This window comes from Tetrao urogallus (assembly GCF_951394365.1).
Source record: "Tetrao urogallus genome assembly, chromosome: Z".
Classification (NCBI taxonomy): domain Eukaryota; kingdom Metazoa; phylum Chordata; class Aves; order Galliformes; family Phasianidae; genus Tetrao; species Tetrao urogallus.
In genome coordinates this window covers 28,785,071-29,073,428 of record NC_136816.1, presented here as the reverse complement: position 1 = coordinate 29,073,428, position 288,358 = coordinate 28,785,071, and the positions used below count along the sequence as shown (strand labels likewise).

The following is a 288,358-nucleotide window of genomic DNA, read 5'->3' as shown; positions in this document are numbered from 1 at the left end:
CACCAGTACACCTAACAATATAATGCTTTGTTAAACATGATTAGTGATAGTAAAGAGGTTAAAGTTGTGTGTTACAATTAATTTCTACATTTATTCCTATTGTTATATGGCCTAATGAATGCACCACAGTATGAGAACTCAAGGCATCTTCTGATTGTATCTTGATGCCATGATTTTTCCATTTCTGTCAAACTTTGTTTGTTTTCTGCAAACTTGATGTTGTTTGACCTATAAGCACATTCAGTGATAATATTACAAAGTATTTTATCAGTCATTAATTTCTTCATAGTGAGATCAATGGATTGTTATCAGCTGTTGGAATTTAATGAACAGATAAAGGCAGAAGTAATCATTTCCGATTTTCATTAACATTCATTTCATTATTTCCTGGAGGTGAGTGGTCTTTTTTGTTCAGTTTTTCCTGGTTCCTTGTTGGAACAAAATGAGTGAAATTTCATTAGTCTTTTTTTTTTTTTTTTTTTCCCCGCCAGCAAACACATGACCTCTAGTGGCAAGTGGTTAGTAATGATGTAAATGATGTATATGATGTATGATGTAAATTCTGCATATAGAGAGGAAGAGCAGACACTCCAAGACATTTCTCTTTTAAATGCTTGACTTACCATGATGGCTGCTTCCTTTTTATTTTCCCAAGCTTCCTTCCTTCCTTCCTTCCTTCCTTCCTTCCTTCCTTCCTTCCTTCCTTCCTTCCTTCCTTCCTTCCTTCCTTCCTTCCTTCCTTCCTTCCTTCCTTCCTTCCTTCCTTCCTTCCTTCCTTCCTTCCTTCCTTCCTTCCTTCCTTCCTTCCTTTCTTCCTTCCTTTTTTAAGCAGTGGATTTAACCTGTAACATTCATATTGCAGGTGAAAATGTACATCTTTTTGCTCATTCTGCTAAATTTACTTCGTACTTAGATCCCCCCTACCCATTTCTGATGAAGTCACACCTGCTGTATTATGTTCAGCCCCTGGGTCTGAAATGGTCTTATGAAATGATATGAAAATGTCAAAAGAAATAGGGCACCTTTCCAAGAGGAGAGAGGCTGAAGAAGAAAAAGCTTAGGGAGGATCTCTTCAATGTCTGTAAATATCTGAAATCCCTGTTCATCGAAGGAAGTTGAACTAGATGGCCTTAGAGGTCCCTTCCAACCCTAAGGCTTTTGTGATTCTATGAAGGAGGGTGCGAAGAGTATGGAACTAGGATCTTTTCTGTGGTGTCCAGTGCCAAAAGAAGAGGCATAAACACACACTGGAAATACAGGAGGTTCTATCTAAAGATCATGAAGGACTTTTGTGGTAGAGCACTGGCACAGGTTGCCCAGAGAGGCTGTGCAGTCTTCCTTGTTCATTTTCAAAGCTGCCCAGACATGGTCCTGGGGAATCTGATCTGGGTGGTGCTGAGTGAGGAGGGGTTTGGAGCAGAAGACCTCCAGAAGTCCATCGCACCCTCAACAATTTTATAACTCTGTGATCAGGCAATATCCTCTGAGGCTGTTGGGTTTTCCCCTCACTTACAGGAAAAGATCTACTTTAGGGTCTGGCCCTAACCAGAGCATTGGCAAGTGAAGCAGGAAGATTGGCACTGAAAAATTTTCAAGCTGGATGCAGGCTTCCAAGAGTCTTAAGAATTTATTCTTCACCAAGTGTGTGTCTCTCCACATGTCTCCACCAGTGCCATAGGCTGTTCAGGTCCTGCTCTTTGTTTTTTTAGTTGCTGCTTGCCATTGTCATATTGGGAGTGGGAGGTACCTTGAGGCCTACAGCACCCAAAGAGAGCTAGAAAAATACTGCTTTCTGCAGCTGGGCTACAAGCTTCTCATCGCTTTTGGTAGCTGCTGCATCGCAGAGATCAGAGAAAAATGGAGCCAGACTGTTTGTAGCTGCCCACTTTACCCCAGTCTCCCAGGAAGAGGTCTCCATTAGTAAGTAGCTGGTTCTGGTCAGAGCAGTGGAGAACAGGAAGCACTACAGAAGCACTATATTAAAAGCACTACAGGAGTGCTACATGAATCCCAGTCTGGTGGCCAGAAACCTGTCTGGAAAAATGACCATGCACCTCCATGGGGGGGCTGAGTGCAACCCCTTTCAGAAAATGGAGACCCAAATCACAAGGCTGGAAGTAGCCATACAGTTTAATTGCCCTGGAGGTAGGAGAAAAGCCCTGAGAGCAAGTCAGGTGTTGTTTTTAGCACATCTGGGATGAAACTGGGTAGCCCAGAGGGCAAGTCAGCAGCATAGTAGTGTGGGGAGAGGCTGTAGGACTTGTCCTGAAGCCTTAGAAGGAAACATGAGGTTTTATGGGATAAACTCTCCTGATGTATGTCTCTGGAGATTGTATGCCATAGCTAAAATGACCTGATGGAGCTTTGAGAAGACTCAACCTTTGAGAGTAATATTATGTACACAAAATGTGGGGAATGGAATGGATAGAGGACACTGTAGAAAAAAACCCAGATATGTGTGCTGGGGTCAGGATGCTGCTGGAGCAAGTGCTGCAGATGAAGATGGCACATTGTGATGTCCACAAATCATGGACAGTGACATCTCTGTATGATGGATGATGATTTCCCTAAGCAATGGGAGGTGAGGTTCCCAAATTGCAGATTATGACTGTTGCAGCATCTGGTGCATGGACTCAGATGTGAACAACCCACATCGTTTATTACAAGTTCTCACATCTCTTATATACCTTCACCTTATATACCTTCACTCTTATATACCTTGATGCCCCGTCCTTGGACGTGTTCAAGGCCAGGTTGGACGGGGTCCTGGGCAACCTGATCTAAATGTGTATGTTTGGTGGCCCTGCTAGGCAGGGGGGTTGGAACTACATGATCCTTGAGGTCCCTTCCAACCCGGATGATTCTGTGATTCTGTGATTCTGTGATTCACAAGTTTTCTTTTTCTAGCTTTCCCATCCACCTTTACATGTCAACAGAGCATTCTACAAAACACTCTTCAACCATGCATGCAGGCACAAATAGATCTGTGAGATGTTCTTTCTTCTCCTAGAGGTGTCCTTGGCTCTCATGCTGTTTATCTTGCTCCACAGCTGCTGCTCTCAACAGTTTTTCGTGTTCCTACAGACTGTATGTCCCTCACTGTTTACATCTGCACGCAGAGCCAGCTCATGCCTTCTCTCCAGCTGAGCATTCTCACAAGACCAGAATGATAAGGAAGGATTGCCTTGGCACTGGTGCACTCTGGAAGCTGTTGACTGTGGTTTTCAGTGCCAGTTCTCAGAGCCATCACAGCTTTTTCCCCAGTCCTGCTTGGAACAAGGCAGGGACACTCAGGAGGAATGCTGGCAGCAGCAGAGTGGATATGTGCAGGGGCACTTCATTCTAGGCAGATGCCCTCTTGAAGGACCCCTCCCCAGAGCAACAAATGACTGTGATTTTTCTCTTCCCTTTCTAGCAGGACACTGACTGCTGAAGCATTGGTGACAGTGAGCAGCTCATCACCTCTGTTTTTTTCCCAGCCAACTACAGCCCTTGGAGAGTGTAGCCATGGACAATTGCTGCCCCATGTGCCTTGATGTCTGTGACAGTGCCTCTTCTGCACCAGGCACCTGCATCCCACAGTGTGTTGAGAACAAGTCCGAGTGCTTATGATTGTTAGATTTGAGCAGCTCAGTTTCAACACTTGGTGTCTTTCATCTTAAGAATTAATCTTAAGAAGAGATAGCTGGATTTTGTCAGGAATCTCACATTTTTTCTGAGACATTTCCGATTTTGGAAAGTCATTTGTTTTTTAGGTATGGATCAGTTGACCAAACATCCTTTGAAATGCAAAGGATCAAGATTTTTTAAAAATATGTATTTTTTTAAACCAGTTTTTCAATTAAAGCCATGCAGTGCACAAGCAAGGCTTAGAAACAGTTAAATATTTCATTCTAGATGGCTGGTAGTTAAAGGGAATTAATATACATAAATGTACAAACGTTGAATCTGTTGCTGTCATTTCCAGAAGTATTTTTATGTCAAACGTTTCCAACTGTTCTAGCCTTCTCCTGCACATTTTTTTCCAGTAAGTGCAATAAAGCTGAAATTGCACAATCCTGCATTTTTATTTTCTTTTTTTAATGCAGCAAAACTTGTCTGAGGTTTTCCCAGGATTTTCCCTCCTTCTACAAAAATAGAACTTTTGCTTGTTTAAGAGATTGAAGTCTGATTTCATTCACTAGCTATTATCCTCCTGACCAAAACCTGTGCTTCTGTGAATGACTCTTGGATAGATTATTTTCTGATTAATGTGCTCAGTCTTTATAATTGTATGATTGAAATATAAAAGCTGTTTGTGCTTGAAAATTGTCAAGTTGATGAAATCCCTTGAATATGTTTATAAAATAAATCCATTATTAAATTATGATGTAAAAAATTGCCTTGTCTAGACAGGGATCTGAAAATGAAGCTTTTTAATGCAGTGCTTGCATTTTACATTTATCTTAGACTAGAAAAAATAACATGATTATTATGTTAAATTTTAAAGTTAAATTTTAAAGTTGAATTTTAAAGTTAACTTTAAAAATCAAACATTAAACTTTAACTTTAAAAATTAACTTTAAAATTCACTTTAAAAATCAAACATTAAATTAATTAACTTTAAAAATCAACTTAAACTTAACTTTAAACTTTACAAACTTTAAAAATCAAACATTAAAACAAAGAATTGTAACTGAAAAAGAAAAGAAAAGAAAAGAAAAGAAAAGAAAAGAAAAGAAAAGAAAAGAAAAGAAAAGAAAAGAAAAGAAAAGAAAAGAAAAGAAAAGAAAAGAAAAGAAAAGAAAAGAAAAGAAAAGAAAAGAAAAGAAAAGAAAAGAAAAGAAAAATGAAAACTCGAACTCACTGAACTGGAGTTTAAAATATTTTTACCTGTAAATAAACCGAGTTTCCTGCTCCAGCATATCACTGAATATCTTACTGATGAAGTAGATTGAATTTGCAGATCATTTAAAACAGATGTAAGCAAAAAATAGTGTGTATTTTTCATTTTTATCAAATCAATTTTAGCCAAATTACCAAAGATGTGAAAAAACACATCTAGTTCACAGTGAATCAATAATTATATCAGAAGAACATACAACATTCAACATACCCATAAAAAATGGCAGGAGACATAACACTATCAACAGTGCACATTAAGATCTTCATGGATCAGGGAGTGCTTCATTCTGTCACCAGTTTATGGATTATAAGTTAAGAGTCAGTTGCTTGAATTCGCATTAATTTGATATGAACCATCTTGAGTTAAAACAACTATTGTTTTAACAGAAATAATTGTTAGTCCAATTACCAATTTTCATTTGAACTACAATTGTAGTTCAGGTTTGTATAGTTAAAAATGACATATGCCCGAACTTCTAGTGTTTTTGTTTTGGTTGTGAAATGTCGGGTGGCCTGAGTGGGGAAAACCATGTTCCAAATAGCAGAAAGTCTAAAATATTTGTTTGCTCTGGAAAGAAGTGGCAACGGGAGTTGTTAGATCAGCCAATTTGAGTAACTCCTTAGCTCCTGGATATCAACTTCAGAGAGAACATCCCTAGTGCTGTCTGTTTGACCTTCAAAACACAGGATGAGTAGTGGGGCTTTGTAACCTGGCTGTGTACCTGTAGCAAGAAAAAGAATAACAAAGGTAAGGAAAGCCCTTACAAAGACTTTTACAAAGGGCCTTTCAAAGAAAGTGAACAGCGAGCCAGGCTTAGAGACAATAAGGATACATCATTGCTAGACTCATAGGCACAATGGAAAGAGTCTTGGTCAGTCTTGCCAGGGAGAAATAGTGTTTGCTGTAGGGAGCCCATGGCCAGGGAAGCAGATAGAGGGATGCACTATTTGGGGGATGGCAGGAGAACCAGGAGCAGGGATGGCAGCCATTGACAGCCTGCAGGTCCTCACCAACAACCCACTATCCCACAGTGACAGTGCCACTGCTGGCTGCAGCCACTCAGTCTGGTCAGTTGGATGTGCTGGGTACAAGGGATGCTGCCAACACAGCTTAGGCTAGGCCTAGGGGCAGGAGCAGGAGCTGGATGCAGCTTCTGAAGGGGCAGGGGCTCCGTCTGCTTCAATGTCCTATTATTTTACTTCCAATTATAAGCTTTATTATAGTATTAGATGAACTCAGCAGTGTCAGCAGTTCCAAGCATCCAGCTTACACCTGAGGACCCGCAAAAATTTTAAGTTGTTGTTTGTTGCATTGCCTTCACCTACTACAGTTGTTAAAATGTACTCTGACTTTAAGAATATTTCAGAATAGTAGGTAACTACTGAGGAGAAAGTGACAAACCGATTCCACTGAAGAGTATATGCTTCTGGAAGACTGGTAGTCATCAAAGGGAAACTTTGAGAAGGAATTAAGCAGAATGGAAAGCATTAGAAATAAATTAAGACTGGCATGTTATCCAAGAGATAGATGTCTCAACTTGAATGGAAAGGCAAAGAAAGAACAGATCTTGCTTAAATATACCAGCTGAAACTAGTTTACAGAGACCACACATTAGGAATTTGCCATCAAGCCCTGCACCTCGTTAGCTTGTCCTTGCTATGATTCCATTATTTTTGCAACTAGTGTTAACTGTCAAAATTACAAGTTGCAGTAGTGCATGCCCCAGTGGACAGTGGGAACTGGTGTACTGTCAGACATTTTCACAGAACTATTACATAATTTTTCACAAGTAAAATGTTCTAAATCAAATTCTGCTGGGGGATTTGTTCCCTAGGGAAATTGCACATACAACTTCATGCACCGTTGTCTGGGTAGAACATTCAAAAGCATGTGAGTACTGGAAATATAATGTAACTATGCATTTGAAATCCTAGTTTAATGGAATCAATCTCCAAAGAAAATTTTAATTTGTTCATAAAGACGGGAAAAGGGAAAGAGAAAAAGCTTTTCAATAAGTAAGTTTCATGGTGGAATTGCAAATGCTGATTCTCAGTTGAAGTATTCTGGAATCTCAGGTAGGTATCGCAGAGATTGGACTTATTTCAAAAGCCTGACATAAGAATGACAGTTTGATATTTTTGAAGCTGAAAGATATCATGTTGTTTACATCATCAAGCAAGGTTTATTTTTCCTTTGACTATACTCATTTTGCACACTTTATCTATTCTAATGGTCTCACCTTGACAGCAATAGGACTGTCTGTGTGAGTAGGAACACCACAGTGTGTATTCTCCAATGAGCAACCATCAAATACAGCAATATCCGTAAATATAGATGAATCTGTTTAGGAAATATTTTGCACGGGATGTGAAGGGACAGTGGATACCAATATTAATGAAATAATAGTAAATGCTTTTAACAATAGACGACGTGATTGAAAAACTCATTTTGTGAGAAGAAGAAAGATAGATAGCTTTAGTTATTTGCTAATTCTACAATTGCTTGCTTGACCCAGTAAACAGTCTTTGTGTCAACCCATGGATTATCACACTTTCACCACTCTGATTCTTTTTCCCATCCTGCCCAGGGCAGGCAGTAAGTGAGCAGCAGTACGGAGCTCAGCTGTCTGCTGGAGTCAAACCACAAGACCTTAAAACTAATCTCATCATCTGTATGTTTCAGCAGGGTGAAAAAAAAGCTGCTGAATGTTTTTATGAATCATATTTCACAGGGGCAGCTGTGTTGCATGTGACATCTTTGAAAATGTAGTTCATAAATGCAATCCACAGAATCTACAAATTATGCAATAAGTAATTGGTAATCTTATGTCATATTTGTTTATAAGCATTAAGTTAAATCCACAGTACTAAAGCCAACAGTGCAGTTAATGACTAAAATGTTTATAAGAAAAAAAATTAAATACAGAAACAGTTATGCAAAATAATTTTTCACACAATCAACCACTGGGTTTGCATCTAGCCTGAATAAAGTGGGTAGGCAGTGTCCACTCAGGTATCGCCTTGTACGTCAGTATTATTCCACAGAAACTCTGTTTCTCTTTCAGAACTAGATTAAGCTGTCAAAGATTCTGGTTTTGACCTCAAGAAGAAATCTGATTAGTCAGATCTGTTGGAAATAGCCAAAATAAGTGTGGAGAAGATGAAGAAGGAGAGAGGAAAAAATAAATGCAAGTTTTAAAGGGAAAAGAGTATTTATTTTCCATTCCACTGTTGTTAATTTCCTCAATTCGTACTTTACATTGAGATCAGCCACTTTTAGCCATTAAATAATCCATTTTTTTTAATAAATTCTCCTTTGAGGAAGGAAAAAATGTAAAGACAGATTCAAATCTATATATCTGAGTGAGAACTTTTCCAAAAATTTCTATGAGTGTTAGGACTCTGCGTTGTAAGCATTATATTCCACTAAAATGCTGAAGCAATAGACTTCTTTATCTTCAGTTAAGTACATGACCATCACTTCAAAACTCTAGTATTTATCATTTACAGGTGTGGGAAAGAAGTCCTCTTTCTCTCCACTAGCATTTTTATTTTTATTTTTTTTCCAAAGAACCAAAATTTAGATTGATGCTAATATTAAGAAAAAAATATTTCAGAATATAAAAATCAGTAGTTTGTCTCAAATTGTCAATTCTCTACTCTTCTAAAATGGATAATAGATGGAGAATTCTCTCTGTTCCAGTTTCAGTAGTAAAATGGATATATGTTTTGGTATTTCGGATGGAGCTGCCATGAAAATGGAACTCAAATACAGTGAAAGAGTGAAGAAGAACACTGATTCTGAGAAACAATAATGACAGCGTGAGGTCTCAAGTGTTCAGAGTTACCTGGAATTTCAGCTGGCATTCCTGATGCTTGAAAGTTCAAAGAGAGGACTCAAAAAAAGTAAATAAATAAGATTTCATTCCTAGGAGGAGAAAAAAAGGGAAAAAAAACAAAAACAAACAAAAAAAACCCACGTTTGGTGGAGTTTATGATCATCCCCACATTGTGTGATAGCACCAGCCCAGATTTTGAAAAGATCAATTTATTTCACTATTATTTTGTTTAGGCTTAGATTCACAAACATTAGTATAATCTGGAAGTACTTAACTTACAGCTATTCTGGTTTTCGTCTACTTGCAATCTAGCACCTCATCAGCCACATGTTATTGTTTAACAACACATTAATTAATTTAGACCTCAAACTTTTTGTAATTGTGTATTTAAGAAAGTGTTTACTTATTTCATAAAAGAAATGCTTTAGAATCTCTGCAGCTATTTTTCCTATTTTGTTGGCTTACCTGTATTTCTGTTTTCAAAGGCAAAATTAAAAATACAAATTTGTCTTATCAAAAGTTCTTAGAAAAAGAAGGATGGAATTCAACACATTAAATATCTTGCAGTTATTTGAATTGAGTTTCCAAGTTTGTAAGGCCTAGGAACACTTTTGTCGAAATGTGAATAGTGTGCTTCATTTCAGCAGTGGTCATTACACTGTGATTGCAGCATGAATTGAAAGCACATGCACCAGGTTTAGTCCATGCTATGAGTTAGTAGGCCATAGATTAGTATCTACGCCTCAGCCAACTGTGGAGCTACTGCCCACCCTGTTAAACTGGCAGTGGTGTGTCAAGAACTTGCATATGCATCCCAGTATTGATCAGCTTGGTGTGATCAACAGGCAAAACTGTCAGGGTATGCCTCTGAAGAGGACAACTTTACTACAGTTTCATAAAACTTGTGAAAACAAGTGAACTGCCAAATGCATATGATATAAATATTCAACAGACACAAGTTCCAGCAGTGTTCACAGCTGCAGCATCAGAAAGTATTACATCCCTCTCTTTGAAACACCAGCAGATGCAGGACCCAGTTATAGTCTGCTCTATGGTAACCACTTTGTTACTGTGATGCACACTTGGTACCTACAATAATATCAGTCATATGTTTACTTTCACAGTGGTATCTTTCCTTAATACTAAGGAAACTGTGGAGTTGCTGTTTGTTTTGGCTGGTTGGTTTTCTTTTTTTTGTGGTTTTTATCTGGGGTGGAGGGGGAGCGTAATATTACAACTGACTGTGTGAATGCCACTTTTTTAGATATTATTTCTGAAATTATGTTGTAGTATGAAAACAGTGGTATTACTGAAACTTCTTGCAGAACAGAATATCTATAAAATTCCTGTATTCATATGTTTTTCACAATATTTTCATATATTTTCATAATATTCATATTATTCGTAACAGACACTGGCAGGTACTTAGTTCACAGTTACCTTTTGGAAAAATGCAAAGGAACTCATTGTCAAGAAAGCAATTATTTTTTTCCAATTATGACCTTATAGCATTGACTTTATATGCTAACATATCATTCTTAGTTCTAGCTGTGCCCCTAAGATAGAACTCATTTCGGTGCAAAAAAGAGGCATCTAGTCTCAGTGATAGTTCTGGAAGAGGGTGAGTTCCTGCTTTGCTATTGAAAACAGAAAGAAGAATCTACAAGACTGAGCTGCAGTTTATTTTACGTACATTTATGCAAAGTGCACTAGCCCATGTCTTTATCCAAGAATGGGCCATCACAGAAACTGCACTGAATGAACATTCCAAAAGCTGTGTTTGTGAAAGCAGGCACGGAGAAGCAGAGATCAGTTCTGCTGTCACTGTATGCCCTTCTCAGAGAAGCTTAGAGCAATAATCAATCAGCCAGGGACAGCTGGGAAAGTGGGTTGTCAAGGAAGTTCCTTATATCTTTTCTTCCTATCTCTAGCCTCTCCCACTTCTACTTTCAAAGCATGTCTGATTCTTTCACTCTGAACATACAAAAACATATACAAAGCTTTAAATACTAACTTCTCCACTTCTAGATAAAAGACTAGTTAATAGTCAAGGTGCTTCTGGTGGTGCCACTAAGTACCTTACCAGTACAAAGTCTTCAGAACTCAGGCAATAAGATGTCAGATGGCAACTATTCCAGGGGCATCAAATCCTCCCCTCATTAATAAATGGGCCCTTACATCTGTCACCTTCCTAGAGTCAAAGAGGCCTGATTGAGACTTTCCATCTCTGCTCTGGTATTTTCCTGGCTCTGAACTCTTTGGATTTTTGCTGCAAAGAAATTATGAGCTGGACTGTCACACTTGTAAACTGAAAGAAATGTTGATGGTATCTTTTTTATTGGAAACTCTTTTAAGTGTGTAATGTCTGTACAAAGTGTATAAAACATTATAAAAAATATGCATGTGTTTGTTGCATAAGTACAATGACTCTTTTCATTAAAAAAATTCTTTAAACATTCTTTTTAAACATTTAAACATAAAATATTCAACATTATTTTGAATAGACTGTTTAAGTTAGTATATTTAAATGTCCCAGGCAAGGAATAGTGCTACATTTAACTTCAGTTCTTCCTTTAGAGTGGGCTTGGCTCAGCAAAATTTTTTAGCCAAAAGGAAGTCATTTTCCCCTATTTCAACATTCCATCTCTAGTCTCAGAAATCTTTCTGGGTTTCAATTGGCTTGAAACTAGAGGGAAGGTTGAGTAGATTTATTCCAATTTTAGGCAGTACAATTTCACAAGAGATAGTTGAGTAGCAGCCCAAAGTGGAGAAAGTAAGCACAAAAAAACTCTGTACCACTGCTTGGAACAGGGATCTAAGAAGCAATTTATTGTGTTTGTGTCTAGTTAAAACTATTACCTGAAGACTTAGGTATAGTAAGCTATAGTAAAGCAAAATTAAATAGTGTCTTAATGGCACTCCAAACTGATGCTCTGGTCATTGTCAAGATCGTCAAAACAGACTATAATCTGAATCAATTACAGGACAGAGGAAAGTTAGGTATATAGTTCACATATTTGATGTATTACTTTGTAATTAAGTAATGTCACTGGTTTGGATGCTAGTTATTTGCTAGTGGATTTTATTTATTCATACTCCGTGCTAAAATAAGACAAGATCTTTATTTGCATTATTCAGCACTGTTATCAAAATAAGCATGTTCTAAAGAGCTACATATGGAAATCTGAATTTAAATAAGTTTCTGAAATAATTCCTGGGCTGATGAATTGCAGGAATTAGAGTTCTTATGGCCATTTTCCACTGTGTTTTAGGCAATTTTTTTGCTTAAGAGAATCTAACTAAGAGAACTACCATCTTTGCGAAATGTTTCTGTTCACTTTGGAAGTCCCTGACAAGATATCAGAGTAAGACCAGCAATTCTTTTCTCCTCAATCACTAAACAGAGTATAAAAGTACATGTCATTCTGTCTCTGCAGGCAAATGAAAATTCTAGAAAGGCTTGTTTATGGGTTGGGTATAAACTATATGGCTGTAACAAATATTTTGTGTTTAGTAATGTCATTGTTTCATTAGAAATTTGCCTCTTTTGACATTCCACATTTATTATCGTCACTGTTTCAATTGACAAGCTGATACTTTGGTACTATTGTATATCTTGCCAGAGCGCGCACACACACACACACACACACAGAATGATTAATGAACTGGCAACTTCTAATAATCTATTAAAAAAAGAGAGAGAGAGAGAGAGAGAACAAGTGTGAAATATAATAATGTCATAATTAAAAGCTAGTGAAAGGACCTGAGAACTTCATTTGACCTCAGATTTTGTTTATTAAAACAAGGTGCAGCAGCTTAAAAAAAAAGTGTTTCCTTTGCTCCTGCTGCTTTCTGCTTTTTTTTTTTTTTTTTTTTTTTTTTTTTTTTTTTTTTTTTTCTTTCTTTCTTTCTCTGATACTGTTTCCTGGATTAAAACTAATTTCCCAGGGGAAGCCGCTCCAGCATAAGAGCCCAGCACTGTGAATGGATACAAGTACTCAAGTACTGTGGGAAGGAAAGCTGAAGCATGCTATGCAGTGGGGGGAGCCCATCCCTTATGCTGTAGGGGCCAGCAGCTCTGGTGGAACGGAGTTGAAGAACAATACCCTATGGGACCTGACCCAGCTGGGAGCAGGGGAGCCCCAGCCCTGACACTGGGCTCCTCCATGGGGCTGTGGGCCCAGCTGAATAGGGCTCAAGGCCAGGCCAGGCAGGGCATTCTGGAGCTGGAGCCCAGAAGTGCTGTGGCCTTGCTGGGGCAGAAAGTGATGAAGGAAAGGCCGGCATAGAAATCTGGGCCTGGGCAGGTGGGACGGTCCTGGGGGCAGGCACAGGGCTGTCAGTAACTTCAAACACACCCAGCACTTGGTTTAAAAACTAATAATAGGAAGCTTTATTCAATAGACGTTACTTAGGATTTCCTAATGCTTTCTTCAAGGCTATTGTTAACAGCAAAAAAAGAATTCAGTCACTGTGGCTGCTCCATCTTTTGTGGAAGCACCAGCTCCTTCACTAAACTGAGCTGGAGTTAAATGGAGGTTTGCATGTGGGCCTCTCTGACCTTTATTTTCAGTAGTTAGCAATTACACAGGAACTAAAATATTAAAATAGCAGTGAGAGGAGATGTCTGGATTTAGATGGACTAATAGTTAGGGAAACTGTACTTTTTTGTGCTGGCATTTGCATGGATGGAAACTCTTTTAGTTACTGTAGTAACAGAACTTCTATCGTCAGTGATCTCAGTGGTAACTGAGGAAAAAGATGAAAATGGAGAAACCAAATAGTAGATATTATTATAAAAGTTTCCCAAATTTCACAATTTCAACTCTACCTCCCAGCATTTACTTCCCTAAATCATCTGTTCAGAAAAAAAAAAAAAAAAAAAAAAAAAAAAAAAAATTACTGCTGTATTAAGCAATGATTCACTTTATTGCTAGCAGGATTAGAACTGAGGTAATTTAGTTCTCTTTAGAACAAAATTTTTTTCAGATAAAAGGAAGCTGTAAAAACTGTAATACCAATTTGGTTACACTTAAAATAGAATTTCACTCCAGAATGAAGAAACTACATTCCTGTATTTTATGTTGTCCCTCATTTTCTCCTATATGTCCTCATAACGTGAAAATAACATGAATAAAAGCAAATACCACATCTTTTCTCTGAAATCCTCTCCCGTTCCAAGTTACAAGTTATGCTGCTATTATCACTGTTACACAAAACCCTGAGGAAAGAATGTTTATTAATTCATTTACTACCCTTTCTTACCCCTGTCTGTCTATTCCCCTTGTATTTAATTGTTCTGATCTATATTATATCTAGTATATAGATCCATTCCCCTTCTTGGATTCTTACTATTCAAGCAATATATAAATCTAATGAATAACATACAGCATTTTCTTTTTTTAATTTCAATTTTTTTTTAAAGTTGATTTGAGGAATTTGGCTATTGCTCCAGGAACCAAGCTGCAAAGAAATGGAAACAGCATGAATATCAGTGATTTTTATTATTATTATTATTATTCAAGTAAATAAATTGAATATTGTACTTCTGACTCAAGAAAACTACGACATGATTAAATTCTGAAAGCATTATGTGAAGATTATAGGACAGTCTCTGACTTCACATGACTAAGCACTTATCAAATTTAGTAATGTGCTAAAAACAAAATGCTGGAATGGTATGTTTAAGAAACAGATAATTCTCCTCACATTCTATGCTGCTATAGTTGTGATCTTAGAAGTTAGCAAATAGAATAGCTTAAATACCAGTGAGCAAATATAAAAATTGATGAAAGGAAACAAAATGTAAATATTAGGCTTATGTATAAGAGATCATTTCTGATTCTTAGAAAGCAATAAGAACTAAATTGAAATACTAAGGCTAAGACTAGAACTAAAATACTAATTATTGTGTGAATAAAGGAATGGCTGTTGAAATGAAATGACATGCTTTTCATAATTTTAGAACTGAAGTAAGAAATAAAGGATCAAATGTACTTATGTATACACTGGGATTGATTCTGCATTCATTTCATGCAAATTAACTCGTTCAAACAGAAGCAGAAAAATGATTGTCCTATAGGTACCACTGACCTTGCCTTTTGCTACCTGACAGTAGGAACCATAACCATGGTCACTTTTTATCCTTCCACTAAATTGAACATTCCTGATGATCTGCCTTGCATATTGTTGTAAAGCAAACTATCTAATAAAACAACTGAAAGAATCAAGCTTTACATGGAATTTTTTCACACTTTAGGATACTATTAGAGAAAGCAATGAATAAGCATGTACAAAATGAGAGGGATGCTACTGAACAGGCTGCTGAGGATCCTCTATTCCAGGAAATCAATTCTCAAAGGGAGTAACTCAATAACCGAGAGCACTGAAAATCACTTATTCCTACAGAAGTTGAATGCATTACAAAGAGATGGATAATAATGCATAGAGTGTATTCTAAGCTGTGTGTTTAGACAACACAAATACCACGTGGACATATTCTAATATTGACTATGTCTTTGTACATTGCTGTGAGACCTTCACCAAAGTCAAAGCCCTATTTGTTCTGCCTTGTAAAGGTCAGTGAAATTGCAAGAATCTTCTTCACATCTACCTAACATTTTTAATTTTTCCATTTTATTCAAATAAAGAAACTGTGATTAAGTCAGGCTAGAGGTCTTTAGTCTTTTATTTACTCATGTTGATTGGTTTCCTGTCTAGTGCTCTTATCTGTGTGAGGAATTAGATTAATATGTATATCTACTCTCTGTCTTGGTGGTGCTGATTATGAGATTTTATTCCGTTAGCTAATTTTGAGTGTATTTGCTGCTTTTCTGAGAGCAACAGCAAAAAGTATTAGCACGAAGGTTTACCTTTAGAATTTCATAATGCTCCATTTTGTCATTCTTATTAAATGTACAAGCTACTTTGCTGCAGTTCTGATAAGAACACTTTGATGGACATTTTAATATTCTAGTGTGGCAATGTTTTCAGTTCTTATTCTTTAGATAGCAGCTATTCTTTCTCAGCATCATCTAGCAAAGACTATTACTAGGGGATCTAGTCCAGACAAGGAGGGTTAAGCAAGTTGAACTGTCAATAGAAACAACACACCTTTTATTGAGGAAGAACACTCGTAAGCTATTTTTCATGTTTCTGCTTATGTGTTTGTTTTTTTTTTTTTCCTGCAGCTGTCAGTGTCATCATTGTCAAAAGAATAAATTAATTACAGACCAGTAGACTACATGCGACAACTTGGCAGATGTACTTACAGAGTATTTTTTTCTCATTTTATCATATGATTTTTTGCATCAGGCATTTTGAGTTTCTGGTTAAAACAGAGTTGGTAGCACACCACTGTTTTGTGCTTTGCTGAACAGTGCTCGCACAGCATCATGACTGTCCTTTTCCCCACTCTGGCCTCCCCTACATTACTAAGTCCCTCAGTAAGAAGGCTGAGGGAACACAGATGGGAGAACTGAACTGAACATTCCAAAGGGATGTGCCGTACCATACATCACTGTGCTCACCAACGAAACGTGGAAGTACAATAAGGATGGGAGCAGTTTCAGCTTCCAAGGTTGCTCAGAGTGGCTGAGTATCAAACTGTTTTGGGGGATGATGACTGATTGTCTTTCCATCACTTCTTTTGTCCTTCACCTATTAAATAGCCTTCATCTTGATCTACAAGTTTACTTGCTCTTCTTCATATTCTCTCCCCATTCTGCGTCCAGTTCTGGGCTCCCCAGTACAAAAAAGACAGGGATCTCTCGGAAAGAGTCCAGCGGAGGGCCACAAAGATGGTGAAGGGCCTGGAGCATCTCTCCTATGAGGAAAGGCTTAGTGAACTGGGTCTGTTCAGCCTTGAGAAAAGAAGACCGAGAGGGGACCTGATCCAGGTCTATAAATATCTAAGGTGTGGGGGGCAGAATGGTGAGGCCAGATTCTTTTCAGTGGTGAGTGGAGACAGGACAAGGGGAAACGGCTGGAAACTGCAGCATAGGAAGTTCCGCACAAATGTGCGCAAGAACTTCTTTACAGTGAGGTGACGGAGCACTGGAACAGGCTGCCCAGGGAGGTGGTGGAGTCTCCTTCTCTGGAGATGTTCAAGTCTCGCCTGGATGCCTACCTGTGCGACCTGCTGTAGGGAACCTGCTTTGGCAGGGGGGTTGGACTCGATGATCTCTGGAGGTCCCTTCCAACCCCTACTATTCTGTGATTCTGTGATTCCGTCAAGTGAGGGAAGGCAAGAGATGGTACTTAGAGCTAGATGAGGTTAACCACTACATCAATAAAAAATATTAAAATATTCAGCAGATTCCATTACCCCATTTAGGTGAATTTTCTGCTGAATGTACTGTTCCAGATAGCACCCACTTATTTTGAATAGTATTACTTTAGGCAGAAGCTCACCACCCAGCTAATACAAGTGACCAAGGAAACTGCATGCACTTTGAGAATGAACTGTTAGCAGTGTCTTGTGAAAAGCTTCATCAGATCTTTGCAGATATTTTTACAGTTCCTGCAGCAGTATCTCTGTGTAGATACTTCCTTATTATGCAGATATGAAACTTTGATTACAGTGACTGCAGCAAATCCTGTGAACTGTGAACAACAACAACAAAAAAAGCCATGCATTTTCTAACAAGAATGATTGTCTTCTGGAGAAAAACAGTAGATTCTTTTCTGGTATGATTCATTAGTTCTCTACTTTTCCCAGAAAAAAGAATTGCAGTAAGATGGAGTACTTACTTGATGTGTGTTTAAAGAGAAGAGATAAATCTGTCAAGAACCAAAATATCCAAAAAACTTTTTATTTTTTATTTTTTTATTTTTAATTTTAGGAGGGAGGAGATAGACAGAAAGAAACAGAGAATCACTGAATATTACCTATGGAATCAATGAATGGTATGTGGTATATAACTCATATCAACTACATGATTATTGTGCTTGAATATTGTAAGAATTTATTTCTGGTTTGCAGTGTTGAATCTCTTGTTGCTGTCTTTCAAAAAAAAAAAAAAAAGGGTAAGGTGGAAATAGTGTAGAAGAAAATATGAAATATCCCTGTTTGACAGAGAGAGCACCGAAATCATTGATCTTATTTATGATTACTAACTGCTATGGCAGTAATTCAGTGAGGTAGGCATTTCTTCAACTGTTTCATCTGGATTTCCTCAGACGCCTTTTTCTTTAAAAATATGAATGTGACCATAAAAGCAAATAGTCTTTCAGGTATACATTTCCATTTTCAAATCAATTATCTTGTCAGATTTCTGTCTTTTCATCCTTTGTTAGAGGATTAAAAAGGAGATTCAAGCTTTAACTCTTTTTGAATAAGCGCATCTTTGTATGTTGAGTATATTGTGAGAAGCTCCCAGGAATACTTGAATGTGTCATATTTCTTTTAAACAACATGCTTTTCAATGGCTTTCTTTGGGATAGCCATGATCACATACACATTGCTTTCATTACTGAAACCTGAATATGCAGAAAACTTTGTTGTGATGATTCATACTGCTAGGGTAAGTAGATATTTCTACAGGACACCTGTTATTCTCTTCCTAGCAATAATGCTTATAGATAGAAATGAACTTGTACATGTTATGATTAAATATTTCAAAACTTGACTGTTCTTCCTGGATGCATCTCAGAAGTACAAAAGTAGGTGAATATTTTTTTTTTATTTTGATGTAATTTTCATTATTTCCTAAAATAGATATCAAAGAAATAATGCTCAGTTTCCATCAGTTCTTACACTGAGATTGGTTATGGTATATTTATTGTATTGCTTAATGTAGACCTCCAATAAAAGGATATAATGTTTTACTTGGCTTATGGATGGATGAGCCAGTTCAATCTGTATTCACTGGAAGTTTTGTGCAATGTGAAATAAATGTTTGCTTACACGCTGCTTCAAGGTATTTCCTTCTTTTAAATATTTCAACTCATCAAAGAGCCTTTGTAGTTCATGACATAGTGACAAAGCAATGACTGAGAAGGCTGACTGCACCAGAAGCATTCCACAACCACTGAACCCTAGTTTCTTTCCACCCACAATGCTATGACTATAAATAAGATAGATAACAGTGATCCTAAAAAAAAACACCATAGAAATACAAATGCAATCTACACTGCTAAAAGAAACAATGCTAAACTAAACAAAAACAAAAACCAGAAAAAAAAAATGAGTTTAACTTGTCCCACGCTTTACAGTGAGAAGCCGAATCAAATTCAGGAGTCTCTGAAGCTGAGGCTGGATATATCACATCTTTTCACTGAAAATAATAATAGTAATAATAATAATAATAATAATAACACCAGCCCTATAATTTACAGCTATAAGTGATTACAGAGTACTGAGTAATAATAGATGAGACAGACGCTGAATTTTCTACCTGTAAACCTTGTCAGAGCAAAAATGAGGAAGTAATGAAACCTGTCTCTTGCAAGCATTCTTGTAGAACACCTGAAATTTCCTTTTACCATTCAGTGACTTTTCTTCAAGTCATGAAGCAAAAATTCAGATATTAACATTTTGCAGTGCAAAGAAACAATTTTGAGAGGCTGTGAGCATTTTACATAGTCCCAGCTTGTTCTTGCTTACAAGAATGGTTATGAGTAGAAGTCAGGAAGTTTTTTAAATGCTGTACATGAAAACTGCTCTAAATTCGGGGTTCCTTTTTTCAGCACATGAGAAACTAAAGGAAAAAAATCATTTTCAAAAAAATGTAGTAATTTCAGATTTTTAAAACTGATTGAAAACACTGTGCTTTTTTCTAGTTACAGAGAGTATGATTATTGTAATTATACATGGCACAGAACTATAATCTAGAACATCTGGAAAACTGTACAAAAATGCAAAAGAATCTTGATCAACTGGAGAACTGGTCTTAAAATAAAAAAATAAATAAATAAAAATAAAAATAAAAAATCCAAAGCCAGCTATAACAAAATGGCTTCAAATTAACAAGCATATTTGTAGGCAGAAATTGACAGCTGCATAAATACAGAATGTAAGACAAAAGAGACAAAAGCTTGGGTGACAGATTATAAAACAGGATCTGAGTTCATAGTCATTGACAATGCAGTCTGTGTGAGTAGTGATGTATATCTGAAGAAAAAGGAAGTGTACAGATTCAACAGAAAGGAGCAGACACTGAGAGCATGAGGTGAATTTTTGCTTCTGTAGTGCAGTAAGTATTTGGGCACTGATAGAGTGTTTTGGCACCATGCTTCAGGGGACATGTAGATCAATAAGGATGAGAGCTACAAAGATGTAAGTCTAGACAGCATGTTCTAGGAGGAAGCTTGAACAGCTTCAGGAGAAGAAAAATAAAGAGGAATATAAACTCCCAACTTTGTAAGTTCTTTTGTTAAAAAAGGAAAACCTGTTCTATGTGTGCAGGCTGAATAGCAAATTTGCTGCAGGGAATATTTGGATTAAACAATGGGATAAATAGGTTAACAATAAAGATAGTAAAGAACTGGAACAGATTTTCTGGTGTTGCTATACTGTTGCAGGAGGTTCTTATGACCAGGTTAAACAAACATTAGTGAGAAAAGCTGAAAGGTGTGATTCACAGATTTAAAGCAAGTTACTGTGAGCCAAGGATTTTATATAATTGCATGAAATGTTGATTAATTTTAAACTAGAAATGTTACATGAAATGAAAAATTAAAGTTTTAGTGAGAAGCTTTCAGAACTAGCAATCTGTACGTTTTCATAGTCATATATTTACATCTGTTTGCTACACTTAATCTCATTTCATGATTACTTTCAGACATTTCAAATGTGGGATTCTTCTTTTTAGCATAGGCAGTACCATTTTCAACATGGGTGAATCTTTGATTTTGGTTTTGAAAAATCACCTCATACAAATATTTTTTTTTTTTTTGCTTTTTCATTCCCTGTGGTGATATAGTAGAATGTTAAGCAAATACTCCACTCACACTAAGTTCTCTTTATTAAATTTCTAGCTGTACAATTAAGATGCTAAAAGTAAGAGATAAAAAAAATTGAGTGGGAAATTTCTTGTTCTAGAAAAAAACTAAATGATAGGTGTTCAGACACATTTCAGGAGCAAGGTTTTATCAGGATCTGTTTTAATATTCTTGAATGCAAATGGGATAATATAGTATATTTTCAAGTGTAGAAACCTGATTAGAAGGTATTGAAGTCTTGAGGAGACTCTACAGTCTCTCTGGGCAGGCTGTTCCAGTGCACTGTCACCCTTACTGCAAAGAATTTATTCCATATAGCTGTACGGAACTTCCTGTGTTCAAGTTTTAGGCCACTGCTCCTTGTCCTATCACTACACATCACCAAGAAGAACCTGACTTCATCCATTTGCACCCCACTTCCCTTGAGGTATTTATAAGCATTTGTCAGGACCCCCAAGCTGAGCAGACCCAGGTTACTCAACTTTTCCTCACACAAGGGATGCTCCAGGCCCCTTCTCATCTGTGTGGCCCTCTGCTGGGAAATCCCTGTCTTATCTGAGCTGAGGAGCTCAGAACTGGATACAGTAGTCTAAATGTAGCCTCACCAGGGCAGAGCAGAGGCAGAGGATCACTTCCCTGGATCTGCTGACCACGCTTTTTAACGCACCCCATGATTCCATTGGTCTTCTTGGCCGCAAGGGTACACTGCTGGCTCATGGCCAACCTCCTATCAGCAAGAACACCCATGTCCTTCTCTGAAGAGCTCTTCTCCAGCATGTCAGCTCCTAATCTGTACTGATGCATGTCATTATTCCTCCCCAGATGCATGAATCTACACTTGCTCTTTTTAAATCTCATCAGGTTCCTCCCTGCCCAACTCTCCAGTCTGTCTAGGACTTGCTGAATGGTAGCACAACCTTCCAATGTGCCAACCACTCCTCCCAGCTTTGTATCATCACCAAACTCATTGAGGGTGCACTGTATCCCTTCATCCAGGGATCCCATCTTCATGCTGATGAAGATGCTGGACAATACTGAACTTAGTAGCAACCTGTAGGGAACACCGCTAGTTACAGGTCTCCAAACAGACTCTGTGCTGCTGATCACAGCCCTCTGAGCTCTGTCAGACAGCTAGTTCTCAATTCACCTCACTATCCACTCATCAACTCCACACTTTCTAGGTTTCATAACAAGGATTCTGTGGGAGATTATATCTAATGCCTTGCTTAAGTTAAGGTACACAACATCCACTGCTCTCCCCCCATCTATCCAGCCAGTGATGGCACCATAAAAGGCTATCAGTTTGGTCAAGCATTATTTCTTCTTGGTGAATTGATGTTGACTACTCCTGATAACTTTCTTCTTTTCCAATTGCTTGGAGAGTGTCTCTAGAATAAGTTGTTCCACCACCTTTCCAGAGACAGAGATGAGGCTGACTGGCCTGTAGTTTCCTGAATCCTCATTCTTGCCTTTCTTGAAAACCAGAGTGATACTGGCTATCCTTCAGTCTTCAGGTACCTCTCCCACTTACCAAGATCTTTCAGAGATGAAATAGAATGATTCAGCAATCACTTCTGCCAGCTCACTCAGTGTATGTGGGAGTATACCATCAGGGCCCTTGGATTTGTGTACAGATTCTGGCTAGATGCTCTCTGGCCAGATCCTCCTCAACCACCAGGACGACTTCCTTGCCCAGATTCTCTCTTACCTCCAGAGTCTGGGATTCCTGAGGGCTAGTCTTAGCATTAAAGACTGAAGCAAAGAAGACATTCAGAATCTCCACCTTCTCAGCATCCCTGTTACCAGAGCACCCAGCTCATTTGACAGAGAATTCACATTTTCCTTTGTCTTCCTTTTAGTGTTGACATACTTAATTTTTTTTCTTGTTATCCTCTACCTCCTTTGCAAGGTTTAAATCCGAGAGGGTCTTAGCCTTCCTCACTGTTTCCCTATGGGCCCTGACAACATTTGTATACTCTTTCAAGGTGGACTGGCCCTTTTTCCAAATTTCACACACCTTCTTCTTTCCTTTTAGATTACCTGTGAGTTCCTTGCTTGTCCATGCAGGCTTCCGGTCACCTTTCCCTAGTTTCTTACTCTTAGGGATGCATCTAAGATCTAAAACCCTGATCCTGAGCTCAGAAGTGAAGTTTTAGTGTTAACTAGCTTTTATGGATTATTTATCATCTAATGCTTTAGACCATGGGGTACCTCCAAGTAGGTCTTTGAAGAGCTCAAAGATGGCTCTTTTGAAGTCTTGAGTAGCAATCCTAATTATTGCCTTGCTTTTTCCACACAGGACCTTGAACTCCACCATCTCCTGATTGCTGCATCACAAGCTGCCCTTAGCCTTCACATCCCTGACTAGCCCTTCCTTGTTAGTAAGAACAAAGCCAAGCAGCACACTTCTCCCAGTCAGCTCCTCTACTATTTGCATCAAAAAGTTATTTTCTCTTCAATGCATTGCAGAAAATTCCTGGATAGTTTGTCCCTGGCTGCACTGTCTATCCAACAAATATCAGAATGATAAAAGTCCCCCGTAATTACTAGCACTGGGGATTACAATGCTACTTCCAGCTGTTCATAGAAAGCCTCATCAACTTATTCCGCCTGATTAGATGGCCTATAGTAGACACCCACAACTGTGTCACCTATGTTATCCCACCCCTTAATTCTTTCCAGCAAGCTCTCCACTTGTTCAGCATTCACCCCCAGGTGGAGCTCAATACATTCTAGTTGCTCTCTCACATAAAGAGCAGCTCCACTACCTTGCCTCTCCACCCTCTCTTTCCTGAACAGAACCATCATAGCCATCATGGCAATATTCCAATGATATATGTCCCACTATATCTCCATGATTGCAGTGAGATCATGGGCCTGTGACCATACACAGATCTCTAGTTCTCCCTGTTTAATTTCTATGCTGCATGCATTGCTATAGCGGTACTTCAGGGAAGCAGAGGGCATAGGTACCTCTACCAAGATGCAGAAAGATTTCAGTTCTGCTATTGAAGATTTTATTTTTTTCTGAGAAGTCCTCACAAGATCCTTTTGGACAGTTGAGAGGTTTTTCCCCACAGTTTTATAAAATCACAGCATTCTCAGGCCCTTCTCTGTCACAAGGAACACCATCTCCCTCCCCCACTGAATCTAGTTTAGAGCTCTGGTAATCAATTCAGCCAAATTGCTCCTCAGAACACTTTTGCCCCATCAGCTCAGACACATTCTACCTGATGCTCAGTGTCTCCAAGGCCTGCCCAAGATCAAAATACCTAAAGCCTTGATCCTGTCACCAACCTCTCAGCCCGTAATTACCTGACCTATTCTCCTTTTTTCTGGGTCCCAACTGTCATTTGGGAGGACAGAGGAGAACACTACTTGTGCTTCTGATCCCTTCAGCATCATTCCAAGGGATGTAAAATCCCTTCTAATGTTCTGCAATTTTCTTATTACAGTCTTCTTGACACTACTTGAATGACAACAAGTGGGTAAGAGTCTTCTTGTTTTATTAGATGTGGTAGAGTCTTCTTTATGTCTCTACATGCCATCAGAAGACAGGAAACCTCTCTCAAGAAATTATCTGGGCAGCAAATGAAGGCTTAACTTTTTGCTGTATATTTCCATATTTTAATCTGATCACATTAGATAGTTCAGATGAAAGAATTTTTCTGAGGACTGTATAAATCATTTTTTTACTTTAACATTTTTTCAATTTGTATAAGTATCTCTTCAAAACTAAGGTAGACTTTGAAAAGAATACTAAATTTATGAAGAAATAGGGAAAAAGCAAGCGAGGGAAAAGGAAATAGTAAATAATTGTCCGGGATGCAGCAACGTGGATTGATTATTTTTGCATTTTCTTTACTTACCACAAGATGGCATCAATTAGTTTTTGCTGACCAAAGGTTCTCCAGTGTTACTGTTGTCCACTGGTTCGTAGAATGTAAAGGAGGAAGTCTGTGTATTTTTAATAAATTTCAAAAGCTCCCAAAACAAATTCTAAATTTAATAATTTAAAATGAAGAAAGTGATTATTTAAACAAAGTAGTATAGTAACATCATATCTAATCTGATTCTGAGTATGAAAGAACAAGAATACTTGTGTTAAAGTTATCAAGTTTATGATGTTTCAGATATCAGATTTGTCATAAGGGATGTATTACTGGATAGAGTTAAGCACTCAAATCAAACTGAGGAGCAGGAGATATTGTGAGAACTATTATCCTGCTCCACTGTATACTCACAAAGTTTTCATAAAGGGGCTTCATCTAAGGAATAAAAATTCAGTTTCTCATTTCCTAATGTGCAAGGATTCTTGGGTACTAAATTTTTTATTCAAACAATTTATTTCTCCTTCTTCATGGATAAGCTGCAGCTTTTCTTTAAAAGTGTAAGTTCTTTCCAACATGCCTTACTATGGCAGGAGGTACACTATTTTTTTAATGTCTGTAACTGTTTATTAGTCTCGTACAAACTAGAAGTTATGGATATAGAGGGAGGCTTTCAAACATCTGTCACAGTGGTTATTTTTTGGGGGCTGTATTAGGAAAGCAGAAATCTTGAAATAACTGCAAAAGAAAGAAAAAGAAAGAAAACTGTTAGAAGTCAAAGGGAAGGAAGGAAATGCCCATCAAAGAAAGGAGAAGTGAAAGAAGTCTTTCAGCACTAGCAGTTATTTCAGTTTATTTAGGTAACTGTTGGTATTTCAGAGTTTCACCAAACCTCAAGACTAGGGATTGTCCCATATAACACAAGTTGCAGTGTCCAAAGACTTACAGAATACTAGCAGAGACTGACCATCCATGACAGATTTTATCTACTCAGCCTACCAAGATATAGGAGAGAGGCAGAAGGCCTCATCTGTAACACAGAAATCATCTGCAGAATCCTTGCTCCCATTATAAAAGAAAGCAAGCACTACACAAGAACTACAAACTCTAAAGAACAACACATTTTTCAGAATGGTAAGAGTTGTTGTTGCTTAAAATCAAGCATATGAAAGCATATATCTGGACATTTTACACAGTATTAAATGTCTTCAGGGCAAACCACCACATCTCCAGTAGCTTGACTGCTGCTAGATCTATTACAGTGGAATAATATCTGGGTGCTCTTTCTCTCTTCATTTAGTAGCATGGGACAGCATTTCAGATCTCTTTATCTTGTCAGCTGCAATAATGTAAACTGAGATTATCTCATTTATAGTTGTCATCAAAGTAGAAGTACAGAAGTGAAAGGAGGCTTAAACTGTTTTAACAGACGGTATCTAGGAGCTCTTCAGTGACCAGGATGGTTTCACTCTTATGAAGTTTTCATATTATTTTATAAAATTTATATTTGTTGTTGTTGTTATTATTATTATTGGAATAGAAGGGCTTTGTTTAATCTCAAATTAAACTTTTGGGCATTATCTCCTCGAACTGGCTGTCACAAGCTGGCTCAGTTTCAAGAAGGCTGCAATTCTAAAATCCAGCAGTCCCATTTGTATTGGATATTACCGATTAAGCACAAGAGAGGCTTCAAATAATAGGTCTCTCTGCTACACAGTTGCTCAGAAGAAGCCCTCAAAATTGGTATCCAGGATAAGAGGATGAAGAGGTTTGTGCTGCAAAGAGAGAATAGTTGTATCTGATTCTCTGGATGTCTACTGAGCAACAAAGGGCTCAGCATGAGAAGTAGAAGGAAAAAAAAAAAAAAAAGCAGGAGATTCATAGAAGATTTAGAAGATTTCTGATGCCTATCACTAACATAACTTTCGTTTTCAGTTGAACTAATGAATATATCTTCCAATTTAGACAACCTTTAGAGAAAATGAAGACACAGAATTCCATTACTACTAGCATATTTACAATTACCTCTCAGCATATGTAAGGAAATGCATTTCTTAAAATTGTGCTTATCATTGAGAAGATGCAACTAAAGCATTTCATCACAGGAATTTACGTTTCTCCCAGCAAGTAACAAGAGATCCTAAGTGAAAAACAGAGTAAGACAAGAAAATGATTGCCTGAAATAAAAAAAATAAAAATAAAAGCGCTGCTTTTGTCTCATTGAGTTGAGTGAGGTCATAGATTACTATTTTTCTGGCCAAATACTGTATATTATCAAAAGTAATGGAAAAAAAAAAAAAAAAGTTGAAAACATAATCACTCTGTTTAAACAGAGAATGTGATGATTCCTGAATCCTTGCTTTGGTTCTTCTGCTAGTAAGGTCAGTACAACTGTTTTCACTGATCCTGGTAAAGCCAGGACTGGGTCCCCTGTAGTAGTGAGTTACATGCCAAGAGAGGACCAGAGAGCAGATCTGATGTGCACATCCTGCTACTCTGAATAGCAGGGTCATTCGTGCAGTTCAGACAGAAAATATGACAAACATAGCATTTACCACTAGCGGCCGTGCAATATTTTAATTAAGGGATAATATCACTAGCATACAATTCTGTCCCAGGATAATGGTCTCCTGTTCCTGGATGGAAGCCAAAAAACAAAGACTGCTACTGCACATAAACACTGAGAGGCAAAAGCTTTGTGAAGAATAGACATTTATCCTTGGGATATCATTCCATTTCAACTGTTTCTGTTAGAGCAGGTGGTTAAAAAATGAAACAGATCAGTGAACATGGATACATCATAGTGACAATTGTTTACTGCTAACCAGACTGTGCCCACAGGAAGGAAATTCCTTCATATTATTTGTTGCAGGGAGAGGATTTTCTTCTTCAGATAGATGTAATACATTCTGATCCAGGACCTCAAGAAGTGCTGAAGGCTGCTTTAATTTGACAAAAGCTTTAGCTGTTTTCCTAGGGTTATTTGAAGAAGTTCTGCTCTCAGCCTTCCAACATAGCTGCACATAGCAACCTCCCAAATGTGGTTCTACTGTTTTCTCCTTTAACTATTTAAAAAGCCACCACAACTGTCTACTTTATTATTTATGTAGGTCTGTTACTTACAAGGCCCTACTATAAATAGGGACCCCATACTGTTGCAAATATATCTCCAGGGAGATTCCAGAGCTTGTGCAATTTCACTGTTTATTAAGTGTCTGTATGTTTCCATATGATGTACTGCTGCCTGTCTTGCTGTGTCTCTATTGAAACAAAGGCTTCAATTTTATCCATTGGTATTCAAGGTGCTAGGTATTAAGATATGAATGGTATCACTAAATGTTCCTCTGTGAGTAATAGCTGTTGAAACCTGACATGAATGCAATGAAGGAGAAGACAAATAACCTCATCATAGGCATACTGACAAATGAAATGAAGAAGCCTGAAATTATTTGGCCAGCTGATCAGTTTCTACAAATAAAGTGTTTGACTCAAACACATAAGAAGTGGTTATCTAGCTCCTTTAGGCCTTCTTTAAATATCTCTGAGGTTTCAAGTTTTCTGTAGACATTAATGATGATAAGCTGGTATTAGGTAATCACTTAAAAGGAGTGAGCCTTAATGCTTTAACATGGCAGTAAGGAAAACATAGTCTGTGTTACTGTGAAAAATTTCCTGTTTTGGAGATTTGCAGGACTATGAGATAATCTCTATACTAAAATGACAGAGCCTCATTTCCCCTTAGATGTTTAGATGCTTTCAGTTGAACTGAACAGATCTCTGAGAAACATAACAATGTGGAACAAGCTTTGTTTGAAGTAAGTACTTACAATCTGGTTTTAAATTCAGATGGAATTTTGCAGTCTTCGGTAGGCTCAGGGTCACACCTTTGAAGTGGTAGACTTTCCAATCACAGCATTAAGGGTAGGAGATTTTCTTTTCATACCCCTTTTGAGTGCATAAACTGTTTGAAGCACCAGAAATTCCTGTATAACATTAATGAAGTGAAACACTGCATTTTTAAGTTTTCACTTTAGTGTAAACTCAGACTTTTTTAGGGTGTGTCAACTTGGAAACAGTGTGTTTCTAATGGCACTCACAGTACATTTTTTATAGCATTCTTCTGGCCGCCTTTCAAAAGAACAATAGATTCAATATTTGGAAAGGAATATTTTTTTTAAATGACAAGAATATTTGTTCCTTCTTATTTATGATTGCCTTGAAATAAGCAAACAAGATGTGTAGAAATCCCACTGGCCTTGATTTTCCAGATGCACTATGACCTTTTCTATCACACTGACTGCATGCTAGCATTTAAAATGGAAATAATAGAGTGACTCAAAATGTTCTTGTTGTAAATGAAAATCAGATTAACTGAGTTCAAAGAGAGCTGGGGAAAATTAACCCTGGAATTAAGAAAGTTAAATGCATTTCTCTGAAATACTTGCTAATCTCAGAGGGAAGTTCAAATCAGACCCTGATTCAATGGACAGTGCACAGGAACCTAAGTGTGAGTACAGGCAGGCATTATTCATAGGTTACTACAAAACCAACAGGAAGTACCCAGACTCCTATCCTATGCCTATTGATTTTTACTGCTGCAGATGTTTGGGATTTTTTAATTATTTTTTATTCCATATTATATGGAGTTTTTTTCGTTTCACAGAAGTGATCAAAATCATGTTCTGAACCCCATCTGAAAGCCCTGGACTATCTTGAGAGCATTCAACTCACTGAGGCATTAAAAGAATTTCTGATTGCACTGTTCACAAAATTGTAGCCTTACCAGACGATCTAACAAGGGAAATGCATTGTAGATTCAAAATGACACTTCTTCTTTTCTTGTCATGGAAAGTCAGAACACAGAGCAAATGGTGAGCATTATCAGTTCTCTGAGTGTCCGTAGACAATTGGGAAAAAAAATAAAGTTCAGGATTATGGAGAATTTATTATGAACTCTGCCACCAGATGATATAATGACAGTAAGTATCCAAAAGATCACTGCTAAAACTGGCACAGTTCTGAAGATTTTTCCACAGACATGTTTAAGAAGCTGGAAAGCAGACTACTTCCTTTGTTACAAATAAATTTTCCATCTTCTGAATTTGAACTGCCCTCTTCACTTAAACTGATAGACTTCAGAAACAGAAGGAAACACTATCAGACAGCAATTAAAACTAAAATGTTATCAGTGACTCTGGAAGAAACTAATACAAATCTTGCTAATCTTGACCTAACGCAAAACAGTTACGATTTATTAGAATTTTCTTTCTTCTATTTTTCTGGATATGATAATAAAAATAGTACTCAAACTTGTCTAAATCGTTTAGATACAGAGACAATTACCTCACTGATTTACATTTTGGTAAATCTTAACCTTCCAAATAAGTGAAAATTAGAGCATTAACATCAGAAGTTTCGCTTCTTCTACCTGATTTGTCTGCAGACAGTCATACATATGTGTGTATGGAGAATGTAGCTAACCTAGAGTACCATAAAAGACATTCAGTATGGTCTATTTAAGGAAATTTTGCAAATAATTTAGAAATGTGAACCTACAGCATATATAAAGTATTGTCAATTCGTGTTTCTGAAATGACTTGGATTCTGTTCTCCATTTATGAAAAGAAATTATATAAATGTCCTTCATGAGACAGAAGATCTTCATCCTCAAATGGGCAACAGATTTTATTATGAATTTGTTTTTACTGTCACCTTGGTGAAGCCAAGATATGTAATAAGTTATTCACAGTTTGCCAGGAGTTAGATAAGTCATTCTTGCTTTCAAAAATGACCTCAGGTATAGTATAGAAAGTAAGAATAATTTTATTAAAATCAAAAATGAAATGAAAGATTTGTATCAGGATCATCTGCCACCTTAGAGAGGCACCTCTTTGACTTGCAACAGGGGGAGAGAATTTAAGAACGGTAAACAGCTTAAAGAAAATCTGAGAATAATGTGTAGAAAGGCTCCAGACCAAACAGAAGTTTTAAAAATTGATTGTACAAGTAGAAGATACTGGATGACTTAATGTCTTGAGGGAGCCAGTCAAATTTTACCGCGAGACTTGGCCAACGCTTGGGAAGTGGTTCTCTCTTCAAGGAAAGGAAGTAACCAACAGATTGCGTTTATGCAATCTGTTAGCTGTCTGCAATCAACTGCCTGCAGTAAGCTTGAAAATAAAATTCTGTTGAAAGCATTTACTGACGTGATACTTAAGCTTGTATTTATATAACAATACAGCATTATGATTCCAGAACATCGCTGTGAACTTCATGTTACTTACTGCCTACTGAACTGAAAAGTAAAGCCCTCTCAGTAATTCAGGAGTGAAAAGATCCATTTTCCTTCCAGTTTGCATCAAGCAGTCTACAAAATGAAGTCATTTATAGGACTGTTATTGTTCCATCAGTGACAGATGAGAATAGTTATCTGAGCCCTACTCCTCCGAAGCTCATTACAGAAGATTTAACATAATGAGTGACAACATACTCATTAAGAAATAGAGGTGTTTGGAAGATTTAATCCAAATGAGGAGAGTTTGCAGCCATTAACATTTCTGTAGAAAATGTTGCAATGCAAATCCCTACAGGAACCTTGGATTCAGATTTGTTGTCTCTGCTGGGTTATTAATGAATGTGTGCCGCTGGTGCAAATGAGTCATGCTGAGCTGCAGCAGATTTCTGTTTTCTTAAATGTCTCATTACAGTATGTGTCAGTATGGCAAGGTTACAACTGCTAGACACAAAGAGACACCAACAGACATTAACATCGGAATTTCAGCACTAATTTCTAAAGCCCTAAATATTAATCATTGTTTTCCATGCAGAAATGAAACAGAATCTGAACGTCTTATGTTTTGTTATGAGACTCAATTCTTAGGAGGTGATTGTTCAGATCACACTGGGATTACTTTTAAGGTTTTCAGAGCAAAAAATAAGGTTCTGATTGTCTATAAAAGCCATCAGTGTACTTGTATCAAAGTGTTATTTTTAAAAGATGCCTACATTTTTGAGAGGAATCACATTTTGTTCACACGATTTATAAAATCATTAAATAATCTTTTCTTCATAAAATAAACCGTTCTTTTAAAGAACTGTTTCAGCAACAGTCACACAAGAAGTGTATGTACAGTAGAAATCGAAGGCAATTAAATATGTAAGACCTACCTATACCAGGAAAGTGAAAACAGAGAATTTTTTTATAAATGTCAGTACTGTTATGCAAAATGCAGCCATTGACAGTATCCTGCACTAAGAAACCCTACACAATGCCAATTATGCCAGACAAAGCTATTCTTTTTAATCATAAGAGCACAGATCAGGCATGAGTGACTAGTGGCTGCATTTTCCAAACATTATGAAAAAAATGTTTTGTCATGCGTGCTGAAACCATCTTCCCTCTCATAGTACATGCATTTAGTATTTCTTCTCAACCTTTTTAGAACTGAAAGAATCCCAAGGGATCTCACTCATGAAGCACTCTGTGTTTTTTTCCCCTAAAACATACAGATATCTGCATCTTAAAGATTCTTTCATAGATGTTAACAGAATGAAACGAGATGTAAGTTAGCAGTTTTCAATGAGATCATGACAAAGCTGCAAAGAAACTGGGAAATTTAAGGAAATCATGAATATCCACATATCGCTTTCAGAACCTAATGTGCGTATTAGAGAACACTGAAACTGTAACCTGAAAGCACACAGTTCCAAGTAAAAAAAAATGGTTGAAATGAATCAGTAATATTATTTGAAAAATATTGTTCCACAAGAAATGAAGGAAAAAATTTCCATACATAAATTATTTATTAGACTCTATCTATTGAATTCTGCAAGTAAAACTAATAACTAGCAGAGAATTTTTAATGCTATCTCAAGTACACCTATTTTTTACTGCAATAAATCTGAAGAAATGCAAGATTTTTAAAGAGAATAAAGTGTTTCAAAATGCTATGACTTTAAATTAATTTATGTTGAACACAGTAGGTACCAGAGTCAATTCTCGTTGTCATGACAACAGACACTAAAAATTTAAACATCCAGTGACAGGCTGAATTCCCTGAAAAGAAGACATTCTGCATTGGAATGATATACTCATGAAACATGGAATAAAGTGAAAGATTAAACTGATCTACATGCAAGCTATTTATTTTAAGCACACAGTTTAATTATTGCCTATAAAGCATATGACTAGGCAGACACTAAGTTTATTATGCCAGATCTAAACAGTGGCCTAAAAAGCAGCAAGTAAAAAAGATCAAGAAACCCAATTAACAATGGTTTTTGAAGGCATACAAATGGCTTTTAATACTGCTGTTGCTTTCTCTGTCTGTTACATGCACTTGATTAAAAATCTACAATTCAATACATAAAATGAAGCCTACACATGCATCAGACTGTGCTTTGTTTATTCCTTATGTGCAGAGCATCTGTGATGTAGATAATGCATAACAATTTACCAGACAATTCTTTAGCAAGTTACAAAATTATTTGATTCGAGAGTGGCAGTGCCCACCTGTACCCAGCAGAGATTTTGCATTAGCAAAGCTCATGTATTTTTCTAAATGCAGGATAATTTTTTGTACCTAAGTAAGAAGTTTCAATACCTGGGTATAAAGTAAATTGAGGGAAGAACATTTTCATATCTACCAGTCATGCTTTCCAATGAAAGCATACAGGAAAGGTAAGCACAAAATGAAACAACTGAATAAAATTTATAATCTGAAGAAACACAAACTGTGGTTGGAACAGAAGAGGCTTCTTTCAAGCTGGTGGGCAGATCCTTCTCACAATGTGACACCTTGCTTTAAGCGGCTGTCCTTTAAAATAATCATGTTAGCACAGATCACTCTGACAGAGTTGTGCCTGTTTTTGTATGATATCAAGTCATAGAAAACTCTAAACTAAACAGATTTAATTAACTGTATCTCCTTCATGGTGTATTTAGTTCATACGTTAATGCTGTGGAAATATTACCATGTCTACTTTTTCAGTTCCATCCTAGTGTCCCTGAAAATCGTTCCTCTCAGTTCTTAACACTCCTTATTTCCCCATCTGCAGGACTTGACTGGAAGTTCAGAGACTTTGCAGATCCATCCTAAAGAATTCCAAGCACTTAGAAAAATAATATCATAACACCAGTCAGTAAAGCCACTCACAAATGGCTCCTGCACACTATCTTAGTGCTTATACACTAGCTTAGTGCTGATAACACTTGTTGAAACAGCATAGGACTAACACTGGAAACCACTGCCAGCACCTCGTGCATCAAGAGGCTCTGCAGCCTCTTTTCTCCCATCCATCCTCCTTCCCAGCTCTGGTAAACTGCCCATGCTGGTTCTGGTGCCCTGTAGACATGCTCATGGCGCAGGCTGAGCATGGAGCTGTATGTGCAGAGCTGGAAGCAGCATCTACTTCCTCAGGACCTTCACTCAGCTCTAGATCCTGCCATGGGTCCTGGCTTGAGCTGCATTGTTGGCATTCCCAGGCCCTCTGCCCTGCACCCAGATCCTATGCATGCTTCTAGATTCAGTCATGCACCAACATCTCAGCTAAGCAGAGGTGTCTTCCTAATGCTTAGGAAGCACTCTAGGTGCAGTGCTCACAGAAAGCATAGGAACACCACATCACTAAAACAACACACCCAGAATAATGCACTTTTCCCACTGTAGCATACCTTTGGGTTAAACAGTTTCTTTCATAAGTGAGAATGAAGATAAGAAGCAGAGGCAACGATTGCTTGCTTTCTCTAGACAGGGCGAGCAAAGTATTTGAGGAAAGGCTATCTTTCTTTGTTTGCTTGGCATGCCACCAGAATTAAAATATGATTTTTTCACTAATTGATCCCCAGTTATGCTGCAGGGATGAGCAGGTAGCTAACTATCTCTTTTCAAGAATTTCTACAAACAGAACTTAAACTTCCAATACAGAGAAAAATTCTGTGTTTGTGGTGACCTTTTGGGAATGTTGGAAGGATGGGAAAATGAAAATATTTTACAAGCAAACAGGACCAGTTCTGAGCAGAAGCAAAGTCAGGCAGCAGATTAACTGCAGTAGGAAAACATCAGTGCTGCTGCTGAAGGTGAGGTTAAGACTGGTAGAAGACCACAAAGAAGGGAAGCAGAGCATCCCTTTTAAGAAGCAGCAGTTCTGATTGTACTCCAGAAATTTCTTTAGGAATAGCACTATGAACACTTCTGAACATGAGCCGACAGTGTGCCCAGGTGGCCGAGAGGGCCAAAGGCATCCTGGCCTGCATTAGAAGTAGTGTAGCCAACGGGAGCGCAGAGGTAATCATCCCCCTGTACTCAGCACTGGAATGGCTGCCCAGGGAGGGCATTGAGTCACCGTCCCTGGCAGTGTTCAAGAGGTGCCTGGATGAGGAGATATGAGATATGGTTTAGTTTGTGGTAGCAAGGGTACTGGGAGGATGGTTGGTCTAGATGATCTTACAGGTCATTTCCAACCTTGTGATTCTATGATTCTATGATTCTATGACTGTCTGCATTGTATGTTCCTCCTCCTTTATACTGTTACTTGCAAGGTAAGAGTGGACAAGCTTGGGCCCTTTTGCTCTAGCTCCAGGACAGAAATGTTATCTGCTTGCACCATTTGGAAGTATTCAGTTGGCTCTCCTACAGCAATAAGGACCCATCTTCACTACCTCGGACTTGCAGCAGAGAAGGATAACTTTAGGGAAGGCTACAGGGAGAACTTAGAGTGGCTTTCCTATACTTAAAGGGTGCTTACAGGAGAGATGGGAAGAGAATTGATATCAGAAATTGTATTGATTGGTCAACTTTAAAGCTAAGAAAAAAGAAAATACAAGTAAGTTCTGATTAGATATAAGGAAGAAATTTTTCACAGAGTGATGAGGCACTAGAACAGGTTGCCCAGAAAAGTTGAGGATGCTGCATCCTTAGAGATGTTCAAGTCCAGGCTGGATGGAGCTTCAAGCAACCCGGTCTAGAGGGAGGTGTCCCTGCTCATGTCAGGAGCATTGGAACAATATCATCATTAAATACCTTCCAATTCAAACCATCTTCATGAGTCAAAATTGAAATTTCATTCAGGTTTTACTATGCCATAAATGCAGACAACCACTGCTTTTCTTTTTTTTTTTTTTTTTTTTTAATTACACTGCAAGCATTGCTATGTAAGCATCACAGTAGCATAATTGATTTCGTTTTCCCTAGCAAGATCACACATTCTTGTGTCTTGAACAAAGATGTTTAGACAGCAAAGAAGGTAACTTAGGCACCTGTTCTTTTACTATCAGATTATGAATAAGGGTGCCATTTGCCATGACAGTCGCTTGAGAAAGAAATATCTCAGTGACATTAGATGGCACACACACACCAACAAGAATGATTTTTAATTGAGATAAAGAGTTGGGCTGCATAACACAGTGATAAAGCTGGATCTCAGAAACTAAACATCCATCACTCGCTCCTGATGTACATTTTCAAGGCTGTTGTAAGCAACATTAAACCCAATAAATCCTCTCTTACTGTGAGTACTGTGGCCTTTAAGAATTCAAGAGAGTCTGGGGTTCTTCTGGCTAACTTAATCCTCAAATTTTCTACCTTTTTCCTGTTCCAAAGTGAGTGCAACTCTCCAGAGTTGCTGATTAAAACTGCATAGTATACATTGATACACTGTTTTGTTGTTTTTTGTGTGGTGGTTTTTGAAGTTAAACTCTTAAGATGTTCACTATAAAGCTACACCAACGCTTGAAGCCAAGTTACTGTAAAATTAACCCAGATATTTTAAAATAGAATTCATTTTTTCTTCTGATTTCCTGGAAATGTTAGGTATTTTATTGTCTGCAACAAAGGAATTAACCCATCAGATGACTAAGAGGCGAAACATGAGCATCAGTGATTCATTCTAGTTCAAGAATGAGCATGTTCAAAACCAAATAAAAGAAAAAGCATTTTCTAAGTACATTTTTCTGGAGATCTACTTTACAGCAACAATAGCATATTATCCAGGAAAGGCTCGCATCAAAGAACCAGTAATAATAGCTTTGCCTATTTTTTATCTTTCCTATGACTGGAGGTAATGTGTGTAATTCAAGGTTTGCTTACTCTCTTCTAAAACGCAGCCACTCCAGGGATATAACATGCTATTGCCATATCCCTTGGTATAACTGTAAATTTTCAAAAATGAAGGTGCTTTCAATCAAAAACAAAGAAAGTAGTGAAAAATATTACAACGGAAATAGAAACCATAACATTTTTTATTATCAGTTTGATGCTTTTGAACAGATACCTGTCTTTACTGAAAATACTGTGGGATATTTCCTGAAAATCTAATGTAATCTACAGTGATGTATATTTTGTGGAAAATACATGATTTTTTAAAATCAAATCAAAGATTCGTATTTCTCCCTCTTTTAGACTTTTTATATAGAGATATCTGCAGCAGCAGACCTTTCTTCAGAAATTATTTTATTATTCATAGGAGATGACCAAATGTTATGAACCTTACAAAAATACCTCCCCCAAAACAGAGACTTCCTTATAATGCTATAATTCACTACACAACAGTGCACTTTGAACCATGAGTCTGTGCGAGTGTTTCAGATAATGTTTCTTAATCAGCCAGAATACTTACAATTAACCCAAGAAATATGCTCCCTCTCCTGATTTTCCTAAGGTCTATGCACTGCATCTGAAACACTTTCAATCTCTGCAGCTGGCCAATTTTTTTTTTTTTTTTCTAGAACACTGTTAAAAATGGCTAGTGATATAAACTGTTTTCACAGGATAATCCAAGTATTTCTGGGCAATAATTGTTGGAAGTCAGGTCAAAATGCTGCAAAGACAGATGGTATGACAATGTTCAATTGTATTTTTGGATCACTGAAATAGAACATGCATTTCTTTATATTTGGTGAAATGAATATTTATTATGGAGAACCATGCAGAATCTAGTACACAATTAATAATAATGTAGTAAATAGTAAATAAATAAATAAATAATGTAGAAGCTAAGTATGCTCTTACTATTTTGTAAACTTGGCTCACTGTGAAACATCTGGGGCACTTCAATTATCTTCTTCAGTGCTATGATTGGGTGCTAAACCTGAAAGAAATGGCATGAACAGGTCAGTAGACTGTTAAATTAAATGAATAAGTAGCACTCGCCAAGCTCATAAAATTCCTGCCTTATCCAATATGCAATTGGCAATATATGCTCATCAACTGTGTTATTCTACTCAGGCAGGCGTATATGTGCAACATAGAGAATAGAAAAACAGTGCACAAGTAAGCTATATATTACTTTGTCACAGGGAGGCAATGTTTCATCCACAGATCTTGAATTATTGCACTAAAGTGTATAGCATTATTTATCTCACTGGCATAACAAGTCTGGAATTCATAATTAGTTTATGTAAAAGCACTATGTTCCAAAGGAGACTATTTGGGCTGTTACACCTAAGATGAAGGTTCTCACTCTTGCTGGAAGTGTTTTGGCAGAGGGCACTACAAGCACTTGTAATGAGTCAAGACTTGTACCACTTGAGCTAATATGAAATAGCAGCCATGAAAGGATTAAGGCCCTTCTCACAGAATGAGTAGGATCTGTGTTTTAAAGACATGTTTTTTTATCCATCATTCATGGTCATGGGCATTCAGAGCAGCTCATTCCTTGATCTGCAAAATCTTCATGATATTTTTATGTTTGGTCACTCATGTGTTATCATATAAAATATATTAGTTCCAAAAGAAAATACCAATCTATTCCGTTAGAGACATTGTTTGTTCTAAGCCCAAGAAACAGGCAGACTTGCTCCTACATAAAGAAATAACCCAAATAAAATGCCCCTGTTATATTTTATTGATGATGGAAAAGAAAAGGGGGGGAATACTGATAGAGAAACTAACTGGATAAAGTATTTGCAAGTTCTCTGAGGGATTAGACAAATTCATGGAAGAAGATCTGTCAAAAGCTGTAAAACAACCACCCAGTGGAGGACCCTTGTTCAAAAATTTCAGCTGCTATATGTTTTAGTGGGCATAATGATTACTCATTGCCTGCTGTGCTCTACTCTTTCTCCTTAAGCTTCTGATAATTCACTGCTACAAACAGGAGTGGTGGCTAAACAGCTTGATCTGATCAGTCTAGTCAACGTTAGGTTTCAAGAATGAAAAGAATAAAGTTTCGTAACAAAGACTTCATGAGTTCCATTTCTTTAATTTCAGCTCAGTATCTTAATTTGTCATCTCATTTGCTAGTAGTATTTTTCTTATCTTCTTTGGGATGTCCATGAGCTACAAAATTCTATCTATACATGCAGTGAGAATGTGCAGCATGGACTGAATGAAAGAGCCATGTATCTCACTCACTTGGAAATGAGCTGAAACTGGAAGGCTTCAGTGATCACCGTCAACTCCTTGTGACTGTGTTAAATACCAACTTTATCTTCTGGTCCTTTTGGTCTTTTCCTTGTCAGAGTAGAAGGATGTACTACCTAAAATTATACTCAGCATGTCACAAGTAAAGGAAACGCAGAGTTTTGGAGCTGTCCATGTGTTATCCTGTCAGATGAGGAAAGTAGGGTCTGGAATGCAAATTTAAAATGCCATACATTCCTCTGCAGAAAGATGAAAAATAAAGGTGAAGGCAATTCTGCCAGGTAAGGAAAATTTAAGAAACTATGGAGTCTTACATGAGGAGAAGGCTTGAGGTAATTAATTTTAAAATAAACTGCAAACACTATGGCAGCATTTAGAAAGCTATATATATTAGCAATAATTTGAATAGATCTCTAGAATCTTCAGATAGAGCTATCAGCAGAATCAAAATTTTACTGTTGTTTTTTTAAAACCTTTTCAGGCTTATTGAGGACGCCAAGCCTTAAAACAGAAATGCAAAATGCTAAAGGATATGTAGTGGAGGGGATAGATGCAAGCATGAAAATCCCAAGGACCAATTCCTCTCTATTCCATATCCCAGTGACACTCTACAATGCAGGTCTCTGGGCTAAATGATAATTCATTTTCCGTACTGTAGCATCAACAATGAGATGATAAGGTGTTCAGAGTCAGATCAGAATCAGTTTTTAAGCCGAAGCTTAGTGTCTGGGCTCAAGGCCAGATCATGCTAGGGTTCATATTCAGAGACATAAATCTGATGAGTGCTTCTCATGAAGTATCAACTAAAAATGACATCCATTTGAAATAATGGAAATTTCAGAGTATATGCCAGTTGTGCCACATGTGGCCTGTGTTCCTACCCTCAGAACAGCACAGAGGTTAAAGCTCATGAGCAGAACTCTGGCCTCAGCTCATCAAAATACATTAAGTACATGCTTAAGCTGATTCGTGATTGAAAAAGCACAAACTGAATCACATGCTTATACTTAGCCATTAGTTAAATGCTTTTCCTTATCTGGGCCTGATTTTAGAGGGTGAGAGGGTCTGGTAAAACCACCTCTTTTTCTTTCAATTTTCTGTTCCATCAATGTATCACCTTGTTCAACAGAGGTTTTAGATTATGAAAAACAAATAACTATCATAACCGTTTGTGCAGTAAAAATGTATGCAAGTATAACAGGTTTATTTTAAGAATATCTAACAACAAAGAAAGCTGAAAGTACCAGGTAAAGTACAAAGTCTGTATTTTAGCTTGCAGTCTAATACTGATGTCATCTCCCAAATGCTCTGATTTATCTCAGACTTCCTCTACAGCACATAATGGGTATTTATATTTTCTCTGCTGTTGCTGCTAGCATCTCGGAGAGTGGATGACACTCATGATGCCAGATTTAGAGACTCAGCTGTATGAGGGAAAACAATACTTCACTACTCCAATCATAATAATTTTGTATTAATGAGTTGCTAATTCAAGATCTGGAAGTGATCTTCCAGCTTCCAATTTCCTATGATTTTACTCTTAAAATTCTGTCCTTGTGGTGTCTTAGTTCTGTAGTTTAAAAGCCGATTGTCTTCATTTTCTTTTCAAGTACTGTATGATGCACTTTATGTGTATCCCACAGAACATATTTATGTCACTGCATCCCAAATGGCATAGTGGCATACCTCACTTTCATGGAAACTAAAGAAAAGAAATAAAGAAAGCAAGAGCCAAAAGTTAAGTTTTGTTTCCAAGAGCAAGAATAAGGAATGGTCACATCTCTGTGGCAATTTTCTTAAAGTAATTCAAAGACTCTCGTAGAATAATTGAAAAATAAAAATATCTAAAATATCGTAAAAGCATAAATTAGGGGATGTTCATACAGAACAAATTATGCTAAGTATGAGAGAGGAAATATGAAAAAAAGAATTGAAATGGCAGGGAGCTGTACTGATTAGGAAGTGGGCAATTTAATTTCTTCAGGGGCGTGAAACTCCAGCATGAATTAATTTGCTTCATGCAGAGTCCTGCTGTTTTCTCTTCTTTCCTCAATCACTGTTTACTACATAAAGTCACATCTCACCTATCTTCTTTGATTGTTTAATTTTAGCAGGATTATCTTTTCATGGCACAATTAGTACAGCCAAACTTTACTCTGCATATAGTATATAAACACAGCACCTTGGTCCACAGGACCACTGAAGCTATTTCAAGTCTGAAACTTTGATGCAGCATTTTGCTTTCAGCAGGTCATTTCACTGAATTTTAATGAACTATCCAAGCCGCAATCCAACACTATTTTTGCAACAACTCTCACCTTCTTCAGGGATGCTCTGGGTTTCTGGAGAATAAATTAACTCCTAAAGAAAAAAATGCAGGGGACAACACCTCAGAAACTGAGATTAACCTCTACTAAGCTAGTAATTCTTATTTTAGGAAGCAACTGAAGAGATGTAAAAAGATCAGATCATACATATAAAACAGAACAACACAGAGAGAACTTAGAAGGCAAGTAGATGCTCAGCCAGGAAAGTAGTGCTCCAGGAGAGCAGACATTTCAGGAAAGCAGAGCTTGTAACAGTGAATGGTCACGTGGGAAGACAAACACTATTCCTCTGACTGTGTCTCTCCCTTTCTCCTTTACCCCAGTTTTTATTGCTGACTGTGACACCATATGGCATGCAACATCCCTTTGGCCAGTGTGGGTCAGATGTCCTGGTTCTTACTTCTCCCAGTTTCTTGTGCACTCCCTACTCCCCACTGGCAAGGCAACATGAGAAACAGAACCATTCTTGCCTTTCTGCAACTATTACTCAGCAAAAACTATAACATGAGTTGTAGTTAGTGTTATCAACTATTCTCATCCTAAACCAAAAACTCAGTGCCATACCAGCTATTAAAAAATTTAAAAATTAAAAACAAAAACAAAAACAAACAAACAAACAAACAAAAAAAAACAATACAGGAAGGGCAACCAGGAAAATATTATGAAAAATATCTAAAAACATTTATTCTCATTTCCAGCTCCAAAGGTCCTTGAATTCTGTTCTCAACAACAGCAGGAAATTCTGGAGCTAGGTTAATCAGAATGTTTGATAATTGGTTGTAAAAGCCTCTTCAAATAAGTCAACTGTGCTAGAACATAGCAGGTGGCTTTGTCATATCCTACATTCTGCTACCCCTGAGGTGTCAGCTTTCGGGTGATAAATGATCCCTTGGGAACAACCCGCAGTTTATGCATACACAGTAATTTCCAGGCTTCTGCAAAGGATGGATTTTTCCTGAAAGATGTCAGTGGTCAAAGAATCACTAAAGCAGGCTCCTGGCAGCTTCACAATTCCTACTGGACACAACAAAAACTTTGATCTGAAGCCCTTTACATTTGACTTGTAAACCAATGATAGTAGATGTTATCAGCATAATCTCTGCACTTAATGAAGTACAGTGCCTGCAGAAAGAGAAGCTGAACACAACCTTAGTGGCACCTTCTTATGCATTATCTTGTTATAATTTTGATTCATTCCTCAAAGAAAATTTCCTGAGGAGAGCAGAGATAAGAATAAGAGCTAAAAATTATACTCCTGGAGGAATGTAGGAAAAGAACTCTCCCAGTCTTGTCAGTCCCAGTCAGAAAAGAAACATACATGTGCATTCCACATGAGAATACCTCTTACTTTTTATAATATTTTTTGACATCTGTAAATAAACCTAGTGATGGAGTCATAGAATCAGCTAGGTTAGAAAAAACATTCAAAACAAATCCAATCACCAGTCTGACCTACCAAGTCTCATCACTAAAACAAATCTCATAGTTCCACCTCCACAAATCTCTTAAATGCCTTCCAGGGCTGGGGACTCCACCATTTCCCTGGGCAGCCTGTTCCAATGCTTGATCACTCTATCTGTGAAGAAATTCTCCTAACATCCGATCTAAAATTCCTATGGTGTAACTGGGGACCACTAATGTCAGTGAAGACACTATCAATCTGAATACATTTAAAGTTATTTAAACATATATTAAAGTTATATACAAAGTTATTTAAATGTATATTAAGGTTATATGTAAGGTTATACATTTAAAGATATTTTAATATCTGTTATTTCCTACATTTTCAAGTGATTAAAGTAAAGCCTCATTAAATGAATGACCTTTTCGTTATATTGATTTTGTTTTACCAATAATTATTTCATTATAGACATTGGAATTTTAAATATTCATATATTTGGGAAAAAAATATAGAACTATAGAACCATAAAATTGCTCAGGTTGGAAAAGACCTTAAAGATCATCAAGTCCAAACGCAGCCTAACCATAGTACCCTAACAGCCCTCCACTGAATCAAGTCCTTGAACACCACATTCAAAAAGTTTTTAAACAATCACCTTCCTGGGCAGCCTACTCCAGTGCTGCTGTAAAGAATTTTTTCCTACCAACCTAAACCTCCTCTGGCACAACTTGAGGCCATTTCCCCTCATCCTGCCACCTGTCACCAGTGGGAAGAGACCAACCCTGCTCTCACTGTAAGCACCTGTCAGACATTGGAAGAGAGCAATGAGGTCTCCCCACAGCCTCCTTTTCCCCATACTAAACAGCCCCAGTTCCTTCGGTCGCTCCTCAAAATTATGATGAATTATCTGCTGGCACCTCTTTTGGTTCTCAGCAAGGAAGTTTATTCTGAACTTCGGAATGCTTTCTCAACAAGAAGCTGTAGTAACCATGATGGATGTCTCTACTTAAAACACAGAATGAGGTTTATGTATCAAACTCCCACTCTAAAGCTATGACATTAGCCCAGGAGTATTCTTATTCTTTGGTCACCTTGCTTGTTGTAATATCAGCATAGAAAGGAAAGGAAATATTTTATACTGTAATAATTTGAGCCCGTTGAAAGATGCAGAGCATGCACTCAAAGAGGAATGATAAAAGACTATAAATTAGCACATGATTTGTGTCTGTTTGAAGGGAAGTCCTTATAGAAGCAACACATTATGTTCCTAATGGATTCTACTGAGCAGGTGGGCATCTCCTCACCATCTGCTGGATTTCTCAGTCAAGAGCCCTTGAAGTAGTCACTATTGCAACAGTACACTAATGAATAATTATGGACATTAATCAAGAACCGCATGAGAAAAAATGAGTTATTTTTTTCACAGCTTTTTTTTGATGTGCAGTTGTCCGAATCATGACAGCTCTGCAGCTTTGAAATATCAGATACTACCTCCCAAGATCTTCAGCATTTTACCACAGAGCTTCTGATTTAGTAATTTCTTTTCTGTTTGCTTTGCGAAATGGGTGTTTAGCAGTTATGCCTTCATTTCAGCAGGTGCTTCATGTTGAACATACCAAGAAGAAAGAAGATAGATAGAATTACTTGGGAGGTACTTCCCCTTTCTGTTCTAGAATCTGTCTAGAATCGGATAAGAAAGGACAGGAAGGATGAATTTCAACCTAAAGGATGCAACTGCCAGAAACTGTAACAGATCATTTATGTAGCAACCAGGCATTCACATCTGAATGCCTGAGGTAAAATAGAAGCCTCACATGCATGTTATATGGCTTTCTAAGAGTAGATCTGGCCTGTCCTCCATGAAAGACATGCTGTTTCTTCCTCTGATCCCTAGCGGATGATTGGTGAAGGAGGGACTCATGACTGGCTCATCATTGCTCATCCTTCATTGTTTCTGCAAATACTGCAGGCAGTTACAGATAGCTGTGTTCTCAGATCCTTCTTCCTGCCTAATTTACTCCTGTAGTGTATCTGATTTCCAGAGGGCTCCATGAAATGCACTGAATATGTATCAGGATCATTATTATCATATGCCAGATGGGTGGTTTACAGCTGTCTGCCATAGCTGGCATGGTAATACACTCCTGACATGAATTGCCTTTAATGAAAAATAGAGAATTCAGCACAGAAATGTACTGAATTTTAAGTAATGCCCAGGAGACTAAGCATCTTAATTCTGACCAAAACTTTGCATGCTAGAGCATATGGACAGTTAGCATGGGAGCCTTGGAGAAAAAAAATTAGAAGAACTTGTCCTAGGATGAGCGGCTTTGTCACCTTCATTTCCACTGTCAGTGAAATGAGGATAAATAAAACGTATCTTACAAACCACTGAGATATGAAAAAGTACTTCTACTAAAAATCCTTTCTAGAATATCATACTTTACTAGCTTTTGTCTATTAGTATGAAATTGGCTCAGACTGTTCTTGGCTCTTGCAGAGTTTTGGTTCAGAGCCAAAGAAGCACATTTTTTTTCTTCTGTTTAATTTGTCTTTGCACATTTACTTTAAAGATTGCTCTTCTGTATGAAGCTTCAGCCAAGAGCTCCATGAAAATGCATGTGTTCCATATTTGCTGTCTGTGATACAGTTAACTGTGCAAACTAAATGTTATGTCAGTGGGCACTTTGCCACAGAGCGTGGATGGATGCTGCATATTCTGCTTCTAAATGTATTTTCCTTGTTTAATGTGGATGCTTTCTCCTTACTGTACTATTTCATTAAAACATAAATATCACAAATGGAAGGGTAAAATTTCAAAGAAATATACTGAAAACATTCTAGTTTTAAATCTTGTATGAAATGGCATGGGGTTTATCTCTCATACCTCTAGTTCTCCTTTTACCAGCCTTCAGGCACATGATGTATTTATACTCCCCAAGCTGACTTCATCTCTTGAGCAGGGCATAGGGACAAAATATTTCAAATGCTAATCTTATACACTGGTCTGCCCTATTTCAAGCTTAATTTAGAATATCAAGAGAAAATGCTAGCCATGGCAAGATTCAGAGCAGTCAGAGCTGGTAAGGCACATGAATATATCAGTTTATTATAGCTTGTGTTGCTTCTGGCATGTATTTGGGATGGAAGATAGGGGAGTGTATAAAAGACCCAGTTGAGCATCCTGCTTGTCATTGTTCCAGGCATCTTTCCAGTGAATATAATATAATGGAAACCTGAACCCAGGCAACTTCATCGGAATTAAATGCAACCCAGAACTGATGTTTGAAGATCTCGCTCAGCTTTTTTACATTTATTAAATGTTCACACTTCCACTATCAATACGGGAGCTTTTATACACAAACATTTGATGAGATGTCAGGCTGTGGGTAGAAAAGATTTTGAAATTATCATCTGAAGATTATCAGAGTAAACAAAAAGACTTCAAAGTTACACAGCCATAAGGACAGATTTATCCTTATCTAAGTAATATGTAAATTGTTATCAGATTAGACATCTACTGCAGCATATGAAGTTTATGAAGTAGAGCCAGTAGGATGCTAGAAGGGATCTTGTCGATAAAAACATGTTAAGTGTACTATACATGCACAGCACTCAAATTCAAGTGTATTTGAAATAATGAGCTTTCAGATTTAGTTAAAGAGATAAATTATATATACTTGGTCCTGGAAAACTCTTAGACACACACTTGAATTTGCCTGTAAATTTCATGTAACATGATTTGTTACATTTCATGTAACAAATGCTTTGCTGGATAGAAGCCTGGAAAATATCTGCATTGAATTTTGAAGTTATTACATGCTTTTAATTAATAATTTTATCCATATATACATATTCTAAAATCAGAATTTTTTTCATTTCTAACGTAAATATTAAGAAGAAATAATATTCTAAATGCTATTTTCTTCTCTTCTTGCTTCTTAAATGAGGAAGCAATGAGGTTAGATGAAGTTGGAATGAGGTTAGATGAAGTTCACATTACATATGAGCCTTATGTTATCTTACAAACATATGTCAGGGCATTTTAGGGTTGATTTGAGCTCACTGCTGGTATAGACTTGACAAACGATTAGCAGTCATGCTAGCCAATATACTGGTTTTCTTTTGCTGATACATCTCCGTTAGATATATTCATATGCACATTTATTTCCCTTTCCAACTTGAGGAAGAAGTATAGAATTGAGCTGTTAGTACTATGTAGGAGGGCAGACTTCTCATCACATCATGGTTGTCTCCATGCTGTACACAGTAACACAGCCAGACTTTTCTATCAGGTGTAGAGATAAAGTAACATTATTTTACCAATCACAAAGAGTCATTGCAAGCCATGTTTTTGAAGATAACTCCTTAACCATTATGTGTAAACTTGAGCTTCTCAGAATACAGGAATATTTGTAATATTTTGATTGCTCCTTAAAATCTGTAGAGTTGCGTCAGTCTGTGCATTCGCTGTGCATGGAGACAATTTCGGCTGTCCATCTTGCTGCCAGCAAAAGGTTTTCCTTGTCCAGCTGCATGGTCCATACATTCCTGCCCTAAATAGCTATTTTCAACAACTCCGTAATTCCTGTAAAGAAATCCTAAGTATGAGAGGAAAATGGTTTAGTTTAAATGATGTCATAGACTACTCCCTTCTAAGGTTTCATATTTTAGTTTAAAAAGTACTAGATTCAGACTGATCTACATTGTTATTGCATGAGTGTACAGTTTCAACACAGCTGAAATTCTTGCATCAGTCTGTGATTCAGTACAAACTCTCTATTAAACTCTCCTACACTTAGACAATTTTTCTTTTGTCAGATAGAAAAATGAAGAAAAGACAACAGGTGAGATAAGCATCGTATTTCTTCTGATGTGGTAAAGAGAGCTGTCTATTGCTAGACAACACATTTCAGCTCAAGACAAGAGAGGTAAGCTGCCCAGCCACAACATCAGCACTCCAAAGTGGTCGATGGAGCAGATCGAGAAGGCTGTAAACCTGCCACTACAAATCATTGTACAGAGGAATTACCAGTTATGAAAGAAAACAAAACAAAACAAAAGCCTTCCTTTGCCCAGGATTATGCGTCACTCAAAAAAACTCTTGTGTTTCAGCAAGGCTTATAGATCACACATTTAACCACAACTGGGAGAACAGAAATATAACCAAATCAACCTGTATGCTCCATAATAATCTCATCCTTTCTTGAGACTGAACACCAAAACAAAAGCACGTGAACAACAGAAGTATACCTGTTCTTCTCCTTTGAAAATCCCCATTTGTCCCCAGCTGGCTGGCTGCCTGATTACCTTCAGACAAGCTTTCAAAAACATTGCCCTTAATCTCTGTGAAATAATTCCACATTTTGGACCCAGGAAATTGCTATAATCGTCCTTACTACTATTAATGCCTTCACAAAATTCAAACAGAGTTTGTTTGTGTTTTTTATTGCTTTTTTTTTAACCAGACGCTTCTGAAGGTTGTTAATACTTTCTTTGCATTTTCTAACCCCTGGCTAATAAAAATGCTCTCCTGAACTCAAACTATCAAAACCAAACCTCTGCCTGAAAAGGTGGTTATGATGAAACCATTGATACCTGAAAATTGAGATGGAAAATGGAAATGTTAGCATACTGTTCTAAGCAGAAATCTGCTGCTGGATATCTCTGTAATAGCCTTTGTTGTGTAAAACTATCAAACTAATGCCAGTGAAGCTCTCCTCATTTGTACTTAGTAGTTTCCAGCTTCATTAGTTCCTGATCCCTCCATCAGTTGAGTGGTTTTCTGTTTCAAACACTGGATGTTCACAGTTGTGCTGCTGTTTTTTTTAAATGTCAGGAAGGTGAAACATGAGCACAGTTCTCTTCTGTGTACAGATTTACCTCAAGAAACTCTCTGCAGTTTGTGCTGCAGAGCCCAGCACTGCTGTGATTTATCTTTGCATACAGGTAGCTTTTACAGCAGCTGTAGGTGATATGTTTGTAGGAGAAAATAGAATCCTATGCACAAAGAGACAATTTGTACTGATGAAGGACATACTTAGATGCCAGTGTTTCATTGGTCTAATCTTCTTACATAGCCTACTCTCTCCAGTTCTTCTGTTTCTGTTTACTTTATATGACATGACAGCCATGATGGGTTTGGAGCAGTAAATACATGTTGCCAAAGCTTAAGAAATTTTTTCTTATTATCATATTTATCAGTCGAAATGTGATGACGGACGTATACCTTCTCCTAGGCTGATAATGCTGGCACAGCAGCAGAAATGTCACCTCCTCTGCCTCCAGGGACAAACCTGTATACTACAGATTTGGCATTTTAAAAATTCGCTTCTTATGAATCAATGAGTTCAAGAGCATTCTGTAATGTAGAGCTCTAGCTCAAGTGAAAAATGTAGTATAGGGGTTACAATAGCTTTCTCTGATATTTCTCACACTGAACTGAACTCTTATTCTCCACTGCCTATAACTTAAGAGAGCTGCTTGTAGGAACCAAGCTAGCAGCTTTGTTGACTCCAGGCTGTTTGAGAAAACATCTCCTATCTCCCATGAGGGAAAACAAAACAAAACAAAACAAAAAAACCAAGAGAAAGGAGAAATTCCATGAATTTGGAAAGCAGTTCTCATCAAAACTTTCCTAATTTAAAACAGACATAGTTATTGATTCACCTTTTTTTGTTATGCAAGATCATTCACATAATATCCTGGGTGTTTACAAATTGCTTACCATTGCATTTATGTTGCTTTTAATAAAGTTCTGCTTCTGACACTGTAAATTAAAAGCATAACTCTGAAGCATACAGCACAAGTGTTACTACTGTAGGAGTGAAAGTTATGCTCAAACAGGAAGCCTTTAGTAGAGCAAGAAATGGAAGGTTAGTTCATTGCCTTTACCACAAAACCACACTTCCCTACTTAAACATACTGGCTAAGTGTACCACATTACAAATTACTGCACTGGTCACCAAGATGAAAGCATTTCAGAACTTGTGAAAGTTTCCATTTATGCAGTAATAGAAGCTTGACCAAATTTCACACATTCTCATTAATTCTGGCTTCTAGTGGCTCATTTCTGTGGTTTCTGCTAACAAAAGAGCACTTGAACAATTGAGCACGCCTGAGCCACTTGCTTTCCCAAGGAGCTCTGGCACAGGGATGTGCTGACCTGCACCCAGTGCTATGCAAATCCAGCATGCACAGAGGTGTGCAGCTGCTCCAGGGAGCACCAAGACGTGCCACAGTCCTGCAGCAACACCCAGCTCAATCCCATAGGCTTATTTGCTTCTTCTTCTTTTTTACTTTTATTTGTTTTATTTTTAGTTTACTTTTGTTTAAATAACAGCAGTTCTGTTTCATATTACATAAATATTGGTATTTTGTAATCCTTTTTCTGGAGTAGATTAAAATCTGAGGAGATAAGCCACTGATTAGTGCTTAGCTTCTGACTACTGCCTTTATTTCAGCACAGAAACTTTTATTCACAGAATGTGTACTGGAAATTAAGGTCCCACGCACAAGGCAGCCAGAACTCAGCAGGTTCCCAAGGCTGCCAGAACAGTGAACAGAAAGAGCTGTTTCAGAGCTGCTGGGTTACAGAGTACTGTTCTCAATTATCTGTTTAAAACAAAAACAAACAAACAAACAAACAAAAAATTATCCTTCTAACCAGAATGTGACTACAGAGTTTTCCTTCTACAGTATTTGATTATTCACTGTTTATTTGAATCTATTTGGAAGAATATTTAAGTTTCCAGTTAGTGACCTGCTAATAAGTATATCGACAGCACTCATATCTTTTCCTCCTTCTTTCTCTGCCTCAGCTCCTTAAATTCGATCCTCCATTTCCTCTGGCACCACAGCTGACTTTTTCTGTGCTGCTGAAAGCCAGCCAGATGGTGTTTTGGAGTACAGATCTCATTAAGCCAGGAGTCAGTGGCTTAACAGGTCTTTATCCATGTTACCTCATGATAAAGACAGCAAAGCCAGATCAAGTATCTTAACCCAGTTAGAAGCTGCTCTTCAAGACAGCTCTGCAATTTTGTCTCATTCCTTGAGATAATAGCGTAATGCCTGATACAGGGAGTATGAGAGTGTGCATGTGCACACACGAGCATACTTCCACTCGTGTGTGCAAATGCACACTCTCATACTCCCACACTCTTTTCATGTGAATGCAATTTTAGCTTTTCAGTTATTCTACTGAGGCACAAACTGCTTTATCCAGCTGTCATATTACTTGCTCAAATGGAAAATACGGCTGAGTGAATACTGTATAATAGCATATGTTGGTGTTTTTTTCAATTTTCTCTACATTACTACCATAATTATGTAGGTATCATCTCCGCCCTTTTAATTTTCATCTAGTGTATAAAAGTAACAAAAATAAGATGTACTAACTTTTTCTAATATAGAAATTGTTGGCTTGTTATTAATCTGCAACTCTGTGAAACAGTTCTTTAGTCTATGATTAGTCTGTAAACACTGCTGAAAGCAGGTTAACTATCCAAAGCTATGTTGTATCTTCAAGTAAGAAGCCAGCCTCCTGTTCACAGAGGCAACAAATCAAAAAGAAAAGAGGTCTGTCTCCACTGACATAGCTTTTGGCTACAGGAAACTACTTCTATAGATTTGATGAATAGTTGTAGAAATGAAGAGACAGTGGGTGAGACATCATAGTAATGACATAACAAAACATATGTTAAGTATCTAGGTTCCAAAGAATTGTTTTAGATAATAAATGACAGCATGGCATAGTTTTTCTTTAAGAAGACATGATGACATGATTGCATAGACAACATATATCACAAGATCAGGAACTAAGACACAACACACAGTATCTGTATACTATAAAAATAATTTTATGTATTTAAAGAATGTTTACTCGTTTATGTGGAAGGTGGATCAATAGAAGATCTTTTTTCTTTTTTTTTTTGACATAGCATTTCTTTTTACATAGCATCTTAACAATTTCACCAAATCCAGTTGCAGAGGAAAGCTTAAAAGGCTGTGAACGTATCTGCCTATTTCAATCCATCACCCTACAGCGAGCTCTTTATGATGAGATTGCAGAAAAGATAGGAAGGAAAGCAGTGCAAGGAAAGGAAGAAAATTAGAACTGAAAAAGTAATTAGCTGAATATATATCTAATTTAATGCATCTCCTTAGTATGCTCACTGGTATGCATCAGTTTCTGACCATTCTGCTGCTGTGGTCGGGGTGGAGTAGATATAGCAGCAGGTATAGATGAGGGTTCTCCCATACACTGCTGACAAGGCTGCCACAGTGGCACACACTAGAAAGAGCCATGTGGATATGTGTAAAGTGTAGATGTGTTCTGCTTATGACTCACACTGTACAGGGAGAGAGATTGGAAGCAACTATGGAAGCGCAAGGAGAGCATCATAGCTGATGGCTAATCAAAACAAAAGTAGCCTTGCTAATTTTATCCCAGTGCTGGCTTGTTCACGTATGTCTAAGATAGGTTTCTCCATGCAGAACAAATCTAGGACTGCAATGGAAGTACAAAGTAGTTACCTCCTTCAGTACCCATAGTGAGTATATTTTGGCCCTAGCATTTGTTACTAATGTAAACAGATGATAAAATCATAGAATCATAGAATTGCCCAGGTTGGAAAAGACCTTAAAGATCACCAAGTCCAACCATAACCTAACCATATAACCCTAGGTAACAACCCTCCACTAAATCATGCTCCTGAGCACCACATCTAAATGGCCTTCAAACACATTCAGGTATGGTGACTCAACAACAGCCCTGGGGAGCCTATTCCAGTGCTTAACAACCCTTTCTGTAAAGAAGTGGCTCCTGTTAGCCAATCTAAACCTCCCTGGCATAACACGAGGCCATTTCCCCTCATCCTGTCTCCTGTTACCAGGGAGAAGAGACTAACCCTGCTCTTGCTGTAAGCACCTTTCAGAGACTGAAAGAGAGCAGTAAGGTCTCCCCTCAGCCTCCTTTTCCCCAGACTAAACAGCCCCAGTTCCTTCAGTCTCTCCTCATAGGACATGTTCTCCAAGCCCTTCACAAGCCTGGTTGCCCTTCTCTGGACCTGCTCCAGTACCTCCATGTCCTTGCTGTACAGAGGTGCCCAAAACTGAACACAGTACTCGAGGTGAGGCATCACCAATGCTGAATACAGGGCAGGATGACTTCCCTAGTCCTGCTCACCACACCATTCCTGATACAAACCAGGATGCCATCGGCCTTCCTGGCCATCTGCACACACTGCTGGCTCATATTTAGCTGTCTGTCCGTCAGTACACCAAGGCCCCTTTCCACAGGCATCTTTCCAGCCACTCCTCCCCAAGCCTGTAAGGGTTGCCTGGACTGTTGTGACCAAAATGCAGGACCTGACACTTGGCCCTAAATATCTAGTCAAATATCTTTCTTCAGTCTGGAAACATGTCTTCCAGGTCTTCCCTGGATTGTCTAAAATAGGAAAATGTTGGAAGTAGGTGCAGTGTTCCACCTCCATCTATCTGCACTGCATTCATACTGCCTACTGAATTCTTCATATTCTATTATATTTGCTTTTGGTTTATGCAGAACAACTCTTGGAATTTCTTCTGGTATTGCCACAGCTTCAGAGAAAAACATTGTGTATGTTATGTAAGTTGTGAATTCTGAAAAACCCTTAACTGGAGCACTGCTTTTTGCCCTCCTATTCTCAAAATGAACAGAACAACCTGGAAGCGATACAAGAACAGAATAGAAACATACCTGCTCGTAGTTTCGTAGCACTCCCAAGTCATTTCCTCCACAATTTCAGAAAAGCACCAAGGTACCACAACAAAACACTGAGGATTCAATTGTGACAATAAAATTAAAATGAGAACACAATAACAGTGAATATGAATGCGGACATGCAAAATCTGGTTATTTAATGAGAAATGTGCTTTCCCTCATGACTCATTCACCCATGTTTCCAAATGCCGTTAGAGCCAATGGGCTGGTTTGCTGCCTTTACCACACCCACAGCAGGACACAGAACAGCTGCAAAGCTGTTGTGATGGAGGGGAAATGAAGCTTGTGTCTGCCCTAGCCCACTCCACCCACAGATCTAGACATCTACTTTTGGATGAAGAGGAGGGCAGTACTTTTTTCATATGGAAGAACGGACGCTCTTTGCAAATATTGAAATATGATTGTCCTGTCTACAGGAGACTTCCACCCATCGCTGGCAGTATTTGATTTCATGTAATGGGTACCAGAGTGACCTTTCAGGAAAGCTCAGCAGCTGAGACCTCAGCTGGTGGCCCACATGAATGCCATGCATCTACATACACAAAGTAGGAAATCTGAAGAGTCAGGCTTGATTTTATTTGTCTGTAATCCATCACTATCACTGCATGTCAAGTATGTGGCAGGTATATATTTTATCACATTCAAAGTAGTGTAGCGGGTTATTAAAATTCTCTCCATGGCTTTTGATAGTTATTTACTTTTCTTATCTCCTCCTCTTTCTCTGGATTCCCTCAGAGAGTAGCCAGGACTGTCCCAAAATGAAACAAATGACTCTTAATTCTTGTTGTTATGTTTTGCTTCCCTATCTTTTCAAATAAATTAAAATAATGAGATTTCTTTCTCTACTTGTCAATCCCCTGAAACAAATCCCACAGCTGATGAACAAGGCAGCTGCTGCTTCCTTGCTCGTAGCCTCCGAGGCTTAGAGATCCATGCCATCAGGGCAGCCTGCTTTGTCTGCTTTAAGTGGATCTAAGCTTCTAAGAAGCAATTCTCTAATCTGCACATAGTCTAGTTCATTCTCTGTCATTATATGTAAACTGATCTCTGACTGGAACTTATCTCCTGTGTTTCCCTGTAAAGGGAGATGCGAAGTAAGTGTTTAACAGTGCTGCTGCTGTTACAGCATCTCCTGCTTATAAACTGCCCGGTGTCAGTTTGAAGTGGCTTAGTGATTTCATTTAATCCTTTGATTAAATCTTTCCAGGGTAACATTTCAAAAGGTAGCAAAAGCCATGTCATGAATATGTGTACCGAAAACTAACCATGCTTATTTCAGCCCAAGTTAGAATGTGGGCAAATGCCTGTATGAATAGATGCATGCAAAACGTCTTTTTTTTTTCTAGAGAAACGATGGACTGCTTCTCTTCTGCATGTTGATTTTGCTCCTGTTAAAGTCTCAGAAAACATTTTGAAATATTTTGAGTATTCAAGGATTGCAGTTGACAAGCTTGCATAAACCTTCCTCCTTACTTCTTAAACCTTATTGCCTGGATTCTATCGAGGATTCTTTTTGAAAAGGAACATCAAATTCAAAGTCAAAATTAAAAAAAAAAAAAGCAATAACAGCACATTATGTACTTGCCACTCATGCTGTCTCACACAGATAAGAAAGGCTGCGCAGTGACACTGCTGACATGCAATCAGGCAGAGGAGGTGGGACAGACGGAACAATAGCATCATTAGTGTCTTAGATAAGTCTGGTCCTGCTTGTTACTTGTGCCTGTTCAATTAATTATACAGGGAATAAAGAGAACAGAGATTGAGAATGACACCTGTGTTCTTGAGAGGAATTTGTGTTGCTGTATTTGATTTCAGACATCTTGATTGTTCTACAAAGATAATCACAGTGATTGTAAGCAGTTGGGAGAATGAAGGAAAGAAACATCCAAATTCACTCTTCTAGATCAGAATTGATACATTTTAAGAGATAATCACAAAAGTCAGAACACTTCATTTTAATATTTGCATTACTTAAATAGCTGCAATTTTCTCTGTTTAAAAATACAAACACCAAGATCTCTTCTCCAAAAAATACCTAGATGGCATGCACAGGTGGACACACACTGAGAGAACAAGAAGACAGAGTTGCCATAGACATGCATTTTCAGTGACTCAGGTGCTTGTCAAAGTCTCATTTTCTTCATTCAGTACCTTTAGCAGTGGAGCAGTGAACTGGATCAAATGTTTTGCTTCTCTTTTTAGAAGCTTCCTTTTGGCCTAAAGGGAGAACACATTTTCTATAGAAAACTGTCTGGTGGAAACTCACTGCATCCCTCCCTGAGTCTTCTCACTGAGCACACTTACAATTCTGCATCAAAACTCACTCTCATTTAGTTTCGCTTAGTGACTAATTTGCTGCTCCAGTGCATAAGTCTCTTTCTTATGTTCTCAAAAGAACATGTTTTTCTTTCTCCTGTGACAACCATTTTGTGCCTATTTGTAGTCTGGTATCTTACAAGTTTCTCGAATTACTCTGACATTGAGAAGGAAAAGCTGAAATATTTGTGTTAAAAGGATTTTATTTTTTTTTAAAGCTGAGCAATCTTGTCAAAGACATCATGTTAAAATCCTCGCTTGTCATCAGCTTTATGTCTGGAGTGGCTGTTGAGGAAAGTTTTTAATAAAACATTCTCTTCCTATGTTGGAAAAAGCAAGTTAAAGTTCTACATTTGACTGTTCTTAGTATGTTCTTCATACATAATTGCAGATATATTTCAGCCTTGCTTTCTGCCTACTATGAAGCTTTGATTTAATAACTGTTTCTGCATCATATAATGGATTGCCCTGTAAATCTTGTGTTGCAGTGAAGCAAATATTTATTTGCACAATGGTTGAATAGAGTGAGCAATATTTAACACAGTGCTATGACTCACAGTGTATCTTTATTGCGATAACTCCTACCAACATCTTCAAATAACAGTTGCTCAGTTTTTCAGCTTTGCACAAAGTTTCTACAATGTGTGTTGCCCCCACAAGGCTCTGTACCTGCTGATAAGAATCCATATAAAAGATGGCAACAATGAGAGCAGTGTAAGAAAAACAGCTTTCAAGGATTCTCACTAGCCTTTTTCGACTGATCTCTATCCTTACAAAGTAGTCCAAAACGCTGGGTGTTAGGACAGGTAATTAGGTAATTCAGAAAAAGAGAAGGAAAACCAAAAAATCTTTGTAAACTATTTATCTGCAAATGAAGACCAAAATCCAACGCAATGCTCAGGCTGAGGGGATTCTGAACCTGCATGGAGTGTTCTTCAAGTTATTCATGATGGTATTATTCAGATTAGTTTATGAAAGGACAAGGTGATGTGGTTGCTTCTGGCATCAGGTCTTTTAACACAATTCTAAATGAAGCAATACTTGTTAGACAATGTGTAGAATAAACTAATGATCTGTTCAGAGGAAAATTTTAAATGATTAATAGAAACCAGCTGTGATTATGAGGAAAGAGGCTGAAATAGATGAGCTTACTTTCTTTAACAGTACATGGAAACTCTTATAAACTCCTAACCCACATTTCTGCAGCAGATAATGACCAGGAACAGAACTTCTCTACTTAAATGACAATAGGTTAAATAAATGCAGCAGTGTGATGAAGGTGCTTGTGGACTGTTTTTTTCCAAGAAATAAACTACAGCTCCATCCTCTGGAATCTTAGCAGAGTAACCTAGTAATGTAAATTAGAGATGAGCTTGTACAGAGGATTTCACAAGACTGACAGCCTGCCTCTGAAAACTCATGAAGTATCTTTGAAATTTCCACACGCATCAGTGCAATGAGCTGGTTCTAGCAAAGTTCTGCACACTTAGCAACTGAAGAAAAAGCTGATTTATGGGCTGTAACTGCCAGCAACCACCCTCTTCTTTTTTTTTTTTTTTTTTTTTTCTTTTAACTGTCCTTCTGCTTTAACCCACACCAATGCAATCAGAGTGTCAGGGGGCAAATTAATCTGGACTCCAGGCAGTGCTAAAATGTCAGGCTTAATTGCACCTCAGGCATTTATGGCCTCATATCAAGTTTCAGAATTATAATAGACTGACTTTTGATACAGTTAATATATGCTATACAGACATCTTGCAGGAAATTATTGCTCCAGTCTCCAGTCCTGTCTTCTCTCTCTTCGTCCTAAACTGCGACAATTTAGAATGCAAATAAGATCAATGTGGAATACTGGCAGGAAATAGGGCAATGTATTTCATTCATCTTTGTGAAGAATTACTACGTGTACTTACTGATTACTATTTAAACATCAGCATTATTAGCTATTGTATGGATGTTGGTTTTTTAAATCTTTTTTTTTCAGTCTATGATGGCTCATCTTGTTTAAAAAGTAGTTGGTTGGGGGGAAATGCCTCAATGCTTCCTTCCCTTGAACAAAAGAATGGGCAGCATTGGAGGTACAAACAGAAATAACCTGAAGACAAAATAAGATCATGTAGCATAGAAAATCCACAGTACACATGCATCTGTAGCTTCACCATGCCCTCTAAGTGCTGGCATTTTCTCTTGGTAGGCAACACATTCAGACAGAAGTTACTGTGTAAAGCCTGAAGAAGTTCTCTACTTTTCCCAATAGCCTTGCCAAAAGGTTTCTCTATTTCATCCACAGAATACATGGTTTTGCATTTTGACAGAAATTGACAAGTATTTTACTATCCTTGGGCAAAGGCTATACTCCTTCTCTTTAAAAGTCTTCATTGAAAGCTTTTTAAAAGAAGCAAACACACGTATGCAAACAACTTCAGGAGAAAAGTTGTGAATTCTGCAGAAACTTTAGAAGCTCATTAGTTCCTAATTCAGGATTTCTGGCAAAAATATACAGTTAGCTAGTTAACTATACTAGTTACAGAAGTTGATAAGAACTCCTTATATCCATGACATTAGTGTGAGAACACTATCGTAACTGAATCTTGCCATTTCCTAACAGAGGTTGACTAGCCTTCATACGCTGCATCACAACTAAATATGGCAACTAATGTTCCAGAACATGCTGCCACCACACATCCAGATCTGGACGCTGACTGATGAGCATTAGGAAAAAAATTGGAAATGAGAGGCAACGCTGTCAAAAACAATGCAGAGAACATTAATTCACATACACATACTTATTTCTACCTGCCATTTGCACAGTAGCAGTAAATCAGCTGGAAAGAATTGACTAGAACAAATATCTACATGAGATTAATTTACTATAAAATAAATTTGGCCTTTAACAAAGGGGTGCACAGTGCCAGTATGCTCTGCTCTTTTTACTAAGTTAAGCAAGCCTGTGAATCAAAATAGAAGAAAATATGTCTAGCCAGACAACTTAATGTATGCTATGATTATCCTTAAAGATCCTTTGAAATACCCTTGATACGTTTCAAGCTACTATCTTCAGTTGTTTCTGAGAGATGAGAAAAACATTAGACTGTTATTTGGATCCCTGACAAATCTTGTAGGTTTATGGAAATAGAACTACAGGAGACCGTGTGTGTGGAAGAATATATTTGTGATGTGAGAGTTGAAGAAAATGCTTATACTCATTATCAAGCCAGCCATGTGGGGATTAAAGCAGTACTTCCTTAATTAAGTAGAAAAAAATGAGTGCAGGTTATAAAACAGAGGTCAGAGAAGATGGAAAGATGAGCTGGAAAATATCATCAGGAAACTAAACTTAGAATGGTTTCTTTAATTTAGTTTGAAAGGTTGGTATAACTGCATGGGGAATAATATGACCATGATTCTATGCAGTAATACGTTATTTTTAGGTCACTCAAGCTGTGAATAAAGCAAGTACCCCTAGGGAGATGTTTCTTTTTCTTCGTAGACCTTGCCTCCTGCTAAAATGTTTTTGTTCAGCTGTGGTGGCATGGGCTTTCTACAAACCTCTGTATTGGTTCCACTTACTCCCTCTGAGAAAAAAAAAAAAGAAAAAGATTTTAATTATGGATATGGTAATAGAAGTTTTGTTTACAGCAACTCAGGAAAAGAGAGAGAAATTAGCTAAAGGCTATGCAAAATACTGTCCAGTAACTGATCAATTCAGAGTACTCTAGGTAAAAGGAAAGAAAAAAAAAAAAGGAAAAATAGATTTGTCTCTGAACTTGCAGCAGTTTAATTTTCATTAAATATCCTACACATTGCATCTGTAACTAGATAATGCCTAGCTGTATTCTCCTTAAATCTTTTTTACCATAAAATTTGTTGATCTAATTTATTCCAAGTGATGGAATTTTCCATTGACTTTGATTCTGTGAAAATCACAAGGTTTTCCTTTTAATATTGCTAAAATGGAGGGGATAAATATAAAGTTAATTTATCAGCTTCACCCAGAGCTTTAATTATAAAGCATAAGAGAATCAGTTAGGACAGGACAGCACGGAATACAAGACTAGAAAATGAAAATGCCAGAATCACCTGTCATGAAACAAGCAAGAATTTAGTCATGACAGTATCAGCAAGCATCACTGACCCCAGGTCTAAGATACCGTTGTGAGACTTGAAGGTTATGGAGAATGTAAATACTACCAGTACTATTAAGAGCTTCCTGAATTCAGAAAAGCCACTTGACCCTTTATTTCCTTAGTTTTCAATCCCCTTTTGCAATTAGAAGGAAAAAAAAAAAAAAAGTGGGAAGACACTTCCAGCTCCCTTTGGCTACAAAGGAGTAAAGTTATAGAAGAACTCCTTAGTATGGTCTTGCCCACATTCACAACAGGTTCTCCTCTTCTGTCCCATCTCAATGGCAAATAGTTCTTCTGTCCCAGAGTGAAGAAGCCACAACCCTTGAACGGTTGACACAACTGACGTTATTTTTATTTTTTATTTTTTGTCTGCAGGTAACATTTATTAACACAAACACACACAGTATATGTATGCAACGAGATAGAGAGCATCAGAAGTCTTTCTTCAGTATCATCTCATGGACGTGATTTTTTATGTCTAACTCAAGAAATATTCTTTATCTCATAATATCCCCAATATCTCAACATCATCCCATCCAGAATCTAAAATACAAGTGAACCAGCCTGTGCACTTCTCCCTTGCACTTGGAGAAACAGCACAGAGGATACTCTTCTCTTCTAGGACATTTAGTTGTAATAGGTTGAAACATGGGAGAAAAGAGAAGGAAAGAAGTAAAAGCAGGAGTAAGTTTCCCCCGTTGGCTTGCTATCCTTTCCAAAACCTGTGCCACCACCACCCCAGTCATGTGGCAGGCCCGCTCCACGGTAGCGCAGCCCCGGCTGCTGCCTTGCCATCCAGGGCCAAGCACAGATTCTGAGCAGGAGAGACGAGCAAGACAAGTACCAGCCTCACAACCTGGAGAGTAAACTCATGACAAGCCTGCCTGCTGGAACCGCGTTGCCAATGTCATCCCTATCGGATGAGCACTCCTACCTGTTTCCAACTCCTTTTATCAAAACCTCACTTCTTTTCTGTATTGCTATTCTTCATGTCCTTTACTTCCCCTCCTTTCTTCCCTTTTGAACGATATGTGCTTTGTTCATAACAGCATGTGGTTAAGCCTGATCCCTGGAAGCAATGTACCAGCATGAGTCTCATTGACAGTTTCTGAAAGGAAGAAAGATGCCTGACAGCTCAGCGGAGAAATATTTGCAATGCTCCTGAGGGCAGGTTTTCTCATTTTGGCCACGAGCCCTGGTTTGGTTGCCATTGTAAGCTAAACCCCTCCACAAAAAGGTCTATCTGACTGATGAAGCGAGCAATTAATTTGCTCTTCAACTTCAGTCTGCACGGTGTCGTTTCAATGACAAAGTTGAATTTAGTTCTTGGTCACCAAGACTACGAGAGTGTCAGAGATTTTTATGATGTGCAGTCACTTTTCACACATAGTGAGCATGTCAGTGATACAGCAGAAATATAATGACATCAGAAATGCTTGTTAGACAAGACACCTTCCTAGATTTTTAAAGTTGCGTTCACATTACCAAAAATCCTGAACAAATATGAAATTAAAACAATTAAAATTTTACATAACTACAAACCCCATGTAGCAAATGATGTAATGTAATTACTGAACTGCTGGCTAATCTGTTAAATGAACCAAAATCCTAAATGAGTAAATCTGCTGGGTATTTATATATTCCCAGGCAAATAACTTTGCGATTATATCATTAAGGTTGGAAATACATTGCCCTTTAAATCAGCTAATGGAATGTTTGTTAAGTTCTGCTACTAATTTCCTCAGCATCAAGAATCACGTTACTATTCCAATGTCAGTTTTAAATATGTCCTCATGTTCTTTTCTGCCTTGCATCAACATGAAACACATCACATGCATATTTCCAGTACAAACACCAACAGGAGTGCCGTTTCTAAGGAAGGAGTGCCATACCCTCCTGAGATGGTAATTGTGTACTTCTACAAAATACAGCCTGTAAAGCACATGTCTGGCATAAATACCTATAGACATCAGCTGTTGATGTGAGGCACTAAAACTAAACATACCAGCATTCAGAGAGGCAGAAACAGACTGTAGCTTGAGCACCAGCTTTCTCAGGGAAACTTGGCACTCTTTATGAGCCAGGGACCTACCAACCTTAATCCTGATATAAGAACCAGGATTCATATAAGTACCATGGAAATGGTATGAACCACTATGAACATATGCACGTTTAGGAGAATACTAAAATCTCAGAATTTCCCAAATATTTCAATATACTTTCCAAAAATAGTATGCATTTTAGCATTAAAAATGACAGAATCAGTTAGGAAGATAAATATTTCCTGAGGTTTTGTTTTCATTTCATTATTCTGCAAACACAGTTCGTAGAACCAGGAAACACAGGTTATGATTGAGTTTTGAAAGTTCAGAGAGATTCAGTGAATTCAGACCACAGTGAATAGACACTTGTGACATGAAGTTATCATACAGGTCTTCAATATGCCCCACAGTATCAGCTTATAAATGAAGAATATTTTTCAGAATATTAAGTACTATATACATAATTTGCTCCATAAGTAATGCCTCCTTTTTTTCTCTCTCTTTTTTTTTTTTGTTTTTTTGTTTGTTTGCTTGTTTTACAGAAACCACAAAAGCGTAAAGAGCAGAATAACACTATTAGGTAGAACGAATTCTCACCCACAGAAAACTACTTTTCAACATAATCACCACCATTAGCTATGCATTTTCACCAGCAATGAGCAAGAACCTGGATATTGTGCCTGTAAATGGAACATCTGGAATGCCTTCTGGAACATGGCTTGTATTTAACACCTCTGTTGCCACTGCTGAAATAAAACACCCACTCCTCACTGTGCTCACATCCACTGGTTAGGCTCCATAAACATTCAGTAAGTGTTGATGAATGTCAGTGGGCACCATTTTTTCTACATGGAGAAATTCAATGACACACCTTTGCTTCATAAGCACTTCCATGTCAGACAACATTCTGTCAGACTGCACCTCTGCTGTCATCTATCACACAGCAACATAATGGAATGGCATACTTTTCGGAAGGTTCAGCCTCTACTGCTATACCACCACCATTTGTTTCCGAGGTCGTGGGCCCACACTGTAAAATAGGAGACACTACTTTCAGAGCAGCCTTCATATTTTCAGCATAAATTGAAAATTCCAAGTTCCGTTGGATCCTAAAATAAAGAAAATATACTTTTAGTGTTTGCAAAGAAGGATGCTTTAGTTTAATCTCTATGCTGTATCCCAACTACTTGTGCTTGGATTAGGAACAGGAACCCACTGTATCAGGCATCAGGCATCACACAATCCTTGTCATCTGGATCACTAGTGAAAAAATTCAGATGGCCTGCTTGAAGAAATATGGCACACAATTTTCTAAGAGGAAAAGACATGGAAGTGACTGGAAGGTTATCAGCAAAATTATGACTTTGCATTTGCTTTCATAGCTGTTGAAAGAATTTTAACAAATTCTTCATATTTTTTAACAGCCATTACCAGATAGAGCTTGTGGGAAGGAATAAGTGAGTTTTCTTAACAAGTCAGTTGCTTAAGTTTTTTCAGAGAGTGAGACCAGGCTTTCTTGAATCTCTGCAGTGTGTGCACTCCTGGAATTATGCATTCCATCCTAAGTAGAATTTATTTTGGTAAAGCAGAAAATCCTGAAACTAGTACTTCAGTTTTTCTCTCCCAGAAATCTAGTGACAAAATAAGTGGGCATCCATTAGGGACTACTTAAAAACCTTTAACTATATTTTCAAGACATTTTCAAAATATACTAAAATAATTCAGTAACTATAGTGCTGTCTTTCTTTCTTTCTTTTCATTTTTTGTTGCTCATTGCTTTTTTGAGGTGGTGCCAGTGGGGAGTTTCTGTGTTTTATTATTCTTATTTGAGAAACCAGTTACTAATTTTCTTTAATAGAAACACTGGCTCCTGAAGTGAATATTTGCGTTCTTATTCACTGAACACTGCATAGTATACAATAGGGGCACCACCTCTCTTGAAATACTTTTTTATTTCTTATATGAAAGCCATACTAATACACATATTAATTCGTACTTATGAATAGAATGATTTTCTCCATCATCTTTCCCACTACCCGCTTCCCCACAGTTAAAATGAAGAATTTAATAGTAGCTTGTCTGAATAATATAGCCCCAACCCTGCTGTTAGAAGAGTTTAATGGAAATGTAGCTACTTTATTTTATGAACTACAGTATAAAGTTCACAAAGAGACTGACTGTGTAACTATTTTGTCACTGTGCCATCTCAAACAACAGGCCTGCTATTAGAAAATGTAGTTTAACAGAGCTAATATTTTCCTTTCTAAAATCATGTTTATATCTGTGGTATGAAAAAAGTTCAAGTGGGGGAAGGCTGGCTCAAAAGGACTCGTACAAATGCACTACTTTATGGTTTTAGGACAAGAACCAGCAGTTAAGTGTAGAACTCCACTTAGTGGAATTTAAAACTTAAGATTAGAGGTAGCCTCTGGGCCCCATATAGAATATAGGGAATGAGTCAGGTGACTTAAAAATAACTGTAGTGTAAAAGTGACCTGAAAAAAAAATACTGAAAAGGTAACCTGAAATATCTACATGCTGAATAGGAAATCCTCAAAATTTAAACTACAGAAAATAGAAGGAAAAGCTGAAAAAAAAAAAAAATACAGGCATTCTTAACATTTCACTTCTTCACAGTTTATGTCTGAGTCAGTCAATGTAAAGGCAAATGTGTTTTTATATTCAAAGGTACAGAGACAAGAATCCTCTCTTAAGAACAGTATGTTTGTTTGTGGAACATGGCACAACTTGCCATGCAAACTTACATTCTGAGGCTCTGCTACCATATTCAGTGATAAAGCCACATCTGATGAGACTCCTGGTTGGAGATACTATTGAGGCGTGCATCACTTTTCAAAGAAAAACTTCAGCCACACTCTCCTAGGATCAGAAAAGAGACAATGGTGCTACTGAGGTATACTGAACTTCTGCTTAAATATAGTTCCTGTAGGCTTTGGGCTTGTAGTCATGCGACTGGTTTCACCTCTTTCAAAGAGGGAAGGAGGTCCTTGGGGAAAAGCTGGCAGGGCTCATTGGCAGAGCTTTAAACTAGATTTGGAGGGAGAGGGGAGTAATAGCAAGCCTGCCCATGATAAAGTATGGGAAAGCATAACTAAACAGGCAAGCTGCTAGCAAGGGCCCTCAATACGCAGCCATGAGATGTGCTGGCAACACTGCAAAATACTTGAAATCTTACAACTATGAGCCAGGGACCACTGAGATAATAGAAGGCAGCAGGGAAACTCAAGGGAAATACTTTAAAGGAATTAAGAAGTTATCCTTCAAGAATGTGGCAAGGCCAGCTGTCTAGCTTAAGTGCTTCTACATCAATGCACACAGTTTGGGAAACAAACAGAAGTAGGAAGCCAATGTGCTGCTACAAAACCATGACATGACTGTTATCACTGAAACCTGGTGGGATGATTCTTGTAACTGGAGAATGGCTATCAATGACTATTCAATAGGGGCAGGTCTGAAATGAGGGGAAGAAGTGTCGCTCTCTACATCAAGAAAGGAATGAAGAGCTGTCCCTAAAGAATGGCCACAAGCAAGATGAAAATTGATGAGTGAGAATTAGAGACCAAGGCAACAAAGGGAGCCCTGAGGCTGGTGTCTACTACAGTCCACCTGATCAAGCAGAGCCTGTTGATGAAGACTTCTTTTTCCAACTACAGAAGGCATCATGATTGCAGGCTTTCATCCTGATGGGGGATTTCAACCACCCTAGCAGCTTTTGGAAAAGTGGCACAATGAGCAGTTGGCAATGCAGGAGGCTCCTGAATGCACTGAGAATAACTTCTTAAGCCAAGCAACTGACAGTCCCATGAGGGGGGATGCAATACTGGACCTGTTGCTCACCAATGCAAGTAAACTGATTGGTGACATCAAGACTGGAGCTGGCTGTGCTCTGGTGACCATGCAATGGTGTATTTCACACTTTTGAGGGATACTGGACTAGGAAAGAGTAAAATCGGGAAGCTTAATCTTAGGAAAGCCAAATTCCAGCTCTTCAGAGAGTTAGACAACAAGACCCTCTGGGAATCTGTCCTCAAGGACAAGGGAGCAGAACAGAGCTCACAGATCTTCAAGGAAGCTTTCCTTTGGGAACAAGGGCTCTTCATCCTCCTGTGCAGAAAATCAGGAGGCAAGAGACTGGCATGGATGAACCAGAACCTATTGGTCACAGAATCATAGAATAACCAAGGTTGGAAAAGACCTTCAAGATCATCCAGTCCAACCATCCATCTAAAGAGCAAGAAGAAAAAGCACAAGCAGTGGAAGATGCGACAAGTATAGGAGTATAAGGGTGCTGCTAGGCTGCGCAGGGAAGGGGTCAGGAAGGTCAAGAGCCAGCAGGTTTGCAGAGGACATCAAGCTGTGCAATGCAGTCAAAATGCCTGGGGATGAGATGCCATCCAGACAGGATCAAGCATTGGGCCCAGGTGAACTTTATGAAGTTCTACAAAGCCAAATGCAAGGTCTTGTACCTGGGTCATGATAATCCTGATATCAGTAAGAGCTGGGGACTGTGAGGATAGAGCACAGTCCAGCCCTACTCAGAAGGACTTGGGAGGTACTGGTGGATGGGAAGCTGGCCATAAGCCAGCAATGTGCCTTCTCAGACCAGAAAGCCAGCCATATCCTGGGCAGCATTAAAAGAAGAGTGGCCAGCAGGTTGAGGGAGGTGAGCTTGCCCCTCTCAGTCCTCAGTATAGAAGAGACGTGGGCCTGTTGTACTGCATCCAGAGGAGGACCATAAAGATGATCCCAGGGATGGAATACCTCCTCTACAAGGATGGCCTGAGAGAGCAGGGTCTATTCAGCTTGGAGAATTCTCCAGGGAGGCCTGACAATGGCCTTTCAGTATCAAAAGGGGGGCTTTAGAAAAAATGGAACAGACTCTTTAGCAGAGTCTTTTGCGACAGGACAAAGGGAAATTGTTTCAAACTAAAAGAGGGGATATTTAGACTGGATATATGAGAAGATGTTATTTTACAAAAAGGGTGTTAAAGAAAAAAGAACAGGTGACCCAAAGAGGTAGTGGATGCCCTATTCCTGGAGATATTCAACTTTATGCTGGAGGGGCTCTGAGCAACCTGTTATAGCTGTGGATGTCCCTGTTCATTGCAGGGGAACTGGACTACATGACCTTTAAAGATCTCTTCCAAATCAAACAATCCCATGGCTCTATGAATGTAAGACAAATAGTACACCAGCATTTTTCTTTTACTTTTTCCTCCCCCTCACTTGTTTTCATAAGATCCAAAAAATCTATTTAAGCACACTTAATTTTTCTACTAATCATGTACGTTACACTAAATTTGCACTCAGTGCTCTTGTTCTGTGTCCTCTAATTTTCTCCTGGCAATTTAAACAAGGATCATTCTACCTTCTACCTTCAGAGCAGTACAAAACCATGACAGAATTACCACCGGCAGCACATCTTCCAATAGCTCATCAGAAAAACTATGTAATCTGCAAAAGAGGACAAACTTGGCTAGCTGTGGTGGAAGCATCTAGGCTGCTCCAAAAGGAGTATGTGACCTGGAAGAAATTTACTAAGACCATGACAGGAATTTCTCTTCTATCTTTAAAAAAAAAAAAACACAAAGCTCAAAAAATGCTATTTCTGATTGCTGTTCTGGTACTAAGGCAGAAAGTCATCTACAATCTAAATCTACTTTTACAACCGTGCTTGAACTTTACATGCATAACAGCTAACTGCCATGATGGAAGCCTTTAAATCTCTGCTGCCTTAGGTTGACTGAAGATGTGATTTTTGTTTTGTTGGTTTTTTCGTGTTTTTTTTCTTTTCTTTTTTTTTTTAATGCAAATAAACACCATTTGATGCAGAAACAGAGGAATTTAGTAAAAGCATTTACACAAATGCCTTCTGAAAGCACACAGCATTTGCATATAAAAGCATTCCCACAGTTGCATTGTTCATTCACTTTAAGGAATTTGCACTAAATGCCAAAGGAAGTTCAATAGGGATTGAGGTAATGTGGTATTTCAAATATCTGTTATGTTTGGATTGATGTTCTGGGTTTCGTGTTTTTTGCCTTGTGAATACTGGCATATAGTACACAAGATTTAGGTAATGAATGAGTTGGATTTTAGAATTAGGAGTATCGTTCCTTAATTTTTGAACTATAAGATAGGCTGCTAGCAGATCTGGAAGGAAAGAAGGAAGGAGAGAAGGAGGGAAGAAGAAAAATTAGCATTAGCATTTACAAGAGGACTACAGATATCAGGAAAAAATACTGAAATCTTCATGGCAAAGACAGGTATCTCACAAGGGCTAAGTATCTTGATTTTATGTCTTCTTTAAAAAGAATCTGTTTACAATTCAAAAACTATTGTGTCCAGATATTAAAAACATTAACTGCATTTTAGCCAATATTTACACCAGCATTTTCCCATGGAAATATGCAGTTTAAAATTGGATTTAAGTTGACACTGGAGTTATAATGGACTGTAAAATCAAGCTACTCCTTTTAGTTTATATTTAGAGGACTCCAGCTACGTTGTAAGATGGATATATCTCCCACAATGTAAGAAATGAAAACATATGAAAAACAACTTAGTTGGCTCTAGCAATACTATTTTCAATTATTTCAAAATAATTATATAGTGAGATAAGAAATTAGTCTCGTGTTGTTTTCTAGTCTGTTGCAGGATCAAGTGTTAAGATTCAGTTTCTGGAAATGTAGCTTCACTAACAGCAGATAAAAGCATGTCATGCTGGGGAAATCTCAGGTACATCCAAGTATCTTGCTCAGCCTTCTTCCTGTGAGTAAGGAAATAATTGGTTTTGGTGACAGGCTGCTGAGTCACATCCCCCACATATTCCAAATTCACTCAGTTTCTTGCTATCAGTCTGTGTATGTGATCATTGTTCACTTGAAGGACAGTGACCTCTGTAAAGAGATATCTAATTATTAACCCAAATGCTACCTGCTACAAATCAGCATTTTGTCCCACTGTTATCTTAATCAAGCTAGAGGTGCTTCCAGATTAATCTTCTGACTAGCAAAGATCAGAGATAAGGAAAGGAAGCAAGAAAGCAAGTGAATACATTACAAGAAGGGAAAAGATGAGTCCTTTTTTTAGGGATTAAATCAAGTTCTAAGGATTTGTTTAGAGCAGATGGAGTAAATCCATCTGAGAAAAATGGCTATTTATCTTCCTTTCCTTAGAGTCCTCAGACAATGCTGGTTCTTTGAACAGATGTCACTCTGAGTGAAAGCGGTTATCTGAAACTGGTGGCTCTCTTCTCAAAAACAGGTAATTTGGCTATCATACTCAAACTGATCACATTGATGGGATCTGCCTTCTCTCTGGAAAAGGGAGATAGTTCCAGTTTCTGACATGATTGTTGGTGATTCTTCTTCTCTATATATGTAGAACTGAGACAAAGAAATTCTGGAATAAAGAGGAACCAGGGAAATGAGTTAACCAAGCCTTATTTAATGATAGCTTAATAAAAGAAGAATATGTGTTTTTTTTTTTTGTCAGGTTATCTAATTGGTTCAATATACACAACTGAGTATCTTTATTTTCAGTCTTAAAGAACTAATAGTTGACCAGATTCTGTGGAACATGGAAGAAATGGAGGGAAATGCCTTATCTTCTTTACACTGCTGCTGCAAAGCTGAGTTAGTTAGTATTTAAATACTCTATAATAAACCTAAAATACTAAATAAACATTACATTCATTTACTGTTTCTCTTACCAGTGTCATAACTTAATTTTTTGGCATGAATTTTGAACATAAGATTGACTTCGAGTGAAGCAAAGTGAGAGCAGGCAGACATCCAATGTCCCACTGTTTGTTGTGGCACATACGCACCTGGCCATGATATATATCTGTGGTTGAGTGATGTCCCCCAGTGCTCATCCTGAGGCTAAACCCTCGTCCAGAATATTAACCTTTGTGACATTTTGTATTGCCTGTGTGTAATAATCAGCTTGTAGTGAACCTACCATCAGTTATCCCACAGTAAATACATCTGGATCTATCTGGATTTTGAAAGGTGTGGATGCGTGACTCAACCCATAGAGAACTGCTTTAATTTCAACCCAACACCAGTAAATTTACCCCTGGAGAAACAATAGCTAAACACTGACGCTTTTTTTCAATTTTTTATCTTTCAGTGCTTGTCTCTCACATTTCAAAACATAAATCAGCCTGTTCATACACATCTACCACAGTATGATTTGTTCTAGCCTCAAGCACTGCCTCTCTGTTCAAATGCACTGCCTGCAGTTACCTTTAAAGCAATGTTAGCATAGAGCAAATTGCCTTAAAACTAAACAATTGTTTGTTCGGTGGACTTTGCTGACAGATTTTGTCTTGTTCTATGCAAACAAACATTTACAGATATTGTCAATTACAGACGTATATGCAAAGAACAATTTGGCATCACTACTCTTCCTTTTCTTTCATGTCTTCTGTCCATAACTATTCATTTTCCAAGGTTTCATAATAAAAAGCACCAGGCCTCCCCACTTGTCAGTGTGCCTATGGCTAGCTTTGTGAAACCTGGCACTATTCTTGAACTTCATCTGCAAACTGAGTAATGGGAATCCTTTTTAAATCCTTATAACATAGCATCAGCACAACCTCCCAGCAAGTATCAAGGACTACTGTAGGACTTGCTAAAAACACTTTTAAAGCTTGAGTTACTTCCACTTCTATAAGCAAGTAGTCTTGCTCTAGGAAGAATTAACATCTTAGAATGATGTATCTCACTACAGACTGCACCTCAGTCATCAGGTATGTGTGGAAGGAATTAGTGAACTGTGATCTAGTATTAGTCATTGCCTAGAACAATCAAATAATGAATGTTGAACGACTGTTTTCCTACACTGAATCCTTAGGTGAAGTTTTACAGTTGGAGTATAAGATCTGGTTTGCATATACTAAACATTTTGTCAAGTCTCCCTTCAGTGTTATCATAGACATCTGATGACTATTTTCCCAACACAAGGAAAGCCACTGAGAGTTTTGGAAATAAATAAGTAAATAAATAAATCAGTGAGACCAACGTAGAGGTCCCAGAGGCAAAGTACAAGAGTGAGAGTATGTAAGGACACATTAAAAGCCTTAGGACATATATGGACAGTTTTCAGGAATATTTATCTGAGTTGGCACATTCAGACTAATGACAACTAATTGAATTACTTGCATCAGGGCAGCACTAATCAACCATGTCAGATTTCTCATATGCTTCACTCTAAGATTAAAAGACCATTGTATATGTTACCAATATGTTACCAAACAGATCCATCAGATCCAGCAATAAACATTTTCTCATCTAAAGCTATGTCTTCTCACAAACCATAGAATCATAGAATCACAGAATCATAGAATCACAGAATCATAGAATCATAGAATGGCCTGGGTTGAAAGGACCGCAATGATCATATAGTTTCAACCTCTTGCTGTGGGCAGGGTGTCGCCTTTGTTTCGGCGACCCTGATTGAAGTCTCCTTGTGAAAGTGTTCCGACAGCCCCGGTCAGTTTCGCACGCTTCTCATGACACCAATATGGTGAGCGGCAAAATGGCGTTAATTGCAAGGAGTACACCCTTCTTAAAACTTTCCCCATGCCTTAGGGCTACTACCCTTGTCTCTGACCAATGGACATGTGGCATGTCTTGTTTCCTCCTTATTTGGTCTAACCTGTACTTCTCTCTTATCTTCAGGTCATTTGTTGCCATGGTTTCCCAGGGGCCAAGGGGCCCCTGTCGACCCTGGCGACTGCCCCAGACCATTCAGTTAACTACATTTCCCCCTCCCTAAGCACAGGCCAATCTACTATAACCTGAGAGGACCCTAATCGCGTACACCCCGAAATCCCCGCATTGCGCCTATACATGCCATTGTCCTCTCAGTTAATTGTTGCCCCGTTACATCATAATGCGCCAAATAATCCTACCCTAATAACCCTATAACCTATTAATCTAATAATCCTAATGTCTTAAGCGTGAGTTCTACATAAAGCTATATACTGCTGATTCGTTTGTCTTAGCACACACTATACTTATATATGTAATATACCTATATATCTATATAACTAATATAATATGACTATAAGCATAAAGCATATTAATGTTAGACCTAATACAACTATAACTGAATACAGAATAAACATAGTTAAACATCCGTTACAATACGTACGTGAACCCTGTTACAATCTTTCGAGAAGCCTATGGTATTTCAAGTGTTGATTGCTTAAACGTTATTGTAGACAGTTGATGAAGCAAGATACACAAATTAGATGCAGGTTTCACACCACTGAGCAGGGGGAGGTCCTATCCCGTCACATCCCGAGTCCTCGCCTTCTTCGCCTGCCACAAAATCTCTCCCATGCTCAGTGAAATCCTGCTCTGTTATATTGCAAAGCGCCTGATAGTTCTACCCTAACAGTCTAGAATAATGCTAAACATGACACAACTACAACCAGATGCAGTACAGAGTTAAATATCCCTGTCGCTGTGGGGGACCATCCAAAAACAACTTCCCACCAGTGGTGTTCTCCGTCCTTCTTTACTCTCTCTAGGACATGATGTATCTCTTCTGTGTCATGGTGAACAGTGATCAAGGTTTTTTGTCCATTGTCTCTGACGCGTTTCAGCAACTGGTGCAGGTCATCATGTTGCAAAAGCTTCCTTACCAAGTTCCTTCCTTGGTAAGCCAAAGCGAGATTCATCCCACTTGGAGTAGGTGATAGGTCTTTAATCACCGTGTAATTAGCCTGCAAGAACTGATGTGATGTCACCGACACTTAATAATTAAAGCCACATCCTACAATACTAGTAAGGTTATAGACAGAGAGATTAGAGTGATTGCTGATAGCTCTAGTGGCACTATCTGTGCCCAATATATACCAACATTGTCTCAGGTACCTGTTGGAATGTACCTCAAGAATAACAAACGTCTGTTTAATATCAAGGCAGATGTCTCAAGCCTTGAGAGCATTGCTCTCACAAACCAGCCGTATGGAATTGCTTGTTCTCCAGGCCTCAATCTGGCCACCTGTCCATGAAGGGAACCCATTCTGATGCCCACAGTGCATACTGCACTGGCTTAAGCACCATGCACATCAGATCTGTTACATGCTGAAAGAGAAGGCCTAATGCTGTCAGGACTTCTAATGCATTTAAAGCGAGGAGTGATTTCAATTCCTGTTTCTCTGCACAATCTATCAGGTGTGTGATGCCTTTCGGATCAAGGAGTACCCTTTCTGGGTCTCTGTTATCATTCCCTACTATCGGGAAGGTCTCTAGTGCTCTTCCTTCCTTTATCAGGCTAGATCTAAACTTCCCACAATCTGTTAGTGCATCACTCTTAACTCCCAAATGTGAATTCACCTCTCTCCTTTTGCTATCCTTTTCAGACACAGCTGGAAGCTGCGGGCTCCGCACCAGTCCCACTGTGCCCATCTCCCTTTGATCATGCACTGACTGTTGTAGAGGCTTCTGATTGGTTGCATGCGCACTCAATCTTGTAAAAGGATATGTGGGTCGAGTCAATGGGTCTGAACACTGTGGCAAAGAGTGGGTCTGGAGACTATCGTTATTTCTTTCTCTGTCGGGTGCAGCCTGAGCAGAGGGCGCCAGCTGGATGCCACCTACACCTTCAGGTGCAGTCAGGGTGGACAGTGCCGGCCATACACTATCATCTGAGCACCTGTAAGTTACATCGCTTCCCTTTCTCTCTGCTGCTTTTTCTTCTACCACCTCCTTAACTTTTGACCAATCCGTACCCAAGCCGTGCCCGCAGTTCCCACCCCCCTGGGTGTTACTGCATTCCACCTCCTGAGAGGAGACAGCAAGTGTCCCATCCCCGCTCACTTCTCCCCCTGCCCCCGCAGGGGGCAGATTACACGGAGACAGCGGTTGTTGTTGTGGATACAGCGGAGGGGTTTCAACGACCTTGCATTCCTGCACTTTAGCCGTTTTGCAAGATAAAAGCGCAGACAGTTGAACGCCTTCTTCTACTTGTTCATGAGATGCTGAAGCCGAGGGGAGGGTGAAGTGGGATGCCGAAGGTGCGGATGAGATGTTAGTCGCTATAGCTGAGGGCATATTTACGGTGTTCTCTTCCTCAGGGGACCTGCAAGAAAGTGCGCTCCCCGCACACGTAAGCATGACCCTGCCCAAGGGGCGCTCTCCCATTCTCATGGTTAACGCCACTGTGGGTGAGGGGCTCACTGAGGTACGGGACCCCGACCTTGGGTAGGCAGAGCCGCATTGTCTGGCCCATCTGGTGTTCTGGGGGAGGGGCCCTGGGCCTAAGGCACCCTCCCATCCTCGTTTCCCTGCGGCACTATGACAAACTTCCGACATTGGCGCGCGGCGTGCCCTGATCTCCCGCAGGCTTGGCAAGTCTGGTCTGGCCCTGCTTCCCCTTTCTGTCTCCCAGGGGCTCGGCATTGGGCTCTGAAGTGACCAAAGTGTCCGCACTTAAAACACGGTCCCCTACTCTGATCCTCTCTCATGGCCATCGCCGCTACTAACGCTGCTGCTAATCCCTCATTGGTGAGGGGTGTTGTTCTCTGTTTCTCCAGTACATACCTAATGATATCTCCTGGAGTATTGAGGTCGTCGGGAGCGGCTCGAATAAGATCCTTAACATTTTTGTGTGATTTCTGTTTAAGACAATCCATGATTACTGCATTATGGGCAATCTTTGGCAGATCTGAGCCTTCTACTGCCCGAATCAATCGATTGGCAAAATCCGAGAATGACTCAGATGGACCCTGGGCTATCTCTGCCCAGGGAGCAGAAGGTTCAGCTGTCCTGGAGAACCTTCTGAAGGCTGTCAGAGCTGCTTCTGTGGCCGCTATCAGCTCTCCTGGGCGAAGACATCTGAACTGGCCTTCGGGGGAACCTATCATACCTTCCCCACACCCTAACAACCGTGTCAGATTAGTTACCTCTCCCTGTTCCCTACCATTTGCTGGGTGTCGTGGGTCACGTGTCGCTGCAGCGACTACGGCCCTGAGCTGTGCCAACCACTCTTCCTTCCATAACATATACTGCACTGGCTCAAGTATCACCTGCATGAGGCTCTCTATATCATATGGAAGCAAAGGTCCCGGCACCATAATTGCCTCCAGTGCAGAAAGTGTAGCGGGTGATCGTAAACCCTTCTTCCCTATTGTCTCAGCGAGGCGAGTTACTACCTTTGGATCTAAAGGAATCCAAACAGGTCCCTGTCCCCTGATCTCTACAGGGAATGCCTTATAATCATCCAAGAGCTCCACTGCTCTCATCTCCTCCCTTACCCGGCCCCAATCGATAAATAAGGCCCCTTTCCCCAAGTTAGCTGGGACCCTGGCCATTTGGGAGGGCAGAACGGGTGGCGGGGGCAGAGCCGCAACCATCAATCGCTCGGCCCCTGAGGGCGGAGCCGCAGCCAGCAATACCTCGGCCCCTGCCCCTACTCGTGTAGGATCCTCCCCCTGACGAAAGCCATGCAAAGAGGGGTACTGGAGAGGATACGGTGGCGGAGCTGTCGGTGATGATGGCGACTCTTCCTCCTTCTTTTCCGGTGTTGGTGTTTCTGGCATGGTCGGTGCCTCCGGTGCCATCTTGTCTTGGGGCAGATCCTTGAAGGGGTTAGAGTCTCCCGGCCGCGGTGACCCCCCCCCCGCCCGGATCCAAACCCAACAGATCTCTGGCAAGGTTTTTGGCAGTCTTTTCTTCCCTCGCCAACTTCAAAGCCCCCCGAATCGGACCCCAAAATTTAAGCACCGACGCCCCTTGGGACGACATAGCTCTCTGAGCGAGCGCTAATGTCAAAGAGTCCCACTTGCTGGAGTCATAAATCTCATAAGGAAAAGAGAGAAGTCCCTCCTTTTCAAGAAAAGAAAGAACGGTGGCCACCTCCTTCTTAGAAGGGGCGGTTTTCCCGCAGTACGTTTTACAGACTTGATATAATACCTTAATGACGGATTCCATCGTCGCCCAGGGAAATCAAACCCTCCGCGACCTTCCACCAGCTACCAGCGCTGCTCTTAGCCCCAGGGGATCAGCCCCTCCGGCTCTTCCGCCGCCTTACCACGGCAGGCTCCTGCGTCCGTCCCGCAGCCGGCTGTCACACTTCCACAGGTGAGACTTCCTCACACGGGGCACCATTTGTCGCCTTTGTTCCGGCGACCCTGATTGAAGTCTCCTTGTGAAAGTGTTCCGACAGCCCCGGTCAGTTTCGCACGCTTCTCATGACACCAATATGGTGAGCGGCAAAATGGCGTTAATTGCAAGGAGTACACCCTTCTTAAAACTTTCCCCATGCCTTAGGGCTACTACCCTTGTCTCTGACCAATGGACATGTGGCATGTCTTGTTTCCTCCTTATTTGGTCTAATCTGTACTTCTCTCTTATCTTCAGGTCATTTGTTGCCATGGTTTCCCAGGGGCCAAGGGGCCCCTGTCGACCCTGGCGACTGCCCCAGACCATTCAGTTGACTACAGCAGGGTCACCAACCACCAGACCAGGCTGCCCAGAGTCACATCCAGCCTGGCCTTGAATGCCTCCAAAGATGGGGCGTCCATAGCCTTCTTGAGCAACCTGTTCCAGTGTGTCACCATCCTCTGTGTGAAAAACTTCCTCCTAATATCTAACTTAAACCTCCCCGTCTCAGTAAACCACTCTTAATTGTATGTAAAATGTGGCATACAAAATAGTTATGATTAATTTGTTTTTACAGTATTGTTTTAGCTTATCATTTTACTTCATTAATGTATCATCTTTTAAGCGCTGGCTTGGCAGAGCTGAAGTTTAAAACCTGTTCACAGGAAAGGCATTATTATATAAGCAGCAGCATTTCAAAACCTTACTTCATGTGCAAAGTTTTGCTAAAGGTGCAAACTGAGGTAATTGGATTTGTGACATACTCCCCTGTTCACTTGGACAAAACAAAACCTGCAATGGGAAGGTATTTGAGGTATTTTTATATTATATTCAGTTATGAGAAGAATATTACGTAGCGCTGCATTGCATATCTATATAATAAATATCCAGCTCACTGGGGCTGATTCTTAAATTACTGGAATTTATCTTGGTGTTTTAAAAAAGTCTTGGAAATAATGATGAGTAAGACTGCAGCCTGAAGGAGTTTATGGGCTGATTTCTATCCTCAAAAGAGCTCTTCAAAGACTTGCATCCTTTATGCTGCCAGCATGCTGTTCCATCTGCAAAGTAAAATCACCACAGAGCTCTCTAGTGTATATGCTGTCTGTGCTTTTATATATTCTAGAGAAAAAAGGGAAGGGTGACATTTTGTTTTGCATAGAGGGGAGGGGAAAAAGAAAATAAGCATCTGTGGCAAAAGCAGAGAAAATGATGCTCAAAGCAAAGAGTGAAAGAGCTTACAGTCATTCGATCTACTATGTATTTATGTGTTTATTTATCTAAAATATGGCATCGAGATATATGCTACTGGCCTTTACAATGTTATATTTATTATAGCTAATTGCTGGGGGAAATACTACTGTGTAACAGAAGTGAACACAAGAGGACCTCATGACTCAAAAGCTTTCTGGACAAAAATTCAAACAATACTTTCTCATATACCTATAACTGGCACGTGGCAATTGCTTACATGGCTGAGGCACTCACAGTGAAACTTTCTGAGATATGAACGAGTATACTTTTCACAACACAAAGTTTTAGGTCACAAAGTTTGGTCCATTCCTACATAAAAGGAAGTCCAAGTGCATTAAAACAAGACTGAAAGAAGAGCAAATAAATCTTATCATTTGACATAACTTTCAACTGAAATGTTTGAATTTAGTTACTTAAGCATGTATCCACTTTCTGAAAGCTTAAAATGCTTGCTTAGTTGGGCCTGATGTAGATTTGCTAGAATTAGAGCAAAGACTTGCAAGAGAAAACCCCACACTACCGTGTTTCCAACAAAAGGCTTGAAATAAATGATATTTTACTTAATAGAACACTTTGTCTTTATTAGAAAGTCATTATAGAATACAACTAATCATGTGTAGTGATAAATTTTAAACACAGTGAAGTCAGCCTTACAGACCCAGTGCGTGACACATTTACCTTTCTGCACTTCATGCTGAGGGCTACAGTCTAACTTGCACAATAAAAAAACACACTAGGATGTATCGTATTAAAAGAAAAGGGCAAAGAAGGTCTTGTCTCAGATTTCAGAAGATGAGGAGGCAAAAGTTAAACACCACATTTCAGTGTATTCATTTCCTGGGTTTTGTGAATCAATACCAAATCGCTTGGCAAAGAGACATGTAATATAAGCAAAACTGAAGTTGAAAAAAAAAACAAAAAAACAACGTTCAAACACTCAGAATAATGAAAGCAATATAGGGAAATGGAAGTAACTACAGCAGATTTATTTAGAGAGCCATTAAACATGAAGGTTAGGGTGGATTGCTTTATGTACACTGTCATGAAAAAAAGGAGTTGGCAGCATCTTCTCAAATGAGTGATTTCTGCAATACAATGGTGTTCATTAAAAGCCTAGATCTTAATTTCTCTAATTTTGACATGAAACTTTTCAAAAATAAGAAGCAACATCTTAAAGGAAACCCTTGTAGGAAACCCTCTTACTGTGGCACAGCAGAAGGCGGGGGCGGGCCCAGCGTGCATCAGACGCCTCTCCAAGCTGAAGGCCGCCAGAGCAGGCCTCTGCAGCTATGCTGCTCAGTATCACAAAGAAAGCCTGTGCTAGGTGAGAGGCCCGGCACAGCGACACAGCCAGCCAGTGCGACATGAACGGACAGCCCGTGTGACATGGAGCTGCACACTGAAACTCCAATGTGACTGCAACCAGGGCTGTGAGTCACCGCTTCGCTCTGGAGGGCTCAGTACTTGTCATCAGGGAATGAAAATGCCATTGGGACAAACGAGTGACAAACTAATGACCCAACAGGGCCACGCTTTCAATTTCTTAAGGATCAGGTGTTAGAAACCAGGCCAAAAATCCAACAGCGTGCCATAATTCAGGAAAAGCAAACAGACTCTAGAAGGGTGAATTCATGAATTCTGCTTATCTACGTTTCATGTGAACAAGTAAAGCCTTGACCACTGCACTGAACTTGGTCTTTGTGGAAGATTCAAGCGCACAAACTTGCTTTCAGAGTAGAGCCAGTAGTTCTGATGCACTGATGCATTACTTTAACTTGGAAGTGGCAGAACAATGCCTGACCAACCAGTTTTGTGCTTTAAACGACGGAGCACACTGGTTTGACTTCCAGCCAGTACGGCACAAGTGCAAGCGGCTATCGGCACGGCCCGCGCCTGCTCTGAGAACAGCACCTGGAGGCACTCGCTGCCGCGTGCGCGGCGCCCCACTTCGAACGAGCAGCACAGCGGGGAGCCCCACAACCGCCCGCACGACCGCGCCTCGCAGGCCGACGTGAGCAGCACCGCGTCCCTGCACAGGGCGGTGAGGGGCGGGGCCAATGCGGCCGGGACACGCCCCCGAGGCGGGACGGCGGGGCGGCGGCAGGAAGGGGGTCGCCTCGGCGGCGGAGCGCGGTTGTTCTCTGTGTCGCCGGCGTTGCCGCCAGTGGAGAAGCAGTGTGTCCGTGGCCGGCGATTTTCGACTTGGTGAGTTCCGTGCTCCGCGCAGCCCGGGAGCGGAGCAGGGCGGGGTGGGGCGGGGAGGAGAATAGCTTTGTCCCGGCGCTTCGCCCCGGGTCCGCTGCGGGGCCGGTCCCGGTCCCGCTCCCGTCTTAGGGCAGGCAGTCTGGTGTTTCGGGCGGCGGCCGCCAGGCTGCATGGCTTCTCGGTCAGACACGTGTGCCGTGCCTCTGCTCTTCGTCGTGCCGAGCCGCCCCGAGCCGTGCCGAGCCGTGCTGAGCCGCCCCGAGCCGCCCCGAGCCGCGCCGAGCCGCCTAAGGCGCGGCGCCTCCGGGCCGCCTTTGCTGTCCCACAGCGCTGCGGTGCTGCTGAGGCTGTGCCGTTCCGCTGGGACTGAGGGCCGGACCGGGCGCTCCCCCACCGGCGAAGTTTCCTCGAGCGCCCCCCGCGCGGAGCGGGGCGGCTCCGGGGAGCGGCGGCGGCAGCGGGACGGTGTTGGGAGGTGGCGAGCGGGGCGCTGCCCGTGCCGCTGGGGCCCTGCCCGCCGCGGGTGGCACGGAGCGGTGCTCGCGGTGCTCTGGACTTTAGGTTATTTTGAATTGCGATGTTATGGCTCCCATCGCTCCTTGGGAGTGGCTTTCCTTTCTTTTTTTTGTGTGGGTTTTTTTTTGTTCTTTTTTCTTTTTTTTTTTTTTAACTCTTGTGTTAGGTCCCGCGCGTCTGTCAGTGCGGGTTAGCGCAGTTGATTTGTTCCCCTGTCCACCCTCGCTTTCCGCGAGCACGCCGATAGCTGCTGACGGGGACGCGGGGGGCGGTTGCGGGAGCCGCGCAGCGCCGGGCACGGCCACGGGGCGGCTCGAGTAGCGCATGGGTCCGGAGCGCGGAAGGGGAACCGGCGTTACGCGGCTGTAGTCCGCTGCTGCTCTGGGACTCCGTGTCCGGCACAGCAGTGCGAGTCCAGCTTTAAGGAGGCAGGCGCTGTCACGGATCTTCCCCGTTAGATGTCAGTGAGGAGGGATAGGCCCTTCTATTTTTCTTTTAGATTTGGGTGTCTCTTCACATCAGTTGCAGTAGTTGAAAGTGTCAGTGACAAATGTAGTTTTTGGAAGAGTACATCTCAATCCCATAATCTTAACCAAGTGTTCAATCCCAAAATCTTAACCAAGCGCAGTGTTTTGTTTTTGGGTTTTTTTGTTTGTCTGTTTTGTTTTCCAGCTAACATTTGTAGCTCAGATTTGACCCTCTGAGCACCCCAGGTTGAGTGATGCTGCAGGTGGGCTGGCAGCATGAGGGCTTGAGGGTCTGAGCCAGAACACTGAGTCACTTCTTGTGTTATTGGTTTTCTTGTCAAATAAGATAACTGCCAGTCCACTGAGAGCTGGATAGAGCAGGATGCAAAGGAATCCATGTTTTCAGATGTTGTTTCTTTGCTTGTTGTTTATTTCACGAAATGTTCAGTTTGAGGTAGATTTTGTTCTTGATTCCTTGCACATGGATCCTGGGGAGCTGTGGTGAGAAATATAAGCATGCTGAGTGCGAGCTTGTTTTTGGCACCTTTCTTCAGTTTTTATGCATGGGTATTCATCAAAGGGAGCTGGGAGTTGGGATTACTGCAGCCCTCACACAGGACATAGGGTGGAAGTATCTGTGTTGCATGTGTGAGGACAACAACAGGTATAATGAAATGAAGATTGCTTCTAAAAGTCACTTTGCAGCTTGATGGTCTTCCTTCTCTGGTATTTGAGATGAAAAATTCAGTAAAGCTCCTGGGATGTTTCTGTGTGTGGTTGTGTTATCCCAGCATGCAGTCAGTGGTGCAGAGAGAGGTCTGGAGGCCTGACTGAACCAGGCAAGTACTTTCTGACAACAGAAAGCTGCAGTTTGAAGGAAATGGAAACACTTGAAATACGTGTAGGTTAAAACTGCTGAATGGCAGCCTTTTTTCCCCTCTGCTTGATAGGGCTCTCTTTCTTTTCACTTTAATTTTTTTATGTCTTCTTTAAGGCAATCAGTGAGAATATGTAACACTGAAATACTTTGTGCTGCTGAAGGACAGTGAGACTTTACACCTTACTCCTTAATAAAACTCTTCATTTCTCTTTGATAAAGGACTGGTTTCCAATTTTCTGTCAGTCTTAACTGTGCTCAGGTTGAAGAAAGCTAAAACATTTTTTTTGTGAACAGCAATTCATTACCTTTCTACAGAATGATGCAAAGGTTTTAATATGAAAAGATATTTTGTGTCAGAATTTCTTAAAACTTAACTGATTATCTTGTAACTTGTGTTAAAACAAAGTGTGGTAACAGATTTTAGGAGAGCTGCTTTGTATGTATGATGATGACAAATTTGTGGAAGTAGGCGATGAGCTCACACAAGGCTGAGATTTAGATTGTGACCACGTGAGCAAAGAACAGGTACTGACAAAGGCGTAGGTAACACAGGCATAAACAGGAATCAGAATTCATGATCAGTACTGGCTTTTGAAGCACTGCTGTTCCTTAGATGTAAATCTCTATTACACTGTTGTGGGTTTTTTTTTTGTTTTTTTTTTTTGTTTTTTTGTATTGAGAAACGAATTGCACAGAGGACCCTTATCTCCTGCGAGAATGTGAACAAAATGTGAAAGTAGTGTTCAGGGGATGTACATGTAGATATAAGTAGAGATGCCAACAGGAATACAGGTTTTCTGATGTAGTTAATAAAATAGGCAGCCTGACTTCTCTCTGATGAAGAGGCTTCACAGTCATCAGTTGGAAGAGCTCTGTCTTCACAGCACTATGTATTGTGAGCTTCTAATTACATTGTGAGCACATATTGTGGGTTTTTGCAGTAAATGACATACTTCATTATTTTTACATCTTTCCCCTCCCCCCCCCCCCCCACCGGTTTGCATGAAGACAATACCTGTCATTCGCAGAAACTGAAAGACAGTAAGTGGTAACCCAGGCTGTTCAGCCTGCAGAACTGAACTTCTTACATCTGATGCAGTGTATCTCCAGAAAAAGGGCATGTTTTAACATTCTGTGGTTCTGCACTAGCCAGAGTACATAATCTGATGAAGTCAAACAGGTGAAAACAGTTCACATATTGTACTGCTCAGAGAGAAGCATAACTTTTTCTTTGAGCAAAACCCGTTTCAGTCATTTGCATTCATTATCTCATAGGTCTTTCGTCCTTTCCTTTCACACTTTCCTTTCATGAGTATCAGGGCTGATGGTATCCCATCGGCCTGACCAGGGGGTAAGAGATGCTGGCCATCAAGTCTTCATTGTGTCTTTTGGGGTATTTATGACTGATAATGATGCTGGATGATCTTTGCTCTGTTTATGTTCTCTTCTGATGAAGAACGATGAGGGTAAGGCTGAGTCACACCATCTATTTGTGGTTTCCCATGTGTGGTATGCTCTTGCATGATCTACCAGAGCCTCAGTTACCAGTATTCTTTTTTGGATTTCATGACTATCCTTGCTTTCTTTATTTACAGCATCTATATCATTTGTCTTACTCCTGCTCTGTTTATTTTAGTCTGTGCTGATGAATGTTCATGCTCTTTGGATGGCATTATAATATTTACCATAAAAGTCTATACAAAAGAAGGGACTGGGCTGTCCATAGAAGTTGTGGATGCCCCATCCCTAGTGCTGTTCAGGGCCAGATTGGATGGGGCCCTGGGCAGCCTGGTCTAGTTTTAGAGATGGAGGTTGGGAACCCTGCCAGTGGCAGGTTGGAGCTTGATGTTCCTTAAGGTCCCTTGCAGCCCAAGTCATTCTATGATTCAAAAGATTGATTCAAAAGAAGTGAGTTATGGATCTGAACATTTGTTTGTTTTATCATCTGTGTTGTGATCCCCAGTGTGATGGATTAGTCAAGACTTAAATAACGTATGAAAGTATTTGTTCTGATGCTCCCATTGGAGGCTGGAAGAGGCCTACTTATTTTCACAATCTTCTGAGCCAGTGTGTCCTCAGATCTTTAATGCTTAAGAATGCAAATGGATTATTAAGAGAAGTATTTACATTTAAGATTTGTGAAATCTTTCTATCAAGAATAGCTACTGTTTTTCTTAGAGGTACAATACTTCATTAATCCTGAATGACCACTATAAAACTGCATGTGTTTAGTTTGCTTTTATTCCTCAAGTATACAGATGAATTTTTGATCGGTTGTGCATTTGCTTTCCATTGTAGGCCTGTAAATCATGTGTTCCAATCTTCATAATAAAAGTCTTACTCATATTAGGATATACTCTGGATCATTTTTGTTTTTTGTCATGTTTTTAAAACGTTCATCAAATTTCTAGCCTGAAATAATTCTTTGCCCTCAGATGTTCATTCCTTCTGGTGTTGTATGATGTGGTAGTTTAATTCTTACTTCTTTCCTTGTTGTTTGTATGAGCTCTAGCTTTTTTATAAAGGACAATCATGTTTTGTCTTAGACTTTATATTGCTAGGTTGAGTGATCCTGTCACTTGTGATGTTGCTGGGAAAATTAAGAGCTTATTGTGAACCTAGTAGCCCTTTCTCCTTCTGTATGCAGCTTAAATACATCTCTCTTGTGTATTGTGACTGGGACTGTGCCTGGTATTCCAGATGAAGACAGTAACATTAATATAAGCAGATCTGTGATGGAGTGAAGTTGGAACAGATAAAATTACTTTTTGTTATTATTTGTTGTTATGAATATGTAATGGTAACTTTTATTATGTAGTTATCTGAAATATCTTTTTAGCTGATAAAGTGGTAGATAAGAGTAAGAAAAATCTGTGTAGTTGGCATAAGAATAAATTCAAGTATTTGTTTTGATTCTCAAAATCTCCAGATTTTTTGTGGTATTCTGGGCTTACTGAGAATAAGAAATAATATTTCAACCCTGCTTCAGCAGGTTCTGTACGCATAGTTCTGTATTTCATTTCGGTTTTCTTTATACAACTATTAAGGATATGCATTTTTCTAATCAGTCCAAGTTGATTAAACTCTGTTGCTGCACTTTGAATTTGAATGCTGGATTAGGCGTTTTCTAATGTGGTTCCTTCTTGCTTAAGAAATAATTTTTCAAGTTACGGTAGGACTGAAAATATACTCAATTCCCCCTAGACTAGTGCTGGAGGTTTTTTTTTTTTTTTTTTTTTTTTTTGTCTGGAGAAAGGATCTTTTATTTGTTTATGAACAACTGTATCATCTGCCAAATATAACAAATTCCTGACGTGTTTCTTTGGGCAATCCACTTTTCATTTCTTTCTGTCTCTATTTTTTCTTCACTTAGCAATCTGTTTAATTTCTTCTTTTATTTGATTCTATTTTATTTAAGACACCTTCATCAAAACTGAAATGATCTTGCCTGTAGGTATGTAGATGCTAAATAGCAGTAGTTCCAAGGTGTATTTTCAAATACCACAAGAGAGTGGTCAACCAGTAAGAATAAAATTTGTGTGCTACTTTCCACAATAAGTTTTGGAGGCAGCCTATAATGTTGGCAGACTTTGAGACTTATTGGTGATCCCATCCATGTAGGATTGAGATAGTGCTTTGCTCTGAAGAGGATAGTAACAAAAGTTGGAAGAGAATTTAAGGAGGAGTGGGTGAACCAAGGAGAAGAAGAAAAGCTGATATGAAGATAATTCCACTGTAGAAAGCGAGCGTGCAGAGAAATGAGATCACTGGAACAGTGAACATGAGGTTAATATGAAGTGAGGCATTAATCACTGTTTAAAAGATATCCAAATTCCATACTTGCAGATTATATCTATAATTATTGAATATAATTGGGTGCTTTGCTCTGTGAAATTTGTTAATAAGCAATCACAATCCAACGTTAGTGATCCGCTGTTCTACTGCTTAACTGCACTGTTCCAGGAAGCCACAGAATTTTCTATTGAATACGGATTCCTCCTTGTCCCCTCCTCAGTTGGATCAATTCATTGGGAAACTGTACTTTTACAGATATTTAAGTTGGTTATGGCCCAGTGTTTTATCTACAACAACAGTGCTTATCTTTTTGAGATTGTTTTTGGTTATGCAAAGCTAGAGATTATTTTGCTTGAATAGACTTTGTTTCTCCTTGGATCTGGTTCATGGATCTTAAAGCTGAATATTTTAAGGAATGAAGTGAAGACTGCAGAGCTCATTAGATCACTTTATATGCATTCAGTAATTTGTTTATAAGGGAAGGGCTGGGAGGGAGAGGGGGGGAGGGGAGAAGGGGGAGGGAAGCTACAGTTCACTTTATAACACCGATGCTTTGTTCCAGATTTCCATGAGATACTCTTGGTTTTCCTTGGACTGGGGAGTAGTTGAATTCAGTTGATTTTAATTCTTTTCAGTGCAATTTAAAGAACGCAATTTAAGGAACTGGATTGCATGACACTAAGAGTCCTAATCTCATTGTGGGAGAGATTAGGATTTCTAGTGGATTTTAATACATCTTTTTTTTTTTTTTTTATCCTGATTTAAACAAATAGGTTTTGCTTCTTAGTTGCTTACTGATGTTTTGGCTGAAACAGTGTTAATGTATTTTGATCATAAAATTATTAATTTTGGGTTGTCAATTTAGAGTAATCCTTTCAGAACACCTTTCAGTGGTACCTAATTCTAGGAAATATAGTTAAAATGTGCCATGGCTTTTATTACTTGTGACAGTTGATGAGAATGTTAATTAAAGTGTTATCTATTTCTTCTCATTTCTTTTTTGACAGCAAAAATATGCTTACTGTTTTTTTTCTTCCTCTTTTGCTTCACCACTTAGAGGGGTAATTTTCTCCCGGTGAAATTTATACAAAATCACGGAATGGAAAATATCGGAAAGAGCCTTTGGAGGTTATATAATATATACAACTCCATACCCCATGTAAGGAAGGTCAGCTTAATTAGGTTGCCTTGGACTGTGTCTGGTGGGGTTTTTAATACATCCATGAATGTGGATACTGCGTTTTCTCTGGGCAATGTGTTCCCATGATTTGCCAACTTTATAAGAAGAAAGCATCTTGTATTTTGTTTTATGCCTGCAGATGGGCTTTGTGCTGGTAATCACAGCCATTTGAGCCTGTCAGTTTAGTCATTTCACTAGACTGTTTTTCTGGACTGTTTTTTTTTATCACATTAACTATGAGGATGTTATAAGAGACTGCAAAATACGCATAGCTGGGTGTTTTAGACTGTGTGCTTAAAATAACAGTTCTCCAAAACAGTACATTGTGTAGCTGTTCTAGAAATTCACAGAGAATGATAATGGAGCTTCTGAGTGCATCCTTTGTATCTCTCATAAGTCACAAGCTGTGATGGTAGTGACATTGTGGAGATAACTTTCTCTCCTATAAACTGAGGACGATTATGGTGATAATTATGATGAAAATAGCCATTTTTCTGACTGTAAATGGTCAGTAATGCTTAGCCATCTTTGCAAGCATCAAGACTTGTGCAAGCACAAGACTGCTGCTGTCTCCCCATTTCTTAGATTCCCATTGCTGGCACCCCCAGTTGTTGATCAGTGCAGACATCTACTTAAACATGCATATTTTAGTTCCAGCCTGAGTATCCGTTGTCCCCAAAATATGCTGGTCAGGTGAGACTTGGCACATCATTGTAATCCACAGGCTGCCGACAGGTGTCGCTGCGGACTAGTGCAGCGCAGAGACTTATTGGGAGGGTACGATATCCACTTCTTGCAAAACAGATTGAAATAGAATCTTTTTATGAAATAAGCAGAGCGTATTAAAGAGTATCAGCTGAGCGTTTCAAGATTAGGAACCTCTGACCCTTGCACCAGCCTTTTGGCAGAGATCAGTTTGCCTGATGAAAACTTGTGTAAACAGGATTGTCTGTCCTCTGCCAAGGTAAACTTAGTTTTCAGGCGTTTCTGTATGGTGTTGGCCTAACAGTAGTTGGTAACGGTGAAACTTTGTGCTTTTGCTCTGCTGTTCAGACTTAGTACTGCTTGCTCGACTGTTATTCACCCATTCTATATGAGATGTGTAGGTAGAAGAATTCATAATTGTTCTTTTAGTTAAGTATTAATATTATCTACTAAACTAGCTCCATGAAAAAGATGAGATGTACAATAAATCCATGTTACCTGGTTTTCACTGGTCTGCATCTGGATAGCATTTCCTGTGAACCATTATCTCATTAAATATAAGTTGAGAGTATCTCACTATTGTCTTAATTGTCACCAGGTGCAGTGGGCAGTACAGTCAGGTGCTTGCTACTTACTGGCTGTGAACCCCAACTCTTTGGAAGAGTTCCAGTGTAATGTGTATGCCAGATGTGGCCAGGTGTTTTCCAAGTCCTGACCCTAGAGAGGGGTTACTGTATATTACCCAGTTATCTGCTTAATGTCGCTAGCCTACAGTGTGTAAGGCTTTATACCATCCAGGAGTCAGTATGAAGATTTCTCTAGCTGTCAGTCCTTCCAGTGCCATAGTCACAGCCATCAATTTGACATATTGGCTGTTTCTCCCGTGCCTTCGTTAGGATAGCAAGGCTTGCTGAGCCATTTTAAAGGCTGCTGTTTCTCTTTCACATTATCTTCCTGACTGATCACTGAACCGTACATTCTGCTTCTGGTCTTGGATTAATTGCTCATGTGGCATTTATTCTGTGGCCAGGATGGAGACAGATGAGATTGTAGTTGGATGCTGTCATTATCCAGGCCAATTTGTGCAATTTTCTCCTGTAAAGAACTTAGTCTGTTTTGGCTAGTAGAGGCCATGCAGAAATGCACCACTTCCATTTCATAGTACTGGTCTATTGGGCCCTCCCAGTGGACTGACTGCAGTCAATTGGCAGTACCCATGGTAAAACTGGGAGCCCTGTTACTGGTTGCACTTGGCTCTTTGGGTGACTCTTTGTTGCAGCTAGGACTGAATAAGCAGCTCAGATTTTTAGCTTTGCAGTGATGGATCAACCTCCAAGACCATAAGTCCAACTGTGTGTTTACGTTGTCCGTTTTGTTGTCATAGGCTTCAATGAGCTTTATTTGATGCTATGACTTGAAGCTTGAAAGGCTTATTGGCTAGTTTGTGGCCCAAAGCTGCTTCCTTGGAAACAGCCTTTTTTTTTTTTTTTCTCTTTTTTTTTTTTTTTTCCTTGCTATATAATAATCTTAGTGTCTAGGTCAAATGCAGTATATAGTGTTTCCCAAAAGGCTAGTGAGCTTCTGTATTTCTACTTTTGTCTGCATTTTTTCCATATAGATTTGGTTTGTGTAGTTGACTCAGATATCATTCTGTGAAAACCCTACTGAATTATCCCTCCAAATTTTGCTACTTCGTCAAATTTCTGAATTTTCTTGGGATTAAGGTCCTAGGCATGATTTTGTGTGGTAGCAGTAGCATCACTCAGTGCTTCTCCCATTTCTTACCCTGTGGGGCCAGTAATCCTTATAATGATATGGGTAACATCTTACAGTGTCATAGGGTGGAAGATCATCTAGTTCCATATCTATGCTGTGGGCAAGGTTTCCACCCACTGAATCAAGCTACCTAAATCTCCCCTTTTAGTTTAAAATCATTTCCCCTTGTCCTGTTGTCACACTGAAGAGGCTGCCCAAGGAAATTGTGGATGCCTCATCCCTGGAGGCATTCAAGGCGAGGCTAGATGTGGCTGTGGACGGCCTGGTCACGTTGTCGGTGATCCTGAGCATAGCAGGGGGGTCGAATCTAGATGGTCATTATTCAATCCAGGCCCTTCTATAATTCTATTACTGTCATACTGTGTAGAAATTTAATTTCACTCTCTCTTTTTTTTTTTTTTTTTTTTTTAATGAGCCCACTGCATGTTCTGAAAGGCTGCACTGAGGTCTTCCTGGAGCCTTCTCTTCTCCAAAATAACAAGCTCAGCTCCCTCAACCTTTTTTTCATTAGAGGTGTGCTCCAGCCCTTTGATTATCTGCACAACCCTGCTCTGGACCTGCTCCCAGCAGTTATAAATCCCTTCTGTACTTGGGGCCCCAGACCTGGACACAGCACTGCAGATGGAGTCTCATGAGGGCAGAGCAGAAGATGACAATCCCCTCTCTCTCCTTGCTGGCTACTCCTCCTTTGAGGCAGCCCATGATACAGTTGGTCTTCCAGGCTGCGAGGAGCATGCTGCTGGCTTGTGCCTAGCTTTTTGTCCACTAGAACCCTCAAGTCCTTTTCTCTTCCATGAGTTCTTCTCTCAGTCTGTATCTAGGATTGCCCTGACCCAAGTGCAACATCTTGCATTTTGCTTTGTTGAACCTCATTAGGTTCATGTGGGCCTACTTCTGCAAACTTGCTGAAGGTGCACTTGATCTTGCTGTCTAGGCTGAAGATAAAGAGCACTAGTCCTGAGATAGACCCCTGAGGTGCACCAAAGGCCTCCTCCTGGTCATAGAGCTCCCTGGCTGCAGCCATCCATCCAATTTCTTATCCGCCAAATAGTTCACCCTTCAGATCCCTGAGAATGTCACATGGGATCATGGCAAAGGCCTTGAAGCAGTCTAGATAAATGATGTGTGTCAGTCTTTCCTTCTCTGTAGAGTTGAATGTTTTATAATGCAGGAAGAGTATTACAGTTTTCCAATCATTGGGCTGCCAACCCATGGCAAACTAGGGGACAGTGCTATGTACTGCTGGCCTCACATGAGAATGCAGATTGCTCGTGCAGTTTCTCAGCTGCTGAGAATAAGCACTGGATTGAGTCATGGCTTCAGACTCAATTCTTTTGAAAAGGATGGCAGTCAGGTCCTACAACTGAGGCAGCCTGATGTGATGGTCAGTAGCCAGCTGTTGTTATCTGGTAGTTGCCGGATACTTTGGTTCACCAAGTGGGACAGCTGAATGAAGAGCAGGATCCCAAAATAATTTCAGCCTCAGATGGCTGCTGTGTGGGTGATCTCAGTATCCTCTGTGCAGCCTGTACTGTTTGGAGGAGTGCCCAAATCAGTAGGAACTGTAACTGCTTCCCCATAGTAACAGTGTGAACAAACCTCTAATGAATATTTGCCCTTACCTTGTCATGGGCGTTTCTGCCTGCCAGCAAGCCATGTCCTGTATATATTCACCAAAAAAGGCAGGTAAGAGCCATTTGTATTATCACTGATCCCACAAATGGCTGCTTTTGTTCCCTCTCCTGAAGGTAAATTTTCATCAATTTATTTTTCAGCTATTGGGATAGGTCTCTGTGAAGTAATGTGATCTCAGTCGCTGCATACTTAGAGCCATCAGCCAGTGTCCAGTGGAACGCAAGGCTCATTAGCTCTCTGTTGCACTCAGCTACCTAAAACTAGTCAATTGGTGTGGATTTTTTATGCCTTGCAGTGCACCACAGTGACAAAATTGGGGTAATAAATTGGTACTGACATGCTCACCTTTTCCCCAGAGAAGGGAAAGGAAAGAGTGCAATCAATCTATCAGTCTATCAGTTGTCCTCATTTTTTTTTTTTTTGTGGTCTATTTTTTCCCTTTTGCTTGTTTATACTTTACATGTAAAGTAGGTTTCCTGTTTTCTTTGTCTTCTGGGAACTGGAATAAAGTTAAAAATGATTGCTTTTGGCTAACACTTCTCAGGTTTATCTATACAGAGTGTATATATAATATATCACCTCCTGACTTGCTTGACTGTTATCTCTTTCACTGCATATACCAGCACCCTGCGTAGGGCACTGTGGGCACTTGAGCACATTCCCATACACCGGATGCCCATGCTTATACATGATTATACATGATTATTCACAGATCTTAAGTTCAAGGCCCAAACACAGAACAGCCGTGGCTCACCCGAGATCACAAGATCCTCAAAAAAAATGTCTGCCTCATAGCTACCAATCCTACCCTGTAGTATTGCAATTTTGAAATGATTAGGTTAGAGGTTAAAAAAAGAGATAATTAATGAAAATTTTCTGAGGAATGTATGTATTTAGTATAATGAAATTCTTTTTTGATCCATACTCAGGTAGCTTCTGAAAGCAGAAGTACCAATAATGCATATTTATACATTGATATTGTATGGTTGAGGTTATCTGTACCTGGCTTGAGACACCGTGAGAAGTGACTGGATAACATGAAGAAGAGTATGCTGTAATGAAACCTTCTCATCCTTCCTTTAAAAAGATGGGACGTGTGGCATCTTATGTCTGTCTTTTTTTTGTTGTTGTTTTTGTCCATATTATGGTACTGTTTTGATGTGATAGGGGATTTGTGGGACGCCCATTGTATCATTTTTCACTGCTTTCACTTAATGTCATTTCATCTTTGGAACTAATTCAACTGAATGAAATGGGTGCTTGTCAATCTTCACTTCTGTTTTTCTTGTGCAGAAAAACAGAATTAAAAAAATAAAAAACAAGAAAAACAAACAAACAACAACAACAACAAACAAACAAAAAAAAAAACCCCAACAGTTTGGAGCTGCTTTTAGAGACTGACTACTATTTTTATGTAGTGCATTGCTTTGAAAGGCAACCAGTATTGTCAGTCTTCTATAAGTAGTCTAAATGGTGTACTGCTTAGCCTTTTTTTTTCCTAAGAGTTCATAAGAATAATCCAGGTAGTTAATGCAGTACTTCCTTATCTATGTTACTGTGTCAATTAATGTGCTATCGTTGCAATCATGAAGCACTTCAATGGAGATCTGAGGCACTTATAATAAACTAGCAATAAATTCAGTCTTTATGTGTGTCCCAGTTGGCTTTGGCATTTGAATCTATGATAACTTTGTGGGTTTAGTTTGTAGGAACAATACTTGTTGATACTGTGTTGTTTCTTTGCCATCCTTTAGCCTGCTGTGGAAGTATCCTATTTTTATCTGTAATAGCGAAGTTATATGTTCATTTAATTACTTGTGGTTATTTCTTGCAAGAGCTGGTGATCCAGAAATTAATTGCAAGTGTACATTTGATATATGCTATTCTTATAGCTAATTGAAATAGATTTACTTTGAAAAATCTACCTTAAATACGTGTAGCTTTCCTCAAATGTCTCTGCTTTGTATTAGGCCATGAGTTGATCATGCAAGAGGGTCTTTTATATGTGGGAATTTGTGGAGTTTTGGTTTATCCTGTTCTTCTTGTTTGGGAGTAAATAATTAGCTTCTAGCACCAGCTCTCACTTTTTAAAAAGTAATAGAAGATTTAAATAAGTACTGGAAACCTTGTTAGTATTCTCAGTGGGTTTATTATGGGAGCCTTTTGTTCTTAACTTATTGTATTTTACAATGTTGAACTACAGTAAGAAGCCTGAAAAAAATTACTTTATGTTTGTTACTTACAGGAATCTAAACAGAATTTTGATGTAATGGGTCTTTGGCTTTACTGGAAATATCCTCATGCTTTATAAGTGAATTTCTTTGCACTTTTTTTTGGTGTAAAACTTATGTTTGTGCAGTGCTTACAGAAATGAGCATCTAACTGTAGTTGAGATACAGTGCTGTGCAGGTAGGAGACTTAGTAGCATATCTTTGAGGAAGTTTGCATTCCTATGGCGTTTTGAGAAAATGTGTATTCAAGATTGCATGAACTTTTTTTTAGGGTGGGATTTAAATGATTATCAAGGCTTTCGAAGAAGTGTGTTTATGAGAACTGTATCATACAGACTGCAAGCTCTGTTTAAAATGTTTTTTAGTGCATTAATTAAACTAAATATTTATGTAGATAATGTTTTTGTTTGTTACTTTTTACTCATTTCGAGTTAGTTGCCACTGGTTAGTTATTAGTTAAATTGAGCTATTCAATTCATTTTTGACATTACCACTCTAGAACCAGAAACTGTCATTAGATAGGAAATAAACCCAGTAGATCTGTCTTACTTTTTGCCTTAGCTGGCTTTTGTGCAACTGTCACTTTAGGGGAATCAGCTTCCATTACAGATGGTTCTTTACTGCCATCTCTTATATTTGAATTGTGTAAAATTGTTGGAAATATCCAAATAACTGATCAGGACGGTATCTCTGATAAGCAGATTTTATTTGCAATTGCAATGGTGGGCCTCCTACAAGCAGGAGAGCGTGCAGAAAACAGCGTTACTTCTTTTATGTCCTATTACTCGACGCTTATCTCTTTCTCCCCTGGTTTCCTCACTGGGTGAGTACTTCAGGTTCATAATCTTCCCAACACTGAACTAAACTTACCGATACTGTTATAAAACTACTGGTACTGATATTATATCTCAAAGAAAAAGGCTGGTAGAACTTTAGCAGAGTGTAGCAGTATCAAGATATTCTCTTGAATCTGTATTAGTGATGAGGCATCTTAGAATATCTGTACCAGGCTTTACATATTCCCAACTCAGAGCAAAAAGGTTTTGTTTTAGTGTGAGGATTCTGGATGAGGCTAGCTGTATTCTGTAATATCTTTTGGCAAAGCCCATTAAAGTGAATCAAAAGCACCTTGATCAAGAATATTCCATTAATTGTGTTAAATTTGGTAGACTTCCTGCCTAGGGCTTCCTAGCCCAGCATCTTAATTTTTCAGGATCCTGAATGACAGTAGAAGAATAAGGTGGTCTCAAGGAGATTTTAAAATGAATTTGCACTGGAAAACCAACTTCAGCAAAGAGTGGAAAAATGCTTCAGAAACTGCGAATTAAAGACTTTTTTTCTTGTGAATATAGAAGCAATGTCAAAATGTTGAGGATGACATGTATAAAATACCGCATGTACAATTCTTTCCTAAAGTCAAGCTAAAGAGTTTTCTGAAAGTGACTTGCAAATAGAAAGGATTAATGATTTAATTAATCTCAAACTCAATTCTCTTTATTTGCATAAGTGCAGTTTTCTGTCATCTTCAGGCAATTTGCAGATTTTTGCAGCTATAAATAGGGTTCTTGTTATTTAGCTACTTTATTAGGCCACTTTTATTCAGATTCTGTTCTGACTATCCATTTAGGGGACATGTTTGTACTAAATACACCTGCAAAATAGACTATAAATAATTTTCTTGTTATACTTGAGTGATTCTTGTAGAATTCCTATTTGCTGTAAAAATATGGGAGTTTCTCATGGTTCAGTTCTTACAATGTTGGCAGCTTCAACTGTAAGATACTGCCTGTAGTTACAGAGGTCTGTTGGTAGAAATTTAGTGGATGAATGTGTGCCAGGAAAGGGGTAACTATGCCTTAAAGCCACCTTTCTTGAAGTTCTTGATGCTGCCAAGATCTTTCTGGAGGAAACTTAATGCACACTTCTGTCTGGTGGAAGAGCTAGTTGCCTCTTGTGTCTTTTATTTCCTGGCCCTGTGACTTTGATCTCCATCTTCTCTGCTGTTAGCCAGCCTGTCCTTTTATCTATGTTTCCCTGTTCCTTGAATTTTTTTTTTCTTCAACCATTTTTTTTTTCTTTCCCTCAAAGTTGTTCTACTGATTATTTCTTCCCTCACAATACCCAGACAGTTGTCCCATCTGGTTTTGAATTGGGACATTTCTGTTATAATGGCAAGGGATTTGCCCCCCTCCCCCCCAAAAAAAACAAAAAACAAAAAAAACAAAAAAAAAAAAACCAAACCAACCAAACAAACCAAAACAAAGCACTAAGAGAAAAGGAATTTTCTGTCTGTTAGTTGAAGTACCTGATCTGGAGCTAGACCTTGCTTCTTTGCAGTGTTGTATGTATCAAATCTGAGTATTTTTGTGGAGAATGAGGGGGGGAGGGGGGTAGAGCAAAGTGCTGTTCTTACAGTACTATCCTAATTTGCAAGTAGGGAACACAAGAGCTGTTGTGGTTGATGTTTCTAGGCTTCTCAGTTTAATTTTTTCCTACATTCCCATTTCTGACAGTTGCTTATCGATAAGTACTATTAATGGAAGATGATCTCATTGGTCTGCTACTTTATTGAGAACTTTATATCTTTTTATCTTTTGTTTTTCTTCCAGGCGAATTAAAAATAGCTCTCAGCTTCATAGCTATATATTCAAAATGCTCATTTGAAACAGTTGTTTATCTATAGTCAGCTTTTTCAACTTGGGCTGGTTTTCTACGGTTTTCATTTCATTCTTTTGTTCTGTTTATAGTTTGAGATTTGTACCTTTTTTTCCCACTTGTTTTACATCTGTCAAGCAGTACTTTCATTTAATATGCACTAGTTTTGTAGCTTTTCTTTAATCACCCAAGTCAGGGAAATCAACAGTGAGGCATTACTTTATTGAAAATTGGAAGGCCATGATTGTAAACTGTGTGCCCTCTTTATTTAGACTGACTTAAAGTCTTGTGTTAGTTTGTATTAGATGTGTCCAGGAACAACTGTTTTTGATAAATTGAATATATTTTTGACTAGTATGCAAGATTTGTTCTGTCAGTCATTGCTAATAAGCTGTATGTTCACAGCAGTGCCATGATGCCTTATGGTTTTTCTGGTTTTTGGCTAAATCAAATGACTTTTTCCATTTGAGGATGTTCAAATCATGAAGATCTCCATCTGTGTCTTACTTCATTCCTGCTAAGACGACTTGACCTACATACAACTGTGTCAGCTTGCTTAGGAAAAAATTTGAGTTCCTGTGTGTGAGTATAATTTCCATCACCTTCTTACCTTGTTACACTCTTCAGACTGAGGTGACACTTGAAGGTGTGTTGGCATACTGGCATCCATAACTGATCTACTTTGTTTTAGAGTTGCATAGCGTGGTCTGTGAGCAGTTTTGCCAATCATTGAGAAATGGCATGGCCTGTTTTTTTATTTTTTATTTTTTAAATCTTGATGGATTAAGTAGCTGCATGGTCTTGTCTGGCTGCCATACTCTCTCATTCTGCCTACCGAGTAGGAGAGAAGGAATAAATTGGAAAAGCGTGGGCGTCGAGATAAAGGCAGAGAATGGCTTACCATATAGAAGCAAAAGAGACTAGACTTAGAAAATTAATTCAATTTATCACCAATTTATTTAGAGTTGGATGGACAGCACCTGAAAGTGCTCAGTCATCTCCCACTGTAAACTATTTGCTGATGTTTAGGGGAAACCTGCTATATTTCAGTTTGTCTGTTAACTCTTGTTGTGACACAGGGCATCTCTGAAAACAACATGGCTCTACTCTACACCATCTGTTCAAGTATGTATAAGTCTCAAAAAGAACTGCCCCTGAGTCTCGTCTTCTCCATGCTGAACAGTCTCCCATAGGACTGATGTTCCAGTCCTTCACCATCTTTTCTTACCTTTGGTGGAAATGCTCTGGTACTCGTGTCTCTCTTGTAAAGAACCAAAACAGAACTCAGTACTCCAGCTCTAGCCTCACCAGTCCTGAGAAGAGGAGAACAATCACGTATTCTGATGAGCTGATGATACGCCTGCAGCCACAGTTGGTCTTTTTTGCACACCGATGGTTCATATTCAACTTAAGAATGCCCCATAGGTCCTTTTCTCACAAGCTATTTTCTTCCCCATGTACAGGACTTTGCGTGTCCTTTAGCTGAACTTTATAATGTTCTTGTCAGCCCATTTCCCCAGCCTGTTGAGGTTGCTTTGGATAGCAAAATAACCCTCGTGAATATGGAAGTGAGCCACTCCTTCCAGTTCTGTATTATCAGCAAACTTGCTGAAGATACCCTGCTCCATCGGCTAGATCATAAATGAAGATGCAAACCAGAACTGACCTGGTTTTGACCGCTGGGGTACATTGCAAATTACTGGCCTCCAGTTAGACACCATGTCTCTAGTAAACAGTCTGTGATCTTGTCTGTTCAGGTAGTTTTCAATCTACCTCACTGTCTGCTCATCCTGCCTAACAACAGCTCATCTATGACAGTTGTACTAGAGACTGTTTCAGAAGCCTTACTGAAGTAAGGCAAGGTGTGCAATCTCTGTCCCCTAGTCTAACATCCATTCGTTTCATTGCGGAAGCCTGTGAAGCTGATAAAGTGTAATTTCTTCTTGGTGAATCCATGCTGACTCTTCATGATTTTGCCCAGAAATCGTTTCCAGAATGAGCTGCCTCACCATATTCCCAGGGTTTAAAGTGAGGATAACCAGCTTGTGGTTTTCAGGGTCTTCCCTCCTGCTCTTTTTGAAGGTAGGGATGCTATTTGCTTTTCCTCAGTGCATTTCCCATCACGTAGTGATATCTACCAACTCCTTCAGTACTCCTGCATTCCATCAGGGCTCCTCGTCTTCAGTTTACGTAAGCATTGCCTGACCCAGTCTTCTACCATCTAACTGCTTTTGACTTTCCACACTAGTGTCCATGCCTGGAATGTAGTTATGTTTAATAGGACGTTTCTTCACATTTTCCTAATTCAGGAGAAGGCCAAGAGTTTGGCTCAAATAAAATTTGCTTCTCTATAGGCATAAAGCATTTTATGCTGTAATTGAGTAGGTTTTATTTTGATGGTTGTGACCTCTATTTTAGCAGTAACCTTCCTGCTCTGACTTAGCATTCTTCTAATATGTGAGAGTGGAGATGTGGTCAGCTGTCTGTCTTGGAGCACTTTCTTCTGCCTGTCAGTGCTGATTTGACAATAGAAGAATATGCTTTTAAAGAAATGTGATATTTAGGCCAGGGCGCGCATCATAGGCAGGTGGTTGGGCAGTTATTTCAAGCTCGGCAGCTCTTGTCAATTGCATATTTTTTTTTGGTAGAAAATGGACTTCAGTCTTGGCAACCCTTCTGTTTCAAACTTAAACATTGCTAATGCATGCTCAAAGCATGCTCCTTGAACCCAATAAAGCAAATATTATTACAGTCTGTATTTTTGTCCTTTATTTAACATAGCTTCTGGAAAAGGGAGGGTAAGAGATTTTTGTAACATAGCAAACTATTTCTCATCTTAAAAGAATTCTAGCATCTTGCATATGTGAATTCTCTAAGGCCATTCACTTGCTGTACATAATATTTGTTTGTTTTTGTCTTTTTCTTGCTCTTGAGATCTGCTACAGATATCTCAAAGCTTAAGTATATGCAGTTCTAATTTTCCATGAATTATACTCTAAGTTGCCTCATTTTTACAAATAGGGAATAGGGAAAATCAGATTGTTTCATCTTGTCACACAGCATCAGATAGGGTTAAACCTGGGATATCCAACTTTGTGGTTGTCATTTTTGACACATTTGCAAAAATGTGCAAAAATGCAAAAAAAGTTATTTGCATAACTTCAGCAGTGGAGGTTGTCATATTCACAAGTTTAAAAAGGTAGCTTATTTTTTGGTAGTATAATGAGCAGTTATGTTCGTTATATGTTTGTATATGTTACAGGTTCATAGCTGTACGGTTACATAAAACACAAAGCAGTTATGTTGCACCAAGGACAGGGAGAGTGTGATTTACCTAGTAGCTGCATACTGATCTTCAACACCTATCTTCCATTTGTATCAAATTCTAAGTCACTTTGTATTCAGTGAGTTCTTGAGAGCTATGTCAGGTTTTGCTTTCGTTAGCATCTTTGTTGCTAAAATCTTAATGCATATCTATGTGGTATTTCCTGAGGCTCAAATTAAGGCTTTTGCAAATTAAGGGTAGCATGTGCACAGGGAGCATACCTTTATGATTTTGGGCCTCCCTTAAGGAGGTATGTGTTGTCCAGCAGCATTAACTCCACAAAATAAACACTGAAACTTTCTGAGGATGAGGATTTGGGCGTTGGTGTTCTTTCTATTGTTAGGAGATAACAGCCGAGATGAAAGTGCTCAGCAGTGTCACTACATGGTGCTGCCTGAGACAGCAGTACTCTTCCCTGAAACCAAATCAAAGTATGATTTACTAGAGTGGATATGCTGGCTGACATTGTGTGCTCAGTTTGTTACTACAGTAGCTGATTGTTTTATTTTCCAAGCAGTCTGATTAGCAGCAATTAAAGAGTGGTGGCATCATATATAGTTTTGTTAGAACCATTTGCTATTTTTTGGTGAAATTCAACTACAAAATAGCCTCCTGAAACAATCAGTTTATTTAAATTGGTATTAAGGAGAAGAATTGTATGCATAAGTAGCAGATATGGATTTAGGTTCATAGCTAAGTGGGTGGTGTTAATTTTCAAAGGAGAGCTAAGAAATCAGAGATCTTGCAGTATCTACATGTATGCAGTAAGTAAAAGGGTGCTTTGCTTAAAGGTTTGTTAAATTACTTCTCTTAGCATGTCTTTCAAGTTTAAGAAAATATTTATCCTATGCTGCTTACATTTTCTGTACTCTGCCAAACAAAGTTCCACTTAAATTGCTTTTCCTCATCAGAAGCAATTATATTTTGTTTTGTTTTGTTTTACATGGCATTCTAAATTTGCATTTTTTTATGCCTGCATAGGTACAGTTTGTGTCGGGCAACTAAACAAATCAATAATAACACACAATCTGTTTTCTTATATCTATGCTTTTCTTCTTAATGTGTGAACCCCTCTTGTGGAGAATGTTAAAATTGTGTATGCTGTTCTTATGACAGTTTTGCATGGATTGAAGTAGTATAGTATTTTTGTTTTGCTATTCATGGTACAAATTTTAAATTGACTAGTTCAAGTTTGTCATCTTCTGATAATGTTGACTATTTCAAGTCATCTGTAAGGGAAAACAAAGCTTCCAAGGGAAAATAAACCTTTCAACATAATCCGTGTTTGCTCACCTGCAGGGCCTATGTGGAAAAACAAATGGCAATGTAAGGTGATGATTTCACTGTCCAGTCTCCACTGAGCTAATTTAGGGAGTGCCGCCTTGCTAACCTTGCTTGCCAAATGCTCCATAAGGCATTCTCTTGTCTTAAGTAAATATTAATGTTCCCTTGATCAAGATTAACCTTTTATATTTCTGTCTAAAAGCTGGACAGGTGCAAGTGGGCATCACAGATGCTGTGTGCTCCTACTGTAAAGTATCCAGTACTGAGATTTACAAGTTCCAAAGTACTGTGATACAGTAAGTCACTTTAACATGAAAACAAAAGAATTCCAATCTCTGATGAGCTTGTCTGTTCCTCAGACTTCTATTGGTTACAGGAAAATAAGTGCAATTACAATTTTTAAATTTTCTTGTGCTTTCCTTTCAGCTGGGATTTGTTTATCTGGAAGATTTAACCCACTTAGTTCAGAGCAATATCTCATGCTTGTCCAACAGTCTTAGAGTCTGAGGCTGGGAATATCCATGGCAGAAAAAAAAAAAAAAAAAAAAAAGTAACTCTTGTGCCACAAGCATGTAATATCCTTACTCAATTTTCTGTAATAAAAGTTAGAGGCATCTTAAAAATGCAGTGAAAAGGGCAGGATCATTCTTGTAGAGAAAAAATTCTGGTGGAAGAAAACAAAGTATGCATAAAGTATGAGACCTTTGTGAGATTTAGAAATGACAAATCTATTATGTCTCTTGAAGCAGAAGTGTTAAAACTTTTGGACAATGGTGGAGTGGATTAAGGAATAAATATTCAGTTCTTTCTAGTAAATATCTGGTTTTCAGTGTGCTTTAATCAGCTCTCACACTAGCAAAGCAGTGAAGAAATAGCATTTAGTGGCAGAAGGATAACCTTACTTTAGGGATAAGCAGGAATTTTTTGCCATGTGTGGATGAAAAGCTTTGCTGTCATTCCCATAGGCAGGACTGCAGAAGCTATCTTATAAAGGGAGTGGAAGGAGGTTAATATGCCTTTCTTTTTCTATATCTGTGAGGTGCAGTTGGACAGAGCAACAACAGGGTATTCTTAGACGATGGAAAATTGTGATTTGTTTTGAAATTCTTATCTGAAATGCAGAAATCTAAGAGGAGCGGTGGAACTAGTGATGATAAGTGCCTCGTTATTCACTTTCAAGGTGTAGTGAACTGCTCCATGCTTAGAAATATAAGTAGTTACTTGTGTGTGTTGGTGTTTTCACATCCCTGATACATTTCTTCAAAGGGAAGTTTTGTTTTGTGCAGGAGTACTGATTGTATGTTTCAAAGATCAATGTTTACAAGTATTAATTGGGTGTGGGTATTACAATACAGAGTTTAAACTTAAATGTTAATCTTCAAAGCTAAGCTTGAGATGTAGAAAGGATTTACTGAGCATGTTTCTTATTACAGTTTTTCAAATATGGATATATCCATACAAGTGCCTGGATATATATGCTGTTTGTAAATAGGTTGCGCCATAACTGTTTTAGAGATGTGTAGTCCTGTCTCTTTCTGATTCTTCCTCTTTTGCTAATCTCTGGCTATTGTGTAAAGCAAACTTTATAGGAGACAGTCTATTCAGAACCCTAATTAAGGGGGTTCACAGAAGAAAAATAAAATATGCTTCAGGTGCTTTGAGAACAGTTTTGCTTCCTTTTTTTTTTCTCTCTTCCTTTCTTTTTTCTTTTTTTTCTTTCTCTCATGGCATACTGCAAGTCTGGCTCTTATTTTTGACTGCTGTTTATAGCCATTGGTAGTGGCTGCCTTGAAGAGATAGGCAGTGGTGGTGAAGGTCATTTCCAGAAGCTGTGGTTGGTCCTTTTTCCCCACTATTGCGATATCAGCAAAAGATGTATGCTGTGGAGGGATGCTGGTTGTGTGGAGGAGAACAAAACAACATCCAGAAAGAGAAAACTATAACAACATTCTGCTACTAAGCTGCTTCTATGCAAGCCTTCTAGGACTATCCAGTCCCTGGTGGGGACCCCTGGTAAGTGGGATTGCGGTCAAATGAGAACCAGATTTGCACGTTTCATAATAGAACCAGATCAAATGTTTTGATTGGCTTGAAGTGGCTGCATGTGTTAGTTAACCTTTTAGAAAGAACAGAACTTAAGAATATGGTGTCATGATTGCTAAAGAATGCAAACTAATCTGTTTTCTTTTTTTTTCCATATTCTTTCTATTGCTGTTGAAATTAGATTTTGGATAATTATGAAGCTAAGGAATGTGAAGAAATGATTGCATGTATCTGCAAAAATGAAATTTAGATTGCTATTGTATACACTGATCTTAATTTTCCAATACTTGACTTTTTAGTCTAAAGAAGGAATTTGTGTGCTGTTGTCTCATTACAATTTGCAGTCTCATTCTAGCATATGCCAATGTCTTAACCTTGTGCCTGTCTAGTCATAGCTGAAAATGCCATGATTGCTTATTCTTTTTCTTCTTGGAACTCACACTTAGCTTAAATCAAACTCTAAAAAGTATGCAAAATGATCTGTTAGAGTTTTGTTCTCTTTTCCTTTCTTTTTTTTTTTTTTTTTTTTTTTTTTTTTTTTTTTCCCCTTTCTCTTTGTCACTTGTACTTTCACCTAAATTGGTAGGGATTTTGTGGGGACTTTAGAACATTGCATAGACAAACCTTCATGGCTGATATATCAAGTTTGTAAGTCAACTTAGACTACTTTACAAGGAATCATAAAATCATGGAATATTCTGAGCTGTGAAGGGCCCACAAATACCGCCAAGTCCAACCCTGGCTTCACAACACAGCATCACCCAAAATCCAAATCCCATGTCTGAGGCAGGTGTCCAAATGCTCCCTGATCTCCTGCAGCTCAGGGCCGTGCCCACTGCCCTGTGCAGTGCATTCCACACACACTGCCCTCTGGTGCAGACCCTTTCCCTGACCCCCTCCCCTGCCACAGCTCCATGCCGTGCCCTTGGGCCCTGTTGCTGTCACCAGAGAGATACCTGAGAGAAGACTTCCATTATGGATTTTGTAAATATAAAATTTTCCTTTTCTCCAAATAACGATCTGCTGTCTATTATTCTGATTATAAATCAATGAAGTCGAATAGCTTGAGTACTTGAGAAAAGAAATTTTGGAATTTGCCCAGCAAAATACACCATGGGAGATTTTAACTGAAGAAACAAAGGCAGTGCCTTTCTTAGTGAATCAAGACATGGTGGTTTTCTTGGAATTATTTTCTTTTACGTCCTCTGGGGGTATGGATTTCATTTGTTAGTCATTGCAGATAATGTTCTTCCTCTTCTCAAAACTGAAAAAGTCTGTGGTAAAAGCATTCTAGATGAATGTTGCTTTAAAGCCTGTGTGTAACTTGGCAGTTGATGATTATGGAGATTTTCTTTTTCATCCTTTGTAACTACATTTTCAACTTTGCTATCAAGAGATTAACACTTCAGTTCTACTGCAAGCTTTTATGTTTGGGTGCAGCCTGGTCTGCTTTTTTTTTTTTTTTTTTTTTTTTTCCTTTCTCACTTTATTTGCTTGAGTATGAGTTAAAAATGGCGTGTACCTTTCTCACCCTGGCTTCAGAAGAAGTTTCACTTATCAGTTGCTGTGGTCCTTTTGGTGTTTGGGCACACTGACAAGCACTAAGTAGCTTGTGACGTCAGTCTCTGAAGGGGCAGAGAGAGGCTGTGTGGTTTTCTGTTTCTGCTTTGAGCTGCTATTTGTTTCTGCATCTGCTCATCTGCGATGTCCTCTGGGGTCCTAATCCCATCCCAGCAGAGAATTAAAAATAACTGTCTCTCTCTTCATGGTTGCAATTAGAGTTTACTTGAGAACTGTATGTAGAACTTTGTGAAAATTCTTCAATTCTTTCTTATTTCTGTTTTGTGCATTTTCTTTTTTCCTGCTGCGTACGTAGCATTACATGCATAAAGCAATGGGGACTGTGTTGGAGAGCAGTACTTTTCTTCATACGTTAGTTCAGTGGTTTAAAAACCAGGCATGCGTGCAGAAGGCTTGCTATGATAAGTAGTCTTTGTGTATTGTAAGTAGTCTCTGTGTTGTGTTTGAAAAAAGGGCACCACTTAAAAAAATAAATAAATAAAAATGCCATGTTGAATGATAGCTAACTACGAATTTTTGAAATATAAAGGCTAGAATTCTTAATCTAACACGTCATGATTATAGTTTTCAACCTTCCTGTGGAAAGCGACGCTTCCTCTCAAAGGTTTGATTAATGTTAGAATTGAAACTGTGACATACGTAACTAACTTATTCACAGCAGCTGTTCTGACATCCCAAATCAGGGAGAATCCTAACTGATAAAGCATGTCTGTGATCTCTACATATTGGTGCAAAGCTGACAGCAGCCTCTTGAATAGAAGGCAATTCTGATTTCTGTAAAAAGACATAAATATTTCTGCATAGGCAGACTGCAATCTGGCAGAACCCTGCATATTTTAATCAGCTCAATACTGGATAATAAAGGTGTGTGTGGGTACCAGATTTGCCAGCCATACAGTTCAGCATGGTATGCTCTGTTGTCTTCCCAGGTGTGGAGTATGAAACAGCCATCTCAGCTGTGGTATTAAAGAACTTGTATAATGAGTTATTTTTATAAATGCTAGGCTTTAGATTAAAAAAAACCTCGAAGTGCAGTTGCATTACTGCTGCAGAATTTCATTTACACATTTATACATTGGAAATTACTCTTTTTTAAATATCTAATGCTTGTGGGAAAGAGAGGTAAGGAGTAGGTTGAAACAGAAGCTATTAAAGATCTCTCAACTGTTGCATTTTTAAGGAAGAAAAAATGAAATTAATTTTAGGAGTCTAACTCGCTGTTTTGAACAATAGATAAAAATTACTGATTCTATCTTTTCTGGGTAACTACCATATTCAGTTTAAAATTTTTAATTGATCATAGTGCTCAAGGAGAGGCTTAGCCTAGGAGACTAGGAGTGAGTTTGTATGGAAATGAAAACGAGTGTCTTCATGGATGTGTATTTTTTCTGTTTGTTTCTAGTGAAGCCTGATTCCACAGAAATACCGTAATGGTGAAGTCAAATGTACAAATTGTGATAAATTCATACCATTCTACCTCCCTAGCCAACCTGCCACTGTTCCCCATGCCCTTAAGAAACAAAAAACTCAAGCTAGTTGGAATTAAAACCTAAAACCAACATGAGTGGGAGGAGTTCTTCCCCATCTAAGGCTTACATTTTGGTTTTGTGTAATTCTGATGGAGTTGTTATTCATGTAGTTACTTTTTAGTTTCTAAAATTGGAATAAATCCTAGCTGAGCTATTTGCATGCAAAATGAAGAGAAAGTGCTGCAGCTTTCTTGAAAGTTTAATCAGAACTTCATGCTCAGCTCTCTTGGCTGATATATGTCACAGCTGTTAATATTCACATGAGCTTTTTCCTTCCTAAGCGATGCACTGACATAGCCATTGAAATTGAGGGACACTAAGATGAACATGTGATGGCCTTCTCATTTTAGAGCATAGGTTTTGTTCTGATCGATCTGTCGACCCTCAGTTAGAGAAGGGCATCTGATACTTAAAGCTGTGCCATTACTTGTGAAACAAACGTCTCAATGCAATGATATCAACGTGTGCAAACAGAGAAAGCAAAACACAAATGCTTATAAAATTGCTACCTGACAGTATTATTTCTTGACCTATGACTTCTGGCAGAGCTTGCAGATGTCAGAAAGTGTCAGTAATGGATTCAGGCTGTGACACTTGTCACTTAAAAAGTCACATCACAATTAATAGATTCAGGATTCACTGAGCTTTTTCCTACATGGTGTCGCACTCGCTGCGCCTGTGACAGCCTTCATTTCCTACTTAGCAAATCGAAGCCTAGTAGCAAGAGCTTCAGGAAGTTGTTAAAGCAATTAAAGGCTTCTCTCTCACAGTACATTGCGTGGTTACCATAGTATCCTCTGCCTCCAAGTCTTTACTGATGATGTCAGTATGCATACAGGGGCTATTCAGAGCATCTACATTAATATAATTCAGCCTCTGCTAAAGATTGTAAGCGTCCCTCCATATGTTCTATTGTTTAGTATCATTTTAGAAATTCATGAGGCTGGAAGGTAAGTGGCTTTTTCTTCATATTTTTTTTTTTTTTTATATCCTTACACTGTGGGACATTACTTTTTTTGTCCTCAGTTCCATAGTCCACAAAATACACAGTGTTTTATTTGAAGTAATTGCATAGACTATGTAAATTAAACTTGGCAAAGTCCAGCTAATCTCATCAATAAGAAAAAATACAAGCTAAAAAATCTTTATTGAAAAACTGTTTTGCTAAGTAAGTAGAGTGGCTTTTTGAGTTGTTTTTTGTTTTTTTAATAAACTGAAATTCCTTGAGTCCTTATTTTTAATCATCAGAAGAGAACACAGAATATGTAATGGTAATATCATTGAAGGAAACAAGTTCAAGCTTTTAGTAGGAAAAAGAAAACAGCAATAAAAAAGAGGAAGAATGGAAAGAAGAAAAAAAGGGGGAGAATATGTGAATATGTGAATAAAGGGATAATTATATGGGATAAGTGTGATTAAACATAGCCTACATACAGTTCTGCTTATGTAAAGTGTTTTGTTCTTACTTATTTCAGTTCTTACTGAAATACACAGTCACCCTTCAGCAAAGCAGAGGTCCTGGCTTTTATCCTGAATAGTGGAAAAATGCAATGAAAGACTGGAAGAAACTGATGTTGAAAGACTGAGAGGACTCTTGCACATTTTGGCCTTGCAAATTAAGTTTATTAGTAAGCCCACCACAAAAAGCCATTAACTATTTGGTTTCACAGTTTGATTTTTTTTGTTTTTCCTTCTCATAGTCCACTTTATATGACCACTATTACACTTGACTATTAATGATATTTAATGTTTTTCTAACGAAAAAAAACCCACAAATCTGAATGAGGCAAACGAGCAAAAATCACCAAAACCACCACCACCTAAAGTACACACACTAAAAAGTAAAAAACAAAAAAACAAAACAAACAAGCAAAGAAAAAACAAAACACCAAAACCAAAAAACTACATTACTGGAACTAAGCTGTAGAATTATAGCAAACATTCTTTGTGGTTTTGTTTTGTTTTGTTTTGTTTTGTTTGTTTTGTTTTGGTTTTTAATGCCTTATCTTCATCTCGGTTTTATAGTCTCAACTTCTCCACCTTGAAAATTCTGTGGGGCTTTATTTCTGAAAGAAAGCTTAAGTTTAATACTTACAGTTAAATTAATGTTAGTATTATTGGTGCATAAGAAAAAAAATTTGTAAAAAGTTGTTTTGGTGTAGCAGCAATATGCACATTAATGGAAATTAAAACAATGGATTTCGTACAAGCCACCAGTTTATTCTTTTTTCTCTCTCTTATTTTGACAGCTCGGAAATTCTTTATTTTTCTTTTCCTTTACCTGTTTTATTTTGTGTGCTCTGACCACGGTTTCTGTTGCTTTATTTAAGTAGTGAATTGTCTGGGAATGGCATCCAGTAGGGATATTTCTTAAGTGAACTACTTAGTATGCTGTGCCTATTGAATAAGGCACTTAGGCAGTCAGATGCTATGTCTAAGATTTGGTCTGAAAGTACTATTAATCGTGGTAGACAAGGTACATTAGAAGCGATAGACTGACTGCTGACAATCAAGTTGTTTTTTCTTGGGTTTTTTCTCTTAGTCCAAGTAGTGTAAGGATTTTTTTTTCCTTTCTAATGCAATACTTACGCTGTTTTTCCTCTACTACTGCATCACTGTTGGATATTAATAATATAAAGAGCAATGCTTTACATGAATTTTCACATTTGATTATTTATTTTGTATTGATTACAGCACATTACATTATTTAATGAATTTAGGTGTTCTGTATTTTTTGGTTTAATCTGAAAGGTTAGCCAGCATGTAGAGAGAGAAAAATGGTTAGGAATGGAATATTGAACTGTTAACTGTATTTAACTATTATAGTTATTTTGAAGTTGCTTTTCAGCTTTCTGGGAAATTGTAGTGAAGTTTCCATAGCTTTAATATATAGTTAAATATAAAAATATTTATGCATTTGGGCACATTAAAGATCCATTCATAAATTTCCCTGCTGAAAGGGATGGAGAAGGAACTGATGAGGAGGTTTTTGTAGTTGTTTGTTTTCCAATTGAATTCCATTTGGGAGTTCCATATTATAGAAATATGAAAACATATTTCAAATTGCGTGTATTTGCTGTGTCGTGCAGCTCCTCATGTGTAGTTAAGGTTAGTGGTCAGTTTAAATGTAAGCAAGGATATGATTGGGAATATTAAAAAAAAAGCCATCAGGAATGCCATTTTTCAGGCAGAAACTCTTTAGAAGATGTGAAGATTTCCATCAGTGGAATAAAAGCATTTCTGGAGTGTATCTAAGCATATGAATGCACTAGACTGCATGTACACTGTTTTGTATTCATAAATCACTTTCATTAAACAGCTTTTACTGTGTGTTTCGACCTTTTCTTCAGTGGGTCTAAGTGAATCTATACATAAGTAGGTGATCTGCAAATTAGGTTATATATATTTTAAAGAACAAACCAAATACTTTAAAAAAAAAATCTGGTGAACAGTCGTACAATAAAATTTAGCGTAAATCATTGTAATTATTGTTTTACGTTAAAAATGATGATGATGCTAATTTCATTATGGAAGGTATAACCTGCATAGCTTTCTTGAGTAAGCACTTCAAATCTAGAAAAGAAATAAAACAAGTTTCACATACAAATACTTTCTCTTTTTGCAAGTCGAGTTATGTTCTAACATGGAGTACCTGCTGTGTTGAAATGTAGAAGGAATTTCCTTTAGACGCAGTTGTGGTTGGAAATAAAAAATTCTGGAAAATTACGAAAATGAGAATATCCTTGTAAAATCATGCCAGTGAGTTCTAAATTGAGTTTATAATTTTATCCTATTTAATGTAGGTACTAATAATTACTCTTGTTGCATACTTGATCTTTTGAATGAAATTACTTTCAAATGTGACTTTCTGTAGTATGGGCTACCAACAGTGATGTAACCATTTTTATAGTCTTTAGAACTATATTTCTTGTCCCAAAGATGTTATTGTATTAATTACCTTTTTTACTGTTGTATTTTCAACATATGCATTTGTTTTTAACTACAGTCCCAGTTAAAAGCAAAATGCTTTTAAGGGTGTCTAAAAGGAGTTAAAATAGCAGTTAGTTATTGATTGTTGCATTTCAGATTTGGTTTTTAGCTGCTCTAATTGTTTCTACCTTCTGGATGCAAACAATGTTACGTGATTGTCACTGAAATGAGACAATTTAAGAAGAAAAAAAAAAAAAGTTCCAGGGGAAAATTTTGAGAAAGGAATGATTTTTTCCACCCACTGCAAATTATTTACTGTTGCTTTTGAGGAACTGTTGTAAGAAATTATTTTCTTTGGCAGATTAGACACAACTGTCCAACAATTGACATTGCACAACAATGTAGTGCAAGGGAGATAACATTTTCAGTTGTTTCTCTGATGTCTATTTCTGTCTCAGGATATAAGCAGTAGTTTAGAGCTAGGGGCTTCTTTCTTCCTTGCTTTGTGCTTTTACTTCTTCCTTTTCTTTCCTACGAGAGCTCTAGGATTCATGTGCACATTTCACTGGCAAATATTTCTTAATCAAAACAAGACTTCTCTTTGTTCTTCCACTGTAATTCTGTTAGGTCGTTCACAGGGGTTCATGTTTGAGTGGACTCTGATTGTACTGTGAAATTACTTGGGTTCCTCTTTTAGAATGGCATCATTAATCATTGACTTGTTTTCTCCTTTCTGAGTAGAAAATAAACAAGATGAAATGGTGGCTAGAGGAAAGGATATATACTTAAAAAAAAAAAAAAAAAAAAAAGCAAAGCAACAACTTTTCTCAGGTCTTTAAGCTATGTAATCGTGAATTCTATTGTAGGTAAGAAGATAAAAGTCAGATCAGTGGACATACGGAGCGCTTACTTGTTTTTTAGAAACCATTATGGTGGGGTTTTGTGACTTTTGAAATCTTTGTGTTCAAGGCAACTATTCTGTCAAAGAACCTTTAGCTGGTGCAGGTGGTCATAGGTAATTGATTTAATTGGTTTGAGTGTGAAGTTTTTGAATGTTTTTCCTAAAACTTAAGAGTTACTATTCAGATGAAAGAGAAATTTTTTGACCTTTTTGACCTTTGAACAAAAGAATTTATTTTAAGATTTGGCAGTAAGAATGTGCTGGTTTTAAATGATGACCAAAAAAAAAAAAAAAATCTTTGAAGCAAGGGCAATGTAGAAGACTGCTGCAGCAGCATTAACTTTCATATTAATCTTGTCTGCCTGACAAAAGTCCATTAGGTTAAATGTTAAAGCTTCACTGCAGAGCAGTGAAGGAACAGAGAGGCAATAGCAGGAGTGACCCAAGCAGCCTGTGCCCAGGCCTCTGCAGAAGCCATCAAATGCCAGTCTCCGTAATGCCTGATGAGCACAAGGGCAGGAGAAGGTGTCAGGGTTACCCTGCAGTGAGGGCTGGGAAGATGGATATGCCCAGTCTGGGGCTCCTTCTAAGACTGTCAACCAAGCTGAGAAAGCCAGTGGGTTAAATCAGTGCCTTTCAGAATGCAGGAAAACTGCCCAGGAGGACGGGACACAGGATGCTATGGATGTGCATTTATTTTTGAGTGAGAGTGCTTATGGGACTAGTAGGGGCAGAATCAGAGGTGTGAAATGGGGTGGAATGAGGTGGTGTAAGGATGAGTATAAGAGGGAAAAAGTTGAGGGACTGTGGGTTAAAATGGCTGGCTGTGTGTAGGAGGCAGACAAGTTTGGACCCTGACTGGGTATTCCCTGTGTGTTGTACCCTGCCATCTTCTCACCTTCCCTTCCAGCCTGTTTTGTGGTGAGGGCTCTGACCTGTGTGCACCAGCCCGGGGTTGTGCTGCCCCAGGACCTGACCACAGTGCCTGTGACAGGCCGGACCACAGAAGGTGGATTCAAGAGCTGAAGACACAGAGGTTTTTAAGATGTTTTCCTTATTTTTGTATTCAAAGAATGCAGCGTGTCTTTCTTTTCTCCACAGGGATTAATCATAATGAAGGAAACGTGTAGTCTTTGGGAATCAATTTGTGATATTTCCTCAGCTGCCTCCTGTCTCATAAGACCTTAATTGTACATGTATGTGTGGAACACAGGAGATGAAAGATTTGCAGCTTACGTATTGACAAAAATGAGACAAATTGTGTTCTGTTCTGGCCAAGTCCTGTTTGCTGGCAGAATGTGTGTAGTATTTTAGTCTTACTGAAATAAATTTCTTAGAGATAAATGCATGTGATTTAAGAAGATTGGACCCTGTAGTCAGGAAGACTACAAAAGTAGAAAAATCCATATGCAATTCTTCTATGTCTTCTGTATTATTCAAAAAATCTCCATGAAAACTTTTCTACTGCCTGAGGTGTGGTATTTTCCCTCTGTAACCCTATGAAAATAAGAAATGATCTATGTAATTTTCTTAATTTTGCGTAAGTTAAATTCTTTTCTTTACCCTGAAGCCATTTGTCTTCATGTCTATAACAGAATGATGATAAAAGAAGTGGAACTGGTAGTTTGAACTTCTTTTAAATGGATTCCAGAAGTTTTGGGGGTTTCATGCATACTTCTAGTACATACTGACTGATAACCTGTTTTCATTCCAGGGGTGTATTTATCTCCAGAATTACATACTCATGTTCTGAAACTGTCCCTTTTGGTGTTGGGATGATTATCATATACTCTAAATATGATTACTTTGTAATGGTGATTATTCTTTGAAACATAAAGACGAATATAAAACAAATGTATTAGCATACTGAGAATACTGTTGTAGTGTTGTAGCTTACAGTATCCGGGGTGTTTTGTGTCTACGCTGTCAGAACTACAGCACCTAATTTTGGAGAACTTCTTTGAAAAGCGAAGGAATCATGTGACACTGTTTAGCCTGTTCTACATGAGGGAGAAGTAGGAGTTCAGTGTTTCTTACAGGGTTTCATTTTGGTTGTCCATGGGGTTTGTTTGTGCTATGATTTACCAGCTTTCTCCTCTTCGCTTCCCAAGTTGCCTTATTGACGGTTTTGTGATCTGAATGGGAGTTAGTGATGAAGCCACACAATTATTTTGCTTTTTTTTCTTAGTCCTTTGGTTATTACCTCAGAACATAAGTGGTGCTGTACTTCTGACAGAAACATTAATTTTTCATTCAGTTAGGTACTTCTGTTTCTGTTGTAGAATCATGTATTACCTCAGAGGTTGAAGGTGAGCTTTATGTTCCTTTTTTAAAATCACTACCATTTTTTTCAGTGTGTTAAAATTTATATCAGAGAAAGGGGATTTCCATCTGGGGTGCTGTAAGCACCATGCTTGCAAATAAATTATATTCACTTTAGTGAAAGCTGCATAATGTAAACTGAGAGTGAATTCTCAGAATGCAAATCTGATTTACAATGAAAAGGTGGTTTACAATGGAAAAGCATGGGAATCAGAAGGGTACTGTAATTCCAAAACTAAGCCAAACCTCCTAGACTTCTGTAGAAACAAAACACCTCTGCAAGATACCGGTATCTCTCTTCTTTAATTATTGAGTAAGTACAGTAGTTAATTTATCAGTCTGATGTATCTTTTTACATTACAGTACGTAGGATGTCTTTTACCCTATGTCCTTATGGACAACTGAAAGGAGCTTGAGTGTAGTGTTGAAAGTTAAGTCCATCATTCTCTTTAAACGCTTCAGCTACACAGAAATAATGCTGTGAGACTAGCATAAGAGAGCAATCAGATTTCTACTGTTATCATTACTGTATTACTTCGAGTTACTTTTATTTTAGTTACTTGTTTAATTAAAAATTGAACATAATTTGAAGGCTTTGGAGGCTTTTGCTTTATCAGTAAGGTGTCCATGAAAAAAAGGATTCTAGTTTGTTCTGCAGAGCTGGACAGAATAAGTTTTCCATAGGGAAGCAGTGTTTAAATAGAGCTTTATCCTAAGAGAAGGAATGCAACAATATGTAGTTTTTCTTGAAGTTTCCCTAGAGTATCCTATCCTAGTACTTGTGCTCATTTAGTGGTAAGTCATTCCTCCCTTTGCTACCTGGGAACAGGTGCCTGCTGTACTGTTCTTGAGAGCAGAAATGACAAAGTGACTCCTGAATGCCAAGTCTCCTCTGGCTGGCACCTTGCTGTTTCAGTCCTAATGGACATGAGGGTGTTTTAAAGCATGGACATGAGGGTGTTTAAACACATGACTTAATTTCATGAAGTTGAAATTACTAGGCAATCCTGTAAAATGAATAAGTAGTGAATTCAGTTGGATAGGAAAATATATCAGTACAGATTTTCAGAATTTCTAATAATATTTTTCTTTTTATTTGGCTACCATCTTAACTGGCTCACCAAGGAGGGAGAAGGCTGATCCAGTTCCCGTTTCAGTCTGCAGATCAATCTACCGTTCTCCAACCATTGTTTTAAGAATAGCAAGAGGGAGTCCAAATTGTCTAAGCATGCCCTTGATTCTAAAACAAAGCACTGTGTCATATGGTAGACACTAACCCATGATTGCTGGAAATCTTAGGGAGAGAATGTCTGGTTTCACATATGCTTATGTCAAAAGAAAAAGATATATCATGGGAGGTGAGAGGTGTAAGGCCACCACATTTGTGTTGGAAAAAAGGAATTAAACCTGTTTCTCTCTTTCTGAGAAGGCAACCGCAAGCGATTTTATAGCTTTGTTGTGGAAAGTCTCAAGTTTGGTATGATACAAAACTTACTTCTTTCATCAGCTTGAAAGAACTGAAATTTTGATGGCATTCTTGGTCACGGAACCTAAAGAGCTTTCTTGAATCTGTACTTTTTCAAGGTAATAAGGACACAATGTGCTTCTTATTTTACTTGTTATAGTAGCTCAACAGTAATAGGAGTTAGCAAATAAAAATCATGAATGATAAATATTCTATTTGTTTTCCTGTAATTAAAATGTGATATTGTAATTGGAAAATACATATGTGACATTCTTAGCTCTAATATAATCTTTTAGAAGTGTCCAAACTAATTACTGCATATTCTAACTCTGAGTTTTATTGAGGACACTGTGACTTTACAAGAATCAGTTATGATGATGGGTTGTGAATAACAGTTTGGTGCATGTGGAATTGATTTTCAGTTCTTGGCTTGGTCCCATGGTGTCTTGCAGGGGACTCCTGCTTCGGTTCCCACTCTGTGTAGTGAATTAGCTACTGAATGTCACAGAAGCACTGGGAATAGAATTCAGTAATGCTTGCAAATTAATCTCTTTAGGTAGAGCTACAGCTGCTGAGATGCTTGTATGAGAACAGAAGTGCCCACTATTGTTATTGTGTATGCTTCATGTGCTTCATCAGTGTTACTTAGAAGTGATTTTGTAACTCACCAGTGTACATCTTTTTCTTAGCTTTATTCACTGTTTCAGAGCTCTGCGATGTCTGCTTTACATTTCAAGTATGATTCAATATTGTTCTTCATGTTATGATGAATATTGCTCTTTGTGTTAGAGGTAGGTTTTGTCTTGTAGGTGCTTTTTTTTTTTTTTGTCATGTCTCTGTGACATCAGACTATGAAATGTAGCTTAAAAGCTTTATGGATTTTACAGAACAATTCAAAAATGAAACAGACAAATATAAGGTTGTTGTGTTTCCTAAATGTAATATTATTTGCTATACTTTTATGCAAAATATAAGCCTGAAACCTGCTTTTGTATTTTGATGAGTAAATGAGAGGTTAAGTGTTTTTAATGTATGCTTTATTATCATTGTTATGATTTTTTTCAGGAAGTTGTGAAGTTTTGTTCATTTCTCAGTACTTTAGACTTGCTGTCTGGTAACAGTGCAGAATAACTAGTCCTTTAATTAAGAGTTTATCTTTTAAAGTTACAAAGTTGTGGAATCACTACAGTTACAGGGAATGGTTTTGCTATAGTAATTAAGTCGCAGATGGAGTTCATTGTTCGGATGTATTTGAGTGGCACATATTTAGTCAGTGTTACATGATGCTGAACGTAGGCACCATCTGTCTTCAGCCTGCTTGAGAGTGTGGTCTTGGGAGAATTTCTTCTGATTAACATGAGGTAATTTTATTTTTACTACTTAGCAAGGTGTCTGTCTCCCGCCCAAAGAAATTAAACAGAAGAAGAAAAAATGAAACTAAATCTACACTGATAAGTAAGGCAGAAAAAGTGACATCATAGGGCAGTAAATTTTTTGGAACATTTTTTCTGTTGTTGTATCTAATAAATTTGTAGTACAACAAAATCACAGTGAGAAGCTTTCCAATCTTGGGCAGTATTGTGGGCTAAACTTTTAGGAAACTTTGTATAGTTTAAGTTTATTTATTTAGGAGGTTGTATGAATATTGTCTACATAGGATTTATGTACCTTATTTACCTTTTAGATTTAAAGGTAACTAAAATATAGACCCATGAAAAATCAATCTAAATATTTACTTTGTTATTTTTTTTACCAATAGGGAATTTGTTTATCTTTGAACTTACTCCTTGTCAGATTGTTTCTTAATCTCCCATCTAATCAAAACTCAAATTTTAGTTAACTATGAAATATAAAATCCTTCTTTATGTGCTTGCCTGGACATCCTTAAAATGTGGAAAAAAAAAGTGGAAACAATGCATTCACATCCACTGCAGCTGACAGCCTGAAACAAAAGATTTAAGACAACCGTGAAGTATTCAGGCTTTTCATTTCAAGAAAATACTGGATTAAATCTAAATTACAATGCTTTGAATTTCAGAAGTAACCATTTCATTGCTGATCAAAACAAATACAGATGCTGTAGGCAAAGGTTCAGATAGTTAAGTTGCAGTTTACCTATTTAAAATGTGATTTGAGTTCATGAATTACAGCTGAGAAGCAGGAGTAGGCTATCTGGGTTGGGAAGCCTGATCTGTTTTTTGAGGCATTCTCATTTTCTTCAACTCAAAGTATATTTTGTTCATCATTGTCACAAGCTTGTTTCTCGTATGGAAATTAAAGCAGTTTCTGCTACTGAATAATACAGATTTCAAAATGGCTAAATCTAAAACAGTAACCTTTAGCTGAGGAAACACATCCACTATGTACTATAAAAGTTAATGACTTATTGAAAATTGAATTGGTTTTTGCACTGTTCTAATTTGAGCTCATTGAGTCTGCTCACAGATATATTTTGTTATTTAATCTGTGTTTTGTTTTGTTTCATTCATTGATTTGTATTGCAATGAAGATTACCTGTGTCCTCTTCTCTGCAAGTCTGGGAAGCTTGCTGAGGGAAGGAAGGAACTTGAGTAAGTTTAAAACAAACTTTGTGAAAGCTAAACATCTTTTCAGTGAATTCAGCTTACTGTTTCACAAAGATTTTATTATTATTATCTCATAAGCACCATACATAAGTCAGTATTTCATTCATTGTGGTGATGGAAAATAATTAGTGATTTCTGATTCTTAGATTTGATTACAGTTATACCTGTTAGTTTTGAAAATAGTATTGAGGTTGTTTTGAGCACCAATACAACCTGTACTTTTTTGATTAGTTTTATAAAAGTGATCTTTGTATTACTTGCAAAACAAGATTTTGTTTTGTGAATAACTGACAGATATGCTTTATAACTCTTCCTTTCATAATACAAACAAAAGACAATAAGCTGTCAAACGTTAACTTGTTAATTCGTTTTTTGGACATTCTAGTACTGTACTAGTTCGTACAGCATTAGGATCAGCAAAACTGTAATTTAGTAATATTGAGCACTGCTCTGTATGCTACTGTGAATTTTTTTTTGTGACCAGTTGTCTTTGAAACAAACAAAAATTTGATAGAAAATTAATCCTAATATACACTCCTGTATTTTCAGAGCAGTATCTTGGGAGGGCAGTTGTAGCTAATGCTTTACTTTCTGCATGCTGTGGAGGCACACAGATGCTACAGTGTAAATCGGTTGTCTGCATCATGTCAGCATTAGCTGCCAGAGCAGCTAATCTAACAGAAAGCTGTTAGATTTTCTACTCAATGGGGTAAAACAGAACGATATTGGCTTGTATTCATTGAATGTTGATACAGCGTGAATTAGCACTAACAAGGACACTTTTTTCCCAGAAACATTACAGTGATGATAAAATTATATCAAGCCTCTCTGAATAGCTTACTGAATAACTTAAGGACATATTTTTATTTTCAACTTAATGCAGAGTCTGACTTGATTATCCTGAAACAAAACAGAGCCTGAAACTAGTAAATGATGCAGCTCTTGTCTGATGATTTGAGAAAAAAGAGAATTCAAAGAAGGAAAGCAAGAAACAACATTGGAAACAATGGTATCTGTTTCTACTGGGGAATGACTATAGGCCAGTTTTTGTCTTCCCCTTTAAAAACCTTGTGGTTGCTTTTTGGGGGGCAATATTAAAATCTGTTAAAACAGTTTGAAAGCAAATAGAAGATTACATAACTGCTAGCAGTATGTTTTTGGAAAGTTCTTTCACGTGGCATATGTGTGGTAAGGAAGAAGCAGGCTTTCTCTCTAACGGTTACAGAATTCTAGAATTTACCAAGGTTGGAAAAGACTTCTAAGATCTAGTCCAAACATCCACCTATCACCAATATTTCTCTACCAAACCATGTCCCTCAGTACAACATCTAAACATTTCTTCAACACCTTTGCAGTCTGTGACTCCACCACCTCCCTGGGCAGCGCATTCCAGTGACTTGGAGAACAATTATTTCCTGACATCCAACCTGAAGCTGCCCTGGTGCAACTTGAGGCCATTCCCTGTCATCCTATCAGTAGTTAAACGGGAGAAGAAGCTGACCACCACCTCGTCATAACCTCACTTCAGGTGGTTGTAGAGAACTATAAATCTCTGCTGAACCTCCTCCAGACTAATCTATTACAGCTCCCTCAGCTGCTCCCCGTAAGACTTGTGCTCCAGACCCTTTAGCAGCTTCATCACCCTTCTCTGAACACTCTAGGGCCTCAATGTCTTTCTTGTAGTGAGGGGCCCAAAACTGAATACAGTACTCAAGATGCAGCCTCACCAGGACTGAGTACAGACAGACGATCAATTCCCTGCTCCTGCTGGCAATGCTATTTCTGATATTTCTAGTATGTTTCAGGTGTGTGAAGGCCACCTGCACCAGATGAGGTTGATCTTCCTTGCTGTGCCCCTTCCTTCTGTCAGTGCCTTCCTCCTTCTTTCCTTCCTGCAGAAGTCAGCATGGTGTCAGCCCCCTGCATGTTGCCCAGCAGCACTTATCCGAGGAGCTGTGTGGTTTCTGCAAAACCTCTGGATATAGGTGTCCTAGTAGCAGTTTCATCTGATTTTTCAAAACTGCTTGTTTCTGCTTGGTCTAGGAGGTTGTCTTAGCTCAGAAAGATGCCTGTGGGATGACTACAGCTATCCCTTGCACATCATACCTTGTGCAATTCTATTTATGTATTTTGTACAGTTGCAGTACCATTAACTAAAGCTTTAATCTGAGTGAAATCCTGTGTAGATTTCCCTCACCTGTGCAGCTCAGATGTTTGTCTGCCTGCCACAGCTTACCTGATGCTGAGTTTATGTGCAGATCGTGGTGCAGCTCCGAAGAAATGGCCATCAGCACTGTTTCTCAGGTAGCTTGTGCTGAGGAAGTGGCAGCCAACGCATACAAATCTAGGCTGGTAGTTAAACTTCTAGATAGGCTTTATTGGGTCTACTGAGGGCACTGAACTATGGAAATGGAGGTTAAATATAGCTATGTTTCAAGAGTCAGCTTTGATTTCATACAGTATCTCTGGTGAATTCTGCATGGAGTTAATCAGCTGTAGGCAGTTGTTTTTCTATTAGGAGCTTTCGTTTCTTTTACGTAGCTGCCTTCATCAGAGGAGTATCATCACTGTTAGAATTAAAAGTGATTGTTCCTGTTGTGTTGGAGAGGAAGGTGGTTTTAGAACTGACAGATCTCAGTGTACTATGCCTCTAGCTGTGGCAAAAAAGTTGCATGCGTTGCCTTACTCTGTGCAGAGCACTTACCTAGCTCATGTTTGCTTTGTATTTTCTTAGAATCACAGAATGATTGTCTTAAAAGGTCTCTGTAAGCCCACCCAGTTCCAACCTGCTCCTTGACAGAGTTTTCATCTGCCAGATCAGGCAGTCCAAGGCCCTGTCCAACCTGGCTTTGAATGCCTCCAGGGATGGGGCACCCACAGCTTCTCTGGGCAGCTGTGCCAAGGCCTCACTACTGTCTGAGTGAAGAATTTCTTTCTAACTGGACTACTGCTTCTTTTAGTTCAAAGCATTTCCCCGTTGTCCTGTCATGATCAGGCCATGCGAAAAGTTGATCTCCATCTTTTTCATAAGCTCACTTCATTTTTTTCAAACACCATACAGATACAGCTTCAAAGATCTTTTAGTTGAAGTTTGGATATCTAATGTAACCATGGTCTGACTTTGGATTTTTTTTTTTTTTTTTTTTTTTTTTGTTGATTGTTTTTATTTAATTTATTTTTAAACAGGAAGTTTCAGTACCTAGACATTACTAAAATCTTCTTTTGCCTATTTGTTTAATGGCAACATGCAGTGGTTGCAGAATGCAGTAAAGATTTGAAGAGAGTGCTGTACAGAACTACAGTACAGGTTATTCGTTAAGCAAGATGAGACTTTTAGTTGTTGCATTTTGGAAAACTGAAAAATCTCTGTCAATTGCACCAGGTAACAAATAAATGAAGAATGTAATAAATTTCCTTATTACCCATCTACATAACCCTCCTGGTTCCACAGTATATCTCTGCATTTCCTCATCTCTATGTAGCTCTCTTTTTTGCATGCATACATATATGCATGTATAACTAAGTCAGTTGATAGCTTCCAGGCTTAGGGAAAGATGTGTGTGAGAGGGAAAAAGTGTAAGCCAGAGGAAGATACAAGGAAGTTTACAAGGTAATGGCCATTTCCTTTCCATTCTTTTCAGTGTTTTGACCAGCTGTTCTTACCTTGTTGGTGTTATCTTAATGAATACTTTCTTTTTTTCTTTGTAGGATATTCTTCTAAATATCATATGTAAGCATTGCCTAATCTTCCATTAGACAAGTGCACAAAAATCTGATTTTTATTTATTTATTTATTTATTTATTTTAAGAAATGCCAGCTGGTTGCTTGGCGTTTCAGTTACCTCTGCTTTCAAGTATTATGTGGAAAAGCCACATTTGTGTGATTAATCGCAGCACTTGATCAGATCTTTACCAATTTTATTTAAGTGGTAGATGTGAAGTCTTTGCTGGTACAAAACATAGATTTCCCTCTTGAAAGCTTGAGTTAGAAATGGCATTCATTCGCTGCACAGAAACAGCACTCTGATAATTCTGTATTCCTCCCGAACAATGGGACTCTATACAAACCATTAAACAGCCATAAGAGGATGATTGTAAAAATGTTTTACTAGAGGAAATTGCAAGTGCTCAATGGACTGGCATGAGTAGCTGCCACGGTAAATCTAGTTTTGTGTAGAGAAAATCGCTACTGAGTTTTGAAGCCTGATTTTCAGAAAGACGTTTATATCTAAATTCACTACTCCTTGTTTTTTGTTCACAAGCAGTCTCTGATGCTGGGTACCAAGTACGATTTAGACCATGGAGCATCTTGAGCTTTCCTGTGTTCCTGTTTCCAACTTCTCATTTCTATCTATTTGTGAGGCTCATGGTCCGTGTGTTCTGTAATATCTCTGGTACATGTTTCTGCTCTGTACATACAACAGTTTTTCAGAATAGCAGAATAGTTTGGGTTGGAAAGGACCCTGGGGAAAAGAGTATGTAGTTCAATTTGAACCAGGGAAGAAATGTCACTTCCTCCTGATGCAGATGGTTAACCGTTAGAGTTCTGCTCTCCCATTTCTAACACTTATGATGTCCTGGGGATTTCAGCTGAATTAGCCCTTGCTGGTCTTGAAGTTCCAGTTCCAGTTGTCTGTTTTTATTTTGTCACCTAACTTCCATCTTTGAATTGTAGTTACTCTGCACCTTGTTGTAATATATTCTGCAGTACCTTAATTTCAAGCTTGAAGTGCCAGAAGGCAGTTCAGGTAAAGCGGATGTGGTAGATTTGTAATTTCTCAAGTTACAAATCTTGTTGGAAGTGGTGAGTACAGGAAAGCACCGCACATCATGTTGATTTTGCAGTATTGTTTGTTCCCTTCCAGTCCGTATAACTCCATATGAACATCAGAGTTTTGAAAGTGTAATGAATGCGTAATGCTAAAATGTGCCTGTTCTGTCCGTTACCACTGTTCAGGCTGCCCAGTTTCTGTGGACTAGCTGGTATGGTCAGAATTTTTACAAACATTTTTGGGGGTTACTAGCTAACTTTCTTTTCACACCTATTGATTTTTCTTTTTTCAGTCAGTGAAATAATCTGCCTGGCATATAATTAATAACAGTTGATTAATGTAACCCATAGTGTTGAAAACATTAACCATTTAATGTAAGTAGTGGCCTTTCTGATGATGTACCTGCCTGAAAGTGGTCTACTTCTGTTGAATGCTGAGCAAATTTTTTTGTAAAAAATTGGGATCATACTTGATATCAAAGTATGTAAGAAAGTGTATTGGCTTTTTTGTTAGTAGTTAAGAAGTACTTAAAGCAGGACAATGAAATGTTTGCGTAAACGATTTTTAATGCTGATCTAAAAACTTCCATCTTACAGAGCTGTAAGCAAAACAGAAAAATTTCAATCTTAATACCTTCAAGTATGATGAAGTCTTTTGGGATTCAGTTTTGGGAATTCAGCTTAAATTATTTACTTCTAAGTAGAAGTGAAATTAGAAATAATTTTTGTGCTAAAATCTACGTAATGTTTTGCTTAGCACTTCAGAAGTAGTTGTAGGGAAAAACAGCTGAAAAATAGCTCAGTATGTAGTACTTTATGTAAAATATATGTATATATGTATATATTTTTTAATAGAGGATTTCAGAAGAGTCCATATTGATTTTTGTTTATTTTTTCCTGAGTATTTTTGCCCTTGGAGGACTTTATGTAGGAAAACAAAATGCTTTTTTCATGTTTTATAGAGTATAAGACATGTTAGGAGGGAAAAAAAAAAAAAGCCAGCTAGGAAATATTAACTCCTGTTTTAAAAAAGTGTTACATTTCAGGTGTGTGTTATAGGCTTTTTGTGCTTTTTGTTTGGTGCTGGTTGTTGTTTTAGCTCTTTCAGTGCTATTACTATCTAGTACGTGAGGACCTTTTATCTCTTCTTTCCCTAGCTACCACTACTGAAGCTTTCACCCTTTCAAAGAAAAATGAGATTGATAAAAGTTCCTAAAAGTTCCTAAAACCTGGCTACATTTAATCTGAATTTGATTAAGGACACTAAGTTGTGGTCGGTAGTAAGAATGAGCTAATCTGGAGGAAGGAGCATGGACAAAAATACGTATCATTAATGTTAATGTAGGCTATAAGTGATAGTATTGTTTAGGCTATTCTTAATTCCTTCTCAGAGAATTATGTTTCTCTGTAACTAGAATGAGAGTAGGCAGAAAGTCGTATTTTTCTTCCGAGTTTGATCTGTCTTTAAATTTGAGAGGTTCTGAAAGGCTTGTTTCCTGTGATATTTACCTTTTGCCATTGTTTATCAAGCCATGATGCCAGTAGTTCCTCTGATAACTTCTGGGGTAGTTAGTTTTTCCTGGATCACTTCATTCTTCCATACGATCTGTTAGCAAGCATCATGGAATGGAGCTCTGGCCTAAATCAATTACATGGTGCTTAAAAAAAGACAGTGTTTTGATAAGACAAGTCACTGATAAAAACCCACCTGCACCCTGAGAATCAAAATAGTTACTTCGGAAATTGGACAGAAGAGAGATTGCATTCTGAAAAAAAGGGCAAACTGTATGTAATGCATACCTTGATTGTCAGGTAATCTTACTTCAAATTTAAAAAAAAAAAAAAAAAGAAAAAAAAAAAAAAAAAAAAAAAGGTTGAACTTTTGTTTTTACCTACCAAACTATTAGTCATATATGCTCCTGTCTGAACAAGTGTAGGAATAAAAATAAGTATGAATTAAAAGTGCCCATGCTCTTAAATATGCTACATAAGCCAAGATAGATGTGTCTTATTGAGAAGTCTTGGATTTATACTATTTTCTACATCTGTGACTTACAAAAAAAGATTGAAAACAATTTCAGTTTGCCATTCAGTTGAATTAGGTAAGCTTCCTAAACTTTGAAAACAACTTCTACATAAATAGATTTAAAAAAATATTTTTTCTTAAATCCTGGAAAATAGTAATCTTTCTTTCCCAATCTTATGCAGATTTAGTTTCATATCGAGTTCTCTTATATGTATTTCCTTTATTTATTTATTTGGTAGCAATTCCATTTATTTAGCAATTGAGTCTAAAAACAAAATGTTTCAAGAAAACAGTACATGGTATAAATTTTCCTGCATCACCTTTCCTAATCCTTCTGTAGCTGAATAGCATTTGCCAGCTGGGAGCGCAGCACCCTGACGTGCTCTATTCTGGAAGCAAATAAGTGTAATGTTCTTTCCATACATATTCTCGAATCTCCCCTTACAGACCATCCAGAGGGAGGGGGCATGTCCAGAATATTGTGACACTAAACCTGATGATTTATTTCCCCTGCTTAAGCTTTGGTCTGTTTTGTCTTGTTTTGCTTATAGAAAGCAAATACAGTGAAACTCGTATCAGTCATTACCAGCATTTATATTCTCTCTTAAGACAGAGCGTGGCTTTCCTTTTACTCCTACAAACATTTCATACAAAGACAAAATAAATGTTATTGAGAGATTCTTTTATCAACATTACCTATTAAGTCATTAAGTCATTAAGTTGGCTATCAGTTGGAATTGTGCCCCAAATTTATACAATCTTGGGGCACGGACATTTTTTTTGCGTGTTTCCTTGCTCTCACTTGATTCTAACTGCTTCCCTTCTTGATTTTTGTTTGGTTTTCCATGTTAGCGTGCAGTGTTCAAAATGGTTTCTCTTTGTTGTACTACTGTTCATATTTAACTTGCTGCACCTAAGGCAGGATATTGTTTTATGAGATCTTTGTGCGTATATACAATTCTTGACATACAGTCTGTTACATTTCTCTAAATTCCAATGGTAAATTCTTCAAAAACAGACGGTATGTTTACTGTTTTTAGTGGTTAAATTATTTTCACGAGACTTTGTTTTTTAATAAATGTGTTTTTCATTATTATGTCAGTTTTGTTATATTATGTATACCTTTTTAAAGAACTACTGCTGAAATCTTAAGAGCGGTTTCAGAGATCATTCTTAACAAGGGATGTCCATTACACAGACTTATTTTTCTCTGAAAGCTTTGACCTTTTGTGAGTATTAATTGGCTCTGTTAAATTTGATCAGGCATTAACAGAAGATAATTATTTCATCCGACTTGCTGTTTGTTTGAATAGATGTTGACTTTTTCCTGTAACGGAGCCTTGTACGTTCTCAGTATTTGGTTCTTACGTTGGTTTTCGTTTCTGCATATTTTTCTTATTCCTTCATTTCTCTTTCTCCTTTTTTTTTCTTCTGCCCTTTCCTGTGAACTTACTTTCTCATGTGTAGTGGTGAGTTTTAGAAAAGAAACTCATCTTTGTCTTATACATTCCATCTCTGTAGACACTCTACAGAAAACCTGCTGCTTGTTTTTAACTTTCATTTTTACTTCCAAAAAATTCCTCTGAATGTTCTGCTGAAATACTAGTCAACTTTATTGCATTTATTACCTTACTATTACCGTTATTGTATTTTATGATAGTGAAAATTCAACTAGAAAAATGTTCATCCTATAGAAACGGAACTATAAGAGTAGAAAAATCAGTTATCTGCTTTTTCTGATCTTAAACTGCTGTTAACAGCTGTTAACTACTGCTGAATTGAATTAGGTACAATGATTTGCTTTTTCCTCACTCACTCTTCCCATTATTATTTAAGTAGTGTTACTATCTGGCCCTTTCGGAACAAGGAAATGGTGCAAGATTAGTTTTGTATTACACTCCCAAACTTAAAATATATATATATTTTAATGAATGAAAATTACTTGTTATTTTAATGGAGCTAAAATGCTCAAAGTCTTAGTCTATCTGCATCACCTGTACTCCAACAGATCCAGCCTATCTTAGACGGTAATGTAGTAGTTCATGGTGGAGACTATCCTACTACAGAAGGCGGCAAAACTGTTCTGGTTTTCTTGGTTATTGTTTTTTGGGGTGATGGAAGAGTGAGGGGGAGATGGGGATGGGGTGTGGTATACCTGCAACCCTGTTCCTTAGATTTCTCTTAAATATTTTGCTACGAGATACCAGACTAAGAACTAAATAGTAATTATTGCCTCACTGTACTTCTTTAAAGGCAGTTCCCTCCATTGTTTCCATCTAACAGTGTGTCCCTGCTAAAAGAGGCTTGTTCAGGTGGATTTGCATGGGTTGCGCAGAGGGTCAGTGAGACGTCCAGGCTGTGAGGGGGTATTCCTTGGGCACACAGGGCACATATAAATACAAAACATATAAAAATATGTTGCTCTTTGACTGGTAGTACCAGGCTGGGAGAATGGCACTAGCACTGATTGCTGCCTTTCTCTCCTAGCAGCACACACTTTGCTGTGTCCTTCATCTTTTTCCAGTGCTTGTATTCATCTGTTAGCATTGTGGGCTAGTTCAGCTCAGCAGCCTAACAGGAGGAGAATGGACATCCCGTGGTGACAGGCAGGAAGTGCCTGCTGGAGATGCTGCATATGCCAGCCTAGTAGATCACCTGTTGACTACCACTGCATGTCCAATTCCTTGTGCTGCCTCTCGCATTGTGCTTTGTTGGAACCAGTCAGTTCAAAACAGTCTAAATAGCTACATGAACAAACTCCTGCACATTCTGACTGAAAAATGTTGCTTTTCATCTTGTTTGACTAGATGCACAAGGAAGCAAGATTTGAAGCCCTTTCTAGTGTACGAATATGCAAAGAATTTAATTCATTGTTCGCACACAATATGTAATTTAACTTGAATGCTTTTAATGATCTCTTCTTTGATTTATCCTTAGAGGTTAATCCAAATTCTTGAAAGATTTTTCCCCTTAGTAAATTCTTTTTTTCTCCACAAAAAAGGGAGATGAAGGGCACTTCAGTGAACCTTTATCATTACTGCTCTGTGCTACTGATAATGATCTCAATACTAAAATGAAAGATGAAGATTCTCATGTGCTTTCCCTTTTAAGCAAGTAATTAGTGCCATCCAACTTGTTCTTTTTTTTTTTCTTTTTCTTTTTTCTTTTTTTTTTCAGAGTATGAAATTAGCATTTAGTTAAGATGTCGTCTTTCAGTGAAAAGCATTGATCTTCCTTGACAAGAGAATTTTACTTGTATGATGGTTGGACAAAGCAGAAGGATTACAAGATGATTTATTGTGAATAAAATGCTTTCCAAATGTGTTTAAAAGGCAGTGTTGGCATTTTAAATGTGTTTTCTCTGGTCTTCGGCGTCCTGAGATCTGATTTCCACGAGAACGAAGGGACTTTCTCAGTTTCACTCTTTTGGAAGGACTCATAAGTCCTGATGGCCTACAGTATCCTGGACTGCATTAGGAGTGGCCAGCAGGGCAAGGGTTTACCTTCCATTGCCCTTGTGAGGCCCCATTCTGGAGTGCTCTGTCCAGGCTTGGGGTCTTTCCTGCAGAAGGGACACAGAGCTGTTGGAGCAGGTTTGGAGGAGGACTGTGAAATTATCAGAGAAGCTGAGGGAGTTATGCATGTTTTTCTTGGAGAAGACAGTGGTGTAAAAGCCCTCACTGTGGTTTTAAGTAACTTCTGGTTACTTAAAGGGAAATAAACCTTTTTCACATACACATAATGATAGGACGAGACAGAATGGTTTTTAACTAAACGGGAGATTTAGATTAGAAACTTTTCATTGAGAGGGTGGTGAGGTGCTGGAACAGGCTCAGTTCTGGGCTTTCTTCTGTTTAAGAAAGGTAGGGAACTTCTGGAGAGACTCCAGAAGAGGGCAGCTGAGGTGATTAGGGACCTGGACCATCTCCCTTCTGAGGGAAGACTGGGACTTGGGACTGAAGAATAGAAGGAAAACTGAGAAGGGGATCTCAGATATTTATAAATACCTAAGGGATGGATTTCAATTGGATGGGGTCAGGTTCTTCTCAGTGATGTCCAGTAAAACAGCAACAAGCAACCAGCGCAAACTGGAACGTAGGAAGTTCCATCTGGGCATGAGGAAAATCTTTACTTTGAGGTTTACAGAGCACTGGAACAGGCTAAATAGAGAGGTTGAGAAGTCTTCTTTCTTGGAGACATTCAAAACACGCGTGGACATTTTCCTGTGCAACCTACTGTAGGAAACTTAATTTAGCAGGGAGTTGGACTTGATAATTTCCAGAGGTTCCTTTCAATCCCTATAATTCTGTGGAAGAAATGCTCCACATAATAAAGAACTCACAAGTGATTAAGAGATCAACGAAATCACTCAGGATGATTAAGTATTCAGGTAGTCAGGTTTTTTTTCTTTAGCACTACTTAGCATGAATTTTCATTTAATACTAGTCATCAAATAGGGGAGAAAGCATGTTGTCCAAAGTCAGCATATTCTGAAAGCCTGCAGAGTATAAATGTGTTTAGAAATCATCTAATTAAACTTCTATAATATGTAGAAGATTCAAGTTCTTTATTCAAATTACAGATGCTGTACTTCTTCCAGTGGAATCAACAGTAGGTTTTATTCCCACAGATTTTTATTTTAGAAGTATTCACATTACTTAAGCTCAGCTGTCAAATTATAGAAAAAATTGTTCATAGAAACAACAATAAGAGCAATCATATTTCTTTTTTTCCTCTGGTATCCATATTTGAAAAGGTTTTGGTAGCAGAATATGAGAATTAGGAAAATCTAAATTAAACCAAGAGGCCAATTATATGTGATAACTTATGAAGACAAATATTTTTAAAATGCGAGTGATATTACACATAGTTCAGTTGCTCCAAAAGCAGAAGATTCCTTGCCATCTGTATGTTTGCATCATTTCTTTTATGATAGATTTGCGGCAGCTACACTGGCCAGTTGATCTGATCTGAAGATGAATATACTGATGGGGGTTGGGAAGGAGGGCATCAGCTTGCTGAACCAGTGCAGTGCAAGAGAAAGAAAATACAAGGCAGTGTGTGATTACAGTGGATATGGTATACGTTGGAAGTTCATCGTTAGTTGAACCAGAAGAACAGTCCAATGAAGTCTAGACTGAAGGAGCAGTTTCTGTAGAAAGCTCCTTAGTTGGTTATGTGTTTTTGTTTTTTTTTTTTTTAATGGTTTATAATCATGCCATAAATGTTTTCCTGGAAAACTACTTGAGTTGCGTCAAGGAAAATAAAAAGTTCTACAAAATACAACATTTCAAAGGTTTTTTAGGAGTTTTATAAGCTGGTAAGTGTATTATTTTAAAGTTTAGTAAAATGTGACAAGTCAGGGCATTTCATATTTTCAAAAAGGAATCACTAAATACAGGACTGCATGTAGTTGGCATGCATGGTGTTAAAAGCTGTATTGGCCCTCTGTTTTCTGTAATCATGAGTTAATTATTTTCCAAAGAATTATAAGCTCTAAAACCAGCTTATCTGGGCAAGACTTTTCTGGCCTTCCTGCCATTTTCTTACAGATTCATTTCCCTGCATGGACAATGGTATAGTAAAAGTAACGGAAACCTGTGCAGAAAGAGAACTTTCACTATTTGCTGCCAAAATCCTTACCAAAAAAATCCTTGGTACCATTTATCCTTGGTTCCTTTAATCTTCCTGGTATTGTGAAGAATACTTCATCTTTCACAACTGTTACTGAGAAATCTTAAGCATTGCTTTCTAATTACGATGTAGAAGACATACGTGCTGGAAGAGGGCTAGTTTTGTCTTATTGTGCATGTGAGCATTTCTTCTGAGGTTTTTTCTTTTTTCTGAAGTTTTTTTGTTTTTTTTTCTGAAGGAGTGACTATATGATGATGTGAGCGGAACATCATGATAGAGAATAAAGGAATACTCCCCTCCAAAATGTAAAAGACTGTGCAGTAGGTTGAATATAACACTTTTTTGCCATATTTGTCTATTATTTTTTTGCAAACATTAAATTTAATCTCAAACTATGATCTAAACATGGCAAACTTGCATTGCTTAAGCTTCATGTTTAGTGTGAGATGAAACATGGCCTTCCCTGCTATAGCTGAAAATTTGATTCTTGCATGCTGTAGCTGGAGACTGTAATCAAGTTGTCCTGGCTCAGTTCCATGGTTTCATTGCATAAGAATCATGAAACAAGATTCAGCTTTGAGAACTTACTGCCTTTGAACTTTCAGATCAATACTGCTTAGCTTTCTTTTTATTTTTCCTTTGAAGACAGTGGAAGCTGCAGATGAGGCTTCTCCTTGCGTCAAGTTCAGTTTGTACTGTGTGTAAAATGACGAAAATGAAACGAAGAAATTATAGCGTGTTTTATAAGGTTGTGGCTAATACAGAGCTTTCTTTATCACAAGGCATTGAGGTTTTTCTTGGTTTTTGTTTGCTCTTTTGTTTTTTTGAATGGATCATTATTAAGGAATTAGTATTTTTTTAAGGTTTGCAGTTGAATTTTCATGAAATCACTTTGAGATGTTGTTACTTAATTTTGCATGCTATTTTGAATTCTGTTTTGAACTCTAGCTCTTTTTGTGCCTGTTTCTTTTTCTTTTTCTTTTTTTCCCCAGCTTGTTCAGTAAGATTTCTTCCTGCTAGATGCAGTTAGTTTTTTGTATTTGTGTGTTTTTTTTTATGTCTTCTACTATGTTTGTATAGGACATGGTGGATAAGATAACATGCTTGTATTGCTTGAGCAAATTTCCGTCTCTATTTTCTCTCCTTTCAATATAGCATTTGTCATCAATTACATCTTTTTTACTTCGCTTTTTCCATTCCCTTGGAAACTCTTACTCTAAATTGGAAGCAGAACTGTGTAGTATCAGGGTAGGTCATTCAGACCTAATGAACTGAAGTAACCATGTAATCTTAGTGAATCTCTCATCCTCACTTTTTTCCTCCTTGTCTGATACTGGTTATGTCAGAGTGGAGTCAGAGCTGTTTCCTCCTCCTTATCTCCATCCCTCGATCTTAACCCAACATCACAATGTGAGGACAAGCAGAAGCCATATGTTATGTAGCCAGATGCATCAAACAAAGCACTCACACTACAGATGGAGGACTGTAAATGCTCATCTTTTTCCGTGGCTTCTTTTTATTAATCTGCACACCAAGTAGCTGTGCTAGTTACAAACAACTTCAGACTTTCCTAAAGCTGGAAAAAATATTTATAGTCATTGGAAGTTAATTTTTCATGTTCCAGAAAATTAAGTTAGAGCATTGTTGCAGATCCCAGCACATGTGTCCCAGCACATCATAGAATCACAGAATGGCCAGGGTTGGAAGGGACCTCAAGGATCATGAATCTCCAACCCCCTGCCACATGCAGGGCCACCAACCTCCCCATTTAATACTAGACCAGGCTGCCCAGGGCCCCATCCAATCCAGCCTACTTTGTTAATGTTTAGCATATTTGTTACATAGAATTTGAAACTTAAAGGTTTTTTTGGCTGTTCAACTTTGTGCAACAATCAAACAACAATCTAAATAGCTGATAATTTGGTTAATGTGTCTGGGGACACATTCACTAGTTTTCCAACCATTTTATGTTCGCAATTACTATAGAAAGAAAGAAGCTAAAATATATTGATGAAAATCTATACGGAGAGAATTGCCACAAAGAATTGCTACAAAGGAACAAAAGAATCAAAGCATAATGGTTGTAATTCATCAATACTCATTTTTAAAATACTCATTTTTAACTTGCTGGAAAAAAAAGAAATGCAGCAAATTCAATAAGTATTGCGCATATGACCCTCACTTTTCTTTTCTGGGGAGATTTGATTTTCAGCCTAATTGTAAGAAAGATGAATGTAACCTGGTTTTCAGTTCTTATGAGATGTAATTGATTTTTTTTTTTTTTTCTTTTCTTTTTTTTTTTTTTTTTTTTTTTTTTTTTTTTTTTTAATTTTTTTTGCATGTCTGTCTGTGAAAATCTCATCAGTGTATGTTTGTTTTTCTGCCTGGAATAACTAGCTTTCTTTTCTTATATGGAAATATGCTTAAGCTGTGCTAGAACTTTCAGGTGGCTTTGAAAGATGCTGCTCTGTTATAATTGCATAATCATATCTTCATGTAAAAAGTAGTGAAGCTCTATATGTTTACAGAGATATATATAGACTTATAGGTATAGATAGACCTATATAGAGACTGTATAGACAGATAGATAGACAGACTTGACTTTCTGTCACAGTGCAGTCCTCAACATGTTTTAACAGTTTTCTGTAGTTTAGTAGTCAAGATGATGAAGATGGTAGAACTGAAGGCTTAAGAATTTACATAAAGAAAAAGAATTACTGTTGTATCACTAGTTCTCATGAATGATTTTGGACAGTTTTGGCATGTTTTTGGCAACTTCAGATCTAAGAGTCTATTTTTGTTGGTGTGACTGGATTTTCTGTCATCTTTCAGTGAAGAAAATACTTGGGTTTTGTAATGGTTAGTTTAATCAGATTTTAGAATCAGTGCCTCTTGCACATTGCTCAGTGCAAATCTGGTGTAGCTGCTACACAGGCAAGCTGCCAGCATGGGCTTCAGTCTGGAAGCACTTTTTTTCATATAGAATCCTTTTTGGTGAGTGTGCCCTGAGATGGGAAGTGATTTTTATTAAAACTCATGAGTTTCAGAATCCTTTGTTTCTTCATCTTCGTAGCAATATTTTCACTGTGTTTTCAGCATCCAAAGGATAGATTTTTTTTTCGTTTATATTTTATTTAATGTTTATTTTAAACAAATTACTAACACATTTAAAGGGTTGATTTTCTTTGTCTTTGAGATTTTTTCTTCTTAGATAGTTGTAAATGCTGAAAAACAAGCCCAAACATTAGTGTATATTTTCAGTAACACACACTTTTATTTTCCAACATTCTTAAAAAAAACCCTTGTGAACTTGTGAATTTGAAGTGTGTAATCAACCAGTGTAGCGATATAAGGGCCATTAAGGTTAAATTTAATTAAAGCAATATGAATAGTAATGTCTTAAGCTGAAATAGCATTAACAGAAGAATATAGAAACAGTATACAAGTAGTGTAAAGCAGTCTTGCTTTTGTATTTCTGAAAACAATTTGTTACTATCAGATATGCACTACGGTACATAAACAACAGGTATATTAAGACAGAATGGTATAGTATTCCATTGTTGTTTTAAAAATGAAGTATCTCAGTCTGCTACTAATGCAGAAACTTTTAGTGATAGTTCTTAAAATTCTTAGAGCTCCATTTTTGCTGTGCCAGTGTTTGGCTCTTCTAGCTGCATGCAGAACACATTATACTATACTGTTGTATATGTGAAATATATAGTTTTGCCTTTTGCTTATAAATGTTTTGTTTTGTTTTTCTTTGTGCTGTTTTAAAATGTATTCTTGAGTGAGTTTTCTATGTCCATATTGAATGTATCAGTTTCTGACATTGGATGAGTGGGAGAGGACTCAAATGAGGTGCGTTCTTCACTGGCTTGGGCTGTACCTTGTGACAACGCTTACTAATGTTTCAAAAACTCTTGACAGGGATTTGCGGAGAACTGATGCTGTAATGTGTTAGTCATCTTTTATCCTCTTGTTTTTTTACAGGTTCTAAAAGATGACTGAAGCTGGTTTCTGTGATGCTACTGGGTGTCTCTGGCACCATGGACTGATACGGAACACACAAATCTGACTGTGCCACTTGGGGAGGAAGCATCAAGAGTGCTACTTCATTTTGGCTCCTTAAGTGGGCAGAGGCGCAGTCTCATCTGTCTCCAAGGGAAAACCCTTCAACAGATTTTTACAGCTAGTAATAAAGACAACATAACATCATCCACCTTCCCGATTTACAGTGCATCACCTTCCAAGACAGATGGTCTGTCAGAAGCAGGATGCCTGCAGAGCACATAAAAATGAAGTAATGAATTAATGCTGCTGTTGCCTAATAGTCAGCTGATAGAGCTGTGCTGCCCTTTTTCTGGTCCCTTAATCAGGCCAGGAACTGCAGGGTGGACATGGCTGGCTTCGTTAACAACCTGCTAGTACTGATTTTTGTTCTTCAAAACATCTGTTTGGGTTTTAGAAGCCCACTTTCTGTCTTCAAAAGGTGGGTTATGCAGAAAGACATTATGTGTTGAATGCATGATTTTTAGTGCTACCCTCACCTTTGTATGGAAATACAATAAATGTATGAAAAAGCATGTCCTTGATAAAAATGTGCATGTTGGTTGGTTGGTTTTGCTCACTTGTTCTGCATTCTACTTGAAGTGTCACTCTTGTCATAGTGAGGACAAACTCTTGGTTGTTTGTTTTTTTTTTTCCACAAATAGCTCATTAAAATAGAAGTTAAGGATGGCTGTCATTGGGATGATAAAAACAAAAATGAATACATTGTGTTACATAGTGCCACAGGTATATTTGAGTCTTTACACAGCGAGTAAATACATTTCCCCTGCTCTTATTAGCTTGGCAGTGTAAAAAGCTGTTCCAACAGAAAAAAAAAAAAAATCATCTTAAACTGCTCAATCCTTAGAAATATTGGAGAAGGAGTAAACATAAGTTTCTGTAAGATTGAATAGACAAACTTAATCTAGTTAATACAAGAGAAAGCCTCTTAGCTCTCCAAAAGGTGTTCAACTGTATTTTTTCATTTTTCAATTTTTTTTTTTGTCATTTGCCGTCAATATAGACCTTGATATTCACATGAAGTTCTAAAACTTACTGTTTTGCTTCTCTACTGGCAGTGGGAATTGCTATAAATGTCATATTATTGGAAGTTAAAAAAAAATAAATTCTCCTTATTGAATTATACAGCAGATACGTATTCCTAAACAAAACATCAATCTGTCTTGAGTGATTAATAGTACTTGACATATACTAGTGCATTAGTTCTTTATCTGTACATCTGTGTACCTAAGACAGGGATTTAGATGAGATTAATACATCTAATTTTTTCACAGGAATTACTTCAGTAATTGCTTGATAATGGAGATGTTTTTATGACCTAATGAAGTAGGGAATTTTCCAAATCGTTCCTGTGTTGTCAGATTTCTTTACTATTTCTAATACAGATCTTTTTAAAATATATTTTAAAATATATATTTATCTTTATGTTCCCTTCTTATTTTTAAGGTATAAAGATGCTACCAGATCTCTTTCCAGTGAATGCTTTGGGAGCACCAGGCCAGTTATTTCATTTGGGCTGTCAGATTTTGCTTTGGACATTCGTATGCCTGGAGTGACACCCAAGCAGGTGGGAGAAGTATAGTTTTTCTTTTTGCCAATTATTCTTTTTTTTTTTTTTTTTCTTCAATGGGCTAGAGAAATAAAGTCTTGCCTGAAGTATGACTAACTTGAGGTGAATGAAGAAAATGGTAACTTTAATAATGTGTGCATGTCCAGTGAGAAATGGAAATCTGAAAAAGAGTTTCAAAGAATAGAAAAATAGTTTCATCTGACAAATTTTATTTCTAATATTGATTTCTTACAATTAATTGCTAGAGCTTATTGAAACTTAAATTATGAGATTTATTAAAATGAAACTTATACAGTTGTGCTGGTAAGACAGATTAAAATTGCAGTTTACACCAAATCTCAGATAGTTTCTCAGTTCAATTTTAGGTGCAGTAAATTGAACATTATTACAACTTTGACAAGCTGAGAGAGAATGCCAGAAAGCATTTTTACATGAATAATACTTTTGATTTAACATTCTAAAACGTTGAAATATTCCAGGAAGTATTATCAGTATATCTTTGTGGTTTGACATAGCTTATTTATGTCATAGCTTACCGAACCAAGACAGTAAAAATGAAGAATTAATATTTAACATCAGCATTTTTGAGATTCACGTTTTAAGTCTAAAATTCTGCTGTCACTTTCAAATGAAGTTTTATTTAGCAAGATAAACAATGTCTAATTTTCATTTTCTTTAGTGAGGCAATGCAGGGAACTATGTATGTCATTAAAAGACACATCTCTTTAAAAGGGCTGCAGATGCTTGGAAAGAGTAGGATGTTGTGCTGCAGTAGATGATGACTCATTGTTGCAGATAGCACTTTCAAAAAATAGTGAAAGGAGAATGAGGCTCTCAGTTACAGGGGAGCAGCCTCCTGGAACATAAAATTTAGAGTAAGTGGCATCATTCCAGTAAGTACAAACAGAGAGAGAGTCTCTATTGTATTTTATTTGTCTGCAACAAAATACTAAGCATCCCTTTCAGAGAGAGTGAAAAGTACTCTTAATTCTTCAGGGCGAACACTTCTAATTATGTAACTTCTAGTGATATGGCATGATTAATCATTAGTTAAAATATTGGGAATCGTGTATGAAGGGGTCAGTCTCTTCCCATTCAAAAAGAAAAAAAGCAACACCATCAACAAAAAGCTGGGATAATTGTTAGATGGGAAATATGCGTGTGTATCTGTATCTAGCAATGCTTATGAAGACAAATTGTATTCTCCCGTATAGTTTTGTGAGAGGGATGGGGAAGGCAGGCAGCAATAGAAAGCAACATGCGACACTAATTGTGAAGAAGATAAGCAAAAATAACACCTAACCTCATATGTAGTCCAGCTCTTATGTTCTCTGTCTCATCTTTTTTTTTCCCTTTCTCCTTCCCATCCCTTCCTCCTTCCACACTGACCTACTCTAGCAGCAGGAAACTTGGTTCGTATTTATGCAAGTTATGCACAATATGCATAGTGAGAAGAAATGCAGAAAAGGCAGTCTTTGTTTTCTTGCAGTTCACAGAAAGAGATAATCAAAAGCATTTTATGCCACAACAGTCAACACTGGCACTAAGTGGAATGGATGTTGTATTCACTGGCACTAAGTGGAATGGATGTTATGGCATAAGTAGAATGGAGCTGAATTATCCTCTTTAGAGAGGATATTCTTCGGTAGTGGCCTCTTACTAACTCATTATCTTCTTCATGTATTTCTTAGCCCTCTAGGTGTTCATATGCAGTTTTAAGGCCTGTTTGTAACTCTGTATCTAGTCAAAAAAGATGCCAAAGTGAACCAGTGAGCAGGGAAACAAGTGCAGTTTTTAAAATGCAGTGATAAATGTACTGCTGTATTTGTTATGACTGCATTTAGTTCTTGAGTTCTGAATTAAAGTAACTTACGTGGGAAAGATGAAAAAATTACTAGAGAACACATAAATTAGTTTAATTGCGAATATAAGATTAGTATCTTTGGAGTAACACCTGTGTGTTCTATGTTGTCCTTCATTATGTGTTTTTCTATGAAAAGAAAATCTTATGCTTCAACTGGATCACTGTGATGTCATGTAGTGCAAGAAAGTGGAACTTTTATTCAGATCAACAGCTAGCTAATCTGAGAAATCGCATGTTCTTCACAAATGATATAAATTTGGTAGTGCTTGTAGAAAGGCTTCAAAGAGGATGAATGAACAGCCTCAGTGACATGCTGTTCATATGGCTTCTTTATAGCATCTCCATTGGAGCAGCTTTGCTGCTGTTGAACTTGAAGTTTCTAATTGAAGTTCTGAATCCCAGCTAAATAGAAAATAAGCTATTTCCTTTTCAATTTATAAATGGCTGTTGTATGTTCTGTAAATGCATATACCTGGAGTTCACAAAGGCATTCAAACTATTTGTATCAGCTGACCTATGTTTATCTTTTCTGTCTTCAAGCAAACCACCAGTGCAAATTTCTTATCTGTGAACATCAGTGCTTTGTGTAATCACATACTTTTATCAGCATTGTACTTGTCATTCCTTCTCAGCTGCATTTAATTGTTTAAGCCTATTTTCAGTGTATATTATTTTCTCATTAACTTGAAGTGTTTTTTAGCAGGAATTTTGTTTTCATCCATTTTGGCAAGTAATAGTGAAAGAGGACATCTTATTGGTCTTAGAGTTCATGGATGTAGTGAAGTACCACTACTATAAGATTTTCGTTTTTAAACAACCTTAAAGCTGAAAAATAATGTTTAAATTAGATAATAGCATAGCTGTCAACACACAAGCCACATCCCTGACCTTGTAATCTCTGTTACATCTAAATAAAACATGGAAATGAATTAATTCCTTACAGCAATGTTGACTTTCTACATAATCTTTGGACAAATATCTCAGTAAAGCAACTAGTTTTTGTTTTTTTTTTTTTCCTACATGGTGCTGTTATAGGGAACTGGCCTCCACCTAGTAGATAAAAATAAACCTGATTGCATTTTTTGCTTTTGTAGTTCACATGCATTTAAGATGAATGATTTCATGCTGTACCAATGATTCACTGTTTTGCTGATGAGCAATGGAGAGAGCTGAGAGCTTTCCTTTACAAAAATTTGCCCGGTTTTGTTTTCAGGGACATTATTTTGTGTTCCAGAGTACTTGTAGAGATTTCACATCTGGGTATTTGTGATTACTGCTCTGGGTCTACTGGTTTTGTGTTTTAATTGATTTTTCTATTTAAATCCAAGAATAATTCAAAATCTGACAAGCTGAGCACTTTAAATTCAAAGTCTTTTAGGTTACTAAGGCAGCTGTAACGTCTTGCAGAAGTCATTCTTTGTATGTTTTCTGCATGGACTGCCTATTATTCTGTATCTCATCTGTACTGTTCATCCAATTGCTCCAGGAAATTGCTAGTCCTTTACAATGTTTAAGCAAGAAAATTGCAAATTGATTTTATTATTAATTTTTTAGTTAATAATGTTCTTTGTTTTGAAGGGCATGTGATGTTTGTTGTATTGTCCAGTGAAAAATAATTTCATTGATTACCACATAATTAGATGCATGAAAATAAATAAATGTATTCCTATGATTACTGTTGCAATGGCATTGTATTTTTACCCTTTTTTGTCCAGTTAAATGCATCTTTGATTAAGAAGACATACGGCTAATGGTAGAAAAATGTTTAGCTCTGAGATAGTCTTTATTCTTAGAATATAGGAAGTTATTAAATATTGAACAAATGCATAACAAGAATACAATAAATCAGAAACTTAGTAATATTTGTCATTTTAACGTATCAGACATGGATTTATGCTGCTTATTTGGACATCATCAGAATACTGTTACCCCTTCAAATTTTTTGTCAGGCAGAGAGTGTGGTGTTTGTTAACTATTGCAAATAATCTCAGTGCCAAGATTTATAAGTGTATAATTTCTTAATTCTTTTTTCTTAATATTTCAGTTTTTCTCCCTGTTTTCATTCTTTGAAAGAATTCTGGTACTTTCTTTTCATTGTAAGAATGCCCTATTTTAAGGGAATTTCTGTTCTTTTGTCTTTGAGCAGTCTGATACCTACCTCTGCATGTCAGTACCCCTGCCAGTGGATGATGAAGCCTATGTAGGTGAGTGTTGGTTAATTTGAAGAGCTTAAGCAAGCCATTTTGAAGAATCTAAAGGTCTATTGTTTTTTTTTTTTTTTTTTTTTTTTTTTTTAAATTTGACTTGTATTGACTTAATCTTTGCCTGTCAGAGTTTCTAAAATGCATTCGTCATGGCTAATGCAGAAACTAACTAGAAAAAGCTACTTAGAGTCAAGATAACAAACTGTATCTGGAGAGATTCATGAGTAATAGTAGTTAAGGAGCTGCATGCAAATGCCTCTGGCAGTCAATATCAAACAGTCCCATTTGTGAAGTATTGGCTTTCTGTCCTCTGGATGGATACTTAATTCTGCTCCACTGAGCAGGCTGTTTATTTACCTGCTGGTGTAGACTGTAAATCCTTTGCACTTACAGTCAGCTTTGGCTGTGGTAAGATTTTATTTATCTAAGAGGCAAAAAAGCAAATGAAAAAGAAACAAAATAGAGCAAAAGCAACCTAAACTCTTCCTTCTGTTTTGTTTTGGTTTTGGTTTTTTTTTAATGTTATCACATGAATAAGGTGGCAGACAAACACTTGGAAATAGTACCGAAATGGATTTGCAAAACAACGAATCTGTAAAGAGGCTCTTCACTGCACTTTTGATGTTTTTCTTGCTTGTGAAATGTTCTGATAAAGAGTAAAGGTGATGATTTTCCTGATGGAAGTTTCATTATCAGAATGTTCTTTAAATTGAAATCTGTTTTTTATTCCCTGTTGCCATTTAGAATAATGTGATGGAAATTCCGTGTAGCTTTTGTTGTAGGGTTTTGAGGAACTGTTGTTCCACGTTAATTTCTGTGTGGAAATCCTTTGGAAATAGAATCTCATTTTCAGATTTTCTTGTTACTTTATGTTAAGTGAAAAAGACTTTTTCAATTCTTTATCCATATATTGGTTTGGTACAGAAGTTGGCTTCTAACAGTGAAATTACACTTTGGCTGTTTGACCCCAGGGGAAAAAAAGTTAAACAAAAACAAACAAACAAAACCAACAGCAACCCACAAGAGTATACAATGGATTTGATGTTCATGTTAATTTTCTAATAAACTGTATTTACTATGCAGTGTGTGCAGTTGACTTTTTTGCTTTCAAGTAATTCATAGAAGGGCATGCCACTAACCTGTTGATTGTGCAATTTAGATTTAGTGCTTCATTGAATTGCAAAATTGCATAGCTCAAATCTTTATTAGATTGCTGCACATTTCCATCTGTCATTTGGTGCTAACGTGTATAAAGTCCATAAAAATACGTTCTGTTATATGCATTTAGAAGGATTGACTAAAGCAGTTTTGTTAAAAGTCCAGTTTTCTGCAAAATCTCAATGTGACTCATGCCAGGCAACTCATTTCTTTTAATCTGAAAAGTGAATAGCTTCTATTCTTCAGATGTTTTGTTTTTACCAGCTTTTTATCTTCAGCTTTCCAATGATCACCATGCTTGAGTAAATGTATTGCAAAGCAGTGTAAAGTCTGGAAACAAAACCATTCTAGTATTTAGAAGGAACTTTGGACAGGAAGAGGAATTTCACTGAAAAATTAATGAGAACATTCTATTCTGTGAACATAATTGTTTCCCACAAGAGTGTTGCATAAAACCTCTTATATTTGAATGGCTTGAAAATAATTTAGGATCGCTTTTTTCTTTGGTCACTTCCACCAAAATAGAGAGAAATGTGGTCAATCTTAAGGATGTGATCAGTTCCATCTGTCTTCAGTGAAGTCACTGAAAAGTGATATCAACTGAATGGATTTCCAATGTTAGAGTCAATGTTCCAATGTTAGAACCAACAGAAGTGGTCTGTTTATCGAAAGAACTAGATTGAAACTTATTTAATTGCAGAAAATGTAGGGTATATCTAACTGACCTACCTTAAGAAATACATGAATAACGAATTATAACTTCTTCTCAGGCAAGAGATTTTTTTTTGCTATAGGCGTTGCTACTCAAGAAACACGATGAGTAGTGATGTTTTGGGTAATGCTTTGTTAATGTTACAGAACTTGATATTTACTTACTTGCACAGATTTATTTTTTGTGGCATAAATAAGCACAAAATTGACGTGGAACTAAATTTTTATTTTTAAAAGCATCTTGTCTACATTTTTAAATGGTTTAAGCAGAGTCTGCATTCATTGGATTGGCAATAGATTGTGTAAATAAGTCTCATTAATTACTGTGATAGCGTTTGACAACTAACAGATGTACTGTTGCACTGACTTGCCATTCACTGAGATATGGAAAAGATAGTGTGTGTTCTCTGGAACTTCAAAAGGCACATACATGTGAATGATACACAGAATGAAAACATAAAACTGAGTTGCTGATATAGTTCTGTGGTAAATCTGAGACCAGAACCTATGTTCCTGCCCCCAGTTCAATTTATTTACATAATACTGCCAACTAAATTTTCTCACTTTTGTTTTTTCCTTCATTTTCCTGTTTGCCTCCGTTTAGTCTGTTCTTCAGAAGGGCCTGGAAGAACAAGTTCTGTCCGTTAATAGAACATGCAGCAGGGCAGTTTTGATGAAATACGACTTGTTTTGGTGTTTTTTTTTTAGCATTGCACATAGGTTGTACTGCGCGCATTAGTAAGTAGAAAATATTGTCCATAACTTTCCAGTATTTCCTATCAAATTTATATTTGAGGACTTAGAATTCTGTCTTCAGCTTTGTTATTTCCTGAAGATTTGAAACTAGCAGACTGTTAAACTAGCACAGGAGCAAGGGGTATAACTTCATACTGCAAAATTGGGAGGGTGCTGTACCAGAGCCTACCAATTAGTTGAGGGTCCGTTCTTGGGCAGTAACAAAAGAAGAAACTGAGCAAATTTAAGGACTGTTAACAAATTATAAGTAGATATAGAGCAAGTTTTGCACTAGAGGCCTTTTGTAGAACTTATTATTTTTCTTCCTTGCGTGCTGCAAGGTTGTTTCTCTGGTATGGTATATATAAACTTCCCTATTAAAAAGTGATAATGCCTGTGCTATATTAAAGACCTCTAATATCTAATCTACCAAACTGTGAACACTCATGTGATACTCTGGTGTATTAATTAAATTATACTGAAAAAAAAAATTTTTTTAAGGATAACAACAATTATTGAGTTTTCACTCCTAAAGATGAACATCCAAGAAATCAATTTTTTTAAGCATACACCTTTACTACGCTTTGATTACTGTCCTGTTTGTTCTTCTCTGTTCCTTCTAAAGTTTGTTGCTCAAAGTAGTACTTGCAGATTCAGACTGAATTCACATTTACTTTATGTAATGGAACTTATTTCAGTAATCACTCTGTAGTGCTTATCTATGCATTAAAAATAAAAAAAATAAATATAGAAGTGCCAATTTATGTAACAGCTATACCTAAAAGAAACTAAATTGGAAGTAGCAATGGGATTTTCCTTTTCAAACTATACTCTTGTGGGTTTTTTTTCCAAACTGAGTATTTTGTATTATGTAGAATAAGATTAACAAATGAAGTACATGTAAATCATTTGTTAAAAAAAGAACAATAAACTGTATCTTTCTAGAAGTTCTTTTATTAAAAAATGTTGAATACCTACTTCATTTTGAGGGCTTTTGTAAGAAAAGTCTCAATCTTGAGTGAATTTGCAACAGTGAACAGGAAGCGAACAGAAAGAATTCCAGTCAGGTATTACAATATGTAAACAGCATACTGGTATGCCTATTAGTTTTCTAATTTGGGATGGTAAAATTGTTTTGTTTTTGTTTATCTTGTGTAAAAACAGTCAAGGCAGGTGCTGATATTCTGTTAGGCCAAAACCTTCTTCTGCAAGTTGTCACAGTCATTTAAATATTGAATTTTGTTATGCTTCTTATTTTAAAATGTAGTGGCTTTCAACTAGAAGAATAACTAGAAGCTTTGGTTTGATATTTCTTAAGGCTTTGGTAGTAACAGGTATTGTATTTGGCTTGAATCTCATGCTGGTTTGCATGACTTTTATAACTTATATCATTTTTAAATTGCTTTTTTTAAAAAAAAAAACTTTTTTTGAAAACTGTGTTTGTAATAGTGTTTGCTTGTCAACGTTGCTAAGAAGATATCTACATAGGAAAGGTTAACTGACTGCAAAACTTTCTTTAGCTCACAGACAGACTGAGATGCCTTTCAGCTTTCTTTCAGAAGCAGTGATGAGCTAAGCTAGTGCATGCGAGTGGTTCAAACACCGATGTGATTTTGCTTTGCTAATTATATTGTCTGTACTAGTACTACTTGTTAAGCTGTTTGAAGTACATCTTATAACAGTGCTTAAAGGTCCTAGCCGTACACTGGAATGTCACTGCAGTAGACATTGTGCAGAAATAAAGGATGTTTGGACAGTAATTAAAAAGATGAGAGGCTGGCATGGAATTAAAGAGGAACAGTGACATTGTAATGGCTGCAGAGATTTGCAGTTGAGAGGCGCTGTGGTTGAATTTGTCTATTGAAGGCTGTCTTTCTAAGTGTTGCCTACAGTACATTTTGTACAAGTATTGAGTTGTGCAAGAAAAATTGTTCTAGCTGCTTATGAACTATTTAGAAATATCCTCTCACAGATGTTGGCAACAGCAGCATAAACACTTGGAAAATTTAGTCTGCATAGTATGACATGTTATCTATCCCATGCATGAGTTAATCATAGTTTCGCTTTGTTAATGACAAAAATATCAAAACAAAAGGTCTTTTTCTAATGCAGATCAATTTTATGGCTAAGGACTGAGTAAAATTTTCTAGTAAAAAGATGGCTATGTACAGTCTTTGAACTCTAATCTTTCAAGCAACTGGAATGATTCTGTAAATTCATTCTTAAGAATATGTGGTACTCTTTCCTTCCTCTCTTCCCTCAACATGTGGAGACACCCCTTATTTTTCAAACCTGACCCTCAACTCTATCATGCTTGTTTCCTAACAACCCATCCTGGCTGCATGGTTTATATTCAAGATAGCTAGCTTTTGAATTCCGTGCCTTGTCTTCTGGCAATACTACTTCACTTTTCACTACAAACCTAAGCCCCAAAAACTAGGGTTGAAAGCTGTCTGTTTGGATTTTTTTTTCCTTCTGTAGAATTGGGACAATAATCCACATCATTGTTCACCTCAGAAGCTCTGTGTCAGCTGATAAACTTGCAAATTTATGAAGCAGAAGTGGCTTATGTGGTGTACAGCTTCATTGTCTGACCATACGAAGATCCTTGAAAACTTGGAGACTCCTAAATGTCTATGTCTAATGTCAGGAGTGACTCATTTTTTGGATGTTCTGCTGTTGAATAAGGTTAAAAATGCTCCAGCCCATTCCTCTGTCACATATTAAGAAAAATTCCTTTATAGTGCTTGCATCTGGCACAGCATTTCTGTAATAACAGAGGAAGTTACACAATTCAGCTTGTTTTATTTTTAGAAATTCTGTCATTGTAAGTTTATGATCAGTATTACTACACTGTGATATTGGTAACTTTTTTTCAGTAGTGAACAGGATCTTGAATATTTGAGAAATGAAAATAATGGCTTTCTGGTACTTAATGACAAACAGACATTTGAGTACTGAATGTCATTGTTTTCCAATTTTCTAACAATGAGAAGTATTTCGGCAACAGGATTCTGTTGTCTTGTAGGGAATATTATTTTCCATTCCAGAGGGTTTGTCAACGTCAGTAAGAATAAATCATAGTTCTCTTCTTGAACTATAGTCCCCACAAGGATGCAGCAAAAGTGTAAATCATGAAATGCTGAGAAAAGATAGGATTTCAACCAGTGTGTTCAAGATAATAGTTGCTCTTAACTCTAACTTCATGTTTGTATTTTGATGAAAAAGCTAAAAAGAACTTTAAAAAGTACTGCTAAATTACAAGTGTAAATTTTGAAACTAAATTTACATATGACTGGTTACTACAAAAACTGTGATTTGGGATATACTGGCATGTCTACTAAGTGTTTTATTTAACTATTGGGGAAAATAGAAAGGTTTTGAGTGGAAACTTGGAATTTTTTATTTCAATCACTAAATGAGATACAGTAATTACTTGGGTGAAAGGCTGTTGAATGAACTTAAGGAAAAGCTTGTAAGTGGAGTGAAAAAGGTAAATAAATGGTCGGGGGGGATACGTACTTTGTTTCCGGTATTACAGAGAACTGTTAACTCAAAGTGCTCTTTTTTGTGTAAATTGCAGTGAGAGTAAGGGTAACTTATTTATTTTATCATTTTGTTTTTCAGTTGACTTTAAACCTCACGCTAGCATGGACACTGTCCATCACATGTTGCTCTTTGGATGTAATGAACCCTCTTCTAATGAAAATTACTGGTAAGAATTGGCAGCTTGCTTTCATTATTGTGTCCAGATGTTCTTGTGTTGTCTGCACATATACTGTTTGTTTTAGAAGTAGAAAAAAATCAAAGAAAGAAACATGTAACATAGTAGTCTTTCTATACTTGTGTTTTTTGTGTTTTTTTCTTAATTGTATCATCTGTAATGTGCAAGAAAATTTTCACTATCTCTGGCCTCTTTCCTGGAAACACAGTGTGCAGGGTGTCATTGGGTACCGAGAAATCTGGGCTTCTAATTAGAAGGGTTTTGTCATTTTTGTATTTAAAAGAGTAACCTGCTTTTCAAAATAAATACTGAAACGCATTTAGAGCTACAGAGAAAATGAAGTTATCCTTGGGAATCATTAAGCAGCCTATAGCTTCTTATTCAAAAGATTTATGTGATGCCAGTTAGATTATGAGAATAAAAATGGTAAGCTTTTTTTGTTTGTTTATTCTAAATCTAGTTGCCACTAGTCTCTAGTGTAGCTGTAGCAGCTCTAATTACTATATATATATATGTACATATAGTTACATATATTTAAATGTTTAAAACGCAGAGTATACCATTAATTCAATTTATATGAAGTTATGCCTACATAAAGGTATGTATATGTATATATGTTTAGAGTTTCTTTACTGAGAAAAAAGTATAGTCAACCTGCAAAAGCAAGGAAACCTTGAGAAAAATAGTGCTACATGCAAAATTACTATATATAATGCAGTTTTTTGCCAAAATCTTGGTCAGCATTTCTTGTATTTCTGTTCTGACAGACATACCAGTTACAGTAGTTAGATGAAATTTCTGCAAATAATTAATAAATCATCTGAATTCAATAGGTACTGTTTTGAGTTTGGAAAGGACTCATGTAATAAGGATTTTTTGTTTTGTTTCAGGAGAACTTTGTCATCTCCTTTATGTCCTTAGAGTTCTGTCATAGTGCTTTGGACAGATTTTGTGGACTGGAAAAAGATACAAGGTTGTGCTTAATCTTCCTGGAGAGGGGGATCTGCTTTAATCTTGTAGACAAGAATTTTCTGTGGAGAGCTCTCTGAGGCTTAGGGTGATTGGTCATAAAGACATACATGCTCTGTAACCTTAATTTTTGGCAGTTCTTGTGAACCAAAGTTCACACTGAAGTTAACACGTTTATCGATTGACAATTTGAGTCAAGTAGATGTAAGTCAAAGCTTCCTCCCCTTTTTTTTTTCTTTTTTAAATTACCAGCATCATTTTTTTTTTACATTGTGGACATACTTCAAGCTGTTTGAGACAGCAGTCAGTAACAGAACAACCTCACGTCTTGATTTCATTGATGATGGGGAAATATCTACTTTCGATAGTATTTACTCATTCCATCAGGTGTTTTTCCTACATGATACTTTTCTGGGCAAATATTTTTGCATGCATTCCTCGTCTTTCTTATTTTAAAATTCTCATAGTTTTTTAGTTTATGAGAGGGGAAACTACTAGTAGGAGTTTTAGAGAAAGCTTGGTCCCTAGCTTTGCTTCTCTTTATATCTGTATGGAAGAATATTTTATCAGGTGTACAGAAGGATGTAAGGAAAGTGAAGAATAAGGAAACAAATTCCTTAAATTCCTCAAGTGGTCTGGTAATTGACCTAACCTTCAAAATGCCTAAGTTATGAGAACAGAGAGAAGTTGGCCCTTGGATTTACCATGGATAATGTAAAGAATTAGTAATTAGAGAATTAAATCACTAATGAAATTAGTAATCTGTCAGTCACTTCTCCTTTCTTTCAAGTTTTCAGGCAAGACTAGGTAAGATACATCTACAGATTGTGTAAAACTTGTACTTGCTGTGACCTGTGTTTAACCTAACAGGTTAAATATAGTTGTTTTTTTTTTTTTTTCTGGTTGAGTTCTGTAATCTCACTCTACCCTCTATATACTTACCAAGAAGATAACTAGAGTTGGACTGTAGGGCTAATAGTATAGTGTATTTTATTAAAAAAAAATAAAAAATAAAAAAAAAATTTAAAAACTAGCACTTGTAATCTTTTCATGGTTGGTGGAGATGAATTAATCAATACGATACGATAAACTTTCATCAGAAGTTTTATTTACCTTTTTCCTCTCAGCTGATGGTTCTAATATTGATAATGAATATTACAATCTTTTCTCACAAGAAAAATAGCTTATTTAAAAGTTTAGGAAAAACGTTGAACTCTGAAAGCACTGTTGATTTATGTTCTCAGCAGACAGTTTTTCTGTGTTCTTTGTGCCTTATATATTAGAATATAGTTTTAAAGAGTTTAGACTTTTAACAACGTGTGACCTTTTCAAACCAACTCAAGTCTTGTGTGTCATTCAAAACCATGTAGATTGTCCTTGTAGTGTGATTTAACATGTCTGGAAATAATTTTTTCAAGATGAAAGCTTGAGGTGATGCCTCAGTCTAGTTGATGTTCTAACATATCTAGTTGATGTTCTAAAGATCCAGCTTAAATGTTAAACTTATTCAAGGTGACAGAGCACTTGGAACAGGCTGCCCAGATGGGCTGTGCAATCTCCTTCTCTGGAGGCATTCAAAACCCACCTGGACTCGTTGATTAACCTTGGTTAGGTTCTGACATGGGCATTGGACTAGATCATCTACCAAGGTCTCTTCCAATCCCTGACGTATTGTGATTCTGTCATGTTTGGTTCCTGAACTTTCAAATATAAAGAGATAAATCAAAAGCTGAAAAAGTTTTTCAAAGCTGAATTTTGACTCAAATCAGGCTTATGATTAGAGTTCAGGTATTGTTTGCTCCCTGACTGTATCATCACTTTTCTTAAAAGAAAATGATTACCCAGCAAAGAGAACTCACCAGTGGCAGTGTGTGCAGTGTGGCATTCATTCTTGACTGGTATACTTAATACCAAATGATGAAACTAATTAGTGTTGTATTTAAATCTGATATTTCTGATTTTTTTTATATCCAGGTTTTAGTTAAATATTACTATTTTTTTTCCAGTATGTTGTTTCTGAGGTCAAGTATTTGTTTTAAATTCTGAAAAATTCCTCATTCATTATCTCATCATTTCATATGTTGTTGCATCAGACCGCACCATTTCATTTTGCACTGCCTGTAGTCATCTGCAAGGCTAGAAACATCATCACATCTGTTCTACATAAATGCAGAACACAAAAGCTAGGTTTTTTGCCTTTTTTGTATGCAAGTAATGTAGTATGCATGTGTATAGCCATGTATGTCTACATCTGTAAATGTTTCTATGTATTCCTTACTTGAATGTTCAAATGTAGAGAATCTGTTACACATTTTTGTAAGTCACTGTAGGGAGTAATAGCTACATAAGTAAGCATACTACTAATGTAAATTTGCTGGCTTAATTTGGTTTTCAACCACAAGAAACAATTTGGTTTAAGGAATTGTGGAGACTGTCCTGTTAGTTTTCCACTGTAAAAAAGCTCTTAAAAAATAATAACGAAATAACAATTTAAAATAAAATAAAAGACTTCTGCTCCTTGATCATAATTGGCACTAAAAGTATCAGAGCTGATTCATCAAAAGGTGTGACTCTCCATAGGTTGTTACTCAGAATTTCAGAGACTCTTGGCAGGACAAGGTCTAATGCAATCTCAAACCCTGTGCTGAAATGATCTCCTATTTCAGATGATTCATAAGCGTAAGCTGTAATGGGATTAGGCATGGCAACTATATATAGCTATCCAGTCTAAACAAATGCGTAAATTCAGGCCACAGATCACCACCCAGTAATTCCTCCATTAGACTAGTTGCTTTTGTTGGCAATAGATGATGATTTTGGAAGCTTTTAACTGGAAGAACTGCATCTTTAGTTCCAATAAAAGTTGCAAAATATGTTAAGACTGTTGATTATTGATTGAGAAGAATGTGTTTATGAAGTTCATAAGATCTTTGAAAGTCAGTGTGGGGAAGGCATGAGGAACTAGACAAGAAGCAATCAGTAAAGCCTGTTCTCATGCAATAGGTTAATTTTTTTGTGTGTTTGTAAACTTACACTTTTCTAATTTCCTGCTAGTGTTTTCTTTTTATTCATCAACTGTCTTATCTCTTCTTTTGAATCTACTTTGACATTGGTTTTATAATCTGAATTTACAAGATCAGCAGTGTTGCCTAAATGGAAGTTGACAGTTGTTTTAAGCATAGCAAAAGAGCTGTGTATTTCTTCTTTTTTTTCCTCCTGATACCCAAGAGAAGATTAGAATAGCTTATCTTTTCTTTGGTTGATTGATTTTTTGCCTAGCTGATGTGATAGAATATCCTTATGTGACAGACCTTAGCCAAGAATTGTGGTTTAATGAAGGTAAGCTGGCCCAGACGGTGGCTGCAGAACTGTGACTATGCTTGCTTATGGTTTCTGCTCTTGTTCCTCCCAGCCAGCCTTCCTAATGTATTCTGGTTAGATCCATGCAGTCTTCTGTTGTATTAACTTGCACCAGTTGAAAGCTGCACAGATTTTTCCCTGCAGCTGTATGGCTTTTTTTTTTTTTTTTTTTTTTTTTTTTTTTTTTTTTTTCAATTAACCTTAAATAGGTTTCTCTTTGGGATATGTTTCACTGGAGGATAGGAATGGTGGCGAGGAGAGGCATGAAGGGTTGGGAGATCAAGTTAGTTTTTTTGAAGGTCTAGAAATTATTTGCATTACAGTCAAAACTAGCAAGGGGGTAGAAGTGACATCTTCCCTTTATTGTAGGTAGTTGTAGTTAACTGAATGGTCTGGGGCAGTCGCCAGGGTCGACAGGGGCCCCTCGGCCCCTGGGAAACCATGGCAACAAATGACCTGAAGATAAGAGAGAAGTACAGGTTAGACCAAATAAGGAGGAAACAGGACATGCCACATGTCCATTGGTCAGAGACAAGGGTAGTAGCCCTAAGGCATGGGGAAAGTTTTAAGAAGGGTGTACTCCTTGCAATTAAGGCCATTTTGCCGCTCACCATATTGGTGTCATGAGAAGCGTGCGAAACTGACCGGGGCTGTCGGAACACTTTCACAAGGAGACTTCAATCAGGGTCGCCGGAACAAAGGCGACAAATGGTGCCCCGTGTGAGGAAGTCTCACCTGTGGAAGTGTGACAGCCGGCTGCGGGACGGACGCAGGAGCCTGCCGTGGTAAGGCGGCGGAAGAGCCGGAGGGGCTGATCCCCTGGGGCTAAGAGCAGCGCTGGTAGCTGGTGGAAGGTCGCGGAGGGTTTGATTTCCCTGGGCGACGATGGAATCCGTCATTAAGGTATTATATCAAGCCTGTAAAACGTACTGCGGGAAAACCGCCCCTTCTAAGAAGGAGGTGGCCACCGTTCTTTCTTTTCTTGAAAAGGAGGGACTTCTCTCTTTTCCTTATGAGATTTATGACTCCAGCAAGTGGGACTCTTTGACATTAGCGCTCGCTCAGAGAGCTATGTCGTCCCAAGGGGCGTCGGTGCTTAAATTTTGGGGTCCGATTCGGGGGGCTTTGAAGTTGGCGAGGGAAGAAAAGACTGCCAAAAACCTTGCCAGAGATCTGTTGGGTTTGGATCCGGGCGGGGGGGGGTCACCGCGGCCGGGAGACTCTAACCCCTTCAAGGATCTGCCCCAAGACAAGATGGCACCGGAGGCACCGACCATGCCAGAAACACCAACACCGGAAAAGAAGGAGGAAGAGTCGCCATCATCACCGACAGCTCCGCCACTGTATCCTCTCCAGTACCCCTCTTTGCATGGCTTTCGTCAGGGGGAGGATCCTACACGGGTAGGGGCAGGGGCCGAGGTATTGCTGGCTGCGGCTCCGCCCTCAGGGGCCGAGCGATTGATGGTTGCGGCTCTGCCCCCGCTACCCGTTCCGCCCTCCCAAACGGCCAGGGTCCCAGCTAACTTGGGAAAAGGGGCCTTATTTATCGATTGGGGCCAGGTAAGGGAGGAGATGAGAGCAGCGGAGCTCTTGGATGATTATAAGGCATTCCCTGTAGAGATCAGGGGACAGGGACCTGTTTGGATTCCTTTAGATCCAAAGGTAGTAACTCGCCTCGCTGAGACAATAGGGAAGAAGGGTTTACGATCACCCGCTACACTTTCTGCACTGGAGGCAATTATGGTGCCGGGACCTTTGCTTCCATATGATATAGAGAGCCTCATGCAGGTGATACTTGAGCCAGTGCAGTATATGTTATGGAAGGAAGAGTGGTTGGCACAGCTCAGGGCCGTAGTCGCTGCAGCGACACGTGACCCACGACACCCAGCAAATGGTAGGGAACAGGGAGAGGTAACTAATCTGACACGGTTGTTAGGGTGTGGGGAAGGTATGATAGGTTCCCCCGAAGGCCAGTTCAGATGTCTTCGCCCAGGAGAGCTGATAGCGGCCACAGAAGCAGCTCTGACAGCCTTCAGAAGGTTCTCCAGGACAGCTGAACCTTCTGCTCCCTGGGCAGAGATAGCCCAGGGTCCATCTGAGTCATTCTCGGATTTTGCCAATCGATTGATTCGGGCAGTAGAAGGCTCAGATCTGCCAAAGATTGCCCATAATGCAGTAATCATGGATTGTCTTAAACAGAAATCACACAAAAATGTTAAGGATCTTATTCGAGCCGCTCCCGACGACCTCAATACTCCAGGAGATATCATTAGGTATGTACTGGAGAAACAGAGAACAACACCCCTCACCAATGAGGGATTAGCAGCAGCGTTAGTAGCGGCGATGGCCATGAGAGAGGATCAGAGTAGGGGACCGTGTTTTAAGTGCGGACACTTTGGTCACTTCAGAGCCCAATGCCGAGCCCCTGGGAGACAGAAAGGGGAAGCAGGGCCAGACCAGACTTGCCAAGCCTGCGGGAGATCAGGGCACGCCGCGCGCCAATGTCGGAAGTTTGTCATAGTGCCGCAGGGAAACGAGGATGGGAGGGTGCCTTAGGCCCAGGGCCCCTCCCCCAGAACACCAGATGGGCCAGACAATGCGGCTCTGCCTACCCAAGGTCGGGGTCCCGTACCTCAGTGAGCCCCTCACCCACAGTGGCGTTAACCATGAGAATGGGAGAGCGCCCCTTGGGCAGGGTCATGCTTACGTGTGCGGGGAGCGCACTTTCTTGCAGGTCCCCTGAGGAAGAGAACACCGTAAATATGCCCTCAGCTATAGCGACTAACATCTCATCCGCACCTTCGGCATCCCACTTCACCCTCCCCTCGGCTTCAGCATCTCATGAACAAGTAGAAGAAGGCGTTCAACTGTCTGCGCTTTTATCTTGCAAAACGGCTAAAGTGCAGGAATGCAAGGTCGTTGAAACCCCTCCGCTGTATCCACAACAACAACCGCTGTCTCCGTGTAATCTGCCCCCTGCGGGGGCAGGGGGAGAAGTGAGCGGGGATGGGACACTTGCTGTCTCCTCTCAGGAGGTGGAATGCAGTAACACCCAGGGGGGTGGGAACTGCGGGCACGGCTTGGGTACGGATTGGTCAAAAGTTAAGGAGGTGGTAGAAGAAAAAGCAGCAGAGAGAAAGGGAAGCGATGTAACTTACAGGTGCTCAGATGATAGTGTATGGCCGGCACTGTCCACCCTGACTGCACCTGAAGGTGTAGGTGGCATCCAGCTGGCGCCCTCTGCTCAGGCTGCACCCGACAGAGAAAGAAATAACGATAGTCTCCAGACCCACTCTTTGCCACAGTGTTCAGACCCATTGACTCGACCCACATATCCTTTTACAAGATTGAGTGCGCATGCAACCAATCAGAAGCCTCTACAACAGTCAGTGCATGATCAAAGGGAGATGGGCACAGTGGGAGTGGTGCGGAGCCCGCAGCTTCCAGCTGTGTCTGAAAAGGATAGCAAAAGGAGAGAGGTGAATTCACATTTGGGAGTTAAGAGTGATGCACTAACAGATTGTGGGAAGTTTAGATCTAGCCTGATAAAGGAAGGAAGAGCACTAGAGACCTTCCCGATAGTAGGGAATGATAACAGAGACCCAGAAAGGGTACTCCTTGATCCGAAAGGCATCACACACCTGATAGATTGTGCAGAGAAACAGGAATTGAAATCACTCCTCACTTTAAATGCATTAGAAGTCCTGACAGCATTAGGCCTTCTCTTTCAGCATGTAACAAATCTGATGTGCATGGTGCTTAAGCCAGTGCAGTATGCACTGTGGGCATCAGAATGGGTTCCCTTCATGGACAGGTGGCCAGATTGAGGCCTGGAGAACAAGCAATTTCATACGGTTGGTTTGTGAGAGCAATGCTCTCAAGGCTTGAGATATCTGCCTTGATATTAAACAGACGTTTGTTATTCTTGAGGTACATTCCAACAGGTACCTGAGACAATGTTGGTATGTATTGGGCACAGATAGTGCCACTAGAGCTATCAGCAATCACTCTAATCTCTAATCTCTCTGTCTATAACCTTACTAGTATTGTAGGATGTGGCTTTAATTATTAAGTGTCGGCGACATCACATCAGTTCTTGCAGGATAATTACGCAGTGATTAAAGACCTATCACCTACTCCAAGTGGGATGAATCTCGCTTTGGCTTACCAAGGAAGGAACTTGGTAAGGAAGCTTTTGCAACATGATGACCTGCACCAGTTGCTGAAACGCATCAGAGACAATGGACAGAAAACCTTGATCACCATTCACCATGACACAGAAGAGATACATCGTGTCCTAGAGAGAGTAAAGAAGGACGGAGAACACCACTGGTGGGAAGTACTTCTTGGATGGTCCCCCACAGCGACAGGGATATTTAACTCTATACTGCATCTGGTTGTAGTTGTGTCATGTTTAGCATTATTCTAGACTGTTAGGGTAGAACTATCAGGCGCTTTGCGATATAACAGAGCAGGATTTCACTGAGCATGGGAGAGATTTTGTGGCAGGCGAAGAAGGCGAGTACTCGGGATGTGATGGGATAGGACCTCCCCCTGCTCAGTGGTGTGAAACCTGCGTCTAATTTGTGTATCTTGCTTCATCAACTGTCTACAATAACGTTTAAACAATCAACACTTGAAATACCATAGGCTTCTCGAAAGATTGTAACAGGGTTCACATACGTATTGTAACGGATGTTTAACTATGTTTAACTCTATTCTGTATTCAGTTATAGTTGTATTAGGTCTAACATTAATATGCTTTACACTTATAGTCATATTATATTAGTTATATAGATATATAGGTATATTACATATATAAGTATAGTGTGTGCTAAGACAAACGAATCAGCAGTATATGGCTTTAGGTAGAACTCACGCTTAAGACATTAGGATTATTAGATTAATAGGTTATAGGGTTATTAGGGTAGGATTATTTGGCGCATTCTGATGTAACGGGGCAACACTGAACTGAGAGGACAATGGCATGTATAGGCGTAATGCGGGGATTTCGGGGTGTACGCGATTAGGGTCCTCTCAGGTTATAGTAGATTGGCCTGTGCTTAGGGAGGGGGAAATGTAGTTAACTGAATGGTCTGGGGCAGTCGCCAGGGTCGACAGGGGCCCCTCGGCCCTTGGGAAACCATGGCAACAAATGACCTGAAGATAAGAGAGAAGTACAGGTTAGACCAAATAAGGAGGAAACAGGACATGCCACATGTCCATTGGTCAGAGACAAGGGTAGTAGCCCTAAGGCATGGGGAAAGTTTTAAGAAGGGTGTGCTCCTTGCAATTAAGGCCATTTTGCCACTCACCATATTGGTGTCATGAGAAGCGTGCGAAACTGACCTGGGCTGTCGGAACACTTTCACAAGGAGACTTCAATCAGGGTCGCCGAAACAAAGGCGACAGGTAGTCTAGTGATCATAGCAGTGCTTTCTGTCAGAAGGAAATAGTAACACTTTGCTGCGTTAAGGCTTTTGGGATTGATAGAAACTCATAATGTCCAGCTGAGCTGCTTTGCTGCTTTTTCCTATATACATCTAGAACTAGTTATCTCTGGAGGAGAGCAGACCAGGATGAATCCTCATCTGAGAGGCATCCTCAACAAAGAAGTCACAGAGCCTGCATCTGCTAAAAGCCCTTGTTTTTTGTCTTTATTCTTTTTGCACTGTGTGTGAAACTTTATTTTTCCCGGTTTTTGTTTTACCAGCAGTGGTAAACAGAGAAAGCTGTGCCTTCCATGTGCACAAGGAAAACAGAGGTGACTGGTGGCAGCCAGTATGACTTCACTGAGAGTGAATTGTGCCTGATGAGTATGGTGTTTAGTGAATTTGATGATTGCAGTGAGTAAGGGGTTACAGCGTTAGTGGATAAGGGAAGAGCAGTATTGTCAACCACTTGGACTTTGTGAGAAGTGCAGGACATTCTTGTTTGTAAATTGAAGACAGCTTTGTCAGATGGGCCACTAGCTGGTTAAAAAAATTTCTGGATAGCTACACTCAGTTATAGTCAACAGCTCAGCGTCCACGTGGTTGACAGTATTGTTCCTTTGGGTTGGTATTGGAAGTATGCCATTGAACATCTTAGTAACATGGGCAGTATGATTGAGTGCAGTTCGCAAATGGTACCAAGCTGTGGTGAGGCTGACATCCTGCTGAGGGGAGAAGTTGTCTTCCAGGGGGACCTTAATAGGCTTGAGAGGAGAGCCTGAGTGAACCCCAGCAAGTTCAAGAATGCCAAATGCAAGGTCCTTGGCCTGAATCAAGTGTCCTTGCCCATGGCAGGGGTTTGGAACTAGATGATTCGTAAGACCCCTTCAACACAAACCATTCTGTGAGTCGGTTTTATTGCAGGCTGCTTTCTGAGCACATTTTCTTCATCTGTTTTGTCTGTTGATTTCTGATAACAAAATATCCCTACAAATAGTAGATACCTTTAAAACAAACAAGGAAATCACTCAGACAAGAGGAGCTATTTCGCTTGTGTTGCTGCTCAGTGGCATTGGCTGATGTAGGTGTTCTGACTAAGGAAGACAGTGTTGCAACATTTTGGCCACAGAGGCTAGCATCAAATCATAATTCTTTCAAGGATTTCATGATAGGTAGCTTGACATGAACTTCTCTTTTTTATAATTTTCTACTTAAAAAAAACAAACAAACAAACTGGGAAAGTGTACTGTAAACTTAAAATTTACAGCGCTGTGCTGGCATTAACTGCAGGAAAGAGTATGAGTTCATCTACTTATTGCTTCTTAAGCAGTCTTTTTGCATGCTTTTAATTTCCAGTGATCTTTAGATGAATTCTGAATATCATTTTTTATTTAAAATAATCGTGTCTATGTTATCTTAAAGCTGAGGGAAGAAAAGAGTGAAAAAGATGGGTGATGTAAGGATTGCTGGGAAAGTAATCTACATTAAAAGAAACATGTCGAATCAAATTATGTCCAAAAGCATCTTCATGCATCTTAGGGCGGTGAGGCCCTGGCACAGCTGCCCAGAGAAGCTGTGGTGCCCTATCCGTGGAGGTGCTCAAGGTTGGATTGGGTCCTGGGCAGCTGAGCCGGTGGGGGGCAGCCTTGCCCATCCCAGGGGTTGGAACTGGGTGGACTTTAAGGCCCATTCCAACCTAAACCTTTCTGTGATTCTGTGAGATTAAAATTGTAATTTTCCATATAATTTACCTGTTGATTTCAGATTTCAAAATTAAAAACATTTCCTTTTTTTTTCTTTGCTGATAATTTTAGGGACTGTGATGAAGGAATCTGCAAAGACAAATCAAATATTTTGTATGCCTGGGCAAGAAATGCTCCACCTACCAGGCTACCCAAAGGTATCGTACGTTTATATGAGGTCCTTGTGTACAGGGGCAGAGGAGAGGATGTGGAGATGAGCAATGGGCATATCTAGGAAACTTGTGTGAAATCATGTTTAGTTAATGGAACGAGTATGAACCTAAATTTCATAAACTGGGAATATGTTGTGCTAGCTAACACACTTGTGGTTTCTTTTTTTGTTGTCCTTTTTGCTATATCATTATGGTCTTCAGATGGGAGAAAAAAAGTAACAGTTAGTGCTTTATTTCTAAGTAACATTAATCTCATATTTCCTACTGTGTCTTTTTGGAATGTATACATTGAATGTATTTTTTAGTGGAACAGTTAATGCTATCTCTCTGAAATTGAGTTGAAATATTTCTGTGTTAGGAAAGTATAGACAAATTGAATCTAAATAATTTTTTTTGTGTGTGTGTTAAGTATAGTGGATAATTTCACTTGGTTTTAGTTTCTTGGTATTTCATGAAGATGAGCAACGTGCTTATGTACTCTTTTGAAAGTATGAGTCCATTTTGCTGATTTACAATCAAAATCTTGTAGGCTACAAATAAGATGCGTAGAAGTTGTATCTGTCTATATAAGTATAACCTTGAAATTGAGATTCTTTTTCTCTTTTACTGCCTCTTTTTATTAACCATGAACAATACATACATACTGTCATCAAGGGGTTTATTTGAAATACAATTTTCATGCTTATTGCCATAAATGTTAGTTGATTTGGTTATCAGAATGTCAATTAAAAAAAATTGTTGCTTAGAGGATTCTGTGGAAGTCTGTTGTTTGCTCTGCTGTTAAACCTCAGCTTGTAATAATTTTTCTGCCTCTAAGCTGCCCATAAATACAAGGTATTGTTTTTTTATCATAACAATATCATGCTTCTCAACAGGGAAACTGCAGTCCCTTTTATAAATTGGCTCCTGCCATGAGCAGTTTTAATCTACTGGGATTCAATGTCTGTAGAAGTTGAAATTGCTTCTGGTGCTGCTTTTCTAGAGCATTCGTTGTATAACCAGTTTAGAGAATTCCCTTTTGTGATGGTGGTGATCTTTTGCAATTTCATTATTGCAAATTATTTCAGATCCCTCTATTTTCTTCTCTGCCCGTTGTTGCTTCCATTAGCAAGTAAAATAGCTTCATGAGTTCCACAAGACATTTTCAGCATACAATGTTAATTGTTGTCTTAAAGTAGTTCATCGCTGATCTTTTTTAATTACTGTTTCTTACCTTATTTTACAGTGTGTTTTCAGTTAGTCAGCATTACTCAGTTTGTGTTCTTCACAGGTAGTAGGAGAGACTGGAAGATGAGAGGAAAATTATTCCAAATTCTGCAGGGATGACGAAAATCTGATTATTTATTTATTTATTTATTTTTAATTATTACTTTATCAATTATATTATGTGTGTAATATATACCTGAAATCTGTGATCGGAATTTTGTGTTTAGAGAATTCTTGGCTTGAAATAGGTATCTGATCATTAATAACTAAATTTTGTTCTTACATTTTTAATCTGGGAAAGTGTGTCATGACAGTAGTTTTCCTGAGTGTTACGCTTCGTTTATCTCAGTAAAATTATATACCCTTTCTCTCTAGGCAGTTTCAGTGATTTGTATTTGATAGATCTGTATTTGTGGTAGATATGTTCAGCCTTGGTGAACTAAATTACATTTTATTGTTTCTGAAAGCCTTGTTTTCCTACCCATAGGTGTTGGATTCAGGGTTGGAGGAGAAACAGGGAGCAAATTTTTTGTACTGCAGGTACACTATGGTGATATCAGTGCATTTAGAGGTATGTATTCTGGAACTTCGTTCTGTAAGTTATATTAATTATAGCATTTCAGTTCATTAAGAATATTTACATTATCTGCACAAAAAAATTTCTCTGCTTGTACCACTCACAAAGATAGAGATCTGCAGTCATATTTGTAATAAAGTTAATGTATTAATTTCACTTCTTCAGAGACTTCCTTTCTATCTGGTAAACAGATTTATTTTCTTCGAAGGATACAGAGCAAATGACTTAAATTAATGAAGTAGATAAATAAATCTGTGTTTAGGGAGAAAATTATTTGCCCCTATGTGATTCCTAATTGTATTTTAGAAAGTTGGAACAAATACGCATGAACACGCTTAACATTAATTGAACAGCTGGTGCAGAATATGACTTATTACTTGCCAATCAATTGCAGTGTCTGTGTTTGGATTGTGAAGTTGCAAATAGTGGAAATAGTGTTTCATATTTCAAAAAAGGTGAAAGTCATTTCAAGCATGGTAATGCACTTACTGTCAGTCAGTGTTTGGATTGCATTAATGTACATAGAAATATTAATGTAGTCACAGAGTGGTTTGGTCTGGGAGGGATTTTAAAGATCATCCGTTTTAAAGATCATCTATTCCTCACCTTGCTGTGAGCCCAAAGTCCAACCCAACATGGCATTGAATACCTTCAGGAGTGGGAGCTCCATGACTTCTCTGTGCAACCTGTTCCACTTCTTCATATCTAATATGAGTTTACCTTCTTTCTGTTAAAGCTGTTATTCCATATTCCTATTCCTCATACCATCCGTGGTGTGGGGAATCCCTGCCCATCTCTTCTGTAGTCTATCTTAAATAGTGTAAAGCCACAGTGAGATCTCCTGAAGCCTTCTCCAGTCTGAACAGGCCTAGCTCTTAAAACCTTTCTTCATAGAGGTGCTCCAGTCCCCTGATCATTTACATGGCCTCCTCTGGATGTGCTCCAGCTGTTCCATATCATTCCTGTGCTGAAGGCCTCAGACCTGGATATGATGGGATCATAGAATTGCTCAGGTTGGAAAAGATGTTCTCAAATCCAACTGCAACATAACCAAAGTACCCTAACTCTAGCAAGGCTCCGCTAAATCATGTCCCTGAGCTCCACATCCAAACGGTTTTAACACATTCAGAGATGGTGACTCAACCACCTCCCTGGTAAGCCAGATAGGGCCACACGAGGACAGAGCAGTGGGTGACAGTCCCTTCCCTCTCCGTGATGTCACTCCTCTTTTGAAGCAGGTCAGGAGGCAGATGGGCTTCCAGGCTGTAAGTGCGTGCTGCTGGCACATGTCCAGCTTTTTTGTCTACCGGAGCCCTCAAGTCCTTCTCGGCAGGGCTGTTCTCAGTCTCTTTTCACTGCTCCTGTAGCAAAGACTGCTCTTGAGCTTCACATTCCTCAGAAGCCCCTTCCTAATGGCGAGAATGAGGTCCAGTATCTCTCTTCATTCGTTCCTCTATCACTTCAACAAGAAAGTCCAAGCTTTTCAGGGACCTCCTGGACTTCATATGCCCTGCTGTGTTCTCCCTCCAGTAGATAGTGGGATAGTTAGGTCTCCCATAAGGATTAGGGCTTATGAAAATGAGGGTGCTCCTATCTGTCTGATCTGAGCTTCTTGAAATAAGATTATTTAAAATTTTTAAAATTCTATGCTCTAATATGCTCCTTAAGCTTGAACTAGGTTATTCTGACATCTTTGAGAAGCATAAATTCTTATTTTTGCTGTGTCAAATCTTTGTCTTAGGGCTTCTGTTGCATTAAGGAATAAAGAAACATATGGATCTCCGTACTCTTGAAGCAGTTCTGTCATACCTTACTGTGTAGAATTTAAACAAATATGTGGAAATTGTTATGGTGTAAGAGATAACAAGCGTTGGACAGTAAAGGGGAAGTAAACTGAATAATAACCAAAGATAAGGTAAATTTATGGCATTTTGAAAATGCGCATAGCAAGAAAATTTTAAAGAAATCTTTAATAGTGTCATTACCAATGAGTCTGATTTCTTAGTACTGGTAGGAGAAAGTAGTTGTTTCAGAGAAACCATAAACCAGAAGCTCTGAACAGAAATTAAAGCTGTAGAAGACATAAAGAACTGGGAGGAATATTCATTGCACCTGCAGTTCCTGTGCTATGCCTACAGCCTCTGAATCTTTTGTGATAATGTGCTACATGATCCAGAGATCTTACCTAGTTTTGAATGGAGGAGAAAGGATGTAGCTAACAGTTTCCTCATGCAATGCAGCCTCCCTTATGTATACCTCTTTGCTGCCAACTTTGAGCAATTTAGTGTCCTACTCAGTAGTGTCCTACTGTCTTTATAACTTTTCTGAGGTTGAAGTTTCTTCTGTGACATGAAAACATAATGTGGCATAATGGCAATAATGCTAATGTGGGAAGACAAGTAGAATGAATGAGCTGAGTATGCTGGAACTATTTAAATGGAAGATGTGTGTAAATGTGCATGACAGAAGTTGAAAGAATTGATTTTCATGGACATGTACAGCCTGTGATTCCTTGCCTGCTAAAATCATGCATAATTAAAGTTACAAACCTCTGAAGAAAACTTGTTAGTTGAGAACCTGGTCTTCATTATTGCTTGGGGACGGTGAGAGTTCTCAGTGTTCATTTTCTCTTTTAAGTACAATTGATGTATATGAAAAAAAAATGAGATTAGTAACTCCTATTGCACATTAGTTGAGGATGTGCTAAGAATTTTTTGGGGGAAATTGACTTGGTTGTCAAATTTCATAGTCAAAAAATCCCTTTTCTCAAAGAAAGAAATGAAAGAAATGGGCACCTGAAATAAAAACCAGCACCTCAACATGACATTCTTCCTTATTACTTGTGTGTCTTCTGTGCACTTCTGTGCAGGACTCCATATAATCAATGTCATACAAACCCCTAGAAATATGGATGTTTAGAAAGTAGGAACTGATAATGATATAATTTAAAAGACAGTACTAGCTTTGTGTACTGTTTCAGTAGTTAAAGAATTTGACTGGATTTTCTCTACTTTCTTTCCAGTTTCAGAGTTTTCACTTTCTTTTCTGTGATGGCCTAAAAACTTATTCTTAAGTTAAAAAAAAAAAAAAAAAAAATCAACTATTTTTTACTGTTATTGTGAGTGGAAAATATTTGATTCTGTCTGTGAAAATTACAGTAGTACAAAAATGTAATTTAAATCTAGCAATGTAAGTGTCCTAAACCTTGGTTTTTTTATGTTCAAAGACACCCAGTAGAGAAATCTTTTTTTTTTTTTTTTTTTTTTTTTCCAGAGATTCTTACACACTTAAGGAATTACCTAAAGGAAGCTTTTTTTTTTTTCATGGAATGAGATGTCTATTGATAAGTTTAGCTTTCCAATATGTAAGAATATTACACTTTGTATATTAATATATACACATTTGAAGGAACAGAAATGATGAAATATACTCAGTTAACTTATACTTTCAATGACTTAGGAATTCAGAGGTGCTGCTCAGAGTTTAATTTTGTGACATGTAGGTAATTGGAAGTATAAAATATTTGACTTGAAATAGTAATTATTTGGGAATTAGCAGAAAATTCTACTTCCTATCAGTTTTTTTTGGGGGGGGAGGGAGGAATATCATATCATAGCTAAAGTTTATCAACTGTTATATACAACAATTTGTAAAAGAGATATTTCTTCGTTTCTTGAACCAGTAATTAAACTAATTGTACTTTCCTTCTGTCCTTAGCTATGATCCATATTTAAATATTAATATTTAGGAAGGCATTTTATACTCTGCTATCAAAAGATAACATTCTGTATAATGTCTGTAATTAAAAAACAAGGTGGCAACCAAAAATGGATTGAGTGAAGGTAATGGAGAGGAAGGGTGGCAGGACATGGTATGTGTAAAAAGCTGTTTAGAAAAATAATTGCTCACTTTGACTTTTTCTATTTTTCTAAAAACTGTAAATGAATAAGCTATTTTGACTTCTTATTGACAGCAGATAGTTACAAGTGAAAAGTAGGTCAGAAATTTGTTGCTTTTATTACTGCCTATGTGTTTAGCATTCAGATTCAAATGTAAATAAGTCTAGTCATCCTAAGATCTGTGAAGGTACCAAACTTCAGATATGAGTTGTAGAGATAAGCAGTGCAGTTGTTAAAGTATTTATGATTTATTTCAAGTTTTACTAAAAAAAATACATAAAATCTCAATGTATATAATTTCTTTCATCCTGTATGTCTTGTACCAAAGTCTAACATTGTTTCTTACCTATCATATGATTACCTTTGTAGTTCCCAGCACATAAGAATATAGAAATATTCCCTAGTGTCAATAATAACTTGTTTTAACTTGTTACAAAAGAAAGGTAATCACATTCTATCAATTTCTGCTTGTAACCTGTTGCATTGTTTGAGCCCAGTATTGACTGTATCTTAATTCTTGTCATTTGATGTTATCTGATCTCTCTTGGTCTTCTATTTGGTCCTTTCCCCTTCTACAGCTTGGTCGTCTTCTCTATCTCCTTTTCTGCCACCTGGCAGATGGCATGCCGGGTGAATGTGTTTACTGAAGGACTTGACTGTTTTAAAAAGTAAAGTAAAACATTCCATCTTAGAATGTGTTTATCTTGAAGTTTAGATTTCTTTATCAGTGTATAGTATGTTTCTTTACAAACTTGCATGTTAGCACAAAAATGGTATAGGTAAGAATGTTATTTTATTGAAAGACTCCCTTAGAGTGTTGGAGATTTTATAAAATCAGCTGAAATATGAAAACAAAGTGACAATGACTGGCTTGGCTGTGTGTGTGATTGTAGGTGAGCTGCAGTTGTCAGGGCTTTATCAAACCCATGCTAGATCTCTTACACAGAACGTAGGTACATAAGTCTTTATATCTGAGGCAGTATTATGTGTAGCTTAAGAAAGACACTCGAATTCCATCTGCTTTGAATCAGTTCTCTTTCTGCACTGCTACTTGAATTTTCAGCTGCTTTCCATCTGTTTCATCACAGTTGTTCTCAAAAAAGTGCTCATTAGGTATTCTTTCCAAGCATTCAGTTAGACTACTGGTGTACTCCGGATGGGAGAGCTACCATTCCAGTGAAAGTTTGCCTTTTGTTGTTGTTGCTGTTAATTACTGATTCAGATTTTTAGATGTGGAAGTGTTTGTTATCATTTAATAATGAAAGGCTGTGACTAATGTTTTTTAAAAAATTACTGATTCATTTTGTTGTGTATAGTTCCACTGTCATCACAATCCTTCCTTCTGTTCAAACACACTGGTTTTTCAGTTCTGAATCTTACCTACATATTGATAGGAGGAAAATATGTCTCAAGTTATTACTTGTCAGCAGATGCATAGCAACTCCGATCTCTTTCTTTTCTGAACTTACAGGGTGAAAGGATATGTTTCCTGGCTTTAGAGTTATACCCCTTTTCTCACTGTCACTATTTTTTTGTGTTGACATAATTTCACTTTCTTGCAGAACAAAGATTAAAGTCCCAGGACTCCTTTTTTTTTTTTTCCCTATTTTTTGTCAGTATGCAATTTTTTCTAAAGCAAAATAGTTTTTCTAGCTATTGCAAAAAATGGCATGGCTTCATCTCCCCAAAACTAGTTCTTAAAGATCTGCAATTTTTAGTGACAAGAAATGCAGTTAGCAAAGCTCTGAAGGATGAAAAGCTATATGTTATAGGTTTTGCTATAAATGCAATACAGTGATATTCTGGTTTGGTCGAAGTTGAGTAATATTTCCACTGGAGTTATTTACCAAAAATAGAAGAGCTAAAGCCTATTTTGTCTGTTGTTATTTTTTTATACCACAGATTAGTGTCTTTTTTTTTTTTTTTTTTTTTTTTTTACATACTTCTGTATGTATTTTTACATAAATTTAGTTGGCAATGATTAAACTATTTAATTATTTGTACAGATAAACACAAGGACTGCTCTGGCGTAACTTTGCATCTGACTCATCAAAAGTAAGTCTAATTAAAAATACTGAACCCAGTGCAATTTTTTTTATCAGAAGAGAAGACATTGAAATCGCTTAGATTTCTTTTGAAGTGTGTGAAGTAAAAATATGACAAACTTAAAATATTAAGAATTCCAAAGCATCATCTGCTGGCAAAAGCTTTTATTCCTTCCATGAGATTTGGTGATATGTTGCTGTCAGTGCAGAATTAATCCAAGTTAAGAGGCTCACATTGAGAAATTCGGGATAAGAATAGCAATTATGGAGATAATCTTATGCGTTACGTTAGTTATTTTGTATAAGATGCTTTAAAAACTGTAGTTACATGTGTAACATAGGAGGGAAGAGAACGTGTTGTAGAGCAGGTTCTGTAGCACAGTTTCACAAGTAAACACTTAGAAATTAGCGATGTTAAACAGTATTGTGTATTGTGTCACTTCTAATTTGGTTTTACAAAGGGTTTGTTTAAAAGAGCTTGGGTTTTGCATTGCAGGCAGCCTTTGATTGCTGGAATGTATCTAATGATGTCTGTGAACACTGTAATACCACCTGGAGAGAAAGGTAAGTTGTAGCTCTACAAAGGGACATGTAGTGTCAGTATCTGATTATTTTTTTTCTGCTGATCATGGAAGAAAATGTATCAGAGCCATACTGGTGCAAGAGTTAATTGCTGTAATGAAATGAATTATCACATTTCATTTGCAAAGGAAATCAATCAGTGTTGTAGATGAGTGTTTCACAAAACAGCAATGATCTGTGCAACAATGGAGCTCCTGGGGTTCTTAAAAGTATTTCTTTGATTTGTTGTCCTTTTAAACACTTCTTTACTGATAAAATCCTGCCTATTTTCTCCCCTTTCCCACAAATCCATAAAATTTGGATACTTCATCTGCATTTGTATTTATGCTACATAGTTGAGATTTACATAAAAGGTCAATTTCAATAGATGAAATAAAGCTGCTCTTTTGAAACTTTCATTCCTATGTTTCTAGTTGGTTAAGAGGTTAAAACATAGAAAATACATTGTGAAAACAAATTTCTGAACATTTTCTACTTACAGTCATATTCAGTAGATTTTATCTGAAACTTAGATTGAATAATCTCAATAAATTAAATTAAAATTCTCTCTTACCCACTTCTTGAAATTACTTTTACCCTCAATGAAGTTTAGTAGTATAGCTTTTCTCTGTTTGGTAATTAATGTTCTTGTGTTTTTTACCATATTTTAACAGTGGTTGATGCAGATATTGCTTGCCATTACAAAAGATTTCCAATGCACCTTTTTGCCTACAGAGTTCATACACACAGACTAGGTAAGAATTTCATTGCAATATTAAGTATACCAATCATTTAATGGCATGATATGGAACCTGCAGCATCCTTTTTTAGAAGTAAACAATGTTCACATATGTATTTGTGTGTTCCAGGTAAAGTAGTGAGTGGATACAGAGTGAGAAATGGTCAGTGGACATTAATTGGTAGACAGAGTCCACAAGTACCACAGGTTGGTTATTGGATTTTTTTTTTTTTACTTACTATACTTTCAATTCTAATTGTCTTTATTTAAAACTAAGAAGTTTAACTAATATCACATGCCTTAGATTTGCGTCATGTTTCCACTGGTGCACGTTATTGTGCCACTGGACATGAATACTGGCAAGCATTGCTGTGATTACTTACCATGCAAAAACATTAATGAAATTACTTTTCGGACACGTACTGTTTTTGTGTGTGTACTGACGTAATATAGGATGCTTTTTACTAATTAGGGTGACTCATTCTATCTTGCAGGCATTCTATCCAGTGGAACATCCTGTTGATGTTAGCTATGATGATATTCTTGCAGCTAGATGTGTGTTCAGTGGTGAAGGCAGAACTACAGAGACACATATAGGGTAAACTGCTTGACTTTGCCTTTCTAAACATTTTTTAATCCAGTATATTCATTATATGAAGAAATGTTTTAGTTTTATTCTTCTAAGATATTTCTATCAAACTTAAATTCTCACGGAGTAATCTGTTTTGCCATCTAGTTTGCAAGACTTTTATCTCCATTAATCAATATTTAGGGCTTTATTTTGTGAATCATCACTTTTCTGAAGTGCTCAGAACGCTCTTCAAGTGAAGCTGTTCTATCAAACTCCTTGCTCTGATACCTAGCTGTTCTTCTCTTAGATTAATATTAGAATATTAATTTTAAAGAATATATTTTGAATAAATTGAAGTTACTGGTCATTTAAAATAAAATATTCAAGCTTTGTCATTTCTCTTTCTATTTCAGAAAGAAAATTTCTGTAAGCTTTTAAGATAGTGATAAATACTGAACCATCATAAAATCTAACCTTAACCAGTCACCTTTTTTGTTAAAATGAAAATATACAAGATTTTATGAAAAGAAAACTAAACTATAAGTGACAATTGATAATAAGTAGGAAAATCTGAACTGTTTCCGTCAGTCACACCATTTCCTGAGAAGAACAGACAGTGCTATAAGACCAAGTTGACAAACGTGCAATAGGAATATATAAACAGAAGGGTGAATGGCTGTTTACAGGGGTGGATAGCGATAGGACAAGGGGGAATGGTATTAAACTGAGACAGGGGAGGTTTAGGTTAGATATTAGGAGGAAGTTTTTCACACGGAGGGTGGTGACACACTGGAACAGGTTGCCGAAGGAGGCTGTGGATGCCTCATCCCTGGAGGCATTCAAGGCCAGGCTGGACGTGGCTCTGGGCAGCCTGGTCTGGTGGTTGGTGAACCTGCACATAGCAGGGGGGTTGAAAGTAGACGATCATCCTTTTCAATCAAGGCCATTCTGTGATTCTGTGATTCAGTTCTTTAAACTAATTTACTGCACATGTAGAAAATGTATGAAAATACCCTGCTCAAATGTCTGCTTTCTGAACGTAGATATTTCAGTGCCTCAAAGGATAACTTACTCAGTGCTATCCATAACTGAAGATTGCATCCCAATTGAGAGCTAAGAGTTCAGTGCGAATTTAGAACAAGAACAAATCAAGGTTCTTCAATACTAACAAAAATATATCTGAAACCTTTATTTAATACAGATTTTAAATTCCCTGTTGTGTTTCTGTAACTTTCCCTGAAGTAGTTCTTGTTTATTCAGTAACCTTCACAGTTTTAAGAAACAGTCCTAGAGAACTATGTCTTTTATTTCAATGTGCTATTAATCTTCCAATATAGAAATGATAAGATCTTGTATTACTTATATTACATGATTTCTACTGTCTGTTTTGAGGAAGAATGCAAGCATTTGAAAGAAGTTTTCAAACTGTTACGCAAAAATCAAAACACTGTGGAAGCTTAAATGATCAGGAAATACAGGGAAGCAAGTATTATCATAATATGATGTGAATGAATGAAAAGTGATGTATTCACAATACTGGGCATATGAAACGATTGTAAACAGCTAAAATAAAATTTCTGAGATTTAAACAATTTTCATATAATGTTTCCCCTATATTACAAGTGTCTTAACTTCCTACTTGGAATGATTCATCCATCCAAGAAATATTGAGTTCCAAATATAAACACTGAGAAAACAGGAAGTGCAAGCACAAAAAGAAAGCTGTAAGATCATATATATAAAAAAAAAAAAAAAAAAAAAAAAATTGTCTGTATGTTCACTTTCACAGTCTCTGTTTTTCTGCTTGTATTTTTGAGTTTCCTTGAACTAGCTGAAAAATTATCTTAAACTTCATTTGTGATACATCTTTAATTGATACTAGATAAAGAGAAACTTGAGTTCACTTGGTCCATTCACCTTTCCAAAGCTGATCAATTAAAACTGTTCCTAATACAGGCTTCCTGACTGTAGTTAAAACATGATGTTTTCAGTGTTACTGCTCCTTAATTTCACAATAACTTCCACAGTAGCAGTCAAGGCACTTACATGTTACTGAACTGTTTATTTTGTTTGGTGTTTTTTATTTACTGCAGGTGTTGCTTTTCATATACTCTAAACCTCTAAATTGAGTTATTTTCACAATACAGTATTCTCTGCTCTACTAAATGAAGACTATGTACAGTATGGGTTGTGTAGTACTTTCACTGTCTTTCTAAATGACTATTTTGCAGTGCAGTTACTATTTCAGTCATTTTTCTACACTAACTTCCAGATAATCTCTTATTTGAAGTACTGATAATCTTTTTTATGACATAGAACTCACTTCAGTTAATTTATATTTTCCCTATATTTTTATTTAAGTATGATGGAACTTGTCATTTTTCACCAAGTCTGTTACTTAATATAGAGTAAATGTTCTTGTTTTGTTTTTAAATTGCTTATATCTTTATTGTTTGTTTCTTTACACATTACATTTTTTATTAATGTTTCCATTTAGTTGTACTGGTTCATTTTCACTATCTTGCTCTATTATTTTCTATTATCATCACATCTATTAATGTGACCTTGGTAGTTCACATTAATCTTTTTCAGTCTGCTGTTTCTAGTTTGACAAATGAAATTTGATATCCAGACATTCCTTTATATACTTAGGTCAGTCTGAAGGTAATGCCTCTTATTTTTTTCCATGGAGATTACAACAGATACAATGAGCACTATAGTACGACTTGATAGATAGAATTCTCAGCTGCAAAGTACTATTTTTCTGAATAATGACCTCTGTTAGCTATGCATTTTTACCAGCTATGAACAAGAGCCTGTATTCCACACTTGTAAATATCTGCATGACCATCCAGAATGTGGGCCGTCTTTCATGTCCCTGTGGCCAAGTAGAGGAATTCAGTGACTCAACTTTGCTCTGTACACAGTTCCATGTCAGACACCATTTTGTTAGATCGCCTCTGTGTTGCCCTCGTCACGTGGCAACAGAATGTAATAGAACATTGGTGGGAGGGTTCAACCTCATACTGCCAGCATGTGCTTCTGAATTGAAGGGCCAACGCAATAAAATAGGAGGTATTACTTTCAGAGCAGCCCTTGTATATAGGATTTGGCAGACAAGGGTTCAGAAATGAAACCTGATTTTGCTAATGCAGTTGACTACATATGTTTTCAGGGTAATTAGAAGATCACAGGCTTAAAATCTCTGGTGTAGAGAGGTGAGGCAAGAGTCATCTCTTCAACAGTTTTCATAAATTGACTTTTAGCTGGACTTTTCCTCAAGCTCAAACTATTGCGTAATAGAAGATTGAATTATCCTCAGTCAAGGAAATCACCAATTATACCTAATTTAAAAAAAATCAGAAGTTCTGCTTTTTTTTTTTTTTTTTTTTTGAGGGGGAGGTGGGAGAGGCTGGATAAAGAGCACTAAGTACTTCATGCAAGTACTTCTGTTTTATAACAGAACTTGGTGATGTGTCAGAGTAAACTGAAGTTGATACAGTATCAAGAAGATTATTGCTACTAGTTTAAGGAACTTTGAAGGATTGGAGCCCAGTCAGTGTACAGATGGTGCCTTTGTAAAGGAAGGTGCCACTGGCCACAGTGACTGCTTGTTTATCCCATTGCAGTGCTCAGTGTATTGCATAGGACCATGGTAAACGGCGTATCTGGTATCTTTTCCTTTCAAAAGTAAACATATTTATTTTCAAAAATACGAATCTCAGAAATTTATATTTTAAAAGAGAACAGATATTGTAGAATTGTGGAGAAGGTTCATATTTCTGTTGCAAAAGGTTCCAATTCAGTCTTAAAGATTTTTTTAAGTGCATTACCTTGGTAATTGATGTCAAGTCTTAGAATCATAGAATGGTTTGGGTTGGAGGGGACTTTTAAGATCATCTAGTTCCACCCCCCTGCTGTAGGGAGGACACCTCCCTCTGGACCAGGTTGCTCAAAGCCCAATACAGCCTGGTCTTGAATGCTTCCAGGGATGGGCCACTCACAACCTCACTGGGCAACCTGTTCCAGTGTCTCGCTATCCTTACAGTAAAGAATTTCTTCCTAATATCTAGTCTAGACATATCCTCATCCAGCTTAATGCCGTTTTCCCTTGTCTTGTCACTGTCTTTATAAAAAGTCCATCTCAGCTTTCCTGTAGGCCCCCTTCAGGTATTGGAAGGCCCCTATGAGGTCTCCTCAGAGCCTTCTTCAGGCTGAAGAGCCCAGTTCTTTCAGCCTGTCCTCACAGGGGAGGTGCTCCAGCCCTCTGGTCATCCTCTGTTTTGTTTTACTTCACTGTGTATGGATCATCTACCACAATCTGTACACACTTGTAGGTACTTGTAGCTGTGGCGTAAATGTGGTTTCCAGAATTATTTTTGTTTTGAATTAATTCATCAGCATTTCTACTCATTAAACTCATTCACAAAACTACAGCTTTCTCAGTTGTTCAGGTATCTAATGGTAGGATTCTGTGTTTTCCATAAGCTTACTAAAACTGTTCTTAACAGTATTTTTCTGCTTTTTTTTGTTTTGTTTTGTTTTGTTTTTTAAACCACAGTAAATATAAAAAAATTAACCTGGCAGTGTTTAGACGCATCTGGTGACTGGTGATGATGCGAGCTCCACATCCTCTTTCTTTGCTGGAGGCAATTATGGTGACAGATACTAAAGTCCAGCAGTGAAGTGAATGCTTGCTAAAAGCTTAAGCAGAGCTTGCCAAGTCAGAATCCGATTTTTGTAGTCTCCAAGGGACTGTAAATTTTCAGAGCATGGAAAAATCCCAATTCCCCTTTTGAAAAAGTCTTCTCCCATGTTCCCTCTGTCCCCCCTCCAGCTGGTGTCATCATTGTTGCTATGGTGAATAAATGAATGCTTGAAAAGTCAGCACTGACATCTTCCACAAATAGCTAATAGGCCACACCCATGTAATTTTATGAGAATAAAATGAGCGCTGATTTAAAAAAAAAAAAAAAAAAAAAAAAAAAAAAAAACAACATAAAACCCTTTGTTTATTTGGTGAACCTTTGTTTTTAAGATATAGCTTATTCTACTGTCAGGGTTGTATCTATAAAAAATATGGCATAAATAAACAGAAATATATCACAGTTGCAAAGAGCCTCTGTGTAGTCTGCCTCATAAAGTAATGTTTTTCTGAAAAATTCTCTTACCAGCTGTTCCTTTTATTGATGGTAGGATTATGTAGCAGTACAGAAGAGCCTCTTCTGTTTCAAGTACATGCCTGACAAAGAACTGTATTTCGCCTAGTGTGTAATCATTCCTCTTGAATGCATTTTATTCCTACAGAAGCTTGTGATCAAGTTGTTCTCAAGATAGCAATGCCATCTTAACCTTAGGAGTTATTTATGCTGTTTTAATACATAATGAAAGCAGGTTTTGCTTTGTTAGAAACACTGTGGAGGATGGCCAATGAATTGATGTACTTGAACATGGAAGGACTGTCTTAAGTGATAGCTGCTGAAATTAAACACAGAAATCATTTGCAATTATTTTAGATTTGATTTGCTCCAGAGTGTCAGAATTATATTATGGCAACATTAATGGTACAGTTCTGCCTCTTCTCATCAGAATATGTATACAGTTGATGATATGTTGGGGAGTACGAAGACTGTACTGGAGAAAAAGAGAAGAGGAAAGAGCAGTTTAAATCATTGATGCAGTTTTCTGTAGAATCAAAGCATTATTCTTAGAAATTCCTGAAATATCTGAGGAGCTTGTGCAAGGTGTTATTCTCTGTTATAGAAAGAGAGAATTTATAATGAAAGAAACCTCAAGCAGTGAAGCTATGAGAAGTTTTAGTGAGTGAGGGACTTATAAGCTCTAAATTGCAACTTTTTAAATATTCTGTTAAATTGGACAGATTGAATAGCAGTTGTATTCAGCTAATTTTTCTCTTCTCACTGCTGCATGCTTTCTTTGTTCTGTAGGGGAACAGCCAATGATGAAATGTGTAATTTTTACATTATGTATTACATGGAAGCCAAGCATGCTGTCTCGTATACAACGTGCACACAGAATGCAAACCCCGAGATGTTCAGAAACATACCACAGGAAGCAAATATTCCTATTCCAGTCAAGCCTGATATGCTAAAGATGGCACATGGGCATCAAGGTAAGAAAAAGACTTGAAATCCATTTTGTGTAAGACTTCATGTTTACTGATGTGCTTGTTTTACTTTAATATGATAAATTGTCATAGAAAGGAAATGAAATTTTGAATAAAACACTAGTTGTTAATTAGAAAGCATCATGACCTTCGGCTCTTAATTTTGATCAAAATGTCTTCCACAGTCTTTTGTCTATTTCTTACTGCATTCATTTTCAATTTCCAGCATGGTTTTATAGCTATGTGACCTACGTATACACAAGAAAATTGAACTTGTTGCTATGGTAAATAGATATCAGTGCTTTAAATAAACGTTTTCTTAATAGTTACTTTAGCTTCTATCTATTTCCTGCAAAGTTAAAGTTTTCTAGATCCCAGTGCATTGTTATTGGAGGAATCAAACATTTCTATTACATGTACCACAGTAGCAGTATTCAGAAGTAACTTTGTTGATATGGCTGTGCTGTATAGTTCTACACAGGGCAGCAAATACTCTAAAGCAGTATGTTTAACCAGATGCTTAGAAAAAACCACAACAAAATATTAAAATCTCTAGATTTTACTGCAACTGTGGAACGTTTCTATCTATGTAGATGGATAGGTGATACAGAATCTAAGTTTTTTCCTAACCTCTCCTACTATCCTGTTACAAATGTAAATAAATGTTTCTTTTTCATTACGTTTCTTTTACTGCTCTATTGATCGGTACACGTATTATTGTTAGAGGGTAAAAAAAAAAAAAAAAGCTGATTTCAGAAGGGCTTTTTTCTCTAGCAGATGACGTTCATTTCCATTCACACGCAGAAGTTAACAGCTTATTCTAAATCCCCTTTTTTAGAAACCAAGGATACTGATAAAAGTTCTTTGCAGCTGTCAAAAGGTGAAGAGGAAGAGATTTTGGATCAGAGTATGTATTTGTTTATTTCATCTTCAAATAAGGAGCTCATTAACGCTAAATACTGCTAAATAAAATTCTGCTTATTAAAGATAATGACATTTTAAATCTTTTTTCCTTTAGCTGATGCAATTGATTACGTTGTATTCAGTAAATACTACCAAAAGGTTATGTACAGTCTCCTAGGTAAATTATTAGAATGGAGACAAAGAAATTGTGGCAGCCTAAAAGCAGGAAAATGTATTGACTGTTCTTTTTATGTGATAATTCATGTAATCTACTACTTTCTGTTCTTTTCCTTAATTTGTTTTACCATGCATATGTTCTATACATAGTATTTTATTACTCTTCACTGTCAGTAGTGCATGCAGTGGGTAGAATGCTGTTAGTGTGTAATACTAAGTTATTTCTCACAACTTACACATATCTGCATATGTGGATAACAACTCATGCTTGGATGTGTACAGTACTTGTAGGAAAAAAGAAATCATGACTGTTGTAACATCTAGAAATATTCTGACATGCTTAGATTTCAGAGATATTTTAATATGTCTGTACGTCACAGTGCTTCTGGTTTGGATCATGCGTTACTACTGGGTAGACATTGGTTTAGTATCTTAGAGTTTTATTCACAAGGAGAAAATCTTGTCAGCTGGAGCTCTGTTTTGTTTTAGTTGAATGTTACTGAGGCTATAGTAGAACTTTGTGGTTGAAGTAGTAAAAAAAATATATAAGGTTAGTAGGGTGACGGTTATGAAACTGGATTGCCAAAGAAGTATGAATTCATAAAATAAGCGTAAAAAGGGTTAGGCCTTTCTTTATACACTTTTGTTTTGAAAAGTTAGCTCAAATAATTAAGTCAGTTACATAAAAGCTAGCGTAGAGAGCATAAGAGGCTTTGAATGATAATGAAAGTACCACAAGCTGCTAGAGACAACATCTACAATTCTTCCTGAGTTAATTTTAAGTTGGATTTCTTAGAAATATAATTCTAAAAATATTTTATTTTTAAGCCCATTTCAGAGCAGAATGAACTAACTGCTTAGTTTGTTCCATAGTTTGTTCCATAGATAGACATACATAGATAAAGTTTTATAGTGACAAGCTATTTCAAGTGCTTGAGCATTAGGTTGAAAATCTTGTTACCAGTGTGTTTTACTGAATTCATTAATGTTTGAAACAAAATGTTTGAAACAAGATCCTGTGTCTAAAATACTTTTTGTCTTTGAAATGTATTTCAAAGGCACATTTCTGCAATCCAATTTTGTTTCCTTAGACCACTAGTTGGTATACATTCTCATCTAACTTGTTTCTATGGAAACAGACTTCTTCATGTTGTCCATTTGAAGTTAGTTGGTTTCCTGATGTAAAATATCAAAATGTGGTAGCAATGAGAGAGTCTTGTTTCATCTTCTCAGCTGTTAGGTTAAGATAAATTCTCCCATCATTTACAGGAGTCTGGCTGAAGTTTTATGTTGATGTACCTCAAACTTCAGTCCTGTTATATCTGTGTAGGCAAAGGAAAAAAGAGATTAGGTTTGGTTTTATTCTCTCCATAGAAAGAAAACTGCATGGCTCTTCCAGAAATATTTTTTGGCACTATAATCACATGAACATGTGATAAAATATGGATGGAAAATTGGGACCTAAAAGTGGTCTTGTCAGCTTTCTTTAGTAACTTTAGTGAGTTACTCAGCATCTGAAGAAGATCTTAATCGTGTATTGGGTCTAAAGTCCAATGGGAGTGGTAGATCCTTTAATGCAACAGCAAGTAAATGATGTGTTAAAGGTCATAATATAAACTTTTATTTATGGTCTAGCATGAAATGCTCATCTTTATGAGATGATCATCTTTTGGGCAATAAAGGATCCAAACTCAGGCTTTAATTAGTTCTACTGCTTAGTAAACTCAGCCTTTAATTAATTTTGCTGAAGTAACTTCATTTCACCTTCCTTAGCTTCAGGTAACTGAAGTGAACTTTGTTACTTTACTAAAAGTGGAATAGTCATGTTGCCCTGGAAATATCAAATCTGGATCTGAAGGGCTAGAGGTAAACTTTGGTGTGCCTACTTTTGATCTGAGCGTTTACATAAAAAGAGAAAAACAGGAAAAAAAAAAACCTGCTGTTTGTAAATATCAGCATGGTAATAATGTTTCCGTAACATAATTATCTAGATATAGGTTTAGTATATGTATTTTGCATGCAGTCAGTTCATTATATTAGTACTTGAGGAGTTACAATTACTTTTATTATGAATTTTTGATTTCATCATCTTTGCTTATGAGAAGTGCATTAATAAATGATGTTTATATACTAGAATTGGCAGTATTCATCTCAAACTGAACCATCATTCAGCTCAAAGAATAAGCTAAATCCCCCTGATGTTAAAATTGAACTAAACTTAATCTAAGTAAAGCTGACCTCATTATATTGTTTCTGAAGCAGTAGTGCAATAGCTTGAGGAGGATAAACTGTTTATGGAAACTTAGTTATAGTTGGAAGTTCAATTCATTTAGACATTTATTCATATTTGAGTGTTTACAGTTCCTGTAAACCTTCCAGCCCCCAGAAAAAAAGCTCGCCACGTTATTTTTTCTTCATCAATACAAGTTAATATAAATTAGATTCAATGGATACGGTACTGAAAAAACTGTTATCTCTTCATAGCATTTTCCATAGCTGTCCCTTTCCTTGTGGGGAAAAAAAAAGTTCTTAATGTGTTTCATTCTAATTGCCCAAGACTATTCCTGCTGTAGCTTGTGGCATACCAGAGACTATGTTTAGATATAAAAGCATAATGCAGCCTAGATTTGTTTTAACACCAAAGCTGTAATACTGCTGCCTGAAAGGTATGTAGGCACAACAGCAGGAATTGTTTCTTAATAACAAGAAGGAACATGCAGGTGATGGTGAATCAAATGTACGTTATTTTAACTATTGGCCCATGGCTTATGAAATGATAGCTCATTTTGTGTGCAGTAGGTTTTGAAGCATAGAAGTCAAATATTTTTTCTGGTAAGGCCAATGTAATTACAGTTAAGCAGTTTGGGGAGAAAAAAAGAGTATTTCTAGACTGGCTTGTACTGAAAATTTGCTTGCAATATATGAAACAAAAATTGGAGTTGACTTTTTGTTTCAGATGTGTGCATACGCATGTACATATTGTTTGCACATGCACTGCAGAGATAGAGACAGGATTTTCATTTCTTTTCTGATATTACTATTTACACTGATACTGAGAGAAATACATCTTTGCTCATGTCTGGCTTAAGGAATTTATAAATTGGAACTGAAAAATAGCTTGTATAATTTTCTGTTGTGTAAAAATCTGAAGTGGAAGACATGGTTGTAATTCTTTTGCTTTCAGTATTGATAGTTTTACTGGCAGTATTTGTTTTTTTTCTTTCTTCATTTCTCATAATTTTGTGACTAACATGAACACAAGTTATTCCAGGATCTCAAATGGTGAAGTTCAATGGAAGGGAATTCAGAATCTCTTTTTGAGCATCCCGTATAAGCTACTGCAGTCTTGGTGGTAAGGTTGTACAGAACTCTCCACAGTATTTCATTGTTTTGGAAATCAGGAAGTATCTAGTGAGTAAAACAGAAAATGATGTAAAGAGTAGAATACATCTTCATAGTATAAGGCAATGTCATGTTATCTTGTAAAATGGGCTTTTATTCCTACTCTAGTCTTTGAAGATCATAGAATCATAGAATGGCTTGAGTTGGAAGGGACTTGAAAGATCATCGGGTTAGAACCTCCTGCTGTGGAAGAGTTGCCACCCATTAAATCAGGCTCTAGATCAGATTGCCCAACCTGGCCTTGAGCACCTCCAAAGATGGGGCATCCACAGCTTCTCTGTGCCTGTGCCAGCGCCTCACCACACTCTGAGTGGAAAAATTTCCCCCTAACATCTAATCTAAACCTCCCCTTTTTTTTTTTTTTTTTTTAGATTAAATCCGTTTCCCTTGTCCTATCACTACCTGCCCATTTGAAAAGTCAGCGTCCCTCATGTTTATAAGCTCCCTGTTATTTCTGGAAGGCTTCAGTGAGATCCCTCCAGAGATTTCTCCAGGCTGAACTAGCTCATCTCCCTCAACTTTTCTTCCTAAGAAAGGTGTGTTCCAGATCTTTGATCATCTTCATGGCCTCTTCTGGACTCACTCCAACAGCTCTACAACTGGCTTGTGCTCAGGACCCCAGGCTACTGTGCAGTGCTGAAGGTGTAGCCTCACAAGGACAGAACAGAGGGAGACAAGTTTCAAGAGAGAAAGTTTCCTTTATGGATGTGTGAAGGACTAGAACAGACATTTTTAGATTAAGGCAAGATATATATGTTTGAGAAATTATTTATATGTTTTCAGTGTTGGGGTGCTTTTTTGGTGCTAAGAGACAAATTTCTGAAATGGTGTATAGAAGGAAAAGTATCTGAATTAAAATTGGCAGAAAACGCTTCTGAGTGGTACTAGGAATAATACTTACGGTTAGAGAATTAGAATTAGGAAGATTCAAAATCTGGAATTCGTTTCAGGGCTACAAGATCCTGCCATAGTTTTTAAATAAAAGATTAGTCTTCTATTAGGTTAAGATAAGAGTATTCATAATCTTTACAAAAGCATCTTCAGCATAGCAGAGAAGAAGCAACAGATCTAAGCAAAAAGTTGCAATTGGTATGGGCTACATGCCTAAGCAGGAGACAAATATAACAAGCGTGGAAAGAAGTCACTTCAACCTGTCTTAACTGTTTTATACTTGGTTTATCTTCTTTGCTTAGATATTTCCTGTAATGCTGAAATAATACTTAGTATGGGATGACTGCAAAAACTGGTAGTAAAGTCATTAATGTGTCTGAGCAAATGGAAAGTAGGCGCTGTATCAGTTTATGAAGAATTCAGAGACATGGTTGTTATTTTCACATTTTCAAATAATTTGTGTGTCTTTTTTAAACTGAAGCATCAGAATTTTAGATTTAAAAACAAAAAAAAAAGGGGGAGGGGAGGAATTAAAGAAAGGAGAACAACTCCTTACTAAACATAATCACATACATGCAGTTCAGTGACAAGAGAAGTATTTACAAATCTGTGCTATGTAGAATAGAAATTTTAGATGAAATTGGCATTCTGTGCTCCTGAATTACCAACTTGTTTAATATCTCACTAAGCACTGCAAAATTGAGTGTAAAAGCTTTTTTATTTATTTCTGTTCATTTGGAAGTAGATGATAAATATATTTGATTGTAGCGAAATGGTTGCTGCTTGTCAGTAACTTAGTACTGCTCAGGAAGGGAGAGGTTAAGGCAATTGAGAAACTAACAAATGTGGCAGTCACTTTTCCTGAAAAATGTATTAGTGGTCATTATTGTTCACAGTCGTGGAGGAATGTAATATTTTGTATACTGAGAATAAAGTTCATCTGTCCTTGAGAAGGGCAAAAGAAGGAAGGGTAAATTTAGGGTAATACATGTCAGCAACAGCTATTCATGACCAAGTGAAAGGCATACTTACGTATCTTTTTTTATTAATATTTCATCAAAAATAATAATAATAATCCTGGCAAGAACATGCAGAAATTCTCCTTGCAGCACTGTTATACTCCATGAGGAAGCATTTTGTTTTGCTTTGAGAATAAACTACTTCCAGTTTGGAGTTTAAGTATCAAATTCTAACTTGATGATGAAGAAACCTCCGTCTGTAACAAAATGTAATTCTTAAGTGAGGATTACTTTGTCATCTTAAGTAACTACAAGGTTAGTTGATGTATTTCTGAAGAGAAAGGGAGAGATGCTTTAAGTTTAACCCTGTGTTTGCTAGTTACAAAATCTAGTGAGCTCTTGGGTTCACAAAAGCTTCGTACATTAACAGATTTTGACAGTTGAATTTAAAGAAAAAAAAAGGAAGTAAAATTGAAGAGGCTACATTTACATCATGATAGTAGTAAAAGCTCTTCTTAGGGATGCATAGACTTAGAATAAGACAGAAAATAACATTACTTCCAACAGAAGCTAATGATGTCTTTTTTTTTTTTTTTTTTTTTTAACCTTTACTTCTACCAGGCTTTCTCTCTTGTAACCTGTTTGTTTATGGCTTGAAAGCAGATAAAGTTTCTGTTCCTCAAATGTGTCAGTTTGGGTGTTCTGTCTCCTAGGGCATAGTGATGGCAACCAACAGTCTTTAGACTAACTTAGCAATTTTCGCTTTCTAATAGCTATACCTCTGCTCCCAGCTCCTTCAGATCCCTTTGGAAAGAAACAACCTTACTTAATAGTAGTTAGTTTTCAGGAAACGTTCTAGTCCTTTCATCAGAATAGCAGGTCAAATCAGTATGAAAAATAATGGGTTATGAACCATTTTGAAAATTATTTTGTTCCATTATCTCAAACTATGTCCACTGTCACCTTAAGCAGGCATTTGATTTTACTCACTTCTGTAATGTCTTTCCAACCTTTCTTCCCCTCTTTTCTACCAGCAATGCTATGTGCTGTTTGCCTGTTTTAGTCATCTTACTGACTTCATGTTGGAACAAAAAAAAAGGCATGTTTAAACAGATACAGAAAATGAAAACTGATTTTATTAAATACTGATACATACTTATTTGACAGGCATTTAGTTACAAGGCCATAGTCACAAAGGTGACGCTGACAGCCACGTTTTGATTTCTTTGTCAGTAAGATAGCTGTTCACCTCAAAGGCACTTCCTCTGATATTGAGAGTACGTACTTTTAACGTAGTACTTAATTATTCCCTGGGATTTAAGGTGAAGTGGTGTCACTACTGCAATACATATTATTTGGACCCTAATTTCACCACTTCAGCTCACTATTTTTGCCAAAACAACAAACTGGACAGTCCTGATAAGACAGAAATATGCAGTTTCAGAATACAAAAGATTTTTTTCGGAGTTAATTAGAAAAACTAAAGCTATCTACGAAGGCTTATCGCTTACTATAATTGTACGACTGAAACAATGAAGTTCAGAAAGAGTATCATTACTGGCTCTGTATCTAATCAGACATGCTCAAAATAAATGTATTGCAAAACAAGTATTCTGGTTTAAAACCACCTGAGCTGAAGCAACACCCTGACCAGCCTTGCGGTAGTGGTCCCTTTTTAGAGAACTGTTTACTAGACTTTTGCTCTCAATTACTTCAATTCTGGTTATTTCTAGGCAAGATTTCGTTGTGTCACAAGGCTTAGTGTTGGAAAGCCTCTTCTGTTTTATTCCTAACAGAAGTTGGAAGTAGCCAGGGTCAAAGTAGGGGGCCTGTCTCAGTAAGGCTACACAGATGTTCTGAGAGAAATGCATGTTTTGGAGATGAGATTTTCAGGCACCCCTGGAATGTTCCTGTCTTTTTTCTAAAATTTGGTAAAGTAAGTTTTCGCCTATATGTCTTAACAGCCATGCATTCAAATATCTTAGCTTGATCTTGCAGCACCGTGGCTAGATCATCCAGATCAGAAACTGGTACTTCCAATACTATGATGGTGCAGCTTAAGAGCCATGGACAGAAATGATGGTAATGGTGTTGAACCGAACAGGACTAAAACCATCAGGATTCTTTCCAGATTGTGGTGGTCAACATGATAAACTTAACATACTAAACTGTTTTGTTATCTTCAACTAATTCAGCCCTCTATAGAGGTCAGGTTCTGTTGCTAGCATCAAACTGACATAGAACTTAAGGTTAAACTTAATTGTTGGGGTTTTTTTTAATTTTATTATTATTATTATTCTGGAGATGTTGGTTTTAACAGCTTCTCTTCCTTTAGAACAGATAGAACTAGTTATTTCTGGCCAGTTATCTCATACTGTATTAGCTAGAAGTAAGTGTCCTGGTAGCTTAAACATAAAAGTGCATGGAAGTATCCTCTCTGAAACTAATACAGTCAGTCAGCTTTCCTGAAACTGCACTGAGTATTGTGAGGAAAAAAATTATTCATGCTAGACTTTGGTTATCTCAACAAGAACAAGCTGTGCCTTCATCCATATTGTCTTCTAGCCATACACAGACACTCTAAAGGTCACGTAGTCTCATCTCAAACAAAACCAAACAAATAATATGATGTATCTTGCTTGTGTTTCTTTCCCACTGAGTGTCTTCAGACAGGCAACATCCTTCAGCTGTTCTGGCTAGTACAAAACAGCTGTGAAATAACGTTAGTTCTTCTGACATTTACTGGATGTTTCTTGCTGAGATCCAACTGTTAATCAGAAAGTCTACGCGTTGCAAGTTATCTACAGTGAATTCTGAATAACTTCTTAAAATGATGCTTCTGCCATATTAGTTGGAGTCTGTACGTGGTTTGTAAAGCTGAGAAAGTCTGGTTCCAGATAATTTAGGGCCTCCAGGCAAATATATGAAATTCAGAGAGAAGTTGGCTACACTTAATAACCAGGAGTCCTCAATGCTTCCCATTCATATTTGCACACATCCTTTCTCCTTCGTAAATACTGTGAGTAGTGAAAAGATGTCAACAAAGACAGCAAGACTTCAGGCTTGCTGTTTATGCTGAGCATATGGAGCTGTTGAGCAGATCTGTAGCATTCGCTTATGTCCACTGGAACCCTGGGTGTAGGGATTTCTTACTTATTCTGTCAAAGAAACTCACTTAGGCTAAAGATTGTGGTTTTTGAGCAGCGTCACTTCACACTGCTTTCACTCCGTGAGGCACACACTTTTTTTATACATTCAGACAGTTCCTAAATACTTTCAAGTACGGTGATTACCATACCCCTCTATAGCACGGGTAGGACTCAGTCTGGAAAATATCTGTAGCCACTGCCAGTGACCTTCTGAAACCCCCACACTCATTACTCTATTGCTGGAATGTCGTTAGCGTCTCTTACAGTTGGTGTGGGAGAAAACTAAATCAACTTATTTGGAGTTGCATCCCTTCCCCTCCTGTGAAGACACTAGAATTATCCTTGAAAACACCTTGTTCTTACAATGATTCTCGGGGCTTTTATTGTTTTTGTGTCAGATTTTGTTGTTTTTTTAGTTCTTATCTTCCGCTGAGCAGCTTTTTGTTTTCTTTTGTGGTAAGATAAGCTAATTTCAGACAAGTAAAATAGAGAGTTTTTCCTACTTATCTCTTTTTTTAATATAAGAAAAATCAAGCAGCATCTGTTTTGGAAAGTCAGTTAATTGTATCAAGTATTGCACATTGGAATAAGAATGTAGCGTCCATGGCAAAAGCAGAAAGCTGGCAGACTGGCTTGTTTGAAAACAAGGAGTGTATTAGTTGTGAGTTAGGAATCTGAAACCTTTCTACGAACTGTAACATATTGCTGTTCTTATTGCAATTGAGATCTACAAGCAAATTAATCGACTGAACTAACTGTTGATACAGAGCTAAGAAGGAACACTAAAAATGCTTAAAAAGGTCTGGAGAAGCACCAGACTTGCTGGCTTGGGAAGGTTGTTGACAGTTGTATCAAAGCATTAAGAATGCTCCCTTTAACATTCAGTCCTCTCCTTTAGAAATTATTGCTTAGAAAAAAGCAGACTTTTTCTTCTATAGGTCTCCTTTTGTCCATTGGTAAAATCAGAATGTTTGTACTTAGGAACTTAGTTTTATTTTTTAAATGGTGGAAATGTAGAGTTAAGGCTAATGAAAACCACCTTAATGCCAAATGCTTCTATATAAAGGAAATTCCAGATACGTTCCCGCATCATCATGAATTCCTGGATGCTTTCAGGGGCTACTGAACCTGATTAAAATAATTATGGAAGTTTCTTAAAGTAAATATGGTATTTATTTGAAATTTCCATTATATCATACTACTTGAATGTCTGTTTGTTCTTACTACTTAGAATCATAGAATAGAATCATAGAATCACTAAGGTTGGAAAAGACCTAAAAGATCACCCAGTCCAACCGTTCACCTATTCCCAATAGCTCCTACTAAACCATGTCCCTCAACGCAACATCCAGTCTTTCCTTGAACACCCCCAGGGTCGGTGATTCCACCACCTCCCTGGGCAGTCCATTCCAGTGCCTGACCACCCTTTCTGAAAAGTAATACTTCCTCATGTCCAGCCTGAATTTCCCCTGGCGTAGCTTGAAACCATTCCCCCTGGTCCTATCACTAATGACACGAGAGAAGAGGCCGACCCCCAGCTCACTACAACCTCCCTTCAGGAAGTTATAGAGAGCAATAAGGTCTCCCCTGAGCCTCCTCTTCTCCAGGCTGAACATTCCCAGCTCCTTCAGCCTCTCCTCATATGGCCTGTGCTCCAGACCCCTCACCAGCTTCGTTGCCCTTCTTTGAACACGCTCCAGGGCCTCAATATCTTTCTTGCAGTGAGGGGCCCAAAACTGGACACAGTACTCGAGGTGCGGCCTCACTAGTGCTGAATATAGGGGAACAATCACCTCTCTGCTCCTGCTTGCAACACTGTTTCTGATGCAAACTTGGATCAACTTGGACTAGTTGAAAGACATTATAATGGTTATGAAGCATTCAGGCTCCATAATTGTATTTGAAGCAAATAGTTCATATTTTTTAAATAACAGTTTTTTTTCTCTTAACTAATTTGCTTTGTTCTTTTGATTTCTTTGAAATTGGCCCTGTTATTTCAGTAATTATTTTCTGACAGGAGTTTTCACCTGGGATACTCCATTTGCAAGGACACTGAGTAGAATGCTACTCAAAATCATTGAAGTAGGACTGTTTATAAATATGACAGATCCTCTTAAGGATGTTTTCAAAAGACATAATTTCCAGGGTGCGAGTGGTGGTTTCTGATTCTGATTTCTTTCTGAAAGCTGTAATAGTTATAGTTTTTCTTATCTAAATAGTATAATTTTTTTATCCTGTGATGTGTATGAAATAATGCAAATTTTTAATCATGAGTTATTTTTTCTTAAAATGAAATAGAGTCGTAGAAATTGTTTGAATTGGATCTGTGTGCATATTGAATATTTCTTTCTGTTCAAGTCATGTAGCTTCTGTTGTTCATAACAGAACTGATGGTAGTTTCTGAGACTTGTTTACACAACTCTCAAACAAGCTGGGTACCTCCTGTTTAGTAGGATATACATTTGTCATCATTTTTATTAAATTCTACCAAAAAAAGTTGAAAATGGACTTCACCAAAACAGTTGGGTTTGGCTTGAGTATTTTGAAAAGATTGTTCCTGTGGACTTTGCATACTTAATTTTGGGTTCTGGAATTTAGTGAAATACTTAAGACAACTGTACCAATGACTGTAAATGGGAAAATACTGTTCTCTGAATTACTAGCTGAATCTATGGCTGAAGTCCATTCTTATGGTGTAGGGAACCTGCTTTGGCAGGGGGGTTGGACTCGATGATCTCTGGAGGTCCCTTCCTACCCCTGCAATTCTGTGATTTGCAGGGAGGAGAAGGGCAAGACCCAGACTGAATTAGTATAGGAATATTTAATAGACCACTCTGTGTTTCAGTTATAAGTCTTCTTTCTGCTATGTGCTATGTGGAATCTGTTTGCAGTTATGAAGCTTTATTCTCTTTCAGACTAAGCTTCTTATGTGGTGACAGATTTCAAAAGAATGTATTTTGGCGTGTATTGTGACTGTGTGTTATTCTCTTTACAAGTGACTAACTATAGAGTTTTTACACCTCTGTTATATAAAAACAGAGTAAGTCAGCAGTGACCTGCAAAGGTAATTGCTCAAATCTAGATAAATAATCTTATAATTATATACATCCCTTTTCTTTTTCCCAAGGGCATACGTACAGGAGTAATGAGTATTGGATGCCAGAATGTCAGGTATAAGTAGACTTCTGTGTGCAAATGAGAGATTATAATGAATTGGCATCAATTTTTCATACCACAGGATTGGCTCATTGAATTCCTGAGACACAGTTCCCTCCAATGCTGCTACTGGCAATGACTGTTTGAATAACTATGTTACATGTGCTTTGCTGAAATTTTCTAAAACTGATCTGTTATAATTGTTGTTTTGGGTTTTTTTCCTCCTCTCCTCTTTTCTCTTTTCTGTACAGGTGATTTCTATTCTCTGCTTTCCAAGCTGCTAGGAGAAAGGGAAGATGTTGTTCACGTGCATAAACAAAACCCTACAGAAAAGGCAGAATCAGATCTTGTAGCTGAGATTGCTAATGTAGTCCAAAAGAAGGACCTTGCCAGAGAGATCACAAATCATGAGAGGGACAGTACTGTTCTTGTCAGAGACAGAATTCACAAATTTCACAGACTAGAGTCTACCTTGAGGCCACCAGAAAACAAACAGTTTCCTTTACAACAGCCTAAGCATGCTGAGGGAAGCTGGGAAAAAGAAAATACAGGAGGTGGGTTAGGGGTTAATTTTATACAGTGAAATGCCATTTAAGAGCTGTGATCCACATTAGCAAATCTGAAGGGAATATCAGTTGATACTTGGAAGTATTTTATATAGCAGCTTTCCTAATTGTGGAAATGTTCTGCCTTATTTTAAGAGGGGTTTCATTGTTTTCTTTCCTCTCCATATGTGAAAAACAGTACTGGTACTGTTTGGATTGTAGAGGTTGTTTTCCAGTTTAAAAGATTTTGTATCAATAATGCTAAAACTGGCTAAAACCAAAAGTACATGCTAATCACAGAGAGTGAGGAGTTTTCTTAATACATTTAATTACTGTGAAGTAGTCACTGAGATAACTGCTGTACTTTAATTTTTTTGATTTATTTGGTTTGTCAGACACAAGATTTTTGACATTCACTGCTGTAATTCTATTGGCTGCTTTTTCCCTCATTCCAAAAGAGTTGCAGTTAATAATGAAAAAGTCTTCAGAAGTAAAATATTCATTACAAATTGGCTTTGGCTATCCTAATATTTCTGCACAGGCCGTTGCATTATACTAGGATTACAATTAATTCCCTTCAGGTTTCTATGACAGCAGAAACCTTAGAAGTGTTGTGTTTGTTTTAGTTGCATTTTTGTCTGTGTGATTGTGCTTAGTTTTGCTAATGTGGAAAGCCAGATAATGCAGCATGTAATCAGTATCTTATTTAAAACAAAACAAAACAAAAACTGGTATGTATGCATGGAAGTCATCTGTATGCGTAAGTTGCAGCAGCACATGCTTGCTTTTATGTTGCAACAACAAACTTGATGTTTCAAAGCACTGTTGTATACAATTATACATCATTCATTTGATTCAATATTTCTATTCAAAATGTAGTGTTATGTGAGCTTTTGTTACAGTCAAATTCAACACAGTTTAGGTATGTATTAAAAGGAAAGCCAAAGCTAGAGACTTTCCAGTGTTCTCTTATTTCAGTTGGTTAAATGAAAGCCTTGTCAAAGTATTAGCATAGAGGGCAAAAAAAAAAACAAAAACAACAGGATATTGTCACTTGCCTAACAAGTTAAATGTGATTCCATAAGCAACAGTGGAGTTAAATTATTGGAAGGGTAGCATGCATATATCTGCAAAACCATTTTGTTAACTTCAAAATGATCACATGTGATGTGTAGAAGGAAAAAGACTGGGATAAATCTTTATTTTAACTGATTCAGGTGAAAGAGTGTCAGTGAAGTGAATAAATGCCTTATTCACAGCACCATGTTATGGCATTAATTCTGACTGTAGAAAGTGTTTTCTCTGATACTTTAGTTGCTCTGTATTTATCTGAGGGGAATATGTTGGCAGAGCACTAGTAAACGCACTTCTAAAAGTTGCAATTCCGAGATAAAGCAAAACTGAAATGATGTTAGCGTTCTTTCCCATTGTTTCTGACTGCTAGTTACAGAAATTCTGAACAGCAGAAGCTGTCAGCGCCATCTTTTGGTAAAATATTTAGTGCAATAAAGTCTTTAATCACATCCAGATTTTTGGATCTATGTGTACTAGAAAACAGAACCTTGCTTCTGTGACGGTTTTTTTTCTCTAATAGAGAAAGAAGATTTAAGGCTTTAAGTTGTGATGATTTAATGAAAAGAAACATTGCACCCTTCATAAAACTGTTATATTGAATTTAAAAAATTCTGCTTGTTAGAAGACTGTGGCTTCTGCGAAATTACAACATCCATTTCATTTAACTGCTTAACCAGAATTGTAAAAATTTAATATTTTTAGTCTTGCCAAATGTTCTATTTTTTTAACATGTGACTGATGTGAAATCTCTAGTGACCAGGTAAGTAAGGTTGTTGTAATTATTATGTCTATAAGCTTATGCCACTGCTGTTCCTGCACTGTTATATTATTACTGTGTGACTGTTCATTGGTCAGTCATGTTGTACTGCATCACTGCAACAGCACAATTGCATCTCCTAATTGTAGCTTACAGCATAATTTTCCAGTTTTAAAAACTCCTTTTAGAGCTCTTGTTTACATTTGTCAAAATGTAGATAAAAACTATGGTCACGGAGAGTAAATGAAGTGAATGAATAAAATTCATAAAGTTAAGATCTGCCAAGGGTTTACAGAGAGTAAGATGTAATTTTACTGATAAATAGAGGCTTCACCCTTTCAATTTTAGGGAAGTTAGAAGCTGATTTGCATTTTGGAAGTCTGTTTAATTCTTAATAATGTTACTGAATCAGAAGAATTGCCATTCAGATGTTCTGATCCTCAGTTTAGAAGTCACATTTACAACAAAACCACTGATTGTTGTATAGCTGTATTTTTAAGTTATTTTAATGGGTATAAGTCATGGCTTGGTTTCATACGTAACTGGTTGTGGGTGCTTTTGTAGGGAATTAATAATAGTTTCAGATGTATGTGAATTTAGCATGCAAGCTTTTGTAAGAAAAGTGAGTTCCCTTTTGGATACACCTTTTTACGAGGGCTTCCTGTGTGAAACAAAGGAAAAAAAAAAAAAAACAAAAAAAACATAATAAATGAATTTTGAAAAAAAGTAAGAAAATGCAATTTCTTGTGATTAAGAATATTTGGAGTCATTTTCAACCTAAATGATTCTATTATTTTATTGGTTTTATCTATCAGCAATCTTTTAGCCTTTTAAAAAGGACAACAAAATTTTGTATTTTGCAATACATGACTTTTGAGAAACTGAATTTTACAAAGACCAAAATGTATGTTTCTGTGTTTAGACTTGCAGATGTTCTAGATTTTTTTTTTTTTTTTTTTTTTTTTTTTTTTTTAAGTCTTAGTGATCAAGAAACATCAAAACATTAAACATGCATAAGTATGGGATGGACAAGTGGCACTGGATTTGCATCCTTTCATTCCTTTTGAAACCCTAGTGTCCTGGTGCAGGCGAGTGTACCTCGCACTGTGCCTGCTGTTAATGATCAGTACTGTACAGAGGTGCTGTGGATTTTTTGAATGTGTGTAATTTTTTTCTTCACAGTTCTTTTAGCTTGAAGCTTTTTTTTTTCTAGACTAAAACTACTGCAGATTAGGATATAATTTGTTTCAGAATTTCATGGTTGATTGTGTTCACAGCAGATGATGACTGTCCTAGATTTGCCTTAGTTTCTCTGTAACCTACTCTGTTATCTAAAGCTGCAAAGATAAAATTGCAATAAATATCAAGATATGTTTGCAAAGGTAAAATATATGTCTTAGTTAGGTTTCAGCACTATTTTTCTTTTTTCCTGGAGTAGATTGTAGAAGGTTGTTTTCTGTCCTCTGCACCTCTTCACAGTATTAAGGGAAGTGGGTGTTATGGTTGTCAGGTTGAAGAGGTTGGGCTTTGTTGGGCTTTGTGTCCCATCTCATTTTTTCTTTCATAATGCAGCAGCAATGCAAACCAACCTCTTGGATTTCATATTAAGCACTTTATCTGTGAGAAATTAATTTTCTTAGTCAACACTCTGCAATTTTTCCAATTTTTTTTCTGCCTTTAATCACTCAATTTTTACATACAACATAGGTTAAAGCAAACTTCTTTTTATATTTCTAATTTTAATCTTAGTTATAGCTATGTTTTTCTTTCTTCTTCACTGGGGAGTTTTACGATTTAAGACAAGTGTAGGAAGTATCCTTCTTGTTAGTAGTGTTCACTTGCTTAATTCCTGTACTTTTGATTTAGTATGAAGATCAGATTTGTGTTACTTAAAAACTGCTCTGCATTTGTTCTTAAACAGTGTCCTAATTCATAAACAGTGATAGATATTATGCCCCTTTGTTTCTTTCATCAAACTTAGATATCCGTTTCCTATTCATGCCTGTAATGTACATTAAAAATATTTATGTACTATAATATATATATAATTTTATATAATGATTAACAGTTGTGTATTTCTGTAATTGATCAGTGTTAGAAAGTATTTACAGAGCTCCTCAGACATCTAGAATCTGTGTAGCTATATGCTTATAAGGCACAGAAGAATGAAGTCAGTAGAAGTCTTGAAATATCTGTGTTCCTGCAAATAACGGATACCAGTGTTTGTGCATGCTTTACTGCAATAAAATTATGCTTGGAATTGAATTGCAGTGTTTTCATGAAAATTATGCATGTAAGGTAATATTCATACAGTATCAAACACTCCTGTTTACCAATTTGATTTTGTTTTGTTTTTGTTCTTATAAATACACTGCATTAATGTCTTTTGTTTCTTTGATCAGATTTCCACATAGAAGAGGCTACGGAGTGGTCAGGGTTAGACCTTAAATTAGGCCAAGTTTCTGGTTTGGCTCTGGACCCTGAGAACAACCTAGTTATCTTCCACAGAGGTGATCATGTTTGGGATGAAAAGTAAGTAGATCCTTTGCAGAATTACATGTTAAAAGATCAAATTGGTGTATGCTGTTTGAGTATCTTCTTTAAGAAACAAAGTAGATCCTTTTCTATTTAAGATTCAGCTCTTTGTACAGATCCTTTGCTATTTAAAATTCAACTCTTTGGCTGAAAGTGCCTTGAGGAGACTCAGAGCTTGTGACTGACAAGTGTCATTTATGGGGTTGCTAGAGCTTTGGACAACAAGAACATTTCTCTAAGGATTAAGATCATTGTACATTTGGTTCCAAAACTGCATGCCCAAATTAGTGTGATCTTAATTATTCCTGCTTCTCCATGTTGTTGTCTGGATTAACTAGCCTGGGAGAATTATATTTTAGTAAGATTTACTAAATGTAGAGCTAGTTTTGGTTCATCTGGATTGAGTGCATCTGTCTCTATATCCACTGGGGCCAAAAAAAATTGATTGTTAAAGAGAACATGCTCAGTTCACGCTCAATAATGAAATTTTTTCATTACTGACTTAATTAAAAACTAGTGCAATCTCAAAAAGAGAAGAAAAGCCATTCTTCTAGTGTTTAATATACCCAAAAATACATAATCTAAGGACAGAACATTCCAAATAGAGTATGGTGGCCCTGTTTATATAATGCTGCCTTTCACTTTTATTTTTATTTATAGTTTAGGAATCCCTGCAAAACCTTTACACCATTATCAGTGAATTCTAGAGTTTGACATTGGACACTGTGTGGAAAAAGTCAGCTTCAAAGAATTATTGTATCTGCTAGCTAAGCACTTCATTCGATATTGTTAGGTTTCCTTTTGCAAATGAAGTGCATTCATTTTTAGTTCATCTTCTTATGACTTCTTATTTCTGCTGCTTCTTTATTGTCCCTATCAGTTACCATGTTTCAAAGTTCAGAGGCCTAATATAATCAATACTCCTTTGTGTAATAATTGTGTCATTCCTGTCGCTTTTAGATGTGGAGGATAAGAAATTAACTCAGAAATTAATGTATTTAGTAGGAAATACATAGGTAATTGAGTATATATTTTTCTTTGCAAATCTTAAACATGATCAATGGAACCTGAAAGCTCAGAATTTTTCTATTTTAGTGCATAGTACAGGAACAAATTTTAAAAAAAAAAAAAAAAATCTGTGCTATTAGAAACTGCGCAAGTGTTTCCAATGCGTTATTAATATATGCCATAAAAGCTGGATTCTTGATCAACTAAATATAGCTGAATGAATGCTTTGTGCTGTGTTGTAAGGCAGCCTTAGTCTGCTTTTGGAGCACAGTTATGCAATGTCAAGTCCTGTAATATAGTAGCAGTTTTTTCAGTGGCTCTTAGCTCTTTCTTGGCATAGTTTAAAAAATACAATAATAATAATTCCTCTAAATTATTCATGTTCTCTTACCACATACTGTTTTCAGTTTAGTCTTTCATGCTGTGTGTGCAGTGTGCAATTCAAAAAGATGGAACTATTCACCTGGTTGAGCAATTAATCATTTGAAAGCTTTTGGTTTTCGTGATGAAAAAATGTGAGTAAATGATAGAGGAAAAAAAAAAAAAAAAAAAGAAAGAAAGAATATAGAATCTTTCTTGAACGTTTATTGCATTCCTGACAACGTAGTTAGATTTAATTTAGTCTGGATATTGACTAAGAATAGAGCTCTGCATTGTACTTTCAAGGGTTATGAGGTCAGGTGATCTGTCTAAGCTTAATACATAGCATGCCAGAAAGACACTAGATGTGGTACTAAATTGTTTATGTTAGTATGAAGCGTCCAGCTGAGAAGCAGAAAAATAGCTGTGAAATTGGAGTTTGAAGTTAGAAGTTGTGACATTCAGCATATTTTAGTTGTCCTTTGATATGAAACTGCAGAATCTACTAGAAAACAATGATGGGAGCAGAGCAATATAATGTTTAACAATAAGGTGTTCTTTTGTTTGTTTTTTTTTTTTTAATATTTTTTTATTCCCATTTATCAAATAAAAAAGAAATGCTGACTACCTTGTAAAATGGTCTTAAGCCCTAGGAAGAGTGGCTCTGTAGCACACCAGTCTAACTCCTAGAGAAGAATATTTTACAGGGAGAAGATGCAAGAAATTCCATTCCATATCCTCATTTCAGCGTTCACTAAGCTTCCTTTGCTGAAAATACTGTACAGTCTCATATTTATGCTGAAACCACTCATTTCCCAGAAGAGCTGAGTAGTTATTAACAGGGAAAGCTTAGAATTCTGGGCAGGGCTGTTTCTAGGATCCAGAATAATAATCAGGAAAGTTGATAGTTTTTTAAGCTGTCTAACTAGTCAGTTAGAGATAGAATCTTTTTTTCTTCTTGTTGTTGCTGTTGTTTTCATGGAATGCGTACCCTCACTAAGATTCTCTTCTGTGATTAGCTGTGCTGATTAATACTAATAGTGTCCACTGAGCTTGACCTTCAGCTGTTTTCACTTGTATCCATTAATGTGGGTGCAACTAACACATTTTAGCAAAGATAAATAGGTAGCAAACAAACATCCATCATGCAGCTGTGGAAGGCAGGAATAAGATTGTTGGCCCCAAACCTATGTCTTTGCATTCATGCATAAAGATATAACGTTAGCCAAGTATCTTAGAAACTGCTGTGCTGCTGCCAAGCATTAGCTCTGTCTGTCCAGTGTTGCTTTTCCAGTGGTCTTCTGTGCCTGCAACAAAGTCTTAGGAGTATCAGGACTTTGGGCCCCTGCCATTTACTGAAGTTAGCCAATGTGAGTTGGGCCTTTTTGGGAGACTTTGTGGGTTTGTTCTTTTTATTTTTTCTTTAACCTGGAGTGTTGTATGTGAAGATGATAAAGGGACTGGGATATACCCTTCTGTGAGGCAGCTGGGAAGGCTGGTGGAGATCTCGTCAATGTCTATAAATACCTGAATAGAGAGTGCAAAGGGGACAGAGCCAAGCTCTGTTCTGTGGTGCCCAGCAGCTGGACAAGAGGCCGTGGGCACAAACTGGAGCACAAGAGGTTCACTCAGATCGTCAGGAAGCACATATGTGCTGTGTGGGTGGTGGAGCGCTGGTACAGGTCCAGGCTGTGGGGCCTGGAGACCTTCAGAAGCTGCCTGAACATGGGCACAGGCACCCTGCACTGTGTGGCCTTTCCGGAACAGCTGTTGGACCAAAAGATGCAGAGGACCGTGCCAACCTCAAATATTCTGTGATTCTGTGCATTTCAACATAATGTCTTGGCAAAGTGTTCAGGAAGGGCTCTGCAGAGAGTTCTAGTAACATTTTGTTCATGATCATTTCCAGCTAACGGGATATATTGATTTTTGTCAGCAGATAAATAAGTAGCAACAGATAGTCAGCGTACATAAAGATGATATCTAAACACTATTTTTTTTTTAATCCTAGTCTATGTATAAACTTGAATGCATTATTTTACAGGTTTTTCTGGTTACAAATGAAGCTGGTGTTGCTTTTCCACAATACAAATTCTAGACATATGAATATTTAATATTTTGGAGAGACTAGGCTGTTAGGACTATGGAATTTAAAGCCTTAATAGCTATATTCATTATCTTGTCTGTGACTACGAGATATATTCTTGTTTACCAAGTTGCATCAGTCATGTCTGGGTTTTTCTTAGGGGGATTAAAAATGGTCTTAAAAATATAAGGCAGGAGGGCAGAGCACGTCATTTATTAACATTTTTTATCCATAATCTAGTACCATTTTTTAACATTCATATCTAAATTTTGTTGATAGAATTTTAATGAAGGTTAACAGAGCATCTGAAGGCTGAATGCATTCAATTTGAAGTGTTGAAGGAATAGCCAGCTTCTCTGTAGGAATACAAAAAGCTGATTATTATTTTCTTTACGCATCGTATGGTAGTTTTATGTCTGGAACATTAATCAGTTCTGGTTTTTAATGTCCAGAGTACATAATAATGTTATAATTGTTTAAATAATTTTTTTATTAATAAATTCTATTTACTTTGAAAATTCTGCGTGGAGCTTTGCAGGTAAGATATATATGTATGTATACATTACACTGGTTCATTCTGGTAATTATGCCCTGGTGATTTACTGTGTTTGTACGTAGACTGCATTGTTTTTATTTGCCATGGCAAAGAAAAAAGAAAAAAGAAAAAACAACAAAGCCCAATAACAATTAAAAAAACTCAGAAGGCTTTTTGGTTTGCCAGCTTGCTCTAGAATTATCTTTAGTTGTTGCTGAGTTGGTTGTTTGCTCCTTGAATTAGGATGTCATAACCTTAGTAGGAAATGCAGATATCCTAAATTAGAACTCCTAGGATCATAAAATAATAAAATAAGACAACAATAATACAGTAAGAAAATAAAAATTAAAAAAAGTCAAGTAACCCGCACTGCAATTAAAATACAAAACCTGACTTTAAGTTTCGTGTGTCCTGGTCCCCAATGGACTGTTCTAATACTGGCTTTGTATTCCAATGTTTTTGTTTAGTTCTTTCGACAGCAAATTTGTTTATCAACAAAGAGGACTTGGACCGATCGAACAAAACACAATTCTTGTTCTGAATCCAAGTAACGCAAAGCTGCTGCGTTCCACAGGCAGAAATCTGTAAGTTTTGTGGTTTGTGTGGATTTTGTTGCCCTTACTAATAGAACTACTAACATTTCCATATATTTGAGTCCCAAAAGTTGCCAACCCATTTTCACATGCTTGTTTTGTATTGCATTGTGTGATTGTAACCTCTGGAATTTCTTAAACAACAGAAAAATCAGCAAATGATCTAATTGTTTACCTTCTTTATTACATCTGCTTTCTACCAATTTATTTCATTTAACCTACCAGACAGATTAGCAGAAATGCAGTGTTGTTTGTTTTCTTTAAAGTCATCAAATGTTAGCCTGACTGAGAATGCAGAGATAAAGTGACTTCCAGATTTGAGACATTCTTGTGAAGAAAATTCTGTACTGCTAGATAAATATTTTTCTTTTTTGTGGAATGCCAACAAGTTATTAGTAGAGCAGTACTTTATTAATTTTTTTTAGTGTATTGCTATTTCATGATTAAAAAATGAAATCTGCAAATCTACTTTACATCATTATTCTCAGAAGAAGTTTTTAGTTTGATTCTTCTGTATTTATGCTTGCAGATTTTATCTACCGCATGGCTTGAGTGTAGATAAAGATGGTAACTACTGGGTCACTGATGTAGCTCTCCATCAGGTACGTTTGTGAAGCTGTAATAACTGAACATTAGTATTTTGCCATTATTGTTTATTTGCTTTCTGTGAGATTTATGTGAACTTATGATATAAGCTATTTATATAAGGTCTGTTCATATATATATATATAAAAAAAATAATAAATTGAAATATATTTATATAAGGTCTGTTAAGACAAGCATTAAGAATGTGCCCACAGAAATAGATCCCTTTGACCTTCATGGAATATAGTTGTGTGTGGGGTAACTTGAGTGTAGTATTCAGAAGTGGAAATACCCGTTTTTAAAAAGTGATTCTTTCAAAAGAAGGCAGCTTTTTCTGCTAAATCTTTGCTAATCAGCTTTCTTGTGAATGGCAACTGTTTTGTTTGCTGTACTCATGGGAAATTTGTGTTAAAAAATTTCTCAGAATCAAAACTATTATAAAGCTGATGGTAGATGTCATAATCAGAATGTTAAGGTTGTATTTAGTATATGCAGTTACTTTATGCAGAATAATACATACACTTTCTATTGGCAGTTCCCCCTCTTCTTATTTCACCCTCCATAGTTGAAACCTCTTCTCCTTTCCCTTTGGCTAAAAAGGTTTTCAAACTGGGTGTGGATGCAAAAGAACCGTTGCTGATCCTCGGAGTAGCTCTGCAGCCAGGCAGTGACAGCAGTCATTTCTGTCAACCAACCGATGTGGCTGTGGATCCGGTCACTGGCAGCATTTATGTGTCTGACGGCTACTGCAACAGCCGCGTCATTCAGTTCTCTCCAAATGGATTGTACATCATGCAGTGGGGAGAAGGTTAGAATGCTTGGTACTTCTGTCATCAATTCATGTTGTCATGAACTGCGAAACTGCTGGCATTGTTACTCTCATTTAGGAAAAAAAAAAATTGTAAGGTTCTGTTACCATCATATGTTGAAGGCCTCAGTTGATTTTTTTTTTTTTTTTTTTTTTTTTTTTTTTTTTTCCCTTTATCATTGGGTTCCAATTTTCTCCTGTTTATTCCACTGTGGAATTGTGTTGTTGTGGGTATCTGTATTTTTACTAAATACAGCAGCCTGTTAGCACGTATTTAGCATAAGTGTTAGTGTGTCTTTTTGTATCAATAAAGTGTTCTGACTTTCAAAAAAAAAATAAGCAACTTTTTAATAAAAAAATGATCAAATTGCTTAAGCCTTCACCATTTTTCTAAGACTTGTGACATTATCTCACCCATTTTAAGTTACATTTCAGCCTGACTGAAGAATCAGAGTAAGGTTTACCAAATATTGTAGAGGAATAGATACGGATTTGGATTTTACAAAGTTAATATTGAAGATAATCACATCTTCCCTGAATGAGTAAAACTACTTGAAGAATGGAATAATGCTTCTTCTTTTCCCAGTGCTTTGTTGCATTATGTGAAATATTATTAGAAACAAAACTGACAGTTTCATTGTGTACCTCAACAGATGTTGTGGATATTTTGTTTTGCAGAGACTTCAGGCAAAGCCGGACCTGGACAGTTTCACATCCCTCACAGCTTAGCTCTGATCCCTGAATTGAGTCAGCTTTGTGTTGCAGACAGGGAAAATGGTCGAATTCAGTGCTTCAGATTAGAAACTGGGGAGTTTGTAAGAGAGATAAAGCACAAATCGTTTGGAAGAGAGTTGTTTGCTGTTTCATATTCTCCAGGTAATTCTTTTTCCTGTTCTTGAGATTTCAGGTAGTAGTTGTAGGATTGCCAATATGTCACAATACGTAAAATAATATTTTATGGAGTTCTATTATGTATCTTCAGCCAGATATTTATTCTCTTTCAAGGTGGTGTTGATGTAATGGAAAATTTTAGAGCTGTCTGTTTTTCCAATTTGCAGGAAGGGAAGCTTGCATAAATCTCTGCTGCTGAGAAATGACTGATTAGGCTCCCTAAATGTGATGTCAACAAGTAGATTATACTGTTTGCTTCCTGGTGACTGCACAGTCAATAATTCGTTAGAAATTATGTTTTAAAATATTCATTTCAAGCTCCATTAAGAAGAGCAAACTATAGAGCTTCCAAGCCATCAAGAAAAGTGTTGAGTTTCTCAAAACAAAAAATCTGAAAGCACATAGTTCTAATTTAAAAGTTGTAGGATTTACTGTTGATATTTTATGAAATTTGATGAAATACAATTACTGTATTAAGGTTTTCAATGAGATTATTAAAACCAATACCAAAAGTAATAGAAATGTTAAGAACTGGACTAGGAATTTTGGAATGTCTGACCCCTGACTCTCTAGTTGATATCAGATTTAATACTGAGTTTATCTCTGTTTCATTTTCCAAGAATTTAACAAATGCTGTTCAAGTTGAGATACTCGATGTGTAAAGCCCACTGCTGTTTCTGGCAGTGGCAGCAGGAGATGTGTTCTAGGGAGGGAGTGCAAGTCATCTGCATTTTGCAGACTGCTCCTCTTTTTCTCCCCACACACCCACAACTACTTTGTCTTAAATGTGGTAGGTGATAACTTTTGACTTTGTATTCATAGTCTCTATCTATAAACCTGTTGCCCATGAGTTTTTCTAATAGTTTTTTGAGATGCAGACAGTTAACCATCACTCAGTATTCAACATGGGGGCATGACTTCTTACCTAGTGGCAAACTTGTCCTCCTTTACTAATGTTCTTCCTGTTGTTGCTTAACATTCTTTTGAAACTGACTGCCGCTGCACATGCTGCCAAAGATTTCAGAGACCTTTTGTGGTTGCTCTTTGATCTTGAGCTGTCACTGTGAGTTCCAATCAAAGCTTCACGTATATAAGATCTAGATTTTTTTTTTTCTCATAGCAGCAACACCCTGCAGTTGCCTTTGAAGCTCTTCTGCCATCTGTTTGACAATTCAATAAAAAGTCTTTCCAGATGCTTTTCATATCAACACATAACCATTGCATGGAATTCAGTGTCTTCCTCAGTCTGGAAGCGTGGCTGTTAACAGAGCTAGATGACACAGTTTGGCTTGAGTTATTTAATTTCACATTTGACTTCCTTCTTAACTTCAATAGATGGCATCCATGCCTAGAGTCTTTCTAACCTCCAACTTTTCTAAAGCTTTTTATGTATCTCCTTGAAGTTGAACTGGATTCTCTGCATCTTGGATACAAAAAAAAAATTGTGTGTCAGAATCCCCCCAGCATACTCAGCAGTGAGAAGTAACCAGTATTGAGCTTCCTTTTTCACATCCTTGTGGTCCCACTGGTTGCCTTTTTGATTCTCTGTTTAAAAGTTTTTATTGCCAGAGTAAACATCCATATTAAAGCATGATTTCTATTTTTTCAACTCTTCTACATTCCTGCTTTTGTTTGCCCAATCTGTAAAATAGTGTTCTTCATTCTTGTCATTTATACATTTCCAGTTCTTAAATGATAAAATTTTGCCCATTGACACCTTACTTAACTTCTCTATTGTTACTTAGTTTCCTGTTGAGTTACCTCTGTCTCTGCCAGCCTGACAGGTTTTTTCATGTATATTATCTATTATCATTGATCTGCTCTGTAGTTTGCAATGTGTGGGTTGTTACAGAAAATCCAATGTTGTTGCAGGTGGTCTGCTCTTTGCAGTTAATGGAATGCCTTATCCTGGAGAGTCAGAACCAGTGCAAGGATTTGTGATGAACTTCTCTACTGGAGAGATAATTGATAGTTTCATTCCACTTAGAAAGGTAGAGTATTGTACAGAGTTCCTGGTGTATACTTACATTCAGGAGATTGTTGACAATGTTCTACTTCTGCAACTTATGGAAGATTATTATGTTATTATTGTAGAAAATGTATTTTTTCCAAATGTATGATTTTTCAGAGGAGTTTTTCGTAATAAGCTTGGTAAGGAAGCTGAATTATCAGGTCACACTCAAAAATTATACTACCGTCAATGTAATCTCTTTGGTTAACACCATCAGTTAAGATAAGTTTAATTTATAGCTGGCAGAAAGTTATTAAAACAAATATAAAAGAAAGATAAAGGTCCAGAAATATTCATACAGTTACATGCTAGTAATATGTCTGAAAGAAAATGGTACTCCTAAGCAGAAATAAAATTGAACATGGTTCATGGTTGCTTCCTCCCTTTGCAGAAGATTAGTGTAAAGACTAAATGGCATTTATACAGTATTATGAAAAATTAAAGTAAAACTGTTGATTGTAGATCACCTTAGACTAAAGAATGAATGTCAAGATTCCCATTTGTAATTGGCATATACGCTCTGATTTGCAGTCCAGTTTCAAGTGATGCTAGAGAGAGAGATTTATTCCTGAGTATAGCAAATTGTTGTGCTGCCTACAGACTCTAACAAATACTGAATGTGTGGACTTGTAACTAGGATTCATTATTTCTGTATAAACACACATAGGAAATTTTGTCATAACATTAGCACATCAGTAGTCCTTCTGAGGATTTTTTTATCTAATGGCTTTCAGCAATGTGTTCATTTATAATTGCCAAAGTATTTTCATTATTGTCTTGAGAATCAATATGTATTAGATTGTTTCAAGTATTTGTGCAGTTACAGATTTTTGGGAAAAAATTGCTGTGTACTTGAATTTTGTCTCCAGGCAATAAACAGGTACACAGATTTCATAATTTGATCCAAGATCAGTCTTAACTTGATCCAAGGTCTTTCACCTAGGAATATCTTGAGTGAAATAAATGAAAATTCTGCAGATTGAATCTTGAAATACTTTTGAGTTGTTTTTATGCTTTTATAAAATTTTATATGCACAAGTAAAATAGACACACTTCTTCATCTGGGAAAAATTTCACTAGGATTTTTACGAAAAACAAAAAGTAATGAAAACTGTCTTATTAATATTTAGAAAGGATGACTATACTGAATTTTTTAGTATTTATTATCTGTATTCCTAATTACTTCCATTCCATTTGGCTTATGAGAAACTTTACCCATAAAGAAATGTGATTTAGGATGAAAGTGATGATTGTTTTTCTGGTTTTGTATGTTTTTGGTGGTGGTTGGTTTGGTGATTTTTTTTTTTTTTTTTTTTTTTTTGAAAGCAAGAGGGGTGGTTCTTTCTTTTATAAACAGTTCTTTGTGTTAGCAGTGTGTAAAGGATGTAGTTTTCAGTCCTGAGATCTAAAATAGAACACTTAACAGAATTTGACCTGATAAATAAGTTCACCATATTCAATTTTCCAGGCTACTCACTAGAAGAAGAAATTCTTAATATGGCAGCCCTACTTGTCAGGAAAGTAGTTCTAGATTGAGTCAAAGCCTGCTGCTGCAAGTATCCCTAAGTCATCTGTAAAAGAAATGATACATTTAGAATCTTCTTTTAGGGAGGAATCTGTAACTCCCTGTGTCCAGGCAAATACAGTAAATGTCCAGGAAAGGCATTTAGGAAAGAACAGCATGTGCTTCTACAAAAACACTGCCTTATCCCAGTTTTTATTCCAGGTTCTTTGATTTCTCAGGGCTAGGAGAGTGAGCTGCCATTTACTCCTAAAATGTTTTATTCTTGGGAGCAGTAATAATAGCTGGGAAGAGACATACATTAAAAACAGTGCCTGATAACTTTTAGTTCTTCTCTGGTATATAAATTATAAGTTGCAGATGGAGTGGGTGTTCCCTTGGAATGTACTCAGCACTGTGGCAGCTTATTGCTCCTCCTTGAAGTTCTTCATTTAGTTCTTCATTTCTTCATAGTCTGCAGAAACCAAGAACAATAATTCAGGTCAAAAAGTTAATTTGAAGTTGAAAGCCATGTGGAAGAGCCCATTCTGGGGAGACTTAATATCTTTGGCATTGTTTGTTTCCCTGCCTCTTATTTTTATCTTCACTTAAACAGATCAGCACTTGTGTCTCACACTTGTCTGTACATCTTATGGTTATGACTGAGAGGCCATTCATATTTTGAGATAACATAATGTATGATAATAAGCAATATCATCTTTTAATAATCATTCTAAACAATAGTTCAAATCTTTTTATGTATTTTGATATGTCTCCTGATCTGTTTTATATATATATATTTTTATATATATGTATATATATAATATGCCTGTATGTAGTGTGCCCACTAAAACCATACATATTGACTGGTAAACTATGGTTTTTCCATTCATCACACTCCTAACTTGTAAAATGGGATCCTATTTCAGGTGTTACTAACATTAAACCTGTAAGCAATGATACAGTGGTAGAGCATGCCATCATGCTTCCTTGAAAAAGGAACCACTTAGCTCAGACTTTCCTAGGCTTCTTGGAGAATGAGTGATCTAGTGCCAGTGCTTAAAGCTGCTAATGGAATGTGTACATGCTGATATGTTTTATCTGGAGAATCTGTGCTTAGAAACATTAAGGTTGCTTTCCTTGATTAAAAAATAAGAAATGTAAGTTTGCACTGGGGGTAGCCACATAGCACTATCCAAAATGTCCACCTTTAGTAAACTGCATTTCAATACCACTATCATTCATAGCTATATGTGCAGTATGTATCTCATATTTCACTGGATAAAATTGAATGCTGAAATATAAATAGGAATTGTTAAGCATTAATGTATCTGATACTCTCCGTGACGTTATCCCTGGAGAAGGCAAGTGAACAATAGAGGTGTAATTCCTCTCCTTTCACTTGCATTAGATCTGCAGTATTTTCTGGTCTAAGAACTAGATATGATCATTCTCGGGCTTTAGAGTGAAAAAGGCCTCATGAATGTGTAGGCACTGAAGAGTAATCTGTTGCTGCTTATCTTCACAGAGCTTTGAGATGCCACATGATATTGTTGCTTCAGAAGATAAAACAGTATTTGTTGGAGATGTTCATGCCAGAACAGTGTGGAAGTTTGCATCCACAGAAAGTATGTTCTTTTTGTTCTTAATGTCACATCCTGACATTTCGTGTTTTCACCTCTTATCTGTTACTGGTTTAATCACAGTGATTTCAGTACACAAATTAGTCTACCTGCAGAAGGTCTGTTACAAAAACAGCATTACTGTATGTTCTGACAAAGGGGAGTCCTGTGTATATGAGAAGATATCAAAATGCATTTGCCTCACGGTAGATCTGTCTCTAGTTACATCAGTGCATGCTTACACAAAAGTATAACTTTTTAGCATTTTGTTTGTTTTTGTGTGTCATATGCTGAAGTCCACTGCTTCCTTTGGAAACTTTCTGGGGCTGAAATGAAATAATGAATCAGCCTTAAACTTCTTTTCATTTGTTTGGGAATAATTATCCTTGGAAAATGCATCCTTTGAATCCTTTGAATCCTTAGCATCCTTTGAATTTCTATTCCTATCAAGTAGAAATATTTTCCAATTTTAATCTAGTAACCCCCAAGGTTAGATATCAGGGAGAGAAGCATAATTAGCCAGACATCAGTTTAGTAGGATTCAGAGAAGAGAATAAATGGAATAAGGATATATAAGGATAATGAATAAACTTCACGAGAAGAAAAATATGAAATACCATATACCAATAAAAATATACCATTAAGTCATCTCAGATTAAAAAAAAAAATATATGAGAGAGAGAAAGTCTCAGGCCTCAGGATGTTAGGCAACCAACAACAGCCTGCTGTTATAAATGGACTTCTGACTAAGCCAGTTACTCCACATTTGTCTGTTCATAATTCACGGATTTTCCTATGAGGCATTTGGTATCAGCTGCTGTTAGTAAACGGAAATGGAACCAGATACATTTTAGTCTGAATGGATGTACCTTCTCTTCTGCATCTGGTTACCTGAACAAGAACACTTATAGTCCTATTCAAAGAAATCTGAGAATAAGAACAAATTGATTTCTTCATCACTTATACATTCAGAGAGAAAAGTCCTTATTTTCTTTTTGGCTGAAGCTGCAGTACAGCACTGCAGTAGCTAAGGAGTTCTGGTTCAACCTATCTTTAATCTGTCATAGTTTGTGTTATAATTGGCAGTGCTAGCCTTTGTAGGGCCTCCTGGAAGCCTTGCACATATCTGTAAAGCATAAGAATTAATTATTGCAAATACTTTTTATGAATCAAGGTCTCTTCTTTTTTAAGGCCTTGTGTGCTGCTGAATAGTTTATTTTGACTCTACTTTCTGAAGTTCAGATGCTAATGGGATTGTTTACTATAGGGTTGTACTGTACATTTGAGAAAGCTAGCAGGAAAATGTCACTGAGTGTCCTTCTGAAATGTCAGTTGTCCTGAAGAATGATTTTGTTTTACAGAAATGGAACATCGGTCAGTTAAAAAGGCTGGTATTGAGGTGCAGGAAATAAAAGGTTAGTCTGATCCTGAATGGAAATGAAGGAACAGTTTTCATATAGACTCTTTCCATTTCTGCCAAACTGGTGTAAAAATAATTGCAAACTAGTTTTTTCACCACCATTTCATACATAATATTCATTGATAAAATGAATAGCACAGAAATTAAGAGAAAGCAGCTTATAACCATGTTACTTAGTAGGCACTAACTCGCACAAATCAGTAATGGCATGTGCTTTGCAAGTATGAAAAATAGATAAAAATTTAACAAGGGGTTTAGTTTCATATCACTGTCTGCCTTGGTCCAGATTGGCATCTGTAGGTGCAGAAATAGCTCTGAAATAATGGTGCTCCCACAGCCTTCTCCTTATTCTACCATTCTCAACCAACAAAGAAGGTTTTTTTGGGACAGCAGTTGGTTCATCTTTCTGCACAGTCTTTCAACATGTAATCTCCTTGGTTGCCCTTCATTGTATTCTTATCTATTTCTTTCTAGACTTATTACTTATATTTTATCTGAATTAGAACAGGGGATAAAGAAGGAAAACGTAGAAATTTAGTATGAAGGTATTAGGGAATGTATATAGGTAAACTTGAAGGGGGAAAATAGTAGTTCGTGAAGATGAAAAGTAGTTTTAATAATTAATCTTATGTCCTGTGACTTTCATGCTGGAGAGGAAAAGTTTATTTTTTGTTCAGCAAAATAGTGCTTGGCAACTAAGAGAGCTTTATAAAATGTTCAGCTGTTCTTATTTGGTTTCCTTTGGTTGGATTCAGTACTTTTTTTCTTTACTTTATGTGTGTATTTGCAGACAGAAAAATGTACTAAAAGATCTCAACTGCCAAATGAAGCATGTAGCAAAAAAAAAAAAAAAAAAAAGTAGATGGCCATTACAAAGCAGTGAAATTCTTCCTGTCAAAACAGTTATCCTGTTTTATCTCTATCAGATCTTTACATCAGTCCTTCTGAAGCATTCAGTAGGGGAAGTGCTGACAATGAAACATCCACAGTATAAATAATCCAGGGATGTGTCAATGTATTTCAGCTATTTTTTAGGTACATACCATGCTAGCTGACAACTTGGATGTTACAGAGAATATTGAAATAGTTAAGAACTGTTTCTTACCCCTTGAGATATTAAGAATCTCCAAAGTGAAAATATAGAATCATAGATTCACCAACAGCTTCAAAAAGACCTCCAAAATCATCTAGTCCAATTACCCACCTAAACCATGTCCCATAGTACCACATCTGAACATTTCTTAAACACCTCCAGGGACTGTGACTCCAATGCATCCCTGGGCAACCCCTTCCAGTGCCTGATCACACTTTTGGAGAAAAAAACTTCCTAATATCCTACCTGAACCTCTCCTGGCACTACTTGAGGCCATTCCCTCTCATCCTATTGCTAGTTATGCCACAGAAGATTCTGACCCCGACCTTGCAACAGCCTCATTTCAGGCAGTAGAGGGCTATAAGGTCTCCCCTGAGCCTTCTTTCCACTGCACTAAACAGTCTCAATTCCTCCAGCTGCTCCTCACAAGATTTGTGCTCCAGACCCCTTACCAGCTTCATTGCACTTCTCTGAACACTTTCCAGGGCCTCAATGTCTTTCTTGTAGTAAGGAGCCCAAAACTGAACACAGTACTTTAAGTGCTGCCTCACCAGTGCTGAGTACAGGGGGATGATCTCCACCTTGTTCCTGGTGGCAGCGCTATTTCTTATGCAAGTCAGGCTGCCACTGAGCTTCTCGGCCATCTGGGCACACTGCTGGCTCATGTTCAGCTGAGTGTAGACACACACCCAGGTTAGTTTCTTCCACACAGTCTTCCAGCCAGTCTTCCTCTGCCCCAGTCCTGTAGCATTGCCTGGGGTTGTTGTAGTCAAGGTGCAGGGCCTGGCATTTGGTCCTGAACCTCATACAGTTGGCTTCAGCCCAGCCAATCTAGCCTGTCCAGATCCCACTGAAGTGCCTTCCTACCTCAGGCAGATTTAAGTCCATTCCCCACTACTGTCTGGGCCCAGCCACCCAGACATTTCTTTACCCAGCAAAGAGTGTACCTCTCCAAGCCACAGGCTGACAGCTTCTCCAGGAGAATACTGTGGAAGACAGTTGCTGAAGTCAAGGTAGACTATGTCAACAGACTTTCCCTCATCCACCAAGTGGATCACTTGATCATAGGAGATTGGGTTGGTTAAGCAGGACCTGCCTTTTGTGAGGGCTGGACCTTGGTCGACTGGTTGTCCAGTACATGTTGTGCGTTCTCACTCTTTTTTGTAGGACTGCAGGATTGCTCGTAGATTGGCAAGGATACAGATAGGAAAAGGAGTTCATGGCTATTTGAACAGAGAGCAGGTTATCTTTCTAACAACATTGAAATTTGAAGTGTCTACTATTCATTCAGATAATTTTTTAATTGGATACAGAATAGAATCAATTTTTGTGATGTAGCTACCTTTTTAGACAGGCGGTTAAACATTAAAATAACAGACAGTTTTAGTTGTGAAAAAAGTAGCATGCAGTACATGGTCTTTCATACACTTGAAACATTGTGTAAGGATTTTATTGAAACTCTTTTTCTCAGCGTAGGTGGACAGGAAATGGTTGGGAATGACTGGATAAAGTTTTCAAAAGCTCTTTACAGAGCCAGAGTTCTTGCATGAGACACAGCACTTCTGAAAATGTAACCCTCAGTCACAAGTTTATGGAAAATAACATTAAGCACTATCTTTTTTTGTCTGTGATAATATAACCCATATGAGATTTATGTATTTATTATGAGAAAGTAATTTTCAAAAGGAGATTTGCTTATTTGCAAAACAAACTTTTTTTCTCAGGATCTGTCCATATTTAAAATTAATTAATTAGTTAATTAAAGGCAAAAGTCTGCCTGGCATCTCTCTTTTGTGAGAAAAGGGAAAAAGTATTCTTGCCAGAGAGTGGTATCATTCACAGTCTCTGCCTTGTTCTTCTCCGAGGTTAGAACTAAGCATTGGGAAAGAAAACTTTCTGGAGCCAGGCAGGAGGGAGTGGAGAATGAAATCCTTCTTCAGTGAGAGCTAATTATGTCTCCATTTGCCTTTTGTTTCCTTGTCACTCAGCACTTAGGCATTCTAGTGGTTATTTTCTTTAATTCCTCATTTTGTTGCTTGATGCTTATGAATTACTTACTGAAATTGTCTTCTTTTTAAAGCATCAGAAACAGTTGTAGAAGCCAGATTGAAAAACAACCCAGAATCAACAGACCCTCTAAAGAAGCAGGAAAAACAGCATCTGGTTCGACAAGCGAGCACTGGAGTTTCCTTTGTTCTTATTACGACTCTTCTAATTATCCCTGTTGTTGTCCTGCTGGCAATTTTAATATTTATTCGTTGGAGGAAGACAGCAGTCTATGGAGGTAACCATAACTAACTATACAAAACAAGTTTTGATGGTTCCATTTCAGCCCATCTCTGAACGTAGAGGGATATTGGTGTGAGGAGAGGTGTGCCTGTCTCCCTTTACCCTTGTATGCAGGTTCAGTGATGCTGCATGCAAACTAAGCGTTGGCGCTCATATAGCAGTGACACCTGAATTTGTTCTTGCACCTCAAGCCACCGTCCTTTACCTTTAATTGGTCTCAAGAACGTATTTGTTTTGTTGGCCAGAGTCTATTAACAGTGCAGTTTGATTTTCACTTCGGGATCTTCATGTTGTTGAGAACAGAGGGATGTGGGTATTACAAATGCATAACCATGTGTTGCTACAATATACCTTAATTCATTGCTCTGAGAATTTTGCCTCATGATTACAGTGCTACTTAAATTTGTTTTTAATTCATATTATATAACAGCATTTTTTTCTGAGAAGCTGGTGATCTGTAGTAGGAGTTTGATAATTAGATTTTTGTTTTGTATGGCATAATGAATTTTGTGAAAGGTAATTCTCAATAAGCAAAGAAAATATATGTGGAACTGGCAAATGATGGTTCTGCCATTGGCTCAGACATGGTGTGAAAGAATGCACATGGTGTGAAAGAATGCACCTCATTGCACTGTACAACCTCCTGAAGGGAGGTTGTGGTGAAGAGGGATTTGGCCTCTTCTCCCAGGCAACGAGCAGGACACGGGACAATGGCCGCAAGTTGCATCAGAGGAGGTTCAGGTTGGACATAAGGAAGAACTTCTTCTCTCAGAGAGTGGTCAGGCACTGGAATGGCTGCCCAGGGAGGTGGTGGAGTCACCGTCCCTGGCAGTGTTCAAGACGCGTCTGGATGACGTGCTGCGCGATATGGTTTAGTACAGTGGTGGCAATGGTGATGAGGAGATAGTTGGACTGGATGATCTTATAGGTCGTTTCCAACCTAGTGATTCTTGTGATTCTTGTGATTCTTGTAATGGGCCATTCAGCAGTCTGATTTTACTGTGCCACTGAATTGGATATAATTTTTGATGTGTTAAAATCTCCTTCTGACTGCTGTCTGTTTTCAAGCGTGTATGGCACAGCTAATGTGCTCTCACTGGATTACTGCACTACTTTTTTCAGTAGTAGCAGCATCTGCATATTCCATAGTGATTCAAATAAGAATTACATAGAGAAATTTTAGTTATGACTTGTTTTTTTTTTTTTTTTGAGATCAAGAATTGGAAGACTTACCAGAGAGGAGGATGTTCTTTGTAGCAGAGGGATTCCTCTCTGAAGGCAGACTATGCCACCTGCAAATGTCAAGCCATATTTTGTCCTGTGCCAGAGTGTAGTTGTTCGTTATGCACATCATCAACCGTGGGGTTCTTGTCCTTTCTGTAAGCTCTTGGTGGTAACAGAAGTGAACACTTGAAGGAATGAAATTCTAAGAAATAATTTATGTGAGAATCTTCTCAGTGGCTGAAGTGCCATACACTGAGTATTTGTGATGTGATTGTTTTGTTAGGAATGAATTATCACTCTTCACCTTAACTGAGAAGTTGAAAATTCGGTGTCTTTGGTGCTCCCAATCAGTGTGTTCAATGTCTGTGCTCTGTGTTAAAAAACAGAAATAATTACTGAATCATAGAATATAATTTTTAAGGTCATTTTTGAAATCTGTGTTATCTTTCAGCTGATGGGGAGCACAAACTTGACTCAAATTCAGGCCGAATTTTAGGCAGACTTAGAGGTAAGTAACACCTAAGATCTTTTAAGCACCCAGGAGATGAAAGTTTTTTTCTTTTGATAACTTCTAGTGGAACTTTCTCAGGGGAAGTTCTGGGAAAATGTCTTTTCTAACTCCCTTCCTCCAGCAGTATCTGCCCACTAAAAAGGAAGTGGAAGATCAGAGTCAGTTAATAATGGAATGAAGTGCTTTGAGATGTGGGCAATCTGGTAGAGGTGCAGATAGCCTGCATAAAGACTTCCAATAAAACAGTGTTTGCTGCAAATAAATGTTTGAAACTTCAGCGATGATAGATTCCATAATCTATGTGATTAGGCTCTTGTGCAGATCTCTAAGAACACTTTCTAGCAGGACTCTTAAAAGAAGTATTGGCGGTGTAGGTAGATTTTTGATTTTCCTCTCTCACACTAGAGCAATTGTTTGACAGTGTTTTCCTTCCCACAGGAAAAGGTGGTGGTGGCCTCAACCTTGGGAACTTCTTTGCAAGTCACAAAGGCTACAGCCGAAAAGGGTTTGATCGTCTCAGCACCGAAGGAAGTGATCAAGAAAAAGATGAAGATGATGGCACAGACTCAGAAGAAGAATACTCGGCACCTGCACCCCCACAAGCACTTTCTTCCTCCTGAAAACAGCCTTTGCGTTCTCCATTATATGATTCAACCCAGAATGTCAGATTCCTTTTCCCTTAAGCACGTTTAAGATTTTGTGTATTTAATTGTAAACTGTACTAGTCTGTGTGGGGCTGTACACTGGTTTCTTTAATTTTTGTTTGGTTTTTGTTCTCTTTTCAAGTGGAGGAGTGTATGGAAGTTCCATATCAGTGCCGTTGTTTTTTATGTGACCATCTTAATAAAGCATAAAGTCTTCTGATTGCAGCACTGATTTAAAGCAGTAGTATTTTCTCATAAAAAATTGGGGATCTTTTCTGTATTTGTAAATAAATTGTATTACCTGCTTCGAGAAAGTATTTTTCCTATAAATATTCAGTTGCCAATTTCTTTTTTGTGCCTTTCCTCTTCCATGTCCTTAACCTGTTGTAGTACAGAGAAAATACAGTGCCACAAGAAAATGAAGCTGCTAAATCTTCTTCTATTTTTTTAAAATCACTAACATTATATTGCATTGAAGGAAAAAAAAAAAGTATCTATTTAATTGTTTTTTCTTCTTGACTTGATGTGTTTCTGGGATGTCTTATTTTTAGATGGTATCACTATTAGAACACTATTTTCAGGAACTGAATGTAATTTGTGTAATAAAGTGTTCGCAGAGCATTAGCTGGCTGAGTGTACTCTGGAATTTTTGCATGCTTTTCAGTTTTTTGTATACAACTTTTGTAAAAGTTACACAGACCACTCAATACGGAAAAATACCAAAAAAAAAAAAAAAAAAAAAAAAAAAGTCTTCTATCAGAGGAGAAAAAGTGCTATTTTGTGTGAAAGATGGAAAATATTTTGCTGTAGCACACGGTTTGGTTTCCTTATTTTGGGGCTTCTTGTGTTTTTTGTTTTTTGTTTGTTTTAACAACTCATGATTTACATACACGTACAAAATCAAGCTTAACCATTTAACCATTCCTAATGTGCTCCCTCTTGGAACAGAAGACTGGCGGATATTTGTCCCCCTGCCTGAGTCATCGACGTGTGAATCACTGTGTGACGTCATGATTTATCAGTCTAGTTTGAGGATCACAGTGTGATTAATCTCCTTCTAAAACCTGAGTTATAAGCAGAGTGTACGCAGCTGTAATTGCCACAGGGTTTTATGAAACAGCTTTCATGGTCATCATTGTGGGTGTTGTAGTGCACTGCTGCTGATGCAAAGTGCTCAAAAAATAGGCTTTGGGTTCCTTGTGGCTGCAGCATTTCCAAGGCAATAAAGGTAATTGTACAGCAGCAGAAAGCAGGATTTCTCACCCAGCCTGAGTGGTTTTATATATTTTCTCCTTAAGGAAAAAATACTTTGAATCCTAGACAGATTTTTTTTTTCTAAGATAACTTTCTAAAATGCTGGAATATAGGCTCCATTTCATAAGATGTGTTCTGTGTTGCTTCCTCTCCAGATATTGTGTATTTTCCTAGTGCTGACAGTGTTTTTCTGTCCTACTTTTGGAAGCAATGGGAGGGGAGGGGAAGACAGGGGAGGTGGCTCCTACAGGCAAAACGATGCAGAGCCATCCCAGGAGCCAGCTGTGAGTCAGCAGTGGGTAGGATTCCTTGGGAAGCACATTGATTAAGAAGAATTTTCTAATTAAGCAGTGTGCTGTAGTAGTTAATGAGGATTTATAGATCAATACTGTAAATGGCAACTGCTTCTAGTTCGTGAAAGCTGGGTTTATTTCTTTCTTACCAAAACTTGGGTCAGCAGTGCGTGCCCTGCTGCGTGGCATTAGGTTCAGGGGTGTGGGTCACGGTACTGAGAACCACGAGTGAATACTATGAAGATGACCTTGTCACGATTAAAAGCTGAAGTTAAGCCACTGTATATTTTCTGTATAAAAGAGATGGTAATAAACTGAAGTTTTAGCACCCTCTTTTGCCTTTACGTACAAATAAGCCTATTTTTTAATTCTTGGAAGTGAAAATGTTGTATCTCCATTGCAAATAATCAAAATTTGTTAGCAAAATATTGCTATGATGTAACTGCTCCCAAAACCTCTCTCCAGTTCCTGTGAAAAATTTGCCTGTGTGCTGAAGCAAAACCTGCACGCTGCTGGGTTTGGCCTTTGTAGCTTCAAAACAAAAAGAGCATCTGACTGGCTTTGTTAGGCGAGCACTGGGAGAGCTGCATGGGAGCCAGGATGCAAGGGGCATCAGATTTTTCTAAATGCAAACCTGCTTCTTTCTGCTCCTTTCTGGTAATATTTCCATTAGTTATTTCCATGTGAAGCAGGACATTCTGCTAGGAACCCCCTGGCTGATTTCGTCATACAAAGTAATAAAAAAAGGAAAATAAGCCACCACTAAATATGGAGACATTTGTTTAAGAGCCTGCACTGGAAGTATTGTTATACCCTCATACAAAGATGGCACAGAAAAAAATGTTTCTTGTAAATAGTTTTATTAATTAGTTGCCAATTTTAAACTAACAAATACAGGGTTTTATTTTATTTTATTTTATTTTATTTAAATTTTATTTTATTTTATTTTTTAGTAATTAGAATGTGAAAAATGTAGCCGGGTGGGGTAAAGCAGCCCAAGTTTCCGGGTTTGTTGCAAGCCATGGAAGGCTGAAAGTGGTTTCTGTTTACACAAGTGTTAAGGGCAGAACCCCGCCCCAGTTCCTGTCCGCCACCACCACGCTTCTCACTGTGGCTTTACAATGTTCTTAGGATACAGCTGAAGAGAGAATTGTGTTAAAAAGGAGAGAATCTCTCAACACTGCTGTTTTATTTTCTCGAGGTGGGTCTCAGGCTGCAGCACTGCTCTGTGAGACCTTGCCCTCAGGTTTGGTGAGTGTCCATTTTTGTGTAAGCCACAAAGCTGTACGGAATGTTTGGCACCATGACAGTCAAGGTGCAAGCTGCCTAATGCACAAGCAGACTTTTTGTATAATGCATATTCTGTGAGTGGTCAGTCACACAGCATTCAAATAATACGGGTCGTGCTGCTTCAGAAATGCATCTATACTTTCACAATTATCATCTAGTCCCAGACTCTGTTCTGATGTTTTCCACATCCATATGCCCACAGGAAGGAGCGCTCCAGGCTGCATCCTGCCTGCTGCCCACTCCAGGTCCCAACTCCCACCATCAGTTCTGCTGGATTTCCCCTGTCTGCTTGCACCAATCCAACCTGCTGGAAAGGCTAGGAACATATTGACTCTACCAAATGCAAAACTGATGTTATGGCTGTGGGTATATTTGGAACAAGTGTGTTAAAGCAGATTTCAGTTAGCATGTTAAAAATGGCATGCATCTATGAAGTGAATACCAAAGTACAGCCTTTGCTGAGAATGCAGTCTGAGGAGAAAAGGCCTTCCTGGAAAAATGAACCACTGCATAGCAGCTTCACGAGTTGTCATACCTTGCTAATACCCTGGTGGCTGTTGGTCCTGGGAGTAGAACCAAATGGAGCCCATGGCCATAACAGTCGCAAGAGCTGAGTCTGGCATCTGAGTGAGTACCCCACACACTTTCAGACAGACAGCTTCTGTCAGACAACAGAAGTAATCAAGCTGGAAAAGCTAAGTTTGCTGAAGCCTCTCCCATTTCTACAGGATGAGTTCCTGCTCTCCTTTTTCTGGGTCTTTAATCTGCAGAACTGATGGATGATGCCTCTGACTGGATGAACACTCAGTGCCAAGTTTATCCCTCTGATGGGGATAGATTTATTACTGTATTACCATGTATTACGTACCACTTGTAACTGAAATTCTGCATAGAATACAGACCTCATTTTCCTGTGGCCCTTTTTCTGTGAGTCTCCCATTTCTGTGCCTGCCAACTTTGTGAAGAGTAATGAGTACTTCTTCCAGTGTGCCTAGGGACTGACACGGTGATATGCACTTTGTACAGGAGGCGGCAGTGAGGCATAGAGAGATTTAAGGCATAAACTGACAAAAAAATTTCAACTACTTTGAAGTACAGTGTCTATGTAATCTGATTTATTCCCTTTCAACCCACTTGGATATCATTTTACACATGCAAGGCTCTGCTTCTTGCCATCAGCTGAAGCTCTGAGTATTCCCCATCTGCAGATCAAAGCTTGGTGATTCCTTCTGAGCACCCAGAAAAGGCCCACCTGAGTTAACATCTGGTTAATTATGGAAAGCTTTATCCACATCATTTCAGGGCCATCGCATTGGCAACTTGCAGTGAGGCAGCAGTCTGCAGCTGGGGATGCTGTCCTGCTCACAGCCTACTCACAGCCCACCTATATCTGCTATCAAGGCAGCATGGCTCCTGCAGGCCCCTTCCCCACAGTCAGGGAATCCAGGAGCCCTGCAGGCAGAAGGACATCTACAGGCAGTACCCATAACTGCAGTATGGCTTCTGTACTCTGCAAGTGCGGTGTTGGGCTGTGTAAAAGCAGAGGGGAGGAAAGGGGAACTCGTTAGGGAAGACAGCCCTCAGGCAGCTCCTGAATTACAAATTTTAAAATAAAGTTACTGCTTGATTTGCTGTTACTTCTTTCTCAAGAGGCTTCTATGCCAAATTAGAGCTTATGTTCTGCACGGTTGTGCACTGTTCAACTGAACAGCTGGGGCTCTTCAGCCTGGGGAAGAGAAGGCTCTAGGGAGACCTTATAGTGACCTTCCAGTACCTGCAGGAGGCCTACAAAAAAAGCTGGGAGGGACTTTTTATAAGGGCAGGTAGAGACAGGATGTGGAGAGATGGTTTTAAAGTGGAAGGAGGTAGGTTTAAACTAGATATTAGGAAGAAATTCTTTATTGTGAGGGTGGTGAGATACTGGAACAGGTTGTCCAGGGTTAAGCTGCAAACGCACTCTCCCTGGAGGCTTTCAAGGCCAGGCTGGATGGGGCTTTGAGCAACTTGGTCCAGAGGGAGGTGTCCCTGCCTATAGCAGGGGAATTGGAACTAGATGATCCTAAAGGTGCCTTCCAACCCAAATCATTCTGTGATTCTATGATCATAAATGTCTACACACCAGGATTTCCATAGTAGGACCACAGGCCTACTATGGTATTACTGTTAGGTTATCTACTGTGTGTAAAAGGGATAATATCGATCATCTCCTGAAGACATTGCTAATTCCCATTTATTTATTCAGCCTTCTAATTGTCTGTCTGGTCTTATTGACTTCTGTTGGATTCACGTGCAAGCAGCATCCTCTGTGCTGATTTTCTACTGCCTGGTGAGACTGCAGTGCTTGCGTGTTTTAGTTCTAGTTAGTCCAGTGAGTTAGCTGAAAACATCTATTTAACTGCTGTAAATAGTAATATAATATTTCTTCTCATTTCCTGTTTTGAAAATACCAAAGAGGCAACTGAGCAAACAGATTCTGATGTCATCAGAGTAACGATGTCAGCCACAGCAGGTCAATGATACAGACATTGCACAGCCATGAGTAAAGGAAATTCATCTATTTTTCAAAAGCAGTGGTTCCAGAAGATTGGCACCATGAAAAGCAGCTCATAAGTCATTGCTGTCCTTCAACAGGGAACATTCCGTTCTTGGGAGAAGGAGGGAAAAACTTTAAAATATCAAATATTGTCTAGACCTGGAACACATTAACTCAGGATGAGCAAATGCTACACAAGAGTTAAGGAAGTATTCAAATATGAGATATGGTTTTTCATTCAATACTGAAACGCTTTGAGTGTTCATACAGAGGCTTTTCACCAGCAAATTGTTTCTCTTTTTTTGTTTGTTTTTCCTTGACACCTTTTTCATCTAACTAGTTGCTAGCTGATAATTGGTGCCAAAATCAAACCAAAAAATGCTGGGAGGTGCGAGCAAATTGGCTGTTATTTCATGCTGTGTTCTCCTATCTATTCCTCCTTCCTGAACAACTTGCCACGAGGGGGCACAAACTCTATTAAAGAACACAATTTCTAAGAATTCTGCCCGGGAAAAGAGTCTTCTGCTACTGTCCCACATAAAACAGGCCCTCATGCCTGGTTGCAGATGGGTACTTGTGCATTTACTGAGAAGGTTTGTGCTCACCATGCTGACAAGTGTGCACTGTGCAGCACTTACCCAGGGCGAGGGTGGAAGCTTCCTCCAGTTTCCCAGAGCACCGTGTGCTATTTGCCATGTCTCAGGTTTCCTGGTGGTATCCTTTCCACAGTTTCCAGTGATTGTTTTTCGAATCATTACCTTGAAAACCCTCTCCTTTTTTCAATAAACTTCCTATGTGCAAAGAAGGCCTCATTTTGGTGCACCCAAGGGGCACTAATGCTTGCCTGTTAATGCAGTAGACCATCATTACCAGGAAACTTGAATGATCAGCATTACACAGACTGTTAAATGGGTACTGTTTTTCCTATTCTACTGTCAGCTTAGCATTTTATTTTTCTCCAGTGTAGCTACAACAAGCACACAGCATGCGTTATGCCAGAGCTCCCCCATGCACCCGCCACAGAAAAGAGCTCCACGGAACTGTGCACGAGTAACAAATAGAGTTTTGCTGGCACAGCCTGTGAGCCTGGCTCCTGCCTTCTGAAACAGTCTCAACAGGGAAAACATACGCAGGGAAAAGAAAGCATTTTTAGATGGATTTTAAGATCAGATCCTGGAATACTGTTCTTTCACTTAGCTTTGAACCATTATACCACAGGCATACCATGTAAAAGGTATGAGTTCCTACATGAGCTGGGTACCTAATCAGACTTGTGGATAAAGTCTTTTTACCTAAGTTTAGTAAAAGCCTTTAATAAATAATACTTTCCTCTTCCAGGTTTTCTCTAAAGACTACCATTATAACTAGTCCTTTAATCTAAAAGCCACCTGCATTAAATGCCATATGATAGCCAGCAGCAGAGACGGTAAGGAATGCAGGTGTTCAGAGGGCAGGAGAAGAAAGTCTTCTGCAGTATCAAATGGATGCTGCTCCATTTCTAAATTCAGCCCCTTGCTAGCATTCTTCCTCTTCCTGTCTCTCCCCTATAAAAGGAACAGCTTGCACTCATCAGTTTGCCACATGAGAGTTTTTGCTCAGCTGACTTTAGGAACAGCCACATTTTAATCTTACCAAGAAATACAGTCTTCCTGGCAGGAAGTCCAGGCCTGCAACAACTTATTCAATGAATTCAGAGAATGAACAACACTATTCCTCACCTTTCCCTGGGCACTGTCAGCAGAAATCTCCCAATCTATGCTAGCTCTGGGAAGATGTATCACTCAGGGAAACCAGATGCTTGTGAAGAAAGAACAAATGAATGCTGACTGCTCTTATGATTTTGGCATACGTGAGGAACTAAAACTGCTCTCCTAGCAGAGTTTTGATGAGCAAGGGAGCAGCTGAAGGCCTTGCTATTCCATATGCAAAACATTACCTGTACTTTTGGCAGCTTTACCTTAGAGCTGTGAACTAGAGTATAAATTCAAAGACGTAAAAATCAGAGCTTGCAGCTTCTTATGAACAATAAAAAACAGTTTTATAAAAGGAAAAGAAACGTCCTGTTCCTGTTATATCAGTTTCTTTGCCCTTCTACAGGGAAGACAGAATTTCTGTTGTTTAGATTATGTGCATCCCACAGCACTTCTGCCTGTTAGGAATGAGTCACATGAGGACTAATGAAAAAGTCATTACAGCGAAATGTGTTGTGTCCTGAGAGGGTAACAGTAAAGCTGGGCCTTATAATCATTTTACTAATATAAACTGAGCTACAAAGGCATGATGAGAACACGTGCTTTTACCACGTTGTGACAGTACTGGTAATTGAATGCTTACTTCTCAATGTCCACTTCAATTAACGCTGGTCATTTACTTGTTTTTAAGTATATACAGTAGAACACGTGCTTTTACCAGGTTGTGCCTACATTTTGTTAACAGAGTGATTGCTTTTTAATGCCCACTTCGGTATTCTTAAATTCATACAGCAAAGTGGATTTGGCTGAGGAACTTGGAACTATTTAAACTTTGTCTGTCTGCCACATGTACTCCAAACTGTTTGTCAATGAAAAGCCATGAGCCTGCTTAAGAATCTTCTATCTTGGTCTCAAGTGTCCAGCAAGGTGAAGGCCATTGTGCTGGCTTTGCATTGTTTGGTTCAACGCAATGATCTTCTGTCATCTCAGACTGATGTCCACCATCTGCTGATTCTTGGTCTTTGCAGGCTGAAGGTGGTGTTTGCACAGCAGAAGTGACACTTCTCACATAGGCATTTATTTCCTCTTCAGCAGCAGGGTCCTGCTGGCCTGCATTGTAGGATCTCTCAGATAAGCCAGTGTAGTCATGGTCAACAACTCTTGCATCTTGTAAAAAGTAGTGGTCATCTGCAAAACAGAAAGCACCCTTTAATGCAGATCCTTCTAGTTCACTGAAAGCCATACTGAAGATGACAATGGGGTACCACCTGGATTACTGGAGTGACAGCAGCCTGATTATGTGCTTTTCTTAATTCTACTAAACAATAAATGTCTGGTTGCATCTCATATATCCATGAAATGATGATTGTGATGTTTAGAAGAGTTGTTGGTTTTTTCCTGCTGTGTTGTAGACTAGCTTGAAGACTGTCATAGTCACCTACTGAGCTAGTAACTTAAATGAATAGACATGCACATTCTTCTGCTTTGTGCACCAACATTCACAGAAATGTGGCATCTCCAAACTCTTGCTGGGAAATTGCAGTGCAGCACAATAGCTTATTTTTTGGGGGGGAGAAGAGAAACAAAATAGAATTAAAAATTAAAACAGTTTTATAGAATTCTATGACAACAGCATTGATTAGTACTATATAGCTCTACTGAACTTTTCTTACTGTGTTTGATTTTTCCAAGGGAGATATAATAAAATTAAATGCCAAATTAAATGCACATCAGCATGAAATTTATACTTTTCTCCTGGAATATGGCATCAGGACCTATCTTCTCACTCAGATGAGGACCCTATTGGGAAAATAAGTTTTCTAGGGGCTATGAATTCATTCAGGAGTTACAATTCTCAACAGATGTGTCCTCAATCTGTCTATGCACATTCTTGAATCACTTGAGCATTGGAACCACATGAATTCTCCTGAGTTTAGTATTTAAACTAAACTACATTAATGCATGAAAAAAATATTGCTTCAGACACAAGAATGCTTGTGTACACAGGGTGCTCTGCAACCTCTGCCAGGCATTCAAACACCTGATAGCAAGCAACCCAGGTTTGCATAGACTTCTAATTTGTAATGCTTCTGCCAAGAGTATATACTAGTGCACTGACTCAGGATTTATCTTTAGACCAAGAGTGTTACAAAAGGCTAGAAAAATGCCTTGCTTCTACTTGCCCTTTCTTCACTGCATACAACTTTAAAATCATATAAAAAAAAAAAAGCACTCAATTTTCAGCCTTTGTCTTTCCTGCTAAAAAGCTCAAACCCATACTTCTAGTGCAACAAACAGAAGAAAACCTGCTCTAAAAATCTGAAGTGTAAGCAAAATCTGTAGCAGTACTAAAAGGTCATGGACACCTCACTTAAGCTGCACTTTCCCACATTCATTTCAGAGAGACAGCTGCAAATAATTTGTCCCCACTCAAGGTTATGCAAAGGGACAGCTATCAGTCTGCCACACCAGAGCTAGAGGAACAAGAAGTTAGTTGCTAACAAAGAACAGTCCTTTGTTAAAATACAGATACTTGTGTCTTTAAGGATGAAAAAGCTGTAACTCACTGCCAGGTTTCACTGCTATTATTCTAATGAAGCTTTGCTTCCTTTCCTGACTTCTGTTAGGCCATTTAGTAAAGGCTGTCTATTACTTTGGACAAACCTAGTTTACTTCTCTCCGCAGTGTAAATATGTATGAATATAAAAATATCATTTTAGAATTCATACATATGCATAACCCACTGATTCTCTCTCCCCCGCCCCTCCCATCCTGTGTCAGACAACAAATCTTCAGTTACTCCCTGGGAAAGGGAAGAAACCCTCCCTTTGCTTTCCACTTCTGCAACGTTTTTTGGTGAACCTGTCAGACTAATCCTACAAAGACGGCTGCACTTTGCTTTCCAGACTCAGATACAATTTACTCAAGCTGCTGAAGCAGCTGCACAGGAACTGCTTGCAGGCCAGGCACGTGACTCTGCATCTCAGCTCAGCAGTTCAGCCAAGAGCTGGAAGCCACAGAATCACGGTCCTACAGCAACAGCAGCATCCGAGAGAACCTATGTGACACTGCAGTCCTGGTGACACAAGCTGCAGCAGAGGCTGACAAATGGCCTTATTACCAGCTCCTGATGTGAAAATCCAGAATAACCTTCATCTCTGTAAACCCTCAGTTTTATGTGATGGAAGCAAGGGCTGTCTCAACATAACTGATGCTCTTTAAAGAACTAGCTCTCAACCACATGTGCTGAAGAGGTGGAAATCCCTCCACTTTTCTTTTCAAGAATCCTGAACAACAGTGACAGAAGTCTTCCAAACGCTGGGAATTCCTTTTCCTACAGATGCCTGAAGTGACCCACAGGCAGCATCAGCAGAACGTAAATGGCTGCTGTTGTTTGATTAATACAGACCATTGTAAAAGGGTACATAGAATGTGCAAGAGAAATAGTGGCAGCTGGTTACCTAAGTGTTTAGGAATTTACCTCTTCATGACTGCAGTTTAAAACAAACTCTCTGCAAGTCAGGTTTTTGATGTAGTTTTTGTAGTTCAAGGTTTTAGAGGACAGGTTTTTTGTCTAAACATGTACTATCTGTACCAGCCAGAGTAAGCACAAACAAACAGACAAACATTTCCAATGCACAAAGACAATTAATATGGATCCTGTCTGTATCAAAACAAGAACACAGTCAGAAGATGCTCTATGAATACAGTTCAGTCTGATTATACTTCTAGAATATTTCTGTCAGCCAGCATGAACAGGGCCAAACCACATATTAGAAGCAATTAAATGGATTTTTTTTTTTAAAGACTTCAAATACGATTCATTAACTTTGCTCCACACTCTACATAGGTTTGAAGCCATTAACACACGCTGTTCTCATTTAATAACAACTGTAATGATTTCTCCACTAGCTAGTGTTGGTTCCATTCACCCTGGTATCTGAGTGATACTTTTTCATTGTGATAACCTCACCTAACACTCCTGGCAGTAAATTTAACAATATACAAATATATAAAACATACACACACACCTTTTTCATTGGACCGTCTTACGTACGGCTTGAGGTGAGACATCTTGATGGGCCTTTTCAATCTGGATCCTGTGGCATCTCTTAATATTGCACAGCCATTTTCTGTAATATAATCTATAATACAAGGACCAACCCATTCTGACTGGAAACGACCATCTTTCCACCAATTTTTTCTTTGTCTGAGGACTTCATGACCAACTTTAAGTCGAAGGGTACTTAATTGCTTTGGCTTTCTTTTGATGTTGATTTTATTTCTAGGTTTCTGTTCATCTGAAGTGGTTTTCTCCACCTGCAATAGACATTTAAATGAATTACGTTTTCTTTATCCAGAAATAACCAAATATTTTCATAACATTGATTAATAATGCAGAAGTTTAACATTAAATGTCTTTGGATGTCATCATATGTAGAACTGGAGTGTTCTGAAGAAATGTATTTTATCTTCATGTCCTAAATCAATAGTCCATAGGAAATGTTTTTCAGTTTCCTCGAATATGCAGTCCTATAAGTCAAGCACAAATCTTCTGGAAACATATTTATTTTCTTACACATAAGCATACACACACTGGACCCCAGGGATTGCAAGCTGAAGAAAAAAAAAAAAGCATTGCTCTAAAGGTTGGTTATACTTCAAACTTAAATCTCTCCATCTTGTGTTTCTTTTCTCATCAGTCTCCTTCCTAGTAAAGGTTGAAATTAAAAACATGTACCTGGCCATTTGAGGTTTTCTCTTCTTCAAGTGCTTGATTAGCTCCTCTAGTTGCTTCAAATATTTTTGCAAACATGTTGTCTTCTCCTTCCACACATATGTTCATTGGTTCAACAACATACGGGTTACGACTAAACATTTGGAAATAAGGGGTGTTTTGATCTGGCTCCTATTTATTTGGGAGGCAAGAAACAAGCCAATTCAGTATGCAGTTTTTGCACATATTTTGTGGGACTTCAGTCAAAAGAGGAAGAATGCTTACTTACCAAATTAGTCAAATTGAAAGCATAGGCAATAGCAGACAAATGTTCATCCCAGTCGTTTGGATGATCTATGCAGTATTTGTTAAGAAAAGCTTTGACTGTCTTGCATGTTCTTTCACTCATTTCATTGGTTTGAGGATAAGACAATACTATTTGTTTCATTCCAAACAGTGCAAATAGTTCTTTGTTTATCTTAGAAAGAAAAATAAGACAATTACTGAAATTTTCCATTTTTTGTATGCAGTTAAGGTAAACATACTCAGTGGTTTTCTGAGTATTTTGCTGGTGAGGGGGCAAGTGAGCAAAAGTCTTCTATATAAAGATTGTTCTGAAAGTAATGCCTCCTATTTTATTACATTGGCCCACAGTGGCTGTTGCTGGTAGAGCAGAAGATGTTGGACCTTTCCACCAATATTCCACTATATTTTTTTGACACGTGACAGACTGAAGCAGAGGGGCAGTCTGATAAAACTGCGTCTGACATAGAAGTACGTGCATATAAAGCAAAGATGTGTCGTTTAAATCCACCATGTAGGAAAAAAAAAAAAAAAAAATGGCACCCACTGACATTCGTCAACACTTGCTGGATGTTTACGGTGACCCAACAGTGGATGTGAGCACAGTGAAGTGGTGTGCTTCAGCAGTGGTGACAGTGGGTCACTTCCATTGGTGCAGATTTTGATGAGCACAGTATGCAGGTTCATGTTCATAGTGTAGTTAATGGTGCTATGTTGAGAAGTTGTTCTGTGAAATAAGAGCTCTATCAAAGAGACTGGTCACTGTACTGTTGTCATTTCCATGGATATAAATATGAGGCACTACTTTTGGAGCAACCTACTCTTACATAACAGTCTAAACCTAGGATTGAGTACTAAAGGAATCAGCATGGGTCAGCATACAGTAACCAACGGTTTCTAAATGTATTTCTGCCACTAACACAATTTATTATTTTTTTCATATCAAAGCCTCATGATTTCATAATTTCTGTGAGGATCAGATAAAGTTCACTATATCTAAGTGTATTTTAACATTGGTTTATCTGCCATATTGGGCAACATGAAATACTGGATAGATGAAATACAGTGGAATGTTGGTGTGTAAAATATTGTGTCCAACTAAATGACAAAATAATGCAGTATGACTATTAAAAAGTCATTTTGCTTTGTTTTTACCCAAAGAAAACAGTTCTGGGAAAAGAGAAGAGAATAAAGAGAATAAGCATTCAAGATTTACCTTTTTTTCTCCTCACTAAAGGCCTAAAATGCAAATTTACTGAGGAGAAAAATACATTTTTCTTGAAAAAACAAATCATCTATGTAAAGACTTACCTGGTGAACAAGCTCCTTCCCTTGGTCAATAGGCATTTTTTGAGGTGGTCCATATAAGAAAAACACACTGATGATTGCCCTAGCTATTTCAGCTGCTGAAGTATCACGCAGAGGCAAGATAACAGTCCATTTTGTGAACAAATCTATCATGACTATGACATACTTGTGGCTTCTTTTGGTAGCTCTAAATGGACCCATTAAGGCTACAGTGACTGCTGTCCAGGGGTCTTCTGCTTTGATAGGGTATGGTTTGAATGTGGTGGTGGTTGTACTCTTTGCCACTTGGCAATGCTGGCACGCATACACCTAGTGAAGAAGCAAGGGAAGATCCTGTCAATAAAAAGTGATGGTAAAGGTTTACAACAATGAAATATCATAAATCTCTACTATCCCTCTGTAAGTCAGGTCAGATCAGATCACATCAAATTCATTTTATCATCTTTCTTATGATTGGCTACCCTTAGATTTTTCCAGCCCTAGGATAAGAAAAACAAAACCAAACAAAAGCACAGTGAAGACCAGGGGAAGGGTGTGTGCAGCAATTCAGGGCTGATCTCCCCTCATCCCAAAAGCACCGTGATAGTTCAGGTGTATAATATCAAATTCAGATTTCATCACCATCAGTAAATACTAAAGGAAGCATGAAGCACCCAAGCTTGAAATAAAACAATTTCAATCATTTCCCTTTTGCTTCTGTTGCAAATGCTGCAGCCAGTAAACAATGGCAGTGAGCAAAATCTGCCACAAACAACACAGATCAGCTTTATCTACAGGACAGAACTCATTTTCCAGGTTTGAGTGAAAGCAAGACTCATTTTCGGTTCATGTTACAGTTGCACTAAGTACTCAGGTGATGCAGCAAGCTGATAGCAGCAATAATCTGGCCACAAGGAACAACGTTCACATACAGTTTGCTCAAGGATCAGCTTCTGCCTAGGGATTATGTCAATGTATCTTTGGGTGAAGGAGAAGGAATATCCCAAAGTAGTGATTTGTTTAACTGCTTCCCCAACACTCTAAGTTGGAAGGCAGAGGCCCATTCTCATCTGCCAGCAGTCACTCTGGCCAGCTGTGCACTCAGGATGGTATGCTGCAGCCTAACAAAGATATGTAAAAGGGCTTGCCAGAGAAATGCCCAGTACACTGAAAGAAGTCATGTCTCTCTACCAGTAGCTAGCATACTACATAGCTGTATAGCTATACAATATAGCTGGCTACACAGTTGAGACGAAAAATAACAAGTAGCACTGCACTTTGACATAAATGCTACTTAAAGTTTGATTGTAAGCTTCTGTAACCTCATCATCAAGCAATGATGAATGCTGCATCAAAATCATACAGTTACAAAATGTTTGCAACAAAGACTACATTTAAAAAAAAGTATCCTGTAGCTATGTGACCATACCCACTGTTTGACATCATTTGTAACAGAGGTCCAGTAGTAATTAGCTTCCACTAAAGTCAGCGTCCTTGATATGCCATGATGAGTGCCTGCAGCATTTTCATGGCATTTCTGAAGCACCTTTTTCTTTTCTTCATCTGAGACAATTACTAGGCGCATTTGTTTTCTGTCTTTTCCAACGTAGAACAATTTATTTTCTGGAAAGAGAAAAATACCAGCAAGTTACAAACAAGAATATTGCCTTCTATAGTTGGTCAGTTTGCTGAACTATTGGGAATGATTCAGTGCAGAATTTATTAAATGAACTTCATTTTACCTTTGTGTGAAAGTAGATTTGTTGTGGGTGGTGTTGGTCTTTTTTTTTTTTTTTTTTTTTTTTTTCTCCCTGATTTGTTTGATTTAAAAAGACTCTCATTATTTTCTCTTAAGAACCAATTGTTCACCAACATTTAACTATCTGAACATGAGGTGTTAAAAGGGCAGGTCAGAATGCAAACTGTTCCCACAGATCTTCAACAGTAACACAAGATAGTCCTGGGGTGTGAAAGGGATGCAGGCAGTATCATGAGGTGCATTGAGTGCTTGCCAAGCAACCACACATTGTGATCTGTGGCTTTAACTCCTTCCTGTCTTCTCTCTAAAAAAAGTTGGTTGGATTGGATGTGACTGAGAGCACAAAGCAGACGCAAAGGCTCCCTATGTCTTCCCAGGGATATAACAAAGCTAGGGTGGGTCAGGAGGCTGTAAGGTAACAGAGCAAAGTCCTGCTGCCCAGTCACACACAAAATGTTTCAACCAACCCAAACCTTCCTTGTCAACAGCCACAGAGCAGGACTTCTACTGTTGTCCTATAAACAAGGTGTTGCAAAAGAAAGTTCCCCAGTATCTAAATTAATGTTTGTCTTTCTAACAGATACATAAAACTTTTGAGCAAAAACTAGAGGAGACTAAGTTTCTGTAAACATTCTGTTATATATTAACAAGGGACAGGCAGGCTGCTTATTCATGGAGGATGTATATTAAAAATCACAGCATGCTGCACAGCAAGATATCACTCTCAGTGTTTGTATCAGTAAATCTTCACCTAAAAATCAATTTCTCAGACTAGTTTGGAAGAACATGTTTACCTTTGAAAACAAATTTTTTGGCTGCTCTTCTGATTCCACTTCTTTCACTTGATAGCGTTGTGGGATGGTACTCCCCCGTTCTTTTGTAGTATGCAATCTGTTTCAGGTGGAGTCCACCATTTTTTCCACTACGGACCATTGCTAACCTGTTCAAAATGCACAGCATTTGTTAGTTGGAGCAGCTATGAAAGCAACACATCTTCACTGGTTTAGCTCATAAAATTACTGCAGTTTAGACAGAGGTACCCCAGTGAAGTAGCAAATTAATTTATCTAATTGAGCTTTTCCTCCCAAAAGCAGCTGTATTTCAATCCCACAAATTGCTTCAAGTGCTGTTAAGCTTTGTACACCTGAGGGCCTTTTGTACCATTCATTGCATGTTATCATAGAATCTCTAGAGTCAGAAGGCACGTCTAAGGGCCATCTAGTCCAACTCCCCTGCAGTGAACAAGAACATCTAGATCAGGCTGTCCAGGGCCTGCTGCAGCCTTGCCTTGAAAGTCTCCAGGACGGGGCATCCACCACAACACTGGGCAACCTGAGCCAGGGCCTCACCATCTCACCGTAAAAGATTTTTTCCTTATATGTAACCTAAATCTACCCTCCCTGAGCTTGAAGTTGTTTCCCCTTGCTCTGTTGCCACAGACCCTGCTAAAGAGTCTGTCCCCTTCTTTCCTGTAGCTTCCCATTAGACACTGAAAGGCCACTATCAGATCACCTCGCAAGTCTTCTCTTCTACAGGCTGAACAGCTCCATCTCCCTCAGCCTGTTTTCATAGGTGAGGTGTCCCATTCCATCATCAACATGGGCAATCATGAGCGCCACCTGACACGCCATTTTGCCATACACAACATTGGTTTTGTCAACGTCTATTTTGAAATTTCTAAACAATAGGATCTTCCATTATATCCACTAGAGAATGACAGGTGAAATTAAATCAGAAAAATTGATTGTCTTACTTTTAAACATTTAGATAGCTTTCACATGGAGGTGTGCTGCGGACTAGATGTGTCCAAACAGTCACCCTGATCTGAAAAAAAAACCCACACAGACAAATGGGAAAAAAACAACTTCCCAGACAGAGACTGACACATTTATTTTCTTCATTAATTCATTTGACAACCGGATTCTGAAGCCCCAAACGAGACTGTCTGCAAGTTAATAATTAATTCCCTGACATGGGCCGACTTCTCTGATCACATTAATAAACTAAAATGTCATTAGTAAAATGCGTCATTGGTACAGGAAAAGCTTAGGTGTACCACTGAATAGCCTAAAAATAATTACCAATTAATGATAAGCAGAAATATTCGCACAGGCCCAACGGGCTCATGATTTCTTTTCTTCAGATCTGCTCCTGCAGTAATGAACATGCAGATGGAACAGCTTTTTGATCCTGCTCTAATTGACCTGTACTAGAGCAGGATCAGGTTTAGAGCCTGCCACGTTGTTTTAAATGAATGCCCGTTATCCACAGCATTAAACCAAACTTCTTTCTCATCTTTCCAGCAGCACAAGACCAGACAATGTGACAACATGCAGCCTGCTAAAAGGAATAGTCAGACTGTCTGCCATATCTGCTAAGCGGCACATAATTATTAAAAAAAGTGACAGTATCCAGCCACTCCAGAATCCTCCACCTCTTTACATGTCGATGTTATTTGAAAGCACAGTGTATAAGCTAGGGTATTTAGCTTCCAATTTCTAGATTCTCACCTGCCTTTACTATTTTTAGGGTGGGAAAAAGGTAAAGAGCTCCACTGTGATTATATCTGTTTTTAATCACCGTTTTCCTGAGAAAGTGAAATGCTGTATCTTATTTATAGAATATCTTATTCCCTTTATGTAGCGTGGCTGTGTTATCAATGCCAAATGCATGCCAGGAACTTCTCATTCAACCAATGACAAGACCTTTGACCCACTGAATATTTCAGTTTGCATAACCTAGATCCAGCTTGCAAAATAGCCAAGTCATCATCCAACATTACAATTTCAAAGTAAAATTGTCATAATTGAGAGAATTTCCACAACTAAACAACTGTTCCCATCAGAAAGGAGAGCATTTCAGGAAAGGGAGGAGTGAATCCAAAAGACAGTACTCTTTTTAGCTATCTTGGCTGGCATTCCTTTTCTTGGAAATTTATATCTGATAGTACAAGCCAAAGCAGCTGAGCTGGTAAACTGGATAACAGCAATAAGAAAGGTGAGGCTACCATGATAAATGTATTGTTTCTGCATTGTTAAAGCAGTTAATTAACTAGCACATCTGATAGTAAAAGATTACTGGTAAAGAACAGTTAAAATATTCCATCTGCTAAGCATATGCATTCAATGTGTCTTCACTTAGGGCTACTGCTGAAGGCCAGCCTGAAGTTACAAGAGCATGCCTTGAAGTCACAAGTGGCTGGGTACAGTTTCTGAAGTAATAGCAGAGATGCTGGTCCATTTTGGATGGTAACAGATTTATGCTGCACGAAAAGATGTTCCAGAACAATCTTTATTCTTTCAGCATGAAAGATCTGATCACACATGTCTTGCTTGAGACTGTGAAAGTTCCCTATGTAATATATGGTTATAGGTTCTAAAAAAATAAAGTTGCGCAGCAGTAAGATCTATCTGAGAAGCAGTGCAGCTTATACTTCAGCTGAACAGAAGTTTTGACTTAATTCCTGCAATGTCAGTTTCTGTTATAGAAATGTGGCAGAGTGCACATAATCTTATGAAGAAAGAACACGTTTATGTATCTTGTGTAGCATCCACAAACATTTAGAGTATTGTGTGTAATCCTGAGCCAGCAAATTTAAGTGCTTCAGCAGGCTGCTGGACTCCTGCCTAAAAGGAAAGCATTAAGTGAATTTCCTTCCGGCATATTTAGCTTGCTGTGTCCCCACTCACTTTTAGGTCTGTGCACTTGGTCTAATAATAAAAAAAATAAAAATAAAAAAAACCAAAAACACGTTACACAACCTTCTGTTTCAGTTGTTTTAGAATAAACCATTACCACAGATAATTTACACAATACTTCCATCAGTATTCATACCTTAGCTAGTACTCTATGCAAATGAATTAATTATATAATGAGTCATCAGTCCTCAGTACTTTGAAGTAGGGAAGGAATATATGGTTTTACAGTGAAGGAAGAGGCTGATACTTCCCTGTAAGCAGAGCTGCTCTTGCGTTAGCATCTTTGTCAAAACAGCCATGGCTTGTGACTATTTTGCCTTTTAATGTCCATCTTCCATCCCCACACAAACTGCAATAAGATTCTGAGATCCTGTAAATGAAATGTTTTTTCAAGAACATTTGTGTTTCTTTTCCCCCTTTTCCTGAATCACAGGATCGTAGGGGGCTGGAAGGGACTCCTGGTGATGACCTAGTCCAAACCATCGACTAAACCAGGTTCCCTCCAGTAGGTTGTATAAAACATCCAGGCAGATTCTAAATATCTTCAGAGAAGGAGATTGCACGACCCTGGGCAGCCTGTTTGAACCGTCATGGTAGGTAAAGTTCTTCTTCATATCTGTACGGAACTTCCCGTGTTGCAGGAAGTTTGTGCTCATCACTCCTTGTCTTGTCTCTGTATACAACTGAAAAGAGCCCAGCCCCATTCATTTGACTTCACTCTTCAGATATCTGTAAGTATTGATAAGATCCTCTCCCAGTTTTGTCCAGACTGAGCAGCCCCAAGTCGCTCAGCCTTTCCTCAGAAGGGAGATGCTCCAGACCTCTCACCATCCAGCCCTCCACTGGACTCTCTCCAGAAGTTTCCTCTTTTTTCTTGAAGGCAGGAGCCCAGAACTGGCCACTATATTACAAATGTGGCCTCACCAGGGTGCAGCAGAGGGAAAGGATCACCTCCCTCGACCTGCTGGCCGCTCTCTCCGTGATACACCCCAGGATACATTGGCACTCTTGACCACAGGGGCACGCTGCTGGCTCATGGCCGACCTGCTGTCTACTAGGATCCCTAAACCCTTCTCTGCAGAGCTCTATTCCAGCAGGTCAACCCCTAACCTGTACTGATGTGCCTAAACAACCATAAATCAAAGCTGTTTTCATCCTGACCAAGCAGCACCAGAAGCAGGAATTCTCCGGATAGCCTTGCATGATCTCCTCAGAACCAAAACCCTCCCTGAATGGTAACAGACTTCTGCCGCCCCAAGGCATGCTTGCTATTAGGTCCCCATGAACGTCTCAAGCGAGGAAGGAGCCGCTCCCACCTCCTCCGATAGGACTACAGCCCCCATGGTGCACTGCGCCGCTCAAAGCACGCTGCGCAGCCCGCGCAAAGCACGCTGGGAGCCCCGAGCAGTCGCTATCCGCCGAACGGCTCCACCTGGCGAGGCCCGCGCATGCGTGAAGCGGCACCGGCGCGATCTTTTTCCTCCCCCCTGTCCCGCTCTTTGCTACTGATTCGCACCCCCTTCTTCGGGATCCGCAGACCAGGTCAGCGTCACGCTGGGCGCTGCGCAGGGCCACAGGTACGCACCTGCTCCTGCAGATGTACTGGCTCATCCACAGCCTTCTCCCGGTCGCTCAGGAGCAGCGGCGGCAGCGTCGCCACCCCTCTGGTCGGGACTTATGTGGCGCCCCCGGAAGTGCGGCGGGCAGGGTGGGGGCGGGGGCGGGCCGCCGCGGGGGGCGGGGCGGCGGCGGCGGCTCTTCAATGGATCGCGGGGGCGCGAGCTGCGCCTCGGGCAGGTGAGGCGGCGGTTGCTAGGTGTTGCGGGGCGGCGACGGCCGGGCCGGGAATTTGAAGGTTAGCGGTTCTCACCGGGACCTCGCGTGGCCGGGACTGTGGGGGGTTAACGGACTGTAGAGACGGACGGTGGCAGGAGGGATTGGGCTCCGCTGTGTGCGGCGGGCGCGGCTCTGCGGAGCACGGTGAGGCCGCCTCGGCGGCGGGTGGGGCTCCGAGCGCAGTGCTGCGTGCGGGGCGGCGGTGTGTCTCCCGAGCGGGCCCGGAAACCGCTGTGAGTGCGGCGCAGGGCTCGGGCAGGGTGGGTTGCCGTTCTCTTGGCACCTTGCGGTGCGGCCGCGCTCGCAGGGAGCTGATGTGCGGGTGAGGCGGAGGTAGAGAGCCCGCGTCACGCTGCGCTTTGTCCTGGTGAGCGGCGGCGATCGCGCAGCGCGCTGCCCTTCTGCACGAGCGCTGCTGTGTGAAACTGCTTTTGGCACTGAAGCTCCGTGCTCCTGGTGGCTGTGCCGAGAGCGGAGCCTCAGGGAGTTGCACCTGCTGCAGCCTTGGTGCTGAGCTTTTTCCCCTTCGCAAGCAGTTGGTTGTCTAAACGAAGTCATGTGCTCTTTGTGAGGGTATGGAGAAGCTTTTTTGACAGGCTTGAGTGGGATCTCTAAAGAAAGACTGTCTTTCTTGGAATGTTCAAAGTTGGCATGAGTGTAGAGGTATTCTTGTGATGTGTTTGACAAGATTTGTCGTGGAAATGAACTTGGAAGTCAAAGGACAAAAAGGTTATCTGCTCTGTGGCTGTGTAGGACTCTTGTGCCTAATATAACTTTGTTTACCTGCTTAAAAAATACTACTGCTCTATCTTGAAGGGATGATAGTGATATTTACCAGAAAGCTTTTTTTAGCCTTCTAAGGTGGTTCAGACACTTGTTTTGAAGTATTGTAATATCACTTTCTAGTTTACACTCTCCATGCTGAAGGGCTGTAGGCTGCCCAGCTGTAAGTGCAGTGCGTAGAATGGCTCAGCTTAAAACTTGGAGTGAGTTTTAGTAGACTCATTGCAGATGCAGGAAAGTCACACTTTTGGTGGATGAGATGTTAGGAAAGCATCGTTTTTCTCAGTAATGGAAGTTGTAAGGGGTAAATACTTGTTTTGAACAGGTTTTTCATGTTGTTTGGTGATTCTTAGTGTCTGGAAATTCTTTGCCTAGAAAACTGCAGTTACTAGGGAGGAGAGTAAACATCGGGAGATCAGCCAGAAGGCTGATGCCTGCAAACTATAGCAATTGTGCTTTAAGACCAGAAATCTAATTCACCACCAACCTCAAAGGCATGTTTGTTTCTCATCTGTAAGTTGGCTTTATGACAGTGTCCTGGTTCATATGGCACTGTGCAACTGTCAATTTTCAGCACATGATAAGAAGATGTATGCAACTGCTGTTATTTGGTTGGCCAAACTGCACAGCACTTCCAGAAATGTCAGTGCTCTTCTAAGTAGCAACTGTCCAGAGCTGCTCCCAATGGGAAACACTGTTAAGACGGTTGTTCATGGATTCCTGTAGGCATCTCACTGGGGAGGTATTGCACATCACGTACCTCCTGCTTGAAATCTGAAGCAGTGAGCCTTCAACACTAAGAAGGAGCCCTTAGCTTCAAGAGAAACTACAGGTGAAGTTGTTTTATGGCAGCTTAATGATCAGAGCATTTGGATGGAACAGGTCAAAGCACTGTTTATGTTCCCTCCTGTCTTGGTGGTTTTGAGTCCCAGTTTTCTGTTTATTGGAAGAATGTTTTTACCTTCTCTCTCCCAGCCTTCATGATTCTGTAACCACTGAGCTGAAAAAAAATGTGAGTAAAAGCACCTATACCCTTCAGAGCTAAAAATGGACTGCAGGTAGCAACAGTACGGTAGTTATTTGGCCAGGGAGAACCTTTGGAGCACCTGATGAGCCAGGAAGGCTTCTGGCTCCTCTTCATTCAAGTGCATCTTCTGATCTCAGTAGCACTCAGTGGAGTGAAACTGAAAAATTGGTCAGTTTCAGTTGTGCAGTGGGAGCTGTTATAATTTTTCTGGTGGTGTAATGCGTCCTAAAACTTCCTGTTCATGACAACATGGTACCTCCTGGCCAAAGCAACAACAACAAAAAAACAAACAACAGGTGTTTGGAGAAAATTGGTTACTTTAAAATAAATGTATATTGGCTTTTACCTAAGAAGTCAGATGGCACTAAAATAATGCATTGCAAAGGAGATCTGTAAGCTCTTAAATTTCGTTACTATTATGGGCATTTAGTGATGGAAGGTACACAAAATCATTCTAATTATTTAAAACTGTGCACACAAATTTAAAATTAATAGAAAAAAAGAGCATCTTTTCGTACTTGCATCACACATTTTGACAGCCTGCTGAGCACTAGCAGTACAGTGCTCACTCCAGTGGCACACTACTTACTTTCTCCTTGCAGAACATATATTCTAGCAGAATATATACATGCAGAATGCATATTCTAGCAGAGGAACACTAAGACAAATAGACCTCAACAATTGTTAATAGGTATTCACCCAGTTTTCCTGTTTCCACTCTGCATGTTTCAACAGCTCAGGAATCCAGCCTTGGTATTTCCCAAATTTACTTAGACCACGAAGATTAGCATTCCAGGAAAAGCCAGCATCAAATCCGCTTAACACAGCAGCAGTGGTCTGAACAGACATGTAAAAGAGGCTCAGTATGAACAGCTATGTTATGAATACTAATAAAAGCACAGACAAGTCCTTTAAAAGAGAACGTAAAGCATTTAACTAACACCTCTTGGGTGTAGTGACACCTATCAGAGAACAAATACTACCTTCACTGAATTCTAATGGATGGTAATGGAACAGAAATAGAATAAAAACGCTTCTCGTCTGTTATCTCAAGGTAAAAAAAAAAAAAAAAAAAAAAAAAAAAAAAAAAAAAAAAAAAAAAAAAAAATGCACACATCATCCAAGAAATAGCTACTAAATGCTTATAAACCAGGAACCACTCAAACATACTTCTTTTGGGAATGCCATGAAAACTACAGAACACTTTTGTGACATCTTAGCATTTAGCTGTACAAGAAGTGTCACTGGTGCTCATCTGTTACATCATTCTATACATAAAACAATAAAATTACAAATGGCTTGGGTTGGAAGGGACCCCAAGGATCACCAAACCACTAGAAATCCATTATGTTTCATCCAACTCAAATTAAGCAGTGAAAACCTGAACAGTTTCCATACCAATTTTCCAGGTTGTCTCAGTAAGGTGTCAAAAGACTTCTTCCTGTTACAGCTGTTGCAACTACCGTTTGCATTAACAACAGCAAAAACATTTGCCTTACTGTAGCTAAAAAGCATTTTGTCTGTTTAGAACTTCAATACTGCAACCCAATTTAAGGCACAAAAATCCACAGAAGGCAGTTGGTCTGTTGGGTTACTGGTGGTGTAGAAAGTACAGTAGGGGGTAGCAGAAGTGAGATGGAAAGGAGAACAAACTGGTAGTCATCTGCATTCTGAGAGCTGACAGCACTGATATGGGATCTGCAGGGGTAAGAGCCTAAGCACTTCAAAAATCTGCCAAAAAAACAGTGACACAATGAGAATTATAGTAAAAAGACAATTCTTCAGCTTCTCTGTTAGTTGCTTTTAGTAAGCCAATTGGTTGTACCCAAAAGCCTAGCAGAGCTCTCTGTCAGGTTAAAAGCCATAACTGATGTTACAGACAGCTGTGAATGTGCCAAAGTCTTTGCTTACAGGAACACCACAAATATTTCGAGCAGTGTTCCAAAAGCATTCTTGCTTCAGGTGCCTTCTCCAAACAGCAATGAAACACCTCTCTGACAGTCCTTCTGAGGTAGCTGGGACTATTTCAGAAGAGAGTTCCATCCTTTTGCTCTGCTATTATTGTTTCTACATGGTATACAATTTGAGAAACAGCAATAGTAAAATTATTACATGGTAGTTTCTGCATTTTTTTTTTTTTTCCTATCTCAGCTAACTATAGATGTGTTGGAAGGCTTCTGTAAGTTATTCGCTGTATTCACAGTTAGTTACACTCAGATTTCTCTTTCCATGTTACTTTCCTTGGACTCTTGTTACTTTATGCACCATGGGAATGGGGTAAACTCCTCTAATTTTACTGTAGCCAAAGTATTTGAAGAGAAAGAGTTTCAATTCCAGTCTTTTAAAGCATTTATTCTGAATATAAATTATTTATATCCCAACCCAATTTTATGCTAACGAGAATGGCCTGCAGCATCTGCTGTCTGTAAGATAAGCTGCTATCCATCAGGAGTCAGAATGCCAATTTATATGCAATTCAGTGAGTCCATGAAGTAATTTGCAAAAGCATCACTAGCTTTTTTTAATCTTTTGTCTTTGGTCCTAGTTTTACAAACTGTGTGGAAGCTTTGGGGTCCAGTGGCAATAGTAGATGGCAATTAAGTAACCTACAACTGGATAGCTTATGAGCGAAATTGATTCCAAGATTTCTTTCACTTGTGTATGCTCTCCTTAAGATTGCAAGCTGCCCTTCATAAAAATCATAGAATGGCCTGGCTTGAAAAGGGCAATAATGATCATCTAGTTTCAACCCCCTGCTGTGTGCAGGGTTACCAACCACTAGACCAGGCTGCCCAGAGCCGCATCACATGCATTCTCTTATCTTTTCAGCTAAGAAGTAATCTGTATTTTGAGCTGGTGTTCATATAGCTGTGCCCAATTACTTCTGAAAATTTTATCTCTCTTTCCCTGAAGAGAAACGAGAACAGCAGTTGAAGCTCTGCCAGTTTTCATGGCATTTTGTATTTTTCCAAGTTGCACATTTTATGTATTTGGGATAGGAAGACATCTGTATTCCTAAGAAAAAAAACATGGACTTCAAAGTCATCGTCTCCTTCCCTCTAGACTTACAGACTTTCTGCGGTAATGTTGAATATAAACTTTTCCACAAGAGTTGGAGGAACTTGTGCAGTTGAAAACTATGTGATGACTAAAAGAGTTCTCCAAACTAGTGTCTCCAAAGTCTTGGTAGAATGCTGCATAGGACACATGGGTACAGAAAGGTAGATTAATGCCTTACAGGATAGTTGTTAAAAGATATCAGTTGTGGAAAAGGCACCACCTTCAGAGGGGTGGACAGTGCAGCTTACCTTGCAGAAAATGTTAACTCCAAAGAGAGTAGGGTGGCTGCCCAAAGTCTGCTTTCTGCGAAGCTCTGCTTGGCAGGTTTACTTCCTGCCATTGAAACCAGCAACTGCTCTCCAGATTCTGAAGAATGTAGAAACGCACTAAGTTTCAGATCTGCTGACAAGTTTAGTTTTGTGATTTGTCGACAAACGTGCCTTCTCTTCAGTATTTATTTTAGGTACCTGCTTTGGGAAGTGATCTTTTCAGATTGGAGAAATCTGCATGAAAATCCTCATGAAGTGACTAGTTGTTAATTGCTTGACTGCACAGTTTCTAGTGCTGTTGCAGCGTGCGCTGCAGGAATATGTAGGGAAGAGAAAGCCTACCTTTTCTGATGACCTTCTTATCTGCTTCAAGTGAATGTTTTTCCTTCTTTAATAACTTTTTCAATCTTAAGGTTTCCTCATGAGACATTTGTTTCAAAATTACATTGTCTGGCTAGGGAGAGGGAAACAGACAAAACTGCTCCAAGGGGAACTCTTAAACTTATTTTTCAGGCTCTACCAGGTGGAGATGTTTTGTTTTGTCAATCTTTAATGCTATTTCAAAATTTGTATTACTTGCCTGTATCTGTTGGCAATAACCTTTGCCTTTCTGAAGCTTGCTGGAATTATGATTTAGACACCTTGTTTTCTCCACCTTTTTGTAAACAAGGTTGATTTCTTGAAACCTAATTTCTAACTCTCACAGGAGCAAGGTGATGCCAGGTGTTTGAAGTTTTGTTTTGTTGCTTGAAGGACAGATAGGTACAGTTTAGCAGGATAAGAGAAAATAATCTTTTATCAATGAAATTGAAAGAGCCTTTTGTCAGTCTGGATCCTTACGTACCTGTTGTTCAAATCTCAGCTTCAGAGTCTGAAACAGCTGTTTTGTTTGTCCGTGCTTAACCTATTGCTCCCTCACAGATCCTTTCTGGGTAACTTTTGCTCCATTTACCACCCTCTTTCTGAGGAAGCTGAATGGCTGACCACTGTTGGAATTTACTATTGCTTCACATGGTTCATGGAACAGTCATTTTGACAGATACTTAAAGATAAATTCAGTTCTGCTGAGACATCATTATTGAATGGCACATAATGATCTGTGTAATGGGCAGTCTAAAGCATCAGATCAGCTTCTGAACAACTGCTTTATTAATATCCTAAATAACTGTAGTAGATTATAATTAATGGCATGAAGCTGTGCACAGCTTACAGCAAGAAGAGAATTAGCAATTAATATGTCAGAAGGCTGGATGCTGGGTTGTTGTTTCTGTAGCCAACTTACTTGGTCAAGAATTTATTTTCATGTGACTATTGGAAAGTTACAGAGTGCTCTCTTCACTGTACAGTGCTGCATCAAAGTGCTTCTGGTAGAAGGCAGTGGTAGTGCATACCTCTAAATATTAGCTTTCAATGTGAAAATGAAACAGTGTTTTGCTGGAAATAAATACGCACGTAATATCAAGGTAGCACATTTTGTTTTTAATCTGATGATCTGCTTTAGAATGGTTTGAGCGGCAGCTTTACTTCTTTCAGATGGGATTTTATTTGCTTGCTGTTTCATTTGATCAGGAAACTTTGGGGGAAAACAGCTGACAGAGAGTTAGAAATATTACGACGAAAGAGCAAAAATATTTAACATATGGTCTTAACTTTACTCTTCTGAAGTTAGGAAAAAATGCAACTGACGGCTTTACTTTCCTGAGTTATATTGTCTGTTTTTAAAATGTTGGTCAGTAGTTTGAAAATCTCTGGAGGGTATTTCCAAAATAATTTTTCTCTAAAGACATGAGTAAAAGCAAATCCTGTGCTTTGTAGCATTTCCTTTCTGATGTTTTCCTCAGTGGTGTATAAATGTTCAAATGCTTTTTATAAGTGAGAGGTTTATTTTTGTGTATCTTTGTCAAGTGTGTGAGTTTGTTTATTTGGATTTTTTTTTTCTTTTTTGTAGGTTCAGAAGCAGTACCATCTCAGGGAAGCAGTAGCCTGTTGTGGGTCTCCTGAAGCAATAACTTAAACCAATAATAAGCAGATGATACCAGGTTAATGGTGTTTGGTTCATGTCACAGTGCCATCACTGTGGCAACACTGCTCAACAGCATCAACAAGCCAGGGACTTCTGCACTCCCAAGTCACTAGGAAACATGCCCAGCATCTCAGCTGCCAAAGTGACTGCAGTCTCAACATAAATATCTGTAGATCTCTTAGCCATGTCTGTTAGTGCAACAGAGAATGATCCTCCTAGATTCTTCGTTGGCGGAGAAGATGGAGAAGAACTGTTGGATTCAGCCAGATCTACAGATTGTGAACATTTCTATGACCATGGGGAAGAAGAGGAGGAAGAATATGACTCGGTATGTACTGTAATGTGTGTTATTTGTATGCTCTCTAGCATTGTTTTACTTAGAGATGATGTTAGATTACAAAAATGTAATACCGAGGTGATGTTCTGAATGGGGAAATAATGTTCATAGTCAATGATCTTGTTACTTATGTTTGGAAATGTGGCACACTTGGGAAATAAATGTACCTTGAATTTAGAAGTAGATGTACTTTACCTTATTGCAGTTTCAGATCAGCTGAGCTTTGCAGGCCTGATTAAGCCTCTGTTATTGAGCTTGATGGCCTAAACTTTCATTATATTTATTTGTACAATTAGTTGCAAAAAAAATATGGATAATTTTTCTTCAGTGTATGTTGTCAACTGATGCAGTGTCCTTTTATCTTCAGTTTGAACAGACTCTTCATATCTCTTTCTTCATCATATTGTTTTCATTAAGACCAAATATGCCTTTATTTTTGTTTCTTATCTTGGTATATAGAAAGTGTACGGTTAAGGTTAATCTTACGTTATGGCTTAGTACGCTCTGCAAGTTTAATGAAATGAGTTGTATTACCAGGTCTTTTTCCAACTCTTAACTTTATCGTGAGTTGCCATATTATAGGATTTTTAGCTGAATTTTACTATTTTTTTACTCTATAACATTCCACTTTGGGAAATGTGATATTAAATTTTCACTGACTGCAAGCATGTCTAGGAAGTTTGAAAGCAAAGAAATGTTATCGCAACATTTGACAGTGATTAAGCGTAACTGTGGAGTGCCATGAAGTACTGCAAGATTCGTAGCTCAGACTGTTCAGTGCAATCAGTATACTTTAAAGGAAAGGTAATTGCCTACCTTTTAAAGAGCTTTCATTTGAAATAAAAGGTTTTTGTACTTAGTCTAATTCTCTCTTTTAAAACAAATAAATACATTGGCTGTTCTCTTATGAATACCACCAGCGAAGGTTGTTTTTATTTATTTTTTTTTTAAAGCCTCACAACATGAAATAAAACAGACTATAAAGAAGTGCATAGACAGCTTCATTCTGAAATATAGACTAGTAATTCTTAGCTTTAATTTCCTTTCTTATTAGGTAATGAGCTGAGAGGCCTTGTGACTATGGGATTTAAAAATACTAAACAGTTTAGAAACAAATTGCTGGTTAATGTCACAGGAAGTTATAGCACAATTTAATTTCTAGGCACATTTTTCATAAGGATGCAGAGAGACATGCTGTCTTATTGCAATGTTGTCTTCTAGTAAAAACTAGCTTAGAGGTAGTAAGTGAATTTTATCAGAAAATGCCTTTTCTAAAATTGTGCTGCTCTAACACAATTGCATTCTGAGAAAACCCAATATTTTTTCCCCTTCTCTTCAGCCACCAGAAAGACAGATTGCAGTTGGAATTTGTTCAATGGCCAAGAAATCAAAGTCTAAACCAATGAAAGAAATTCTTGAACGTCTCTCCATGTTCAAGTACATTACTGTTGTAATATTTGAGGAAGACGTTATTTTGAATGAGCCAGTAGAAAACTGGCCATTATGTGACTGTCTCATTTCTTTCCATTCTAAAGGTAAATATTTTAATAATACCATAAAAATTTTTGACATCTAAATACTTTGTTCCTAACTGTTGTTGTTGCTGGGTTTTTTGCCTGTCAAAATCAGTAGGTTATCCTAGGAGTTGATTACTTCTGTCTTTTTAAACATCAGTTATATTACTAATTGATGCTGTTTTAATTCCTTGAGAAAGTACTATCCGATGTGGTATTTTAAAGTAGCTATTCTTTTTGTGAAACCAGTGGAAATGATAAGGAGTGTTAGACCAATACTTACTTTATCCATTAATTCTCAATGCGTGTTCTTCTCTCTGTGGAGTGTTGGCTCTCTTGAGTTCATCTATCTGTGTTAATATTTACCTTTTTTTTGTGGGTTTGTGCAGTGAGCCTAAGATGACCAAGTGAAAGTTTAAATTTTATTTTATTTTATTTTTAATTAGGCTAAAGTAATAGAAGCCTACTTCTGGCTCTAAGAAAATAGAGGGAGTCTGGAGGAGGGAATAGAAGTCAAGATCTCTGCTTTTACCAGTCTACACTGAAATCAGGATACAGTTTTGTGATCATCTTAAGGAAATGTTAGTGTTATCTGTAGCTGAGGGACGAACCATACCCCCTTTTATGCCATAAGATTTCTAACTAAAGCTTGAAAAAAATGTTCCCAACTGTTTACTGGTGTTTTGTCTTGTAGTTTTAACTTATTTCTTAATAATGTTTTAGGATTTCCACTGGACAAAGCAGTTGCCTATGCAAAACTCAGGAATCCATTCATAATCAATGACTTGAATATGCAGTATCGCATACAAGACAGGTAAGCAGCGATTACCTCTAAAAGTACATTTCTAAGTTAGAATATGAGGATTTGTTGGCATTGCATAACATTGCTTCTAATGTACTGTACAGTAGAAAAAATAAAAGCACAGTGAATTTTGTTTTCCTAATATGCACTAGTTTTCAGTGATATGCATTTAGATGTTATTTTTCTTTTAATACTTTTATTTTGGTACTCTGAAGGTTACCAAGGTTGTAATTGAGTAAAGTGTTAGTTTAATGTCTAGCAAATGTGAAACTTAAGCTTTGGAAAAACTAAGTGTAGCATAGATACTGATAGCAACCATACAACCCTCCATATGTAGCTTACTTAAGGAATTTTTTTTTTTTAATGTTCCTTGGGAACTTCTGGGAGTTGTTAATATTAGGAGACTGTGTGGTCATTCAGAGTCAGTTTTCTTCTGGGGCTTTGATCATGCACAGCAAATAGTAACAAAACAATAGCAAATGAAGTACATTAACACTGGACACTTTGGACAGTGTGTGGAGTTGCTATTTTAGATGCCTTTATTTGTTGTCATGCATAAACATTTTCAGTCTCTGTTCGTGTCTTTGACAAGAGAGCTATTAAAATTGTTTCTCTTGTCAGAGTGGAGAGGACAAGACTGGCACAGCAAATGGCATTCTAACTGCTACTGATGTGGTCACCACAAAGGAACCATTGTGTTAGTGACCTTTAAAGTATGCAGAAGTACAGTATTAAATATATAATAGTAGTATGTTCACTGTGTAGTGTTATTTTTTTTTTTTTTTTTTTTTTTTTTTAGATAACAGTTGTATGTATTTTCCTGCTCCCTTCCTCATGGTCTATAAAAATTCAAATACTGTCAGGTTTTGCTGTCATGCTTTGGAACCTTTTTCTTCTAGGAGAGAAGTGTATGGTATTCTTAAAGCTGAAGGCATTTTACTTCCTCGTTACGCAGTTCTGAACCGTGATCCAAACAATCCACAAGGTAAAAACTGATTACAAAACTGTTAACTAATTGCATCTCTTTGTTTCCACTGGTGAGTGGTGGATACATAGCAGGAAGCTATTTCACTTCCTGGAGGATTAATTCAGTGCCTCAGAAATTTCTTATGCAATGCTTAAGAGTTAACCCACAAACTTACTTTTGCTGCTTGCCGCCAGGGAAGTGTGAGAAACAGAAAAGACATTGACACTGTGTAAGCCCTCTTCAGTCATACTTCAAACATGCATGTGTTTACAATACTTCTTTGATCACAAACCCAAGGCATAGCATTGTATGACTTCCTATGAAGTTCATTAGCTCTGTCCCCACCAAAACCAGTACAGGTATGCATCTGAAAAGTTGTGGTTCTAAATTACGGGTTCGCAGTCTTCTTTTAGCCTTCATAGACCAACTAGAATACAAAGACCTTCCAGCTTGCAAGGAGACAAAAATGTGTCACTGTGGAGAGCAGTGTTCATGAACTTAACATTGCCCACAATAAACAATAATTTCAGTTAGGCACTGGCAGAAACTACTCAGGCTACTGAATGCTTTCCTTTGTAGAATAGAACGGATTAGTTTGGTTAGAAGGATCTACAAAGATCATCAGATCCAATTGCATGGATTCAGGGCAAACCGGAAGTTGAATGAATTATCCAAATGTCTCGTGCACATGACAAAGCATGGAGCACAACACCTCACTAGGAGGCCTGCTGGACAACCCTCATGGTGAAGAATTTTTTCTGTGTGTGCACTCTGAGCCTCACCTGTTGCTACTTTGTGCCGTTCATGTGTGTCCTGTACCGATTACTGGGGAAGAGGAACTGACACTTCCCTTTGTGCTTCCCTTCCACGGCGGGCTGCAAAGAGCAATGATACTTTTATCTCGGCCATCTTTTTTGCAAACTGGACAACCGAAGTGCCCTCAGCCTCTCTTTACGGGACATGCCTTCCAGCCTTATTAGTTTTGTTACCTTCCTCTGCTTACAAGGTCCTTAACGTCTTTTGTTTTATAGAGCCTGAAAATATGTGCGGTATTCAAGGTGTGGCAGCCCCAGTGCTAAATATAGCAGAAGAATCATCTCTTTCAACTGACTGACTGTGCTGTATTCAGTGCATTCCAAAATGCATTTTGCCTTCTTGGCTGTAAAAGCATGCTACTGGGTTTATTTTGAGCTGCTCTCAGCATCATCCCCAGGTCACTTTCTGCTGAGCTGTTTTCCAGAACTTGTCTCCCAGCTTCTACCCGTGTCTGGCATAACCTTAACTAAGCTGAAGAACTTGGCATTTTCCTGTGTTGAATTCCATTCTATTGCTGACTACCCAGTGTTCCAATCTATGTAAATTCCTCTTGTTCAGCCAGGGAATCAACAGCATCTTTTTGTTATCACTTGCAAACTTGTTGAGGACACATTCTATTCCTGTGTCCGTATCATTGATAAAAATATTGAGCAGGACTGGCCCTGGAATTGAACCCTGGGGAACACTGCTGCTGTCCAGCCACTGAACAAGTATACAGTTTGAACTGCACCATTGAGCCAGGTCATTGCTCAATGTAGTGTCCACCTGTCTTCAAAGCTGGACAGCTTTTACGGAAGGATGCTGTGTGGGGTGGTATCGAAGGTGTTACTGAAATAAAAAAAAAGCACATCTGTCCCCTTCTTTATCATGCAACCTTATCATAAGAGGAGATCAAGTTATTAAAGCAAGACTTTCTCTTCATGAGCAAATAAACAGATGTATAAGGGGAAAGTCAAATCTGCAGATAATGTGCTCTGAATATCAATTGCAAACAGCAAACAAAAAGATTCATCTATTGTGTGTTGAGGTAGTTCTCAGCCTCTTGAAAATATTGCATCTAGCACCACAGTATTTGCTGTTTGGCTGTCATACCTCTGATGTTTCAAAAAAGAGCTCTAAAGAAAAAACAAACAGCTGGGGCTGATTTCACACTGATGGGCAGCTCTGCTCCACCATGCTGCTCTCTCATCCTTCCTCCTCAGCAGAAATGGGGAAAAAATATGATGAAAATAAAATGGTCATGGGATGAGATAAAAGTAGGGAGATTATTCACCGTGTATAAGCATGTGCGAAACAGATGCAGTTTAGGGAGATTAATGTAATTTATTACCTGTTGCTAGCAGACTACTGCAGTGAGATCAGAATGCTTATTAAAAGCCTTACCTACTTCTTCTGCCTCACACCGTTCCCTGGGCAATGCAGGGGAATGAGGGCTGTGGTCAGTCAGTCCATAACACTCCATCTCTGCCACTCCTGCATGGTCCTTTTCTGTTGCTCCACTTAGATTCCTTCCAGAGCATGCCATCCTTCCCCGTCTGATTATGCGTGGGCTTCCGACAGCCTGCAGGTCTCCTGGCACAGCTCTGACACAGCTCTGTACCAGGGGCCCACCCTTTCAGGCGGTGGGGGGACCCTGTTGGAGCAGCTGGAGTGGTGCTGCTCTGAAACAGCTGGGCTCTGTGAGCACAGATCCCCCTCCAGCCCACTTTCCACCTCTATTACCAAAACCTTGCCACATTAGCCTAGTGCCCTATCTTAGAAACATTTTTTTTTTTTTTTTTTTATTTTATACATGCAAAATCTGGAGGGAAAATTTCCTGTGTGATGCCACAAGAATCTACAGAAAGCCTAATAACTTAACACAATTGAGATGTGGTACAGCAGGTGTTCAGCAAATGTTGATTAAGTTTTTGTGCGTTAATAACAAAGCAGTGAACCAGAGGTTCACAGTAGCCTTTTTATTTCAACCTCCAAAATCACTCCAAGTCCCTAATAATTTTGTTCCGTGAAAATATTATTACATCTGTTGTTTGCATTGTTTCTTCAGAATGCAACTTGATTGAAGGAGAAGATCATGTGGAAGTGAATGGGGAAATTTTCCAAAAGCCTTTTGTAGAAAAGCCAGTTAGTGCTGAGGACCACAATGTTTACATTTATTACCCAGCATCTGCTGGGGGTGGAAGCCAGAGGCTTTTTCGAAAGGTGAGGATAGCACGCTACGACTATGGAGATTCCATCATGTTAAGTGACTATATTCTTGGATATGTTTTAATGACTATAAAAAAGGTGAAATTAATTGATGTTGAATTTGAAAGCTAGTCTAGCTTCCCTCCCCTGCCCCTCCTTTTTTTTTTTTTTTTTTTTTTTTTAGGGTTGTAGATGACCAGTAGAATTGCTGAGTATGACCTGCCATTGTAGGGGTAGCAGCAGATCAGATAAACGTTCTTCAAGGAAACCTATAGAATGACTGAAGACCCCTGTTCTGTTCAGTAGACGTTCAGCAGCTGCTAATACTTACAGTAGAAGAAGAATACGTTATCAGTGCATTTGAGTTTGATCAAAACCTACTTGCTATGTTTCATACAGGAAATGTTTTCCCAGTATAGATTTGTTATTTTAAGGAGTTTTGCAATTTCTCAGTAGCTTTCGAGTTTATTAATAGAAAAATATTTGTTTCAGATTGGCAGCAGAAGCAGTGTTTATTCCCCTGAAAGCAGCGTGAGAAAAACAGGCTCCTATATTTATGAGGAATTTATGCCTACGGATGGCACAGATGTGAAGGTATGATAACTGCATATTCTGACTTACATTTAAAGCACTCAAGTACTCCATGAATTTCTCAGTTTTAAAGATAAAAGTAAATCATTGTGTTGAGGCTTAATTTTAGTTAAGTTTTGATAGAGTTCATAAGAGAAGTATGACAGTTTTATCGAGCTAAACATAGTACTTATAATATACAGAAGTTGGGTTACGTCACTGGAATCTGGTGCAGGAGGCTTATGTAATGTAGAAGCACCAGCACTTCTGCAAAAGGATTACTCATCCCACAAAGACAGCATGCGGAGACAAATTAACATTCATCAGTTTAATAGAGAGGTACTCACGTTAGTGGAAGTGGCTCTCAGGTACAGTGTCTGCCCTGAGGTTTCCCCCAGCAGATACTGATGGCGACGGACCTGCAGAATGCCCACACTACCTCTTAGCACCATGGCTTATTAACCAGGCAGTTTCCCAGGCTAACACAATTCCTTTCTTGTGAGTTGGTCTCCTATTCAGGCCATGATCTGTATTTTTCCATACAGCTTATAACCTGACACTTTTTTTTTGATAGTATTAGTATCGTATATACTTTTCTGTGTGAACAGACAGATACTGTCCAGATGTTTTGTCTAAATGTTAAAAAAAAAATAATCTGTAGCCAAGATACATTTTACCAAATAAGGTATTCTTCTAATTAATAATCAAAAGTTATTAAATAAAATGATATGAAGTTGGAAAAGTATCAAGTTGTGCTTATCTGTAATTATTTTTACTCTTTTGTTTATTTTCTAAATAGATATAAAGATTAAGCATTATAAAAGAGTGAAAAGCAGTAACAGCACAGGTTCCACCTATTGGGATTGCCTGCTTTGTGTTAGTTCTGGCTGTTTTAAGCCCAGCACTGAACAAGTATAATGAGTGTTTTACCATGTACATGAGAGATCACCATATTTAGGCAAAAAGTGGAAGTTAGAGCATATGATCTAGTCCAGACTTATGCCAAATAAGCCCTTGAGAAACTGCAGTCAACTTCTTCCACCTGGAGATACATGAGGGTGATGCTAATGCAAATCCCCCCCCTTCCTAAAGATGTTCTGCTTAGTCTTCATATGATTTTAGTGTGAAACACTTTAATCTGAGTCTATGTAAGAGCTTTACAATATGTTTCCAAGGAGAAAAGTTTATAGGAACTTGAAGAGATGCATATGACTTGAGGGTGCAGCCTGTTTTGACAGCTGTTAAATGGTAGACATCAAACAGCATCTGCAGACTTGAACACCATGTGTAAATAGTGGATTTATATTTTTAAATAACGAGACTGTCAGCTTTATGCTGCAGTTTTATCCAGCTCATTTTCAGCATCTGTTTTCTGTATTCTAATGTCAGCTTGCTAGCAGCCTGAGTATTGTAATTGTCATTCAAACAGGAGATTCTCATTCAGGTCTTCAAGGATATTGATAATATTCCATGCCTTAAAGTCATTGTCTAATACACATTTGTTACGATCTCTTTTTCAAATGATGTCCTGCAGGACTTTGCATCTAGGAGCTGTCTAAGGAAGCATAGCTGCCTACTACTGCTCCCTTAAATCGAACACAAAAGGAAAACCCACTAGAGACTAGCCATATTTAATATACATACTCTCAGTATCACTTTATAATCTCGCATTGTTGAAGGCATTATATGGATAGAAGGAATGTTGTCAGCTTAGACTTCCAAACATCATGCAGAAAGATACAGTCACAGCTAGTGCAGTTTCTTCATCTAAAGCAGGCCATTATTCTACTTTATAAGAACTAAGAAGTTGTCAAGAGTGTGGTAGTTCTCATGACAGCACTCTTCAGTTTTGTTTGAAAGTGGTTATAATGTTTGATAGCAGTCATCTGTTTTACCTGAGTACTTTTTTTTGGTCAAAGATTAACAGTCTTATTTTCAAGTACAGTAACAATATCCTATTTACCGAGGGCTGTTGAGTGTCTTAATGCACAGGGCCAGCTACTTGATTGAAGTGAGTATTAAAATTGTAGCACAGGAGGTAGTACAATCATTCTCTCAGGCTGCTGTCTTGTAATGCCAAAACTGGGCAGATTGTCGCTTCGTTCAGTCTTACCTAAAATATGAAAGTATTTTTTTAATTAATCATTTAGTCCTGCCACAAGGACTGCTGATTCTATAATCAGTGGAGCTCAAATTATTCTTGAGTTAATCTGCTTTCCAAGTACTGCAGATGATTTGAAGAAAAAAAACATTCTTTACCTTTATGTTGCCATAATTAAGGAATTGATTTTTGTTCATTAAGTTTTATGTTTTATTTTCTTTACATGTGCTTCAGCTTCATCCCCAATGGCCTCTAAATAATGGGTGCTCTCTGAATGCCATACCCTTGAGAAGGGTACTTCAGAGCAGAATTATCAATAACAACTGCTAGTATCTTCATAGAATCATAGAATGTAAGGTTGTGTAGGGTCTCTGAAGGTCATCTGGTCCAAACCCCATGTGTAAAAAGGGACATCTAGAAGAGACTGTGCTGTGCGATTGCAGTGATTATCACATCTGAGATAAATTCAGAAGGATGTATGGATAAGTATGATGTAACTTAATTACACTGAATCAGGAGTTATTCTTTTTCAATAAAGGTGTACACAGTAGGTCCTGACTATGCTCATGCTGAAGCCCGGAAGTCCCCAGCTCTTGATGGTAAGGTAGAGCGGGATAGCGAAGGAAAAGAAGTGAGGTATCCAGTCATCCTGAATGCAAGAGAGAAGTTAATTGCTTGGAAAGTATGCCTTGCCTTTAAGGTAAGCTGATTGCTTTCCTATCTGATCAAACGTTTAATGCTAATTAATTGTTTACTACCTGAAACTTCTGTAGTGTTTAAATGTCCAAAGCTAGCAGTGATATTGTATGCTCTGTGCCCCTGATAGGGCATATTATAGACTTTGAGCAGAAGATGAAAAGTTGAACTTCCACACTGATGTTTTTTTAATGCAAAAAAAAAAAATCTTTAAATGCAGCGAGAAGTTCTGGATGCGTTGCTTAGTTGCATGAGTTTCCTGTATGTTTCCTTACATGTTACTCTTGTGCTTTGCTAGTCCACAGTGTGTCTGTTCTATGCATAACCATATTAGTGGTTTCTAATTAGGGAAATGCATCTTCAGTAGTCAAGTTTTTGCTGCTCTTGTTACCCGGTGTCTGCGTTGGGCTAGCTTTTCTTTATTCAGAGTGTTTGGTAGAGTCCATTTTTGTATAGTTCTATGTTTCCTGTATTAAAACTTCATTCAGTCTTTTCTGTCCTTTTCAGACTTCTTATTGAAAAGCTGTCTTTTAGTCCATTTCATAAAAGGTTGCAACCATGGTAGTACACTAGAGATTGTGGACAACTGTTACCTAGCAAAAGGGACTTTGAAATTGCATTTAATATCTTTTACTAACAGTATCAATGCTAAGTCTTTAGCAAAACTATCCTATCAAATTTAAATTTGGGCAAAAATGTCTTTATTAATGTTTTATCATTTCTTGCCTACCGCTCCTAAAAACAATGTGTAAGGGGAAACTCTACTGTCCAAATGGGAACTTGTAAGTCTATAATTGCCTAAGCTATATATTTTGAAGGCTGAGCTTGTGTGCGTGTGAATTTGATGCAAAATACTGATTCTGCTGGGGTCATGTAGGAAGGTTGAATTCAAGTTGGGGGTACAAAGTTAATAGGTAAGAAGATGTTTACATGTTGAGCGAGCCTGACATGGAATTGAAAAGAAGTTTTAAGTGTAAAGTAAGAAAATTTAAGGAAAGTGATCAATGACTTGAACTTTTATTCTTGAAAACAGCAAACAGTTTGTGGCTTTGATTTGCTGCGTGCTAATGGACAGTCATATGTCTGTGATGTGAACGGCTTCAGTTTTGTGAAAAACTCCATGAAATACTATGATGATTGTGCTAAGATACTGGGGTAAGAGTTTATTGATTTACTTCAGGAGTTTTGCCTCTTCAGTGTGTGACTATAGATTATATACTAGTTACTCCTTATTCCTAAGTAATTATTTAAAATTAATTATTTAATAAAATAAGTAAGATTTCGGATAAGTACTGAAGAACTAAGAACTGTAAATAAATCATAAATCATCTAAAACATCTGAGTGTTCTGTGGGTGCTGAAAGCTAACTAAGTACCATGACAGGATTAGTTTTTTAAAGGTAGTTGAGATTTTTTTCAAGTAGAGAAGTACCACTGCATAATTGTGCATGCTGCTATTTAGTACGTGCCCAAATTGATTTGTTTTGTCCTTGATCTGAAGCTGGTGTGTATGTATGTATTTCATACCCTTATATCCAAGTGGATGTAGTATTTATCATACTATGTTTCCTTTGTTGTACTGAAAGCAGGAGGAGGCAGAACAGTAGATCAAGCAGAATTGTACTGAACTTTATAACAGTGAAATGCAATCCTCAAATAGGACTGATCCTACTTTGGCCAGCTAAATTGCTATCACAGGGAGATTGCACTGATAAGATAGAGAATGACCTTTCTCGTTATCAAATGGTCTGACATCATACCTAAATTGAGGAAGAGATAAGGTAAAATCATAGTTAACGATTGTAGTCCTCTTGTTTTAGGCCATTTTTTGAGTTAAGAGTTAGAATTCTGAGTTCTCAATTATTTAAGCTGCTGTAGATGTTGAATTCTCTTAAAAAAAAGTTTTCCTACCATTTTTTCCTCATGTTTACATATAGTATAGTATAGTACATGTAATACAAAAAAGTAGATTTTATTTTTCTACCTTTTTATAAATGAAATCTTGAGTAGTGCTAATTCAAGATGTACATTTTTTCTTGATGCTACTGCTTTTTAATGTAGATATGAATTTGAATTCAATATATTTTGATAAAATACTCGGAAATAGAACATTAGCAATATATAATAAACTCCTGTACGCGAAAGCAGAGTTATCATTATTTAGTTAGGTTATTCACATTTTTTCCAGTTTTACCAACAAACTTTTTGAGAATTGATATTATCACTAAGGCTACCAGTTACTCTTTGATTAGCACAGCTTACTGATATTCAGGGATTTTCAGTTTGATAATGGAGTCAGATATCTGAATATTTAAATAAACTAGACCAACCTGTTTCCATGGAACAATTTTAGGAACTGGAATTCAAAGACTGAAGTTTCTTAAATATCCTGTGCTGTTAGGCTAGTATTAGCTCTGTTGCAATTTCAGTAGCTTTACATTATTCTGTAATTACATTTTTGTGTGTACAGTTAGAAAAAAAGCACTTATTTTTCCCTTTAGGAAAGACATACTGTGATAAGTACTCTAAAACTACATAGATAAAAATGCAAATGTATAAATATGTTTGTAATGGAGTGCACGTGTGTTTTGTAAGATCTTCTCTAAACTTTTTTTTTTTTTTTCTTTTTAATTTTTCTGTAGAAATATCATAATGAGAGAACTTGCTCCCCAGTTTCAGATACCATGGTCAATTCCATTGGAAGCTGAAGACATCCCTATCGTGCCAACCACCTCTGGGACAATGTAAGAGAATAGTAGCAACACCTGAATTGTGGAAAATCCTAACATAACTCTTGTGTGCATTGTTTTTTCTCTTCACAAGGTGTACCCATTTTGATGAAAACAAGGAAGGAATCACAATTGCTATGCCAGCAATCAGAATTTCTGATCCTTAGTCAAGCTGAGTATAGAACAGCAGATTTTCAAGTGTAGCATCCTTCTGTGCATAGCTTCCTTCACTGCTAATCATTTTTCCAGCACCAGCTTAATATGCACTTCTAATAAACATGCTCTCTCATTTAATGAACTTCAAAATCATTTTAAAATATTACACAAGTAGTTACTCAAGTCTTAAAATCAATATGTGTATTTTATACTTCACATCACTCTCAGTTAACCTTATATTCTTGCATATCCTTCTTTCACTTTTGTAGTTATGTCAGATAGTGACAACTTTGTGAATAGTTCTGATTCTTAGTGGTTTTAATAATAAATAAAATTTCATTTATAAAATTGTGAAACATTTCAGGATGGAGCTTAGATGTGTTATAGCTGTAATACGTCATGGAGACCGAACACCAAAACAAAAAATGAAAATGGAAGTAAAACATCAAAAGTAAGTTGAACTTTGATAAAAGCGCGTTTCCTGGGGATATGCAAGCAATGAATTAAGCAGAAAGTCCATCGTATAAGATATTCTTTGTTCTATTTTTTCTGTAGCTGTTGTCTTTCCACCTAATAAACAAGCATGAACCTCTTTCTAAGAGGACTGTCAGATTTGCTTTGTAAACAGTTTTGTTTGATTTTAATGTTAATGAAAATATATTTGTTTCCATACATCTTCTTTGAGTAATCAGTAGAGAATATTTCTGGTTCACCGTTTGACTTTGACTTCTGACTTTGTTTTTATTGTTTGTTTTTTGTGTGACTTGCTTTCTTACTGCAGTGCTTTTTTGTCTCTTTATTTTGTCAGTTTGATTACTGTGTATTTCTGGTAGATACCAGATACAAAGTGTCTGGAATTAGATGCAATGTCTTTATCTCGTATATTCACATACATCTGCTTTAAATATACATATGAGTGTGTGTGTGTGTGTGTTTATCTTAATTCTGTTGAGGATTGTTCTTGAATGTTAAGGTGAATCACTGCTGTATATTCTTTCCTTTTTGTATTTAACACTTAGCAACTCAGTAAGAGAATGTTTTTTTGTACAACAAAAATTTCTCTTTCTCGAATTTCTCTGAAGTATTGAGGACTTTCTTGAGAAATGAGATTTGAATAAAAGATCACTTGAGCTGTTCAAATTTGAATATGCTTTTCAAATAATGCAAAGCTACTAATCTCAGGCCATTTAAGGTTTAAAAGCTATGTGTTTGACAAATATTTTAGGTTATTAAATGCTTATGTATATTCTTTCTCCTAAAGATTTTTTGATCTCTTTGAAAAATGTGATGGATATAAATCTGGAAAACTAAAACTGAAAAAACCAAAACAGCTGCAGGCAAGTTTGTCTCTATTTTCTTGCTCTAGTGTTTTATGGCAAATAGAAAATAATCTGTCTTAAATTAGTCCTTTGTTTGCTTTCTTTAGGAAGTTCTTGATATAGCAAGGCAGCTCCTTGTGGAACTTGGGCAGAACAATGATTCTGAAATTGAGGAAAGTAAAGCAAAACTTGAACAGTTAAAGACTGTGTTAGAAATGTAAGTGTCTATTTGCAGTCTTCATAGCAACAAAGACATATCTGTTATTTTGACCTGTTTGACCAGTTACAACTCAGCAGCAATGATTATCAACTATGTAATGTTCATTAGTAATTGAAACAGATGGGTCTTCAAAGAACTAGAAAGGATGTCCTGTTTGACTTTTTGAAGGAGACTGAACCCTCTCTGTGTTTTCTCATTATCTTTTTAATGGAACTTACTGTTTAATCCATCACACATCTCAGTGTGCTTTCTACTTGAAAGCAGTTATGTTTTTTTGTTTTGGTTTGGTTTTTTGCATGCTTGTGTACTTGAGTGTAGGGTTTGCCTCTTAGCTGTGTGTGGCGTAATGAAGTTTCTTGGAGCCTGTAGGCTCTAAGACTTTCACTGTCTTCAACAAAGTGTACAAATTGAGGATTCCAAAAAATAAAGCTTTGCATATGAAGCTTGAAGTATTTAATAGAAGGAAATAAAGGCTTCAAGGTTTGTTAATATTCTGGGGTCTCAAGACACGGTGGAAGATAACTTTAATTTTTAGAAATTGGGACAAATAGAATTAATTATTCTTGTAATTTATGAAGATTATTTAAAATACTGAGTTTTACTTGAGAACTTTTCTGGCTGGTGAGTGCCAGATCAGATTCTGTGTACTGATGGCTAACATAGTTGTAAATTGCTCATGCAGTCTGCAAATGCATAGGCAGTTTTATTTTCACTTTTATGCTTGGTATGCTGAAAATAAGTAGTGTATGATAACATTTGGAAATGTTTCATCACGTAAGGTTTATTAGGTATGTAGTTTCATGTGCTTCATGAATAAGGCTTAATTTAAGATTGCACTGCGAAATGGTGGTCAGATGCTCAAATGAATGGCCAATGTAGTTTTATTACTGTTTCAAGAACACAGCAGCTTTGAGTTTGTACAGGAGAACATTTTTTTTTCCCTTTTCCTTTCTCATTTCACCCTGTTTCTTCTTCAGGTATGGGCATTTTTCAGGCATAAACCGCAAAGTTCAATTAACGTATCTTCCTCATGGCTGCCCAAAGACTTCCAGTGAAGAGGAAGGTGTAGTATTACTTTAGTGTATATTCACTTAAGAGCATATGCATTTACATATACTAGTGGTATAATGTCTTGATATTAAGAAGAAGCAGTATGTTGATTTGAATGAATGTTTGTGCTGATGGCAAATACTCAGCAGTCTCTAAACCTACTGAATCATACACCTAAAATTATGTAGTAAATTTACATTACAACACTGTTTTTTTGTAACGGAAAATGGGGAAGGAGCTTCAGTTATTCACCACAGATTGTGTACTGGGAGAAAGATGAGAAAATCCTGCTTATTATTTACTGCTGTCTTTAAAATTTTTTGAGCTCTTTCTGATCGTTGTTCCACAGTCATTAACTGAAGTAAGCAAGCTGGGGTATTTAAAATCTTTTTTTTTTCGAATTTTTTGACTCAGTATTTGTTTTAGGTTTCTTACTCAGTATTTTTCACTTATTTTTTCTATGTAATGCGATTATTTCAGGTTTCTCTGTTAAGTGCCAATTTAGTTCTGTGGTTCAGTATCTTCTCAGTGTTAGAAAGCTAGTAAGGATTCCTATTGTTAAAGAGGCTCTTTACTAGCCTTCATAGTTCCAGTATTTTTGTTTATGTGCAAAAAAAAATTTACAATGTACTTCTCTACTAAACTCCTCTCTCTGTGTTTAATTAGATAACAGAAGAAATGAACCATCCCTCCTACTGGTTCTAAAATGGGGAGGAGAACTGACCCCTGCAGGCAGGGTTCAAGCAGAGGAGCTTGGAAGGGCATTCAGGTGTATGTATCCAGGTGGACAAGGTAAAAAAATTAAAAAAAAAAAAAAAAAAAGTGCTGAATGGCATAAATCCCTTTTGAAGATAATAAAGTGCAAAATGAGAATCTGAGCAAAATGTCTGTTTGTTAGGAGATTATGCTGGATTTCCTGGCTGTGGTTTACTTAGATTACATAGCACTTACCGACACGATCTCAAAATCTATGCTTCTGATGAGGGAAGAGTTCAGATGACTGCAGCAGCTTTTGCAAAGGTACTGTGTCAATCATAAAAGGTACTGTGTCAATTATAAAATTCTGAAATTTTCTAGCTTATTACTTCTAAAATGTATGGAGATTTATTGTTTATTATAAACACAGAGGCTGTGTGTTTGGTTTTTTTTTGTTTTTTTAAAAAAGTATTCTGAGAGATTATTTAGTAATATGCAGGAAAGTTTCCAGTTGATGTGCCATGCTTTGAAGTTCTTTGAGCCATTGCAGTCGGGTTTTCATTGCACAGTCATAGTAGTATGCCATAGTTCTTTTGCAGTAAACAAAAAACAAAACAGAGAAACATTTTTTGTTTGCATCTTTCTTATTTCTTTAGGGCTTACTTTCTGAAATGTTCAGGAAATTTTGTCAGATTTCTTTGACAAATTGTATGTGTGATGGGTAAGAACTAAGACATTATAACTGATTTAATACATTAATTTTCCCTGAGCAAAAAATTTTCAATTGATTCAGTGCACTGAACCAGAAGATCTGGGGTCCTGAAAACAGTTTTTTCATAGAAACCATCTTTCTCTTATTGACTAATAACCCTACAGAGAAAGCTTTTGAAGCTATCAGAAATACGGAATTAATAAACTACTTTGAAAATATTTAAATGAGAAATTGTAGAAACTAAAAATTAATTTGATTTGGGTTTTGTTATTGTTGTTTTTGTATGTGTGTGTTTGTTTCTACCAGTTGAAATAATTTATGTAAAAGGATACTTTTTAATTTTTAAGCTCAGAATTTCCTACCTCTCCAGAGTTCGTAAAAGTGTTCTTTTACTCCTCTTCATACTAGGCAAATTCCTCTTTTGCTCCTCTTCCCAAGTAGCCTTTTTCATGTATAATACTTCCATTATTAATAATTTTGCTTCCTTCTTGCAGTGATACAAATCTTGAATCATTCGAGAGAACTCAGAGAAAGTGCTACTGTGAATGATTTTTATAAATACAGAGTGATAAGAGTGAGTTAGGTGAGAGGGAGCCTCTGTAGGTCATGTAGTTCAGCTTCAGACAGCACAAGGCTAGCCTGAATGAGGTAGCCTTCAACTGTATCCAGTCAAGTTCTGAGCATCTACAGGAATGAAGATTCCACAGCCTCTCAAGTTTTTAATTCCATCCTTCATTCTCAGGTAGTTTCTCTATTTCTTCTAGGTAGCCTGTCCCTGCCTGTATTCCTTTTTATTCCATGCTGACTTTCTACATGACTTTCCATATCTCAGGTTGGACTGCTTTTGTATTTTGAGGATTTTAAGGGACAGCTTTACTGTGCACCTTTGCCCTTTGGGACACTCTTCCCCAGGATTTGCATGAAAAGCTTAAATATCATCATTTGCAGAGGCTCTGATACAATTATTTGTTGTCTTCTCTAAGAATTTGTCACAATATCATGGTTTCTATTGCCAAGGCTGCCACTGACCTTCACTTTCCTGACTTTCTGAGAAACAGCTCCAGGAAAATGTCTCAGCTAGATAGATAATCAGTATCCTCTGCCATGGAATTGTCCTGGATGTTCTTCAGAAATATGGGATTCTTGTCACATGCAATATTGCTCATGCATTAGGTATCCAGAATTAAGTATTAAAAAAGGTATGAAATTGGGAGACATTCTTAGCTTTAGTTGGGTGGTCTGTATCAGAGGCCTGCCTTGATATTACCATTTATCTATTCTTTCTGAACTGACTTGTAACTGGTTTGAAAGCAAAAATCTCAGTGGTCAAGTCACTTCTTTATACAGAATCCAGCTCTTCCTCCATGCTTTCCTGTAATTGTAGTAAAGCTCCCCTCATGTGAACTATTCCGCCTGTCTCTGTGATCTTCGTAAAATTAAACCTTTGCAGTGTTCAGAATTTCTGTTCCCCTTTTTGTTTCCATGCTGTTTGTGCTGGTGCACAGGTATTTCATGTGGACAGCTATCTGTCCTGCTTTCTCCTCAATCAGCGGACTTGAGGGGAACACCAGTCCATTTCTGTACTTACCTCAGTACCCTTCTGTTGCCAGAAGAGTCACAAAAGTTTCTTTATTTTGGAAGTCTCCATCCACCTTTTGTTCAACTATAGAATTTCATTGTCCTTCTGTGCCACACAGGGTTTGGGCTCTGCAGAATCTCTGCAAAGGCTTTGTGTGTGTCCTCTCTGTCTTCCCAGATCATACTCAGTCTCTTTCTGTAGCTCCTTCATCTGGTTCTTTGGACCAGGGCATGTTGCCCACAAGTTGGGTTGCTGTTGCACCGTGCACTCCCTTTTAACTGAGACCTGGACAGCCATGGCCTCCCAGAAGCACTCTTGGATCTCACACTGGAGCTCACACTGGGGATCACACGCTAAGGGCACATCACCATCACTGTTGCACCAGCTGAAGCAATCCTACACACCAAGGCAGTGCTTTCATAGAATCTTGAACAGAATCACAGAACGTCTTGAGTTGAAAGGGATCTTAAGGCTCATCAGGCTCCAACCTTTCTGCCAAAGGCAGGGTTGCCAACTGCTAGATCAAGCAGTAGATCAGATTGCCCAGGGCCCCATTCAACCTGGCCTTAAACACCTTCAGGGACAAGGCATCCACAGCTTCTCTGGGCAACCTGTTCCAGCATTTCACCACACTCTCAATAAAGAACTTCCCCTGACATCTAATCTAAATCTCCCTTCTTTAGTTTAAAACCATTCCCCCTTGTCCTAACAAACCATTCGCCCTTGTCCTAATGGCTAAGTCCCTGCATATCTGAGCTATAGGCAACTAATATAATTTTGAGTTTAAATTAGTATTTTGAGTGTTTTTTATTTTTTATTTTTAAGGTACTGTTATTATCGCATGTTTGTTTGATTAATTACATTATCTGCTTCAGGGACTACTGGCCTTAGAGGGCGAGCTGACTCCTATTCTTGTCCAGATGGTAAAAAGTGCTAATATGAATGGTCTATTGGACAGTGACAGTGATTCTTTAAGCAGCTGTCAGCATCGTGTTAAAGCAAGGCTCCATGAAATTCTCCAGAGAGACAGAGAATTTACTGCTGATGACTACGATAAGGTTAGAACATAAGTAGTTTTCAGTTAAATGAAATAAATAGAGAAGAAAATACTTACATTAAAATAATGAGCAGTTGTTTTATGTATGTCCATTGAAAAACCATGTATGTGTTTGCAAATAGTTTGGTCTAAGAAGGAGGCTGTGGCTATTGTGGTATTAGATATTCTGAGCTATTGAAATTTGACTAATCAGAATGGTTATGGTTACAAACTTCAAAGTAGGAATATAATCGGTGGTAGGGACAATATTAGTAAATCTTTTTCACTGGCTTTTTTTGAATTATTCAAGATATAAAACTGTGTTTTTAGACTTCTTTTTCAGTCTTCGCTTTGACCTTTTTAATAAGTTTGTGATATTGTATCCTACAAGGTGCTGCTATCCTACAAGGCTTTTTTTTCTGACTATAAAAGCAAAAAAAAGGTAGAAAATCAGTAGAATAATTCCTTACCAGTGAAAGGAAATGTCTCATTATCATAATAACCTAATGCATAATGAAGTAGTTAATGTTGACATGGTATGATCTGCATGATTATTTCTGGTTTAAATGAAGGTACCTCAAACGTGGTCTCTGTGAGTTTTAGCTGATATTTTCTAAAATGTATTGAGAGCAAATTATTGAAAAATAATTGTACTAGCTGTATGTATGCTCTTCGTGGACTTAAGTGTGTAGATTAAAAGAATCAGTCAAATCATTGCCAGCACTGGATTTTGCAGTACATGGAAAAAGTGAGAGGGTACAGGGTTTCAAATATTTATTTTATTTTCCCAATTTTTGCTCTGTATAGATATAGTGGGATGTAAAAGAAGACTGAAACTATAGTATGTTCTCCTTTAAGATAGTGACTAATGCTTGAGATTATAAAGCGATAATATCTTTTCTGTATTTTTCTTATTTTCTTTCTTTTTAACTTACCTGCAATCAGGTAAGTTAACAATTTGCTTTTGCTATTTTGTTATATTTTGCTCTCTCCATGCCGGGGTATTATTCCTATGGATATAATAGGGAGGTAGGAACTGCTGTGAAGAAGATTTTGAGATACCTTTGTGCTTAAAAGGGTTTATTTTTTTCTGTGTTTGTGGGGGTATGTCCTATCCAAACAGAAAACTAAGCCAGGAGGAATCAGCTTTTTTTCCAGGTGTTTTATTCTTCCTTCTACTCAGGCTAATAAAGGTACTGCATAGAACAATGTGGCTTTTATTGAGATACATAGGTTAACTGTACTTTCTTATAAATCTTATTAGTTGAACAAAAGTTACAGAAAGTTGATAAGTATATACTTATCAGACTCATATAAGATAAGTATATACTTATCAGAATCAGAAGAATCCTTAGAATTTTCTTATAATTTTGTACATCTTAGAACAAAATGGAGTTTTAGGAACTCTTGAAGCTGCTCTTGTTTACTGTATGAGAGTACTCATAATTTCTTGACATCTTTGAATCTCTAGTAATACTTAGAACTTTTCAATATATTTTTGATTCTTAGTTTCTCTAAAGGAGTAGGTGATTGAAACATGGTTTCAAAAATTAACAACCTGCATCAGTGTCTTTCACCTGATACTTAGAATCTTTAGTACTTTCCGTCTTATTTCCAGAGTTTGTTTTTTTTAATCTAATCAGTGTGTGTTTATCTCAAATTGCAGCTTACACCATCTGGAAGCATCTCATTGATAAAATCAATGCAGGTTATTAAAAATCCTGTTAAGACATGTGACAAAGTCTACTCCTTGATCCAGAGCTTGACTTCTCAGATTAGGCAAAAAATGGAAGAACCAAAGTCTGCAGGTATTTGAACAGTTTTTTGTAGCTGTATGTAGTTTCTCTTGTTTGCATTTGAGAGAAAACTGCAATATAACCCTTCTGCAGTACAGTGGCTTTTAGCAGAACTTTTCAGCTATGGCATATGGATTTTTACAATCTGCTTCAATATGCATAATTTTACAGTAAAAAGCAGGAGGAACACTTGGTCATATTGCAGGTAAGAACTCTTTGTGGTATTCAGAAGTTCAGGCTAGTTGTCACATTTTTACAGAAATTCTTTACATAGAAATTTGTAACTCAGCAGTCCACAGAAGAAATAGGCAAAGCAGATGGTAAGAAAGCTAAGTTTTACAGGTATGCTTTTACGTTTAAATATCTTTGCTTAAGATTTGTCACTCTCTGCACATAATGCACAGAATTACTGCATAGAATTATGCTCAGTTTTAATGGTATTGAACCAGTGAAAAAGGAAAACTGAAGCTGGGAGCAACCACATTGCATTTTCTGCTTTAAGCTAAATATTTGAGTATTTGTTATCTGGTATTCTTTGCAGTGCATTGCATACAAACAACTACTCTTCTGAGGTTGAACCCTGAAATTATATCACCTGTAGACAGTATCATTCGTTTTTGTCTGTTTGATCCAGTCTTCTGTCCTGCAAATGAGGATAGTCCATTCTTTCTGCCAGACTTTTATTGTTGAAGAGAGCAATAAATTGGATTTGCGTTCTGCTCTGAAAAAGAGATGTTGTCTTCTTCCTCTTCCTCTCTCTTGGAATTTTCTAATAGTGTGGTTTTATTTTAATCTTTTTTTTTAATAATTATTATTTTAATTATCATATGTTCTGTAGGACACTTTATTCTTTGTGTTGTAGCTTTTATTAAAGGGCAAGTGGTACAGTACTACAGGGAACCATCTGCTGTCTTGATGTAACTAGATGATTTCAACAGTAAAATTAACCATATGCACATCTGTTCTCTCAGAAATAGTATAGTTATTTACTTTTACTCCTTTAAATATACAATTGTTTTCAACTATTATTATCATGTAATTAACCTTTTTTCTGTTATGTGGATACTCCTGATTACTTACTGTTTATCCAGATATTCAGCTGTACCACAGTGAAACACTAGAACTGATGCTGCGCAGGTGGGCCAAGCTGGAAAAAGACTTTAAAACAAAGAATGGAAGATATGATATTAGCAAAATTCCTGATATTTACGACTGTATAAAATATGATGTGCAGCACAATGGCTCCTTAAAATTAGAAAACACAATGGAATTATACAGACTTTCAAAAGCTTTAGCTGACATTGTGATTCCTCAGGTAAACATTTTCAGTTATGAAATAGAATACTTTATCATCTTTTAACAGACTGTAAGATGTAAGACTTTTCTATTAAAAGCCCCTATAACTTCACCTCTTATTTTCTGATCACAATAAGGTTATTTTGTGTAAGAAAAATTTTGATTCATAATTCACTGAAATGTGATAAGAGTGATTTCTTCTGGCAACTTAAGCTGTGAACATGTCTGCCTCCTCTTCTACAGTGTATTAAAGTGATGTGGTTCATCTCAAACGTTAATGGATGTAAGCAGAGCCCGTGTGGACAACTACGTACTCTTAAATCACATTTAATTTAATTCTTGCTCTTTTCACAACTTTATTTTCTGCACAATTTTTATTTTCTGGGCTTTCTGCAACTGACATTGAATCCTGTTCTATCTAATTTTAATTTATTTAAACAAGTTACATTTAGAAAGACCTTTCTGCTACTTCAAAATACTATACCTGATAAAAATGTACACTTTAAATTTCACAGAATTTAAGGACAGATGTACCAGTTAAACTTCTCAGTACTGCAGTCTGTTAAATTCAGATTAGTGCTAAATGCTGTAGATTACAGGAAATGAAATTGTATTGTAGTGTAGGACAGAACGTGCAAAAGCTGTCCAGAAGTGTCCTTGAAATTATATAGTGCTGTAACAGGGAGGTATTACTCATTTTCTGCAGCAAGTGAGGGAGCTTCTTTTCATGCCCATTTCTCAAACTGCCTGGCAGCAGGGAGGATGAAAAGAGCAATAATTCTAAGTGTAGTGTGTGTATTATGTGGATCTGTTAAGCTTAATTTTGAATAGAGTATGAGGGAAGAGTAACTAAAAATAAAAGGAAGGAAGAAAATAAAAGAAAGCTTGTAAACATGCATAATTCGTATGGAAAAGCGCTTACACTGCTTTCTGGTGAAACCAAAAGATCCATGAAAATGATGCAAGCGCTTTCATACCATTTGTGGCACAGACTGAGAAGCTTCTCAAATATGTTGTTTTTTACCATTGTAAAAACTGTAACAGATACTGTATGTTCCAGTTGTGTTTAACTGCCATTTTAGTGCTATTTGAGGTGAATAGGAGATCCTCTGTGGGGTATGTTAACTCAGACTAAAGTAGACATCAAATAAGTAATGTGCCTGTCTTCACTGACTGGGAAAAAAATAGCTAATTGAAATGAAACCCACCATACCTGTCTAAATCTGTATGGGAGAAAGAATAATCTTTTTTTGATCATACCAGGCAGGAAATCCACTTTTGTGGATGAAGAAGTGTTTCTCTGTTTTATCTCAAATAGGAAAAAGGAAAACCTCTTCTAACTTAAAAGTGGGTCAGATGTAATAAAGATATTAAACAGAATTGTTTAACTGTTTGCAGTCAGAACAATAGTAGGTAGCTAACTGAATAACTGCATACTGGTTAGAGGCTGACCTGCTAGCAAGGAGATCTGCAGAGAAGCATCTGGAGGTGCTGCTGGACAACTGGCTGGTGCCTTTGTGGCCAAGAAGGCTAATTGTATTCTGAGGTGCATTAAAAAGAGTGTGGCTGACAGCTTGAGGGGGGTGATCCTCACCCTCTGATCTGCCTTAGTGAAGCCATATCTGAAGTACTGCATCTAGCCCTGGTCTCTTCAGTCCAAGAAAGAAGGGAACTTCTTTAAAAAAAAAAAAAATGTCCAGAGGAGGGCCACAAAGATGATTAAGGGTCTGGAGCATCTCCCTTCTGAGAAGAGGCTGAGAGGGCTGTTCAACTTGGAGAAGTCTGAGAGGGAATCTCTTTGCTGTTTATAAATATTTAAAGTGCAGATGTTGAGTGGATGGAGCTAGGCTCTTCTCAGTGGTGCCCAACAACAGGACAAGGTGCAATGGACAAAATGTGGACACAGACTGATATTCCATCTGAAAATGAAGAAAAGCCTCTTTATTGTGAAGGTGACAGAGCACTGGAACAGGCTGCCCGTAGAGGTTGTGGAGTCTTCCTCTGGAGATAATCAAAACTCAGTGCCACTTTACTGTGCAAGGAAATCTGCTTTTAGCAGGAAGTTAGACTAGATGATCTCCAGAGATCCCATCCAACCCCATAATTCAGTGATTCTGTGATTTTATTATACAAGCCTTGTCTTAGAATGTATGTTAATCTTGAACTGGATTTTAAGACTTTTTTTTTCCCTAATATAGGAATATGGTATTTCTAAGGCTGAGAAACTAGAGATTGCCAAAGGTTATTGCACTCCTCTAGTTAGAAAAATCCGTTCTGACCTTCAGAGAACTCAAGATGATGATACTGTAAATAAGCTTCACCCTCTGTAAGTCTTCTAATATTTTATATGATTATGTTAATCCTTATAATACTTACTCCGTAACATCTGTACTTGAAATATCTTACTGCTTCAGAGTAATTTAAAATATATGATTCGTTAATTAGTTGATGGCTAATTCTAAAACAGCTACATGTCATTATGGTCTAATAAGATTTTTTTTTTCTTTAAAGTTACTCCAGGGGTGTTATGTCCCCTGAACGCCATGTTCGTACACGACTGTATTTCACCAGCGAAAGTCATGTTCATTCCCTGCTATCCACCCTTCGTTATGGTGCCTTATGTGATGTAAGTTGAACACTTTTTCTGTGAAAACTGTGATATTTTTCTGTGATATTTTAAGAAAAAAACAAAATAACTAACTTTTACTAAAACTGTATTATGTGAAAGCTTAATTTTTCCAAGTGTCTTTGAAGATTATTACACTTTTTGAAACACTGGATTTCTTTGAAATATGGCCCTGCATATATACTGACTCCTAATGTGATAATTTGTTGGAAAAGAGCATGCTCTTTTAAATTAGTGCTGGGTTGTACTGGCGTATTCAGTTATACAGCTGATACTGTGGTCTCAAAAGGGTTTGCAGAGCACAGATAACTCATTTCTTTGTCTTCTGCTGTCACCTTTCCAACTCTTTTTCCTTCAAGTTGCAGTTCAGATGTCTCTGAATTCATTTTTTGGATTGGCTTGTTTTTGTGATTGTCATATTTTCAAGACCTTTCTGCCTGCCACTGTTGCATAGTATTTTAAAGGATATGCTTTATTTTCCATCTGATTGGTTTGGAAACCAAAGTCTTTTAAAATAAATAAATAAATAAATAAAATAAAAAAACACCAACTTTCAGGTTCACCAGTTACCCAGATAAGCCCATGGAGAGGACAAATGTAGCACCACGGGGCCTATACAACTGATTCTAAGTTTGATGTAAATTTAAATCTATTTTTTGTAGTGGCTGTATTGACATACTTTCTTCTGGTAACAGATTAGTAAACTCATTGGTTAAACTCATAAACCCCTGTGGCGTGCCGTAGGGGATACACATGTGCTTTTGAGCTTATAAACTTTTTAGTTTCCTTTAAAATAAATTACTAAGTGTAGCAGTTCTTCATTATTCATGGACATGTTTTTAGAACATGAAAAAGGTGAATATTCATATTAAATAATTCAGAATGAGATGATTATTTTTCTTTTGTATTTTGGAAGCCTTCTCTATCTGCTTAACTGCCAGAGAGATATACCTAGAAATATTTCCTACAATATGCCCACACTATTTGAAGGGGATTTTATTGCAAAATCAAAAATTCCAACCAGAAAAATGTCAATGGTACTTCTGTTTACAAAGCATTCAACATTATTAACAAAATAGCCAGAAAGATACTCCGAAATAAATCTACTTTTTATTCATTTTATGCATATTTTTACTTCACTTTTTTCTAGATGTATCTCTAGTTTTTCATTAGCTCTAGTAAAGCTTCATACTTCTGCTGTTAATATAAAAACCATCTAAAGGGGTGAAAATGGAAATCATCAGTCTTTCTAAAGAAAATTGCTGGCTTTTATTTGTCAAGATTCTAACATTTTTTTCTGTTCATAAGGAGACAAAAGATGAACAGTGGAAACGAGCTATGGATTACTTAAATGTTGTCAATGAACTCAATTACATGACACAGATTGTTATCATGCTCTATGAGGATCCAAATAAGGTATTTGAAATGTATGAATGCCTTCAGAAATGAGTAGTGCTAAGCCTACATATTAAAGTGTAAACCTATTTATCATTTTCTTCAGGAACTTTCTTCGGAAGAACGTTTTCATGTAGAGCTGCACTTTAGTCCAGGAGCCAAAGGCTGTGAGGAAGATAAAAATTTACCATCTGGATATGGATACAGACCTGCCTCCCGAGAGGTAATAATTAGGCCTTTATTTCAAGCAAAAGTTAGTTTTTCTGAATGCAGAAAACAAATAGTGGAAATTTTTAGGTTAAAAATACAAGTGTAATTTTCTTTTTGGTCCACTTTGAATGGACACAGATAATTTAAGCCTCCTGTGGCTTTGCCAGTCTGAACTAGGAATACAAAGTACTCTTTTATAAGAAAGGTGGTAGCAATGCTAGTGTCAGATCAATGATATTCTGGCAACTGAAAGAAACATTCAAGAAAATAAGGTAGTTTAGCATGCTTATAAATACAGATTATTGGGGAGTGCTTAATATTTTCGAGGTTGTATGTATAGGTGTGTGGAGTTACCACTTGATTTCTGAGAACTGAATGAAAGCAAGGCGGGAATTCAAATATTGACTTACAGGGCTAGAATTTTACCACCGTGGAAACAGAAAATTGAAGTGGGATATGTTGGCTGAATGGTTTGGCTAATTAGAAACCCACTGTACAGGCAGTGGTTAGTTAGGAGCAAATACACATGGATTATTAAAGTCTATAACAATATTTATTTTATAACTAGTTGTTCAGTAATATGTGATTTATTTGCATCTTTAAAATCAGCTTGTGTTGTGTTTTTTAGAAGGTTAATTTAGTAACCACTTCTGTCTACATGATACAAGGTGTGCAGCTAAATTGGAAAGAATTATGTATTGTTTATAGAATGAAGGCTCGAAGAAAACCTCACATAGAAATGATAGTGATGAGGAGGCACATACTTCTAAAAGGGATGAAACAGATCGGTCAGTAGTGATGTTCAAGCCAATGGTATCAGACCCAATTCATATACACAGAAAGTCACCCCTTCCGAGATCCAGGATGATTGGTTCTGTTGAAGTAAGTGTTTATGTTTTGGAGAATATCTTTCACAGAAGTTAACTTCTGTTTTTCTTAACAAAACGATAACAAGGGTAATTCTGTTTTCAGTTACACGTAATGTTAAATATGGTGTTCCTCAATAGCAGTAATTTGCCTGAAGGATTTTGTTTTTATGAATGATTGTTTTTCCGTGAAAGACTTATGTCCTTTTTTCTTTTCAAGCCATATTAGAAAAAAAATCCATATTTGAAGATGTGTGTTTAGGTTGAAAAAGTCTTCATCTTCAAACTAACTTGTATTGTTTTTGTATTCATCCTTACAAGACATCTGGTATTGGGAATTGAGAAAACCTTCAGGGTGATCTTGCAGAGAGGGAACAGAGGGATTGGTGGGGGTTGTGGGGGGGGGGGAGGAAGGAGAGGAGAGAGAAAATGTCTTCGGCTGTATTTGTTTTCAAGTGGAGTGGAAGTGACTCCACTTGTGCAGCATTTGCATTTGAAGGTAAGAGAATAAACTGTAAGTGTTTTTTTTGTTATTGTTGTTGTTTTTAATGGATGGGGTTTGCATTTCATGAATTCTTTAGATAACAGCTTGAACAGTCTAGTCTCCTGCCTTGAAGGCCATGACATCTAGGTGTGCTTCACGGATATGGCTTTAATGTCACAGAGGTGGGGAATGCATAGCATTGTCACTGACACCACTTGCGCGATTGAGTGGCAAAGCTTCAGTTGGTGCATAGTGGCACTTCTGCGACTTTAATGCTAGAAGCAGACTAACAGCTTCTTATTGCCTCATTTTTAGTTGCTTAAAGCCATCAGAACTTAAGATTCACACCAAAACCTTTTCCTTTCATGTTTGTGTTGGGAATGGACTGTTTGTATGCACTGCAAGTATTACAGAAGTAAGATTTGCAAGTTATTAGTTGGTTATTAGTAGCGCAGAGAGAAAAAGGTGCATGGTTTCCTCCTGTAAGGATATCTGTATAACTTCATGTGACTTTCATAAATTAACAAAGATAATAAATGTGAATGTCTTACATTTCCTATTTCCAAGTTTTATCATAAACAAATGCTCACAACATCAGTATTTTAGATTTTTAAATGCTGTTTCAGTGTGATCATGCAAGCTCCCCTCCTAGTTATGAGTTCATATACACAAAATTTTTTAGACTATGTACTTCGAACCTTTAACCTTTTTGATTTTTGTGAATATAGAAGTTACTTTCAAAAGATATCAATAACATGAATTGCTAAATTTTGACTGTGTGAGTAACAGATGTCTGGATACTGGATAGAACATGTTCCAGCTTTCAGTGATTGTCTGTTAGCTGGAATATTCAAAGAAGACGTATACTGTGAGCGTTGGTTTTTTGTTTGTGTTTTTTATAGGAAAGTTGAAAGTTTAATCTGGCCCACTGAAATCTGCAAAACCAGTATTTGGAATATTTATACCAAGTGGTATTTTTCAAGTGTTTTAAAAAAGTGATTTTACTGAACCTTAAACTGCAACTGCCTTGAACTTTTTTTTTTTTTTTTTTTTTTTTTTTTTTGGTCTTTAAGGCAATTCTCTTTTCCTTTATATCCGTTAATTTGAAAGGACACTGTCAGGTGTTAGATGGAAGTTTAAATCTGGGACATATTCAGCCATATTCCTAAAAATATTTCAACTGTGATTGAATAATGAAAAAAGAGTTCTAGGGTTGAAATCAGAAAGTAAGGCTCATCAGTGTTTGAAATCAAAATCTCAATTGCCAAAATTGTTGTTCACTAATGATATGTGTTATTTTAGGGCTTGTGGGACTCAGCCTAATGCTGTCTTCTCTTTAAGTCTTACAGCTGTCTAGCTTCAGATAATGTTTAGATGGTATTTGGGACTGGAAATCTGCTAGAAGTCAGTCTGTATTGCCTACCAGCCAGCTAGAAAGTCTCAAAGGCAGTTATAAAAATTAGTCTATTAGATAAGACAATACATAAACTAGAAATGAAAATTCATAATTAAATAGGCAAGCTCAATGTATTTAGGTGAGAAAAACTATTAAACAGTACATCAAGGTTACCAGTTACTGGTGCCCACTCTTTTTTCTCTCATGCCATTTAATAAGTAATCTACCAGAAATATGATGAAAGTGATGTATTAAAAGATAGTTGATTGAGTGGAACTGGTAACTTCCTAGTATTTTAATAAAATTCTTCCCTACTCTCTGTTTAATAGTTTTAGAAGTACTACATAAAAAGGTGCGAGCAGACTGTTTTTTTTGGTTTTGGTTTTTTTTTTTTTTTTTTCTTTTCTGTTCATTTGGCTCTGTTGAATCTAACTTTGCATGCTTTGCTGTTTTTTGCCCCCTTTCTCACTTCCAGGAAGAGAGCCCCCTGAGTGTGTCTAGCCCAGAGTGTATTGGTACCTGGCTGCATTACACCAGTGGTGTGGGTACTGGGCGTCGAAGACGCAGATCAGGGGAACAAATCACTTCTTCCCCTGTCTCCCCCAAATCATTGGCTTTCACATCCAGTATTTTTGGCTCATGGCAACAGGTTTTTAAACTTTACTTCATTAAACATTATTATGCATTCCAAGCAACAACCAACTGTCTTTAAGGACATCTAATCCCTTGTTACGGATTACATTTGAAGCAAATTCTTCCGCTTTTTAAAATTACTTCCCGAGAATGTTTGGGGGAAAAAGAGCAAGTGCATGTTTTTCCACTGAATGTGTTACACACTTTCCTGAAAAATTGGTTTCTTTTTAGGAATTGCAAATGTTACCCCAGTAGAAAAGACACTAGACATTAGTCTACTGCCTAATAAAACAGATTTCTGCTTTGGTTTAGTTGTCCTTTAAGACTTTAAAAATGGCATTGCTTAATTTGGTGGTAGGTAAATTGAAATTTAATTTATTTTTTTTTTTTAATAATTGCAACCAATACCATTTAAAATAATTTATTTGGAACTTCATACTGCTGTTCAAAACTTGTTTTGCATTTATCATATTTTCAGTGGCCTGATATTAACTACTGCAGGGAACAAACTCTAGCACTAATAATTCTTGCGTTCTGTATCTGGAGGTATCTAAAACTCCCAACGCAGTACATCATCCATTGTCTTGTACAATATTTTGAAGATTTTTCTAATTATGTGGGGGAGGCAGCTGGAAAAAAAAAAAGGCAATTTTTTAAAATGACGGTGAAAATCCAAGATTCTTTGTATTTCAAGATATTGTTTACCTGTATGACAGTGGATGGTGTTCTGTTAATCATACACTTTTTCTTTGAATTTTTTTGTAATTTCCCTTTTGTGGAAGATTATAAAACTATGTGCATAGGAAAAGTTTATATCAGTAAAGGCTGTGAGCATCTGAAGATTACACTGATTGAGCCCGTGCATGGATCAGTGATTGTATGGTGTCCTCAATAGCCTGTCTGTCTTTCCTTCCCTCCCCTCCTTTTTTCAATACAGGCGCAGTTTAGGAGAATGAATTTGGTAAAATAAAATAAAATGTCTCAAACGTCTGTTCTCATATCTGTCTTGGTCTGTGTCCCTTCTCATTCTGAATGCTTGCTTTGCATCACTCCATTGCAAGGAACTCATATGTGAAATGGACTCCCTTCAGAAGGGGATATTGCATGATCTTTCATGTTTCCTTTACATATTTTTACTAACACTTATCATACAGCTTATTAACACTTGTCTGTATGAAACAGGCTGCTGTATCAAGATTAAATGGACATTTCATGCAGCTGTTCTACCTTCCCTTATTTTTCTGTTGTTTTGTATTTTTCATATTCAGGTCCTATCAGAAAGCAATAGTAACTTACGAACACCAAGAACTATTCTGGAACAAAAGCAGAGCAGTCTAGGTATGTACATACAATTGAAATTTTCTTTCATGTTAGCAGTTTTTCATCTGCCTGTTGTTCTGCACAGTTTACATTCTTAAACTTCTGTGTAATAGGACCTGGTAGTGTTTTGCTATCAATAATGTGTTCAGTGTCTGCCTATTGAACTGGACAGTTTTCTGCAACAGTAGTCTCTAAGTAAATCACTACTGAAAAGAGCAAATTGTTGGCACTACTGACTGAAAGAGGTAACAGGATTATTTTTAACATAAAGTAGATTTTTTAGATGTAATTTGACACTGAGGTTTTAGCAAGAATCTTTTGAATAGAAATGACCTACAGTGGAAACTTAAAACACATTTCTTGAGGGTGCTTTAGCAAGACGAGGAGGAAAGAAGAAACATCAAGTATTGTGAACCACTGGGGTTTTTGTACACATTCCCTCTCCTAAAATCAGTTTCTTCTTTTCAGCGTTAGAATGAATCATGCTATAATTCAATCGTATCAAATTCTTTCAATTCACATGGTATTTTTCTGTTACTTCTTGGGAACTGGCATTCATATTGCTGAAATATAAAACCATGAGATCTTGCACTAATGCAAATTAATACTATATCTTTTTTTCTTTTTTTTTTCTGTGTGTCCTTTCATGGAAAAAAAAAAAAATAAAGTGTACAAAGTGCATAAGCTATATATACATAACTGAAAGTAGCTTTTTAATTCTTTGCAAAGATCTGGTTTTTGGGTTTTTGTTTTGGTTTGGTTTGGTTTTTTTTGCATGTTTAATTATTCTGTGATGTTTTCCTTTCTACTGTATTTTTCCATTAGTAAAATGCATACATCTTGTTTACAGAAGTAATTTTTTAATTGTGTGCTTGCTAAAGTTAAGTAACTTTCTTTTGCCAATATGACACAATATGTCTTGTGGAAGTTGATTTATTTCTATGCATAGGTCAAGGTATTACATTTGATGTTGAAGGCTGTTGCCACAGACCAGGCAATTTATTTTGGCTGTGATTAGTCACATGTGCTAGTAATGTTTCCTTTTTTTGATCATCAAAAGCAATAAAAGGAAGTATTATTGGATAGATAGTTGGTCTTCAGAAGCAGCCTATCTAAAATTCAAAAGATGAGTCCTGAGTGAAAACACTTTCTTTCAAGTAATCGTGAAGAAGTGAGTAAAAAATAAAGCTGCTTTTTTTTTTTTTTTTTTTTTTTTTTTTTTTTTTCCCATTTCAGTCAATGTCCTATGTAAATTCCAGATACAGTGAATTATGAAAGTTATTTTTCTCTATGTGGCTTTCAGTGATTTGTCAAAACTTCCATTCCAGTGGCAGGATTGTATGACTGTTACAGTGGACTGTAACAAGTAACAGTGGACTGTTACTTACATGGAGATGTACAAATGTCTTCTCTGGAAAGGAAGTCAAGTTAACATCGTGAAACTCTTAGACGTTTTCAGTTTCTGACGTTTTCAGTGATGGTAGATGGACTGTGAACAGAGTATTTCCGATTTGATTTACTTTTTGTTTGAGTTAAAGGGGAAATATTTCCATGTCTGTGGAAATGCGTGCATATTTCATTGCAGCCTGTCATCTCAAAAGCTGATTTGGATGAAAGCAATGAGAAGTATTTTCCTAGTTCATAGTTGTTTCAGAACTGCAGGTTTTAAAGCATGCAAGACTCACATCATCATCTTGCTTTTGTTTTTTTGTTTTGGTTATATTTACATTAATGCTAACTAGTAACTTTTCTTTACCAAATGTGAAAACAGGATAAGAAGTCACTGTGTTAAACTCAGTCCTCTCTTTGCAAATATGGCAGTGAGTGCTGTCTCATGAGTAGAAGCACAATAAATTATGGTAGTTTCAGCCTACAAGTACCTCTGACATTACAAGCATATTGTGAACCTGTCCAAGGCACTGCCAAAAGCTGCCTTTTGTGTGGTAAGAGCCATGTGCTTGCATGCTGCATGCATCCCCAATGTGAATGGACGAACACCTGGTTGTTGTATGTATTTTCTCTAACTCCCATCAGGGTCTCACTGTGCGGGCCTGTTTAGCACCTCAGTGCTCGGGGGTTCTTCAAGTGCACCTAACCTACAGGATTATGCTCGTACGCATCGTAAAAAGCTGACTTCTTCTGGCTTCGTAGATGGTATGTGCACACTCTCGCACATGCACGCACAAACCCATGTGCCACATTAAACTTCTAAAGATAAATCTTTCTCTAATGGAATCCTAGAATCCTTTGCCTTAGTATTAGTTATATGAGGTTCTGTTCTTTCGTAATTGCCCATACCTTGCTTATGTGTAACAACAGCATATTTAATTTCTGTCTCGAACATTAGCTCACAAAATTGTAACACGTGTCAGATAACTTCAACAAATGCTTTTTTTTTTTTTTTAATGAAAACTAAGATTTTAGTTTTGAATTTCTCATTTTAAATGTCAGGTTTTATCATCAATTATTGATCTTGAAGTAAATTACCTGGAGCAAGAAATGAAAGAAATGACAAAGTGATAATTTAAATACTGATGGTGAAAATTTTAGGATTCCTGACTTGTTTTTCAGTGGGGTTTGGATTACAAAAGAGCAGGAGGTTTTCAGTTTTTAATAATCTGGGGTAGAGAAGAAAGTTTTTCACTAGATTTCAGAACATAAAAGTGCCAAAGGACACCTTTATAGCTCTGAGGTGAGACGGTATTCATGCTGTTTCCCCCTCTCTGTTCACTACTCCATGTTCAACTCAAACTTGATATAATGTTGTATGCCAGAATCACCAGCTCATTCTGCTTGTTTTCATACACTTCATTACACATCTTGTAGTTAGCAGCAATCCAAATTTTCTTCTTTTTAACCTCTATTTAGATTTTAGTCCTTTTCCGTGGTCCCCTCTGCATGCCACTCAGTTCTAATACCTTCTCATCTTTTTTTTTTTTCTTTCCTCTTCTTTTCCTTTTTTAAAATGTCCCTCTTTTGGTAGCTGTTACAAATTTCAGGTACCTGTTTTTCTCTTTCTTAGACACCACACGCGGTTCTGCTGTTAAAAGGTTTTCTATCTCATTTGCTCGACACCCAACCAATGGTACGTTTTGCTTTTATTTTAAAAACAAAAACAAAAGGTTCCTCGCTTCATCCCTTTTACTTTTATTTCAAATATGGGGTGTACAGTATCATCCAGCCGTCTGTCATTCCTAACTTCAAGCACAATTCCAAATATATTTGTAATCATTAGATATCCTAATCCCCTTCTCTACCATTCATTAGTTAAAATATAACATCAAAATTCATTCCTCAGAAAAATTCTTGAAAAAATTGAAGTGCTGCTGTTAATCGTGATCTCTGTAATAAATTATTGTCCCCGATTTCTCATGTAATCAAGACTGTATGGAGCAAGATAAAAACGGAGATAAATCTGATCTTTATTGGGCATATGCTTCTTGATAGCTGCTGCTGCTTCTTCTTCACCTTTCTTCTGCTGAGCTGTTTCCCTGATGCAGAATCAGCTGCCTGATTCTAAAATAAATCACTGAAATGACAACTTGAGTTTATGACTATCTTCTTGAAGTGATGCTAAATTAAAAATATAAAGAAGACAGTATATTTCCATTCCTGCTTAATTGCTGTATTTATCATCAGACAAAAGTTTATTTTACCTTTTCATGTGTATCATCAGATGTGCAAATTATTATATCTTGCACTAAAGAAGTCACAGCAAGAGAACTGCCTGTTGCTTACATTGACCTTTCAAGCTTCAAGAGTAAGAGTTAGATTGTCTTCAGACTAATATATTTGCAAAAAAGATCTCATATAACACGTATGACAGAGGTATATCTTCCTCTTTCTCAGCAAAATATTTCCTGCCTAACTTTATACGTGATTAAATAGGACCAAAATATTTCCTGTTCACGGAAACCAAACTCAGTCTTCAGTATCCACCTGATCTTAAATTAGCTATTCCAGATTTCTTAACTGTAGTTTTAAAATAGGTGAGGCCACTGGCTGAGCTCAGTGATGATGACATCACTGAAACTGCAGTGGAAATCATCAGCATTTTTGTGTTAGACTCAAAATGAATTTGTTTAGAAACAAAGTTAAAGAAAGAGTATTTTTGTTTTGCTTTGCTGAGAAGCAAGGTGGTCTTTTACTATATTCACTTGGAATACATAGGAATTTTTTCACACTGCAGTGCTTATTGAAGAAAAACTGCTATACTAGGAAAAATAGGAACCCATCATTTATCTTTAGAATCAAGTAATATTTCCAAAACATACAGGGTCAGAAAGGGCTGCATTTGAATATATCAATCTAATAATTGGTTACTTTCTGTTCCATTTAGCGCTCTCTTTTTGTGACTGCATTCTTTAAAAATAGATCTAAATTTCTTTTAATGAATGCATTGATTGTTCTGATTCATTTAATACAGATGTTTTCCCACACATCTTTTACAAGATGCATGCTCCATGAGCTCCTATAGTATCTGAATACACTGCAGATTTCTGAGTTCTCTACTAACATAAGGACATATTGGTGTTGTTTTGTCTGTCCTATGGACTGTCATTTTTATTCTCTTTGTCCCTTTCACTCTGTTTTTTCTTACTTTTATGTTGTTATCACACCCTTTAACTCATATCAGACTCCTCCCTCTCCCACCATCTTTAGTTCAAGGAACATGGTGAAACAAGTATCTTCTGACAGTGCTTTACCTTATTTTCTGGGCCTCTGTGCAGAACACCCACACCTCTTTAGGTGCTGGTCCATTTCCTCTGTGGAATTTCTAGGCTCCAGTGGTATGTCTCTACAGCTTTTAAATGTAAGGCAGCAGGGTGGCTTTTTGAGATGCCGCGTAACCCTTTCATTGTCTTGCATTTTGATGGGGATGATGTTTTATGAGTCAACATAGACAAAACTCAAAAGTTGTTAGCTTATAGGATATTGCTTTTTGAAGGGGTACTGTCAGGCTTTTTTATCTTTAAAATTCAAACTTGTTTGTCATAACATTATATTAAAAAGAGGTTTCATAATTTATAAAATATTCAAATAAAACACTGCAGAAAAATTTCCAAGATGTTTTTTAAGTCATATCAGCTGTGAAGGTATTGCAGCAACATGCTGGTATATGGCTATCAGCAGAATTGTCAAAACCGAATAAAAAGTTATGAAGGGGCAAATTCCAGGAAGAAAAATGGGTTTTTTTTCTCTTTGTGAAGACTGTGAGTGCACTTGAAATTCATTTATGGTTTTCTATAACACTGCACTGTCACAGTAATAATTATTAAAAAGTTAGCCTGACATTGTCCCACTACTTTCACTGCAAAATTAAAAAAAAAATCATTCACATGATTGCACGACTGTGATTTTTCTCTCAGTGTAAAGAGAGAAGTTTTAACCTTACTGTAATGCAAAGAAAGGGTTTGCGCTTTGCATGCATGCGTAGTTACTTAAGATATTAACATGTATGCCAAACATATTTTAGTGCTTGCACTGAAACTTAAGTCGTTGTGTTTACATGAAAATAGAAACAAAATATGTGGAGGTGTTTCTTTTGTACTTGAAAACAAAGTTTCCATGAAATGCATAATTTTATTTGTAGTATAAATGAAGCCGACATAAGTATGTGTTGATTGATTAGATATTTGGAGTGACTGTCCCTCCAGCTTTATGGCCAAGGTGGATTCAAATATAAATATAGGCATTTTCAGGATGAAATTCTTGTTCTTTGTGCAAAGCACTGAATGAGTTAATGGGAAACACTGGATAACAGAGGAATATTGATGCTTATTTGTCTGGGGGGAGGGAACAGTTCATAGTCATAATGCTATTGCTAATAAATGTACCTTGAACTGAAACTCTAAACATTATTTCATTCACTATTGTTTCTTCATTTAAATATATCTTTTTAAGTGTAGCAACTGTAAATTTACAGTATTTAATTTCAAAGTTGTAACGTTATAGCTGTATGTTGAAAATACTAATGGATGTATTTTCTGCTTTTGAAATGCAATTGAATGAAGAGCTGTTCATTGAGTTACCAAGTATGCAGTAGTTTACAGAGCTGCAGGGTGGGTTTTTTTCCCAAGATGTGTTTAAGTACTTGTCCTTACGTTAGTAATAGGAATATACATGGCTGCCTTATACTAATATAGAAAAACAAAGTCTAAAGAATTTTTAGATTTTGTTTTGGAAATATGTACCTGGACCAATGTATGAAACTTCTGGTATTTTAAGTAAGGTTTTAAAATGCCAAAAGGTAGGTGTAAAACTGTCTTACAAAGTTGAAACTCATTAACAAAAGGTGGAAAAGTGCAGATAGTGGTTTTCCTTTGATACATAAGGCTACAGTTTGTTTTCACAGAATAATGAAGGTGATAGAATTCGAATTCTGAAAATATATTTATTCCCAGAAGTGGTAGCATTTGTAGTTCTTATTTTGGCTAACGGTTTACAACATAGCTGTCTTATTGCACTTACATGAATTAGTCACCTACTTGTTGTTCTGTGAGGAATGTGAATGAGTAGGAGAAATACTGCTATACCTGACTGGTTTTTTTTTTTTTTGTTTTGTTTTTTAACTACATTTGTCTTAGAGGAAGATTATCTTTCATTTAGAAGAGTACAACTGTAAAGTTTGCAGACTTTACATGGGCTTTATATCCCATGATATGCTGTATGGTACCTTGAGTTTTGTATATCCTGGAAATTGGCACATCTTGTTCCAACTCCTGTAATATTTAATATGATTTCAACAGTACTGTGTCTGCATGTGCTTTGTCATGGATTAATTCTTGCTGATGCAATAGCTTAAATCCTGTCCTAAGTCTGGAAATCTCTTATTATTATTTTTGTTACAGGTTTTGAACTATATTCCATGGTGCCTTCTATTTGCCCTTTGGAAACTCTTCACAACTCCCTGTCTTTGAAGCAAGTGGATGAATTTCTTGCCTCTGTTGCTGCTCCATCAAAGGAAAACCTACAGGAGACATGTACTGATTTGAGTTTGTAATTATGCTCACATTAAATTGTTAGATGTTGTCTAGTGAATCTGTCTAGTATTCTACAGCTAATGAGCAAACTAAGAATTTTACTTTAAAAGGGGGACAAAAAAAAAAAACCGATACTGCAAAAGTTTAAAGTTACAGTGTATCTCACTGTATAGACACTGTTACTATCCAATGAATTAATGCTTCTGTTGACTGGTATAGTAGATCAGGGACTTTGCAAAATCATAATTCATTTATTTCCTCACATTAAGAACTTGTCTGAGCTGTCCACATTGTTAGTTGAATGATAAGGAATCCTTTCTAGTGAGCACACAGTATATCTGCCTTTGTATTGTATCGTTCTACCAGAGTAACCTCAGGAGATTAGTTGCCTTTCATTTCTTAAAAATGTATCATTCTCTATTTATTTCAGTAATACTTAATGTTTAGCGTGTCGAGTGCTTTGCCATTCTCTATTTATTTCAGTACTACTTAGTGTTTAACCTGTGGAGTGCTTTGCCATTACTCCGTGTTTTTTTTTTTTTAAATGATTTGTGCAGTATGTTTAATGCTTAAGTGCTCTTGAAGCTAAATGAAAACAGAGTTTTCTGTGTGTGTGTGTCTCTGGGAAGATGGTTTCCCATTTGCAAATCTACTGCTGTTTCTTCAGAAGCAGTTTCAGTTGGGTCCAGTTGACCACTTGTTAGCACAGTTATAATTTGTATGTCAGCTGAGTGAAAAACAATCTTGAGGAAATGCTTACAAACTCATGCTTTGATGAGGAAAAACTTGTACTCGCTGATGAGAAAATTTGTTACACGGGTGCTAGGATTTTTCCTTTTTTTACTATTGCTTTAGGTTTATACACTCCATATTTGAATCAGTAACTAATTTGAAAGTGTGGGGCTCCTATATGTAGGAGGGGAGATCAATTAAGAAAGCTGGTTTTACTGGAAGAGATCTCAGTAGGTCATAAGAATGTCAGAGTTCTCAGCTATTTAAAATGCCTTGTTACGCTGGTTGGGAAGACAGTGTTACTTCAGTAGCAGTTCAAGTTTTCACAGTACACAAGGCGTGACAGTATTTTTAAAATATTCTCTGGTGGTCTGGTTATCACCAGATGGAAATCTGACCTGACAGAATTGAGGGCATATGTGCTTTGTTCCCCCTCTGCTCTCTTACAATGCATGCAGTTGTTTGGAGAGTAATGTACTGTACACACATTTCATTCACTTTCTGTATTAAATATGCATTCCAGTGCAATCTTCATCACCTGTGGAAAGTAGCATTAATGCTATTGCCAGTTTTCTGTCAAGGCAGTAATTCCTGAAACTTTGGATTAGTGGCAGCATGAAGTTATATCACTTTCCAAACTAAATTTTTAAAGATTTTTTTAACTGGCAATGCCGTAATCAAAAATCTGTAGTTGAGTTGCTTGTTGTATAACAGTGGCTTTTATAGAACATGACAGACAACAGATAATATCAGACAGACAACATTTTTGTAGTACAATTGTTTGCATTTTTTGAAGCTGAGTGTTTTTACTGTTAATGGTCTTTTTTGTTTGTTTTTTTTGGGTTTTTTTTTTTTTTGCCTTTCAGCTTCTCCATCTTACATGAGTCCATTGTCAGGAAGAAAAATTTCATTGAATACATACACCCCTGCAAAAATCCAGCCAACACCACTTGAAACTTTGCCAGAAAAGCCAGCAATAGAGAAACCAGCTTCATGTAAGTAACTTCTGTCAGGGGCAAAATTGTAAAATTTCACTGAATTATTTCCAGCAGTATTTTCATTTGGTTCGTTGGTTTTCTTACATATCACGTTGTTTCTGAGGACAGGTATTTCTTAACATTCCTTGTCTGTGAGGTCATTTTATGGGTCAATTTGAATTCAGTGCTGTTGCACAAATAGTTTTAATAATGAAACTGAACTAGTCATTATTTTCCCTTTTTCTCTGAGATGCTGGAAAGGATTTCCATGGCACCAAAATAGATAGTTTTTCGTTTTGAAGTGCGACAGTAATATCTGGCTATCCCCAGGAGAGACAAGCAAAGGAAAATTGTTTAAATGCTAGAATTTCTAACATGAAGTATAGTAATGGTCCAGCAAAAAAAGTTGACTGTTTCTAACTGAAGATCTCCTTTTGACAAATCTGAAGAAGGAAGAAGAATGAAGAATAATTCAGATGCTGTTGCTGTGTGCATGAATTTTGATCACTTAAAGAAAAACTTTCACACAAAGCTTGTAGAAGCAGAAATTTTATATACATGTACACAAGATCGAAGGAAAATAACATTTTTAATGCTTTTTTAAATAACATTATCTTGCCACAAAGAATATATTCTTCCCTTGGTAATTAAAATCACACACATGAACACGGTAAAAAGCTTTCTTTTTTTAAGTGTTGGGTTTTTGGGTTTTTAACTGAGCTCAGCTGCTCATTTGCATACAGACCAAAAGCTGCAAAAATACTTGCAAAAAAAGAAAAAAAATACTTTTTTACCCTTTTTGACCTAAGCTGAAAACGTTACCACGATGGATTTTTCTTTGAGTTATTCAATTTGTGGATACAATTTGTTTGCAGTATCTCAGGCTTTATATAGTAGCTGGGACCTAATGGTCCTTTTCCTGAAAAACAGTTTTAGAGCCAAAGTCATTTCATGTATTTGCTTTACAAGTGCATTTTGTGATATATATTTTATACTGAAAATGTTTTTTTTTTTTTCTTAATATTAGACCTTTTACATATATTAAGAGGTCTTCAAAATTGAAAATTACAATACAAAAGTAGTTTGTTTAAGCAAGTGGAAGATAGTACATAAAAGATTTTCTGAAAGATGCTGTCTGAAGAGGTGTAAATGCATCACCTGAGAACATCAAGGCCTTTGTGAGAAAGCTCACCTTCCTGTGATGGTACATGAGGCAAGAATGTTTTGTTGGAAATGTGAGATGCTGGGATCAACTACAATTCCTTTGCTTCTTTCTGTATCTCATTGCCACTGTCAAAGCAGTATGCTATTTCTTATGAAATAACAACACTTCCCTCACATTTTTCTTGCTTCTGATATTTTAGCATGGATATTCTTAAATGTAAAACCTAATAATTTATTTTCTTTGTCTGTACAGCTTCCAGTGAATCTTCTGTGTGTGTACCTGATGTTAAGCTATCTGTTGAAGAAGCCTCACTAGGTGAAGAACTTAGTAGTGACACTCTTTCTGAGAATAAATGCATTTGATCAGAAAAAACTGGAAAGAACTTCTTAAATGATTTCTTAGTGTTCATTCAAATAAATAATTGATCACGCAAAAGCCATTCATGCCTGCAATTTATAGTGCATTTAAGAACCTTCTGTTTAAACAAGATTGATTAATGTGCATTGTACATATGTTTGTCAAATGTCTTTTCTCATTTTCTACATATTTCAGGAAATGCATTTATTTATCAGTTTGAACTGCACACCTCTAAAGAAAAAGCTGCACATGAACCTTTTCATTATCTTCAGATATTGACTGTAAACTTGTTCAAAAGTAGTACGTGTTACAGAGGCTCTGCTGATGTCACTGTAATGAAGTATTGTCCGTTGTCGTTATGAACTTCTATTTTCAGGAGTTTATAATTTGCCCGCAAATTTCTTTTGTGGGCTGAAATGTAACACACATCTTGGCTAAAAGTTTTTTTCTTTTTTCTTTTTTCTTTTTTTTTTTTTTTTTTTTTTTTTTAAGTTAACTACGTATCCAAAGAAATCTCTTTTGGCTGTTTTTAAAAGATAAGCAGGTGATTTCTGCATTTGAACAATTTTATATTGTATATGCTGCAATAAGTAGGCATGATGGAGTGAGTCAATGTACTTCTACTTTTGAGTCTCCTTATTTTTAATTTCTGTTTACATCAGACCTGTAACATTCAAAGTACCTTCTCTTTTGTTGTTTAGTATACATGCTTGTATACGGGTACCTGTATATCATGCAGCAGATAAAACTGTCTTTTATATGTTTTTATCAAAAGAAATCTTTTGTTTACCAAAAGGACAGCTTTATTTGCTTTGCCATATGTTTCTACAAAAAGATGATGTTAAAAAGCAGGGTTTATAAAACAGAGAAAAGGTTACAGCTGGTCTTCTAGTCAGTTTACCCTAAAAATTGTAAATATTCTGTCTATACTGTATTCTCATCCCTTCAAAGTAAAGAGAGAGTGTGATCTGCCAGGACTCAGTTGCTGATGTTGCAAAATACTCAGGCTTGAGCATGGCATGGGGATTTCCATAACCCTGTCCTTCCAATCTAGGGGATAGACAGCAGCTCTTATTAAAGGACATTAATTATTTTGTAAGATTTGTGAGAAGCATTACCATATCAGTGGAACCTCGAGTTACTGGATTATATATAGTAATCATCCAGTCTCAGCAGTTCTGTCATTTTCTGTGGCATGACAAACCATTGATGATTACACTTATTCCAGATGTATGAAAACAGTGTCCACTTGTTTCAGTTCAAGTGGAAGACATTTATTACTGACTTAATAAGCTATAAGTTAAAGTTTCGTGTTTAAGTTGCATAGCTTCTGAGTAATACTTTTCAGTAGGGCTCTTTTTCATCTCCAGAGCCAGTGCAACTGTAATTTTTATTCACCTTGCCACACGGTCTGTGTCTTTACTGTGTGTGAAATAGCTTCAGCACTCTGATTATAAAAACTGCTGGTTAAATACCAAAAATATGAAGGGTTTCACAGCTATGTACTTAAAACATTTCATTTTTGTAGTTAACTGTTATTGACGGTGTTTGTCTCGCACACAACTGAATGTACACATTGTTTACTATTTAAAAAATACTGTTAGAAGTATGCATACCATTCCAGTCAACCAAAGCTGTGGCATAACTTTTTTTATGTGCTCCTAAATAAAAACAAGGCCATTGGCAACTTGGGTCTGCTTTGTTTTCTCTTTTAAGAGTATCTTCAAAGTGTCGTCAATCGATCTTAGTGGAGAAAAAAATGCAAGTATGCTAGTCGTATACAAATGAGCCAGATTTACTCCTGGTGGTTGAAGATGTAGTGCATTTACCACTTGATGCTGAAAGCACTCCTCACAAAGGCACAGTGGCAAGCGGTCACACTTTCTGCTGTGCATCCCGATGCTCCAGAGATAACATTAAGCACAGAACCACTGTGAGTGCTTTTCTGTTTGTGCATACTGCTCTGGCAGAGTAAGGACTGTACCACACAGACGCCCTGTGCATTCTACCCTTCAGAACCTGTTTCATTACGTAATTGAACTTTCTCTCATTAAGGCTTTTGAACTGTACATCCTATTGCAGCCAGATATGACAGAGGTCTCAAGGATTGTGTTCACAGAAGATCACTGCTTAAATTTGGTAACTCCTGAAATGCTATCACACAGATAACATAGTTTCAATAAACAGTTAGTGTTTCCTCCAAGGGAACAAAACCGAAGAATATTCACTAAAACTTGTGCAATTTTAAATATCTCTTTTTTTTTTTAATCTCGTTTGTTTGTTTGTCACAATAAAGATGTATCTTTGACTTCTTTCTGTACTACTTATTAGTCTTTCCTAAGAGAAGTCAACTGTGCTTGCATAGTTCAGTTTTGTAGGAATCCATATAAACAGGTCTAAGGAGAGAGGAGTAAGGGGAAGGGCAAACAAAACATACTGATCAGATCATACAGATCGTATCGGATAGATCTGATCAGTAGTTATCAAAACCAGTGGAGTTCAAAGGGAAGATAGCAGAAGAGCGATAAGTAGCATTTTAAAGAGCCATTTCAATGCAATAGAATATTCAAGTGGAAGAATGTAGTGATCTTACAGTGGTCTGTTACCTATGAGGCATAAGGTTTCTCTTGTTCCTGTATAACATTTTTTAATCGGCATACACCTAAAGAGAAAGCAGTGAAGACCTTTCTGAATGGTCACTCTGAAGAAATTGAGAGGCATGTAAGAAGCAAAGGCTATTAGTAGGTATTTATCCTCCTTTTGTTATTCGAATAATGGCTTTCACTTTGCTTGTTGATACATTTCACTATTGAAATCACTTGACACATTTCACTATTTTCAAATAGAAATTAGTCAACTCCCACACTTACCCCCACGAAATTCAAATGAGTTGTCTGCTCTGAAATAGAAAAGCTAAGGTAGTGACAAAACTATCCAGTTTGTATTTCTATGGAAAAGAGATGCCTAATTTAAAAATAAAACTAAATTAGATTACATTAAAATTTTAAATGAAGAAATAAAGCCCATAATACTCTGGGGTTTATTACTCTGGACCATATACTGTAATACCTCCATTTGCACTGTGACTCATTATTTTTAAATCTAACAGTGCTGCAATCTAATGGAATACAGCTCCATTAAGGGTAGCAAGGATTTGGTATTCCAGCACTGGCATTCCCTACAAAGTAGCCTGTGGGAGAGTCCTCAAACAATGTGCAGGTCTGTCTCTGATGAGACATTCTTCCTTCAATGGACACGTAGAAGAATGACAGAATATGAGAGCCTTGCAAATGATCAGCACTTTGGAGACAAATTCTACTTTTGCTGCTCGTGCTGTGGAAGAATCTCGGAGAGGTCAGCGTGTGTGTTTGTTGTGTGTGTGCTGCAGCTTGTTTGGAGCACGGGCTACTTCCACTACTGCTCTTTCATGTGGGCATGAATGATGCTGGAAGCCAGAACGTGGGCAGAATCAAAGACGATCATAAAACCCTGGGAGCGTAGATGAGGAATCCTCATGCCCTAGTTATCATCTCTTCAGTTTTCCAGTTGAAGAAAAGAGGGAAGCCAGAAACAGACGCACAACGCCTATCAGTTCCTGGCTACGTGGACAGTGCCCATGCACTGTTTCGGTTTTTATGACAGTTTTTATGACAGGACTTTCAGTGAAGATTATAATCTATTAAAGAGGGATGGGATCCACCTGCCTAGAAGAGGCAGGGCAATCTTTGGCAGCAGGCTGGCTAACCTAGTGGAGGTGGCTTTCAGCTGAAGGCATTGGAGGGGTGAAGTCAAAAGTGGCAATGTTCATGCCATTGCAATAGACTGGGGAATGAGCCAGGACAACCAGAACAGTGACAAATGCTCCTTAGCTGCCTTCCTTGAGCCAGAATGCCAGCTGCCTCAAGAGCAGGTATATTTACAGGGAGTCCTGGTGCATCCCTCTAGGAATACCTGCATCTTCTGCTCCCTTTTCTCCTCTGAAGTGCCTGCATACCAATGCGTGGAGCATGGGGAATAAACAGGAAGAGCTAGTGCTAGTGCAGTTGCAAGGCCATGATCTCACTGTAATCATAGAGACAAGGTGGGATACCTTACATGACTGGAATGCTGTCATGGATGGCTACAGATGTTGCAGGAAAGGCAAGCTAAGCAAGGCATGGCAGAGGAGTTGCTCTGTGTTTGAAAGAGCAACTTGAATTTCTAATCTCAGCCTAGATGTGAATGAGGAACAAATTGAAAGCTTATGAATGAGAATTAAGGGACAGGATAATACGGGTGACACCACTGAGGGTGTTCACTACAGGCTGCCTGATCAGGAGAAGGAAGTTAATGAGGCCTCCTGCAGATAGCTGGAAGAAGCCTCATGATCACAGGCACTTGTTCTCATGGGGAATTCAATTTTATATTTGTTATATTTGTTGGAAAAGCACACACAGACCAGGAGGCTCCTGCAAAGCATTGATGATGACTCTGATCTGAGGTGGTGGAGGAGCCACTGGGGAGAGATGTGCTGCTAGGTTCACTTAACAGATCCGGATTATTATTTGAACCCAAAGCATGTCATGTAAAAAACATTGTTTTGTTGCACAATAAATGTCGAGTTATACTGTGAGACTTCATTCTGCATCCTTACATTACATAGTGGCAAAAGGTTTGTGTTAAGTTAGTGACCTGTAACCAAAGAATTTTTTAGCTCAGAGCTGGAAGACTTCCAGCTGGAACACCGTTAGCAAGAACTTTCTGCAGCCTTCTCCTATATATATGTGCCTTCTCCCACGCATGCTAAATGCATCATTTCTCCCAAACTGCTCCAAATCTTTTCCCTTTCACAATGAAGTTTTAAATCCTATTGTGTAGCTAGAACACAGTGCACCTTTTCATGTTGGCTGGGTGTAATAATTTCTTTGAGATATTCTGAATCAGAGTGGGTAGTGACTGAACATCTGCAAAACATATACAACTCTAAAAACTCATCCTATTTCAATTACTTTCCAGTGCTTACCTCCTCCATGAAACATGAAGAAATAAACTCAGCCTTGCACAAGTAGCCAAGATTCCTACTGAAGTCAGCTTAATTGTGCAAAAAGGAAATTTGTCTCAGAAAGCAAATTAAGGAATACTTTTCATGCTCTCTGAAAATCATTTTTAACTTGTATATAAGAAATAAAGGTGGGATTAATGAATTATGTTCTTAAATTCTCTAAGTTCTAAACAAATTGTTGCTGTAGTTACATTTAAGTTAGCCGAATATCCTTTTAAGATCTGTTAGAAAAAGATGGAGATTTAGGTTTTGTACAGCAAATCTTGCTAAGTTATATTACAATTACTCATCACAGAATTACAGAAGACATAGTTTTAACTTCTAATATAAAAATACTCTGGATTTTAATGTTTTTTTCTTCATCATAAATGCAACCCTACTATTTCAACTGTACCCTCTCAGAATTGTGTTTCTTTTCTCCTTCCACCTCTCCCCAGAATAAAAATATTTTGTATTTTATCTTGGATGTCCTTGTGAATTACCAGCAAAATCCAGATTTTCGGAATAATGGCTACAATCCCCAGTAAGGAGAAAGAAAGTGAACATATTAAAAATGCTTTCTCTATTAAGCACTGGAATTTAATTCACATGCACTAAAACAAGTACACAAAGTATTATCCATTTGATTTTTTTTTTTTTTTAAATATTCTTTTAACTGATTGTCTTTGCATTCTTGTGGTGTAGTAGCTTCTTTAGTGGTCAAATCAACATAGCAGTTCCCAGCGTGCAAGCCCAAAACATGCAAAAGCAGAGAGAAAAACATTTTGATAAAATTCCTCTAAGGATAATAAATAAGGAAGAAATCATAGATAATAAAAGAAAATGAGCACTTTTTCTGTGTGTTTCACTTTTAATATCATGATTATTTTTTTTTAAATTGGATTATACTGTTGGCGAATTCACTGTGATCAGTGCAGGAACCCCTGGTGTAGGTTAACGATTTAGTCAGAGTACCAAGACGCAGAAAATGGTTTGTAATAGTCTGTGATTTTTTGCTGCCTTGAAGCAGCACTGAAAAGTTTTAAGCAGTTTGTAAGTAGAGAAAACAAATACCAAGCACATCAATGTGTCTTTGTTCAGCATGTAAAACCTTGGGTGATTTTGAAAGCACTGAAAAAATACGGTGAAAAACAGCTGTCAGTCTAAGGAAAACCTGAGCTTGCTGTGCTGCATAGAAAAGGACTAAAAGGACTACAATTGAAATTCCTTACAAAACTGTTTTTTTTTTCCTGTGTTGAGTAGTTCCAGCTAAAACTTGCAAGAAGCAAACATCAGGTGCATCTCAGTTCATACTGGTTGGCAAAGCAGGTGAGCGTCTTATGCTGGTTCCTTCCTCGGCAATGCAAGGCCATGCAAGGCCACCGCAACTAAGATGGTTGCAGCTTGACCACAGGAATCATAAGAAGACAGGAGCAGGGTCTTTCTGCAGAGGACTTCTGTGCACTCCCAAGGAGGGCAGCAGACGTTAGCTGTGTACTGAAAAGCATGTCTTTGGAGAGATTTTAGGAACAAAAGCTGGCTCAGCTCCAGCCCATTGTGATTAGAAATTCCTGTGACCCAGCTGCACGGTTCAGCTCCCAACAAAAATAGAAATAATCACTATGAAGTTAATGTTTTCTGTTCGCTTTGTTTTTTCTTACTTGAAGAATCTAAGTTAGGCAGTAACTCAATAACTACTGTTAGGTAGTTAGGTGCAGTAACCGGATCTCAACCTGGTCCTGTACCAAACGGAGCAGGGAAATGCTGAAACTGGTTGTTGGCAAAACCACTGATAGAAGTTTGTTTCTAGTCAGCATCCACGTTTTATGGATGTGGAAATACCGCAGTGGTTTGTAGGCTGAGATTAGCAATGCTTCAGTCCACTGCTGCCAGGAGGTGATTACTTGGCTCCTTTTTATGGCTGTGTGCACAGTGAAAAGATATCTGTAACAAACAAACAAACAAACAAAACTGTAATAAAATTTTACTCGTTTGGAGAAGGCTCAGGGGAGGTCTCATTGCTCTCTACAACTCACTGAGAGGGGGCTGTGGGGAGGAGGGGATCGGCCTCTTCTCCCGTGTGACTGGCGATAGGACGAGGGAGAGAGAGGCCTCACGTTGTGCCAGGGAAGAGTCAGGTTGGATGACAGGACAAAAACATTCCCTGAAGATCGCCGCACCTCCACTACCGCTGCTCACACCGGCGGCCCAGGGCCCGGAGGAGCGGTGCGGCAAGCGGCAAGGCGGGACGGGATGCGGCCGCTAGATGGCGGCCTGCCCACCGACAGCACGCCCCGCCCCCGGCGAGCCGAGCGGGGCGGGGCCGCTCCGGGACGAGCAAGGGAAGCGCCCGGTCGCTCCCTCCGCCATCCACTGCGTCCCTCGCTGCCGCCCTGCGCCGAGCCCGCCGCCCTGGAGCGCAGGTAGGAGGCGGGATGGGCTCGGAGTCCGCGCCTCCCGCGGCGGAGTCCCGGCGGAAGAGACGGGGGGGCGGCGGCGGCCGGCGCTGCAGGCGCTGCAGGCGCTGCAGGCGCTGCAGGCGCTGCAGGCGCTGCAGGCGCTGCAGGCGCTGCAGGCGCTGCAGGCGCTGCAGGCGCTGCAGGCGCTGCAGGCGCTGCAGGCGCTGCAGGCGCTGCAGGCGCTGCAGGCGCTGCAGGCGCTGCAGGCGCTGCAGGCGCTGCAGGCGCTGCAGGCGCTGCAGGCGCTGCAGGCGGGCGTCCGGCTGAGGTCCGGCTGAGCTCGCCTGGGCCCGGCCGCGGCGCTCCCGGTGGGTCGTGCTGGACTGGGAGCCGCCGGGAGGGCGTCCCCGGGCCACTCGCGCGGGAGGCTGGCTCGGCTCCGCGGCTCCGGGCGGAAGACGAGGGCTGTCTTTCGCGCCTTCGAGCGGGAGCCCAGGACGTGCCTGCGTCCGCGTGCGGCGGCGTGCGGCGACGGGAGCAGGAGGGCGGCTGGCGCTCCGTGCCGGTGTTCGCCTTGAGCCCTGCAGCCCGGTACCGCGCTGTGCCTGCGCGATCCTCCCCGGCTGCACCTTGCGGCCGGCGGCGATCCCCGCGCTGCCGTGTGCGCCTTTTCGCAGGTGGCACCTCGTCACCGGCCAATGCTCCGCGCAGTGCCGAGCGCTCCACGGGTCTGTAGGAGTGCTCTTTTCCGTGGGGGATTTGGGCGGTGTAAAAAAGAACTGCGTGTGCGTGCGTACCTATTGCACAGAAAGTAGCGAATGATGTGCGAGGCATGTTTTCTGTGAGCGTGTCATTGCTCGCCTCTGCGTCTGTTCATTAGGCCTGTGCGCCCCGCCGTGCGTTGATGCTTCCCGTGGGAACGGGTCGTGCGGCGGCTCGGCGGGAGCGGCGCAGCAGTGCTGGGAGCGGGGCACCGATGCGCCCCGAGGGCCGCCCCGGGGCGGAGGCCGTGCTGTGCGCTGCGCTGATTCCTCTGACAGCCTTCTCTCCCGTCCCCGTCCTGAAAGCTTCTCTTCCCGCTGCCCTGCTGCTGGGTTTTTTTTTTTTTGTTTTTTTTTTTTGGTTGTTGTTGTTTGTTTTGCCCTTCCTCTAAGAAGGGCTCTTATTAGAATAATAAAGATGGAGGAGGGAGTTTCTGACTTCGAAATGGAGGGAAGGGAGGCAGGGGCAGTGTGTCCGTTTTTTTTTGCAAGTTCTTGCATAACAGTACCTACATCGTAGCCATTTATAATCCCCCCCCCCCTCATTTGATCAGCCTTACTCCTCGGGTCTGGCCACCAGCCTTGCATAATCGCGTGATTATGTGCAAGTGTATGTGTTAGGATAAAGTCAAACAAACCCAGCATTCCTGGTCAAAGTTTTCAGTTGCCAGTTGTTGTAGTAAAGAGAAATGCACTGTACTTAAGTATGCCGTTGGACATTTATTAATATTCACCCCTATTAGTATTACACTCACACAAACACGTGTATAGCCAGCAGTAACTATGGGAAGGAGCATGTAAGAAGGAAGGAGAGAATAAAACTTAAAAGCCGTTGCGTTTAGGAAGCTTAGAAACTGGCCTTTTTGCAGTATGGATGATATAAGCAAATGAGATGTAACTTTTCAGCAAATACTTAGATGTCTGGTGCAGATTGCATCACCTTGAGACAGAGAGCTACTCGTCTCAAGTGCTCCAGTTAAACGAGAAATCCAGCAAAGTAAATCACATGAATTAAATATAGTATCTTCCCCTATAACTTAGAGAGTGCATCTTGTTTTTAACTAGTGTCTTTGTATTGCCGTTCCTAATCAAAGCTGAATACAGAACTGTTGTTTTCAAAATGCTATCTCTGGAGCTGTGTTTTCAGTTGTGGAAACAGCACACTGCTTAACACACCTATTTCATTTCAGATGTAGGAGCAGTGGGTGCCCTCATTGCTGTTCGTGTTTTCTTTTCCTAAAGGTTAAAAAAAAAATAATGCTTATTCAATGAAATCTGCAATATCTTTTAAATTATCCCATCTTTCCCTTTTCAGTATTAAAAAAGGATTATTTTATTTTTTTTTGACAAGTGGAGCTGTGTAGTGCAGTAGACTTTTTTCTGAAGTCAACTAACCTAAAACTTGTGAGAAGACAACTTTTGAAAACTACTTATTTTGGTTACTAAGGTGGAAAGCAAAGATGTGAAAACATAAGATGCAATCATAAGGAGTACTTCTTGGTTTTTGGCTGTAACTAACTAAACAACGCAGTGTTTTGTGTCAGGAACTTTTGTGTGTCACACCACTCAGCCTTTTGATAAGCAGTAATAGCAAATAGCTGTTCTGTGTTGGCTTGGTGGACTGAGGAGTGGTATTCCAACTAGAAGGAAAGGGGCATTGCTTATTTAGAGAGCTGTACATATTCCGGAAAAGGTGCTCTCTCAAATGCTTCTCTCTCATCTTGCTTGGCAAAGAGATAGCAAATGGCCGGCTTTCCTACCATCTTCTTTTACGCTTTCTGCTTAGTAAGCCTCC

At 37.9% G+C, this 288,358-nt stretch overlaps 3 protein-coding genes across 3 annotated transcripts; 2 read left to right on the top strand and 1 right to left on the bottom strand.

The window, feature by feature from the left end:
- Positions 1 to 133,071: 133,071 nt before the first annotated feature.
- PAM (peptidylglycine alpha-amidating monooxygenase) lies at positions 133,072 to 208,814 on the top strand (the record flags this gene model as incomplete). Its single annotated transcript, XM_079548911.1, has 25 exons — positions 133,072 to 133,163; positions 134,189 to 134,309; positions 138,323 to 138,380; positions 144,612 to 144,699; positions 156,284 to 156,369; positions 158,078 to 158,161; positions 164,073 to 164,121; positions 164,608 to 164,675; positions 165,347 to 165,427; positions 165,542 to 165,618; positions 165,906 to 166,009; positions 171,931 to 172,115; positions 172,948 to 173,016; positions 184,998 to 185,300; positions 189,525 to 189,654; positions 194,114 to 194,230; positions 194,769 to 194,841; positions 195,425 to 195,632; positions 196,311 to 196,508; positions 198,396 to 198,514; positions 201,564 to 201,663; positions 203,019 to 203,072; positions 206,251 to 206,454; positions 208,135 to 208,191; positions 208,633 to 208,814. The coding sequence occupies 25 exons, from the start codon at positions 133,072 to 133,074 to the stop codon at positions 208,812 to 208,814; spliced, it is 2,907 nt and encodes a 968-aa protein (XP_079405037.1).
- Positions 208,815 to 216,788: 7,974 nt separating this feature from the next.
- Positions 216,789 to 224,901, bottom strand: GIN1 (gypsy retrotransposon integrase 1; the record flags this gene model as incomplete). Its single annotated transcript, XM_079548247.1, has 7 exons — positions 224,760 to 224,901; positions 223,636 to 223,829; positions 222,231 to 222,536; positions 220,906 to 221,094; positions 220,641 to 220,808; positions 219,931 to 220,219; positions 216,789 to 217,087 (listed from the first exon to the last, which is right to left on the bottom strand). The coding sequence occupies exons 1-7, from the start codon at positions 224,896 to 224,898 to the stop codon at positions 216,789 to 216,791; spliced, it is 1,584 nt and encodes a 527-aa protein (XP_079404373.1). The 5' UTR covers positions 224,899 to 224,901.
- Positions 224,902 to 236,845: 11,944 nt separating this feature from the next.
- PPIP5K2 (diphosphoinositol pentakisphosphate kinase 2) lies at positions 236,846 to 278,388 on the top strand (the record flags this gene model as incomplete). The annotated part of the gene is made up of 30 exons (XM_079548246.1): positions 236,846 to 236,989; positions 238,338 to 238,533; positions 239,236 to 239,326; positions 240,214 to 240,299; positions 243,145 to 243,299; positions 243,777 to 243,878; positions 246,494 to 246,655; positions 247,685 to 247,806; positions 249,293 to 249,394; positions 249,900 to 249,986; positions 250,797 to 250,872; positions 250,962 to 251,071; positions 252,052 to 252,137; positions 252,791 to 252,916; positions 253,023 to 253,144; positions 255,987 to 256,169; positions 257,814 to 257,955; positions 259,035 to 259,258; positions 261,438 to 261,565; positions 261,751 to 261,865; positions 263,174 to 263,281; positions 263,367 to 263,483; positions 264,179 to 264,352; positions 266,692 to 266,865; positions 268,118 to 268,187; positions 270,204 to 270,323; positions 271,192 to 271,254; positions 275,021 to 275,152; positions 276,751 to 276,879; positions 278,279 to 278,388. The coding sequence occupies 30 exons, from the start codon at positions 236,846 to 236,848 to the stop codon at positions 278,386 to 278,388; spliced, it is 3,756 nt and encodes a 1,251-aa protein (XP_079404372.1).
- Positions 278,389 to 288,358: the final 9,970 nt, after the last annotated feature.